Source organism: Aotus nancymaae, unplaced genomic scaffold, assembly GCF_030222135.1.
Source record: "Aotus nancymaae isolate 86718 unplaced genomic scaffold, 86718_ANA_hifiasm-v0.15.2.pri h1tg000057l, whole genome shotgun sequence".
In the NCBI taxonomy this organism is placed as follows: domain Eukaryota; kingdom Metazoa; phylum Chordata; class Mammalia; order Primates; family Aotidae; genus Aotus; species Aotus nancymaae.
The window spans coordinates 63,428,471-63,716,828 of NW_026988471.1; the positions used below are offsets into that span (position 1 = coordinate 63,428,471).

General features: G+C 43.5%; 1 protein-coding gene, 3 long non-coding RNA genes and 2 pseudogenes across 6 annotated transcripts; 2 read left to right on the plus strand and 4 right to left on the minus strand.

Moving 5' to 3' along the window:
- Positions 1–36,610: 36,610 nt before the first annotated feature.
- SERTAD2 (SERTA domain containing 2) lies at positions 36,611–158,493 on the minus strand. 3 transcript variants are annotated; one of them, XM_012477253.2, is made up of 2 exons: positions 157,975–158,493; positions 36,611–41,890 (listed from the first exon to the last, which is right to left on the minus strand). In XM_012477253.2, exon 2 carries the CDS (start codon positions 41,884–41,886, stop codon positions 40,942–40,944), a length of 945 nt encoding a protein of 314 aa, XP_012332676.1. In that variant the 5' UTR covers positions 41,887–41,890; positions 157,975–158,493; the 3' UTR covers positions 36,611–40,941. The 3 variants fall into 3 exon arrangements, with proteins under 3 accessions (XP_012332676.1, XP_012332677.1, XP_012332675.1); XM_012477254.3 differs by lacking the exon at positions 157,975–158,493 and adding an exon at positions 137,741–137,763; XM_012477252.2 differs by lacking the exon at positions 157,975–158,493 and adding an exon at positions 58,439–58,732.
- On the minus strand, positions 130,244–130,324 carry LOC135269868 (small nucleolar RNA U3; annotated as a pseudogene).
- Positions 158,494–184,879: 26,386 nt separating the features above from the next.
- On the plus strand, positions 184,880–197,642 carry LOC105734383 (uncharacterized). Its single transcript, XR_001111497.2, has 3 exons — positions 184,880–184,952; positions 185,749–185,828; positions 197,586–197,642. It is a non-coding gene; the product is annotated as an uncharacterized LOC105734383 (long non-coding RNA).
- Positions 197,643–256,343: 58,701 nt separating this feature from the next.
- Positions 256,344–256,700, plus strand: LOC105734362 (small nuclear ribonucleoprotein Sm D2-like; annotated as a pseudogene).
- Positions 256,701–258,580: 1,880 nt separating this feature from the next.
- On the minus strand, positions 258,581–277,274 carry LOC105734450 (uncharacterized). Its single transcript, XR_001111517.3, has 5 exons — positions 276,903–277,274; positions 262,463–262,575; positions 261,020–261,111; positions 260,234–260,313; positions 258,581–260,048 (listed from the first exon to the last, which is right to left on the minus strand). It is a non-coding gene; the product is annotated as an uncharacterized LOC105734450 (long non-coding RNA).
- LOC135269732 (uncharacterized) lies at positions 269,193–273,853 on the minus strand. Its single transcript, XR_010338000.1, has 2 exons — positions 273,767–273,853; positions 269,193–270,353 (listed from the first exon to the last, which is right to left on the minus strand). It is a non-coding gene; the product is annotated as an uncharacterized LOC135269732 (long non-coding RNA).
- Positions 277,275–288,358: the final 11,084 nt, after the last annotated feature.

The window sequence follows — 288,358 nt, forward strand, 5'->3', positions numbered from 1 at the left end:
TACCCTCTGGTCCAAGGTGGCTGATAAGGTTATGGCCTTCATGCCTGTATTCCAGCCATCAGGGTAGAAAGAGTGAAGAAGGGATTCTCCTTCCTATTAAGGACACTTTCCATAGGGCATACACACTATTTCCAGTTATACTCTATTGGCCAGAACTTCCTTGCAGGTTCCTATCTAGCTGCAAGAGAGGCTGGGAAATACCTCTATTCTGGGTGGCCATCTAAAAGGAGGGGAATCTAGTTGTAAGGAAGAAGAGAACAGATCATGTAGGGCAACCAGTAGTCTCAGCCATACCTACTTTTTATTTCTCAGCTCATATATTTCCTTGAGATAAAGTAATGCATAGAGAAATGAATTCCAGGATCATTTTCTCAGGCTGCCATGCCTCAGGCTAGATTTGTCTTCCTGGTGCTTTTCCAGGAGGGAAAAGGATCTATAGAGGGCAGTACAGGATTTCCTGGGATGTTGGAGGAACAAATGCTAAGGTAAGTCCCGGGTGGAACTAAGGGCAGCCTGATGAGAAAAGGAGCACTGAGTTCGAGCAGGAGTTGTGTGTTAAATACAGCTCTGCCACTCACCAGCTGTAACATCCTGGATATATCCCCTTTTTAAGTACCAAGTACTTCATAAAATGAGGGATTGGAGTTTATAGAATGAAAACTAAGGTAGGAGAAAACCTTATGGAAGTTTAGGGCTGGAAGATCAGCTGGTCCAACGCTTTGCATACTACTCCCAGGAGCTCTGCAGCAGTGCCAGGAGGCCTTGGCACCTGTATTCAGGGGGTGTCCAATAACACACTGGGCTTATATATTTATGGAGAGGAAGGGTGATTGCAGAAGATTTCATGTAACAAAAGCATTCCATTGCTACCAAAAGTTGAAAACCAAAGATGACTCAATACTCATAGCTGAAGAAATTGAAGTCTAAATAAGGAAACTGACTGGCACATCATTACATGTCTAACCAGGAGCAGGACCTGAATCCAGTTTTCCTGACCCTTGGCGTTTTGGTTTATACCCTCCTGCACCCCCACCATCTGAATAGCCGGCCGGCCAGCTTTTGCCTGAACATTTGCAGGGGCACTGTGTGGGCTCAGGACTTCACCAGGAAGTCTCCTTGCCCACCTCGAATGCACACACACAAAGACACACACACACACACACACACACACACACACACACACACACACACGCTTGGTTGGCAGTACAGATTGTTAGGACCTTGAGTGGAAACCTGGTTTCCCACAACTGCTCATTGGTTCAAGTTACAAAATTACCTTCTCCCAAGCTGCAGGGATAAACCTAGTCTTTTTGCCATGAATATCTCAAGATCACTCTCATGCTTCTCCTCCCACCAAACCTCTCATGATGACATGGTTTCCAGGCCTTTCTTACACACATTCTTTTCTGGACATTGTCCAGTTTGCCAAAGTTCCTCTTAAAATGTGCTCCACTGACAGAGCCAGAAGTCATCTCATCACTGGCGTGGGGGCTCATGTTTAGATCAGACACTACTTTTAATGTAGCCTAAAAGTGCATTACTGTTTATGGCAACAGTATTGCCTCTTTAGCTCACTGTGTGAATAGACTTTTCCCCCTAACTGCCATCAAACCAGATTTTGCCTCTCATCTCTCATCTCCTGGTGTCATTGAGTTTTTGGAGCCTAAAAGCAGGGTTTTTTATTGATCCTTTTCCAACTTTGTTGTGTCAGCTTTAGACCATTGTTTCAGCCTGTTCATCTCATCAAATCTTCATTGTACCATCAGCACACAGACTTGCCCTCCTTCCTCTGCTCTGTCATCCACAAATTAATAAACAAACTTCATAATCCAAATCACTGACAAAGTGTGACCAGCAAAACATCCAGTGTGCCAGGAAGATCCTGGGTGTGGCTTCTCAACCCAGTGATGCCCACATTTCTTCATCTTGCCCAGCAGTCATAAGAACAGGTTAAGCCTTGCCAAATCCAATCACATTATACCTGTGGCATCTCATGGCCCACCCTGAGCATTTCTACAGATGCTCCCTAAAACCTCATGCAGCTTGAACATTTCTGTGACTGCCTGGCATGGTGGTGCACACCTGTAGTCCTGGTTACTCAGGAGGCTGAGGCAGGAGGATCACTTGAGCCCAGGAGTTCGAGACCAGTCTGAGCAACATAGCGAGACTCTGTCTTTAAGAAAAAAATCTGTGACTGGTTCTCCAAAAGCATAATGATGATAAAACAAGTAGAAGATAAAATGGCATCTACTCGGGACGAGAGATTAAATGAGAATGATCCATATCATCACTGGCATATAGAAAGCCCTCAATAAACTTTATCTTTATTCATCCAGATCAGTATTCTGTCATTGATGATGCAGATAGAAGACTGATAGTAGGAAGATATGGTTGTCTTCTTAAAGTTGCCCTTAAGGTATCTGCTCTGTTTCAATTATTTATCATTTATCTTTTCAGCCTGGACCTTCTGTGAGGATACTGCATATCACTTTACATAATTTTATTATTTTAAATTTGCCTTTTTCAAAAACTGTGCCTTTCTTTCAGTTTTCAAAAACCAGGATTTGAAGAACAAAATACTGGTCACTATTGTTGTGAGCTTCAGAGCCTTTCACTTACACATTCCCTGCTCTCCTTTTGACCAGAGCTCATGCTCCTCTCCCTCCTCACTATCCCTCCCCTGAAGGTCAGGGACTAGGGTCACAAAGCCCAAACAGGTCAAGGAGGGAAAACAAGGAGACCTTTTGTGATCTGCGCTGTGTCTACCTTAGAAGAGGGGCTGCTGTCATCTCCTGCCCAGCGTATCCACTACAGAATCCCGGATCAAAATAGCTAATGACGATCTCAATGGAGATCCTCATCCTTGCCTCTCCCCTGAGCTCTGTGCCACTATTTTATTTATTTATTTATTTATTGAGACAGATTCTCACTCTGTCACCCAGGCTGGAGTTCACTGACACAATCTTGGCTCACCGCACTGCAACCACCACCTCCCAAGTTCAAGTGATTCTCCTGCCTCAGCCTCCCGAGTAGCTGGGACTACAGGCACGTGCTACCAAGCCTAGCTAGAGATGGGATTTTGCCATGTTGACCAGGCTGGTATTGAACTCCTGGCCTCAAGTGATCTGCCCACCTTGGCCTCCCAAAGTGCTGGGATTACAGGCGTGAGCCACTGCACCCAGCCCTGCTCCACTATTCTGACGGTCCTATGGCTGTCCCCACCTAGATGTCCCCAAAATACTTCTGCAATTAAGCATGTGCTCACAGCCTTCCAGTCCTCCACCCAACCCCACCATGCCCCTGGCCTTGGGACAGCCCTTGTTCCATTTGCCACACTTCAGGTTTACTCTCAGCCTGTTCCCCTTCCTCGCCCTCAATCCTATTGGCCTGGAGTCCTGTCAGTGATACCTCCTAAGTATCCATTGCCTCTCTTCAAACCTTCATCATCCTCACATGATTGTTGTAACAGCCTCACACTGACCTTCCTCTGCATGTCACTCCTCCACTTTAACCTTCCACTATGCCAATGGAATGCTCTTTTCCTGCTGAAAATCCTTCATGGCACCCCCTTGCCCTTTGGACAAAGTCAGCTCCTTGACAGGTTCCACAGCACTGGGATCTTCCTCTCTGTGTGGAGGCTCCCGCCTGGCCTGCCAGCTCCTTGCTGGTTACCAAATGCCCACTGGGGGCTGGCCCACACTCATCGTCTCTCAGGAAAACCCTTTCTCACCAGCCAGCCAGCTTCATTTCCTCAGGGAGCCTTTCTGGGCCACCCCCACAGACAGAGCTGTCTCTCCAGCCTCCTCGATTGCTTGGCAAACCTCTCTGATCATGTAATGTTCATTATAAAACTACTTTACATGTATTAAGAGCTCTGCTGAGTGCCAGGTACTGTGCCTCACACACATTCTCTCTCTTAATCCTCACAGTTACCCTAAAAGGTAACTGAACTCTTGTACTGATAAAGAAACTGAGACGGGACATGATGTAACTTCCCCCAAGGTCATAGAGCCAGGAAGCAGAAAAGCCTTGAACCCGAGCCTGAACACTTAATCACAGAGCACCAGCCTCTCGGTGGGATGAGGGCTGTTATGTCACCTCTCACCTTGCTTCCTGATGACTGATCTGCTTGTCTCTCTCCCTTGGGCCATGAGCTCCTTGAAGGCAGAGACTGTGTTTGGCTCCTGTTTGTCCCTGTCCCCTGGCACAGTGCCTGGCACATGGGCAGACTTTCATCTTGCTTCCTAAACTAGTTTATGCATGAGCCCCTCAGGGGAATGACAGGGACCCTTCCCGAGTCTGTGCTTTGCCTCTGCCTGCAAACATTGTGACCCTCACCTCAAGCCCTGTCCACATTTTCCCCCAAAATATCATATTCTATCAATCACTGACTCAGTTCTCCAAGCAACCCCGTGAACCCTCTAGGTTTCCATTCTGCCAAGTGCTCTTTGTTTCTGTTGGCTTTTGCCTCAATCCCTGCCTTGTGTAACCAGCAGGTAAGAACTGGATATGGGGTGATCCTACTCCCGGGGTACAGCTCTACAGCCCACACCACCAGGAGGACCCTAGTTGAAAAGCAGGTACACAGGCTCTGTAGGAGAGACCCCCTAACCTAGGACTCATTCTGACCATTCCTCCCAGGGTGCCCGGAGTGGAGGTGGAAATCCATAAAGATGCCCCTCCATTGCTGAGCGTGACACCACACGTGCACCTGAAGGCGTGCTCCCCATGGAAACCTGCCCCATCCACTTTCAGCCTCCTATTTCAGCCTCACCACACCCCGCCCCCAACCTTTTTTTTTTTTCTGTTATCCAAAGCAAGACTTCCAAGTTTGAGCTGAATGTGGTGCAGGCAGGGTAGGTGGAGTTGCTCCTGACTTTGTAGCTCTGGGACTAGGCTTCCCAACCTGACCCAAGGACCCTCAAACCCAGCAGGATTACTGCCAAAGCAAGTCACACTGGAGGCTCTCCTTCTGTTATTAATTCAAGTCACATAGGCAGGGCACGGTGGCTCATACCTGTAATTCCAGTGCTTTGGGAGGCTGATGTGGGAAGATGGCTTGAGGCCAGGAGTTCAAGACCAGCCTGGGCACTACGGTGAGACCCTGTCTCTACAAAAATAATCTTTTTAAGACAGATTCTTGCTCTGTGGCCCAGGCTATAGTGCAGTGGCGTAATCTCAGCACTGCAACATCCACTTCTCTGGTTCAAGTGACTCTCCTGCCTCAGCCTCCCGAGTAGTTGACACTACAGGCATGCACCATCATGCCCATCTAATTTTTATATTTTTTAGTAGAGATAGGGTTTCACCATGTTGGCCAGGTTGGCCTTGAACCCTTGATCTCAGGTGACCTGCCCGCCTCAGCCTCCCAGAGTGCTGGAATTACAGGCGTGAGCCACCACACCCAGTCAAGAATTTTTAAAAATAAATAAATTCAAGCCACGGCTTAAAAGAGACCCTCAACTGAATAGAGACATGTTACCAAAGTCAGTGTTTTGACTCAGTGGGAGGAGAGGAGTCTTGCCTAAGGACTGTCCAGCTCCTCACAGAACACTTTAGTCCTAGGAAGCATCAGTTGAGAGGGGTTGCCATTTATTTCTGCCAGTCGCCTTGGGAGCCTGAACTTTGATCTGGGTGGGAGTCAGAATGGCACAGGTCAGGGTTCAAGCCCTTGTCAGAATAAAATGTTCTCCCTCGGCTCAAAGAAGAGGCCTGAACTGCTTTGCCATTAACCTAATGTCTGTCTCGGCACCCCTATTCCACAGTGGTCCCTTCTCCACCGCCCTCTCATCACCTTTCCTGGCCACCGCTGTCCTGCCATGCAGTCACAGCTACAACCCAGAGGACAGGCAGGCGTTGCTTCCCTTCAGCTACTATCTCGTAACTCCCTCTTAATTTACAATCTGTTTTCTGTTTCAGATGTTTGGAAAGAAAATGCCTTAGTCAGCAGCCCTGGAAAGCCTCGTTTTCAGTGAAATCTGGACACTTCTTTCCCACCCTAGGTTTTTGTTTTGTTTTGGTTTTTGTTTGTGGCTGGAACCTAACATCTGTGACGCAGACAGGACCACATGGGCTCTGTGTCACCAGACACCTGTTGAAAGGATGCACTCAGGGGTAGAAAATCTGGGCAGAGCCCACCGGCAGCAGCTGGTATTTATCTAATATCAGCCTCCACTGACAAGGAAATGGATGGGCAATGCAGCACTAACAGAAGAGCAAAGAGAAGAAAAGGTGATGGGTCCAAGCTGCAAATGCTCATGGGGACCTGCTGGGAATCCCTTTCCCTACTGACTGATGAGAAAGCCAAAAGTGCTTCAAAAAAAACCGTCAGGTTTTCCCTGCTGAAGAGTGCCTGCCACCACAGTATACACTCCACAGGGCTGACCGCTGGGGAGAGGGTCTCCAGGCACATCTGTAAAAGGAGACACCTGTCAATCTGCCTGAGTTTTCATGGTCTTGTGTGCTTCCGAAGGATTGTGAAAGAAAGAGCATGCGCTATTATTTTAATCATTTCAACATGGGGCTTGGTAGAAAACAAAACTCATGACCAGAGCTGTGTGTTGTGCATGAGGCAGCCCTGGGGCCCCGCCAGCTCCCTCATCGCCTAGGCCACTGTCCTCAAACATGCACCAGCCCCAGGATGTGAGGAATCCTGAGCCCTTGAGAGCCACAGAAGAGGCGGCCTGTGTATCGCTCCTGGAAAAGAGGCAGACAAGTGGCAGCCAGAGCTCGATGTGGGCACCGCCACTTCTGTTGTGAGACCATGGACCAGTATGTAAAGCGTGGCTAGGAATTAAAGTAAAAAATACCAAAACAGCCTACTTAGGGGAGTTAGAGATAATTCATTGTCTTCATCTGTTTGGGCTATTAGCACAAAATACATTAGACTGGATGATTTATAAATGTGTTGCTTACGGTTTTGGAAGCTGTAAAGTCCGAGATCAAGGTGCCAGCAGGCTCCACGCCTGGTGAAGGTGCACTCTCCCCTTCACAGACGCCTTCCTGCTGCATCCTCACCTGGAGGAAGGGGCTAACAAGCGCCCAGACCCCTTTTATAGGAGCACTAATCTCACTCCCAAGGGCTCTGCCCTCGTGATCTCCCAGGTGCCCTAACTCAACACCACCACACTGGGGCTTTTTCAACATATAAATTTTGAGGGAGACACAAACATTCAGACCAGAGCACTCAGGCTAAACCCTTAGCACAAGAATCTCCATAGGGCATAACAGCAACATCAACCACCACTTAGCAGGACACTTGGAAATAGTAGGTGCTCAATAAATGTTAGGTGTTACTGTTTAGGGCACCAACATCTTGGTGAGTATCTACGATGTTTGCCTGTGTTGGGAGCTTTTTAGGGAATAAGGGTATTTAAGATGCAGCACCTGATTCAATGAAATAATGACGGACCACCAGGTCAGCTGTTCATGATCAAATGATTATGAGCAACCTACTCTTGATGTAATGATGAGGCTACAGAAGTAAGCAAGCTCCAAGACGGGGCCCCGTGAGGAGGCTGGGAAGCGGCTCAGGTTGGGTGGATGGCCATGTGGCCCAGAATAACCCAAGTAGACCTCAGAGGGCTCTCACAGGCATGTCCATAAAAGGTGACCCTTGACAACATGTCCACATTTTTAATTGTCTTAGGGTGGGCCCATGTTTTTAATTGTCTTGTGGTGGCCTGGAAGGCGGGTGGGATGTGAACATGTGCAGACGGAGTGATCAGCTAGGGCCCATCCTGGAAAGTAAATCCCAACAAAGACTATCCATCCATCCATCCATTCAACTTCTATTAAGCACCTACTATGTGCCAGGTGCTTGTGTCTTCCATCCCAAACACACAGAAAGTGTTCACCTTTGGGTTTGTCAAGCATCTGGTGCCCGGCCAAGCCCAGGAAGATGAGTGGTATCCCTAAGGATAGCTCATCTTCCTCCCTCGAGCCATCCCTAACCTCAAATGTCTTATAATTTATTTACTTGTTTATTTTGCTGAAAAATTTTAGAATAAGTTATGGACATTCTCTCATGTCACCCCCACACACCAACACCATATCCAAAATAAAGGGATGATTTTCCATATCTAACCTCAACACTGTTATCACACCTAAGAAAGTTTAAAATAATGTCTGACTCCCATTTGAAATGAAGTCTGTATTTGAATTCCCCCAAATGTCCCTAAAATGTCTTTTCTAGCCTGCCTGTTCAAACCAGGGGCTGTGCTGCTCAGGGAAAATGCATCTCATTTGGTTGTATGTTTCTTTTCATCTAGAACAGTTCTCCCATCCTTTTTCTTTTTCTTTATAATTTCAACTTTTATTTTAGATTCAGTGGGTACATGTGCAGATTTGTTACCTGGATATATTGTGTAATGCTGAGGTTTGGGGTATGAATGATCCTGTCACCCAGGTACTGAGCATAGTACCCAATAGTTTTTCAACCATTCCCTTCTCTCTCCCTCTCCTCTCTAGTAGTCTCTGGTATCTATTGTTGCCATCTTTTTCTTTTTGAGACAGAGTCTTGCTCTGTCGCACAGGCTGAAGTGCAGTGGCATAATCTCAGCTCACTACAACCTCCGCCTCCCAGGTTCAAGTGATTCCTCTGCCTCAGCCTCCCAAGTAGCTGGGACTACAGGCACGTGCCACCACACCTGGCTAATTTTTGTATTTTCAGTAGAGATGGGGTTTCACCATATTGGTTAGGCTGGTCTTGAACTCCTGACCTTGTGATCTGCCTGCCTCAGCCTCCCAAAGTGCTGAAATTATAGGCGTGAGCCACCGTGCCTGGCCTATTGTTGCCATCTTTATGTATGTCCATGAGTACCCAATGTTTAGCTCCTACTATGTGAGAACATGTAGTATTTGGTTTTCTGCCTCACATTAATTTGCTTAGGATTATGGCTTCTAGCTGCACCTAGGTTGCTGCAAAGGACATGATTTCATTCTTTTTTATGGCGTCATTTTTATTTTTCATTACATGGAGTTTTTTGAAGAGATCAGGCCAGTTGTCCTGTAGAATGTCCCACATTCTGGATTTATCTGATTGTCTCCTCCTAGTGTCATTTAGCTTGTCCCTCTATCTCCTATACTTCCTCTCATGGTATCCACAAGCATAGAGGTACTCAACAACTCATTATCCAGAAACCCCCAGCAGTGGGAACTGACCCTGTGGGTCATCACTCCGGTTGGACTATCCCAGCCCCATCAGGAGTGGTCACCTGGTGCCTGGTCCTCCTTCCTCATAGGGGCCTTCCTCAGACCTCTGCTCAGCTCCCTCCCTCCCCGCTTCAGCCTCTGCTGGAAGAATCCTTTCCTGACCACTCACTGAAAGAGTGCCCCTTAACCTTCTCTAGGCCCCCGCCTGCTGTATTTTTCTTCTCAGCACACAATATCATCCAAGATATATTTACTGCTTATTTCATGTTCTCTGTCTCTCCTGCCAAGACTGTAAACATCATAGGACAGGGACTGTTGTTGCCACAATCACTACTGCACCCCCAGTGCCTAGAACAGCTTCCTATACAAAGAAGGCACCTTAGAAACCTTGAATACATAAGTGTGTGAATGAATGGGCCCTACGGCAAATAACCCAATTCTAAGCACATCATCGACCCCAAGTAATAATGTTTGAGGTTATTATCTTCCCAGAAACACATACAAAATTCTGAAACTACACTTAACATTAAGCAGGGAAAAAAACACACCATCTGTGAACAGTAACAAAGTCTCCCTGTGCAAGTTTTCTGGTCTTCCAGCCCTCAGGCCCACCCTGCCCTCTCTGCCAGACTTTGGGCAACTCCTGGATCACTCAACCCAGGGTTAATCCAGGGCTGCTTGGCCATAAATATCATTTAGTCTCACTCGGCAAATATGAACCCTATGAATTATAGCACTTGGCTTGGAGGATGATTTCTTTTGTCTGATTTTTTTTCTAAGTTGAGTCTACTTTTTTCCTCCTTTTTCTTTCTTAGCCTTCAAATGCTGAACAGGTTCTGCATTCAACGTTTGGAGCTGGCACTGAACCAGAGCGCCCAGGGAGAGGAATCTAGGAGAGTCCTCGGAGCTAGGGTGGAAGGTGGGGTACAACCCGCCATGAGCGAAGGAGCAGGGCTAGCTTGTGTTTTGTTGGGGTCAAACCAACGAATGAGACACGGCACAGTGCACCATCTAAAATGGAGCCCAGGGACCCCCTGAAACAGTATGCAACATATTGTGAATATTTGCTTCCAAGCACCTTTCTGGAGAGAGGGTCTGTAGCTTTCATCAGTTTCCCAAGGGAGCTTGTGACATCCTCACTCCACCCCCAAAAAGAAGGGTAAGAAAAACCCGGTGTCGGGCAGCTTTTCGGATACAGGATCAAAAACACTGTGTGAAACTCCTGCTGTGTCCGCACCTGACCCAGGAGCTCAGACTAATTTAGGAGATAAGGCCTGATTGAAGGAGGCAGGTTTGGGTTTTGTTTTATTTTCTTTTGTTGAGTTATCATTTCTTGAGAGCTTCGTGTAAGCACGGCACAATAGTAAGCTCTATAACAACAGTAACAGCTCGCTCTCAACCCAGCACTTAGTGCCAGGCACTGATCAAGGTGTTTTCTGGGTATTTGCTCATTGAATCTCCTAAGAGTCCTACGAAATAGGTGCCATTATTCTCATCTCACTTTACAGATGATAAAACTGAGGCACAGAAAAGTAACTTGCTCCAAAACAGATGGCAGGACAGATCTGAACCCAGAGGGTCTGGCTCCAGGCCCATGTGCCTACAGGACCTCTCAAGATCTGTTATTTCATTGGAACCTACAACTACCTCCAAAGTACGTACTCGTATTTTCTCCATTCTACAGGTGATAACACTGAGGTTGGACAACCTGCCCAAGGTCACCTCATGCTTTATACACCTCTCCCTGTGAGACTGACAACCAGAGGACAGTCGAAGGAATTCAGGTGGGGGGAGTCGCTCCAGGAAGGGGAGGCAGGGGAAGAGTCGAGCAGGGGTGTGGGACTGGGAGGCCAGGGAACTCAGATGTGTGTGCCTGAAAAACCGTTCCCTGAGTGCTGGGGAGCAGCTAAGCCTCCTTCCAGAGCCCTCAGCCCAGGAGAGGTGGCTCACAGTACCACAGGTGGAGAAGGAGCCCCAGGCTCCAGGTTAACACTCTCCCTGTTCTGAATCAAAGTCACCGGGGCCACCCAAGGAGTGCCTTCTATGGTAGAGGCCCATTAACAGGGCAGCCTCCCAGCAGCCCCCACCCAACCCTGCTCCCTGGGCCAGCTGTCCCACTGTCATTGACCCAGTCGCTATTTACAGTTCAGTGGCAGAGGCTTCTGACTCAAGGACAGAGGGAATCGCCACAGCGCCAGGCCTCAAGCCACGTGGAGAGTGGCTCATTAGGAGCCACACCACAGCGATGACCTCCAGAGAGGTGGCGTGGGAGCAGGTTCCTTGGAAACTCCGTTTCTGTTTCTAAAGATCGCCAAGGTGTTGTGTCCTGAGTAATAATGAATTGCCTTCCTTACTCACACGCACAACCTGTACCACCGCCCACAAAGGCCTTGGACACTTCTGCTGAACAGGTCAAGTCAGCCGTCTGGTCCCAGCTCTCCAACTGACTGGCAGGTGGGTGTCAGCCTAGGAATTGTATGGATTCATCAGTGCCAGAGGGTGAGGACCTTTGTACCTTGTAGCCATTACCAGAAAGCAGAGCCTCCAGTAGGCCTTTCTCAAACGTTCTGTGTGGTTTGCACACTCATCCACTGCACCAGGTAGCATTTCTTCTCTTTATGACTCCTAGGACTGTCCGCCTGCCTCAGGTTCCCAAAACCCTGTGGGTGTGGAAGCTGTGAGAGAACACAGCCCAGCCCCAGGGCTCTGCTGATTGGTTCAGAAGTGGACCTCTGGCGCAGGCCCCTCCAGCCACAGCATCCTAACTTCGTGGCCACAATTGCTTGGTGAGGACCTCAGCCTAGAATTTTGGAGAAAACTTCCAGGGAGACTTTCATTTGTTAAGCTTGGGAGCTGCTACTAGAAAGTCTTGCATTCTAGGACCAACCACATCCCTGATCTTGGTAAAGGTTATTTACCTTTAGTTAATTATCTTTATCAAAATTATTTGAGCAAAATATAAATTATATATAGGCACACGTGTGCACACGCACACACACTCATATAAATGTCTTTTTTTGTTTTGTTTTGAGACGGAGTTTCGCTCTTGTTGCCCAGGCTAGAGTACAATGGCATGATCTCGGCTCACCGAAATCTCCACCTCCCAGATTCAAGCGATTCTCCTGCTTGAGCCTCTCGAGTAGCTGGAATTACAGGCATGTGCCACCATGCCTGGCTAATTTTGTATTTTTAGTAGAGATGGGGTTCTCCATATTGGTCAGGCTGGTCTCGAACTCCCGATCTAAGGTGATCCACCTGCCTCAGCCTCCCAAAGTGCTGGGATTACAGACATATGACTTTAAACTACTTAGAGGGGCATGTCTGCCACTTGCAACCAGCCTGTCGTGTATACTTCTCTGAAGTATGGACATTTTGCAGGAGCTCCCCTTTCTGCAGAGGGACACACATGGGGGTGGGGGGAGGGGTTTGGAGTGGGAGGACATGAAGGCCTTTGGGTTAATGTGTTGGAAACTGCTGCCAAGCTTGCAAATGAAAACATCTTTGAACTCATTGACAAGTAAATGTATAGGAAACTGGATTCAAGTTGAACGTCATCTGCATACAGTCTTGGAAGCACATGTGTATGGCCCCAAAGGTAAAGGCTACTAGACGTTCTGCACAGGAGCTCGAGGCCTAGTAGTAGTCACTTCCCTTGGCAGGGCTTCCTGGGGTCCAGCAGCCTCACCTGACGCGTGACACAGGGGCAGAGCCAAGCAAAGCTTGAGCTTCCCATGTGAGGTGCAGCCACAGCTACCTCCTGCCCAGCTGGATTTTCCAGTCCTGCCTGCACGTTCCTTCCTGTTCCTTCCTCATCCTCTGGCAAACAGATTTCTGTAAACTCAGGCACCCAGAGAGTGGGGGATTCCCATGGGGGCCTTCCATGGTATAGGCTCTTGGGGCTCTGCCAGTCTGCTCTTAGAGGCCAGGACAGGAGGGCTAGGCTGGCAAAGGTATCCTCTATGCCCCCATCTCTTGCCTCCTGTCTTTCTCTCCTCCACCCACCTCAAGCAGTAAAGCTTCCCTTTACCCCCAGGTCTCCTCCCTGAACCAGACCACATTCCACCCTCTGCTACTTACACCTTCCAGTTTAGTTGGAGCTGGAAGGAGCCTCAGAAACCATCCCCATGCAACCCAGTTGCTTTCCAGAAGGAGAAACTGAAGCCAGGGAGGTGAAGTGAGCTGTTAACGGTCACCAGCTGTGAGGAGCTGAGCTGGAGATAGAACGTGGATGGCTAAGCCAGGCGTGGTGGTGCATACCTGCAGTCCTGGATGCTGGAAACGCTGTGTCGGGAGGATCGCTTGAGCCCCGAAGTTCGAATCCAGCCTGGGCAAGGGGCGAGATCTCCCTCTCTTAAAAAAAGGAAGAAAAGGACCACGCGCGGTGGCTCACGCCTGTAATCCCAGCAGTTTAGGAGGCCAAGGCGGGCGGATCACTTGAGGTCAGGAGTTTGAGACCAGCTTGGCCAACGTGGTGAAACTCTACCAAAAATACAAAATTAGCCGGGCGTGGTGGCGGGCACTACTCAGGAGGCTGAGGCAAGAGAATCACTTGAACCCGGGAGGCAGAGGTTGCAGTGGGCCGAGATCATGCCACTGCACTCCAGCCTGGGTGACAAGAGCGAGACTCAAGGAAGAAGGAGAGCCAGTGGCCAGCGCCCTGAGTGTGCGTGGGGAGGACTGGAGTGTGCGTTTGAAGCCTTCTGTCTCCTGCACAGGAGCGCCCAGGGCCCGGGTGATAGGAAGTCAGGGGAGAGGTGGAGTTGGAGAGGCAGGGACCCCGTCCGCCAGGACACTCGGGTGCGAAGGCATGAGAGGCCCCAGCCGGACGTCCCTCCTCGCGCCTCTGCCCTGGAGCGGCGGGCTCCCGGACCTGGCCCTGGCTCGGGGACGCACGAGAACTGGAAAGCCGAGGGGGCGCCCGGCCGGCTCTGGCCGCTGGGCCGGGGATGTGGGGATGCGGGGATGCTGGGGGCCAGGACCGGGGATGCTGGGGGCCAGGACGGCCAACGCTCCGCGGGGCGGGAGGAAGCTCCGCGGGGCGGGAGGAAGCTCCGCTCCCTCTACAGAGGCCACCCGCGCTGCTGCCCCGGCAGCCTCCGAGGCGCCCTCTCCGCGCTACACTCTTGGGTGCTCCCCCCAGGCCACGCGAGCCGGACCCGGCTGCTGCACCCGAGCCTGGGAGCCTGCGGGCGGCCTTGCCTTCCCGCGCCGCGCCGCGTAGGGGGCGCCCCAGCTTCTGGCCTCTGGCAGCTTCCGCGTCGCGCTCCCCAGGCTCGGCGGCCCCACCCGGCCTCCTCGGCGCCCCTCGCCCCCTCCGCCGGGCGCTCGCCCCCGCTTCCACCTTGGGATCTGAGCCCTGGCCGTCTCCCCGCGGCGCCGCGCCTGGCGGTCACTCCCTGTGACCTACTGGGCCCAGTCCTGGGGCCAAGAGCCTCATCCCCGGGGACCTCGGTAGAAAAATATGCGGCCTCTGTAGCCACTCCAAACCTTCTGGAATAGAACTCCTGCACCAGCAGGCTGGGTGTCCTGGATCTCCAGGCGGTTCTCACATTGCGGAAGCTTGAGAACCAACGCTCTGGAGCCCAGACCCTGCCTCGAGAGCGGGAGGGTAGACTGAGCCCCTCGAGGACAGCGACCCTGTCTTTGTTCCCTCAAATAGCAGGTGTCCTGCTGATTATTGACTGGTGAGGCAGGGAAATGGTTCCTGCAGGCAGCCCTGAGGTTCTTTCATAAAAATGGTCTTTCCTAGATGTTGACCAGGAGTGACTTGGAAATTGACACAAATTTCCTCAAAGGATTGATCCACTTAGCATCTGTTTAGATTACGTCCCAAGTTGTCGACAATGGAGCTGGGAAAGCACTTTGACCCTCTATTGTCGATGGTCTCTGAGGGGCTCACAGCACCTGGCTCACATATCCAGCCTTCTGTTAGGAACGTGGACCTTTGCTTCGTGGATATCATTTATAGGCTCAGCGAAAATCTATCCCAGAAGGTTTGGGATACATTGGAAGATTCTTCCACCCTTCACTAAAGATTATTCCCATTTTATAGGAAGAAACTACTTCCTTTCCTATTCCACCTAGAAAAATGTGGAATAATTCAAAAGATGTGAGCATAACTTTTTGTCTTTTTTCCAGAATATTTTTACATAATATTTACAATAAAATTTAACACATGCATAACTCTGTAATGTGTCCCATCCCCTGAGACCCAAGACTCTGCTGTTAATCTAGTGACAGGGTGGGTTAAGGCCATGGTGTGTTAAGGACTGCTGACTTACTGCACAATGTCGCCCACCAGAAGCCCATTTTGCAGCCAACAGCCTTTGAACCACCCTGCCCTTGACTCAAGGGGATGATTCTGATGGATCAGAGTATGGATCAGAGTGAGGGGGAGATTTGGGGTAGGCTGGCCAGGTCTCTCAAGTCCCATTTTCCAGGTGACCCTCTCACCTGCTTCTGAGCCTTTGAATGGGTGGTAGGAGGTTGGGGGCAGGGGATTAAGGATAAGAGGAGGGCCCTAGAAGATGTGGCTTTCTGGCTGGTCTGGTTGGGGAGGATGGGAGAGGGTTTGATAGAGCAGGGGTTTGTTCAGGGCCAATTGTGCTGTCAAGAGCCTGGACATACGCCTTCTCTTTATTCCAACAATTCTACTTCAGGAATTTCTCCCATGAGAACAATCAGAGAGTCCTTAAATGACCAACAATAGTCGGGGTACAGTGGCTCACACCTGTAATCCCAGCACTTTGGAACACTGAGGCAAGTGGATCACCTGAGGTCAGGAGTTTGAGACCAGCCTGGCCAGCATGAGAAACCCCGTCTCTACCCCAAATACAAAAAATTAGCTGGGTGTGGTGGTGGTTGCCTGTAATCCCAGCTACTTGTGAGGCTGAGGCAGGAGAATCACTTGAACCCAGGAGGTGGAGGTTGCAGTGAGCCCAGATCTAGTCACTGCACTCCAGCCTGGGTGACAGATAAAGACTCTGTCTCAAAAACAAAACAAAACAAAAAACACAACAATATGGGAGGAGTTTAAGAAGAGTGCCCAGTCCCATGAGAAAACAACTTGCAGTATCAAAAATCCCATTTTTTGGGTAGGAGCAACCACTGAATGGTCTTAAGCTGTTCCTGCATGGGCTCTTAAGCAACATGGAAATAAGGTTGATGGAAAATAAACATCCATTTCTAAAAAAAATCCCATTTTCAAAAAAGTTCTAATGACATGGAGAATCGCTCATTATATGAGGCGAAAAGCAGCATAGAAAATGGCATTGTCTGATGCCTATTTTATGCAAAATACATACTATTTGCCTAAGGAAAAATCTATTTTTAAAAAGGACTGAAAGAAAGTTGGTCAAAATATTAGCAATGATTTTCTTTTGGTGACAGATGCATAGGTGATATTTATTTTCTGCTTTTTTTTATGTTTTTCATAATAAGCATGTGTTACTTTCGAATTAGAAAAATAATTTAAGAACCTGCAATGCTCTAAGCATTGTGCCAGACTCAAAGATGAAGAAGCTACAAAGACATTATTTTCTGCCTTGGAGGAACTCATGGTCAATGGAGATAAGAGGTAGCCAGAAAATCGCAGCATGGGGCAGGCTGGGACAAGCGCAGACGAGAGAGTGGGGCAGGACGCAGTGGGAGCTCAGGGGAGGGACAAAGGACATCCCCTGAATCTAAGCTCCCTGGGGTCTGGCACCTAGGGGGTCAGTAGAGCAGGGTGGGGTCAGAGTCCCAGCTCTGCTCCCTGATGCCCTGTAGCTTTGGGCAGGTTTCACTAACTAGCCCGGCTTTCCCATCTGTAAAATGGGATAATGAAAGGTAATTGTGAGCAATTAATAACATAATGAATACAAAACATGGTCCCTGGCACAGAGTAAGTGCTCAATAAAAATTAAATTTACAATAGAATTTCTAAAGTCAAGACTGGGCAGGAAAGTGCAAGGGTAGCAGGGAACTGGTTGAGGTTGCTTGGGGTTCACAGGGAGAGGGTGGGAGAAAGGATAGAGGATGCCAGCCAAGGGGCACGGCTTCTGGCATAGGTGCCACACAGCTCTGGAGGCTGGGGGACCAGTTGGTGGGGGTTGCCTCCTGTGCCCCTGAGCAATGGAATGAGTGGAGGATGACTTGGGGATGAAAGAATAGAGAGTCGCCAAGCATGGTGGCTCATGCCTCTAATCCCAGCACTTTGGGAAGCCAAGGCAGGTGGATCGCCTGAGGTCGGGAGATCAAGACCATCCTGACCAACATGGTGAAACCCCACCTCTAATAAAAAATACAAAATTAGCCAGGCATGGTGGTGCATGCCTGTAATCCCAGCTACTTGGGAGGCTGAGGTAGGAGAATTGCTTGAACCCAGGAGGAGGAGGTTGCAGTGAGCTGAGATTGTGCCATTGGACTCCAGCCTGGGCAACAAGAGTGAAACCCCATCTCGAAAGAAAAAAGAAAGGATGGAGAGTCTGGAGCTAGAGTCAAAGCCCTTACCCTGACTGGAGAGGGCAAGGGCATAGAGGGACCTCCACAGAGCACCCCAGCATTGTTCAAGCATCTACAGTGCTGCGTGTCATGTGTTTTTAGTCCTCTTAGCAACCTTGAATATAAACATTACTATCTCCATTTTACAGATGCAGAAACTGCATTTTACAGACAAGGCTCAGGACCACACACTGGCACCAAGTGGACTAGGATTCAGGCATTGACCATATTCTTCCAACTTCAGCTGGAGGACCCGAATTTGCTGTTGTCCTCCACAAGGCCTCAGCGGTCTCCAACATGGAGGGGCACCGAACCAGCCTGGGGTTTCCAGGGACCTTCCTGACTGAACACTAGAAAGACCTTTTCATTCTGTCCCATCCCCCAGGTGGGACCCCACGCCCTGGGGTGGAACAGAGGTGGAGAGGAAGGCTCCTCTGCATTTTAAAAGAAATGAATTCAAGTAAGTTGAGAATGTCATAAATCCCCTGAGAAGGCTAGAAGTGGTAGAGGAGTCCCGGTACCCCCAAGGGATCCCTCTGACTCTGTGGCAGGCCTCAGAGCCTGGAGCATGGTTCTCCCCTGAAGGACTCAGTTCTTGGCGCCCAGACTTCTCCAGTCTCTCATGAAAGGAGATGAACTGCCTCAGATCAAGTGCTAATCTTCAGCCTCAAAGTCCTTGAAAGGGCAAGATTGCTGTGTATCTGAAGATGGGTGCAGCAGAGAAGCAAATGTCCCATAAGACCCTGGCTCTCTCCCCCTCCACTGAGTGCTCACACTGTCTACAGGGCAAGTCTCATTGCTTGAGAAAGCTCTTTTAATTTTTTCCAATCCACCTGGCAAAGAGCCTGACCACAGCGTCTGTCTCACCCTCCTTCCCGAAACTTTGGTCTCCTCCATGGGATATGCAAAATTTGGGAGTGGGTGCTGTGTTGCTTTGCAGTTCTGCTGCCCATTTTTCACAAGAGAAAACTGGGTTTGTCAACAAAATGAGAATAGATTCTGCAATGAAAGCATTTGGAGCCAGACAGTGGGAGAAATCTAATTTATAACAGTGGTTTTCAACCACGGCTGCAAATTAAAAGCACAAGAACACTTCAAAAAATACTCATACCCAGGCCTCACCAATATTTGTCTTGAGATGGGACGCTTTCTTGCCTGCTTTCCTTGTGTGTGTGTGGGGTGTGTGTGTGTGTGTGTGTGTGTGTGTGTGTTTTAAAAAGACTTCCAGGTAATTCTATCACGCCAGAGCTAAGAACTACTCACCTAAAATAAGACAACTGTGTTAAAAAGAATATCCAATAGAGAAATGAACAAAAGACATGAATGGGCAATTCACGAAGACAAAATAAAAATGGCTAACAGGCACATGAAAACCTATTGACCCCGATTAATAATTAAAGAAATGCTAAATAAAACAATAATGAGATAGCATTTCATGTATCAAGTTGTCAACCCTTTTTTTTCTAATGAAAGAATATTCCCAGGAATAACAACAGTGTTTGTGTGTGTGTTGGGGGTGGGGCTGTGGCGAGTCTCAAACACTGTGAGAGTAAATAGCTACAATCTCTCCTGAGGACAGTTGGGCGACATGCACCTTTAGACCCATCAATTTCACATTAAGATTCTATAAGGATGCACTGAGATTTAGCTAGAGCTGTTAATCTTAGCAGGAACAGAAAATTGGAAATTCCTAAATATCTACCATTAGGAGATGAGTTGAATGAATTACAGTGGCTGCCATAACACAGGACGGCACACAGTCACTGAATGTGACAGTCGATGAATATGTCCTGATTTGGGAAGATGTTCAGATAAATTATTGAGTGAAAAAAGAAGCGGTTTCCAAATAATAATAGCATTTTTGCTTTTAAAAAAATGTCCTTCCATGAATTAGAAGTTAAAAAAAAAAGAAGATTATGAAAAGTATATATGTGTATGTGTCAGTACTTAGAAAAGAATTTGCAAAAATATATGCAGGCCAGATGTGGTGGCTCATACCTGTAATCCCAAAGAGACTTGAGAGGCTAAGAAGGGAAAACTGCTTAGGGCCAGTACTTCGAGACCAGCTTGGGCAAGATAGGGAGACCCTGTCTCTATAAATTGTTTTTCTTTTTTTTTGTAAATTAGCCAGGCATGATAGCATGCACCTGTAGTCTCAGCTACTTGGGAAGCTGAGGCAGGAAGATCCTTAAGCCCAGGGGTTCAAGGTCACAGTTAGCCATGATTGTACCACTGCACTCCAGCATGGGTAACAGAGTGATACCGTGTCTTTAAAAAAAAAAAAAAGCAAAGTTTTACTAGTCACGTTTTTGTACTACAAAGGTATTTTATATTTTTATTTTTGCTTCTCTGTATTTTCTAGCTTTTCCCTGCAAAGGATATATTGTATTTATGTTTGTCAAAGGGAAAAAAATATTTTTAATTAAAAAAAATTTACTTTCCAGAGCAGTTTGCTCATCTGTTTTCCTCTGCGAGGAGACAGTCAACATCTTGGTACACCGAAATCTCCAGAAAAATCCCCAGACTGTCCACCCTTTTTTTTCACCCCACCTTTGACCAAGGAGCCAAAATACAGGCTCAGACTGGACTTCTTTTCCCTCCTCTCCCAGGCCTTTCCCACACTGCTGGGCTGTGAAAGGCTGAAGGAGGTAGAGCTGGGGACGAAGCAGAAGATCTAGAGGTCTGAGAGAGCCTCATCTGAGCAGAGGGAAGCCTGGGTTCTGAAGTCCTGGCTCCAGCGCCATGTAGCCTGTGACTTTAGATCAGGCCCTTAACCATTCTAAGCTTCTGTGTGCACAGCTATAAAATGGGAATAATAACAGCATTGACCTTGTAGGTAGTCATGACACTTTACTGAGATGGTGCAATGTCAAGGGCTTAGCACATTGTCCAGCACGTAACAGTCAATGCCACTCTGACTGCATTTGATTTGGGAAGCCAGACCCTTATCTGCCCAAGGGCTGTGATGGTAGCAAGCTCACCTGCAGCCATCCTCAGAGGGTAGGTGGAGAGTGAAGCCAAGCCCCGGAGCCACAGACTCCAGAATAGCTGTCCTGGACTCTGTGCCTGGACCTGTTACTTGATGAGGGCTTCTGACCCCAGCGTCTTCCCCATTTTCCCTGTCATACCATCCCGTAAATGTCCTGTTGTCCCCTCTTGACTCTTCCTCCCACCTCAATTCCATTTATCACAGTCCACTTCTGGTGGCAGGGCAGAGATGCCCAAGGCGCTGAACTCATCTTGCCACTGCTGGTCGCCCCCTGTGCCTTACAATAATGTGGGACTTGGGGATTCTAAACCACCCCACTCACTGACTCCCTCAATTCCTATGACCATCTCCATGCCTCCAAGCCCCTCACTGTCAGCCCAGAGGGGAAGCTGCCCGCCAAAGTCTCTGGCTCCTTCGTGCAGAGCGGGCTCTCTGCCAGGTACAAAGCTCCCTGGTCAGCACAGCAGTGGGCCTGCCACAGTCAGAGGCCCTTGGGCAACATCAGGAACAGAAGTGGCTGTATGGACTTCTAAAAAGCCCCATCTGGAAGCTGGAGAAGCTGGGCCATTCCTTAACTCAGAGGAGGCCACAGTCCCTGGGGTAGGAACTGGCCCCACCTATTCTCCCCCTGCCCCCCAGAGTGGAACTGCCTGGGACCAGGTTCTCAGAAACTGTGATGGGAGGAGCGCGCCTTTACAGCAGCAGGTGAAGCACCTATGAGTCCTAAGTTCCCTTCTCCAAAGACCAAGAAAGTTGGGAAGACACTGAAGCCAGTCTTGCTTTCTCCTCTCCTGAATGAGCGAGGGAATGGATGAAGGAATGAATGAATAAATGCCTCTACTTTACTCTTTTATTTTTAGATTTAAGGTAGAGAAAGAATAAAATAGTTGTGGATATACAAACACCATTTAGAACACAGTTAAATAAGCCCAGAAGCTTAGTTGAACACAAGTGTCAATAGGCAACCACATTTTGCGTTTGCTGCCCAGCAGCTAAGCAGAACTGGGCCCTGCAGTGCAGCAGTTTGGCCAACTATTTAATGAATGAATGACATGACCTGACATGACCACGCATTTCAGATAAGTGGGTACTGGGGGAGGAAGCTTTGGGGGGTGTGTCTCCACACCCACATAGAGTTGAAGTAAGTCACTTGTACTTGGTGTAACTTGACAACTCGATGAGCTTAGAGTCAAGCACCCACAGATGGGGAATCTCGTTTTCTAAATGGAATTAACAAAGTAGGAGGGGCAGATCAGGGTGTTTCAGTTCAGACCCAGGCTGCTCTCCTAGCAATCTGGTAACTAGACCAGAGCTTCTGCTAAGTAAGCTAATCAAATGACACCTGCTGGGGCTGTGCTGCCCACAGAATCGCCCGCCATTCTAAGACCTGTACACACACACACACACACATACACAGAGTCATCCTGTTCTGGGCTATTCTATGTGTTTGATGCTTGAGCCAAAGACAGAATTTGTGTGAACTGCTTTCCCCGAATACTGAACTTTTGCCTGGGAGCAGGTGCCTAAGAACTCTCCCTGAGAGCCCAGCCCAGGCCTTGAGCAGCCATATTGCCACAGGCCCTCTGGCTTTATTGCTGTGTTGTTGACTCAACTGGGGATTTCTGGTGGCTTTGAGGCTCTCTCTCCATCTGGACTCAGTCTGTGAGGCTCCAGACTCCTTCCTAGTCCCTACTTCCTCCTGTATGTCCCCCTTGGACTCACATAGACAATGGCTGCTCCGGTCTGAAAGGGTCAGTGCCCAGGCCCTGTTAGGCTGGGGCCACTGCCCTGGGCAGCATCTGGAGTGAAAGGCAGGCTGCTGTCAGGCCTTGGGAAGCAGGTATTTTTTTTCCGAAGAGTGGCCCCTTTTCGGGAGTCAGTCCCTGGGACTGTGGATGCCTCACTCAGCTCTGGCTAAAGCTGGGCTCCCAGGACCCTCACCAGGCTGAGTGAATGTGCTTGGGTTTCTTAGCTCCCCTGCCCCCACCATTCCCCACAGTGGGTTCCTTTTGTCTTCACTAAATCCCCTCCAATCTCCCCTTCCAAAAGCCAGCAGACCCAAGTGGAATTCAACACCCAAACACTCACACAAAGGCAAGGATTAATAGCTGTCTTTGTCTGGGCACAGATGTGCAGCAGCTTGTTGGGGGGGGCATTATTTTCTTGCCATTTGAGTCAGTTGGGCTGGCTCCACACTTGGGGGTGAGGAGGAGGAGGAAGCGGGGGAGGAACTGCTGCATGGATTCCCCCTCGAGGGCACCACACCCGACTTCTCTGAGCTGGTGTGTTCTTGGGGGTCTGGTCCCCATGAAGGAGGAGGCTTCCTCCACAAAGTTCTCTGGCTGGGAGGCCTGTCAGCCTGTCTTCCTTTGACTTCAACAAGTCACACTCACAAGCTGATGCCCAGTCTCTGGACTCAGTTTCTGTTCTTACAGAGCCTGAGCTCTAAAACAGGCCCTAGAAATTCTCAAAGAAAACCTGAGAGCTCAGTGGACTCACTGGAACACTGACAGGAGGCAGAAGGATGGGGAATGCTCTTGGAGGAGGTGGGACTCGATCTGAGCTCCAAAGGATGGACAGAGCTTGGTCAGGGAGGGGGGAAGAAGGTGACTTCTTTGCAGGGACTTCAGGAGGGGTCAGTGGGGCAGGAGAGAGCAGGGTCTTGAAGGTATGGGAAGGGGAATGAATATTTCCTGTGCCAAGAGGGAGCCTCTGAAGTTGTGGATCAGAGCCGGAGCTGGAGGAGCACCATGGGTATATGGAAGCCTGGTCTGTTCTTGCACAGAACAGGCTGGAGGACGTGGTAGCCAAGGAAACAAACTAGTGTCGCTGGGCCAGAGCTGGTTCTCACTCAGTTTCTCTGCATCCAACAGAATCCTTTTTTTGAACACTCCATGACTATTCAACCACACAATCACGGAGTTACAGATTTGGTCCTCAATACTTAGGAACAGAAATATCATGTCTCCCTATTGTTCTATGTCAGGTAAATTAGGCTTCATTCCTAACAGAAAGCTCATTGGAAATATAACATTAGTCAAGTTTGGGGTGGAGGGGGGCTTCCCCTTCCCTAGGATGGGAAAAATATCTGGGGTCTCCAGCCCATCTGATCTCTGAGGGGTTCGTTGATCAAGACAAGGCCCCAGTATCAGGAGGTTTATATGTTGGAGGAGGTTGAACAGTAAGAAACAAGGAAGCAAATGAATAAATGAGATGGCTTTAGATCAGATTTGTCAAACCTGTGGCTTGCAGGCTGCGTGCAGCCCAGGATGGCTTTGAATGCAGCCCAGCGCAAATCAGTAAACTATCTTAAATATCTTAAAACATTATAAGTTTTTTTTTTTTTTTTTTTTTTCTGAGACAGAGTCTCGCTCTGTCTCCCAGGCTGGAGTGCAGTGGCACAAACTCTGCTCACTGCAACCTCTGCCTCCTGGCTTCAAGCAATTCTCCTGCCTCAGCCTACTGAGTAGCTGGGATTATAGGCATGTGCCGCCATGCCCAGCTAATTTTTTATGTTTAGTAGAGATGGGGTTTCACCATGTTGGCCAGGCTGGTCTCGAACTCCTGACCTCAGGCGATCCACCCACCTTGGCTTCCCAAAGTGCTGGGATTACAGGCATGAGCCACCACGCCTGGCCAAACATTATGAGATTTTTTTGTGACTTTTTTTTTTTTTTTTAAGCTCATCAACTATCATTAATGTTAGTGTATTTTATATGTGGCCCAAGACAATTCCTCTTCTTCCCAGGTGGCTCAGGGAAGCCAAAAGATTAGACACCCCTGCTTTAGATGGTGGCGAATGCTGGAGAAGACAGTGATGTGCCTGTCTGGGATGAGTGGTCAGAGAAGGCCACTCTGAGGAGGTTGCATTTCAGCTGAGACTTGGAGAATGAGAAGGAGTGAGACCTAGTAGAATCTCATCTAGTCTAGATATTTAACCCTTTTTGGTTTAAAAAAAAAGTAATTTCAGAGAGCTCAATATAATACAGAGACAGAGGTGCTGAGTGTAGGAAATGCAAAGGAACTGAGGCAGGACTGAGCTTGGAGTGGCAGTCTCAGGTCAGAAAGGCTGGTGTAACAACAGGGCACTGAGCGAGGGACACATAGGAAACAGTGAGCGTGGAGGGCAGGCCTGGTTAGAGAAGGAGTTGAGAGTCTAAGTTCAGCGAAAAAGAATTTCGAGGGTCAGAATGTGAACTAATTCATGTTTGGACTGTTGAAATGTTGAATGCTTTACAATTTGAAATTAAAGACAATGCCATTTACATTAGCACCCCAAAATAAGAAGTACTCTGGTAGAAATCTAACAAAACTTGTATAAAATCTATATGAGTAAAACAATAAAATGCTGGTAAAATAAACCAAAGATCTAAATAAATAGAGAGATAGTCCATGTTTGTGGATGATAAGACTCAATATTGTTCAGATATTGGTTCTTTCCAACTGGATCTATAGATTCAATATAATCATAATCAAAATCCCAGTAGTCTATTTTGTGGATATTGGCCACGCAATTCTTAAGTTTATGTAGAGAGGCAAAAGACCTAGAATAGCTAACACAATACAAAGTCAGAGGACTGACAGTACCCAATTTCAAGACTTACTTTAAAGTATCACCTGTAGTACCAGTTACTTGGTGGGAGGATTGCTTGCACCCAGAAGGTCGAGGTTGCAGTGAGCTATGTGTGCCTCAGCCACAGAGTGAGACTCCACCCCTTAAAAAAAATTCAAAATAGATTATAGATCTAAATATAAAGGCAGAACTACAAAAAGTCTAGGAGATAACATAGAAGAAAATCTAGGTGACTTTGGATTTGGTGATGACTTTTTAAATATAACACCAAAAGTATGATACATAAAAGAAAAAACTGACAAATTGAATTTCATTAAAATTAAAAACTTCTCTGCAAAAGACATTGTTGAGAAAATGAAAAGGCAAGCCACAGACTAGGAGAAAGTATCAGCAAATATCTGATGAAGGACTGGAATCCAAAGTACACAAAGAATCCTTCAACAATAAGAAAACAATTCAATTAAAAATGAGCAAAGATCTGAACAGGCATCTCACCAAAGGCATACAGATGGTAAATAAACATATGAAAAGATGCTCAACATAATATGTCATTAGGGAACTGCAAATTAGAATAACAATGAGATACCACTACACACCTATTATAATGGCTGAAGTCCGAAACACAGGCAACACCAAATGCTGAAGTGGCTGAAGAGCAGTAGAATTCTCATTCATTGTTGTTGGGAATGCAAAATGGTACAGCCACATTGGAAGGCAGTTTGGCAGTTTCTTGCAGAGCTAAACATGCTCTTACCATATAATCCAGCGATCACCCTCTTAGGAATTTACCCAGATGAACTGAAAACTTATGTCCACACTAAGCCCTACACATAAATGTTTATAGCACCTTTATTCAAAAAATTGCAAAAACTTGCTGAAGGTATCCTTCAGCAGATAAAGGTTAAATAAATAGTGGTTCACCCAGATAATGAAATATTATTCAGGGTTAAAAAATGATCAAGCTATCAAGTCATAAAGGAACCTTAAATGTGTAATGCTCCGTGAAAGCAGCCAGTCTGAAAAGCCTATATACTGTATGATTCTGATATGACATTCTGGAAAAGGCAAACTGTGGAGACAGTGAAAAGATCAGAGGTTGTCCGGGTTCCTGGAGAGGAGGGAGAGATGAATGGTGGGAACACGGGATATTCAGGGCAGTGAAACTACTCTGGATGACACTATAATAACGGTGGCCATTATACATTTGTCAAAACCCATAGCACACACAACACTAAAAGTGAACTCTGATATAAACTATAAACTTCAGCTAATAATAATATATGAAGCACTTTGGAGGCCGAGGCAGGAGGCTAGTTTGAGCCCAGGAGTTCAAGACCAGCTGGGCAACAGAGCGAGACCTCAGCTCTACCAAAAAAAAAAAAAAATTAGCCAGGCATGGTGGTGAGTGCCTGTAGTCCCAGCTACTCAAGAAGCTGGAGGATTGCTTGAACCCGGGAGGTTGAGGCTGCAGTGAGCCGTGATCATGCCGCTGGACTCCATCCTGGGCAACACAGTGAGATCTTGTCTCAAAATAATAATAATAATGTATCAATATTAGCTCATCACCTGTAACAAATGTAACACATGAATATAAAATATTAATAATAGAGGAAACTTGAGGGGTTGGTGGAAGGGGTTTATGGAAACTCTCCGTACTTTAAAAAAAAAATTCTGTCTGGGCCTGGTTGCTCACGCCTGTAATCCCAGCACTTTGGGAGGCCGAAGTGGGTGGATCACCTGAGGTCAGGAGTTCGAGACCAGCTTGACCAACATGGAGAACCCTGGTCTCTACTAAAAATACAAAATTAACTGCGCATGGTGGCACATGCCTGTAATCTCAGCTACTTGGGAGGCTGAGGCAGGAGAACCACTTGAACCAGGGAGGCGGAGGTTGCAGTGAGCCAAGATCATACCATTGCACTCCAGCCTGAGCCAACAAAAGCAAAACTCCATCTCAAACAAACAAACAAACAAACAATTTTTTTTTGTAAACCTAAAGGTGTTCTTTCTTAAAAGCCTGTTAATAAACGTTTTTAAATATATATATATTTTTTGAAACAGAGTCTTTCTACGTCTCCAGGTGCCAGGCTGGAGTACAGTGGCGTGATCTCGGCTCACTGCAACCTCCACCTCCTGGGTTCAAGCAATTCTCCTGCCTCAGCCTCCTGGATAGCTGGGACTACAGGCACACGCCACCATGCCCAGCTAATTTTTGTATTTTAGTGGAGATGGGATTTCATCATGTTGGCTAGGATGGTCTCGATCTCTTGACCTCGTGATCCACCCACCTTGGCCTCCCAAAGTGCTGAGATTACAGGTGTGAGCCATTGTGCCCGGCCTAAAAATAATTTTTAAAAAACTCCTGCCTACTCCCATCTCCTGCAGGGCAGAGCGAGGCAGCCCCTCTCCCTCAGCACCAGCTGCCGGCCAACTCTCCCTTCTCCCAGCCAAAGGCCTGGAGTGCTAGGGAGCCCAAGGCACCACTTGGGGCCAGGCGAGAGCACATTTCTTCAGCTGGGAAAGGGAAAAATCTCTTGCAACACCAAAACACAAATCGTCTCAATCCATGACCTGGCCTGGGATGATGTCGCCAGGCCTCCTCCCTGCAGGGGCACCGTCTGTATTCCACATCCCTTTTCCCCGCCTCCCAACCCTCTCAGTGTCCCTGGGTGGGGTGCCAGATTAGTCCAGTGTCCAGGGACAGTCGTGGTGCCCCAGCCTTGGAGGAGTGGAGAGGGAAGTGCTAGATGCTTCTCCTCCCTGTGCCTTGGCTAGTGGGCAGGATAGGGTAAGGAGGTCAGGCCACTGATCCCAGGGCAGAGAGGGGAGCCCTGAAGAGCTATGGGACAGCGAGCAGGAGGCCACCCTCCAATGGGGGTAGTGATGATGACAGTGCCTGCCTAGCTGGGCCATAATGAAGATTAAATGAGATAATTCACAGAAAACCCTCAGCACAGGGCAGACACAGGAAGTGGTCAGGGAGGGTCCACCATGACTGTTCCCACTCCTCAGCCCCACGCCTGTCCTTCTGCTGGGGAACAAGGCTGGAGAGGAAGCAGAGGCCAGGCACCAGATCTGCTGCGTCGGTCCTGGAGCATGTAACGGGAGCATGTATTTCCTCAGCAGGCAGTACTGAGGGGCTGCCCTGTGCCAGGCTGGGGAAAGCCACACACATACACACGCATTCCAGCCCTCCCAGACTCTGCGATTCAGTGAGGGAGACACAATCATCAAATAAACACAGCAAGGTGTACTGCAAGGCAGTGATGCGTGCTGTGAAAAAAAGGGTGAGGAAAGGGCTACTGAGTGACAGGCTGCTCCCTTAGGCAGGGCGGTCAGGGAAGGCCTGGGAGGTGGCCTTGGGAGAAGGGAGAGGGTGTCAGGCAGAGGGAAAGTGTGTGCAAAGGCAAGAGGCAAGAACGTGCCAGGTGTGCTTGAGGAACAGCAAGAAGGCTGGTGGGGCTGGAACAGAGTAGGGGAGTGGGGAGGCTGGGGTTGGACAAGCAGTCGAGGTCACACAGGCCAGGAGAAAAACTTTGGATTTTACTCCAGGAAAGCCTGTGGAGTGCTTGGAGCACAGGAGGAACATAACCGGACACTGGGCCAGCGCTGCCAGACACGCAGAGCTTGTTAAACACACAGGATCTTGGTCCCCTCCCAGACGTGCTGATTAGACTCTACATCCTCGCAAATCCCCGGGTGCTCCTATTTGGAGGCACAGGGCTAACTCATTTTCTCTTTTCTTTTCTTTTTTTTTTTTTTGAGATGGAGTCTTGCTCTGTGGCCCAGGCTGGAGTGCAGTGGTGCAATCTTGGCTTCCTACAACCTCTGCCTCCCGTATTCAAGCAATTCTTCTGTCTCAGCCTTCAGAGTAGGTGGGATTACAGGCACGTGCCACCATGATGGCTAATTTTTGTATTTTTAGTAGAGACAGAGTTTCACCATGTTGGCCAGGCTGGTCTCGAACTCCTAACCTCATGTGATCCACCAGCCTCAGCCTCCCAAAGTGCCGGGATTACAGGCGTGAGCCACTGTGCTTGGCTGGCTAACTCATTTTCTAAAGGATCACTCTGGGTGCTGTTTTGAGGACAGGAGCAGGGAGACCAGCACGGAGGCTGTTACAATCATCCTGGCGAGAGGTGACTGGCAGTGGGGATGGTGAGATGCCAGTGGATCATTTATCCAGAAGGCAGAATAAACCAGGTTTGCTGGTAGGGTGTGTCTGGGTGGGCAAGGGGAAAGGCAAGAGTGGCTCCAAGGGCCCTGCGAGTTAGGTGAGTGGTGATGCATCCGCTGTGATGGGCACACCGTGAAATGAGCCAATGGAGGTTAGAGGATTGAAAGAGTCAACAGGCCTCAGGGCTCCCTGACCTGCAGCCTCCCCCAGCCAGTCTTCCTGCAGCTGCCGGGTGTCAGACAAGTTCTTTCTATCCTCTGGCCTGTTTTGGGGATAGACCTCAGTGGTGTGAGTGAGCCCTTTTCTCTTCCAGAGATCCTCTCCTAACCATCCTGTTCTTCCCTGTAGCAAAGCTTAGGGCCCTGGAAGACCACGACTGCAGACTACTAGGGTTTGGGGACCAGAAAGTATTCCTGGTTCCTCATTCCCCTCTGGGCCAGCCTTGAGAAAGCTAGGGATCCTGTCTAAGCCTTTTGCATGGTGGCATCTCCACGGCAACCCACAGTGAGGCCTGGGTCCCCCGGACAGCGGGGAAATGTGTCCAGCAGGGGCAGAGCAGAGCCGCGCAGGCACACTTGGACCCCAGCTCCCCGGTTCCAGCCGAGCTGCCTTGCACAATTTGCCTCACCTGTCTGGGCCTTGGTTTCCCTTTTCGGATCTGTGAAAGGGGGACCAGAGAAGGCCCAGCCCAGCGCCCACACTTCTGTAAAGGCAAAGTGCTTTCCTCAGGGGGTCTCCCCAGCCCACCTCCTGAGCACAGGCTCCCAGCCTTCACTTGGGGCCCCAGGTAGCCCCTCTCCACGCCACACAGGCTTGTTTGCAGACCACTTAGAACAAATGACTGAAGACTCTGCTGCCTGCCAGCTGGGCAGAGGGGACAGTGGACGACACCTATAATCCCAGCGACTCAGGAGTCTGAGGCAGGAGGAATGCTTGAGTCCAGCAGGTCAGGATCAGCCTGGGGAATGCAGTGAGACCCCATCTCTTCAACAAACAAAGAAACAAACAAACAAAAAAGAACTTGTCCACCCCTGCTGGTACCACCGGCTTCCATCCTCCTCCCAGAGAGTGGATGCCTCTTCTCAAAGCCCACCTTCCCCAGCGGCCAGCACCCCCCCAGCTCGGCCAGCCCAAGCAGCCTCTCTGCCTAGAATCTCTCTCCATGCCTGCAGGCCAATTGGACACAGTCCAAACAGAGCTTCTTGGGCAACTCAGAAAACAGAGATAGAAAACTTTTACCCCTAATGACCTCATAGCCCGGAAGCTAGGCAGCCCCAGATGGAGAAGCCAGGTACCCAGCGGGCAGTACTGAGGCCCTGGACAACCCCCTCCATCCCAGAGGGTCCTGGGGCCCTCTTGTGGTGACTCTGAGGTCTCCAAACCTCAATGAACCTGAGCCCTGGAGCCACCCAGCCCCACCAGACCTGACTCAAAGCCCAGAAGTTGGAACCCAGCACATCAGACCCAGAAAACCCAGACCTCAGGGGGGCAGGGCGCTGTGTCATCCAGCTCCCAAGGTCAGACTCATCTGCTCTGTGACAGCAAAGCTTGCTTTCAAGTAATAATGCAGGAGAGAGGCAGAGACAGACACTGCAAGGGAGAGGATGGGAGTAAGAGCCAGAGACACACAGGCAGAGAGGGTGGGCAGGAGGGGAGACCGACTGGGAGGCAGGGAGGGAGGAGGGAGAGAGAGGATTGGGGGGTGGGGGAGAGAGAGCGGGTGTGCCAGTGAGCAAGGGGGCTGTAGAATTTCTGCACTGGCAAGGCTTAGAGGCAGCAATCTGGAGGGAGACCCAGGTTTTGTCTCAAAGCTGGGTTAACACAGTGCTAGCTACGTACTGTGGTTCAGGCCTGTAATCCTGCACTTTGGGAGACTGAGGCAGGAGGATGGCTTGAGGTCAGGACGTTAGAGGCTGTAGTGAGCTATGATCAAGCCATTAGGTGATATAATGAGGCCTTGTCTCTACCAAAAAAAAAGCAGAAGAAACACCGGAAGCGCCTAACTCTGACTTAGGTGGGATGTCGGGATAGTGCCATAGGGAAGGCAGTGGCCATCCGTAGCTGCACCACTGCCTGTCCACTATGGCTGAGTGTGTGTGTGTTTGGGGCAGGGGGAGGAGAGAGGGTCTCAGGGGCAGACAGGACAGAATCAAAGCTCAGAATGGTTTCAGTTCCCGTCCTGTCCCTGTTGCAAAGCCCCAGGAGAATATGTGACTTCTGGCTCCATAGCTCACTTACAGACCTTGATTTTTTCGTAATTAAATTTCTGGCCATTTTTTTCTTGGCCTGAAAGCAGCCGCCTGAGGGTGATAAAGGGAGGGGCCCGGGTCTGGGACCTGCTCTTCTGTGTGTGCCACTCCTGTGTCCTCTGCTCCTCAGTGTCCCCATGTCTGCGGAGCCTCCCTCCCCTGCCACCTCCTCCAGAACTGTCATGACAATCAAAGCGAATGTGTGTGAGGCGTTCAGATGCACGAAGCTACCCACAAATGCCAGGACCCTCAGTGCCACGCGAGCCTCTCCAGGCCCAGGGAGTGCATTCCACTCGGGAGCAGCCTCTTTCAAATGCACTGGGCCACCTGGCGCTATTTGCAGGCCATCAGCTGGGAAGTGACCATAAATCCTTTTCTAGAGGTGGCCTGACTCCCTACACGGACGCAGAAAAACAGTGCCTCACACTTCCACCCATCATCACGTCCAGAGAAGACAAATGAAAAAGAAGTCTGTGAGGCCCTAAGGAAGGAGGGGACAGACCCAGCACAAGGGGTGTGTTTGTCCCTGACTCCTCCCGGCACGCAGGGCAGCGCCCCAGGGAAGCTGGTGTCGTTTCCCCAGCTTGCCCCACCCTCCCCCTCCTGCCTCCAGCTTCTCTCCAGGACCGTGCTGTGCTCCGAAGTCATTTCTTGTCACTGCTGAACAATAGGCCTTGCTAGCAGCTGGCAGCTTGGCCGCCCAGCCCGGGAGGGGAGGGAGGGAGGGAGGAGGGAGGCCGCCTGGCGGGCTGTGGGGCTGGGGCAGCCAGCCTGCTGTGGTGGGAGTTCCCAGTTCCAGTTCCAAGGACAACGCTGCTGTGTGTGCCTCCAGGATCATGCACACGGCCGCACTCTCCAGAAGCCTCGAAGGCTGGCACCTTAGAGCAGCGCTCGCCTCCCAGAGCTTTTGTAAAATCCTCGAGGCCTGGATGGCATGCCCAGGGATGTTGGCGGAGACCTTCATGGTTCTAATGTGCTGCCAGGTAAAAGCACGGTCCAGAGCTTGCTTGCAGCAGGCATGTATGTCCTGCTTCCTTCTTTTGCTTCTGAGTCCCAGGGAGGGGAATTGACTGGCCCAAGGTTACGTGGAGCCAGAACAAGAGAACCTACAGGGCATTCAGTCCTGGAGAGCTATCCTAACTCCTGGTCTACTGCTGGCCCCAGCAGGATATCTTCCTCCTCTTCTTGCTCCTCAGGGCAATGCTGTGCATGTGCTGGAGAAATCCACACCCCAGAAGAAGAGAGGTCCAAGGCAAGTTATAGAGGCAAAGACTGGATTCCAACACCTTGCTCAGCTTCAAGGCTGAAGACAAGGCATGAAGGGGTTCTAAGAGTCAGAGAGAACCAATCCCAGCTGTACCACTTGCCAGCTGTGTGACCTTTGGAAAGTGGCTTAACCTCTCTGAGCCAGCTGCCACCTCTGTAAAGTGGGGGTAGTAAGATAAAACTCAAAAGGCTGGGGAGAAGAGTTCATGAGATCACACACACAGTATATAGCAGAGTCTGGCACATGCGAGTGCTCAGTCAGTGGTAACCCTGAAAACTCTTACTCCTGATCCAGTCAGATATTCCTTTCCAAAGGAAACAAAAGGACATTAAAACAAAAGATGGAAGAGGCAACAGGGACTCTGATACCCCACACTGCCATGCAAGCACAGAGCACAGTGTTCTCTGTAAGCGGCTGGCCACCGTGACATACATGGTATTAGGAAATCGTGGTTCCGCCCAGCAAACATGCCCCCAGCATTAAGATACCCCAGTTGTGCTTTAAGGCTTAACCTAAAACACCAAGCTGAGAGTGGAGAGCTGGATTTTAGCCTTGTCTGCTGCCATGTGAGCTGTACTAACATGTGTGGACTTTCTTTCCAGTCAGTGCCCTAGAAATGCTTGAACGTGCTTCACATCGACTCATTTAATCCTCACCATCCCATGAGATAAGCTCAATTATTTCCCCCGTTTTACAGATGAGAAAGCTGAGGCACAGAGAGGCTCAGGAACTTGCCCAGGATTGTAGGTACCAGGATTCAAGCTTGGGAGATCTGCTTGCAGAGCCAAACTGAACTCTGATGCTATAAACTGTGTTTTGCTTTGGACAATAATGCCTTTCCCTCTTTGAGTCTCAGTTTGCTCATCTGTCAAAAAGGCCCTTTTGATGGGAAGATCTAGCTCTACGGCTCCTTCCACATCTTAAGTTCTCTGAGTATGTCCACACTTGTGTGACTTTCCAGACTACTCTGCCCTGTCTGGCCCTGGAAACCCCACCTCCAGCACTCTTGCCTTAGGACTCCCCTGACGCCTGTACTATATCCATCTTCCCAGGGTGTGTGTCACCAGTCTATGTAGCCCTGAGCCTATCCCGTCTATGTTCAAATGCTGTGCTAAGTGTTAGGAGGGTTGCAAAGATCAGGATTTGGCAAACCTTTTCTGTAAAGGGCCAAATCGCAAACAGATTTTGAGGGCCATGTGGTCTTTTTTGCAACTACTCAACGCTACCATCATAGTAAGACAGCAGACAAGGCAACACACAGATACACGAGCATGGCCAGGTTCCAGCAACACTTTTCTTACAAAAGCAGGCAGTGGACAGGATTTGACCTGTACGCTGCAGTTTGCCAACCTCTGTCAAAGATAAACAACACAGGGTTGCTGCTCATAGGGATACCAGAGGCTACAGAGGCAACAAACTGCACAGCTAACCCAAAGACACGGCAGACTTGCTAAGTGCATCTGCACAGGCCCGGCAGAGGAAGAGGCTGTTTTTGACTTCGGACATGCAGAGACGGCTTCAAGGGCATTTGAGTTTGTCCTTGGAATGATGGGTAGAATTTTCACAAGCAGAAAGGGAAGGTACAAGCAAGGACACGTGGAGGCAGCCTGCACTTCCCCTCTCTGGGACTCAGGAGCAACAGAAGGAAGCAGGACATACATGCCTGCTGCGAAGGGGCACATCCCGAGGGCAAGGGTGGGGTGAACCTAGGACCCCGAGAAGAAAGATGTTGAGTGCTGGGCTTCTCTCATTCTGTAAAGAAAGGTGAACTATAAGATTGCTTTTCCTTCTTTTCATTCAACAATGCCTACCATATGCTGAGCGCACTCTAGGCATGAGGACAGATATTCATAATTTGCATTTTCACTGTACTGTTAACGTTTTCAAAGAGCCCTGGGAGTCGTGGCTTTATCTCATCCTCATAAATACAGAGATTGAATGATTCGCCAAAGTTTTATCATTCATTAATAGCAGATGCTCCTAATTCCAGATACAAACCACTCTACTGAGCCACGGACCCGACCCGCCTTCCTAGTTGCCTGGTGCTTATCTCCGCGGGGTGTCTGGAAAGGGCTCACCCTGTTCTTCTCTCCCTGCATCAGTGAGCTAGGGCTGCTGAAACAAAGTATCCCAAACTGGGTGGCTGGGACAACAGAAATATGTTTCTAGAGCTAGACGTCCGGATCGAGGTGTCAGCAGGCTTGGCTGCTTTGAGGGCGGTAAGGAAGCGTCTGTCCCACGCCTCCCTCCTGGCTTCTGGTGGTTTGCCGGTATCTTTGGCGTTCCTTGGCATGTAGATGTACTGCCCCAATCTCTGCCTTCATTGTCACATGGCCTTCTCGCTGTGTGTGTGTCTGTGATCAAATCTCTTTTATTTTTTTTTGGAGATGGAGTCTCTTTCACCAGGCTGGAGTGCAGTGGCGCTATCTCGGCTCACTGCAACCTCCGTATCCTGGGTTCGAGCAATTCTCCTGCCTCAGCCTCCTGAGTAGCTGGGATTACAGGCATGTGCCACCATGCCCAGATAATTTTTTTGTTTTTAGTAGAGACAGGGTTTCACCATGTTGACCACAGTAGCCATTAAATTAGGGCCCACACTAATAACCTCGATTTAACCTAATTACCCGTATAAAGACCCTATTTCCAAATTAAAGTCAAATTCTGAGGTACTGAAATCTTTTTTGGGGGAAACAATTCAACCCCTAACACCACCCCCCCAACCCCAGCACTTCACACCCCACCCCACATTCCACTGCTGGTTGGGCGGAACCTTCACTTCCCAGGTCTCACACGTCCAGCCTTTTTCCCTCACCAGTCGGGTGGTGGCCCAGCCAGACCAAAATAAAGAACTGCCCAGGTCAGGGGAGGCCAGATCCCATGCCTCCATCCAAGATGGCCCAGAGGCCCAGGAGGTTGCACAGGATCTCCCCCAATCCCCCCTGGAAGACAGCAGGGGCAGAGTCCAGATGGTATAATCAGGGGGTACATCTGGAGGATGTGCAACAACCAGGTGACCCACTGGCACTTTAGAACATCAACTCCAGCATCAGGGATGGTAGAGGGACGATCATGGCAGGAAGACTGGTCAGGAAGCAGGTACGGCAGTCAGAGGCGAGGAGGGAGGAGGGCCTGAGCTGGGGAAGCTGTGGTGAGGATAGAGGAGGTGGCGGAGGGAACAACGTGGCTGGGTCTGCGGAACAGGCCACAAGTGTGGGCAACTGAGCCAAGTGTGGAGCAGAGTGCTGAAGACAACCAGCCCACAGAAGAATCAGCCCCCAGGGGAAACAAGAGTTCTTTAGGTGCGCTGAGCATGAGGGAGCAAATCTTGGTAGACGCTGAAGTCTGGAGCTCAGGAGAGAGGCAGGGGCTGGAGACCAGTTAGGAGAGTCCAGAGTGGTTGATCGGACCTTGGGAAAGCAAGTGGCAGCAGGAGTGGAGGCTCAGTGAAGAGCTGGTCATGGGCCAAACCCTGGAAAAAACAATGTTTTAAAGGGAGCTGGGGTACAGATGTGAGAAAAAGGAGGTCCAGAAGGGTCTAAGAGGCAGGGGGAGAACCAGGAGAGAAGGATGGTTCTTGAGACCAGCAGGGTCCAGAAGGCCAACAGCACCCACTCCCGCAGGGGCCCCCTGCTGCTCTTGCTGGACTTTGCTTAACATGGGCAAATTGTCACAGATAAGCTGGTTGAACTCCCAGCAAAAGAAAACTGCAAGCATGCCTCTCTCATCTTGTAACTGTTTATTGTATAATATAAAACTACAAAAGTAAGACTGCTCATTTCCATGTACATTTAATCTGTCCAATTGTTTAGATTACAGCCCAAACCTACATGTGAATACAGCCATCTGGGTTCTGATGTAACGTCTGTAATATTGCATAGAAAAGGCACAGCTCTCAGGTCTGTGGGGGAAAGGTTATACCTCCTTTTTGACAAAAGCCCTCCTCAAAAACCATGCACCAAACACATCACTATGTACATCTTTTTTTCAAAATCTTGGTCATGCGCACATATGGCCTGCATTTCTCTTCCAAATTTGTTATCCCCAAAAGAAGTCCAACTTTTTAGTGGCTTTGTCTGCAATAGCATTTGATCCTAATTTTCAAGAACCATTCAGACTTATTCTTGGAAACACTGAAAACAATTGTACATAAGCAGGACGCACACAACTCCGTGCCTCCAGGTGTGGGGCCATTACAGGAAGGTAACCATTTACAGCCAGAAAAGGTTAAAGATGCTCTTGTCATTGTTTTCAGAAAACGTATAAAGGTCCAATTTGCAACAGCAAGGTTTTCAAATTAAGACAATTCATATAGAGTAGCAATTGCTGCACAAAGTAGAGTCTCTTATTATTATTTTTTTACATCTGTCATTTAAGAAGGCTGCCCTGCGATATTCATAATTCATTGTTTACCGCAAAGGTGGTTAATAAATTTAAGCTTTAAAAACGATCCGTAAGTTGATACTTTGGCTCTTTGGAGCTTATTTCATTAAGAAATTTTCCTTAATTGACCTCAGGGCAGTTGGGGCACTCCAAGGGGCTATGGCGGTAAAAAGTTCAATTGGTAAAGACACTCGAGAGGTGCAGAGGAGGCGCTGGCCACTGCTCACCCTTTGGTATGAACGAGGGTGCCCATGTGGTCGCCCCTTCTGTCATCCAGAGAAAGTGCTACTAAAAAAACTTTTAAAAATATCAACCCTTTGATGCTTGATTTGCTTAAAAATTTGGAGGTATTAAAACATTCCTCATCCATACCTTTTGCATATTTCAAATAGACCCATATTAGAGAAGAGTAAAAATGAATGCGGACTGTGCATACAATGAGAAGACCCAGGGGGCCTGGCTTGGACCCCCTTTTAATACAGATTTACATTCCTACAAGAGAATACATTCCTACCATACATTCTGCACATGTTACGATCCAGATGTTAGCGCTCCACAGTAAAATAAATATATTTACACAGAAAAAAGGAATAAATAACTTATGGGAAAAAAAAAAACCTCACTTCTTCAAATTCAAAGCTCTTACGATTCTGCTCTCATCTTGTCACTTCATTGCACATCACTGTCAATAATTGTCCTCTCCTAGCCCCAGCTCCCAACTTGGCTTTCTTGTGAAGGCACCTCAAGCTGCCTGCCTGGCCCTGGATGCCGTGTGATGTCTTTCATAAAGGGGAAGGCACTGCTGCCAGGTGGCATCTGCAAGCACATCCCACACTCAAACTGGGACTTGGAGATCCCACTCCAGCTCCCACTGTTCCCTGTTGGGACATCAACTTGTAAGAATAGGATGCAAAGGCCATTTGAACCCTAGGTCATTTTGATCTTTCTTGAAAATGGGCTGCTAATTTTCCATATCTTCCTTGTTAGACTTTGAGTATCAAGGATTTATGGCAAGGGTGTCAGAGTTAAAAAAGCATTTACCTGCTGTTGTTGGGGTTTTTATTTTGATTTTGAAGCCCAGCCTTACAAATACATGAGAGTCAGAGAACCAAGTTTGGGCAACACTTCTCCATGCTTATTTGAACTGTTGCCCAACATATGGGATTTGTTTAAACACATGATTTGCTAATCCAACAAAAGTACAGTTGTTCTAAGTTACTGTAAATCAGTTTTTAACAATGGCAAATCAACTGTTTTACCCTGTTATTGTTCAGAATCATCAATACTATTGTACATACGTATGTAGGTCGCGGTGTGCAGCACGTGGCACGTTTGCCAGCTCCTCCAGTTACGGAAAGCATGGAGTCTGGGCAGACTTGTTCTCTGTGAGAAAGGGAAGCTCTTAAAATTGACAGGCACAGTGACACTGGAAGCATCTACTACAACCCTCACCTTAGTTACATGGTCCCTGGTCCTATTAAAGGAAATGACACGCCTGCAGCAGTAAGAGGTATCTGCGTGGAGGTTGCTTGTATGAGAACAAGTGCAATTTGATCAGTTTCTCACTGCTCTACTGAGTTGATAATTAGCCTTTAAAACACATTTGAGTGGGGAGAAAAGTAAATTAGAATGTAGAAAGACTTTATCATATCATTCTCAAATCTTTTGCTTACATGAGCAGTTCCTTCATCACAAACGTCTTTGCTCTGCCATGTGCATTACAAAAATAAAACTATGGCTTGCTTAAAGTGCCATTTTATAAAGTTGTCTTTTTTAATTAGCCAGAAAGACCCAATTTTATCCATGGCAAGAAGTGAGCAGAATTGGTGACTGAATATTGACAAATGACGAACAACAAAGACAATAACAACAACAACAAAACAAAATCCCATAATTTAAAAATTTTTAAATAAATATAAAAGTTATTCCTAAAGAAGCCATCTGCATAACAATATAGGTTGTAACCTGCACTCAACAGCTAAAGTACCATTGGAAGAAAAGAAAAAACTGAAACAAGAAGGCCATAAACAGTTTCGGCAACAAGCATGATACATTGCAAACTTTTTTAAATTAAATGTACACCATTAGGAATAAAAAGCTACTTCTCAAGTGTGTCCTGGGAGGAAGGGGTGGGATGGAGGGATGGGGGGAGGAGGGGAAACATGCATAGAAAGTCCTGTCTGAGTTTTGGGGTAGAACAGCCTTGTCAAGTGTAAAGTAGCTGATTTAGGAAAGCAACCGGATGGGAAGCTGTGACGTAATGTGACGAACTCCAGGTTCAAGAGTCACGCATGTTGTAAGAGTGCATCCCGGGCCGGCCGAGGTGAGCCAAGCTCACTGTGGTGATCACGAAGATGCCATTTTCAGCTCTTAGCAACAGAGGGAAAGCTCTAGGGAAAGGAAGCAGCAGAAGACAATTTCGCAACATGATGGATGCCTTCTGGGGAGATTTTCTTCTTAAGGGCCCTAAGCATTGCAACAGGGCTGAGTTCCATGAAGAAGTTGGTTGCTTTTCATAAAACTTTGTTCAGGTGTAAAATTTCAGGTCATCATAAAAATTATGCCAAAAAGGAAAGATCTGGGTTTTCATTAAAAAAAACAAAATAATTAAAAGCACAAACTTGGCATAAATACACTCTTAAGAAAGATGGTAGCTTTACCCTCAAAAGAGGGCGCAAAAGAGAACCATCACTTAAACCCCCAGCTCCACAGCCATCTCCCCCAACTGCTTAATGTGAGTTTGATGAGCTTATGTGGCTCTGGCTTTGGAAGTCACAGTACTGGCAGGTGTCGGTGCCAGGGGGTCAGTGCTTGTGAAATTTGGGTGTGATATTATCTGGCCCTTTCTTAAAGCGCTGTGTGTGTGTTTATGTGTGTGCATGTGTGTGCCTGTGAGTGTTTGCATTTGGGGACATCAACTGCAGACTGATTTGATCCAATTTTCTCTTGCACCATACACATATAAAACATTACAACTCTATAAAAGTACAAGTGCAACTTGTACATCTGAAGTTTGCAGGAACTATGTGAGCAAATCCTATCAAAATAGCTATCTCATATGTATAAACAGCATTTGTTTTTAGAAAAACAATATCATAAACTGCAGAATCTGTACAAAAATATAAAATAAATTTGGGCAGCAGTTTTCTAAACAGCCATGTAAATGCAACACTTATGAGGAGTAGTTAATGCCTCTAAAAAGGCCCAATTGCCAAGTCAACCTACACAGGGCGAAAATGCCAGAAAAGGTACTGAGATTATCTAAATAAGATATATATATATTTTTTTCTTCTTTACCTCTTGCAATAAAACTTATAGAAAAAATAGACAAATATGCACATGCAATTTACAGCTTTTCCAACTTAATCCTTGTGCTTCACTTGAACTGTTTATTTTTGTCATTCAACATTGCAATATTGTCTTCGAATGGATTCTTTCCTATACCAGGGTAGTAGGTCTCTGAGGAACCACTCCAAAAAGTGTATTAAAAGTGGTCATACTTGGATGAAGGCACTCCAACTCTGCTCAAAGCAAAAACTAGTGTGATCCTGTTGTAAAATTTTCTTTTTCTCTGAAAAAGGCAAGCAAGGGTGCATGCACAGTGTGGAGAATTGTCAGGGTTGCGGGAACGCTCCGGGGTCTGGGTGGGCACAGTCACCGGGTCCCAGGGTCTTAGGACCCGACAAGCACCTCCATGATGTGGTCCAGCTCTGTGAGGTCCATTTTGAAAGGCTGACTTGGGGCGACAGGCTGACTGCTGTAAGGAGCCAGAGTTTTGAGGAGGTCGTCGGCAGACACAGGGGCCATTTTTGAGGCTGTCCCTGATGCGGAAGTGCAGGGGTCAAAATCATACATGGACGTATCAATGTCAGCGAACAGGATGTCATCCAGGGTCAAGTCTGTCAGGAAACCCGTGGACGTCATTATTTCAAAATTCCCAGGCAGAGAGTCCATCAGTTTTGAGTCGTCTGCGCGGCTCTCTTGAGGGCCCTCGGGTTTCTGGGCGCCGGCCTCACTGGAGGTCCCTTTCGCGCTGTCAGTCGCAGCCGCGGCCGCCTCTGCGGAGGTAGATGTGGGACAGAGCTCCTCGATCTCGTCCAAGGCGGAGGAGAAACTGTCCTTTTCTGGCGGGAGGGCTGGAGGTGAGAGTTTGGTGTGAGCCGCGGGCTGCATGGCCTGGGGGGTGCAAAACGTGTCGTCGTCGTCCTCGAGCAGCGAGGCCGGGGTGAGGCAAGCCTCCAGGGGCGTAGTGCTTCCGAGGTCGCAGGGGTGGGCGGACGGGGATGCCAGGTGGCTGAAGGCGGGCGGGGCCTCGCGGTAGCTGTCGCTGGGCTCGGTGGGGGGCTGGGAGGAGGGGGTGAACACGGGCCTCAGGCTGCCTTCCTGTTTGAGTTCCTCCTGGATCCGCCTCAACATGTTGTTAATTAAAACGGTCTTTTGCAAGCTTGGCTCTGTCAGGGGCCTGTGGTTATAGAGTTTCATAAGGGAAATGTTGAAGATAGTCTGGCGCTGTAAGGTGTAAGACACCTTGGATGGACCGTCAGAGGGAGACATGATTTTGCCTTCCAGCCCATCTTCATGCTCATCAAACTTCCGTTTTCCTCCTTTACCCAACATATATCTGCAGAAGGGAGAGGGAGGAAACGGTATTAATCGCATGAAAGCTGATTTCTACCATAAAAAAGAAGTTGATTTAGAGGGCAGGACTTGGACCTCAGTTTCTTGCCCAGGGTTATTTACAAGTACATGTGGATTAATTAGGGGTGGAAGGAAGACAGTAAGAGAGAATTAGAAAATCCACCTTTGTATGCCTGTGGAGCAATTTTTATCACTAGGTAGTCTGATGAGTGTATTTCTTGAGAAATGTGTACGACACAGACAAGTTAAGAGTTACCATGGAAACCATGATTTTGACTTTCTCAGCTCATGTGCTTGTGTTCGCATGGCTAAGATTATCATGCAGGTTCAATTTCCCTCCCCCAAGTAGATTTATTTTTAAAGCCCAAGAAAACAATTACAATGCTATGACCTAAACGGACATAGGTGTCATAGCTTACAGCTTGAGCACTTCTTAAAGGATTAAAAAAACCAAGTTAAAGAAAGGGAACATGTATAATTTTGGTAGAACTGTGTGTGCTTTCAAAATGCTTTTTCCTTCCTCAATAAGCATAGAGTCTTTCTGCCTGGTTGGTGACATGAGGTAAAGCACTGTGCCTGTGTTAAATGACCACAGTGACTGAGCTGCCACCATTTTTCATTCTAGAGTCAAGTGGAGGAATGCGTGTTTCCCAGCCTAAGTTTTTCCTTCACTCAATTTCATCGTGCACAGTTATGTCTGAAGGCAACTGGATTAATTTTAAAGTAATTAGCTCTGATTATAAGCATTGCTGTTTGGGTACTTGAGACATTTCCTAACAAAATACCTACTGTGATTCCAGAGATACATTCATATTTTGAAGAAACCATGACCTCCTATTTCAGACCCTGAGAATCTGGTATAGGGCTGAATTTTAAAACCGCAGTGAAGAACTCCTGCCCCATCTTGCCTGCTGCTCACAGGCCAGGCTGTGTCCTCTCTTGCTCTGGCCTTAGTGAATGTGTTTGGTCATCTGGCTGTCACCTTCTGGGAAGTGGTCCTTCCAACTCTCCAAGATCATGTGACATCATTATCACCTCCTTTCAGAACTTCTACTGTCTAAACAGAACAATCTCGAGTCCATTAGACTTTGCCTCAAAAGATCTCACTTTCTTCTTTTTTTTTTTTTGAGACAGAATCTGTTGCCAGGCTGGAGTGCGGTGGCGCGATCTCAGCTCACTGCAACCTCCACCTCCCAGGTTCAAGTGATTCTCCTGCCTCAGCCTCCCGAATAGCTGGGACTATAGGCGCACGCCACCACGCCTAATTTTTGTATTTTAGTAGAGATGGGGTTTCACCATGTTGGCCACGATGGTCTAGATCTCGACCTCATGATCTGCCGGCCTTGGCCTCCCAACGTGCTAGGATTACAAGTGAGAGCCACTGTGTTGGGCCAAATACCTCATTTTCTAACCATTTAACAAGAAATCTGCCTTTTAGTGTTCAGACTAGGATCATGGTTCAAATGAAGCCAGGCCCATGCTTGCTCCCTCACCACCCCCTGCCCCTGCTACAGTACTCTCAGGGACTCCTGTTAATCCTGTGCTCAGTGTGACTCACTCATGTCTTCATATACAGGCAACTGCTTTGTAGTTATCCAGTCTTCTTCTAAATGTCACTTACCTTTTAATGAACTGCTTCAGCTGATTGATCACACCTCATTCAATCCTTTATTAGCTTATCCACATCTACATTGGGGTAGGCACTCGGCCAGGTCCAATGGGGAGTCCCACGTGAATACTTTGGCCTTCAAGAGGCTAAGTATCTCCTCCTACACCTGAACACCGTTTTGAATTTCAAGTCTCATCCTAAAGAAGTAAGGCTAAATGGAATATAAACTTCCCAGAACTTCTCATATTTTGTTAGAAAGCAGGCCATGCTGCCCCTCAAGGCCAGTATACAGGTGGTCATGGAGCCTGCCACTCGGGGTAATTGTCTGACCTCAGGCCTCAGTGAAGACAGTTATGTGTCTCAGAAGAGACAGATGAGCAAGCTGCGACCTATCAGCACAGAATCAGCTTGAGATTTGTTAATGCTTACCAAGAATGTGGAGTTACTTATATGAAACATTTCCCCTCATTCTGTTAACATTTAAAAAATGGCTGTCAATCACAATGACCAGTCCAGTATAATTAACTGTTCTCCAAGGCAAGAAAGGTTACGATAGTAACAACTGATTTGTCTAATACTTCACATGACAGACATATTTCCTACTGTTTAGTGCTACAAGTCTCATTTGTATATTTACTTTGCACAGAACATTTCCTATCTAAAGTATCTGTTTAAACTTGAAGGTGAATCAGAGTAGAGGTGGTTTCTTCTCATATTGCAAAACATTTTCTACTTCATGCATTAGAAGTGCTACCGGACAACTGGGTTGTGAAACACGTAACTGTATTCACAATTATACTACTGGTATTTGTTTATAATTTGAGCATTTAAATACTTAAAAAAAATTTCACTTTTGCTAAAGAGTTTGCTAAGTACATTTAATTCTCATACAAAGTTGTGCTAAGATCTATGTTATGTGATCATAGCAACACATTTAAACGTGTGAATACACACATACATGCACACTCTAAAACTGTGTTTCTCGAAGTGTGGCCACAGATGGTGCCTGTCTGTGAACTGTTACTGGTCCATGATGAGCTATGTAGAGAGAGACATTTTATTATTTAGAAACGTCTACAGCAAATTTACACAGTAACTGTATGTCTGTATATGGAATTTTTTTAATGGGGCTTCTATAACATTGTATTTTTATTTCATTTTATAGTAATTATTTTTACTGTGTCTTACTAAGGTCTATGAAAGATTGGGAGGGGGGCAGGGAACCAAGAGAGTCCCTCTTGTCACAGAAAGCTTGACAAGCACTGTCCATAAGTGTAAAACAAAATACAACTAAAAATAAATTAGTAAGCTCATCACCACTGTGGATTTTTATCGGTTTTCCAGAGGAGAGGTAACACTCAGGGAAAATGGTGTAGACTCTTCTTACAGTCATCAATGCAGAATTGTCTTTTTAAGACTTGTTACTAGAACAAACAACAGGGCTTCTTAAATAATGCATTTTTCTAGAAATAATCACTGAATCTACAGAGTTCACATATCTAAAAAGCATATAGGCCATGCAATACTATAGGTATTCAGTAGAATTCCCATAGCTGAATGAGATCTTTGGAGATATTTTCAGAAGGATTTCAATTTGAGAAGCACCTAATTTCCAATTAGAATGATCCAGCTGGTCATAGCTGTGTGCTAATCCTAATGATTTAGAGAAAGCCTGATAAGACATCTGTAATGCTGCCTGGAAGGGGAGAGCAGAGGGCTCAGTAAGCAAAATCTGTGAGCAGGAGCAGACACACCGATTCTTGGATGCGCTTCAGAGGTGTAAATAAGGACCCCTGATGGAGTGCACCTCAAAGCAGGTTTGCTGCCATTTCTCTATTTTGTATTATAAGGCAAAACTGACTCCACACACCCAGTAAGTTTGTAAACAGCATATAATCTTGATTTTTAATCCTAATTCTATCTAAGCTGTCATAGAAAGGAATACAATGCAACATAATAAATCTCCACATTTTTACTTTAAAAATGAGGTCAGTTTCCTTACATTTGCCTGACACACTGCAGTAACATTACAATGAGCATATTCAGAAGAGGCCTCCAACTCCTAGAGCGGGGAGGGCAGTGGGAACTTCCACTCTCAGGGCTTTGTGTAACAACCACCTCCTTAAGCAGGGTCCAATTTAAAGGAGAAAAGACACGACATGCCCTCAAGAACCAGAGGGCAAGAAGCCAGGCGCGTCAGCCCCTGGGGCCTCTCTGGGCTTGGCTCAGGCTGGTCACGGCCAGGGTCGGCCCAGGTTCTAGCTCCTGAGAAGCCTCGTTCCTCAGGCACTCTAAGAAAATAACAATAGCTCTTTAACCACCCTTTGGAGAGGCAAGGGACCTTTCAAAAAGGCCTCACCGGGCTGCAACTTGAAGCTGAAGCTGAAGCAGTAGCAGGAGCTCGCTAAGGACGTCTAGGCAACTCTAGGGAGGGGTGCTGTGTTTCCTGCGGAGGGTAGGCCTGGAGTTCACTGCCTTCCTCGGCCACCCCAGGGCTTTGACATTCCACTTTATCTCCTCTCTTGGCTGGTGAAGACCAAAGCCTAAAGCCCATGCCTTCTACCCAATTTTTCCAAAGACCCAAAGTGACCCTGAGCTCCAGGGTGGGGCTGGAGACTCGCATGGAAGAATCATGTGGGTGCTCCTCCCTCTTCTGCCCACCCTAAGGGCCCTAAACCTAACCACAGTCACTTTCCTACTCAATAGTCATTGGCTCTGAACATGATGTTTGAGATCAAAGGACCTCCCTCCCCAATAAACTTTTTAGAAACAAATTCTTAGCATTCTGGTTTTCTAAATATTAATTTTAGCAACTATTAATTGCAGTAAACTAAGTTTCAAAAATAAAGAACAAAACTCACTGGTAGTTATATAAATGTAAACTTCTGCAGTTTTCCAGGAAGTTTCATACTAAACGTAACTCAGTATACCAAACCTAGTTTTCAACTGTGCAACTTTTCATGAAGAAGGACCCTGCCCTCAAAAGCTACAATCTGGGCAGATGCTCAAAAGTAACACATGTCACTAGAAGCATCCTCAGAAGCCAAAGAACCAGAGAACCAGGAGCCTGAATGACTTGACTTTTTGGGGTTTTGCAATTCCAGAATCTGAATGACTCCCATAGTAAGGAATCTGAGAGATTACTGTGGGCTGGGGGCAGCCGGAGAGTCTACTGGACATAGATTTGTAGCCTTTATATTTCAGGTGGGATTGTCTCTTCATATCTGTTTCCCATCTCAAGACAGTCAGCCTCCCAGGGCATGGGCGGTGTGTGTTTTGTTCCCTTCTGTACCCTCAGCATACAGAAGTCTCCGACACAAGATGCTGCACAGTCAGTCACCGAATACACGAACAGTAAATGGAAATAATGAGGAAAGACACCAAGGGGCAGCCAGGGCAGCACTGTAAAAACAGAGCCAGAGGGGTGTGTGGGGGGTGGGTGTGTGTGTGCACCCAAGTGTGAACTGTGTCTGGGAGGGCGGGTCTGAGGAATGGGAGGAGTTGCACAGACCTCCGAGTTGAACGGTTTTACAGGGCGGGATCAGGGTCTCGAAATGCACCATCAGCTGAGATACAGGGTAGGCAGGAGAGCTCCAGCTGAGCAGCTCTAATGTGAATGGCTCTCCCATCCTTCACTTCTCAACCGGCGTTGGGCGCCACCTCCCATATTTCTCTTTGAGTAGCTCTGGGGAGGGGTCCTCCAATCGATATTTCCAGCAAGCTTTCAGGTGATGCTGGTCTGAGAACCTCACTTTGAGAATTACCGTATCTCTTTTTCCTCATCAGGCCATTTCAAATTTAGGCCTGAGGATATCTTTACGCAGTTAGTCTTGATTCCCAAGGCCTTCCTTATTATGTCTAAGCAAGCAGGGCAAAAAGGAATGAACAGCATTTTTGTGATAGCAACTGACATTAGAAAACAAAATACTGCATGCAGAGTTAAGATGTCTCCAACTCAGTTTTAATGACAAAACTCAGCTTCTCAAATTGATGTATCAGGCCCTGCTGGCCCAATGGGGCCCAGATTCTCCTTGCTGGGGTCTTAAAGTGATGGCAGTGGGATCTTATCCAAAACCCAAAAAGAAACTGAAACACTACTTACATTTAAAAGAGTAAGTAACATCTCCCACTACTACACTTTGCATTTTGGGAAAAAATGCAAACAATTTTTCAAAAGATGAATCAGAAAAAGTTATCTTTAGCTCAATGTTTTCCAACTATTTAAAAGCTACGCCTCTTTAAAACCCTTTTTTTAAAAAAAAAATTTACTGTCCTTTAATGTTATTTGAACTGTCAAAATAAATGTTAAGATTTTTCAAGTGAGAGTATCAAATTGCCTTTTCTAACTACCGTTTCTGCCATCCTACCACCACCAACAAAGACCACTGCTTTAACCTGCAGGCTCAACCCCAGCCTCTGTAGAGGCAGCTGCAGGAGACCCGCACAGGGAGCCCTCCTCATCTCATAAAGGCTGCCTTGCTGTGTTTCTTTGTGCCAGGCAAAAAAAGATGCAAAAGTCTTCATAGATGGAAAACTTTGCATTATGTTTTAACTTGATTCATCCCAAATGACTGTCATTAGCCCGGACGGAAAGAAAACCCTCTATCACAGACTTTTCTACTCAGTGACTAGAGAAAGAGAATTCATACCACAAAAGGACTTTTTTAAAAGAGGGTCAAAACTGACAGCTTAGTTATAAATTCTTGAGAGAGGAAATAATTGGGGAAGGTATGCCTGATCTTGTGACCAAAAAGGCATCAAAGATTAAGTGGAGACCCCTGGTCCTGCAACCCTGGGGCTCGTGCAGCTCGGCACTACCCTGACCTGGTGCTGGGATAGACAGGGAACCCAGGAAAGCTTTGCCTTAGAAGTCCAGTTGGTTTGTATCTTCTGTACATTTTCAAGTGCTTTTCTCAATTTCCTTTAAGAAACAGCAACAACCAGACATTCTGTGTGCTCCCTTTTCAGGAGTGCAGCAGGCTTCACAATGAAGTGGTATGTTGTTTTAAAAGTCAGGTAACAAGGCAACACTGAACTAGTGTCTGCCGTGGTGTATGCGCAGCTAGTAGAACTAGCTGGCCATGCTCTGCCCCTCACCTGGGTGGAGAGCACAGCTGGGGCCTGCCCCATGATGAGTCACTGGCCTGCACACGCGGGATCTTGCACGGCTCCACATGCACGCTATACTTCAGGAACGTTTTCAAAACGCTAGCTAACAGCTCTCAGGAAAAAGATTCAAAGGGGAGCTTTAACAAGCCATATCCCTAACCTCATCAGACACACTGTCCCATATGACTGCTGATGTGACCACTGGTTGCTGACGAGTCCAGAGATGCCAATGCTGACACTAAAACTGGAAAGATGAGGCCTTTACCCTAATGCCAACACTCAATGCAGTGATCTGCCCTCACGCACCCACCTCTTTGGAAGAAAAAAGTGATCTGCCCTCACGCACCCACCTCTTTGGAAGAAAAAAGAAGCTGAGAGAAGATGTGTGGTGACTGTCTTACAAGAAGGCTGGCAGGGGTCCCTCCCTTCCCCTGACATCCTGTGTCATCAAAGCCCACAGCCCTAAATGGGAACACATTCATTCTCTCAGTGTCTTTTGGGGGTGGTGGTAGGAAAAAGGGTGCCCCTGGTGAAATTAGCTGGGCATGTGGCAGACTTCTGACCTGAACAGAGGCTCAAAGTAGGGCCAGGATTGTTTTGAGACAACTTCTGAAACACAGGATATGCTGTTTCTCTTCTCCTCACTTCACAGGCTGGCCTCTCAATTCGTTTAGGACCCTGCTTTTGAGTCATCCAAGTGGAGAGCCTCTGTTCAAGACAAAAGGGGACCTCCCACCAGCCTGACGGCAGGACGCTGAGGACCCCAGAGCCCTGCCTCCAGGCTGCTGTCATAGTGTGACACAGCAACTCCTGAGCAGGAAGGAGAAGCCCGATCCTAGTTGGGGAAGCTGTTTGCTTAGACAACTTTCTACACTTAAAATATTACACCTTAACACTCTGGTCTAAGAAATCTGATCATGTCCATGCTTTCAACACCCTCCTCCCCCAAGGAACAACCAATACACGAGCGAAAACAAAAAGGCTGCCCTGAAAAAGCTGCAGTGGTGGATGATGCTGGCAGAATCGGAAAGGAAGCTAAGAGAAACAGGCGCGTCCTCAGCTGGGCCTCTCGTGTCCTGACGCTGCAGCGGGCACGGGATGGGGGCTGTCCCCTCCAGCAGGGTGTGGGGAGGAGCCGGGGTATCTGCACAGCAAAAGTAGACCTCAGACCCCAAAACAACTGCGTCTGGTCTGGGGGAGTGGGCAGAAACAGGGGCAAAATTCCAAAAGGGAGAGACCGTCTCTGGCTTATTTACAGCCAGGGTAAGGATACCCAAAGACAAGGGGGAGTGTTAGTAACAGAGCTCATGAAGCTCTACGGAGCCAGAGACTTAAAAAACAAAAAAAAAACAAAGCTCATCCAGAATTTCTGAGGTCCCTGCAGTAACATCCATGCTAATTGGTAAGACAGACAAAGCCTCCCCTAACAAATCAGCAATGTAATTATAAAGCCAGTCACTAGTTCAAGCCAGTCACCAGTGCTTCAGCGATATTCTGAACCTGTAACCCGATACCACTGTTTGCTGCCGGCACCTCCTCCGGGCTCTCCCGCTGCGCACCGGCCGCGCGGGGGCCCACAGGGCAACGCAGCCTAGGCTGTTTGTTCACGATCAGACCCTGTATTTGACCGAGACTTGCAGGAGCAATCCTCCTGGTTTTCTTGACAGTGGAGTAGACAAAAAAAAAAAAAAAAAAAAAAAAAAAGAAGCTTGAGGATACACTGCAATTCGACCAGGAAGTCAAGCCCTAACTAAATTTCAGAAACTACTTTTACTGTTTGGGGTTGTTTTCTAAAGTGCAAATTTTTAAAATTCTAGTTTCTCCTCTCAGATTTTTACATGTTTCTATTAAAATGAAGGCAGTTTCCAATACTGGCAGTTTGTCAAATATAATCTCTTCTCCCAGTAAAAGAATTTTTTAAAATGTTGACAACTAACTGCATTTAATAAGCAAAATATAGTCAAATTCTGGGAGGAAATGTTTCAAGTAAATATTTCTTTAGAATAAATTGTGGCCTTGATAGTACATATCTGGAAAGAAAACAGGCTTTTTAGAACATAAATGTCAAGTGGTATAAAATGTTTCTTATATCCTGTCTTAGTGGTTCCTCTACCAGCCGGGAATTTTAAGTTTTAATCCCAACTCTTATGAAACTAAGGACACCAATCACCTTCTTCCAAGGACATTGAGAATACTGCCAATTATTTTATTTTACCTAAGGATTCTGGCTAAAAGTGTGGCACACTTAATTAAAAAAAAAAAAAAAACAAGAAAAAAGGTTTAATGGCACACTTAATTTAAGTAAAAGCCTGAGTAGAATTATACAGTTTCTAACCTTAAGTTAACAAAAACATAATATGCTCTGATGCCTGGAATTTGCTTTAAAATACTCCAAAACAAACAAACAAACAAAAAACCAAAACCTGGCCATGTAGATGAAACAAGATCTGACAAAATGTTGATACCTGTTGAGGCTGGCTGATAAGCACAAGGCAGTGCACTGCAGTCTTCCTTTTACTTTGGAGTGTGTTTGGAATTTTCCGTAATAAAAAGTCAAAAACCACAACACGCCAATACATATTTTTTAAATTAAAACATATAAAATAAGCACAATAAATTACTCACACCCTCAGTGAAAACTATTATATTAATTTGATAGAGTTTTTTCATACAGAAAAAAGCTATTAGTACTCCATGTAAACAAGCACGCCCAATACAAGTTGGAACTCTAATTTAAACTCTGGAAGACAGCACATCACATCCAGCCACGAGGGGGCGCAGCAGAGCAACAAGGAGCCCAGAAGTCTGATTCTTCACTGCAGTTTCCACCTACAGTTCTTCAAAGTATACACATTTTCAAGTTGTTCCCAAATTCAGGTATCCACAGGACAATGCTAAGCAAGCTGGGAGGTTTGCCAAGGCCAAAATAAATTAAATTATGGTATGGTTCAAACTCTGGAAGTACGGTGTATAGGAAAGATTGTTTCCCTGTATATAAAAGTTAATACATAATATGTTTCAAAAACCATGGTTAAAATCCCTGGAGGGTTCCTGAAGTGAGAACAAACACAAACTCGAATCATAAGATGTAAATGTGGAGAAATCAACAGTTCAGAATTTCCGGGGGAGGGGAGGTCCAACATGGACTCCCAATAAAACAATGAGTCTCAATAAATTCAGCACTAAGAATTTTACCAGCATAGAAGCCTTTACTAAGCCTACTTACTACTTCTTAGTAACCAAACATTATCTCCATACTGAACAGATACTATTTCAGGCAGTTATTTGGGAAAATTCTTCATAAAGGACATTGGGGAGGGGCCATTTAATTATAAAATGTAACGCAGTTAACCTTAGGGAGATAAAGAAGCAAGATCATTATGGGTAACTACTTGCTGGAATTATTTCTATTCAAATCACAAGTTCAGGTTATATGATGTTATATGTTCAATAATAATGCTCATAATAGATGAACTGTTATAATGAATCTCCCCATTTGAAAACTGGAAACTATAAACATATCTATGTTATAATCATTTGAATTGTGATACTACTTCATAACTGGTGTCAGACTACGTTTTTAGCATTTTGAATCTAAGGCCTCATTATCATCAGGGTAAGGAATTCTCAGATTTGACAGTTTTCCCATAAGATTACATGCCAGTAAAGGCTGGCCAGTATTGCCCAACCCCCCATTCTCAGGCATAATGAAAATATTTTTTTCTCCTGTATTTCTAATTGCTTAGATGGGATTCTGTTTCAATCCTCCTGTAGCATCTTTTCCCCAAAGATACATTGTTTTTCCTCCTCACACTAGAGACCCTTAACAGTGTGTGTGTGTCGGGGGGAAGCTTAGAGTAGAAAGGAAAGGCTTTGCCAAAAGTATGACAGTTTTTGTTTTTTTAAAAAAAGACTCAGACAAATATAAGTCATACTAAGAGAAATAGAAGGTTTCTGAACAATTCTGTGATAGATAAAATTACATCTTAGTTAAAACAAAAGCAGCCTTTTAGGTTTTATTAATTAGCCAACTACTTGCCACTGAATAAAACTAAGGAATAAAAATGAAGTATGCTACTTCAAGAAATGCTTCAATAGAAGTGTTTCTCAAAAGTCAAAAATTAAAAACTAGTCAGGCCTTTAAATTTGGATGCTCATTACTACAAAAGAATCACTTAAAATATTCTTTACAAATACAGAATATATTTCATCTTTTAACTTATCCATGTAGTCAAAAGAGGAAAACCAGAGAAATGTTATTTCTTTTATTTACTATGTAAAACTGAACATTGTATTGTACGGCCTAAATCTGAATTCCTCAGAGAACAATATCACATTTCTACAACCCGACATATGAGTACAAAACACTTGAGGTGTAGGATAATAGAAATATACTTGAGACATGCAAATGGCAGGAAATAACTATTCTATGTAAATACGTGTCCCACGTAAGTAACCTACGTTTTGAATGTTTATTTTAGTTGCCTCTAAGAATCCGGTAGGCTAATGATAAGGTTTTACAAAGACAATTTAAACTTTGTATCATATACTTGAATAATTCACACTCAGAAAATGATTTTAGAAAGAAAAAGGCAATGAGAATACAAACTAAACTGGAAGGGAGTAAATGATACTTTGTAAATACGGCAGCCATTAAAAAATAACTAGTTTGGGACTATTTTGAGATAAAATGTGTATCTCCCCAAGGACTTTTGTGCCTTGATAATGAATGGCTCATTGAACTTTAAGTCACTTAAACACAATATAAATAATCAGAGTACCACACTACATGTAATAAACTATTTATTTTCTAAGGAAAATACTTCATAATTCTGCAGTTCAATTCAGAACCTTCAATGGTCTTTATGGAAAGCCTTCCTCAACATCCCCAGCCTGCCATCCCTCACACTATTCATCCTACCTGTCTTCTGGAATTTTAGAAGGAGGCAGGAACCACCTGAAGAATCAAAAATTTTAATTTGTAAACCAACTACTTGTCAGACAGCTAAGAATCACTGCCAGGTGAAACCTATTTTATTTTATATTTCTGGACATGGTAAAACTGTTTTTTTTGTTTTTTTTTTTAATTGGTTTGCCTTAAAAACAAAAAAGTTCAGAAAAGACCACCAAGTTCCTGACAGACAGAGAGGTAAAGCAAAAATTCTTCCACTCTGGATCATAGCACCCAAATTCCTCAGGCAGATTACTGTTTTTTTTTTTCTGACAGCATGGAAGACACAGAGGGTGCACATGGACAGGGAGATGTCCCCTCAAAGAAGGAAAGAAATCTGAAAAGCAAATCTGTATCACCTATTATAAAATGGGATAACCACACAGGGAAGATCAGTTTAAAGCAGTTGCCAGCTTGATATCTCATTAGCGTGACTAGGATTTTATGCAAACCTGTTCTGGTGTAGAGATGACCTTGGGACTTTCAGATTCTCTGGGTTTAACTTGGGCAACACTTCTAAACACAAGGGTGGGGTTCACCAGCAGGCCTGCTCCAAACCCCAGGAGCTGCAGTGCATGGTGTGGAATGATAAGCAGCCACCAGAGCAGAGGCGAGCAAAGCACTAAAGGCTGATCTGCAGCAAGGGACTTTTGATCATTTAGTGTTTTTGACCATAGTCTATTCAAGTGTACATTTTGCTTTTCTTCAACAGGTTCACTCAGCCCACTGTTGAACATCAGTATGGGCACATGGATACACAGAAAATACAGACATAGATCACGTCTGTAAGAGCCAAAATTCCTTCCCCTTTACTTCTATGGGAAACTTCTTAGAAAATGCTTAGTTTAGCTTCTTTTCAGTTAACTGCCTAGGGAAGGTTTTTAAAGGAAAAAAGCTTAGAATGAATTAGTAACTCTGCAAAGACACAGGTTTTTGTAAAGTGACAAAAAAGACAGTAAGGCAGACATGAATGAGTTTTAAGAACTGAAGTTTGCTGCTACCTGGAGTTACTAGAGAAACAAAGCTGCCTTTGGGCACCTCAAACTAGTCAGACCTGCTGTAGCAGTTGCACAGTCAGCACCAGATCTGTCCTCTGCTCTTCTCCCTCCAGCCCCCACCCCACGCCTCCGAATAGCTCAGTCCACTCTCCACTCAGGGTGGAGGTGGGCTGGGCACACTCACCCCTCATTCTGCTGTCCCTGCGGGGAGGCAGGGCCAGCTCTGGACCGACAGCGTGCAAGTATAAGAGGAGGCCGACCAGGAGCACAGATGCCAACTCCATTCTGAGCTGAAAACTGCAATGGGTGCAGAATACAGCTTAGGTGATCTTGGGTTTCCAAAATAGATCAATCAAATTGTGGGGTTTACTTCAGAGAATCCTGGCATTAAGTTCAGACGAGGGACAGAGGATTCTGAGAAAACACGAATGGGTCTTTCCAGCTTTGGGATCCCTCAGACCACAAAGAGAGCAGAATTTTCAAAACAGTTTGCACTGTCTATATGAGGTGCTTGTTGAAATTGGGAAAATCTGTTCTGTCCTATTAGAAATCATATATTTAAAATATGTTTTGATGATTTTACTTTGAAATGTTCATTTGTATTTCAAATAAAATTTTTAGACAGCCAATCATGTTTTGTCTCATGATCTCCAAGAAGAGAAAAAAACAAGGCGTCTATTTATTACCCAGAATAGGAATGTCGTCTTATTGGGCTGACATATGCCATTCACAGATTCATACAAAGAATGAACTGCCACACAGTGCTAATGGAGAAAGACACTGCTCCACACAATGAGTGACGGACGCTCCAGGGGACAGTTCTGTTCATAAGGGTTTCCCAGCATCTGCACACAGGGCGGCAGAAGTTTGCCTTTAATATCAACTGTACCGGCCATTTGGGACAATCATTTTTTAGGTTAGTAGCCATTTCCTTCAAACATACTAAAACTAAATGATATATCCCCACATTTCTTAAACAAGAGTCCTGGCTTACGGGTTTCTATGAACCACTTAAAGAAAAATTATTAATAGGTACAAAATATATGAATTGTGCATATGCAGTGGCCATGGCACTTTTAGATTTTCATGTTTTGCTAGTCAGTATTAATTAACAAAAAGACCTGTGAGAGCTGGTGTCACCCTTATAGTGAGACCATTTTCATGTCAACTGGAGCTTGCCTTCTGGTGCCTTCAGTACACACCTGATCTTTGGACTCAGTAATCAGAGACAGCGCCTGCGCTCTCTCACGCACCAAGAAACTATTGCAACTAGAGCTATCTCCTATAGGACATGCCATGACTGTGAATACAAAATTTCTGCTGCCAAAAAGTTTTAAAATTCTAGAAGTGAATTAAAGTTCATGGTCCCAAATACTACTACCTACATGTATCTTTTTCCATAGGTAATACTGACAAAGTGGTCTTGGTTCTGTTGATACATGTAAAACATAAAACAAAGCTTCATACTTTTTTCTGTGCTCTTTAACAAGAAACCACAGCAAAAGAAACCCCTCAGAGTTTCTGTTCTAGCTTTCACCTTTCTTAGTTACTAAAATGTAAAATATTTTGTTTGAGGGCAAACTTGTAGTATAATTGGATACTGATAACTTGCAGTATGCTACTTTTATTGATAGAAATTATTTTTATGTATTTGCATTTGAACATCTTCAAACTCCTTTCATACGTTTTGTAATGTTTTGCATGTGTGATGCCTGTGTGTGCCTTTCTAAAGTCATGTTGAACTTATTCTGCCATTGGAGCCCTGTTTAAAACAGCAGATGCCATGAGCTATCAGTCGCCACACAAATTTAAATGTGTTCTAAATTATCAAAATATGTGCTATTTTACTTGCTCATTATCAGTAATAATTCAGTGTGTAGCAACAGGGCAAAATTTCTATTTCAGCTTCTCAAATAGAAAAGCTTTAAAGAGGGACAATTCAGCAAATAGAAGTGTAAAGATTTTCTAAATCTGAATTAATATCCTTCTCCTAATTCTTCAAGGGAAACAAGCTTGAGCAGCTGTTAACTAAGACGCTGTGACATTCGCCTGACAATAAAACCGTTCCCTAGGACACCTCCTGTCATACACTTGGTTGGCATTACAAAATGTGAGTCCTCTCTCCTACCTGTCTTAATGAAGTAAGGAATAGAGCCGGCTATTAAAGGAAAAGGGGTTGGGGAGTGTCAAATCCAAAATAAGATTTCTCATCTGAGAACAACATGGTTATATACATTTTAATTAGGAGGTGAAAGAAGTAAAAAACAAATTTAAAGGATTCCAAACTTAATGAACGACATAAACAATTTTATATTAACATATAGTACCGCTAAGGAAGTCAATGAAGCTAAAGGAAAACTTTTAATCATTTGTTTCTTTTAAGTGAAAAAAAAAAAAAAACCTGAAAAACAGAAAAGCAGAGATCCACAAACAAGCTATTCTTGTTCACTCCTGAAGTTGGGATCTTAGGATGGATATTTTCATCTTCACAGCACACCCTAGCACACTCATATCAGAATAGACTGCTATAAAAAGGGGGAGGGATGGGAGCTGCCAGGGTGAGACATGCCTTCTGCTGAGCTGAGCAACTACCTCCAACCCCCATCGGCCAAGCAGCCCAGAGGCTCTCAGGTGGACGGTCCTTCAGGGGCGGGGTGAAGCCAAAGGCCCACTTCACTCTTGTCAGGGACTAGTCTCTAATTACAAAAAGCTACTGTGAACACTTAGGGCCTCAGGAATCCTACTGGTGACTACAACTTCTAGGCTCTTTACACACATTATGGATATTTCTTAACATACATTGGGAAATCAAAAAGCGTATTTCATGAACAAAGCTTGAAAACATGTACTCTCTCCCCTAAGACCAACTGGGGCTGCCCAATTCGATTCAAATAAAAACTGCTGTGGTCTGAGGCTGGCTGTCTCATTCTGCTGACTGCCCTCCCCATTCAGTGTCCGAAAAACTTACTTTCTACCTCCTGAAACGACTCAGCTTGCAAGCAAAAAGTTATTCCAAAGCTAACTATACCTGATCTTTTCGTGAAACCCAAAAACTAAACCTAAAACTAGACTCCCATCTCAATCTATTACTACCATTTCTGCTAAAGATAACTTATAGCCAAGAAAAAAAAAAAAAAACAAACACGATTTTTTTCTCCATGCAGTGGCCCTGTGACGACACCCCCTGTCTTACTGGTACAAAGTCTAGGGCTTGGGACAGCTGGCTCCCCTCAGCCCCCTCCCTTTCAGTCATAGGCGGTCACCGCGAAGATGACTTGTAGATTTCTAACTTAAAAACCAACGAGATCTAAGTTTAATATACATAGAGATCCCAAATCAATTCACTTGGGCAAAGACGAAAAGAGGGTGGAGAGGGGCGTTTTTAACATAAAAAACACCGGGAAATTGACAAAAACGCACCACAACAAGTTGGATGCAAACCCGGCCACGGAACTCAAAAGTGAAGCAGCCTTCGCGCCAGCAATCAGAGCCTTAAAAAGTCTCGCACGTTCACAACAACACAACCGCCACAACGCGCACACACATCCCAGCTGTAGAGGCGACAGCTCCAGGCGCCCCCGCCCGCCGCTCGGCTCTCAGAGCTCCCGACCCCCTCCTGACCCCGGCCCTGCCCCCAGCGGCTCAGCCCGCAGGCGCCGGGGGTCCAAGAGCGCGGGGCCGGGGCCGCGGGAGGGAGCGCTCCTCTCGTACCTGCTCCGTCCCCGGCTCCCTCCCGTCGCGGCGCCCGGCCCCTCCTCCGCCCTCCGGGCTCACCCGGCCCTGGCCGAGTCCCAGCACCGCCCCCATCCACCCGGAGCCCCCGCGCCCGCGGATCCCCTCCAGCCCGGCCTCGGGAGAACTTACCACATGCAGCTCCACCTGGGAACTAACGCATCAGGAGGGGTTTCCGCCCACTCCTCAGCTACTCCCGCTCCATGCGGAGTGCCCCGCTCCGGGGGCCCGAGGGTGGCGCCGGGGAGCGGGCAGCAGGCGAGGCCGAAGCTAAGACTCCGCTGTCCTCCGCCTGCGCGCCCCGAGCATTATACAATGGTGGAGGCGGCGGCGGCAGGCAGCGGAGGAGGAAGCGAGAGGCGGGCGGAGGGGGCGCCCTGACCGAGCGAGCGGCAGCTCGTGCTCCAGCACTCGCGGTGCAAGAGTGACGTGCGGCCCGCGAGCCTCCCGCGAGCTCCGGGCCCCGGCGCCGCAGGCCCCGCCCCTCGCCGTGCGGCCCCGCCCCCGCCGGCCCCGCCCCGGCCCGCCCCTCCCCCGCGATCCCGGGAGGCGCGATAAAGGCTGAGCCCGGCCGCGGCCTCGGGAGGAGCAGGAAGGGGCGGCGGAGCGCGCGGGGCTCCGGGTGGCAGCGCCGCCCCCGGCTCCTTGCCGGGCCGGCGAGCCCCTGATTTTTTCGTAAGGACAGCTGAAAGAGGAGGGGAGAGAGAAGGAGACACTGTGGCCCGAGGACCACCACTGCCACCAGTAACGCCCCACACACACCCTAGAAGCGCTCAGGCGAATGACGAAGCGGCTGGTGACAAAGGCGGCGGCGAGTGCTGCGCGTGCACAGCCCGCGGAGTCGCGCGACCGCAAATATGACAAGCATTTGAGTTATTCGGCAAAGTGGGGCCGGTCACCGGGGCGGGCAGGGTCCCCGCGGGGGGCGAGGGGCAGAGAGACGGCCAGGACGCCCGTCTCGCCGCCCGCGGGATTCCTGGGCGGGGATCCGCTGCGGGACACTCCCCGAGGCCCGCGGGGGTCCGAACGGCAGGATGGGGGCTCCAGCCGTGAGCCGGGGTCAGAAAAAGTCCCTTGCCCGCTTGGCCCCAGCCCGATGCGCGAAGTGGGTCACCAAGTCCACAGCACTTTGGGAGCCAGACCGAACCGAGCTGCATCCTTCGGGGCCGGCCGGGCCACGGTGCAGACCCGGCAGGAGAGAAGCCGGGCAGGGAGATGCAGACGGGTCGGAGGCGCAGTCCTCTGCCCACAAGTTTCACATTGATAGCCTTTCCCTCCCGTGGAGTAAGCTTATGCTTGGAACTACTTAAACTTAGTAGGGAAATTTATACTAGTTGGAAGAGGGCGTGTGAGAATTTAAGAGCACTAGGGAAAGAGGCCAGAGAGACGATTCGACTGGAAAATTTATGATTATTTTAAGAATTACACGGGCATTCAGTGTAAAGATAGTAAAAAGCAATGCAGGCACCTTAAAATTTTGGCTGCCACCCCAATCAATATCATTTCAGATCACTTTGGAATTTAATGGTCCACTATACTAGTTGTATTTAAGGATAATAAAGCTTTAAGACCTAACATAAAGGTGATTATAAGTCGTTAACATCAAGAGAAATTTAGACTTGTTTCAACTGTTCTGTAATGATTTGTTATCAATCAAATTGATGATCTCATCGAAATTAAACTTGTGCTAAAATACTGATAGAGGAGACAACGCTTCTTGTTTTATTTTTAAGGAGGATGGAAAAGGTTTTTACTGGACCCTCAGTATAATTAAAATCTTATACAGTTTAACCTAAGCCAAAAGCTAATTATTTGTGGATATCTTTGAAAAGCCTCATTATAATGGCGTTCAAAATGAGATGTTATGGAAGCTGTGCTCACCGTCCCTCTGCAGGTCTTGCTCAGTTTGCGCCTGAGTGGCATAACATTCAAACATTTTGCTTTAAAACCAAGATATTTTTCATTTCCAGAGTTCAGCAGTTTAGAGACGACATTAACTACTAACAGTTTCCTAACCACCCACTCACTTATACTTTCAGTGCTCACTTTAAGGAAAAGCCATTGAAATAGAAGCTGCAATAATCTCTTCCTGTGATATCTTTGTAGAGGAGGCCAGAAGCATTAGCTCTGTTGAATTTAAAGTGAATTTAAACTGCTATTCATGAATTGAAGTAAGCAGGAAGTTACACTTGCAGAACTTTTGTGACACCTGGATATTTTCTAGCAAATGGGTTACATCAAATGCAGTGTCTCTGTATAAAATAACAGGATTTAAGTCAAAGCGACAATTTTTGTGTCCCCAGAGTAGACATGATTCTGCTAAAGTCCATAAGGTCTCTATTCTGTACCTGCTCGAACAAAGGTTTGCCTTCTTAGGAGACCAGCAACCTGCATTTTTTGGAGAGAAATGGTTTCCATCTCTTTATACCTTTGAAGGCTGTAACATCTGATCAATGCACACATTACAAACAGCTCCCACTTCCCCTACTTTTAGAGTCTGGCATCTTCCACCAAGAAGTTAAAGTGAACAGGCAGCTTCAACAGCTGCCGATGTGGTTAACACTAGCTGGTTAACCCTCTCCCTCCCTTTATGCAACCCCTGCCCCAAGGCTGAGTCACACACAGGCCAGGACAGCAACCTGTGCACCCAGCCCTGGAAATTCAAGTCTATGATGATAAGGAAAGGCACTTTCTGAACTTTTGAAGTCAGCTCCCTTCAGTACGCAATGACGTGATTTAAAATAGTATTTATTCCTGGCTGGGAGAGGTAGCTCACGCTTGTAATCCCAGCACTTTGGGAGGCCAGGGCAGGCAAATCACCTGAGGTCAGGAGTTCGAGACCAGCCTGAACAACATGGAGAAACGCCGTCCCTACTAAAAATACAAAATTAGCCGAGCATGGTGGTGCAAGCCTGTAATCCCAACTACTCGGGAGGCTGAGGCAGGAGAATCGCTTGAACCCAGGAGGCAGAGGTGGTAGTAAGCTGAGATCACGCCATTGCACTCCAGCCTGGGCAACAAGAGCAAAACCCTGTCTTAAAAAATATATATTATTTATTCCTATCAAATGAATAAGAAATGTTTAGTGAACATGTAAATTTCGTTCTCATTCTTTGGGAAATTTAAAAGCCCATTTAAAGGCTGGGTGCAGTGGCTCACACCTGTAATCCCAGCAATTTAGGAAGCCTAGATAGAAGGATCACTTGAGGCCAGGAGTTTGAGACCAGTCTGGGCAATATAGCGACACCCCCATCTCTAAAAAAAAAAAAAAAAAATGAAAAAATGAGCCCTGCATGGTGATGCATGCCTATAGGCCTAGCCACTAAGGAGACTGAGGTGGAAGAATTGTTTGAGCCCAGGAGTTCAAGGTTGCAGTGAAGCAGTGACCACACCACCGCATTCCAATGTAGGTGAGACCTTGTCTCAAAACAAACAAAATCCCATTTAAAATAATCCTACTCTGAGGGCCTCATCCAGAATTTAGAATTTCTACCTCTCACTTTCATATAACATAACTTTAGAACAGTTACAAGAAATTAGGCTAGTCATCCACATTTAACTACCAGGAACATATCTGTTAAGGGAGAAAAGAAACATTCCTTTTATAAATATAGAACTGTGATGGTAAATTTTAAAAATGCTCATGAGTTTAATTTCAGAGAAGTACTTCTCGGCATCACTTTGTAGTTCTGGGTACTAGTTTACACTTCACTGCTTCTCTTTTGAAAGTTTCTGTGCCCTCACATCTTGTAGATTAGTACACTAGTGCACTAACTGAAGGCCACTTTTAGCACTTAATTAGCACACACCAAAAAAACAAGGGGCAAGATGGGTATATTAACTGAGAAACAAAGACTTTAAAACAGGTTTTGAACTTAATTTCGTTTTTCCTTTCCTTTTATTACATTTTTATCTTTCAGGTTCCACCTGAAATACCAGTAATAATCATCTATCTGTATACCTTGCAAATATTGGTCTTGGTTTTATGGCAAAAAAGGTACACGTTTCAGTTATTAAATAAACTGTATAGAGCCAGCTAGGCTAAATAAGCTTTTCACGGAAAATATGGAGATCTTAACTGTGGACTCACCATTCAGATAACTGAAAATTGGAATAAATCTTCAAAATAGAGTTCTGGAAGTCACATCACCTAACTGATTATCAAGGGGTCAACCGAGGATGCAATGATTTGGAAAACTAAAGACTCTCACAAAGATGGCACAGACAGATTCAGTCATTTTCAGCCACTAATAATTTAAAACAATTCTATCAAAGCAGCAAGTGAACTCATCTACTTCTGCACATTTTTCTCCATCTCTTCTTCCACTTGCTTTGTCATGCTTTTTTTCTGCTTCTCCCTGAAGTCATAATTCGTAAAAGCAGAACTACAGTTCCAGTGGAGGCCCCTTTGCAAAGCTTTCCATGTTGTTATTGAACTGCTTTGCAATGACTGCTTCTTATCTTCTGAGGGAGGTTTCACTTGTCTGTTAGAGATACACCTTTTCTCTTTTAAAAATCTGACAAAATTTAAATCTTAACCAGCATCACAATCTTCACGTGGCAATGTTTAAAGAAAATGCTTTTAAAACCATTTCCTTTTTTTCTAGCACTTGGGATCAGTGCCTTGTAACTATTACTTGAGAAGATGGCTTCTGTTGGGCATTAGCTTCCTTCCTATTCCATTTTCCACTGAAATCTTCAAAAAGCCTGTGAAGTCTATCAAAATGCAAAGAACTTTCTTAGTGACTCTGATAACTCCAGGGTTCCTTCTGGCAGAGACACTACTCCACTAAGACTGGTGGCCACTTCTCAGAAACATCTCCTCTCATCCCCAGTTCCCTACACAACACACATCGACTCTGTATTTCCTCCTGTCTATAAGCCATCCACCATTCTTGAGGAGTTCCCACTCTTCTCAAGGCACTGAGCACTTCTAGCTTCCACAGAAAATTTCAATGAATGTTAGAAATTGCACAGACCTCTTTTGCCCCCAGGAACCAGCTTGGTGAGATGAAGAGTCCTGAACTAGGAGTTTGAAGATCTTGTACAGATTAATTACTGAACCATGATAAATCTATGATTTTTTTAGTTTCTTAATCAACAATGTCAGAGATTTAGGATCAGCACCAGTTCTGGTCAAAAGAGCACAGGGTTGTTGAGTCAGGTGATTTCAGGGCTAGCTCCTCAGCCACAGAGAGTAGGGAGGCCAAGTAAGACCCTCCGCACCGGGCCTGTTTCCACACCTGGCAAAAAAAGGAACTTGGACTCAAAAGATTTCAAGAGCCCCTCCCTAGAGCTAAGAGTCTATGAAACAGTGATTACACTGTGAATATCCTCATGGAGGAGTTTTAGGGCTCAAATGAAATAAAATGCTTTGGAAGCTGCTCAGCTTGTCTGGAAGAATATAAAACCAAGTTCATGTTCACACATTTCTAAATGAAAGGACTAGAAATACAAATAATGATAATGTGCTCTCTTCAATAAAATATGTTCTTTGAATTATTTTTTTAAGTCCAGAAGCTGGACTTGAGCGGTTCTATCCATATCCTTCTAGATTTGCTACACCTTAGGGTTCAAGTCACCTAGCTGTGAGACTGGGAATACCCCACCCCCTAAGTTTGTATAGCAGCAAGGCAATTTACAAGGTGCTTTCATATGGATTCATATGTTTGCTCTTCATAATACCTTCCCTGTGCCATAGGCAGGGCAGATACCACTACCCACATCTCATAGAGGACTAAACAGAGGATCTGAGAAGGACCTACCAATAGAACTCTTTATCAAGCTGACTCCAGGGTCAAAGAAAGTCTGGATCTAACATTCATTGAAACATTCTGAGGAAGCCAGGAGAGCTGAGCATCTTGAGAAGAGCATGCACTTCTTAGGAACAGAAGATGGTGTAGAGCCAGGAAATACAGAGTCAACATGGAGATACCAACAGGAGGGTAGTGCTGGGCCAGAAACTGAATGCTGCTTAGCTCCATCTCTCTACTTGTGTCATAGAATAACAATTCTATTTCTTATACAAAAAACTCCAACCCTGCCTATCCTTAGCCTTGTTAGCACCACGTTTTATCCCATGGAATTAACAACCCACACCACCACAACAAAAAAGAAATAAAACTCATCATACCTCCTAGCCCCTTACTCATTTCCAGTAAGGTTCATAACACAGTGATTCTTGTTTACCACCCTGTCTCTAGCCTCTACAGCAGTGCCTGACACCGTAGGCGCTCAATAAGGATCACTGAATAAATGGACCAATAAGGAATGCTGAAGTGCTTACGCCAGCTTCATAAACTCAAGAGGTTAATCTTCCCTGCTAAAACTTCCCTCATGAAGTATGTGCTGTTAAGAGTTAATTTTAACAGGATCATTACATGGGGAACAACCTTGCAGATAAACATCAAATTATTGCCAGAATCCCACCATTATGTACTTTTTAATGAAGATTCTTCTCTGCCTACTTACTTTATAAAGAATGAAAAGTATCAGTCAAATAACATTTTAAAACACAGAAGCATTTGATTTTTAGGTTAAAGAAAAAAGTCAGAGGTTGAAGAAAACCAAAATACATGCTTAGGCCATCGATCTGAAGATACAAAAAAAAAAAGACTTGCCCATCCAAATTTTCAAATGCCTACCTAAATGGTTCAAATGAGCATTTAACACTGTCACTTTCACCCCCTTTTGTCCATGGAATACAAAAATATGACAGTAATTGAACAAGAATATTATCAACCAATGTTAATTCTGAGGAAAAACTGGCAAAATGATGATAGTTAAAAATACTTTTTTTCGAAAGTATTACTCCAATACCAAATGTCTTTATGTTTTAAAATCAAGCAAATATATATAATTTGCTAGACTAAATTATATCTTTTAAACTAAATTCTACAAATATTCTTATATCTATTGTAGAAACTAGGATTGAGTACCTTTAAACTTTATAAGAGGACTTTTAAGAGAAGTATGGTGATTTTTGTGATGTAAATAATACAGTTAAACCATTTTTTGCAGTCTCGGCTATAAAAATTATACGTAGATAAGTTAAAAAAGAAATCAAGGCCCGGCAGGGGGGCTCACACTATAATCCTAGCACTTTGGGAGGCTGAGGTGGGCGGATCACCTGAGGTCAGGAGTTTGAAACCAGCCTGGCCAACACGGCGAAACCCAGTATCTACTAAAAATACAAAAATTAGCAGGGGCTGGTGGCGGGTGCCTGTAATCCCAGCTACTCGGGAGGCTGAGGCACGAAAATCACTTAAACCCGGGAGGCAGAGATTGCAGTGAACTGAGACTGTGACACTGCACTCCAGCCTAGGCAACAACAGCGAGACTTCGTCTCAAAAAAAAAAAAAACAAAAAAAACAAAAAAAAAACCAAGGCTTTAATGTGAATAGGTGTCCAGGAAGTGCCTCCAAATTTAGGCTATGAGGCATCATTAGAAAATAAAAGTGAACAGAGGATACAGTTTAAGTGTAAACACAATATACAACTAAAAATGAATCAGCTCTTTGCCACATGCATTTTTATTAGTTTTCTAGGGGAGAGAGGTAACACTTGCCAAGACAGTGTAGGCTTTACCTTTTAGTCGTTAATGTAGAATTGTCTTTTAAAGACCTGTTGCCAAAATAAACAAGATGTTTTCAAAATTATCTAACCTGTCTAATAATAGTAGTCCTTTGCTTTAAACTGAAATATATATATATAAATATATACTCTGTGTGTGTGTGTGTGTATACACATATATAATTTAAGATTTATAGCCAGGCACAGTGGTTCATGCCTGTAATCCCAGCTCTTTGGGAGTTAAGGCAGGTGGGTCACTTGAGGCCAGGAGTTTGAGACCAGCCTGGTGAACATGGCAAAACCCTGTCTCTACTAAAAATACAAAAAATTAGCCAGGCATGACGGCACATGTCTATAGTCCCAGCTACTTGGGAGGCTGACGCACGAGAATCGCTCAAGTACAGGAGGCAGAGGCTGCAGTGAGCTGAGATCACACCACTGCACTCCAGCCTAGGCAACAGAGCTGTCTCAAATTAAAGAATAAAAATAAAACAAAACATAATTTTTTGTTTTCTTTTTCTTTTGCTTTATTTGTTTTTAGTTTTTTAATTTTTATAACTAAAATTTCAGAAATGCAGAGTACAGTCGGGTAGGAAGAAAATAAAGCAAGCAACTCAGACACCAACACCACATTAGGTACATTTGTGTAACCAAATTGTTTTTTTAAAAAAATATACTTTAAATATTGAACAAAAGATTTAATCTTGCTATGTAATATTTGTTTCAAAGTGGTGTGCTTAGAGAAGTCTTGTTTAGGTTACAGGATAAGCCTTACATGGGCAGAGAAGTTGGCTTTAAGGAGAAAATAATAGTGTGAATGATCTATATGCAACTTCCCTTTTTAAAAACAGAAGTTGAATCTGTAACACCCAATTTAGAAAGGAGAGTGGATGGCAGCAAATACCCCAAGAATATCATCTGTAGCACACACGCCCACTGCTGTTCTGTTCTGTTACAAATAAATGTACACTCTACCATCCTGAACTTGCTCAGACAATGCATATATTTAATTGTCCCTAAAGATGATTCATTTAAAAGAAAACATACATCTGAAAGAGTCACAACAAGTCAAAAATCTCACTTAGAAAGCGCCAGATTCTCTCACTATGAGTGCAGAGCTATTCATCTGGCCTCTTTACACAGAGTGCAGCACAATCCAGTACTGGGCCTGCAGAAAAAATAGTTTTTGTGGGACTAATATTGGTAATTTCAACATCATTTCTGTTTAGCTTCCTTTAAGAAACTAAAGCCCAAGTTACAAAAAGGTAGAAAAAAGTTTTAATGAGAGAGATTCATTTTCAATCCATTCTAATTTGTTGCCCCTTTTAAACTGTTAGACATCATGCTTTTAATTTTAATAACAACAATTAACGGCTATGAGAATAAGGATTCCAGAATTAAGACTTTCTCATTATAGCCAAAAATGAAAAGTGAGAAAACAAACACTTTTCCAAAAGTTCATCAGATGAAAAGATCAAAATTAATGGGGAGCTATACCATTTAATGGACAAGAATACTTAATACTACATACATGCAGATTCTCCCCCAAACTTATCAACAAATTAAATGCAATTTAAATCCCATATTTTCCTCCAATGGAACTTGGCAAATGAATCCTAAAATTCATCTGAAATAGAAAAGGATCAAGGACAGTTGTAATAAGTTTAAGGAACAAGATGGGGGACATGTCCTATCAGAGCTTATTATAAAGCTCTAGTAATTAGAATAGAGTGGAGTTAACATAGGTATAAATAGATCAATGGAACAGAACTGAGAGTTCAGAAACAGAACCACATATATATGGAAGTGTAATATATGACTGAAGTGAAATTACAGATCAGTAAGGAAAGAATTCAATAAGTAGCTCAGGGCTGGGCACAGTGGCTCATGCCTTAATTCCAGCACTTTAGGAGGCTGAGGCAGAAGGACTGCTTGAACCCTGCCTGGGCAACATGAAGAGACACTGTCTCTACAAAAATTTTAAAAATTAGCTGTGCAGACTGGGCGTGGTGGCTCACGCCTGTAATCCCAGCACTTTGGGAGGCCAAGGCAGGTAGATCATGGGGTCAGGAGTTCGAGACAGCCTGGCCAACCTAGTGAAACCCATCTCTACTAAAAATACAAAAAAATTAGCCGGGCATGGTGGCAGGTGCCTGTAGTCCCAGCTACTCAGGAGCCTAAGGCAGGAGAATCACTTGAACCTGGGAGTTGGAGGTTGCAGTGAGCCAAGGTCACATCACCACACTCCAGCCCAGGCAACAGAGCAAGACTCCATCTCAATTAAAAAAAAAATTAGCTGAGCATAGTGGTCCCATCTTCTCAGGAGGCTGAGATGGGAGGATTGCTTGAGTCCAGGAGGTCAAGGCTGCAGTGAGCTGTGTTGCCACCACTGCACTCCAGCCTCAGTGACAGAGTGAGACGCTAGCTCAAAAAAAATTATAAATAAATAGCTCAGGGCTACCTGATTACCTGTATAAAAAATAAATTAGGTGCCTAGTATTTACCAAAAAAATACATTTCAAGTAGATGAAAATCTAAATATATAAAACAAAATTTAAAATTTTAGGGAGGGAATATATGAAAATATGTTTATGTCTTTAGGATAAGGATGGTGTGCTGATTATGGTTCATCTGAGAATCATTCTCCACTTGCCTCTGCTTGGCTCCATGATTAAAATGTTGACATCTAGGGACCACCTCATCCAAGTTCCTTTGCTCACTAGCTTCCAGCTGGATTCAAAGAAGGTACCAGAAGGAGATCAACAGGTCAGAAGGCCCTGTTTTGGGCCCCCACCTGTGAGTACCCATCCCTCCACAACTACAGCTTCTGCCAGGTGGCCCCTTCTCCAGGATACCAACTCCCACTGGGTTCTAGCAACAACATTTCCTCCCCTTTCCCCTTCAGGCTTAAGGACAGCAGCAGCTTCCTACAGTTATTTGTCTTCTGTGCCTCAACTTTTGTCACATCTCTGTAAAAAGTCCCTTTACTAGTGTCTCTTTAGTTGAATCATTTCAGTGGAATTCTGTTTCTTGCAGAGACTCTGACTATTAAGAAACAAGACACCGAATGAACCAGCCATAAAGAAAAAGATCAATAGCTTTGATTACACTAAAATTAAACATCTCTTACACAAAATACACTACAAAAAAGTTAAAGGCAAGCTAAAGATTGTCAAATGATGCATGTGATTCATAGAAATAGAATCAACAAGAGATTAGTATTCAAAATTAACAAAGAACTCCTCTGAGTCAATCTTTTAAAAGACATATAAACCCAATAGAAAAATGGGTAAAGAAACTAAAACATCCAATGAACACAGGAATAGATACTCAATTTCATCAGTAAAAAGAAAAATGCAAATCATGTTGTGTGCAACGACACACACCTGTAATCCCAGAACTTTGGGAAGCTGAGGTGGTAGGACACTTGAGGCCCAGGAGTTCGAGACCAGCCTGGGCAATACAGCTAGACCCTCATTTCTATTAAAAAAAAAAAAAAGAAAGAAAAGAAAAATGCAAATTATAAAGAAATATTTCATAGCTATCAAATTGACAAAAATCAAAGTTTTATATGTATACCACTATAAAATATTGATGAGCAGACAGACAAAAAGGCACTCTCATAAAACTTGTGGGTATATAAGTTGGTATGACCACTTTGGAGATAAATAGGCATTTTCTTTGTTTGTTGTTTCTGAGAGTCTTTCTCTGTCGCCCAGGCTGAAGTGCAGTGGTGCCAACACCTCTCACTGCAACCTTGACCTCCCAGGCTCAAGCAATCCTTCCACTGAGCCTCCCAAATAGCTGGGACCACAGGTGCACACCATCATGCCCAGCTAATTTTTAATGTGTTTTTGTATAGATGGGGGTCTCACTATGTTGCCCAGGCTGGTCTCGAATTCCTAGGCTCAAGTAATCCTCCTGCCTCAGCCTCCCAAGGTGCTGGGATTATAGGCCTGAGCCACCATGCCCAGCCTAATTTGGCACTGTCTAGTAAAGTTGGAGATGCACACACCCTGCCACATATATACAGTCTTTTTCAAGTAGAAAAATAAGCTCCACAGAAAAGGATTCAAGTGACTGTTTCCTCAGTTCTCCCAAGGATGGTATAAAGTTAAAATCTGTGTGGTGTGCTAGCAAATGTTTAACAACCGGCTAGGGGGTAGGGAAGGAAGATTTTATTTGTAGCACTTGCTGATTTCTATGGTATAAATACCCACACCATGGCTGATTTCAAGCCTCCCAACTGAACTCATGAATTAGGAAGAGATTAGCACATTCATTCTTAGGAGTGGCTATCAATTTCCAGCTCCAGCTCAATATTTCAACCATTCCAGACTTACAGGACAGAAGTTAAGTCATTACCCTACAAAGTATCCCTTAGGAGATTGGGGCTTAATTCTCTCGAAGAATTCTGGATGAGAAAGGTTAAGTCTAGAATCTAGAGAAACTCTTGTTTTTATCCCCATGGAGACGTAGAAGAATCTATGTGGCAGCATTGCTTGTAATAGCAAGATATTGTAAGCAACGTGAAAGATCATCAAACTGATACACCTGAAAACTATAGCGGTTAAAAAGAACTAAATGTCTTTCCAGCCCCGGTCCCAGCTCCTACAGCTGCCGGGATGTTGATGCCTAATAATAACCGGATTGCCATTTATGAACTCCTTTTTAAGGAGAGAGTCATAGTGGCCAACAAGGATGTCCACATGCCTAAGCACCTGGAGCTGGCAGACAAGAATGTGCCCAACCTTCATGTCATCAAGGCCATGCAGTCTCTCAAGTCCTAAGGCTATGTGAAGGAACAGTTTGCCTGGAGACATTTCTACTGGTACCTTACCAATGAGGGTATCCAGTATCTCTGTGATTACCTTCATCTGCCCCCGGAGATTGTGCTTGCCACCCTACACCACAGCAGTCCAGAGACTGGCAGGCCTCGGCCTAAAGGTCTTGGAGGGGTGAGCGACCTGCAAGACTCACAAGAGGGGAAGCCCAAAGAGATACCTACAGACAGAGTGCTGTACCCGCTGGTGCGGACAAGAAAGCCAAGGCTGAGTGGGGCTGGGTCAGCAACCGAATTCCAGTAAAAAAACTAGGTGGATTTGGTCGTGGACATGGTCAGCTACCTCAGTAAAATTGGAGAGGATTATTTTGCATTGCATAAACTTATAGCCAAAAAAAAAAAAACCTTAAAAAAAAAAGAACTAAAGGTACTACGTATCAACAGAGGGTTGATCTCAAAATATACAATTATATCTCAAGAACAAATACTGAGTAAAATAAAGCAAGTTATAAAATATATACAATACCATTTATATAAAATATTTTTAAACATGCAAAACATTGTACATATAGTTTATAGATACATATATGTATGCAATTATAGAAAACAGATTAAAAAATTTGAGAAAATAGTTACCTCTGGTAACAGGAGGAGGGTAATGGAATCAGGGAGAGACACACAGGGGATTTTTTTTTTTAAAGTAGACAATCAAAAGCAAATAAATATATTGTAATTGTTTCATTGTTTCAGAATATAATAAGTTAAAGAAATACATTTTCTTTTCTTTCTTCCTTATGATTCCCATGAAGTAGAACTGTGTAAGATTTTTTTTCCCTACAAGTTCTAGCACCTGTTAATAAATACTGGACAATATTTGTATTGCAAACATTCATTTATTCCCCATATTTCAGTAATAAACAATTTACTCCTCTCATTCTTTCTGATATATTATCCTTCTTGCTCTCTCTTAATTAGACTGTAAAAGCCAATGATAATGCTAAATCAACCTAAAGTTCTTCAACAGGAAACCCAGTTGATAGCCCAAGTATAAAAGAATAAGTGGTTTAAAGCCTGTTTTGGGTATATTTCTTATCTGCCAGGCAAACTTCTATCATGCTAACAAGGATAAATCTTTCTCACAAAATATGGAAGACTTCTTGCTACTTCCTTAAAATGACAAATAACTCAGCACTAAAAGTGAAATCTTATTTTTTTTTTAAGCAAGAAATAGAAACACAGTTTCCCCATCAAATATCTTTCACTAGGTGTTCAGGTGATCACCAAGTGCTATGCCAAACACATTGTGTCTCTTTTTTACTATGACTCTTCTTATTGGGGATTCTGACCTTTGGGAACACAATGTTTCAGTGCATGTGTAGTGTGACTTTTTTCCAGAGAGATTGTCTTGAAATAAGTCTGTTTTAAGTACACACTTTTCTGCAAGCTAGCAGGCATTCTGAAGCTAGGTGGTTCTAAATAAAGAACTCTAGTCAACAACAGGAAATAACTCCCACAGAAAAAAGGGGCAGAATACAAACTCTCACCAACTCTTGTACACAGCTCACAACGGTCTTTTGTTCCATGCACATTAAGCCTGAAATCTTTACTTTTCAGAGCATGTTGGGGCCTTCGCAGAGCAATTAAACATTTCTTTTCCTTTTGCTGGTGTCCTTGCCTTCTTTCCTCTGAGGAAGTTAACCTTACAACTAACTGCTTACTATGAGATAGCAGATCAGAAAACAGAACAGTTTGTATTTTAACATCTTTTTTCTTAATGGAACTTCTCAAGAAAAAACAAGTTTTGGTTTAAAAACTCACTTTTCCATGTAATATATGTGACACTATGTAGACACACACATATATGTATCAAAGGAGTAGGTTCACGTGCAGTATATGTTTCTAAATCTATCAATAAGGATGCATCATATTAACCCATAAATCTAGATTGTGGGTTATCAACACTCTACTAGTGATCAGCAAATCAATGCAACTAGAAGGCAAATTTATATGCTCTTCAAAGGTTCCCGTCTTGACTCTTCAGAAAAAGAGGAAGAACCATCTAGATCCCAAGCCAACCAAACAGACATTTGGATGGTAGTATTCAAAGTCAAAGCGACACCTATTAGAACAGACTGGTGGCATTCAACTACAACACAGCACAGGTGCTCTTGACAAGGGAATGATACTGAGAAAAAAAGCTTGAATGTGACTGAAGATTGGTATTTCTTCCCTCTCTTGTACATCAGTCTTGCCCTCACTACTGGCTCCTTCTTGCAATCAACAAATTACATATTCAATGCATTCTATCTTCATTTTTAAAACAGGAATCAATCCTCCTCATGTTTAATGCTGCAGGAATGCTGCTGGTAGTTACTTCTGTCTATCCACAGCTTTATTCTTCCTCCTGCTTCCTCTGCCTACTGCAGGACAACTCTACTGACCATCCCACAAACAGGCAACAGTGACCCCTAAATGCCATGGCCAATGGACACTTCTCAGTTCCTCATACTACTTAGCCTCTCTGTAGCATCTGACATCACTGACCACCTCAAAAGTTTTCCTTCAAGTTGAATTGTAAGTCTCCTGGTCCTTACCTCCTTGGCGACTTATAGTTTCCTTTGTTGGCTCCTCTTCCTCTATAAACCTGTAGTTTTAAACTTAAATAAACAAACAAAAAACAAAACAAGACTTCTGGCTGTAGTTTGGAGCCAGAGAGGGGTAAAGTACTGTTCTGGAAGATGGGGATGGAGATGGCCACAGTTCATTTCGGGGTTGGGAGTGGATATGGGAATGGTTGATTAAAATACTAGAATCATAGAAATTTAGGAACGTAAGTATTTTGAAAAACTATTTCCCATTTAATAATCCAAGTTACATAGTTAACTATGTAAATATTAGTATTCCCTATGGTTTTGTCTTGCCCCTTTTCTCTCCTCATCCTAGAAACTCTCCCTAGGCAATCTCACCCATTCGCAGGGCACCTATATGCTAATGACTCACAAATCATTAACTACATTCCAGACCTTTCTCTCTGAGCTCCAGATGTGACCTTTTTATATAGGAAGACCATGCAACCCAGTTTATAAGGGTCATTCCTGGTATATGCTCGTTATCCTTGCATAATTATTAATAGTATCCTGTGTCAATTTCAAAAAGGTCCTGGTTTGAATGATAAAAGCATATAATTAACCTATTCATGCCCCGTTGTCTATCAGACATCTCCACTGAGTATCATAAAGGCATCTCCAACTCACAGCACATCTAAAGTTGTCCTGATCATATTCTCCTTAAATTGCCCCCTACATTCCAAATACCTAAATATAGTTAAGGCACAACATCCACCTGGAGTCTCCCTTGGAAATCTCAGATTCAAAGCATCTTCCGTCTCTCTTACACTCACATTCATCAAGACATAATCTTCTTTCTTAAATATTTTCCATATATATCCCATTTATCCCACCACTCCCCTAGTCAATACCCTAGTTATCTTTCACTTTGATTATGGCAACAATCTGTCTCCTAATTTCCAGTCTCGAATATTCTCCTTGAATCCATCCAGATGACTTCCTGTATGACAAGTAAGATGGTAGGTCCAAGAAATACAAAATGAACAAGAGATGCCCCCACCCAGTTCAGGGGGAAGATTAACTCATCATTGTGATGCAATTCGTTATGTGGTGTAAGAGACATGCACAGGATGACAATGGACATACACAATGGACATACACAGAGCCTGGCCAGTGTGGAATTAGGCCAGGAAGTGGATTTTAGGGTAAACAGGAATTAGTCAAGGTCATTAGTCAAGGTCATTAAAGGCAGATGGAACAGGTTTGAATGATAAAAGCATATAATTAACCTACAAAGCTGAAGTATAAATTTTAGGCAGGGAGTGGCAATACATAACACTAGAGAGTTTGATGAGCAAAGATAGGGAGGTGAGAAATAGCATAAGACGTGGGTACAGAACTGAAGTATAAATTTCAGGCAGGGAGTAGCAATATACAACACTAGAAAGTTTGGCTGGGGCCGGTCTAGGAAGGGTCGTGGAGGCAATACTGAGTATGGCCTTTATATTCTGAAGTCATTAAAAGATCTTCCATGGGCGAATGGCATTATATGATTTTCATTTCAGGAAGTTAACTCCCCATTTATTCTTGAGATTTACTGAATGATTCTAAAATTTACTTAGAAAAACCAACAAATAAGGAAAAAACAAAATTTAAAAGAAGATATTAAAACATATTTTAAAACAATAATTAAGGGTTAGATTCTGGCAAAAGAAAACTATAAATGAATCCGAACTGAAACACCTCAAACAGACTTTAGAGTAAAAAGAGTTAGTATACGCTAAAGACACATTCTTGTTAGTGAGGTAAGGAAGGCATGTGTAATGAATGGTTTATTATTTAGGGAAGAAAAATGAACATTAGATCCTAGCTTCATACAATATGATAAAACAACAGAGATTAAAGAATAACATTAAAAAACATAAACATAAGAGAACTAAAAGAAATTACCAATGAATAATTGATCTTAGAGGTAGATAAGACCTTTCCAAATATAAAGCAAAAGAGCCATAAAGATAAAACTGACTACATTAACAAAAACTATATAACAAAAAACACCATAAGCATTTTTTTTTTTAATAACAAACCAGGAAAAGTAACTGCAACACAGATAACAAAGACTTAGTAACTTTAAACCTAAAGAGGTCTTTTGAATCAATTAGAAAACCACCAATACTAAATTAAAAAACACTAAAAATTTTACAAATGAGCAAAGGACACAAACTCACCATTACCAAGGGGAAAAACGCATGAAAAAGCACTACAAATTTAAAACAACTGTAATTTTCACATACTAAGCTGGCTAAAGTTGTTTTAAAGCTGATAACAACGTGAGGGTACAGCGGACAGGTTGTCTTACAATTACTGATGTGAGTATAAATTGATTCAACCTTGGGAAAGACAGAGTTTTGGTGATGTGTATCAAGAAACTTTTGCTGGGCTCAGTGGCTCAGACTTGTAATCCCAGCACTTTGGGAGGCTGAGGGGGGCAGATCACGAGGTCAGGAGTTTGGGACTAGCCTGGCTAACATAGTGAAACCTCATCTCTACTAAAAATACAAAAATTAGCTGGGCATGGTGGTGGGAGACTACTCAGGAAGCTGAGGCAGGAGAATCACTCGAACCCCGGAGGCAGAGGTTGCAGTGAGCTGAGATGGCGCCACTGCACTCACTCCAGCCTGGGTGACAGAGTGAGCCTCTGTCTCAAAAAAAAATTACTGAATGCTAACTATGTCCTAGTGTTTTTTGTTTTTGTTTTTGTTTGTTTTGTTTTTTGTTTCTTGTCGCCCAGGCTGGAGTGCAATAGTACGATCTTGGCTCACTGCAGCCTCCACCTCCCAGGTTAAAGCGATTCTCCTGCCTCAACCTCCCGAGTAGCTGGGATTACTGGTGCATGCCATCAAGTGCAGAAAATTTTTGTATTTTTAGTAGAGATGGAATTTCACCACGTTGGCCAGGCTGTTCTCAAACTCCTGACCCAAGGTGATCCATCCACCTCGACCTCCCAAAGTGCTGGGATTACAGGCATGAGCCACTGTGCCCGGCCTAACTATGTTCTAGTTTTAGGAGCTGGAATATGGCTGCAAACAAAACACAAAGTCCCTGTTTTAACAGATCTTACATTCAGGATGGTGGGAGAAAGTGGAATAAATTCACAAATTATATGGTATATTAGAGATTAAGTGCTATGGGAGAAATAAAGAGGAAAAGAAGATGGGGAATGTGTGTTTGGGTGTATGTGTGTGGGGCAGGGCTGCAATTTGAAAGAGGTGGTTGAATGTACCTCGATAAGAAAATGACATTTGGGTATAGACCGGAGGGAGATGAGGAACGCAAGTCAAACAGTTATCTGGCAGAAAAGCTTTCACGGCAGCAAAGGGAACAGCACGAGCAAGCAGGATGTGAGTGTGGAGCGTGCCTGTGGGCTTGAGGATGTCAATGTGGAAGAGAGGAGTCAGTAAAGGGGAGTGTGGAAGGAGAGGAGGTATGGGAATGAGAGAAGGGCAGGTTGTGGAGGGCCGTATAAGCCAATTTTCACCCTGAATCAGATGGGAAGTAAGTATTGCACTACCCTAAACCCCTACTGATTATTCTCAATCCAATGTCCCATGGTCCTGTGAAAACAATAGTCAGGTCACTCTCCTCTCAAAACCCTCCAATGATGGTGACTGGGTCATAATGATTGGTGATTTGTTTAGTGTTGCTTTGAGTCTGTAATCTCTTCAAGCGTGCCAACAATTCTAATATTTGAAAATGTGCTCCCAACACTAACCAATGGAGAACCTCTGGGTTGGTGTCACAGTTAGAAGCTTGAGCTTTAGAGTTAAGGTAGATCTGTCACTATGAGCTTTCCACTTATGGATCTTGGGTACATTTCTCAATCACTAATTCTCGCTGTAAAAAAGGGAAATAGACCGGGCACAGGGCTCACGCCTGTAATCCCAGCACTATGAGAGGCTGAGGTGGGTGGATCATGAGGTCAGGAGTTTGAAACCAGCCTTGTTAACATGGTGAAACCCCATCTCTATTAAAAATACAAAAAATTAGCCGGGCATGGTGACAGGTGCCTGTAATCCCAGCTACTCAGGAGGCTGAGGCAGGAGAATCACTTGAACCCAGGAGGTGGAGGTTGCAGTGAGCTAAGACCGCACCACTGCACTCTAGCCTGGGCAGCAGAGCAAGACTCTGTCTCAAAATAAATACATTAAATAAATAAATAAAGGGAAATTACCCAACCCATGGAGTTGTAAAGATAAATAAATTATTGCTTTTTTTTCCAAAATGACAGGAGTCATTTTATTATTTTAATTTTTCATAGAGACAGGTCTCACTTTGTTGCCTAGACTGGTCTCAAACTCCTGGTTTTAAGCAATCTTCCCGCCTTGGACTCCCAAAGTGCTAGGATAACAGGAGTGAGCCACCAGCCTGAGATAATTTTAAAAGGTACAAGGACCTGACACTAAACACCCATGTTGGAGAAGGAAGACAACAGTAAGATGAAAGGTAAGTGTTGCTGGAGGGGTGCATGCGTTTTCCAGGAGAAGGGAGACAGAATAATGTTCTGAGATATCATGTGAGGTTTTTTGCTGTCTAGCCTCCTGTGTAGTTGGAGGTGGCCAGGTGCTGCAGTTCTGGCTAGTCAGGTGTAAGGGGAAGTCTGCTGGAAGTTCTAGGAAGGAATCTTCTTTCTGGTAGACACCTGTGACCGTGATGTAACAAGAATAAGGGTAAGGCTGGGCACAGTGGCTCACACCCGTAATCCCAGCACTTTGGGAGGCCAAGGGCGAGGGGATCACTTGAGCCCAGGAGTTCAAGACCAGTCTGGGCAATATAGCGAGACCTCATCTCTACTAAAAATAACTTTCAAAAATTAGCCAGGTGTGGTGGTGTGCACCTGTAGTCCCAGCTACTTGGGAGGTTGAAGCAGAAAGATCCCTTGAGCCCAGGAGGTTGAGGCTGCAGTGAGCTGTCATTATGCCACTGCCCTCCAACCTGGGTGACAGACAAAACAAAACAAAGCAAACAAAACTCAAAACAAACAAACAAAAAAAGAGGATAAGGTAAAAGCCCAACACACTGAGGGGAGTAGAGCAGAGGTCCCAGTGGGGCCTGGGTCCTTGACATCTCCACCCCCACCACCGCCATGCTGGGATGACCAACCTCTAGACATCTGAGAGAAACAGTAAATGGCCCTGTGGTTATTTTGCAACTCTGCAGATGCCGGCCAAAGGGCCAAAAAACACAGGCCACTAAATCACCTAAGGACTAGTTTAAATACAGCTCCCTAAACCTCACCACTCTAGTAAAACTTTATCTCTGTGGGAGGGGCTTAAGAATCTGCATTTTATACTTCCTAGCTGTACTGGTTTCCTATTGTTGCTCTAACAAATTATCGTAACCTTAGTGGGTTAAAATGACACAAATTTATTCTCATACGGAGGTCAGAAGACTAAAATCAAGGTTTTGAGAGGGCTGGCATTCTTCCAGAGGCTTCAGGGGAGGCCCTCTTTCATGTCTTTTCCAGCTTCTAGAGGCTGCCTTGGATTCATTCCTTGGCTCATACCCCTTCCTGCTTCTTTAGAGCACATCATTCCAACTCTCGCTTCCATTATCCCATCTCCTTCTGCATTTGACGCTCCTACCCGACTCCTATAAGGACCCCTGTAATTACACAGAGCCCAGCCAGATAATCCAGGATAATCTCCCCATCTTAAGAACGTTAATTACATTTGCAAAGTCTCTTTTGCCACGTAAGGTAATACAGGGAGCATTACTCTGACCACCACACCAGCTGATTATGGAACCACTGAAAATCAGATTTAAGCCACTGTTGGTTGGCTTTTCTGTAATCTGCAGGTGAAAACATCTTAATAAACCACTTACTGGTGATAAAAATTTTAACCTAGCAGTTCTCAGTGGGAGCAGGGGTGGGGGATGAGGGGACACAAGAAAAGGTCTTTGAAGGCTATGCACATTAGAATCACTTGGGATCTTTTTTCAAAATATACGTACCTGGGTCCTGCCCCAGACCTATGGAATTGGGATACCCTGGTATGTAGAGGTGAACAAACTTCCCTGGGAGATTCAGCTGCAATCCCCAGCTAAGATCCACTGAATAACCTCCAACTATGCCTTAGCTTTCTTATCTGTAAAATACTAAAATATGTCCTGCCTATCTCTCATGATTTTGAGGAGATCAAAGTAGGCAAAGTATACACAAGCACTTTGTAGTTTTAAAGAGCTATGTAAGTATAACTGGTGATTGGCCGGGAATAGTGGCTCACGCCTATAATTCCAGCTTTAGGAGGTCAAGGCTCGTGGATCACTTGAGATCAGGAGTTCAAGACCAGCCTGGCCAACATGCTGAAACCCTATCTCTACTAAAGTGCAAAAATTAGCCGGGCATAGTGGTGCATGCCTATAATCCCAGCTACTTGGGAAGCTGAGGCAGGAGAATTGTTTGAACCTGGGAGGCAGAGATCACAGGGAGCTGAGATCATGCCACCACACTCCAGCCTGGGTGACAGAATGATACTCCATCTCAATAAATAAATAAATAAATAGATAGATAAGTATAACTGGTGATTATTAGAGGAAATTGATTCAGGCTGTAAATGTTGGTGTATAAAACAATACATCCAGAGAGACTGGTTACTTGGAACTTATAAAATAAGCAAAAATAAATCTTAAAAAAAAAAGATATAACAAAGCACACATACCAAACTTCACATATTAACATGTATTACCTAATTACCTATTTAATCATAAAGATTAAAATATATCTGGCCTTTTTCCCAAGCCACAGATTATAAATGAAAATTTAGAAATTTAGAAGGGAGAAAGAATTAAAAGAGGCAAGCACATGATAGTAGCAACGGAAAAAAAAAAAAAGACAGCTAACAACTAGAATAGAAGGGAGGGATTATAAAAACACTGATTTGGCTGGGCGTGGTGGCTCACGCCTGTAATCCCAACACTTTGGGATGAAGAGGTGGGTAGACTGCTTAAGTCCAGGAGTTCCTGCCCAGGGATGGAGCCCAGACCATCACTGGGCCACACAGCAAGACTCCATCTCTTTTAATTAAAAGCAAAAACCAAAATTGATTCAATAATTCAAAAAATTTACTGATCTAGGACCATTTAGAGTAAGGGTAAATAGCACCATGTGCCTTACTAGCTCCACTCTAAAGAAATCTATTTTAGAATGTTTTAGCAATCTAAATGATCCTGAATCATAATGAAAATGTAGCATTGCTCAATGCTGTCTGTGAAAAAAATATAACAATAATATCAACAACAAAATGATATAAAGATAGATTTTTATTCAACAAGCTTATGTAAAACAAGTTTAGGTACTTAAAGAGATAAACTTCAGGTGTCTATAAAATTCACATGTATAACAAGTTGGTATGCTATATAAATAACAAATCTGTATAAACAAAGGCTTCATAAATCTACATATAAATTCTGCTGATGTGAAGGAAGTCCTCACAAATCATAAGAGCTCAATAAATGTGTTAAAAAAAAAAAACCAACAAAAACCTGTGTTGTTTAGGAAACCAAAATAAGCATTATCACCTTCATGGATGAAGAATGGTAATAGATCAGTCCATCTGCTGGCTGTGAATAATTTTAAACTTGGATAATTACAGTACTTTAAAAAAAACTGTATAGCATTTACAGACTATAAAGCACACTGACATCATCATCTTATTTGTTCCCCATCCTCAAGACCCCGAGTACCAGCTACCATTCTGTTTTACACTTGAGGAACTGAGCGAGGCTCAGAGAAAACCTTCTCAAGATGCCACAACCACCAAGCAGCAAAGCCCAGACTGGAATCCATATCTTCGAATTCAAGATCCGGTTTTCATTTTTGAATTTATATTATTATAAATATCATTTTACTTAACTGTCTAAAGAAGATTCTTTGCCAAAGCACATTTCTAAAAACAAACTCAGATGGAAACAAACTTATGGTGAACTATCTATCTCTCTATCTATCCATCCATCCATCCATCATCTATCATCAATCAAGCAGCATGAACCAGAAAAAATTTAATATATCTTTTTAGAAATACATTCTATTTTTTCTTTTTAATACACCCACATACTGCCTAAGTTACTATAAACAGCTTTAGCTTAGAGTGAAATTTTGTGACTGAATCTTAAACACAGAAATAGAAAATGCTAAGATGGTCTTAGCTAGTAAACAAAAGCATTAGCTCTAAAAACAAAAAGCGCAAAATGTACTGATTTCACAAGCATTTGGTTTCTATATGAAAAACTGCAGGTATTCCAATGGTGTGTTTTATTTGTGTTTCTAGAGTACTATCATGCTTCCATGCTAATTCAACCCACATATGTTGACAACACATGCAGATCCTAAAATGCCATGATTCATCGGAGGCTGCCACAGTCATGCAGCTTAGGGATGTACCTGTCAGATGTGAAGCTGCATGCATTCACACTTACTGCCCCTGTCACACACTGCAAATAACTCCAGCAAAGCACAGTCATCCACCTCTGACTCACCCTCCCACCTGAAGGAGAGCCTGTGCGATGAGACTGAAGTAAAGGCACCCTTCATCAGAAATCATCCTTTCTATACTAACAACTAAAAAAAAAGTCTTCATTATGAGTTTGGCCACTTTTATACATTATCTGTTAGTTCTTTTGCAGAGAAACCAGAGAAGCAAAACAGAGTATTTTGACGCTAACATGTAACTTAGCAAACTATGGGCAACATTTTCTGACATGCCTGAAAGCACTGACTGTGGAGTCAAACAGCCCTGGGATAGACAGGGTTTCAACCTCTAGCTTGACCATGTGTTGGTTGGTTGACTTTCAGCAACTGCTTAAGCCTCAATTTCCTCATCGGTAAAAAGGGGGTAGACCCAGAACCTGCAGTGTGGTGTTACTGAGAATTAAATGAGATAAAGTATGTAGAAAGGTTAGCGTAGCCTCTGAAAAATGATAAACAACAGTAGCTATTGTTAATAATTATTTAATCACATAATGCTCATCAAATTCAATACTGTGCTGGTGGTCACTGGCACTGGATGGAGAGCTCCCTGGTCATCCCCAGCAGGCCTCATCAGTGCTGCCAACTGGGACGAATCTTACAGAGGCTTTGTGATGTGCATTGTACACGAGAGATCAGATGAAGCTCCACTCATTTAAGGCATTAAGTCAGACTGGAGTACAGGAAAAATAATTCTATTGAATGAATCTCATCATCTGACTAGCGTTCAAAATGTACCTCTGTCACTGCAATTCAATATAAAACCAATACCCCTGTTTTTTCTTCATCTAACATTTACTGAATGTCCATTGTGCCAGGCTGTAGGCTAAGCTTAAGAAAAAATTCTCTCACAAATTAGTAAGAGTGTTAAACCTCTGTATTGTTAATTATCTGTGATTCCCTCCTCTTGTGCCTTTGCTTTAATTATATTCTGATGGGAAAACATAATAAAGACTAGGAAAGACCAACTACTTTCTTCAATGGCTTTATAACTCAAGTAGCAGGAGCTATCAGCATGCTTCTTCTTACTTTCATTGCTATAATTGGGTTACAGTACTTCTTTTTTCTACATTAAAAAATGCCAGTAATGAGCTGGGTGCAGTGGTGCACATCATAATCCCAGCTACTTGGGAGGCTGAGGAGGGAGGCTCACTTGAGCCCAAGAGTTTGAGGCCAGCCTGGGCACCATAGCAAGTTCTCATCTCAAAAAAAAAAAAAAAAAATGCCTGTAACATTTGGAAAGTGAACCCAAAGAAAGACAGAATGTGCACACAAAATGTAGAAAGCTTTAAGTCTCATTTGGAGTAGATGTACCCATCTTTCTTTAGTTATTATAGTACCTATGACATTACGGTACAGCTGAACCTCAGATGTTAAATCTGTCTCTGAGTTGCTCTGAAAAATACTGGCACTAATCACAGATACAAATATTTCATTTGGCACCAGGGTGATGGATTATGGGGCTTGAATTTCAGGATTTACATTTGGCTAGGAGTAAAAAAAAAAAAAAAAAACTAACATTGGCTTAAATAACTAAAGGTTTATTTGTCCTTACAAAATTAAAGTCTGGGGTTAGGCACCTCAGGACTGAAAAGACATCTCAAAGGTACCTATTCCATCATCCTCACTGTCCTCAGGGTCACAAAAAGGCTACTCCCCACCAGCCATTTCATCCATATTCCAGGTAAGGACAAAGCCAAAAGCATTGTCTGTGTGAGGCTTTGTCTTTTTATTTAAGAAGGGATATCCTCCTTAGGGACCTCTATCTGCATCTCACAGGCCAGAACAGAGTGAGAACATAGCCACCTCAGCTGAGGGTGCCAAGACATCAAATACTTCAGCTTAGCATTTTTTTTTTTAATCTTTTTTTTTGTTTTGAGACGGAGTTTCGCTCTTGTTACCCAGGCTGGAGTGCAATGGCGCGATCTCGGCTCACTGCGACCTCCACCTCCTGGGTTCAGGCAATTCTCCTGCCTCAGCCTCTTGAGTAGCTGGGATTACAGGCACGCGCCACCACGCCCAGCTAATTTTTTTGTATTAGTAGAGACGGGGTTTCACCATGTTGACCAGGATGGTCTCGATCTCTTGACCTCGTGATCCACCCGCCTCGGCCTCCCAAAGTGCTGGGATTACAGGCTTGAGCCACTGCGCCCGGCCTCAGCTTAGCATTATGCTACCCCAAATAAAATCAGTTTCCTTAAAACAGGATGGGGCCAGGTGTGGTGACTCATGCCTATAATCCCAGCACTTTGGGAGGCCGAGGCAGTGGTTCCTGAGGTCAGGAGTTCAAGACCAGCCTGGCCAACATACTGAAACCCCGTCTCTACTAAAAATACAAAAATTAACCAGGTGTGATGGCAGGTGCCTGTAATCCCAGCTATTTGGGAGGCTGAGGCAGGAGAATTGCTCGAACCTGGGAGGCAGAGGTTGCAGTGAGCCAAGATCACACCATTGCACCAGCCTGGACAACAGAGCGAAACTCCATCTCAAAACAAACAAACAAAAAGAAACCACTAAAAAAAAAACCAAAAAACAAAAAAACAAGATGGGAGAACTGGGGAAATAGATATAGCAATGATGTTAATATATTGAGTGGTAAGTAGTCCATAACATAAGTGGTAAGAGACTGTCGTTTAAATGTATGATTTTACTGTAGAAAAAAAATGAATTAAAATGTCAAATGATTAGCAATTGAAATGGCTTTGGATTGGTTGGTAATTAATAGTAATAACCACAATGGCATCTTGGACTTCTACATAAAGTGCTTTTCTCCAAGGATCTCCATATGCTCCTTTACCCCTCCCAGCCACCCTGTGAGGAAGACAGGGCTCAGGCTCTCACTGAGCAGGGAGGTAACTTTCTGGACTTTGGAACTCAATGCTCTTTTCACCACCTTTTCCCTTTTCACTGTCTTTTCACAACATCTCTTGAAGATAAAGGACCATATACCTGGTAGAAATGGAAGTAAAATGGATCAGAGGAATTATGTAAATTTAGGGATAAAGAAAGGCTAGACAGGGGTGGGGTGTGGTGGCTCCTGTCTGTAATCCCAGCACTTTGGGAGGCTGAGGCAGGTGGATCACTTGAGGTCAGGAGTTCGAGACCAGCCTGACCAAAATGGTGAAACCCTATCTCTACTACAAATACAAAAATTAGCTGGGTGTGGTGGTGGGCGCCTGTAATCCCAGCTACTTGGGAGGCTGAGGCAGGAGAATCACTTGAACCTGGGAGGTGGGGGTTGCAGTGAGCCAAAATCATGCCACTGTACTACAGCCCGGGCAACAGCGAGACTCTGTTTCAAAAAAAGAAAAAGGCTAGAAAGGCTTTTAAAAGCTGTTCAAAAGAAATACAATCTGAATCTAATTAGGTTCACCAAAACTGAGTGTGCTGAACCTAATGGACTCTTCATTAACGCAATACTCACCTCTCATCAATGAGGTTTGTTAGCATAGCCCTTGTGAGTAATGGGTACAGTGAAACAAAAAAGGTTCTTAATATTTAGGTCAATGTGATCAAGTTGTCAGTGCTAAGCCCATAAAGGAAGAGAGGGAAAAAAGAAGAGAGGAGAAACTTTGATTACTATGAAACATTTCCCAAAGATTTAGACGAAGTCAAACCATGTCACCTAAGATAGTATTCCCTGTAATTCAAATGTAAATTCAGAGATGGGTAGCTCTGCGCCAAGGAAATTCAACTTTCAGAGAGCATATGTGCAATATCTTCAAGCCCAGAATATATTCAAACTTGTTAGGGTATCACACGGCCATTAGTTAACATTATAATTAGCTTTTAAACACAGAGTGTTTCTAATTCAACCAGAGCTTATTTCCAAATTTTTAATCATTCTGTAGACAAAAAAAGTAGCATTACAAAATTATTACTAAGCAAAACACTAAAAATACTAAAATGCAATGGAAACTACACATATACAACTCCCATTGTTATTAAGAGAGCTGAGCACACACACACATTTAGAGGGAAAAATACTCTGTAATGCTTCAGAGCTATTCTAAGTGATGTACTAGCTTCCTGAAACTAAAGAAGAAAAGCAGAGACTGGTTAGATTTACAGTTTTCAAATATGTACATGTCCAATAAATTATTTATTTTTGGTTAATTTTAGTGAAAAAAATTACCTCACATGAAATGGTTGCATCACTGATGGGTTAGATCACAACACTCTTTTCGGAAAAGCAAAGATAAGTTTAGTAAGTATAAATAATATACTAAATAAAGGTCCCCTCTCTCAGTTGAGAAAACATGTGAGTTGAAATCAAGTATGGAGAATTCTGGAATCAGTTTCATAATTACTTATGACCCCCACAAGTAGTGAGAACAAAAATCCTTCATAGGAAGTTTTTTTTTTAAGTTCACAATTATGTGGTTGGGTACTTATTTACCCACCAGCAGCTATGCAGACTGTAAGGTCTCAAAAACAAAGAAGTATACTCTCTCTGTATTAAGACTTCTGTCTTTCTTTGGAGCAGAATGGGTGTGGTCGTGGTCGGGGAGGGAGGGCATTTAAGCTGGAAGAGGCCTGTGAAGCCCATCCAAGACTTTCATTTTATGAAACATAGATAAACAAACAAACATTGGTTCCTTCTGTTGAGGAATCTGCCTGGTTGTAATAGTGAATGGACTTCTTTTACTGTAGTGTTAGGGAGGTTGACAAGATTTTTTATTGTGTATTACCAACATGGGTTTAAAACACTTTTTAAATTTTTTTTTTAGTATTTTAAAACTAACCACCCTCCCCCTTCAAAAAAGTAAAACTTTTTTCTTCTGACAGACTTGGGCCCTCTAATGGTTTCATACAAGTTGGTTTTTTAAGACCTGGAAACTGATTGGGTGACATTTAATCTCCAAGATTAAAATCACTTGGTGAATATTGTATTGTTCCACTGTTCTCACTGTCATTTTGGCATTTGGGGCCTCGCTCTGCTGCTTCTGCTGGAGCACTTACCAGCTAATGAAACCTAGCCCAGGAGCAGCTGCCTGAATCTATGTCAAACTGCATCTGGCACCCATCTATCTTCCAGTCATCTAAATTCACCTCGGAAATCATACAAAAGCAGCCACATCAACACACCAGTCTTTGTTTTATCAAGGCTGTAAAGCAATTTTAGACTTTTTTTAAAAAAAAATTGCTATGTATTTCAGCGTGGCAGCTTTTGAAAGGATAGGGAAAAGTATTTTCTAAATCCTGAGAATATTGAGACTTTAAAATACCAAGTAAAAATTTGGTAGACCATTATTAGCACAGTTTTGGCTGAAGCAGTACATTGAGGGGCTTGCCAGTAGAGACACAATGCTGCCGACAGATCCCAGACAAGGAGGCGAGTCTGCTTAAAATTCTTGAGTTGTCACGGTTATTAAATATGCTGCACCACAAAACCTTCCAGTACTCAAGGTTTTCTCCCTATCAGTTCTGTGGAATTATCAGAAATGCTGGTTTTAGCAAGGGAATTATTTACATGTGCATTCAAGGAACATTATTCTCAAAAAACATTATATGAGAGAGAGAGAGAGAACAGTTTTCCTGAGAGTATACAGATAAATGAAATATGTTATTTAAAAGATACACTCTTATTAAAATTGTAAGTAGTTGGATCACTCTGTAGTAGCTGACTTTTCTCTTGCCCTTCTGATGACGATCTGTATAAGGGGATACTGTTTTCTTTAACTGCGATGGCTACGGCTTGAGCCTTTAAGAAAGGAGTGTAACAAATATGTACAAAAGAGTCTACAAGGAAAGCCAAGTTAAAGATGATGTCTAAAGCAAACTTAGTTGTCAGGTCAGCAATAGATGAAAAAGCTTTTCTTTTGCTTATTGGTTGATTTTAATTCTAGTATATGTTATCAATTTCCCTTGAGATTGTGTTTTACCTGCATCCTATGCTTTTTTAAAAAAATTGTGGTATTTACATTTACCTTTCTAACCTTTTTAAAGTTTACAATTCGGTGGTATTAAGTTCCTTCACAATATTGCATGACCATCACCATTATCCATCTCCAGAGCTTTTTTCCTGCCCCAAACAGAAACTATACCTATTAAACAATGACTCTCCTTTTTCTCCTACCCTCAGCCTCTGGTGAGGAGGCTATTCTATATTGTCTTTAAGAATCTGACTATTTTAGGTACCTGATGTAATTAGCATTTTGTTATTTTGTGCATGATTTATTTTACTTAGTATATTTTCCAGGTTCACACATGGTGTGCCCAGTATCAGAATTTCATTCTTTTTTAAGGCTAACATTCTATTGTATGTACACACCACATGTTGTTTTTCCAGTCTCTGTTGATGGACATTTAGGTGGTTTCCACCTTTTGGCTATTGTGCATAATGCTGCTGTGAACACTGGCATATGATTATCTGAGCTTCTGCTTTCAATTTTTTGGGGTATGTACCTAGAAGTGAATTGCTGGATCATATTGTGATTCTATGCTTACCTTTTTGAGGAAGTAAAAAATAGCTTTTTAAAACAAATCTTTTAAAACATAATTACATTCTTGTAATGAGCCATACATTCATTTAATGGCTAAAATTCTGATGTATGGAGGTCCCCAGTTGTCTCTACATTGCTAAATTCAATGATCAGTTCTCACACCTTACCTGACCTGACCGACCTACACAGTGACCACTCCCTCCTCCAGGAAACACTCTGTTCACTTGGCTTCCAGGACCCTACACTCCTGGTTTTTCCCTCTTTCACTGGCCATGCTTCTCAGTCTCCTTTAGTAAGTTCTTCTCCCTCTCCTTGGCCTTTAAAACTCTAGGATGCAGTTGTGCTCGCTTCAGCAGCACATATACTAAAACTCTAGGATGCAGCAAACCACCACCACGGTATGTGTATACCTATGTAACAAACCCACACGATCTGCACGTGTGCCCCAGAACTTAAAGTATATAAATAAATTAAAAAAAAAAAAAACTCTAAAGGGTATCTGGGGCTCAATCCTTGGGCTTCTTCAATATGCTCCTCCCTTGGAGATCTCATCTAGTTTCATGGCTTTACATACCATATAAATATTGTCCACTTCTGAATTTATACCTCCTGCCTGTACTCCTCTCCTCTGAAGTCCAGTCTCGAATCTCCAACTGCCTATTCAACAACTCCATATAGATGTCTCATCAATATGCACTCCTCAACTTCCCCCCAAAGCCATCATCGCCCTGTGTTATTTTTTCCAACTCAGTTAATGGCAACACTATTTGTCCAAGTCCTCAGCTGCAAAAGCCTTGGACCCATCATTGATTTATCACATCTAGTCTGGCAGGAAATCCTGTTGGCTCTGTCTCAAAACCTAAACATGAATGGGTCATTTCTCACGACTCTAGTGCTACTACCCCAGTCCCAATCACCATCACCTATTGGACCTTGAATACTGAAATCGTTTCTGAAGTACACTTCCTTATTTCTACCTTTGCTCCTCTACTGTCTGCTCTCAACACAGGAGAGTGATTCTTTTCTTTTAATTATTATTATTATTATTTGAGATGAGAGCTTTGCTCTTGTTGCCCAGGCTGGAGTGCAATGGTATGATCTTGGCTCACTGCAACCTCCACTTCCCGGGTTCAAGCAATTCTCCTGCCTCAGCCTCCCGATTAGCTGGGATTATAGGGGCCTGCCACCATATCTGGCTATAGAGTGATTCTTTTCCAAATGGAAATCAGACCCATGCCACCTCTCCACTCCTCCAATCCTCCAATGGCCCCCATCATTTCACTTAAAGGAGAAGGCAAAAGGCTTTCAACGTTCTATATTCTCACTGTTCCTCTAACCTCTCACCCAACTACTCTCCCTCACTCATCTTGTTTCACCAATACTGCTTTACCTGCTCACTAGTCTCTGAACATGCTAGACATGTTTCTACCTTTACAATGGCTGTTCCTTCTGCCTGGAACTTTCTTCCTCCATATATCCACATGGTTTTCTCTCTCACTTCCTTCAAGCCTTTGTTCAAATGATATTCTTCAAACTGTTTAAAATTGCAACCACCCACTCTTGCAGGCCTTTCTATATCCTTAACCCCTAAACACTGCCTTAAAGTTTTTTCCACAGCACTTACCAGTTCCTAACATATTGCATAATTTATGTATTATATTCATTGTCTTCTGCTCAGTTAAACTGCAAGGTCTATGAAAGCCAGGACATTTCCCCCCTAATTTCATTCACTACTGTATTTCTAGCTGGTATGGTCTCAATGTTTATGTCCCCTTCTCAAATTCATCTGTGGAAGCCTTAATCCCCAGTGTGATGGTATTTGGAGGTGGGGCCTTTGGCAGGTAATTAGGTTTAGATGACGTCATACAGTGGGGTCCCCATGATAGAGATTGGTGCCCTTGGAGAAAAAGAAAGAGACATGGGATCTGTGTGTGTGCTCAAACCAAGGAAAAGCTATATAAGGATATAACTATGAAGAGGGCCTTCACCAACAGCCCAAACATGTTGGCACCCTGATCTCAGACTTCCAGCCTCCAGAACCATGAGAAATATTTGTTGTTTAAGCCACCCAGTCTATGATAATTTGTTATAGCAGCCTGAACTAAGACACCAGCACTCAGAACAATGCCTCCATAAGGTAGACGCTCAGTACATAGTTTTTAAATAAATGTGTCAGCAGAGAGTTGCCCTTCTTTTGGAGATACACTATCAGTTATGGGTGCTTAATATGGCTACATTAGAATATTTAGTCCCTCTCACCTAAGACAACCCACAGACACTTTTCAAACATCTTGCACAAGTCAGCACTGTACCAACTGCTGAAGAAATAAAATATACTTTCCCTCAATGAGTTCACAGTCCAATGGAATTTTAAGGAGTTCATAATTTTTTTTTCTTTTCTTTTTTTATTGTACTTTAGGTTCTGGGGTACATGTGCCAGATCATGCAGGATTGTTGCATAGGTACATACATGGCAATATGGTTTGCTGCCTCCATATCCCCGTCACCTACATCTGGCATTTCTCCCCATGTTATCCCTCCCCGACCTCCCACCCCACCCCCCCCCGCTGTCCCTCCCTTGGCCCCCCACAACAGACCCCAGTGTGTGATGCTCCCCTCCCTGTGTCCATGTGTTCTCATTGTTCAACACCCACCTATGAGTGAGAACATTCGGTGTTTGATTTTCTGTTCTTGTGTCAGTTTGCTGAGAATGATGGTTTCCAGATTCATCCATGTCCGTACAAAGGACATGAGGAGTTCATAATTTTTTAAGTAAACTTTGTTTTTGAGATAACTGTATTTTCATATGCAGTTGGAAGACACAATCCTGAGAGATGTGCCCTTTGTCCAGTTTCCCCCAAGGGTGCTACCTTGCAAAAGTATAGCACAAGATGTTGCCATTGATCCAGACATGATACAGAACATTGCCATCACATAAAAATCCCTTGTATTGCCCTTTTATAGCCATACCCACTTCCACTCCCCACCTTCCTTACCACCTGGAAACCACTAATCTGTTCACCATTTCTATGATTTTGTCATTTCAAAAATGTTATATACATGGGATCATACTGTCTGCAACTTTTGGGATTAGCTTTTTTCACTCAGCATAATTCATCCAGGTTGTAGAATGAATCATTAGCCTGTTCCTTTTCGTTGCTGAGTAGTGCTGAAATTACCATAGTTTGTTTAACCACCTACTCACTGAAGGACATCTGGGTTGTTTCCAGTTTGGAGCTATTATAAATAAAGTTGCTACCAACACTTGTGTATATAGGTTTTTGTATAAATTTAAGTTTTCATTTCTCTGGAATAAATGCCCGAGTATGCAATTGCTGGGTTGTGTGGTAGTGGTATGCTTAGTTTTTAAAGAAAATGCTGAGCTGCTTTTCAGAATGCCTGCAATATTTTACATTCCCACCAGCAAATGTGCCTATGAACTAGATTCTCCATATCCTCATCGGTACTTGGTGTTTTCACTATTTTTTATTTTAGCCATTCTGATAGGTGTGTTTGGATCTTGTGGTTTTAATATGCATTTTCCTCATAATGTTGAACATTTTTTTGCACTTGTATATCCTCTTTGGTGAAATGTTTCTTCACGCCTTTTACCCATTTTTAAATTTGATTCTATGGTTTGTTTGTTTGTTTGTTTTGAGATGGAGTTTTGCTATTGTTTCCCAGGCAGGAGTGCAATGGCACGATCTCGGCTCGCTGCAACCCCTCCCTACCACAGCCCCCTCCCCGCCCCCCAGTTTCAAGCAATTCTCATGCCTCAGCCTCCTGAGTAGCTGGGATTACAGGCATGTGCCACCACGCCTAGCTAATTTTTTTTTTTTCTCTGAGACAGAGTCTCACTGTCAACAGGCGCCAGGCTGGAGTGCAGTGGTGCCATCTCGGCTCACTGCAACCTCCACCTCAAGCAATTCTCCTGCCTCAGCCTCCCGAGTAGCTGGGACTACAGGCGCACACCATCATACCCAGCTAATTTTTGTATTTTTAGTAGAGATGGGGTTCCTCCATATTGGTCAGGCTGGTCTCAAATTCCTGACCTCAGGTGCTCCATCTGCCTCAGCCTCCCAAAGTGCCGGAATTACAGGTGTGAGCCACTTTGTCCGGTTATATGATTTTTTTTTTTACTGTTGAGTTTCCAGTGTTCTTTATGTATCTTAGTTGTCAGATACAGAGTTTGCAAATATTTTCTCCAAGTCTGTAGCTTGTCTTTTCATCTTCTTAGCATGGTCTTTCCTAGAGCAAACTTTTAAAATTTGATTGTCTAACTTGTCAATTTTTCCTTTTACTGATAGTGCTTTACATGTATAATGTATCTTATTTTATAATGGGACTCAGTTTTAAGTGAATAAAGGTTTGCCAGATAGAGAAATGGGAAAGAACATTCAAGGATAAGGTATCAGGATTGCAATACTAGCTAGTATGCCAGTTGGATTAAAAAAACATGAGAACATGGGAAATTTCTGACAATCCTAAACCTACAATAATACTTTCTGTGCAGCCAGAAAGTCCTGTGCTCTTTACAGGATGGGGAGGTAGGGATGCAGAGTAACTGCTCTGTGTCTACAATTTGAAATATTTCGGGATTGGTGAATATAATAATACTTTCTTCAAAAACAAGGAAAAGTACCGGTACCAAACCCTTTGAGACAATATATAATCCTAGACTCCAAAAATGGAATTCAGAAAGACACTTTCCTACACAATGTGGTGTTAATTAGATAAAGGCAAAAAGAACGGGGTGAGTAGAGGGGCCTCTCCTTTATTTGACAGAATCGCTTGCTTTTTTTTTTTGAAACAGAGTCTTGCTCTGTCACCCAGGCTGGAGTGCAGTGGCACAATCATGGCTCACTGCAATCTCCACCTCCTGGGTTCAAGGAATTCTCCTGCCTCAGCCTCCTGAGTAGCTAGGATTACAGGCATGAGCCACCACACCCAGCTAATTTTTATATTTTTAGTAGAGACAGGGTTTCGCCATGTTGATCAGGCTGGTCTCGAACTCCTGACCTCATGCTGCCCACCTCTGTCTCCTAAAGTGCTGGGATTACAGGCGTGAGCTACCACGCCTGGCTGACAGAATCACTTTCATAGAACATTGTTCATAAATGAAAATGCCATAAAATTGATGAAGCTTACCTTCTTTTAGAGTGTCAAAATGTTTTGTCTTTTAACTACAGTGGAAGACTTTGGATTATGATTACCTAACCTAAGTATTTTACTATCTGGCAACGTTGTTAAATGGACAATGCCTCGGGGCCACCAAAATTCACAGGACTATCTGACCCCATATCAGATTCCTCTGAATTGCCACTTTAGCTTTTGCCGCAGCGTTCTGTATGTCCTTATTGTTACTGGACATTCTGCTCTCAATTTTTGCAGCTGTCAAGATGCCTGCCTCTCACTACACTTCCTTTTAATCTGTAATGATTTAGGAAGCCCTATAACCAAGCTAACAAGAATTTCGTAAAAGGCTCTGAATTGGGGATATGATTTTACTCACCTTTGGGTAAAATGAATTAATGCATGGCTGTGTGATATCCATTTTAATGTTGTTGACAGCCTTGGGCAGAGACTTCTAGCTTTCCAACCTATATATCTATATAGATAGACAGATAGATGATTGATAGATAGACAGGTAGATAGACATAGATCTATACCCCCTTTCCTCCACAATAATTAATTTTTAGTTGAGTCCATGACTGCCCAATCAAAAACTAAATTTCCTAGCCTCTTGTATAGCTGGGTGTGGCCATGTGATTATGTTCTGGCAAACGGGATCTGAGCTGAAGTGAGCTAAAGTGACAGCTGTCACTTTTGGGTTGTGCCCATCCCCTCTCCCTTTCCAATGGCTGATTTAATGGGTGTTCAGCCATCTTGGACAAAGGCAACGCTCTAGGGATGGTGAAGCAACAAAATAGAAAGTGATATGATCATAGTGCTAGTGCATTGTTCCCTAATCTTTCTTTTTTTATATCTTTAGAGTATCACTAACTCAGGAGATACCACAAAATTCTTAGTAAAAAATGAATTCTAAGTTAAAATATATATTATGTAGAACTTTCTGAGAGACATGTTGTGGTAGGCAGCCTCTAAGATGGCCTCCAGTGATTCCTGCCTCCAGGTATTCACACCCTTGGGAAATTCCCTTTCCTTGAGTGTAGGCTGGCCTAGTGACTCACTTCTAACAAACAGAGGTAGTAAAGGTCATGGGATGTCACTATCAAGACTAGGTTTACAAAAGGACTGTGGCTTCCATCTTGCTTATCCTCTCTTGCTCTCTTGCTGCTTGCTCTGGTGAAGGCCAGCTGCCACGCTGTGCGCTACTCTAGACAGAAATTCATATGATAAGGACACCACCCAACAGCCCATGAGAGACTGAGGTCCTCATTCCAACAGCCTGTAAGGAACTGAATCCTTCCCCCAACCATGTGAGTGAGCCTGGAAGTAAACCTTTCCTTATTTGAGCCTTAATATGAGACTGTGGCCCTGTCTGACACTGAGACACTGTAGGGCAGAGGCACCCAACTAGGCTGCAGTTGGATTTTTGACTTGTGGAAAAACTGAGATAATAAATGCTTGTTGTTTTAAGATGCTAAATTTTGAGGTGATTTGTTATGTAGCAATAAATAGATAACTAATACAGAGGTACAAAATAGAAATATCAATGATAAGAGGTAATTTTTAAAAGGCATACATACATTTCATTTCATGGTTTTGCTGCTTTTACATATACTATAAACTTGTAGGTAGTATTTATATGAAAATAAAAGAAATACATCATTCAGGGTATTAAAATAGCTTTCTTTATTACTACAATTTGGACACTAGCAAATCAGTCTTTACAAGTGCTCAAATAATTAATTTTGTTTAAATATTTTAAGGCTAATGATGTCGTATCAAAGTAATAATGTATGTTACACAGCCACAAAGATCTCTTACTGTTTTCCACCAAGATAAAATAGTATCTTGATTATAATTGAGGATGAAATTCTATCTGTGAGATATATAAAATGCTATAAAACTCATGAGGCATCAATAAAACAAACAAATTTCTAAATATTCAGATTTGGAAATGTTTAAGCATTGATAATTTAAATATTCACATCTTGGTAATTCCAACCCTCTAAGTAGACTCGCTCTTGCATACAGAGAAACCATTTTTTCTATTGTTTCCCTTCAGGTTTATTATTTAAAAACTCAAATACAGTGGAGGAAAATATAACAGATCTATTGAGATAGAATTCCCATACCATACAACTCATCCATTTAAAGTGTACAATTCAACTGCTTTTAGTATATTCACAGAGTTGTAAAACCAGCTGGATTTTGCACATGGTGTTTTGAGAGGGCAGGATGATAAGAAAGTAGAAAGGAGGAAGTTTTCCATAAATTGCCACTCTTTTCAAGGCTAAAGGCCCATCTTCCAAAGCTAACCTGCAGGAATTTTTTCAAAGCTTATTCTCAGCTGGGTACAGTGGCTCACACCTGTAATCCCAGCACTTTGGGAGGCTGAGACAGGCAGATATTTTGAGCTCAGGACTTCTAGAGCAATCTGGACAACATGGCAAAACCTCGTTTATACAAAAAATGAAAGAAGGCTGAGGTGGGAGGGTTGCTTCAGCTGGGAGGCTGCAGTGAGCCAAGACGCATCATTGCACTCCAGCCTGGGCAACCAAGCGGGACTTTGTCTCAAAAACAAATAAACAAATAAACAAAAAGCATATTTTCCTCCACAACTTTAGACATGCTAAAATCCCTAGATTACATTTCAGCCTTTATTCTTAAATAACTCTGTTCTCTAGCCCCATTGCCATACTCTTGCTCTTGGCCACTGCTCTTTCTCCATTGCCTCCAACTGTAACCTCCAGATCCACAGACCTCCAACAGCACATGGTACTCTCCAATGCAGAGCTTCTGCACAGTGTGCAAAGTACTATGAATGGGTGGCAGGTGCACTGAGATGCTGATCCTTCCGTCCTCCAGGCAGCCACTGAGGGCCCAGGGCAATGGAAACCCCTCTCAAGCCAGTGCCTCTGCTGTAGGGCTTGCTCTCTTCAGTAATTTTTATGTGCCATAACACAGAAAAAGCTGTGAAGCACTATTCCAGTTTCATAAATTTAGTAAACAAAAAAATCTTGACACCAACCATGTTTCAATTATTCTGCCAGGTATTGGGGCAATATAAATATATAAAGACAGTCCCTTACAATCTGGAAAAATAGACATCTAAGTAAGTATGAGACATTGTAAAAGGAGCTCTCAGGTAACGGTATAACAGAATGTAACAAAGAAAACCCTTAGACCTGGTCTGAGAAACAAAAGAGAAGAGAAATCAGGTAGCAAATGAGAAATGGCTGCCTCTAGCTAAGTAACAGCCTTCTCAGGGAAGCTGGAATGCAAACCTCATGAAGGCAGGGACAACTTCTACCTTTTTTTCCACCACATCCCAACACCACACAATGCCTAGCTTACTCCAGGTATTACATATATTTCATTGAATGAATACAGTTCACACTCCTTTTCTTATGCAATGTGACCCAGTATCCAAGAGTTCACTTGTGCTGGTCTCTACAGAATTACAAAACCATTGGGAACATGGTGACCTTTGGCTTTAGTCTGCTGGGATTAATTGATCCCTTTCTGGGGACTCTGATACTCTGGTATTTCTCAATTCTGCATTAAATTTAAGTGCAATAATTCATTTTAATTAAGTCAACATATATTTATTTAGTGCCCACTGTGATGAAAAGCTATTATTTTACTAGAAAATTTACAGGTTTCACAATATTCATTTTAAAAAATGTTATCTGCCAAATAAACGTTGTAAGAAAAGTGAGGTTCTAGAAAGGTCATGCTTTTTTAAAAAACAAAACATAGGGACAATCTAGTTCTGAGAAGAAATAATTAAGAACTGCTTTAGCCCAGGAAGAGACATCTAGGAATAAGAAGAAGAAAGAGGGAAAGAATAAGTTGAGAAGTTAAATTTAGAAAAGGGAAACACGCATTAAAACAAATCAAAAAGAAAGGCAGAGTGAGTGCAGATGGGTAACAATTCATTTTCTATCTCTCTGATAATTTATGATGGCATTAACCTCTGCAACAATCAGTCTTAGAATTCAAATTTGTCTGGTGTTTTATTTTCTGTTATTTCATAAATACAGCCCCAAATAAATCAAAACAAACCCTCATACTGCAGAGTAAAATAAGAGAAAAATTACAGAAAATAGAGTTACAGCTATAGTACATTCAGTTATGTTTAACTATAAAAATACTAGTGTCAAATAGCACAGCTTTCAAATATAGCAAACTCCAAAAATGTGTTAGAAAGACATGCATAAAAGAAACAAGAGTACAAGAGTGCAAACAATTCCCAGCAATAATGGGTGTAATGATTACTTTGTGTCACTTAATCCCTGAGGTTCACAGCACTTAAAGAATTCCTGGTAGCTGAAAACTGTACAACAGGCAGAAAGAATGATAGTCCTCTACCTTAAAAATGGTTCTCCTCTGGGCCATTCAAAAGTCTCCTTCTGTTTCTAGCATTGTTCCCTGTCTAATCAAACCATCAAAATTCCCTCAGAAAAATGAATCTTTATAAAGTTTTCCTTTTGTCTGCCCTATTAGCTTATTAACTCTCATCTTTTGCCTGGGGTGAAAGTTCACACTTCAGAAGGAAGATAACAAAAACAGAAAGAAACTATTCTTGAGAAGCAGGTGAACAAGCATATTACGAACTAATAGGTTAAATGAAGCTAAAAATTAGAATTTGAAATTCAATTCCACCAATAATCCTAGAATCCTAAATTTCGTTGTTTTATCATTGTATATCCGTCCTCCATCCCACTTCTCATCCACTACATGAAGAAACCTCTTAAAAGCACCATTAGAATATAGCAGAACTGACTGGTTCAATTTTAAGTATTTCTTCCTGTATGTGGGAGGCTCGTGATCAGTGAAGTGTTCAAAAGATGAAAAGTAAAAGGAAACTGAATGAGGGCCTGGACTATGTTATTTGATTCTAAGATTTTATAAGCAAACAGAAAATCCATATAGTCTATTAACTAAATAATCAGATAGTAAATCATCAAGAAAGAAAATAAATTTACTAAATATCCTAGTGATTAATTAGTGATTAATTAGAATTTTAATCACTAAATATCCTAGTGATTAATTAGTGATTAATTAGAATTTTAATTAATTTTACTTTTTCCTTGGGTTTGTACTCAGTATTTGCTGATCAAGTAGTTTATTATCTTGCAAACTGAAGAAAACCAAATAGTTGAATTCACTTTCATTAAGAACAAAATTACTCCATATACATACATACTTACTTCATCTTTATTACAAAATTCTGTCACTGTGAATAACTACAAATAGTGGCACAGATTACTTATCAATGGGTTTGATAACTGAAGAGATAAACCATTAACATTGCACATGATTGTTTGATACGTTGGTAGTTTGGTCTTTGTATAGTTTTATTTCTTTTGGAGAATTAAACAAAAATCTATAGTATCTGAATAATACCATGCCATAAATGTTTGTTTGTTTTTGAGACGGAGTCTTGCTCTTTCAGGCTGCAGTGCAGTGGCGCGACCTCAGCTTACTGCAACCTCCACCTCCTGGCTTCAAGCAATTTTCTGCCTCAGCCTCTCTAGTAGCTGGGATTACAGGTGCCCATCACCATCTTGGCCAGGCTGGTCTTGAACTCCTGACCTCATGATCCACCCACCTCTCCCTCTCAAAGTGTTGAGATTACAGTCGTGAGCCACCGTATCCCACCCAAATGTTGTATATTATGAAAATACACTTCTTGCTACTGGAATCTACGAATGTCCAATATGTGTCTTTTAACATCTTTAACTGCATTTTTCTGGAACACATATTTTTGGTCTTGATTTCAAAATTTTCATCAGCTGCTTTACATAACTTTTTGTTCAAAATAAAAGACAAAATAGAGAACATATAGACTATAGGGTTTTTTCCCAAATACTATTTCTCCATAACTATCTTTCAGACTTTAGATATGTTATAATTTCATTCAGTTCAAAATATTTTCTATTTCCTTTGTGATTTCTTCAAACCATGTGTTATATTTAAAGTACAAAGTTTAATTTCTAAATATTTGGAGAATTTCTCAGATACATTTCTGTTACTGATTTCTAGTTTGGCTCTATTGTGATCAGAAAACACTCTCCATGATTTCAATCTTTTAAAATTTACTGAGAGTTTTTCTATAGGTCAGAATAGTCTATTTTGGTGACTACCCCATATGCACTTGAAAATAACATGTATTCTGCTACTACTGGGTAGTGTATTCTCTAAAAATCAATTCAATCAGGTTGGTTGATAGTGTTTTTCAAGTCTTTCCATTCCTTTCTAATTTTTTTGTCTATTTGCACTATCAATTACTGAGCCAGGAGTAATGAAATTTCCAACTTAATTACAGAATGATCTATTTCTGGTTTTAGTTTTCTCAGGTTTTACACAGTATATTTTGAAGGTTATCAACTGCATACAGATTCATGATTTGAATATCTTCTTGATAAATTGATCCTTTTATCATTCTATTGGATATCTAAAGCTGTGTAACAAATTATTCTAAAACTTTGCAGCTTAAAATAACAAACATTTATTATCTTACACTGATTCTGTGGGTCAGAAACTCAGGGGTAGCTTAGTTGGATGATTCTGGTTTGGGGTCTCTCATGAGGTAGCTGTTAACACGTTGGCTGAGGCTGCAGTTATCTCAAGGCTTGACTGGGGTGTAGAATATGCTCCCAAGATGGCTCACACATGTGGCTCTTGGTTGGAGGTCTCAGTGGCTCACTATGTGAACCTCTCTTCATCCATAGCAGCTGACCTCTCTCAGAGCAAATGACTAAGTAGAGAGCAACTAAGTTGGAAGCCACAATATCTTTTATCTCTTCTACCATATTCAATTCATGAGTCACAAAGTCCAATCAACATTCAAGAGGAGAAGAATTAGGCTCTACCTCTTTAAAAAAGCATATCTAACAATTTGAAGGCATATGTAAAATCACCACAATCATTATAAAATGTCTTTGTTATCCCTGGTAATATTTCTTGTTCTGAATCTACTTTATCTGATATTGATATAGCCACTACAGCTTCCTTTTGATTAGTGTTTGCATGGTTTATTTTTCCTTATCCTTATCCTTTTACTTTTAACCTATCTGTGTGTTGATATTTTAAGTGCATAGATAACATATAATTATAGATGGCATACAGTTAGGCCCTGCTTATAGATAATATATATAGCTGAATCATTTTTTCCCCACTCAGAGTCCCTTACATGGATTGTTTAAACCATTTGTACTTAATTTAATTATTAATATGAGTTTGCTCATGTCTAGTATCTTGGAACTTGTTTTCTATCTGTCCCATCTGTTCTTTAACTTTTAATTTTTATGGGTACATAGTAGGTGGATATATATATGGGGTACATGAGATATTTTGATATAGGCATACAATGTGTAATAATCACATCAGGGTAAATGGAGTATCTATCACCTTAAGCATTTATCATTTCTTTGTGTCACAAACATTTCAACTATACTCTTTTAGTTATTTTTAAATGTACAATATATTGTTGATTGTAGTCACCCTGCTGTGTTATCAAATACTAAATCTTACTCATTCTACCTAACTATATTTTTGTACCCGTTAACCATCCCCCACGCCACACACACCCTCATACCCTTCCCTGCCTCTGGAAACCTTCATTCTACTCCTTATCTCCACCATCTGTTCTTGATTACATTTTCCTCCCTTCTTTTGTGTATTTTACTATTTCATTTTATCTTTTCCATTTGTATATTCGCTATGTCTCTGTTTCTTTATTAGTATTTACACTATGCATTTTAATTTAACAGAACATACAGTTTGAGCATCTCTAACCTAAAAATCTGAAATCCAAAATGCTCTGAAATTGGAAACGTTTTTAGCCCTGACATGATGCTCAAAAAAAAATGTTCATTGGAGCATTTGGGATTTCAGATTAGGGATGCTCAATCAGTAAATATACTGCAAATATTCCAAAATCCAAAATCTAAAACATTTCTGGTCCCAAGCAATTTGGATAAGGGATAATATTCAACCTGTACTTTCAAATAATATTAGATCACTTCACATATATTGTAAAAAGCCATTCTTGGTACTATATTGGTGTCATACGTTTACTTCTATGTAGGTTTTAAGGCCCACAATACAATGTTCTCATGTTTGCTTTAAACAGTCTGTTGTTATTTAAAGAGATTTAAAAAAAATTTTAATGGGGAAAGAAGTCTCCTGCATTTACCCATATATTTGCCACCTCCAATGCTCTTTATTGTATTGTGTAATTCTAAGTTTCTGAGATCTCTTTTTCTTCAGTCTGAACATTTTCCCATTACATTTCTTGGTGTGCAGGTCTACTGGCCACGAATTCTTGTAGCTTTTGATTTGAAAATGTCTGTTTTGTCTCCATTTTTGAAGGGTATTTTTACCTAGATAATAATTTATTTATTTTTATTTTATTTTTTTATGTTGCCCAGGATGGAGTGCAGTGGCGCAATCTCAGCTCACTGCAACCTCTGCCTCCCAGGTTCAAGCAATTCTCCTGCCTCAGCCTCCCGAGCAGCTCAGATTACAGGTGTGTACCACCACACGTGGCTAATTTTTGTATTTTTAGTAGAGACAAGGTTTCACCATATTGATCAGGCTAGTCTCAAACTCCTGACCTCAGGTGATCCACTTGGCCTCCCAAAGTGCTGGGACTACAGGTGTGAGCCTCCATGCCCGGCCTCACCTGGCATATAATTTAATATTGGCTGTTTTCCTTCAGCATCTCAAAGATGTTATTCTACTGTCTTCTGCTTTATGGTTTCTAATGGGGAATCTCTGGTATTTTCATTTTAACTTCCTATATGAAAATATCTTTTTTTCTTGGTTTCTTTAAGATTTTGGTTATTATCATTGGTTTTCAGAAATTTGGTTATAATGTGCCTTGGTGTGATTTTCTTTGCATTTATTCTGCTTATTGATCATTTAGCTTCTTTAGTATGTGAGTTTATAGTTTTCATCAAATTTTCCTTGTATATTAGACCACTTCATACTGTCTCACAGGTCATTAAGGCTTTGATCATTTTTTTTATTGGTTTTTGCAGTTATTTTTCTCCATGCTTCATACTGGATAGTTTCTATTGCAATGTCTTCAGATTCACTGATCTTTCCCCCTGTTATGTTTAATCTGCTATGAATCTCATCCAGTGAAGTTTTTATTTTGAGTATTGTATTTTTCAGCTCTAGAAGTTCTAGTTTTTAAATATCTTCATTTCTGTCCTTATTTGTATTCATGACTTTAAATCTTTGATCACATTGATAATAACTGTCAGCTAATTAACCAACATAGTCATTTCTAGTCCTCCTTATATTGACTATTTTTTTCCTCTGGTTATAGATTTCATTCCCTGCTTCTTCACATGTGCAGTGATTTATTATTAGATGCTGGACATGATAAACACTGCATTATTGAGTGTCTTGATTTTATTGTCTTCCTTTAAAAAGTGCTGATTTGTTGTTGTTGTTGTTGTTTTGAGATTGAGTCTCTCTCTGTTGCCCAGGCTGGAGTGCAGTGGCACAATCTCGGCTCACTGCAACCTCTGCCTCCCAGGTTCAAGCAATTCTCCTGACTCAGCCTCCTAAATTGCTGGGATTACAAGTACCCACCACCATGCCTGGCTAATTTTTTGTATTTTTTAGTAGAGACGGGGGTTTCATCATGTTGGCCAGGCTGGTCTTGAACTCCTGACCTTAGGTGATCCACCCGCCTTGGTCTCCCTCCTGAAGTGCTGGGATTACAGGCGTGAGCAGTGGCGCAATCTCAGTTTTTGCCACTGATTTTGTTTTGATTAGCGTTTAAGTTACTTGCACATCAACTTGATCCCTCCCAGGCTTGTTTTTAAGTTCTATTAGGGTAGGTCTAGAGTTTCTCCATCTTGATACTACTGACATTTTGGGCCACATAATTCTTGGTTGAAGGGGTGGGGGCTAGTGTGTGGATTGCATAGCATTTAGCAGAATTCCTGGCTTCTATCCAATATATGTCCATGGACCTCCCAGTTATGACAACACACAATGTCTCCAGAAATTGTCAAATGTCCTCTGGGATCTCTTACAGCTCTCTGCCCAAAGTGTATGAAAAAGTTAACACAGCAGGTGCAAATGCTGCCCTTTGAAAGGCCTGCTTACAAGGTTGGCCCCTAGCTAACATCTGGGAACTTGGATTTTAGGAGCATTCTGAACACCTTAACTGTTCAGAGTGGCTCACAGTGCCTAAATTATTTGTATAAACAATATGGTTTATGCTGAACGCCTGATTTCTTTGTGAAAGTCTGGAATTTTGGTATGTGGCAGGCAGAATGTGACTAGCCCCTAATAAAAATCCTGGCACTGAGTCTCTAATGAGCTTCCCTGGTAGAAAACATTTCACATGTGTTGTTATAACTCATTGCTAAGGAAATTAGGTGCATCCTGTGTGGCTCCACCAGAAGAGGACTCTTAGAAGCCTGTTTGTGCCTGGCTTCCTCCAAACTTCATCTCATGTACCTTTTCCCTTTGCTGTTTTTTGCTTTGTACCCTTTCACTGTAGCAAATCTTAGCCAGTAATACACCCTGACTCCTGTGGGTCCTCCTAGAAAGTCATCAAACAAAGGGTGATCTGGGGACCATCAACACGTCTGGTCCATGGGGAGTTTAACTGTAAGTATGCATAGATGAGTATTTGCATACTTACAAACTCAAGGGACCCTATGCAGATGTGTGAAGTTCTTTTTCTGCATAGCTCCCTCCTCTCTGGCACTTTGCCCCACAAGTCCGTCTTTTCAGCTTCACTGACCTCCAATCTCTCTCCTTTCTCAGCTCTGCTACATGGTGGATACACAGTGCCTGCACTCAGAAACCTGTGGTGATCCCAGGACTGACCCTGTTCCCCTCTCGGAGATCCCCGTCCGCACTGCCTGTTGTCCAGTGTTGGAAAGTTCTTTCATATATTGTGTCCAGTTTTCTTGTTATTTGAAGCAGGAGGGAGGATCAGTAGAATTACTCTATCATGGTGGAAAAATAAATTCTCATCGTAATATATTTTAATTGGGGTATAAACTGAGCTCATTTCAGGCATAAAGCTATTTTTTGCAATCCAGAAGCTTTCCAACTCGGAAAATAAAGTTTTATGTATCTGCAAAGGACACTAATACTGACTATCCCCTGGTGTTACTATAATACTACTATCAATGTTTCCTCTTACTCACTCAGTCTAGCTCTTGATAGTTTTTTCTTTACTTCTTACCCACATCTCTTTCAATGGGACCATTTCCTAGCACTCCATCCTACATGCCTGTTTATCTAAATCTCATTCATCTATTTGTTCCAATGGAGATTTACTAAGCACCTATTATGAGGTAGCCTAGTGTGGTGGTTAATCGCTTGAAATTTGTTCAAGGCTGCGTGGGGGTCCAAATTCTTACTAGCTTGTGGCCTCAGACAAGGTACTTAAGCTTTCTATGCCTTAGTCAAATGGACAAAACAATATCTCCCTCATAGAGTTGTTGCAAGGGTATTTGAAGGAGATACTGCCTGGTGGAGAGGAAGATCTATAAAATGCTTAATACTAATACTAATAATAGTGCTGAGCACTATCATAGATGTTGGACAAAAATAAATAAGATACAGCCCCTTCCCTCAAGGAGTTTACATCTCAGTATGGGGCACACAACAAGAAGTTTATTTTTCAAATATTTAATAAATATTCAGATAATCATTATAAGATAACATTTACTGTGCACTAAATAACTTTCTTTGTCACTTAATCCTAGTGACATAAGTTAGAGACTATTGTTATATCCAGGTTACAAATAACAAAACTGAGTACTTGAAGGTTTACACAATTATTCAAAGTCATTCAGCTGCTATAAACCTGGGATCTAAACCTAGATAGTCTAATTCCAGAGCAACAGAGATTTACTGGCTCACCATAGCATAATGGTTATAAGCATAAGTTCTGGAATCACAAAAGAAAACACCATGAATTCCACCTACTAAGGCCAAGGAAGAAATAACATTTGGGTTATGCTTAAAGGATGAATAAAATTTCACCATGCAGAAACAGGGAAAAGCAATCACAAAATTATGTAATTAAGGATGGGGAAATAAAATGGCAAAATTTGTCTAAGGTGCTGAGACTTTTTTTTGATGAGATTATAACATAAAATGTACTTGAGGAGAGAGGGAGAGGATGAAGCCAGAAGTCAGTTGGGTCATTTCTGGCACAGCCTTCATGGGAGTGTATATCCTATCCTGAATACTTTCCAAACTTTTTCACATCATGGCATACAAAAATAAAATACTTGTACAGCATACTGCAGGACATGAACCCACCTGCTTGCTGCTGTAGCACACAGGTGACCGAGGCAGCCAAGATCTATTGCCCCCCTCCCTTAAAGGCTGAGGGGATTGGATATAGGGTGTAAAATAGAGAGCTGGGATTCCAGTTTAGATGATTAAGAGATGGAGAGAGATGCCATGACAGGAGACAGAGAATTTAGGAGGGTAAGCTGGGGAGAGAGAACAAGTTTAACTCAGCATATGCTTTCAGGGGCCTGCAAGACAATTAGGAGAGCACTTTGTAATACCTTACTGGACATCAGGAGAAAAATCCTACCATTATCTGACTCATCAACCCACACTTTCCGAAATCCTTGCTTTCTTATCTTAATTAATTATTACCCCAGTGTTGTATTCAAGCCATATGTCCAATGTCTTCTGGATCCATGAACAAGAAAACTGAATATTGGGGGAAATGTGTCTATAAGTATGGGGAGAAAGCAGAAGGATTAGAACAAGAGGGAGTGAAAATGACTCACATTTTTAGAAAAGGTGACAAGTGGGGCTTCTGATATATTTTTATAAGAGCACAGCCTACAAAATGGTTTTCAAAAGTTAAGGGGAATAGTTTGTAGCTAAACAGTTAAATTCGCTAGGCATTAGGGAAGGTAGCATGCAATTGTGCAACACTGGAACTTGACCAGGCCATTAGGGTCAAGTAGTTAAATGTGGAAGGTACTTCTGATTACCTAGAATATGAAAACGTCTCCTTTCCTACGCATTGAAGCAAAACTTCTAAATCACACTGTCTTTCTTGTCCCTTAATTCTGAATGTAACCAATGATACTTAAGTGGTACAACTGGAGGAGAGAAAAGATAATACCCCCAAAATACAGATGAGAAAATGTTTTAATTAGTGATTTTGAAATAATTTAATGTGTGTATTAACAACTGTGGTTCTATTAAAAAACTCATGCAGAGAATATACCAACATTTAGTTTATGTTTTCACAAGTATATTCTGACTGTCTCATTATTAAGTACACAGAGCTCAAAAAAAGCCAACACTACAGAGAGTGTACACTAAGTGTTAAACATTGTAGAAGAGGTTGAGAGATACTGGCTAATGACTACCATAAAAGGAGTAGATGACTAAGAACAGAGAGGATGTGTGACTAAAAAGTCCCTCTACGGTTCTTTGAAAATTCCCTGAATAACTAGGCATGCCAAATGTGTTCTGTCATAAAATTATTTGATGTTCAACTCTGTAGTTAGACAACAAATATATGCTATGTCCAAAGGAGAAAGGCTTTGTATAGATCATTCAATTGTAAAGTGCCAAGACAAATCGAGACCATCAATAAGTGAAAGTGTTAATCAAATTAAAGTGAGATCCAGAGTTCAAACACTGCTGGGCTAGATTGGGCTCACTCTACACACTCATTCAATTTTTAGGGGGCATGACCACTGTGCAGTAGCCAGACACTTTGGGCTACCACTGCTCCTTTCTACTCCTGAAAATGTACAGGAAGTACTGCTTCTCACAGATCCTTGAACACTGTAAAATAATACTAGCTGGCACCTTACAGCCTATCTGTAGTAAATCAACCTTTCTACCCCAAAGGCTTACTTACCACAGCTATACCAAAACTGCAGATAATAAAAAAAAAAAATCCCAGTACACATTTGGAAATGTATCATACTTCTCTTACACATATAACTGTCTCTGAATATGCTAATTGGAACAACCGATTTTCTTAAAAAATGTTACTTTGGCCCCAAGTAATAACTCCAAATTATTATACTAATGATAATAGTTACTATTGTTATATAAAAACATGATTTAATCCCTAAACTCATGAGGTAGGTTTCAGATGGGGAGACATATGCAAGGCCATATCCTTTAAGATCAGACTGAAAGCCAGGCACAGTGGTATGTGCCTGAAATTCCAGCTACGCAGGAGGCTGAGGTACAAGGATCGCTTGGGCCCAGAGGTTTGAGACCACCCTGGGCAACACCTGATAAGGTCTGGCTCTGTGTCCCCACCCAAATCTCATCTTGAATTATAATCTGAATTGTAATCCCCATGTACTGGGGGCAGGACCTCGTAGGAGGTGACTAGATCATGGGGGCAATCCCCCCATGCTGTTCTTGTGATAGAGAGTGAGTTCTCATGAGATCTGATGGTTTTATAAGGGGTTTTTCCCACTTTGCTCACACTTCTCCTTGCTGCCGCCATGTGAAGAAGGATGAGTTTGCATCTCCTTCTGCCATAATTTTAAGTTTCCTGAGGCCTCTTCAGCCATGCTGAACTGTGAGTCAATTAAACCTCTTTCCTTTATAAATTACCTGTCTCGGGTATGTCTTTATTAGCAGCATGAGAATGAACTAACACAAACCCCATCTCATATCAAAAACAAACAAACAAACATCAGATTGAGACCCAAGTGTGTCTAACTTCAACACCCATGTTTGTTTCACTACACCACATTGTTTCTTGATATTTTTCTGTTTGCTAAAATACATATTACCAACATTCATGGGAGAAAATATATTGAGCAAGTAATGACTCAAATGGGGAAACAGTTTTCAATGACTACAGGACTGTCTTGTAACACACAGCAATGACTTTTTATGCCACGTGATTGAGGTTGCTTTTTTGCGTTTTATTTTTGGCTTTCCTAGTGTATGCTGTTATGTATCTCTCTAAACATGTCTATAATACTGTATCAAATTTCAATGACATACAGTCCTTCAGTAAAATCTCTATCTTTACCATGTGTGAATCCTGCATATTTAAGAATCCATGTTCCATGTATACAATGAAAAATAAACAACTTTTTTTTTTTTTAAGACAGAGTTTTGCTCTTATTGCCCAGGCTGGAGTGCAATAGTGTGATCTCAGCTCACCGCAAGCTCTGCCTCTTGGGTTCAAATGATTCTCCTGCCTCAGCCTCTCAAGTAGCTGGGATTACAGGCCACCACACCCAGCTAGTTTTTTGTATTTTTAGTACAGACCAGGTTTCTCCATGTTGGTCAGGCTGGTCTCAAACTCCCAACCTCAGGTGATCCTCCCACCTCAGCCTCCCAAAGTGCTGGTATTACAGGCCTTGAGCCACCGTGCCTGGCCTGCAACTCTTTACTCATCTTTACAGCTTTCTTTAATTCAATATAATTGATTGAAAAATAAAGAATGAAACTTACTTTCCTTATTGATATTTTAATAAATCCTACTGATATTTTAACAATCCCATGTACAATGAGAAAGAACAGATTTAATAAAAAGATATTTTAATTTTCTGAAATAATAAATTGTAAAATGGCACTTTACTCTCCCATAAGAATACAGAATACAGTCAAATATTAAAAATTTCATATACCATGATCACAGGGGATATTTATTTCTCTTGTTGCATCTATTCCTCTTCTTTCATAACCGCATCCTTCTTTTCTTTGAAAACCACCCCTCCCTTTTTTCTCAGTCCAGATGATTTCATTCTCGGCACTAGGGATGGGCACATGGCCTAGGCCTGGCCAATCAGTGCATTTCATCCCCTTTGCCACAGTGGCTGGTTCATAGATTCATACATGTCCCAAGACAGGCCAATGAGATTCCATACCAGTATTTCCACACAAAATATTGAGAAATGCCTTCTTTCTGGGATGCTAACATGGCAAGACTATGGATTCTAACTGTCTTTACTACCACATGGGAACAATGCATGTAAGAATGAAGATACCGTAACAGGGGAAAGCAATGAAGAAAAATGGGAAAACAACACATTCCTGATGTTATTTGAGCAGCAGCAAGTTCAGGGACGGAGAAGGTTGGTCTCATCAGCCTATACCTGCCATGTGGCCTTACTGTGATGCAGGCCACCCAGCTCCCTTAACACCTTATTTTGAGTCTTCCTGCCAATGCTAGGAGCACTGGATACCATTTTCGTTTTTCTAAATAGGCCACAATCAGTTTCTGTTTTACTACCAAGAACCCTGGCTAGTCCAAAGGGTGAACATTTTTATAATCTTAGGGTGGAGAATGCCTGCCTAGAAAGATACATCTGACTACATAGCAATCAGACATCGGGGAACAAACTGGCAACATCATAAAACATTTTAATGTATATTTTGCTAGACTCAGCAAGCCCATACCAACAAATGTACCCTATGAAGAAAAATGAAAAAAATGTGTGAAGATGTAAGTTTACATGATGTTCCCAGCAGCACAATGCTTACAAGAGTACAAATGAAAAACAAGACAGATGCCTGGAAATAATGGTTTGTTGAATAAATTATTATACATTCACAGTGGAATACTATGCTGCCATTTAAAAAGGTAGTCTATATTGACATGGAAAGATCCCCAGGACTGAAAGTAACAGAAAGCAAAACAGCATCTATAGTATGACTTTATTTATATAAAGTTATCTATCTCTATATATACCCTAGGAGATGGTGGGGTCTAGATAGAAGCTTATTCATTAAAATGATGCCAGTTGATTCTGAGTGGAGGGCTTGCGGGAGGAGGGTTATGCTTCTATGGTTTGAATCTCCTGCACAAACATATCTTTATAATCACACAAAATCATAATCCAAAGCACACACATGCACATACATAAAATTAGTACAATTTCCAAAGGAACTGACTTTATTCTGGAGTCAGTTAAAACATATGAGAATTTTAATCTTTTCATTATGGCAATGTAAGCCTAAAATTTTATAAAATTGATTTAATAGAGAATAACACTCCCCTTTTCATTCTAGAGATATAAGACCTCGGCTACACCGCATAAGGCCTAGGCCACAGCAGCAGCCAATACGAAGCATCCTGAGGAAATAATTTGTTTTATCTTCTAAATAAATGAATGATGCTCTTCTGAACCTTCCCCATCCCTGAACTTGCTGCCACTCAAATAATGGTATCTTGTAAATAATGCTCTTCTGAATTTGCACAAAAAGCAAAGGTATATGAGGAACTATGAGGGAATAAACGAAAGCCCTAAAGACTTGTTCAGATTGTTGCTGTATCAAAAAACTACTTGAAAAAGCATCCAAAATACAAGGGAATTATTTCATCCAAAACCACCCAATATCTCTTCTTTGCTACAAACTCAAACAAACCCACTACTTATCCCCAAATCCTCAGACATATCATCAATTTTAAAAGTAGTAAGTAAAATACTTGGCATGTAATATCAAAGGCAAGATTGATAACAACAAGAGGTAAAGTAACACAACCTGTCAATCTACTACACTAAATAGTACAACCAGCATATCTCAAGGTCTTGTTTCAATGGCCCATAATATTCTGAAGTATTTAAATTCTCAAGAATTCTACCTTTGAAACAGAAACATCTCTACAGGGTACCACAACTAGTAAAATAAATCCAAGTTAATTTTGTAAATTTGCCCTACTTCTTTTAAAATTAAGATACATGAAAATTCATGTTAAACTCTAACTCAGAATTTATGTATTCGAGTAGAGGCAGTCTAGCCTAATGGTTAAGGCCCTGGCAGCGGCTGATATGAATACAAATCTTGGCACTGCCATATACTAGCTATGAAGTCTTTGGCAAGTGATGTAACCTCTCTATGCCTCAGTTTCTTCATCTATAAAACAGGGGTAACAACAAGACCTACTTCACAGAGTTGTAATGATTAAATAAGTTAATACATGTAAAGCACTTAGAACTGTTTCTGGCAAAAATAATGCTCAAAAATATTAACTATTCTGTGATTATAAGGCATAAATTATTCTAACTCTAATGCTATGGGATAGCCATAGAACTAACCAAACTTAATTTAACTTTTAAGACACTTATTATTCAACTTATTATGGCTCTGACTTTTTTAGAAAGTAGTGAATAATGAACTTTAATTATTCAAGGTACTATTAAACTAAATGCTAACTAAATGTTATTCATAAGTTTATATAGTACCATTGTTTCAAAGTACTAAGAACCTTAATTATTTTCTGAGACAAACTGCGGTAATTTTTTTTCAAAGAGACAATTTCTAAACGTGAACATGTTTATCGTGGCCGTTGGTTTTATTCTGAAAAAGAAATCTTTACAAACATGACAGATATACTTCAAAGAAGGGTAGTGGGAAGTTTATGCCAGTAATTACTAAAACTTTGAATGGAACCATTGCAAAATCCAAGCATGAAAAGCCTTGTACTCAAAACTGACCTCATCTTAGATATATAGTTTTTCCCCCACAATATCAAAATGAAGCTACTTTTCTCCGCCTTTATCATTACGTTTTTCGCCATCCTTTTTTTTTTGAGACCAAATCTCACTCTGTCACCCAGACTGGAGTGCAGTGGCGAGATCTCGGCTCACTGCAACCTCTGTCTCTCAGATTCAAATGATTCTCGTGCCTCAGCCTCCCAAGCAGCTGGGACTACAGGCACAAGCTGCCACGTCTGGCTAATTTTTGTATTTTTAGTAGAGACGAGGTTTCACCATGTTAGCCAGGCTGGTCTGGAACTGCTGACCTCAAGTGATCCACCCATCTTGGCCTCTGAAAGTGCTGGGATTACAGGCATGGGCCACTACACCCGGCCACCATCCTTTAACTTTAATGATGATTAACACATCATTAGACTTCATTCATTGTCCCTTTGCAATAGGGACACTGTTTTGAAATAAATGTTTCTCTTCTCTCTGCAAAAAATCATGAGACCTAAAATCTGATGAATTTATCATATCACATCACCAAAAGAGTATATACTTTTAATACACACAGCACCATTGGTTTTGGCAGAAACAATCCAAAAAGCTTTTCTTTTTGTTTTTTTGAGATGGAGTCTCACTCTGTTGCCCAGGCTGGAGTGCAGTGGTGCAATATCGGCTCACTTCAACCTCCTCCTCCTGGCTTCAAGCGATTCTCCTGCCTCAGCCTCCCAAGTGGCTGGGACTATAGGTGCACATCACCACATCTGGCTACTTTTTGTATTTTTTAGTAGAAATGGGGTTTCAGCATATTGACCAGGCCTGGTCTCAAACTCCTGACCTTGTGATCCGGCCACCTCAGCCTCCCTAAGTGCCGGGATTACAGGTGTGAGTCACCGCACCTGGCCCAAAAAGCTTTAATTAAGAATCTACTACATCCCAATGTATTTACCATTTATCTTAGTCCAAAGAACATGATTTTGTGTCTTGACTGGTGTATTTGTTTTTTTCTAAGTTTTGAAAGAGACCCCCTTTGGACAGGCTAATTTTTTTTTAAGTCATAAATAAGCCTGCCCGCCCCCCAACTTTCTGCAGTAAAACATCTACACTTTGTCAGCAGCTCTTTCATCTAGTCCTTGATTTGAAAGGCAAGATGATATACTGGGCCACAGACTAAGCTCCAGCAAAAGCCTGACCTTGTGATATAAGTTGTAGCCTAACATCAAATCACACTTATGCATCAGCACACACCATTACTATAATAACAATAACTTCTGACAGTATTGAGTGTTTTACCTGTATTAACTTACTTGGTTAATACAGTCCTCATAACAAACCAATGAGATAGATACTATTTTCATGCTGACGTGATAGATGGAAAATTGGAGGAAAAGCTAGATTAAGTAACACAACCAAAGTTACACATATTGTGAGTGATGTTGACATGATTTAAACCCAGGTGGTCTGAGCCAGGGCCCATGCTCTTAATGACCGTATTATACTCTCTCAATTTTGGGTAAGTGAGAAATAAAAATGCAGTGGTGTGAGCTGTATCATCATACATTTAATTTACTCAAATTCAATTATATGTGCTCAATTAAAAATGAAAACTGACTGTTAGCTGATCACAGGATATTTAAAAAGCAAAAGCAAACTTAAAATAACAACTTAGTGTACGCAATTCCTCATTTTATTCATCACATACCTACAAGCATAGAGATGGGGAACTAATTCTTTTGTACCCTCAGTTAATTTCAGTACTTAAGTATCCCTCATTAATGACCCAAGTGCTTCGTCTTAATAAGAGCATTTAATTAAACTGAGCATGGCTTTGGTATAAAGAGTCACATTTTTCATATAACATTAGCTGTATACAAGTCAACTATTTCATCTGGTGCTCACGTGAAGAATACTCTGCTGCTGCCAGGGAAAGCTGGCTCTCTGCGGAGACAGAAAGGAAGTCCCCATCGTGCACCTTTCTAAGAGATTTATAAGAACAATTTTGACCAATGCCGTTTTTGCCTTACATGCTAACTTCAAAATCTATCTCAGGCCTTAGAAGCAACTCCACTACAGGCATCAGCACTGTATGTGTTACTTCAGTAACAGTTGGTAATAGGGGCCACATAATAACAGAATGCAATTCATGCTCTTCCAAGCCATCACTGTGGCCTTGCAAACTCTTCTTATATTCCTCATAGCATCTTTTCAGTGCTTCCCCACTCTCCACAAGTCTCAAAAAGATCCACAGCTCAAAAAGATCCATCTCACAGCAGTTAACAATAATGCTTCATAAGAAGATCGGGGCCATGCAGCATCAATTCTCTCCATGTACTTTACTTTCACCACAAAACCCTGTATCCTTATCTAGCCCTTCCTGCTATAAATTGGAATCTAGCCTCATCACTTTACTGAAACTGCTCCCTCAAAAGCCACTGATGTCCTGCTTGCCAGATCCAATCACTTCTTAGTCTTCATCAGAATCTCTCTCTCTCTTTCTGGCAGTGATTCTCAACTCTGGATACCAATTACAAGTTTGTAGTACACAAAAATAAAGTCAAGATGGATTAAAGATCTATATGTAAAACCTAAAACTATAAAATCCCTGGAAGATAACCTGGGAAATACCATTTTGGACATAGGAACTGGCAAAGAATTCATAATAAAAATGCCAAAAACAATTGCAATGAAAGCAAAAGTAAATGGGACCTAATTTAAAAAGTAAATAAATGAGACCTAATTAAACTAAAGAACTTTGTTCGGCACAGCAAAATAAACTATCAACAGAGTAAACAGGCAACATACAGAATGGGAGATAATATTTGCAAACTACACATCTGACAAAGCTCTGATACCCAGAATCTACAAGGAACTTAAGGAAACGTACAAGCAAAAAACAACCCCATTAAAAAGTGGGCAAAGAACATGAACAGACTCTGTTCTAAAGAAGACATACATGTGGCCAACAAGCATATGAAAAAATGCTCAATATCACTAGTCATTAGAGAATGCAAATCAAAACCACAATGAGATACCATCTCACACCAGTCAGAATGGTTATTATAAAAAAGTAAAAACAAACAAAACAGATGCTGGTGAGGTTGCACAGTAAGGGGAATGCTTATACACTGCTGGTAGGAGTGTAAATTAGTTCAGTCATTGTGGAAAGCAGTGTGGAGATTACTCAAAGAACTAAAACAGAACTACCATTCGACTCAGCAATCCCACTCCTGAGTATATACCCAAAGGAATACATATCATTCTACCATGAAGACACATGCACGCGTATGTTCACTGCAGCACTATTCACAATATCAAAGAAATGGAATCAAACTAAATGCCCATGAACAGTAGACTGGATTAAAAAAATGTGCTATACATACACGATGGAATACCATGTAGCCATTAAAAAAATACTATTCAGTCATAAAAAAGAATGGTCACCAGTTCCATGGAGGTCATTATCCTTAGCAAATGAACACAGGAACAGAAAACCAAACTGCATGTTCTCACTTATAAGTGGAAGCTAAATAATGAGAAGACAGGGACAGAAATAGGAGAACAAGAGATACTGGGGCCAACTTAAGGGAGGAGGTTGGGAGGAGAGAGAGGTTCAGAAAAAACCTGTTGGGTACTATGCTTAGAACTGGAGTGATAAAATAACATGTATATCAAGTCCCCAAATCACGAGTTTACCTATACTACAAACATGCATATGTACCCCTGAACCTAAAATAAAAGTTAAAATACTTTTTAAAAAGAAGTTTATGGTATAAAGAAAAACAGTGATGCCAGAGCCCCAACCACAGATTCCAATTTAATTGGTCTTGGAGTGGCAGAGCCACAGGTATTTGCTTAAAGAAGATACCCGATTGCAACATGAGCCAAGGTCAAGAATCGCTACTCTACAAGAGTGACCCCACTCATTAACTCACCACTTCTACTTGAAATATTCCTCCCAATCTCCTCTGTTAAGCAGGCCCCAGTGTCTCTTGTTCTCCTTTTTCTGTCAATGTCTTCTCATTATTTAGCTCCCACTTATAAGTGAGAACATGCAGTATTTGGTTTTCTGTTCCTGTCTTAGTTTGCTAAGGATAATGACCTTATCTTGGTTGCCATGATATCATACTTGCTGAGTATTTCTACTTCTCCTGCTGTTTCTCTTCAGCTTTCTCCTACTGTTCCTCCTTGTCTGGAGTTTCTTTCTCTAATTCCCTTTGCCCTGCCAATTGTTCATTTTCTATTCAACCATTACTTAAATTTTCTAACAATGTCAAATCTCCATATCTAATCTTAAACTGAAGCCTCAGCTCCAAACCCTCACCTCACATAGATGTTATCTCTCTGGAATTCAAATTCCATATGTCCAAAATTATTGTACTGTGTTAATTGCCTCTCTCCCTTCTCCACAGTTGCTATTTCAAACTTCCTGCATTTTCCTCAAACTCCTCATTCTCCTCATTCTGCTGCTTTGTTTGCAGTAGAAAACTGTGCTCCTACATCACAGAGAAAATAGAAGCCATTAGCCTCTGTTAACTTGACCCCAACCCAACATAGTCACCTACACATGCACTTTCTCTGCACCCAACCCATCTGGGGCTTTTGTTTTCAGTCTCCCTGGAGACCAGGACCTATCAATTATTTCCTTTCTCTCTTCTGGATCCTTCCCATCAATATCTAAACATGTTGATGCCCTTCATCATTTTCAAAAAATAAACTCAGAAAACTGTTCAACTCCACATATTCTCCTAAGCACCACCATCTTTCTTCTCTTTGCAGTCAAAATTCCTAACAAGCTGTCTCCATCCGCTTTTTCCCCTTCTCAGTCTCTTTTGGAGGCCCCTCTCCCTCAGGTATTTCTCAGGATTCTGTCCTCACCAGTTCTCTTATATGCTCTTCCTGTACACTCTCATCTGCTCCCATGATGTCAACTGTAAGCTATGTCCTGATGCCTCATAAGTTTATCTCCAGCCAGATCTTTGATGACATTCAGATTTATGTCAAATACCTAACTCTACTTCTCCTCTGAGAAGTCTTATGAGTATTTTAAATTCAATATGTCCAAAACAGAACTCATTCTCTTCTCCATGCCTCTCCTGAAACCTGGTCCACTTTCTCTCTCTCACTGAAAGGCATCATCATCATCCATCCAGCCTCCCAACTCAGAAACCGGGGCACAATCCTTCTCCTCTTTCCGAGCCCACCACATTGCAGCAAGCACCAAGGTCTGCCCATTCCACCCCAATTGCTTCAGTTCAGTTCAGGCTGAGATGCTCTCTTGCTTGGATTTCACTGGAACAGAACCCCAGCTAGCCAGTGCAATCCCTCTACAAATGTGGATCTGATCATGTCACTCAGCTGGGGACGAATAAGACACCTGAATAAAAGTCCAAACTCTTCAGAAGGTCACATACGGTGTTACTCTTGCCTGCTCTTTAATGTCCTCTCTCTCCACTGTCCCTATTTCTGCTCTCTGGTCACAGGAATTTCTTCGTCCAAGAGATACAGCACGTGTGTTCTCTCACCTGAAGGCCTTTGCAATATTCTGTTTGTCCTCTCCAACTTATTCAACTGTCCCTCCTGTTCCCTCTGATTTTACTTGTATTTTGTTTTATTTTACCTTTATTTTTTTGAGACAGAATTTTGCTCTTGTGCCTAGGCTGGATTGCAATGGCACAATCTCAGCCCATGCAACCTCCACCTCCCCCGGGTTCAAGCGATTCTCCTCCCTCAGCCTCCTGAATAGCTGGGATTACATGCATGCGCCACCACACTCAGCTAATTTTGTATTTTTAGTAGAGATGGGATTTCACCATGTTGGTCAAGGTGGTCTCGAACTCCTGACCTCAGGTGATCCACCCACCTCAGTCTCCCAAAGTGCTGGGATTACAGGCATGAGTCACAGCGCCTGGCCTCCCTCTGATTTTAAATGCTGTGTTTATCATATATTAAATTTCGTTCTTTCTAGAGCAGAGCTTATAAGAAGAAAAAGAGAAAAAAGAAGAAAAAATTTGGGATCTAAGTCCTTTTTTTTCCCCCTGGATTCTATTCTGTTTCAATGATCTGTTTGTCTCTTCTTGTGCTAATGCCATAATGTTTAGATTTAAGATACACTTTTTTAAACCTGGTAGGACTATTCCTCTCAATCTCCTTCATTCAAATTGTGAGGAACCTCAGAATAAGTTTAACAAATTAGAATTCCATTGGGGCTTTCAGTTGGAATTACACTGAGTCTATAGATCCTTTGGGGAGAACATTTTCTCTTCTAGGAATATGTTTCACCATGAATTTAATTCTTCAATAAATTTTTTTGCAATATATGTTTTAAAAAATTATTAATTTTTTCCTGGGTATTTTATAGTTTTAATTGCTATAGTGATTGGAGTTTTTTTTTATTTCTTTAAAGTGATACTGATGATGTATAGGAGAGGTAATGACTTCTGTATACTTACTTTGCATCTGGCCACCTTACTGTTTTACTCCAAAAGACTGAAAGAGTATTTATTGGGTTCCACAGCAAAGAAGAAAACAATAGTTGAAGCATTATGCAAAATAATGAGGTCCATTTAAGAAAGACTGTGTTTAAGGTGACAATATTATATTTAGCTGAAGATGTCATGAAGTATACAGAAATAGAGAACTGGAGCAGAGGGGAGAGGTGTGGACTGGAGAAGATGTAGGTGTCACGTGAGTACAGGTAAGAGGTGAAAATACTCCTTAAGGGCATTGTCATGCCAGGATTAATGAAAAAAAAAATGTGCTTCTCTATTCTAAAATCTTCTATTAAAAATAGAGGCTGGGTGCAGTGGCTCATGCCTATAATCCCAGTACTTTGGGAAGCCAAGACGGGAGGATCACCTAAGGTCAGGAGTTTGACACCAGCCTGGCCAACATGGCAAAACCCCTTCTCTACTAAAAATACAAAAATTAGCCAGGCATGGTGGTAAGTGTCTATAATCCCAGCTACCCAGGAGGCTGAGGCAGGAGAATCGCTTGAACCCAGGAGATGGAGGTTGCAGTATGCCAACATCAAGCCACTGCACTCTGGCCTGGGAGGCAGAGAGATTGTCTCAAAAAAAAAAAAAAAAAGACAGAAAAAGACATTTTTATATTGTGTGGTGGTTTCATATTACAGTTATGGAGTACAGATCTATAAAATATACTTTTCCAAAAGAATTTCAGGAGACCAAGGGTGGGGTCTCCTGACTGTAGATATGACTACTGCATTACTACCATGGGATTCATGTGAAAAAAAAAATTCTGATGATCAAAAGTAAAGGCAGGAAATGGGTGGAGGGAAGGGGAAATGCTGAACTACAAGGTCATGGTCAGGAAACCAATTTGGCAAGGTATGTGGAAAACCAAGGCATATAGAATCAAATACCACATACAGTAGTGCACAGCCCAAAGCCAGCTTTGTTTTCAGTAGCAGGACTCAAATGGCAGAGTGAAGGCCAGCGCCTGCCGTCCACAGTGGGAACCTCCTCAAAACTCCCTTTTGAGCTCATTTTCTTTTAGTCACTCCTACTGCTGAGACAGACTTTTAAATGGATTCCAGACAAAGAGCTGCCTAAGTCCTAAGAAATGCATTAGTAATAAATGCCTACTGTTGGTAGACAGCAATGTATACAAAATCTCCTTTTCATTCATTTCCATTATGTTTTAAATAAGTCAAAGAACAATACTTGTAAATCATACGGTAAAAGAAAAGATATAGTATGTATAGTTGGATCTTAATTTTATGAAAGGTGTCTGTGTGTGTGTTCACTGAAGAAACAAGAAGGAGATTTATCAAAAAAATGCAGCAGTTATTATTTTTTTAACATATTCTTTTCTGCATTTTTACACAGTTTTCCACAATGAACATATTGATGTGGTAATAAGGAAAAATACAAGTGTTATAAAAGACATGAATCAAAATTGTAATAACAAAGGAAAATAATCACAACTCTAATGCAGAATTTCAGATGACTCAGGAAGATAGGAATTCTGATTAAATCTCCAAATTTTCAGAATATAAGTAATAAAATAAAGGAAGATGTATACCTAAATTTCTCCTTTGGAGAAAACTGGAATAAAATGGTCTTTTAAGGACTAAGTGTGAAATCCACAAAAGTAAGTGCAACAGCATGAAAAGGGAAGGTAACTGACACTCTCATGATGTAGAGAGAATAAAGAAGAGGTGAGAGAAGATAAGTAGCTCAGAAATGACCCCTTAAAAACAGCATACTTTTGGGAAATGAATACAACATCTCTCTGAAATGATAAGCTCTATAGAGTTAACAGTGTCTTCTCCATATGAAGTGCTTGGTAGGTGCTACAGGGGATATAAAGAATTATCCACAGTCTTATGTGAGCTAGTGTTGAGAGGCATGGAAGTAGGGAAAGAAACTAAGTCAATATAATAATGAGAAGCAGCACAGCATGGGAGGTAAGAGTGGGCTCTAGAGTCTGAAGCTTTTCAGCTGTTTGACCTCCAGCAATAACAGAGCCCAGGAGCTACCTCCCAGCCCAGTCCCAAGGTTAGAGTACCATGGAAGGAGGTTAACTGTGCCTCCTCTGAGACAGCAGTTTCCTGGTCTGGCCTCTCACCTCCATCATAGCCAACCAGGCTGCCTTCCAGATGCCTGGTACTTCCAGAGAGTCTCTCCCAAATCCTGTGACCCATCCTCCCTGCCTCTCCTGTACAGGACACAGACTTTTAAAGCTCAGAGGGAAGAGGCCCCCTGAAAGCTGCTAAACAGACAAAAAAATCAGAGTCCTCCAATTTGAGGCTGGAAGATGGTCTGCCAGAAGACAGCTGCCTAGAGAGGAAAACCAATAAAGTGTGAGCCTCTCAAACCCAAAAATCCAAAATCTTAAATGCCCCCAAATCTGAAACTTTGTGAGGACCAACATGACACTCAAAGGAAATGCTCAATGTCACATTTCAGGTTTGGGATGCTGAACTGGCAAAAATAATGCAAATATTCCAAAGTTAAAAAAAAAAATCAGCCAAGTACGGTGGGTCATTCTTGTAATCCCTGCACTTTGGGAAGCTGAGGCGGGTGGATCACCTGAGGTCAGGAGTTGAAGACCAGCCTGGCCAACATGGTGAAACCCCGTCTATAAAAAATACAAAAATTAGCCAGACATGGTGGTACACGCCTGTGATCCCAGCTACTTGGGGAGCGGAGACAGGAGAATCACTTGAGTCCAGGGGATGGAGGCTGCACTGAGCCAAGATCAAACCACTGCACTCCAGCCTAGGTGAGAGGGAGACTCTGTATATTAAAAAAAAAAAAAAAAAATTCAAGACACTTTTGTTCTCAAGTGTTTCAGATGAAGGATACTCAACCTGTAGTAGTTCACTTGTGACCAGATGTGATAAATGGATATTGTTTATGCTCAATTGAACACGTATTTATTAAGTTAAGTACTTCTCTATATGAAGTGCTTGCTAAGTGCTATAGGGGATATAAGGAATCACCCACAGTCTTAGGGGAGCTAGTGTTGATATGGGTGGAAGTAGGGAAAGAAACTAAGTCAATAATAATGCATCACAATAATGAGAAGTAGCACAGCTTGGCAGGTGAGAGTGGCTCTAGAGTCAAGCTTTTCAGCTGTGTGACCTTAAGCAAGTCATTTAACTTCTCTTAGATTCTTTACCTGTAAAATAATAATAGTAGTAGTATCTTATAGGGTTATGGGAAGGGTTAGTGAAAACATGAAGAGCTTAGGACAGTCCCTGGCACATATTAAAACATTTGCTATAATTTTGTGCCTATTATGCAGTGATGTGCTAATATTTTCTTTCTTCCCCTCCCTCCCTCCTCCTCCCCCCCTCCCCCCTCCCCCCTTCTCCCTTCCCGCTCCTTCCCTCCCTCCCTCCCTCCCTCCAGGGTCTCACTGTCTCTCAGCCTGGAGTGCAGTGATGAGATCTCAGCTCATTTCAATCTCCATCTCTCGGGCTCAAATGATTCCCCTACTTCAGCTTCCCAAGTAGCTGGGGCCACAGGCATGTGCCACCATATCTGGCTAATTTTTTGTATTTTTTGTAGAGACGGGGGTTTCACCATGTTGTCCAGGTCAGTCTTGAACTCCTGAACTCAAGCAATCTGCTGCCTTGGCCTCCCAAACTGCTGGGATTACAGGCATGAGCCACCGTGCCCAACCAATGTTTTCTACCTTATATCAAATAAGGTAGGCATTATTAGTCCTATTTATAGAGGAGGAAACTGAGAATCAGAGAATTAAGCAATTTAGGTATGATCTAGAGAGGTGGGGGAACAGAGTTGTGATTTGAGCCCCTATCTGCCTGAACACGAGGCTAGTGACTTGTATTACTACTATTACTGTGAAACAATAGCAGCTAACATTTGTCTAGTGCTTACTCTATACCAATTATTATTGTACATACAATTGCAATTTTTCTCACAAGACAGCATTTGACCCCATTTTACAGAAAGCAGCAGCCTATGTATAGAGAGGCCTATACCCATGCTGGAAATCACTGTTTTAAGTAAGTGGTAAAGGCAAGATAGAAGTCTATGTCTGCCCGTTCCCAGTGCCAGAACTCGCCACCCCTGGCTAGTGGTGCTTCTGCTGTGGAGCTTTAAAAAACGGGAGAGATTCCAGAGGGTCCTACCCCCTACAGGTTTCTGAGCTGGTGGCTCTGGGAAAAGAGCCTTGGCTGCCCCCTTTATCTCCTCACCAGTGGTTCTCGTGAGACTGCAAAGATGTGTTGTGTTGTAGGTGTTAAATGCCAAGGTGAAAAGTTTCTGCTCAATTCATCTAGAAATGGGGAGTCAATTAAGTTTTTTCAGTGAGGTTTTTCAATAACTAGTGTTTTAGAAAAATTAATCTAGGAGTAATGAATAGGATGGACTAGAGGGGAAAGAAAAGTATGGCAAAGACCAACTGGTTAGAAAGCTATTCTAGGCCACAAAGCTTCTTTTAGTCTTAACAAAGCTATGTATCAGACACACAGAAAAATGAATCCTTGGAAAAGGCCCATCTGAACATAGAAAGATTTGCAGCTTGCAGAAAAATGTACTTCAGTATTCCAGATCTACATATACCGACTGAAGTCAAAATCAGGTTGTTCCTTTTAAAAACCAACAAAAGAGCCGGACACAGTGGTTCATGCCTGTAATCTCAGCACTTTAGGAGGCCAAGGCAGGTGGATAACTTGAGGCCAGGAGTTCAAGACCAGCCTGGCCAATGTGGCTAAACCTTGTCTCTAGTAAAAATATAAAAATTAACCAGACATCGTGCCACACACTTGTAATCCCAGTTACTTAGGAGGCTGAGGCATGAGAATCGCTTGAACCTGGGAGGCACAGGTTGCAGTGAGCCGAGACTGGGTCACTGCACTGCAGCCTGGGTGACAAGGTAAGATTCTGTCTCAAAAAAATAAAAAAGAAACAAAAGAAATATGCATGTGTGCACAAACATCTAATTTCATAAAGTAAATTCTGAGACATACTAGATATGTAAATATGATTGACTCACCTAAAATATTATAAAGAAAAGAAAATTAGAATTGTATACTGATTTATAGGTTTAATAAACTAGTGATTTAAACTTTCTGGAAATAATGAATCTAAGATAATGTGTGGACTTTTAAAATATATAATAAAATGGGAGGCCAAGGCAGGAGGATCACTTGAGCCCGGAGTTTAAGACTAGCCTGGGCAACATAGTGAGACCTCATCTCTACAAAACATGAATGAAATTAGCCTGGCATGGTGGCACACACATGTGGTCCAAACTACTTGGGGAACTGAGGTGGGAAGATCGCTTGGGCCAGGGAGGTAGGGGCTACAGTGAGCCGGGATCACAACACTACACTCCAACATGAGTGATGGAGGAGATCTTGTCTCAAATATGTATATGTAAAATAAATATATAAAATAAAATTAAAGACATAGCTTATTTCAATAACTATAAAGGATATAGCTTTTAAATTTTATTTTATTTTACAAAATAAAAGATATAGCTTATTTAGATAATTATAAATTTATGAAGTGAATTTATTTTTAAGTTATAGATGTAAATGTATTTATGCGATGCTAAATTCAAGGGAATAATTGTTTTTATCAATTTAGGATTTAAAAACTATAACCAAAACTGTGGTAAAAATAAGAATCCTTCATAGTGGCTAGCTTTATTATCATTAGAGTGTTGAACAGATAAAGTACTCATTTTCAGTAAGGAACTGGGACAAGCACCATAAAGACATTATACCCTTGACTCAACAAATCTGCTCCTAGCAATCTATTCTAGGGAAATAATGGAAGGAAAGCAAAAAGGTGTATGTAAAAGATACACAATGCAGTGTTTCTCTAGTACCTAAAAACAAGAAATAATAATCTAGTGTTAGAGAACTGCTTGATAAATTATGATGAATACATATAATAAAATATTCATAATATTAAATTTTTATTCTAAAAATGAGATTGACATACAAAAATATCCCTGTTATATTTTAAGTGCTTATTCTGGGATACAGCATTGTATGGATATTATTTACAACTGCATAAAAACATATATACATGGAATAAGCCAAACAGCAGATATAAAAACAGTAGTTCAATGATTGTGACTGGGTATCCTCTATCAAATTTAAAATGTCTAATGATTTTCTATTGTCTTCATATTTATGTTAACATTTCAATTTCATTAAAGCAGAGGAAACTTCCTAAAGGAAAGCCACCTTCCCACCCCTAATCTCACTGATTATAATTTCTATCATGCACGGTTTTGCCTAATTAGTCTGATTTCTAAGGCAGCACTAACAGTAGCCATTCTTCTCACTTTTAACATTTATATTGACTGGAAATAACACAAATCACTGCCCCTTTCCAAGACTCTGAGTTCGTCCAGGGCTAAGCCAGGGTGCTCCTACACCCACACGCCTTCCTTACTTTCTGGATATTAGAGTCCTGCAGCTACATGGGTTGGCTTCTATTGAATCTCTTCCTATTTCTAAATAGAGTATTTCTCTGTGCTTATTAGTGGAAAAGCACCTATACTCTCCCAAAGAGTTCATTTTATCTAGGCCATTATATAAAGAATGCCTGACAAAGGGAGAATGAGATTCAGGGAAATAAGAGCTGTGGATGGTTTTCCAGGGAAGTCTTCCTATTGCTGGGTTTTTAGAAGTAATCTAGAAGGAATCAGCAGTTATAAGCAGGTTACAAAGGAAACATCTTCTCTGAAACTATTTTTCCAATATTCCAGACTCAGTTCCAGAAAAAAATTCTCAGCAAAAAAAGGTAGTTTTCAAAAAATATTCTAGCTTTTTTTCTGTGCCTTTGCATCTCTAGGAATAACCGAAACAATGGTTTGAAATGGGCCAACACAGATCTTGAGGAATAAAACGTAGACAGTAGGCAATAGCGGGTCAAGTGAAAGAATGAGCTTCCCCTCAGATCCAGCCACCTCCTCTCCTGTTTCCCATTCTCATCATGTCAGCCCAACCACCACTGTTCATTGTTCAACACGCACTGTTCCCTCACTCCTTCACACAGCCCCTTTTCTTCAGAAGAGACTTATGTCCATGAGAACATATCCGCTTCCAGTCCTCTCCCCTCAGTTTACTGTCAGATTCAGCTTCCTAAAAGACAGCTCTGTCCACATCTCCCTCCTCAAGACCTGCATTAACTGGCCATATTCCTTAGCATGAACTTATATCTCTCCCATCTGGTCCATCTATTGTCCCTACTTTTTAGTTAGAATTTCTTCCGTTAACATTCTCTCTGCTTCAATAACCCAGCACAAGGAAATACTTCCCATATATATGCCTTGGGCTTTGACATCTCCAAGTCTTTCCTTGCAATATTCCCTCTCTCTGAAATGTCTCTCCCCTGCTTCACCCCTACAGTCTAAAACCATAGCTGTCCTTTAGGATCCAGTTCAGATGGTACTTCCTTCAAAAAGCCTTTCCTGCTAGCACTGAAATACTTTGTCCTTCCTCTGAACGGTCATCCTAATTTACCTCTATTTGGCATTCATAATATCTTGGAAATTTTATACTTAATAGTGAATAAATTTTACCTCTCCATCTTAAAAACGTTGAAAACAGCATCTCTTCTGCACTCCTTATGATTGTTGAATCAATGAAGTATTGTTCTGGTGAACTTAAAACTGTATATTCGTGTGTGTGTGTGTGTATGTGTGTAAGTTCCCATTTGTTTAGAAGATAGAATGGGCAGGCTTCCAGGCTAGCCTTCACACGTATACTTAACCCAAACATAGTTCAAGTGCTTCTCAACCCTGGCTGTATATGAGCTACCTGAGGTGCTTCTGGGTCTCACCCCTTAGAGATACACATTTGAGAGACGAGGGCAGGGCCCAAGCATGGATATTTGTTTTAAGCTGTACAGGTGACTGAATGTACAGCCAGAGGGAAGATACAGTATTAACAGTCTAGGCCTGAATTTAGGGTCCTAACAATGAGTATGTGGTTCATCTGCAGGAAGAATACACCCACTCCCACTTTTTAGAATTCTCCTTCCCATTTCCCAGCTCCATATGATGTTCTAAATCTCCTGAGTTCCCCATCCTGAACTGCCTTTTTTCCCTAGTACCTCCATGCTAAAAGTTCCCAACTGTCCCACTTCTCTCAAAATGTCAGTGCTTCCAGGGAATCAAGTTCAAGACAATATCTGAAATAAAGCACATAAATCATAAAAAGAATTTATGCTCTATAGATCATTAATAAACCTTTTAGCTGTTTGCATATACATTAAAAACTATTATCTAGGAAAAGCTTATTCAGTACGTCTTTGGCATGGGGTCAGGTACACTGCATGGATCAGATCTTCATTTAATCTTTAGAGTAACCCTGGGAGGTAGGTACAATTATCCCCATTCACAGAAGACAAAATAGACTTGACAGGCAAGGTGAACCAACCTGCCCAAAGGTCACACCACTGGGAGGTAGTAACGCCCAATTTCAAGTCTGAAGTGTCAGACTCCAAAGCTCACGCTCTTAACCTTTTTGACATATGTTAAAGAAGATGCTTGTTACCCCAAACTTGTTACTCTGTTCAGTGGCACTTGACAAAGATAAATAAGAAAAACTCCAACAGCAAACAAGAGGGCAGGAAAGCACCACAATAGGTCCAGATGGGCTCTGCTCCCCTGCTTACTGTTTCCATAACTATTCCTCCTTCCTCTGCTCTGTTCCTCTGACTCTACAAGCACTGACAATGCCTTCTGTGGTATCAGCATCTGGGCCTGGTTAGAAAAGGAAAACTGGGGCAAGAGCAGCAGCCATTTGTATGTAGGGGTTGCTTATAATTAGAGACTGCCCTATTTGAAATGCATCAGGAAAAACACAATTAGCAGATTCATTTATTAGATTTCTGTTATATATCGCTTGTGAAACACTTGGATTAAGACCTTATGCCTTACAAATAATATCCTGCCAGGATTTAATGAGAAAAGCATTTACTAAATCTGGATCCTGCATTGTGAAATACAGGGCCGATAATGTTGAAAACATTTTTATTTATTTAGAGACACCAACATCAACAAAGGTAAACCTTATTTTTAAAAAAAGATTAACCTGCACAAACTATATAAAGAGCCTCAATTTATTTTCTAATTACTTCACTCTTTTGCCAGAGATTCTTAGCTGCTTTTGCAAGGATTTTACATGTTCATTTAAATAAGAATGAGTTCTGTGAGGACGCCATCCCATATACACAACAGAGCCCAGGCAATCTTTGCTAATCTGCTGCAACCAAGCTAGAATAATTCTTTCCTCTTACTGCATACACTCTTGCACACCACACAAAACCCAAGTCTGTGAACCAATGCCAAGGAACTGGAAGACATTCCTGTTGGGAGATCAGGTACATCTCAAAGTTAATCGCTTTTATCCACAGCCCAACCCCACTGCTTCCCAGTCATCTTGACAGCTGATAAATGGAGAATTAACATGCCTCTCACTTATAGCACTGGGGTTCATGCTGATGGCTATGCTTAGTAGCAGAGAACGCACACCTCAATGGACTCTGTTTCTAACAGACAAAATTGAAATTTAATTTAGTCTTTGTGGTCTCCTAAATGTTCTCATTTCTAGTCTCAGAATATGAAAAAACAGAGCAGATGATGCTGACGCATATATAGGACAGACCGAAGGCGGGGAGCGCTTGGCTTGCCATACAATGACCCACAAGGCAGGGACAAAAAGGTCCTGATTTTGATGGCTATCCTGAATTGCTTACAATTAAACTAGCTTTATGGGGAAAGCAAATTCTAAGAGTCATGAAATCTAGACTAGTTCTGGGTTTGCTACTGAATTAGTTGTATGTAAGACAGTGATCTTTTCTATGCCTCAGTCTTCTTATATATGAAATGGAAGTATTAGTACCTGTTATGCCTAATTCACAGTGTTAAAGAGAGAAAATGAGACATCTGAAATGAATGTGTTCCTAAAATTCTAAACGCATGACCATAAGCAATTTAAGATTTTGGCAGAGCCAAAATCTTACTATATTTTAGTTCATTTACAAAGCCCATAGTTTTATGATTTAGTAACAGCAAAGTTATTAAGGAAGTTAAAAATGGTTTTATTCTACACTTCATGTTCTAACTCATTACTCTTCATTTTGTTCCCCTTCCAGAAAATAATAATAGTTGGAATAGCTTCTATGGCAAGGTTGCTAAATCTCAAGTAACTAAGCACAATATAAAGTTGTGGATTTTTAAAAAATTTACTCTAGCCGGGTGCAGGGCTCACACCTGTAATCCCAGCACTTTGAGAGTCCAAGGGAAGTGGATTGCTTGAGGTCAGGAGTTTGAGACCAGCCTGGTCAATATGGTGAAACCCCGTCTCTACTAAAAATACAAAAAATTAGCCAGGCGTGGTGACAGGTGCCTGTAATCCTAGCTACTCAGGAGGCTGAGGCGGGAGAATTGCTTGAACACAGGAGGCGGAGGTTGCAGTGAGCCGAAATAGCACCACTGCACTCCAGTCTAGGCAAACAGAGTGAGACTCTGTCTCAAAAAAAAAAAAAAAAAAGTACTTAACATAATTTTCACTGCCTTAATTATGTCAGTAACTATGAGGCGGAAACTACACATAACAGTACTTAAATTCCTACCTCACTTATAATATAACCAAAGGAAACACAGCCCAAAAAGCAGAAAAGGTTCAACAAATAAATCCTGCATACAGGATAAAGAGGGAAGTATCAGAGATGGTTCTTTCCTTCTCAACACCATCTACATCACAAAACCAGAGGCTAACAATGCAGTTTACAAAACTTAAAAGTCAAGGCTGTGTGAGAAAATTAATTTTTAAAAAACCTTAAAAGTATAAGACTTTTAGAAAAGTACACAAATATAAATGGACCAATTCACATTCATTGTCTAGAACAAATGCCCCTACCCAGGTCAAGACTTAAAACCTTGTCAGTATTGCCAAAGCTCCCTCCCTCCCAGCCAGGCACCCTCCTTGATCATGGCCCCCTGCTTTCCATCCCATTGTAGTGCATGTACCCCTGGTGCACAAGAGCTGGGCATGCCCTAGGGCTTCCAAAGTGTGGTCCTGTGGGGAGGGGAGCAGGGCCCCTGGGAATCCCCAGACCCTTTCGGAGAGTCCATGAAGTTAAAACTATTTTCATTCTAGTTCTAAGATATTCTTTGCCTCTTGCCACTGTTGACATTTGGGGTGGCAGAACTGCTGGGGCCTTAGCATGAACAAAGGCAGTACTAGCAGTCATCGTATTCCTCTACTCTACACACTAAATATGCCAGTCTCACTTTAAAATGTCCTCCGTGAGGCAGAAAAAAATATTACTTTTATTAAATCTGTTCCCGTGAGTACATGTCTTTTTAATATTCTGTGTGACAAAATGGGACACAAAATCCTGTGTGACACAAAACCCTTCTGCCACACACCAAGGTAGGAAGGTTGCCTGGAGGAAAAACACTGGGGCGGTTGTTTGCCTTTAAGCTGTCATAGTTGCTTTTATCACAAAACACCATTTTTTAGCTGAAGGAATGACAGTCAGACAAACTATGGTTATTCCAATGTGAGTATCTGGCAGACAAGTGAACCTACCACTTGAAGAAAAACAACTGACAGGCCAGATGTGGCATCTCACACTTGTAATCCCAGTGCTTTGGGAGGCTGAGACAGGAGGATTGCTTGAGGTCAGGAGCTCAAGACCAGGCTGGCAACACAGTGAAACCATGTCTACAAAAAAAAAAAAAATTAGCCCAACGTGATGGCATGCACCTGTAGTCCCACCTACTTGGAAGGGTGAGACAGAGGACAGCTTGAGCCCAGGAGTTTGAGGTTTACAGTGAGATATGACCACACCACTTCACTCCAGCCTGGGTGACAGAGCAAGTTCCTGTATCTAAAAAATTTAAAAGTTACTAAAAAAATAAAGCTGAAAACCAACTGACAGTTGGTGCCAGTGATAAAACTCAGGCTTTCAAGTGAAAATTAGTTTTGGAAAACATGTCTGCCACTACGAGCTTGACAATTTCCCAATACTTAAACACTTTTCTAGTAACAAACTATAGAAATGATCCCTGAAAGTATAGCCTTAAATACTTTTCTAATGAGATCAGTAGTGAAGTTACAGAATGCAATATTTTAATATTGTATAATAAAATGTGTCAACAATGGAAAGATCTATGTAACTCAGTAAACCAATGTTTCCAAATAATCGGTGCATGATATTACAAAATCATACATAAGTAAAAACCTACTTAGCATGCAAAGTAAACCAAATATTTTAATGTAATAAACATTAAAAGTTCACGGATATGGATTCAGATTTCATACTGCCACCAACCTTTCAAACTGCCAATTGTCAAAGTTTTAATTGGGTATCAAAAAGGAATATCTACAATTATTTGAAAGGTTATGAAAATACTCCTCCTTTTTCCAAACTACATATCTGTGTGAGGCCACATTTTCTTGATATGCTTCAAACAAAACAACACATCACAACTGGTTGAATGCAAAACCAGATGTGAGAATCCAGCTGTCCTTTATTAAGCTAGACAGTAAACTGATTTACAAAACTGTAAAACAATGCCACTCTTTCCACTAATTTTTTTATGTTTTGGTAAAATGGTATTTTTCATTTAAAAAATCATTATTTATGTTAACACACAATGGGTTTTTAAATGAATAATATTTTTTAAATGTCTCCATTTTGTACTATGGTAGATATCAACAGATATCATCCATATAAACAAAAGTTCTTTGAGGTCATCAATAATTTTTAAAAGTGTAGAGGAGATCAAGTGTCAAGTGAGATCAAAAGGCATGAGGAACTGCTGCTTTAGAGTATAAACCTAGGAGTGAAACTGCTGGATCACAGGGTATCTTATCTCCAGCTGTATGAGACACTGGTAAACATGGTCGTACCAGTCTATACTCCCACCAGTAGTTATTTATATATTCTGAATATGAGTCATTTATCTCTTGTGTTCTAAGTACTTTTCTTAACCTGTCTTTCAGTGAATAGAAGCTCATCAACAGAAGTCAAACTTATCAGTCTTTTCCTTAATGGTCAGTGTTTTTTGTGTCTTGTTTATGAAATCTTTCTCTGTCCCTAACTCTATACTCCTAATACATTTTTCTAAAAGTTTTATTTTAGAAGAATGAGTCATAGAATCATTTAGGTGGGTTACAATCAGCATTTTTAAAACATAAACTACCTTTGAAGATAACAGAAAATAGAAGAATGCTTTGCACACAGTGAGGATGAGTATTATTTCAAGGAAATGCATTGCTTTGCATTTCATAGTTAGATCCCTAGCACTATTTGCTTATTAGTTGCTAAGGGTCTCTTTGGGCTTCCAACTATGGCAAGAAACTCCACCACTCTTCTCTGCATTTTCATTTGTCACATTCAGAAGTCAATCTGTACTACTGTTACTAAGTTTCCATCTGAATCTTTTAATGCAATCTAAGAGATAGAAGGTTATAGATTCAAATGTTTCAACAGAAAATTAAAAATCAATTGGAGACCTTAGAGTTTTTCAACTGATTCCTGGATAGGTAAAGATATCATCCATCCTTTTATAGTACCACAGTGATCAGGAAAGCTGCCCCTCCTGCTGCCACAATAAAGCTGTGTTGATGTTTTGTTTTAAGAGAGAACTGAAAGCACTTTGGGAAATTTTCTAGGTCCACAGAATTTCAGTATTTCTCAGCAAAAGGTAAATCCAAAACAAAGAGGAGTGCAGCTGATAGCACAGGGCACTTGTTTTAACTTACTTGACTTTACAAAGGGCTGGGGAGAGGCTCCAGAATATTCCTTAGTAGGAAAGCTGTTGCCATCTCCACCATGGGAACTGGAAAGGCACCCCCATGTCACATATTTGTCACCCTTGAGTCCCTAGTATCTTTCTAGAATGCAAGTTATTCCTTCAAGACTCAACAAATACCTATACCAAAATATCTACTGACACATGAACTGATCTGATACTTTTAATGTCTAGCACAGTATTTTTCAAACTACAGATCATTATCCACTCAGTCATGAGATGAATTAGGTGAGTTACAGTCAGAATTTTAAAAAAATGAACTACCTTTGAATATAATAGAAAATAGCAGAATGCCTTGTATATAGTGAGGATGAGTATTCTTTGAAGAAAATTTTCTTCAAACGTGTGTGTATATGTGTGTCTCAATGTAAAATACATTTCTTACTGTGGGTTTGTGTCCAAACATTTGAAAGACACTAGTTGGACACACTGTACTGAGCTTACATGCTGGGTAATTTTCTGCCCAGCAACTATCTCTTATCAAGGGAAATACCCACCCAGCCATGTATAGTCATACAGGCAAACACACATGTCACCATGTTTCTATGTGACCCTTGCTTCATGAGTTACTTCATTATAATTTTTTAACTTGGCACTCACAGAACTTTTCAGCAACAGAAGCTGTAGGCTAAATTGCTGGTGGCTATGTTTCCAGCCATATGGAGAAATGGTCTGCTATGAGAAGGAATGGAATAAACATGCAGAAAGAAGCAGAGATGAAAGATGGAGAGAGATCTGGCTGTATTGAGGCCAGTTGCATTAGTGGTCTTCCCACAGTTTTGTGGCCCAATTCTTTCTTAGATCCTGTAAGCCAGTAAGTCCCCATTTTCTGCCAAGTTACCTTCATAGGTTTCTGACACTTTCAATTAAATATACATGCAATGCCTGTTTTTGTCCTAAAGACTTGGAGACTGAAGGGTTAAACTGAAATTTTCAATCCCAATAAATAATAAACATATTATTATCCTAAAATTCATGAACCTCCCTGCCCTCAACATACTCCATTTATCATGGAAGAGGGGAAACTGGCACAATTCATTAAAAGCTACAAATACAAAAAGATTATTGTTGAAATTCAACTTTCCCTTCACTACTATAATTAAATAAAGAATATCTTTGGGCAAACATGGTAAGTGGAGGTGGAATCCTGAAACCCTCTTTGGTAAAGCTCATGTATACACCATTTATAATATTTTACTTCTGTCTCTCGCCTGATTTAAAGCCAGTGAGACACATTAAGGTAGTTAGGTACTACATAGTCCTTTATCAATAGAGTGTCCTTATTTTTTAAAAACTAACCCAAAATTGGCTGCATGCATGGTTCATGCCTGTAATTCCAGCACTTCAGGAGGCCGAGGCAGGTGGATCACTTGAGGTCAGGAGTTCAAGACCAGCCTGGCTAACACGGTGAAATCCTGTCTTTACTAAAAATACAAAAATTAGCCAGGCATGGTAGAATGCACCTGTAATCTCAGCTACCCGGGGGGCTAAGGCAGGAGAATCACTTGAACCCGGGAGGTGGAGGTTGCAGTGAGCTGAGATTGCGCCATCGCACTTCAGCCTGGGAGAAGAGAACAAAACTCTGTCTCAAAAAATAACCAAAAAAACTAACCCCAAATTATTCTATTCTATTGAGTTCTTAGGCCCTGGAGAACTAACTGAGGGCAAAATCACCTGATTATAGCCAAATACTGCTGACTGAGAGGCAGAAACATGAGAAAATGAAAAGAGGTTGGCTAAAAGGCAAAAAATAGAAGCTGAGTATGATCCAAGCGAAGCAAGCAGGATATTGGATGCAGTTTTTTAAGTTAAAGAGAAACTCATTCCTCTAAGAACATAACACAGCTTCCTCCCATACCTGCTTTATTGGAGACTAGTTTGCCCTTGAAATTTACAATCCAACTGCCTTTGTGTATATCTGAATATTTTATGCAGAATACCGTAAAAGCTGACCCATTTATACAATGCAGTTTGTTGAGTTTTGAAAGCAACTATTGAGAAAGACAAACTTAATTCTGGTGCAAGTTAGGTCTATAAAGGCATTCTGTGAGTGTTCATTGGTAAAGTGATCTATTTTATATAACGGCACTTGTAATTATTCTGATCAATTCTGCATTCCCTATCAATTCAGCTTGACTTGCAGACAGCCCAAATTATCAGGGTATACTCAGAAAGGCTCTCCAGGTTCTCGACTGATCAGTGCTCAGGGAAGGCCATGAAATATGTGGCTTCCTCACCATCAGCTCTTTGAAAATGTACTTTAAGGAGTTCAAAGTTATTACCAGGGCTTTTATAATAAGATATGAGTTTTATGTTATTTTCTAAGTTAAAACTTTTAGGGCAAGGCCTAAAGAGAAACTTGGTGCTAATAATCACAGTTTGATTTGCTTTTAATCTATATACTTCAGCTTTTCAGGAATGGGTGGCATTATTCCAAAAGTTCCAAAGTGGCCACAGTTGCTATTTTTCTACAAATAGGAGGTCATATAAAAACAAATAAGAAAGGGCTTCTTCATAAATGTTTCCAGACAACCAAAACCGAATTTGGATTATCTGTGACATTCTTAGTCTTTTAAATGGCTGCAGACTTAGCACTGGGTGCATTTTCTCCTAGATGAAGTCTCTTTCACTAGATATGAAACTCCTGCAGAGCTGGTTCCACACAGGGCTTTGCATAGAGTAGATACTCAGGAATATCTGAAGCTCAAGTCAGATTGGCTCGAGACAAGAACTGTACCTCTGTTGAAGAAGGTGTCTAAAAGAAAGAACACAATGGTCTGAGTTTGAGGAAGTGGGCCCTAGTCTTTGCATTTAACTGGAGTTTCACTTTCCTTATGAAGGCCTTTACTCTAGATTTAGATATATATACATATTTGAACAAAATGGTCCCTAAGGTTCATTCAGCACGGTTCTAAGTAAGAAATAACAAGGCTCCTCTTTTACTCAATTATTGACTTCAAAGTCAATCAAGAAGCTACCCTTTGATGACATGTATGTTCTTACTGTGAGTAAGTAACATGGAATGGTCACTAAGGCAGATTGTTAGACTGTGGTTTTGTGTGCAAATATGAGAGTGAGAGATAGGGAAGACAGGAAGCTAGATGCTATCAAAGTGCTGGGTGCATGGTGGCGGGAATACTGGAGCAGGATGGCTCTAATGACTACTAGCTGTGTGTCCTTGGACAAGCTGTAAACTCTCAGAAGTCTGTTTCCTCATTTGTCAAATGGGAAAGACAATATCTCACAAGGTGGCTGTGACTGTGGGTGTTAAATAGGATAATGCTCATGATAGCACTTACAAACTGCAAGGCACCATACAAATACAGATGCTATTATTCCTTGTACCGACCTGCCAAAACAGTTTTTTCAACAAACTCTGAGGTGTTAAAATAAAAAGCTAATGCTTTCCTGAAGAATTAAAATTGAAATTCTACTTTGTTTTCTGCTCATGTTATATCTATGTGTGGAGTGGACAGTAAGACAACTTAAGAGTTAAAATCTAAGCCCAGCTTGGCTCTCCAGCTGGTCTCTACCTGACTTCAGTTATCTAACATCTGGCCTCTGCCCTTACTACTATTTGTTTACAATTACAAACAACCTCAGGCAGTGCTAAGAAACTCCACTGCCTGCTAGATGATAAGCTGCATCACTTTAGAAATTGTTTTGCTTTGTTTTGTTTTTAACTTAAAGCTGGTTTGGGCAGACCCCCTCCTGCCATTCCTGTAAGAATAGGTGTGGGTTTCCCCAAGGGCAGTGTTGGGGAAGACCCAGACTGGTATGCCTGCTGCACTGGCTGCTTTCTGCACTGCATTCCACAGGGTACACACAGCACTGCAAGGACTGCTCTCAGCTGGAGCTCCTGCATGAGCAGCTTACCACAGGATGCTCCCTTGCATGGCCAGCATAATGCATTGCTTGGGCTGCTCCCTACACGTGTCACTCCACTCTCACAGCAGCCCCAGACTATGAGACTTTAATTGCAGAACATAAGCGAGAGGCTTTGGCCGGCAGTTGTTACTTGCTCCTACTCTTTGTCACTCACAGAAAAAAGAGAAAGATGATAAGAAGGCAGTGACTTGTTTTCTTTGTTTCTTCATAAATGGAGGCTTTAAGAACGTTTTATATACTTTATTCCTTCAGCCTGTTGTAATTTTAAAAACTGGTAGTATCATCTTTTAAAGGCAAAACATTTTTTTCCATTTAATGAAATAAAATGCAAAATAAATACCCCTTTTAGTTTGTTTCACTTTATCAGTAAGATACATTTCTTTCACCCAAAATGGAGTTTTTTTGTTTGTTTTTGAGATAGACTGTTGCTCAATCGCCTAGGCAGGAGTGTGGTGGTGCAATCTTGGCTCACTGCAACCTCTGCCACCCAGGTTCAAGCAATTCTCCTGCCACAGCCTCCCAAGTAGCTGGGACTACAGATGCACCCAGCTACTCAGGAGGCTATCCTCACCACGCCCAGCTAATTTTTGTATCTTTAGTAGAGATGGGGTTTCACCATGTTAGCCAGGCTGGTGTCAAACTCCTGACCTCAGGTGATCCACTTGCCTCAGCCTCCCAAAGTGCTGGGATTACAGGCATGAGCCACCGCACCCAGCCCAAGTGTACTTTTTTTCTTGGGTATATTTTAGCCAACTATAGTATAGATGCTAGCTTATTGAGGTTGCTAAATAATTAACTTCTGGTTATCACAGCTTTATTTAAAACTCATTTTTTGCGTGCCTACTATCTGCCAAAGTGCATTTTTAAAAAGCGGTTTTTTTTTAAAACTACATTTGCTTTTTTAATGTGTAGGATGTTAATACATTTTCAGTCAAGGGTAAACTAAAATCAACATAATTTTGTATTCCCTAAACATACACCTCTCAGGTGAGCTGCTCCAAGTTCTGGGCATCCAGCAGAGAAGGTCCACATACTTCACTGTGGATAATCCACACATATCTAAGCACTCTTCCCGCCTATTCTCAATGTCACCCTGAAAAACTAACTCAGTCACAAACAGAAAACCAAGAGCTACCTACAATGTGAAGTATTCCCAAATCATATATGCAACTATATAAATCATGAAAGGTAACAGTACTTTTTCTACTTTTTGTAACTGCCTGAAAGTAAATCAGAAGTGGACACATGAGAAAAGACAACTGTTTTGTATAGCTAATAAGCTGTATTTTCACCAGTAGCTATTCAACTTTCTCCTCCTCCCCCAATAAAATTCTGATTTCTAACTAATAGAGCAGTCCTTTCACGTTGGTTTTGTCTCTTCCAGTCAACAACACACAAGAATTAACGACCATTCATCCTCTCAGTTTTATGTAGCTTTCAGAAGCCAAATGAGCAAAAGGATCATCTTGTTAATAAATCTTCCCAATTAAGCTGTGAGTGTAGGTTTATGCTAGATTTTTCAAAGGCTCTCTCGGAGGCAGAGGAGTGTGTTAACTTATTGTCTAGGAGTTGCCGAATGCAGAAAGATTGTATCTGACATTAAGGCACAGATGTCTTGACTAAGGGGGGAAAAAAACTCAAAATTCATCACCCCACACATTTTAGATGGAAAAGGAAGTAGCAGAATAGAACAATTAACAATTACTATTATACAGAAGTATTTAATATAATGGAAAGAGAGATAAGACAGGGTTTGGAAGGCCTGAATTTCAGTCACTCCACCACCACTTACCAACTTTTGTATTCTCTGGACTTGAACTGGCACATTTCTAAGATCGGAATAGCCACAATTCTCTTGCTGATCACCCAGATTTGTTGTTGGGATTACATGTGAAGATTCACAGATTATGTACTTCAAAAACAGTTTTAAGGGCTACTCCAGTATGTCTGACATTAACACATTTCTCTGCATTGCATTCACTCAAGCATGACTGAAGATGATCAAAGCCAGCCCTTCCACAGTTCTGTCAATTGGAAATCTCTGAAGTTGGTCTGCTATCACCACTGCATGGGGTGACGTCAGGCTGTTGTTTACAGGAGAAGAGAGGCTGCCAACTTCCACTGAGCCCAAGACCTCTGCGGCCAGACTTCTCAGGCTGCATGTGAGCAAGAATGGACTCTTTATGTGTGGCATGTGTGTACATGCACCAGTTCACGTTCAGTGGCACTAAAACAACAAAACTGCTTAACTGCTTGGTGTTTGCGCTCAGCATGCACTTTGAATCTTAGGTTTTCACTAAGAAGACTAAGCAAAATTGGTCAAAATCCAACTTTCACTTTTGTTACTCTGAAAGTGGGGAAAACCTGTCACTCGGCAACTTTATCCTCAGTTTGATTTTTAAAAAGCATTTTGAAAGCAGAAAGTCAATTCTAGTTTTTACAGAACTCTCCTCAAGCTGTACATTCGCTAACAAAAAGAACTACGGACAAAATATTTCAAAGCATGAAATATGTTCAGACTGCAGTAACCAAGTTTTATAGGAACCACATCATTTTCAGAGTGGTTGCAGTTGGTTTCTCCTGTAAGTTCAGGTAGTACTCGCTCAAGTACTAACATACTTTAACTGAATCCACTTTGGGGAGATATTTTGTTACATTTATTACTATAAAGGGGAAAAAATCTGGCTTATTAACATTTGCCCATTCATGAAATTTCCTGGCAGAAAGCGACCTGTTAAATCAAATTTAGAAGGGCAAAAAAGAAAATAGGGGCTGCATTCATTATAATCTTTCTTCAACTATCCATCACCTTCTGGGATAGCAGTTAAATCAGGAATAATATGGGAGTGGATCGTATTTTAACTGGCAATGAAACTTTACTTCACACAATAGATCTCATATAAATCCTAACACTGGAACACTGAAGAAGAGATGTGAGAAATATTCTTGGTACCTGGAAATTAGTTTCTTTGGTCCTGTTTTAAGTGTAGCTGAAAAGGGGAGACAGTGTGGCTCAGTAGTTAAATGAAGGCCAGAAAGCATCCCAAGTTCTGTTTAGCTCTGCAGTTCATTACGTAGAATCCTAGGTCAAATACTTAGCCAAAATGGTCCTTATTCTTAGTGTCTGAGAAATGGTGATGATAATAGCAAACATTACTTTTCAGTTTTTAGGAGAACATAAGAAAAAAAGAAGATAAGGAGTGCAAGTTTTATGCAACATTACATTACAGGAACTAGAAAAGAACAGAAACATGGACTGGCATCCAGCCGGCATCTGGCCAACTCCTCTGAGAGCTGCAGAGAACTCACTAAATAAGGGGGAAGTGCCATGAGCATTTCCTTCATTTTATAGTTAGACGTAACAGAAGCATAAAAAGTATGACACCAGTTCAACTTTTTCAGGGTAGGTGCCAGCAAGTAACATTGGCCACATACCCTAAACACATCAAGAAACCTAAAGGGCTATCCCAGGGTTCCTCTCCAACATGAGTGCTATCCCAGATGCCAAATACCTTTATAGAAAAATCTGGAAGTAGTTTCAGATTATACTTGAAAATGGCTGTCACCAGCTTCATTCCTTTATGTAGTAAAGGATACCTGACGGCTCGGCACTGTGGCTCACGCCTGTAATCCCTGAACTTTGGGAGGCCGAGGTGGGTGGATCACCTGAGGTCAGGAGTTCGAGACCAGCCTGACCAACATGGAGAAACCGTGTCTCTATTAAAAACTCAAAAAATTAGTTGGATGTGGTGGAGCATGCCTGTAATCCCAGCTACTCAGGAGGCTGAGGCAGGAGAATCGCTTGAATTGCTTGAGGCAGAGGTTGCGGTGAGCTGAGGTCACACCATTGCACTCCAGCCTGGGCAACAAGAGTGAAACTCCGTCTCAAAAAAAAAAAAAGGACACCTGAATACACAAGTCAATGATGTGAAACAATGATAGCAAAAAGGTGGCAGTCAGGAGCATTAATAGTCTGAGTTAGGAATGCTTTAAATGAGAAGGAATTTTATCAACTGAACAAAGCAATGATTAGAGCAGAGCTTCACACATTTGGAGCCAGTACAAAGTTCATGAACTCTATTTTTAAAAGAATAAAACCTCACATAAGGTAAAGCAGTCAACTTGTCAGTCAAGGCAATCAGTAAGAGGAATAGTAACAGAAACTGAATTGATAGGAACCCTTATTAATATTTGCCCCTATTCAACTTTTATTTAAAATTCTAAAGCTGACTATTCGGACTTTACTTTTGTTACCTTTTCTGTTTGTCAAATTGACAGGATCACTAAAAGCAATTATAATGCACACAGAGAAAATAGGAGGACACGTGAAGAATAGAAATTTATAACTGGGTTGACCAAGTGCCTGAGCTTCCACTTGACACCCCATGGCTTAACTGCTTGCTGCACTGCAGTACACTGAAACATCATGTGCTCGATGGTGAGCTAGCTAGGAAAGTCATAATACACTTGCTTACTACACATTTGATACATAAACTGCTCTCCAGGAGCACAAAGGGTTCCAAGAACTCACTACACGAATGCTCATAGGCGACTGTAAGCATTGAATCATTTTAGCCTCAAAGACACACCTAATAAAAGTTCCATTTCAGTAACTGACTGAACAAAACAGAACTTTTCTTTGCCAACAACGTTTTCCTAGTCATAAAAATTCCTATTTTTTCCCTCTTCATATAATGGTGTAATTAGTTTGAACTGATACCTACATCTAGCATTCAAAAATTAAGATTTAAGTATTCCAAAGTGTATCTCATTTTGTATTCCTAAGGCGAGAGGTAGAGATACTGCTAGCTGGAATGTCAACAACTTGGATTGAAAAACAATTTAAAAGAGTAATTCTCATACCAACAACATCAAAAAGTGTACAAATAACTCACATAAAGTGAAGAAAAATAATCTTAAAGAAAAGGCCTCTATTTTAGGAAACAGAAAATCCATTTTTTAAAACTCCTATTCACATAATTATTCAATAATAAAAGTCAGTTTCTCCAAAATACACAAAGCTAGCTCACCAGAACAGTTGTCAGAGGCCATACAAACTGATTTGTAGATTGCATAAACAAAAAGTAGTAGCAACAAACACCTCTCCTCCACCATGAAAGTGATCCCTTTTACGCAATGTTTCTTTGTCCAATTCCCTGTCCAATCATCATATCAGAACAAAACAGAAAAAAGAGTGGTCAAATGCCTTTACAATTCTATTAATAATCCTAAATTAGCCCACATGGAAAATGTTTCCATTTTTATCATATTGTTCTTAAGATGTATAAGTACTGCCAATAAAACCAAATATTCATGACCCATGTCAATCTAGTGTACTTATACCATTCAGTAGTCACTACACTAGTGATGATGTGAAATTAGTGGCAGTGGAACACAACAGTGTTGAGAAGACAAGAGTGTCTTTGTACCACAAGGATTCAAGCTAAGGTAGGAAAGATGGATCCATGACCTGGTACACAGTAAAGCTTATGTCTAGGGACTTTGCCAAAGTACAGACAAATTTTCTCCAAGTATAATCTCTTTTCCAAATAGTTTTTAAAAACTATTGTAAATACATTTTCCTTAGCTGGTCAACAATTTTTCACTGGTCATGCTGCAGTTTTCCATCAGGATAAGAATTCCTCGAGAAAAACGAAAACAATAAATGACTTGGAACTATGGCAGTTTGCCCTTAGAATCCAGTGCACACAACTTGAAGTTGTAGATCTTGCCCACGAGAAGCTCCAAGGCAGTACATAGGAATGACAGAATCAAGAAAGAAGCAAACACAAAGACAAAGCTCTAGCGATTGCTCTATCATTGGAGTATATACCCTCAGTAATAAGTGGCAGATAATACACTCTGGACCCTTCATTGCTTTCCAATCCACTGTTACTTAGACTTTTGTTCCATTCTCTCAGGTAGAGCAAGAAGTAGGGGCAAGAAACACAGTTAAAACATTTCTCAACAGAGAGAAAAAAGAGAAATTGAGTCAGTCCAGCTTCTTAGTCTCGATTGGTTTTTACCTGCTTGATTGTCTGGAGGCAAGAGTACACCCTGATCCAGCAATCACTATGCTCAACTGCGCAGCCACGAATAAATGTTTCCCATACAAGACTTTCACATCACGGCAAGGCCAGTCTTATTCTAGTTGGGAAATTAAATGTTAGTTTGTCTGAGCTTTTGGATCCTGATCTTGCCTTTCTTTGTTTAACACTGGGTAGCAGAAATAAAAATAAAATCAAGCTATCAGAGGGGAGACAACAGCCATTTCACTTTTCATTTCAGTCTCTGAGCCATTAGCAGCAAACCTTGGCTAAACAGTAAAAGCATTTGTTACACAGCGAAAGGAATCTTGTCCACAAAACTTTTCTGCAAGGCACTAACATTTAAAATGTGCTCAAATGAAACCAAGCTTCATAAGTTATAATTATATTTCATCTTCCTTAGAAATAACCAATAGCACTTAAAGGAATGCAATATGAATTTCAAATTTTTTATTCTCAAAACTCAGCACTTTTAACCAAAATTATAGCCACAATGTCCCTTCTCTGGCTTCTTTAATAAAATTATAATTTATCTCCGAGTTTTGCTTTCATTGTGCAGTATTACAATAACAGAACCTAATTTGAGATATGTAAGAAACATCAACACATACTTAAGAAGTTCCTTTAAAAAACATCTCTCTGGCTGAAAAGATTCATACCAGCAGAAGCTCTCAATTATGGATGGAACCATTCAAAATCTGAGTATTTTCAGTATTCACAGAGCCTAAAAGATCAATAGATACCTCAACACTAAATCTAAAAATTAAAGACACTGAAAAAAATGTAACAGAAAGGGACAAGCCAGGGTTCAGCATCTTCCAAGTCAATCAAGATACCAGACTTTTCACACTTCTTCTATACTCTTGCCATGGAGGGTGGCAGAGTTAAACGTTCTACTTACAGGGGTCAACAGGGATCAATAACTTTCCTTTAAGAGTAATCCTGTCATTTTGGAAGAAAATTCAAAAGGGAAAAACATCCCATGTAATTGGGTTGTGGCAATTTTGCAGGACATTACAGGTGTTTCAGAAGTGCTTTAGAAATCCCCCAGGGGAAAAAATATGACAATCCTTTTCTCTCTATTTTGAAGACGGCATGCCTGAACAAAGACCCTCCATTGTTCCCACATACAGTATTGGAAAACACATCTTTGGAAGATGACTCTCTCTTGCAGTAGGTATGAGAGGGTTCAAGACAAAAGAATCCAAAAAAGATGTATTGGTAAATTAGACACATTTTTTTTCTTGAGACAGACTCTTACTCTGTCACCCAGGCTGGAGTGTAATGGCGTGATCTCAGCTCACTGCAATCTCCACCTCCCGGGTTCAAGCAATTCTCCTGCCTCAACCTCCCAAGTAGCTGGGACTACTGGCACCCGCCACCACACCTGGCTAATTTTTGTATTTTCAGTAGAAACGAGGTTTCACCATGTTGGCCAGGCTGGTCTCAAACTCCTGACCTCATAATCCGCCTGCCTTGGCCTCCCAAAGTGCTGGGATTACAGGCATGAGCCACCGTGCTCGGCTTAGACACAATTTTTTTTAAAGGAAGTTCTGGTGAAACTGAAGCAGCTAAACTACTGTGATGAGTCTAGATTTTCCTGAAATATCAAAGACTTGGTCTATCCTGGACAAACAAGATACTATATTTCAAACAGCACTTTATTTTGCTGGCCTTTTCATGGGTCATCATGGTTTTCTTTTCATAAAAGGGGAAATCTATTTCAACTCTGTTTTTATGAGTAGTAAAGCTGAAGACATTTTTCTTCACATTTGATAAATATGTACCACACGCTGTTTTTTTAAGTGTTATTTTTTAAATGTGGGGTCTTGCTATGTTGCCCAGGCTGATCTTGCACTCCTGGGCTCAAGTGATCCTCCTGCCTGAGCCTCCAGAGTAGCTGGGACTGCAGGTGTATGCTGCCATGCCTGGCCTTGTCCACATTGTTAACAATTTCCCTTCCTTGGCTTTGGAAAAACATCAAGTGAAGTTGAGATATAGAAGATGTTTCTAGGTATATACATTATGGAATAAATTTAAAAGAAATATATGAGAAAAAAAATAAGATGGGCAAGATAGGTTAATGGAAGGTCTGACTAATTTGCAAAGCTCACATAAAATGCTATGCCCTAGATAGTGAGGTGAGAGGTCAGGTAGGAGACCAGCCAAGGGAGAGTCACTTACAAATGCTCACTAGTATGGAGTGTGGCAGCATCAAAGGAAAATGGGATTTTATATAAGATTGAAAGGAGAGAAGAAAGAATAGGAATTAACATTTATTTTATTTTGTTTTGAGATGGAGTCTCACTCTATCACCCAGGCTGGAGTGCAGTGGCACCATCTCAGCTCACCACAACCTTCACCTCCCGGGTTCAAGCGATTCTCCTGCCTCAACCTCCTAAGTAGCTGGGACTATAGGTGTGCACCACCACACCCAGCTAATTTTTGTATTTTTTAGTAGAAATGGGGTTTCACCATATTGGACAGGCTGGTCTTGAATTCCTGACCTCATGATCCACCCACCTCAGCCTCCCAAAGTGCTGGGATTACAAGCGTGGGCTACCATATCCAGCCAGGAATGAACATTTATTAAACATCAGCTTTGTGTTTGCTGCTTTACTTATTTGATATCAAGTAATATGCATAGAGGTAGATATCACTGTTACTATTTTACAGCAAAGAAAATGGAGTCTTAGAGACATACCCAACATTCATTCCTCCCTTCCTCTCCCTAAATGAACCCCATCCTGGCTCTAGGGGCACGGTTACAGGTTAGTCCAAGCCATCCAGGGCAGAATGCTCTCTGAAGACAGTTACTCGTCCAGAAGTGAGCAGAGATGCTCGATCAGACAGGAAAACTGACAGTCCATCCCTGTGGAGAGGTTTCTGACTTCTGAATATGGTAATGTGTGGCTATAAACCAACTGGAGGAAGGAGCTGAAACAAAGCCAGAGCCAACAAGGAGCCTGGCACAGCAGAAAGACACGTAACCTGAGCTACAGAACTGACCAACCCTGAAGCTTGCCCTGCCTCTGAATTTTTTCTGAAAACACATTTCCTGACGATTCCAGTGAGCTCGAGGGCAGTTTCTAAAAGAATCTTAACTGATAGAAGAACTTCACTGCAAGGTCACCTGCAGGGAAGTGGCAGAGCAACTGTTTGAACCAACACTGTTCCTTCTGACTCAAAACTGAGCTTTTTCCTCTAAACCACACTGTGACATGATCTTTGAGAATGTTTCTTTCTTTTCATGGCTATGATCATGCAATGGGAGAGTTAGAAATATTTTACCTCACCAAACATAGAAAATGTATTTACCTCACAAAAATGTTTGAAGTAGTGGCCTTACTTGCAAACACAGAGAAGAAATACGTATCTTTACCAGAAATTTCCAGAATTCCATATTCTATGAAACTTCTCACTTTATATGCATTTAATTTTTTTTTTTTTTTTTGAGACAGAGTTTCGCTCTTGTTTTCCAGGCTGGAGTGCAATGGCGCGATCTCGGCTCACCGCAACCTCTGCCTCCTGGGTTCAAGCAATTCTCCTGCCTTAGCCTCCCGAGTAGCTGGGATTACAGGCACGCACCACCATGCTCGGCTAATTTTTCATATGTTTAGTAGAGACGGGGTTTCACCATGTTGACCAGGATGGTCTTGATCTCTTGACCTCGTGATCCACCCGCCTCGGCCTCCCAAAGTGCTGGGATTATAGGCGTGAGCCACCGTGCCCGGCCCATATGCATTTAATTTTTAGTAGAATATAAATTCATATGCCTTTAATGAACTGAATTTTTGAAAAGCATTCCAAGTTATTACCAATTTTCCTAGGTGTGATAATGCTATTGTGGTTATGTAGGAAAATGTTCTTATTCTCAGAACATATATTCTGAAGCATTTAATGGTAAGGACTCGTGATGCCTGAAACTTAACTTCACATGGTACAGGAAAAAAGTATTCATACAGAGAAATAGGGACAGGCTCATAAAGCCAATACAGCAAAAGGTTAATAACTACTGAACCTGGGTAGGGAGAATATGGGTGTTTGTTGAATTATTCTGTTAGGTTTTCTACATGTCTGAAAAGTTCTACAATAGAAAGCTTGGGTATGGGGGAATATGGTATGAGAGATAGCATCCTAGAACATGGTGTGGCTCTACATTACAATAACCCAGGGCCTCTCCTCTGGGTTATGTCCTACCAGTGTTGTAAAAAGAGCTAGAGCTTCCAAATCACTCATTAATGCCCTGATAGTCCCAACCGCAGAAACACAACTCTGATCATTTTTCTAGACTATTTTATTTAATTCATGAAAATTTGCCAATGTTCTAAATTTAACATATGCATTCAATCCAACAATAAAGGAGCTTCAGCCTGGCACTGTGGTTCATATCTGTAATCCCAGCACTCTGGGAGGATGAGGCAAGAGGATTGCTTCAGGCCAGGCATTCAAAATCAGCTGGAACAACATGGTAAGATCCCATCTCTACAAAAAAAATTAAAAATTGACTGGGCATGGTGGCTTACCCCTGTAATCCCAGCACTTTGGGAGGCCAAGGCGGGTGGATAACCGAAGGTCAGGAGTTCAAGACTAGCCTGGCCAACATGGTGAAACCCTATCTCTACTAAAAATACAAAAAATTAGCTAGGTGTGGTGGTGGGCGCCTGTAACCCCAGCTACTCGGGAGGCCAAGGAAGAAGAATCACTTGATACTGGGAGGTGGAGGCTGGAGTGAGCCAAGATAGCGCCATTGCACTCCAGCCTGGGCAACAAGAGCGAAACAGCTCAAAAAAAAAAACAAAAAACAAAAAACAAAAAAACCTAAAACTTATCCAGGAGTGATGGTGTACACCTGTAGTCCCAGCTACTCGAGAGGCTGAGGTGGAGGATTGCTTGATCCTGGGAGGTTGAGTCCACAGTGGGCAGTGATCATACCACTGCATTCCAGCCTGGGTGACAGAGCAAGACTTTGTCTCAAAAAAAAAATTTTTTTGATATTATACATACAGAAATTTACCTGATATACACTGGATAACATAAGGAATATTCAATTAACATTAAACCACCAATTAACAAACTTACATTAAGGTATCTGTACTGTGCTCAAAACCATAGAAGCAAGAATAATGGAACAAACCTAGTTCTCCCCTAAACAAATCTATTCATAGAGTCTATGGCCCAATATGCCAAAATTTAATGTACAACATGCGGGGGAGAAAAAGAAATATTTATAAAGCATTAAGCCATTTTACCTCTTCTAAAAAAAAAAAAAAGAAAGAAAGAAAGAAAAGGGGAGGAAAGAGCCTCATTAAAATCATGCTCTTTACTCCTTGCCAAAGATGAGTCATAATCTGTTAAACTATAAGAAAAGGATTCCTTGAAGAATACACAACCCCAATTCTCCACATTCAAATTTGTGCAAATTACTTAAAGATACTCTAGTGAGTCTTACATATGGTAAAAAGCTCTCTAAGGTCCTATACCTAAATTTCAACAGGCACAAAGGCCTCCTTAATTCTATTTGTCTTTCTTACTTGAAATATGTGTGTCTAGGGTATGAGATATAGATGAATAAAGGGTGGATGAAATAAAGAAATAAAAAATAAATAAAAAACTTAAAAAATATAATTCTTATAACAGGTAATTTTATCTTGATAATATACCTTACAATCTGGGTGGCTTTTTAAAAAGTGTTATTAATATATGATAAGTGCATATATTTAAAATGTACAATTTAATAAGTTGTGACATATGTATACACCCTCAAAACCATCACGACTTTCTAGATAATTAACATAACTACCTTCAGTGGCTTTTTGAATCATATAGATTGAGTGATGGTTCTAGGAGAAATAGTTTTCAGGAAAAGAAACTATTCATACAGATTATCTTTAAAAAAAAAAAGGAAAAGAAAAAGAAAAGGAAAGTATCCACATAAGGGTCTAAATACTTTTATTAACAGATAAAATAAACACTGAGGCTTTGGGGATTTTTTTCCCCTAATTTTTATTTATTTATTTATTTATTTATTTTTTGAGATGGCGTTTTGTTCTGTCTCCCAGGCTGGAGTGCAGCGGCATGAACTCAGCTCACTGCAACCTCCACCTCGCAGATTCAAGCAATTCTCCTGCCTTAGCCTCCCGAGTAGTTGGTATTACAGGCACCTGCCATCACACCCAGCTAATTTTTATATTTTTAGTAGAGATGAGGTTTCACCATGTTGGTCAGGCTGGTCTCGGACTCCTGATCTCAGGTGTTCTGCCCTCCTCAGCCTCCCGAAGTGTTGGAATTATAGCCATAAGCCACCGTACCTGGCCTTTTCCCCCTAATTTAAATCTAAGAGGCAAGCATACATTGCATTATTCTGTCTTAGATTTAGCTCCAAATAAACAAACATCTGCACTATAAAAACAAAGCGATGCTTAATATTTTCAAATATCCAAGAAAATGAAAACAAAAGCCACACAGTCACACATTACATTTGAGAATTTAAACACACACACACACACACATCAGGAACTTCAGCTAATTCCAAAGCAAAACAATTTAGAAAGATTATATCTATAAATCACAGCAATATATGCAAACTTCCTAAATTTGTCATATTAGGCCTGGAGGACACCCATCTTGTAGGCAGGGCTACTCTAGGGAAAACCGGGGAAGTGTCTTTAGTAACTGTCAAAAGCTTCCAACTCCACGTTTTAACTCCCCTTCCAGTGATTCTTCCATTTTCAGGGAACTCCCCTTGTCCATGGGGCCCATATTAATGTATCAGGCTTCACAAAGCTTTGAAATAATTTTTTTTTTTTTTTTTTTTTTTTTTTTTTTTTGAGACGGAGTTTCACTCTTGATACCCAGGCTGGAGCGCAATGGCGCGATCTCGGCTCACCGCAATCTCCGCCTCCTGGGTTCAGGCAATTCTCCTGCCTCAGCCTCCCGAGTAGCTGGGATTACAGGCTCGCGCCACCGTGCCCAGCTAATTTTTTGTATTAGTAGAGACGGGGTTTCACCATGTTGACCAGGATGGTCTCGATCTCTTGACCTCGTGATCCACCCGCCTCGGCCTCCCAAAGTGCTGGGATTACAGGCTTGATGAAATAATTTTTTTTAAACAATATCTTACTCTGTTGCCTAGGCTTGAGTGCAGTGGCTCAGTCATAGCTCACTGCAGCCTTAACCTCTTGGGTTCAAGCCGTCCTTCTGTCTCAGCCCCCCATGTAGCTAGCTAGGACCACAGGTGTGCACTACCACCTATAGCTAATTTTTTTGTGTGCGAAGACAGGGGTCTTACTATGTTGCCCAGGCTGGCCTCGTACTCCTAGCCTCAAGCAATCTTCTCAGCTCAGCCTCCCAAAGTACTAGGATTATAAGCGTGAGCTACTGTGCCCAGTCTTGAATAATTTTTATTCTCAAGAACCTAAAATATATCCATACTGTGTCCATATATTCTATTCTCAGGCACAATTTTTGCTTCCAAAGGTGATAGCTTGTGAATGTAATAAATGGGTAGAATGTGTGCTCCATTCCCTCTTCCTCCCTCTCTTGCTGAGCCACTACAACAGCTAGTGCAGAGACTATTCTACCCTTAGGTGTCCAAGGACAAAAAGCCTGCTAACCATCTTTGCCCAGACTTAAAAGGAAGGATGGATTCCCAGGAAGGCCACCTAGAACTTCTTCTAGATGGTAAGTTCACTTGATGCAAGATTAGGCTTACTGTAGTGGCCTACACTAGACTTCCCACTAAGCTAAATCTCATATTGCCTAATATAAATGATTTAATTTTCATGTGGAGTTCTTTTGTCTCTAACTAGACTGTGAACATCATTATAGGCAGATGACATTTCTTATTATTAGCCTCTGATACCCCCAAGCACTTATGACATGTATTAAACATTTATGAATAAAAATAAAACAATTAATGAAAATCAATATATATTATACTGTATTAATGCTACTTGTATGCATAGATACTTAGGTATATCTACTTTAATATTCAAGGTGGAAATAAACCCTAAGGATTTTATTTGTTTGTTAAGGAAATTACATAGTACATTCACAGAAACAAAAAATTAGTTCTTAATGTATACTAATTTCTTAAGACAAAGAAAACTTAAGATTTTCTTGTTAATTATGCAATATAGCAGAGATGACTCCATTTCCATTGTGCAATTTTCAGTGTTATCCTTTTTCTCAGGCTCTGTTACAAAAAAAACAAAGCAATAGGAGAAAACAACTTAAAAGTGTAAAGAAAACCTAGGAGAAATTTCAGACTCTGTCCACTGTAAGGTTTTCCAGGGTTCAGAAATGAGGATGATTCATGATTTCTGTTGGAAACTACTGAATTATTGTTTTTTAATATTTCAACTCAAATTCAAATAAAAATTGTCCACTTAAGTGGAATTTTGTTTTAGGATTTAGGGTTTCTTTTATACCAAGTCAGCAGGCGTAAAATCCATTTAAAGAATCCTTACTTTTTTCAGGTCATTATTGTATAATGCTTAATTATAACTACACCAAATAATAGATAACAAGTTGTAAACACTCCCAAAATAGTTTGGAATTTCCATAAGGGCAGGCATATTCATCCCTCTTCTTCCCCACTACACCATGCATGTTTACCAAGAGCAGCTGACCCATAGTAAGTGCTCAATAAATATCTGTTGAATTAACTGCATGAGTAAATGAACAGAAGCCAAAAATGGGATGTATCTGTATAAAAAAGATCAAACTTCTTCCATGAGGCATACATTTTACAAAGTACCATTTCTGGGAAATCCTTATTTAATCAACTCCAAAACTCAGTTTATCTAATTTTGTATTCAAATTGTTTAAATAAAAAGTAAAAATAGACTTTGCTTTTTAAATCAAAAGGAGGATTTATTTTTGCTTAATCAAATTTAAAGCTTTTTTACTACTGATGTCTGAATAATATCAGATATTTTGAGAAACTATTAAATATTTTCTCCAGATCAATGAACTTTGGTCCTTACAAAAACCTTTTTACTTATAGGATTTTTATGTAAATCTTTTACGTTTAAAAATATATATTTATTTTTATACTTTGATTTTCTGGATAAGAACTCTTAAAATCAAAACTAAAGTTAACTCAAAGGGATACATTTCATTTGAGTTGAAACCATGGAAGATAATGAAGCTGATGGTTACTTTACCAGGGACCATTAATAATTCCACAATGGTGAACCTTGGAAAATCTCACAGAGGACATGGTCTGATGTTCTGCCTGGTTTTAAGGAGCTAACAACAAAAAAACAAAACAAAACAAAGGAGCTGCTCATCCCGGCTAATGTGATGTTCTCAGGCAAGTCACCCTCCTCGTGGTCAAAGCACAGAGGGGAAAAAAAAAAAAAAAAAAAAAAAAAAGCTTGGACATTTCAAGATCATGTGAACAGAAAAAAAATCTGTGGGCTCCTCCACATAAAATAGATTAATAGAAAAATCAGTAAATAATAAACATGTTACAGTTTTTCCTTGTTACCACCTCACACAAGCTAAAACTTGGTCTTAGGTTTATGATGTGGTCCCTTAAGTTTGTGTAGATAAGATGATCAGAGAGCTCATCTTCTGAAACAAGGCAAAGCAAACGTTCTATAGAGAAGGTCTTTCCACCAGTCTCATAAAGCAGACTAAAATAAATAAATAACCCCTACTCCATACCTTATATAGAGGCAAATGCAAAGGGAGCTAACGGAAAAAACCTGCTATGATCAAGGAAAAAGAATTCCTATGATTCTTGGGAGGAAGACAGAGGATAGAGTAAAATAAAAAAATATGCTGTATAAAAGGAAAAGACAAACGTGGAAATATTAAGAAAACTGAAATACAATGTAAGAACAAAAAGAAGGTTGTGAAAAATAGATAAAATTTAAATAAAAGGTAGACTAGTTTGGTCATTTCATTTAATATGTTAAAGGTAAATATTCAATACCAAAGAGTTATTGATATGAACATGCAACACAATATAAACATCAATGTGAACTTTAAACTCAAAAAGAAAACTGATCATTCTAAGTATCAGTCAGTTGGCTACTGAACAGTAAGGACAATATGTTTTTTGAAGTTGCTTTCTGCTCAGAAATCTCACATTTGAGGATCATTATTCACTCTTCTTAATATCAGTTTGAAGAAATAATATTTCTTTACATGTCTTACTTGTTTTAATAGTTGTTATTCTGAGTACACTAGAATTTCATTTTTACTTTAAAAAGTTAGTAATATCAGGGCTAGGCGCGGTGGCTCACGTCTGTAATCCCAGCACTTTGGGAGGCCAAAGCAGGTGGATCATGACGTCAGTGGATCAAGACCATCCTGGAGAACACAGTGAAACCCTGTCTCTACTAAAAATAAAAAAATTAGCAGGGCATGGTGGCATGCACCTGTAATCCCAGCTACTCGGGAGGCTGAGACAGGAGAATCACTTGAACCCGGGAGGCGGAGGTTGCTGTGAGCCGAGATCGTGCCACCGCACTCCAACCTGGGCAACAGAGTGAGACTTCGTCTCAAAAAACAAAAAGGAGTAATATTATGAGGTTGTGATAATTCTGCTAATAATCAGAGAGACATAAAACTGTATATAATGCTAACCCTAAGTCTTTTATTTTAAATTTTAATAATTCATAACTCATTTTTAGGGACAAGAGAGGGGGAAAAAAACACTAGTTTCTTAAAATATAGCCTTTCCACACGTGTGTTCCCTAGCTTTCCGAAATACAAAATTAGCTGAAATAAATTAAATCCTCCAAGCTACTATATTCTGAAATATGCATATTTCACTTCATCCAAGGTTAAAAAAAAATAAATGAGTATAAAGAAGGGTCCTTTCCAGGGATTCCATTCTTCTCAAAAATAATAATAAAACAAGAGGGGTCCTATAGTCAGGTAATTCTTTTGAAATTTAAAAGTAAATGATATGACTAATTTTTCTATTTGAATAGACTGCTAAATGGAATCTAAGTCTCAACATGCTTTCCTGCAATGCAAGTGTAAGCTTTATAAACTTTAACTTAATAAAATATATTACCTTTCAGATACCTGAAGTTTGTTCTCAAAAATATCAACATTTCCTATAACTCAGGATGTACCAAAAACTCAGTGTTAACATTTAAAACCCCATTCAGCTAAACCAAAGTTCCTTGCTTCTTTAAAAGGTATCATATATACATTTTTGTGAACATACTAGTAAGAAGTCTCTTCACATATAAAATTAAAAGGAAAAATGCCCTTTAGATACAAAATCTGAAAGGTCACAACTTTTAAATAATGATGAACAAATATTCATTTCTAAATGCTAATGTTTACTTTGTATTTGCTTGCATTGTGTCCTTCTCAAATGCTTTCAAAAAGCACTTACAACTGACCCCTACAACTTTCTCTGTGAGTGAGCAGAGGGTAACTGCCTTCACTCATGGAGAGCGGTAGAGGTTAAGTGTAATGCTCAAGGTCACATGCCAATCAGTAGCATCACTCAGTACAGAACTTCATGGACCTTAATTCTGAGTTTAGGCCATAAGATAATGCACATATTATTTTCTTCTCCTTTTAATTACTAATAAAATATATAGGTAGTTATCCATATTCTTAATATAAGAAGACAAGGATAGAAATCACAAGCCTCAAAGCTTACTTCGACCCCTCCTTGTTCTTCTTTCCAAATAATTATACACAACAAACACTGGTTTTTAAACAAAACCTGCAGACATTGTATATGTCTGTAAAATACTAATAAATACCCAAACATCCTCACACACAAAAAAAAAGCTGAAAGAGGTGTGAACTACAGAATAAATGTCATGCTAAAATGTGTCAAGTGAAAAATAAAGAGACTTTCAATCTTGCATACCAGACACTAAAGTATGGTTTCTAAGTGCTTATCAATTATTAATTTTTAAAGTTTCACTTTAGATTAGCTGCTTTAAATGTATAAAAGCAAAAAAAAAAAACAAAAAAAAGGACAAGTTTTCTAAATTAATTGTTTTAGCCAATGAAAATGTAATATTTTCAACAAAACTGGGTAACTGATGATTTGGTTAAACAAAGATTTATATACACAAAATTACCCACATTGTAATAGATATTTCATATATGTGTTTGAAAAGTTTTAACAATGTGATGGAACACTGTAACAATTCTGAGTAGATTAGTATTCAGACTTTATTATCAAGGATCTCTAATGAAACATAATTCTGGCTTTTTATAACTTCAGAGGACTCAGTAATTAGACTGGATTTTATTGACAAATAAAATAGAATAATTCTATAAATGAGGCAGGTGGTAGGCCCCATCAACTTTGCTTATTTTAAAAAATATATTCCCCAATTGAATAACACCTATTAAGCATATGGTGACATTTATAGTGTAAGTGTTTTATTTACCAATGACATATACTTCCTTTATGATTCCTGCCACACTATTTAGTACAGCTATTTCAATAGTTAATTATTTATTAAGACTGCTCAAGAGCAGGAGTTTCACTCTTGAATGGAAAGAGAATAAGGATGTGGTCCTGAAGGAAATGGTGCCATTTTAATTTCATAGGATTAGGCTGATAAATTCTCTTTATTATTATTAATCTGTAGCAGATAATAACATCATATCATCATTTTTGAAACATTCCAAATCTAATTCATAGAATTCATATTAATTATTAACAACATCCAACTTAATGACAGAAAGTGTGGGAGTCACAGGACTTTATGATTAAAAACTGGACATGTCAGGTATCAAAGGAGGATACGAGAGGGATACTTTTCAGACTATTTTCTGTTTAACCTTGAAAATAAAAAAGTTCCATAATGAAAAGTAAATTATACTGTAATTCCTCTCATTTATTCTCTATTTGCAAAAATAATTGAGAAAGTGAAAATTCAATTCAATAATACAAATAATAGCATTCTCTTCAATAGCACTTATAATGTCACTCAACTACTATAAACAGAGTTTTAATTAATTTCACAGGCATTAATTAAGCTTCTTTAAATACAAGGTACTGGGCACTGGAGATTAAATTATAAATGAAATACTATTCTTACCCTCAAAGAGTTTTCTGTTTAACAGGAGAGAAAGTCACAGATAACAGCAAATGTGTGATATGTATTACACTTACAATAGAGGTATGTACATTCTATTACGCAAGTTTAAATGAAAGGGGATCGGTTAAATTTCTTTTCCTTATTATTATTATTATTTTTTTGAAACAGGGTCTTGCCAGGTGTGGTGGCTCATGCCTGTAATCCCAGCACTCTGGGAGACTGAGGTGGGTGTATCACTTGAGGTCAGGAGTTCGAGACCAGCCTTGCCAGCATGGTGAAACCTCCTCTCTACTAAAAATACAAAAATCAGCTGGGCATGGTGGCACACGCCTGTAATCCCACCTACTAGGGAGGCTGAGGCAGGAGAATCACTTGAATTCTGGAGGCAGAGGTTGCAGTGAGCCAAGATTGTGCCACTGCACTCCAGCCTGGGTGACAGAGTGAAACTGTCTCAAAAAAAAGAAACAGGTCTCTGTCACCCAAGCTGGAGTGCATGCAGTGGCGTAATCACGGCTCACTGCAGCCTCCACCTCCAGGGTTCAATAGCTGGGACTACAATCACGTGCCACCACATCCAGCTAATTTTTGTATCTTTTGTAGAGACGGGGTTTCGCTGTGCTGCCCAGGCTGGTCTCAAATTCCTGGGCTCAAACAATCCTTCCACCTCAGCCTCCCTAAGTTCTGGGATTAGAGGTATGAGCCACTGTGCCTGGCCCAGTAGCTGTATTTCTTAGAGGGTCATACAAACTCTAGAATAAAAATATAAATCCCATAAAACATCAGGCATATTGATAAAAATTGTGCTTATTTTGTTAACAATAATTTTAATCTTTACAATAAAATCTTTAAAAAAATACAGTCATTCATATTTCAAAATACACAAGGCACATAAGAGTTAAACTTGCAAAGATGCACCAAAGACTACTCAAGATCTTTGCATACATTAACTCACTCTGTGCAATCACAATAACTCTATGAAGTAGGTGCTATTATTCCCATTTTACAGATGAGGAATCTAGGCTGACTTGGCCAAGGTCACAAAGATAATGAGGAAAAGCTAGGACTTAAACATGAAATCTGGTTCTGGAGGCCCCACTTTTTTTGTTTTTAAAACGATTTAGTAGAGACTGGATCTTACCATCTTGACCCAGTTGGTCTCAGACTCCTGAGCTCAAGCCATTCTCCCACCTCAGCCTCCCAAAATGCTGGGATTATAAGCACGAGCCAGCATGAGGTCCTACTCTTAACCACTACACTAGATACCTCTCTGAGACTACTGGTGGTGATGGGGCAGCTAACGTGATACCTCTCTGAGACTACTGGTGATGATGGGGCAGCTAACATGGAGTGCACTGTGACATGTACTCTCTTGCAACTTTATAACAACTCCTTGAGAAGCCATCCTTTCCATCCACAGGACAAAAACCCACAAAGGCCAGGTTAGAAATGTCCCCAAGGTCACACAGCCAGTGAGGGATGGTGGTAAAGATTCAAACTCTGGCAGGATGGCTCCCTTGTGCTATGAGATCTTTCAATAATTCAATCTTATAAAAAAAAGTCACACGATAAAATTTATTAAACAATTCAAAAAGGCTTTGTATAAGTCTTCCTGAAACACTCTGGAAGGTTTTGGGGCTTATGACAAGCATTTCTTTAAGACAGCATTTATGTTTAAGTCACTTTTCAACTTTACTACTTTGGGCTGATCATAAACACATTTCTGCTCTTTAAAAAGAAATGTTTCTGTAGCAACTTTGCAGATTTCAGTACAGGAACAGTCTATTCTTTAAAATTAAATTTAGTAACAACTTATTCTGGTTACTCTGAAAGAGAAGGAGAGAATGAACTACTAAGAGGCCTTTCCCGTACTTTAATATTTCAAAACATGTTTGGTTTGGCCTAATTTGAATCTTGTGGACAACTAGCCCAGAACTTGATTCAAAAAGAGTAATACCATTTTAAAACAGCTGAATTCTAAAAAGCAACGTCAGAAGCCAATTCTGAGCAACTATTTCTCATAATTTTTACTTTTATTTCAAAAAAAAGATGCATACGGCAACATCTTCATAAAGCATATATGGACAGGTATTTGTACTTCTGAACTATGGACAACCAAGAAACCAAATTAAAATTTTACAAAATTCTGTAGTATGACATTGCTGAACAAGCAATCAAGTACACAAAAGATGGCTATCAAAAGAGAAATAATCCATATTTCTTCATATCCTTCACATACTCCACTGTGTCCAGTGACTGAGAAATTTAAAACTCTGTGTTGTAATGCCTCCCTGGAACAGAGATGAGCTGAAGGTGAAGTGTCAAGCTGGATTTCCATCTAACCTCGCTTTCCTCTAACAGGTTCAAAGACTTCATAACCTTTGATACGGACTTGATATTTTTTCAATAGGGAACCCATAAAACTATTTTCAAATGAAAACACTAAGCAATGCCATTAGACAATATCTGTCTTTCCCTCTCTATCGCTGCTCTATTGCCACGCATTCGAATTAAAAATACCTTTTGCTTTGCCTTTATTGAATAAAAGTTTAACTTTGAATTAGAAGAAAATATACCCATCGCCCCTTTTACGCTTTTTGCAGGTGATAGAGTCTATTAGATCACATTGGTGGCTATCACTGCTCACTAAGCATCCTAAAGACAGAAAGCATGCCATTACCAAATGTTTTATAAGCTTTATAATGCCCCGATGGTGGAAGTCTGGCAATACCTAGAAATACAGCAAGGCTGGTGAATAAGGAGTTGAGGGGCGGGGGAAGCGGGAGCGAGGGAGGGAGGAAAGGAGGGAGTCGCCACCTTAAATCCACGCCGGACTGGGAACCTCCAGCCCACAGCCTGATCCCTGCCCTCCCCAACAGTGGACCGGTCACCACATTTTTCCAGATCCTCCCCACTCAACCCAGCACAGCACTCACCCTTCTGCGAAGTCGGCACCTGGTCCAGCTCCGAGACGGGTCGGGATGGCAGCGAGGGAGGGGACGTCTGGGCTGTGGGCGGGGGGTGTCTGTGCGTCACTCGAGTGCAGGACGGTGAGTTCGAGGGGTGGGAGCGCAGAGGAGCGGGGAAATCAAGTCACAGCCGAAAAGGGAGGAGGAGAAACGGAGGGGTGAGGTGATGGAGCGTCCCTTCCCTAAAATAAACCCACCGGCCCCTACGAGCCTTGCCCCAGGGAGGGAGAATAATATCAGAGGAAATAATAGACCGACCAATAAATCTCTAAAACGTCGAGGAGCGAGGGACAGACTTTAATTTAAAGGGAGGAAAATTGAGCGAGGGCTGGAGGGGAGACAGAGGGAAGTGGCTCTGGGTCTATCCCATGCCTTTGCAGTCCCCAAGCAGAGGAGGAGGCTGGCTGAGGGGAAGTTGCAGCGGCTCCCGAGGAGGAGGAGGAGAAGGAGGAGGAGGAGGAGGATGTTACACCGTAACAAGTACAGACAGACAGCCATGGATCAGAGGGGCGCTGCAAGCCGGAGCAGGGGCGGCCGCGGCTGGGCGAGCGGCGGCGGGCGGCAGCAACGCCTGCTCGGCTCTCTCAAGACATTTAATTGGATTGATGGGTTGTGCAGTGACTCACAGACTTTACAGAGTCGTACAGCAGTCCCCGCCCAGCTGGACAGGGGAGATGCGGCGGGGACGGGCGGGGTAAGAGGGCAGAGGGAGAGCCAGGCTGGGAGGCGGCGACGGGAGGGTGCGGCGCTGAAGGGGCAGGAGCGGAGCGGAGCGACCCAATGGCGAGGCCCGCCGTTCCGACGGGCGTGGGCCTCGACCTATGGCGGCGCGGCTCGTTAAGTGGCTGGCTGCGCCCCTGGCCCAATGAGTCTTCTAAGGACACTGCCGCGAGCGGGGCGGGGGCAGCGGAGTTGGGGGTGGGGAGAGGTGGGTGGACGTTAAAGTAGGGGGTGGAGGGAAGGAGGAGGCGCCGGAGACCGGCGGAGTCACTCGACCCTCTTCGCCAGAAGTGCGCCTTCTGCCAATCAAAGCGTCTCGCGGGAGTGATGGACGCGAGCGTGTGGCCAATGGGGAGGAGAGAGCTTCCGCAGCCGGCCAGAGAAGAAGGAGTGGGCGGGCCCGGCCTCCCCCTCCCCGCTAGCGACTCGCCGGGCCCGCCCTCACCTCCCGCGCGGCTCGGGTCAGTCACGCAAATAACAGTGTGAGGGCCGGGGCCGCGCGGGGGGGTAGCGGCCCACTGCTGGCTGCGTGACAGCGATAGGGACTGGCTGTGCTGCCTACTCCGAGCCGGCAGGAGGAGGCGGCGGCGGAGGCTGGCTCCTTACTCAGCGTGCAGGCGGCTGCTGCTGCTGCTCAGCCTCTGCCTAGCGCTGCCGGGGAGCCCCTGCGGTCAAACCTCACTCCTGGGGGACAGCCGGATTTGGAGTGACACGCAGTGCCCGCTCTTGGAGGCGGCTCCGGGGGAAGTCCGGCGGGGCTGTGCGCTGGGATCTGAGGAGGCTGGAAGCCGGAGGCGGGAGGCTTGGCCGTCACATTTGCCCCCTTGCTTGCTCGCCTGTTTTCTGGGAAAGTCAGGGTAGGGTGTGGGCAGGTCGAAACAGCTCTAGAATACGTCCCGTTTCTTTACTGAGTTTCTGGAAAAGGCACTTCTTAACCTGGTATGAGCGAAGCTGTAAATGCTGTCGATACCGTAGCTTCCTCCAGCCCTCCCTCCCTTCCGCACTTGCTCCCACTTGCTCACCTTGAACCCTGACGACGGTGCTCCGGAGCACCCACTACTAGATCTTCTCCTCCCTGCTGATTCCCAGGATCTATGGCTTTTCTCAGTTTCTTGGCTATTGTCCAGCAATCATTTTACAGACCTTAACTCTTTCCACACCCTTGTACTTGAAAGTACTGTAACTGTAACCACCAATAAACCTGAATGGAGATGTTCGCTAAAGCAAATACACTGGCAAGAACCCACCTTCTTCCCCAAGGTGCATTTCTGCACGTTATTTGAGACTTAAAGACAATTGTTTCCTGTGAAGAAACAGGAAAGGCAAAGTAGACATTGTATCTCTATTCAAATTAACTTAGCATACCAGACATCCACTTTCCTCAAAGGAATCATCTGGAGAAACCTAAGATTAATTTAGGTTTGGAGTCTTGAAGTGAGCGAGATCTTTACATATGTGTGGGTGTGTATTTGAAATCTATATGTATAGTTGATATACATTTCAAATATATATATATAATTGAAACCCTCAGTGGTCTGGAATTCAGAAGAGAGATACTAAGTGAACACAAAACTTTACTTTGGTCATACTGGGATATTCCTTGATTATTGTCATTTTAGGATACAGATCCTTCCCCTGTGCCTGTTAAGACATACAGCCTGACACTTCTCATCTCTTTCCTTTCTCCATGATTTCTTTCAGTAGTCCTGAGTCCATTTACAAAAATAAGCTGTACCACAAACTGCTTGCAGTACACAGCTTGTGTGTGTGTTGCCTCTCAGTATGCTGAAACTCCTTTGGAATTCCACAATGCAGGAAGGCCGGTGTCCTCACCCCAAGACATGATTTGCAAAAAGTGAACAGTGTTCCCTTAGCTAGATCACCCTGTGATAAGCGAAACAAATTAGATCCCTTGTGTGGGAAAAATTCACTTCTTTTCCAAAGTGGGTTATTGAACTGCATTTAAGAATGTGCTGGCCAGGCATAGTGGCTCACGCCTGTAATCCCAGCACTTTGGGAGGCCAAGGTGGGTGGATCATCTGAGGTCAAGAGTTCGAGACCAGCCTTGTCAACTTGGTGAAACCTTGTCTCTACTAAAAATACAAAAATTAGCTGGGCATGGTGGGCCTGTAGTCCCAGCTACTCGGGAGGCTGAGGCAGAAGAATCACTTGAACCCGGAAGGCAGAGGCAGCAGTGGGCTGAGATGGTGCCACTGCACTCCAGCCTGGTGACAGAACAAGAGTCCGTCTCAAAAAAAAACAATTAGCTGGGCATGGTGGCACGAACCTGTAGTACCAGCTATTCAGGGAGGCTAAGGCAGGAGAATCACTTGTACCCAGGAGGCAGAGGTTGCAGTGAGCCAAGATGGCGCCCCTACATTCCAGCCTGGGTGACAGAGGAAGACTCCATCTTTGAAAAAAAAAACAGAAAAGAAAAAAGAATGTGCTAATGATACATTTTAGAAGCCCCTTTCTTATTTCCTCCACTGTGAGGTAATTGATCAGAGTATTATTTTACATATGAATAACCCTGAAGAAGATTTTGAATCTTCCTCATACACTAGAATGTAGTATGTAGTATGTAGTGGAGTAGACATACACTAGTATCTTTCAGAGGATCTGCAAATACCTAGGGTTAGCATCTTGTGGCAGAAGTTGCACCTTTCTCAGTTGTTACTGGCATGCCTCCAGGCCCTACCATGTTCCTTCTAATTCTGTGATCTCCCTATTCCAGTGTTTTTTAAAGGGAAGATCCACCCAAATTCCTGAGTCTGCTGCGACCTATCGAGTTATCATCTCTGTAGGCTCTACCTGAACATCTGCTTATTAAACAAATATCCCAGGTGACTTGAATAAATATTAAAATATTAAAATACTAAAATAAATATTTGATTTGAGAACCCTTGTTTATTCCTTCTTTTTGAAAATTTGAGAACCCCTGTTTATTTCTGCCTTTCCTCCTCTTCCTTTCTTACGTGTATCTATTTCCTTTCTCCCATATGTTTTCTATTTCTCATTTTTGTGATCACTTCCGCTCTACACTGCTTGTACACAGGCCTTGGGTGGAAGGGGTGATCCCTAAAAAAGAAGATGAACTGGCCAATAGTCTTCCATAAATGACGTGGGCATACTTCATAGCTACAGCACTGAGAAGTATGGGCAAGTCAAATAAAAATCATATATGCCTTAAAAAAATCATTGTAATTGATGTGGTATATGAATTGTAGTATGTGAGAAGTTACTAGTTTATGATCTCAACATACACAGAGCCAGAATGTTTTCTATGTGGAAACATTTCAAAATGCAAATTTTACAATTATAGTGTTACTGTCATTTTTCTTCCAAACAGTGAGATGTACTAGTGATGTGCTGGTAGTGTACTAGCAATGTAGTCATGATGTACTAGTAATGTACTAGTGATGTACTAAGGCTGTGATGGTTATTGAAAAGATAAGTACTATATGAGATTTTTGGTGTCTCAAATGGCTTACCATCTATTTGAGAGGCTCAAAAGTATATACACATGCAACATTGAAATAGAAACCTGAGAAAATATGTAGGGAGACCTTAAGTGTGTTTGTCAGAGTTAAGCAGCAGAATTTGGTTCATTTCTGTCTAGTTTTCCTCTTTCCTATCTCTACTTTCTAATCTGCTGTGATTATGAGTTAGATGTCTTTTTTAAAATCTGAAAAAAAAGCAAGCAGTATGTGATAATAAAAGATTTCCTTTTTATTGTTATTTATATATTTATATGATTGTAGCTGATCTTCTCAATTAGAATTTAAGCTCCTTATAAACAGAGAATGTATACTACCCACATAGACCAGGAAGCAAAAGCAAATCCTTTATCAAGGATAAAGGATTCCACCCAGACCTCATAGAATTTCTACATATAAAGCCTATGCAAACATGCACTCACAATCCAAATTACAAAATAAATGAAGTAAAAGGGCATTGTGAGCAAGACAAAGTAGAGGAAAAAATTTTCTTTTTAAACCTACCCAGCCAAATTAGATTCTAAATCTGAAAAACAAAACCAATCAGGAAAAGAAGAGGACCATTTCACATATGAACACAGATGCAAAAATTATAGATAAAATATTAGCAAACTAAATCCAACAGGCTTACTACAGTGAGCTAGGGGAAACCTTAAAACATATTTCCCTGTCTTTAGAATGCATTTATCTGACTAGCCATCTATCTAGTCATCTATCATGAAAACATAATAAATCAGGTAATGTTTACGCCAGAAATTCAAGTATGATTTAACATCAGAAAACCTATCAATATAATCCATCTCAAAAGACTAAGAGAAAGCATTTGAGAGAGTATATCACTTATTAATGATAAAAACTTTTATAAGATTAGGAATAGAAGGAAATTAACTTTATAAAGGACCAAAATGTACAGCAAGTACATTACTTAGTGGATTAACTTTAAACACATACCACGTTAAGTGTGGGATCAAGATAATGTTGCCTCTACTATTTAATATGACACTGAAAGTCCAGGCTAACAGAATCATTTTTGTTGTTGTTGTTTGTTTGTTTTTTGAGATGGAGTCTCACTCTGTCACCCAGGCTGGAGTTCTGGAGTGCAGTGGCACGATCTCAGCTCACTGCAACCTCTGCCTCCTGGGCTTAAGCGATTCTCCTGCCTCAGCCTCCTGAGTAGCTGGGATTACAGGCACGTGCCACCACGCTGAGCTAATTTTTGTATTTTTAGTAGAGACAGGGTTTCACCATTTTGGTCAGGCTGATCTGGAACTCCTGACCTTGTGATTCACCTGCCTTGGCATCCCAAAATGCTGGGATTACAGGAATGAGCCACCACACCCAGCCAGAATAGTTTTTAAAAGAGGAGAAAATTAAATATATGAATTAGAAGGAAGGAAACAAAATTACGGTTGTTTGCAGTAATATAATCAACCACATAAAGCATCCAATAGAAACAGCAAGCTATTAGGAAATAAGTGTTCAGCAAGGTAACAGAGATGTTGTTCTCCCTTTCTTCCATAATACTAGGTTTTTTAGCAAGGCACAGGGCCAACCAGAATAAAAACATTTTCCAGCCTCCCTTGCAGCTAAGTATTGTCATGTCTCAGGCAATGGGTTGCAAGCAGAAGTAGTCCATACATCCTTATAGGGAGAAAGTGTGCCTTCATCCTCTTTCCTGTCATCTGGAATGCAGACATAATGGCTGGAGCTCTAGCAGTCATCTTAGACCGTCAGCTGACCTTGGATAAGGAAACCACACATGGTAGAACAACAAGACAGAAGACACTTGGTATAGCAGTACCAGCCCTGAAGTATTTACCCACCAATCTTCTTGAATTTCTTGAAATTTTTCTTGAATTTCTGTCTCATCATGACACTATTATTTTAGTTAGTGTTTGTGTATTTGCATTACTTGTAGTCAAATCTAATCCCAACTGATACAGCAAGAATCCCAAATAGAAAATCAATTCATGCCCCTGCATAATGGCTCATGCCTGTAATCCCAGCACTTTGGGAGGCTAAGGCAGGTGGATCACCTGAGGTCAGTAGTTAAAGACCATCCTGGCCAACGTGATGAAAAACCCCATCTCTACTAAAAATATAAAAATTAGCCAGGTGTGGTTTTGCATGCCTGAGTCTCAGCTACTCAGGAGGCTGAGGTATGAGAATGACTTGAACCTGGGAGATGGAGGTTGCAGTGAGCCAAGATCACACCACTGCATTCCAGCCTAGGCAACAGAGTGACTTGCTCTCAAAAAAAGAAAAAGAAAAGCAATTCATGGAAACCAAAATATTCATTCAAACTCACACTAACAAACTAGAAAATAAGATACTATTTATAAAAACAGCAAAATTATAAAGTATCCAGGAATTAACATATTTAACTCTGTTAAAGGAATTCAAAGGAAACCCAAATAGAGCTATATATATAATGTTTATGGATAAGATGATGTTACATTATTAAGATCTCAATTATATCTCTAAATGTGTTTATAAATTCAATGCAACCCTAACTTATAGCAAGATTTGAGGAATTTAAACTTATTCCAAAATGCACATAGAAGACTAAATTTCTTATAACTTGGTCATTTTTGATAGTAACAGACATATAGAACCATGGAACAGAATAGAGAACTCAGAAACAACCCATTAATATATGAGAACCTGGTATGTGATCATGGTAACACCACAAATCCATGAGGAAATCATGTTGAGTTAGTCAGCTATTGCTTGATGCAATAATAATATTATATAACAGATAATCCCAACTTACCAGTAGCTTATGGCAGTCATTTATTTTTCTCCCTTATGGCTCTGTATATGAACTGAGATTCAGCTGATCTCATCTGGGCTCCTTAAGACTTGGTTGGGTTCAGCTGAATTCAGCTGGACTTGGCTCCAGGATGCAGGTCAGGTTCAAGTCTTCACCACGTGTCTCATTCTTGCAATGACAGAAGCTCAAGAGGTCAAGCCAAATCGTTCAAACACATTGAACACCTCTGCTCTCATCATATCCACCAACATTCCATTGGCCAAACAAGTCATATGGCCAAGTCGAACATCAATAGTGGAAGGTACTGCAAAACTGCATGCCAAAGGGCACAAGTGTATAATTGTACAGCCAGGAGCACATGAAGGATTGGGAACAATAATCCAATCTACCACAGAGATTTGATGTCACAGATAATGTTGGGGAAATTGGTTCACTGTGAAAAAAATATAAAATTAAACCCATATCTCATACCATATGCAAAGGTGAGCTCTAAATTAACAACAACAAAAAACTAAAAGTAAAAGGTAAAACTATAAGACTAATAGAAATTAAAAATAGAAAAATAGCTTTGTAATCTTAGGGTAGGGAAAAAAAGAAGAGCATTTAAACAAGACTCAAAGCATAAACTATAAAATCAAAAGAGTGATGACATCAAAATTTTAAACTGTTCTGTTCAACAAAAAACATCATAGACAAGTTTAGAGAAAGTTGATAGATTGGAAGATATTTTCAAAGGCTAAAACCAACAAAAGATTAATATCTAGAATATACAGTATTAAGAATTCTTGCAAATCATTGAGAAAAAAAATGCAATAGAAAAATAGCCAAAGGATATGAACAGGCAAATCTATAAAAGAGAACCTTGAGAGACTAACAAATAGATGAAGAGATATCCAACCACACTTATAATCAGATAAATGTACATTAAAATGCCAAAACATTTATTGACATCTATTAAATAGGCAAAGATGTGAAAGTTGAATAATATCAAGTGTTGCCTAGGATAGGAAGAGATCTCATGCTTTGCTATTGGGAGCTAAGTCCTGCTACAATCATCTTGGAGTATTAACTAACAATACTTAATGAAATATAGAATGTAGTAGAATGTATTTTTCCCAATGACCCAGCAGTTCTGCTCCGGGGAATGTGCATACTTAAGAAGCTCTTGCACAAGTCCATAAGTAACCGCAATTGAGGTGTTCATCACAGCAGTGCTTGAGCTAGCCAGATATTGGAGACAACCTTGGTATGAACATCACCAGCACAATAAGTAAGTAGATGTAATGGATGCCATGGAACAACATGCAGCTGTTGGAATTAATGTACTAAGTGTACATTTTGAAACATGGATACATTCTTTAAATGTATTATGAATTTTTTAAAAAAGGTAAACAGGACAAGATCAGGTAAGCCCCAAGCCTTTGGATGTCTTTCATTATAGGGTACATCTTTGTGTTTTTCATTTCTGCAGTTAGCTGGGACACTTTGAGGGAAGGATAAGGTAGGCATTGTTACAATTCACTTCTGACAAATATTTTCTTCCAGTTCTCACATGAGGTTCAGGCAGATTTTCAGGCAGTCGCCAGGACCCCACAGTTTCTACCCCCATAGCACCCACCATCACCTTCCTGCTCCTCTTTTGCATGTTTAAATGGCATTTATCGATTATATGTCTTCTTCCCAGGCTGGGTACAAGATGAATGATGGCTGTTGAGGAGTGGGCCACAGACCGAGATACAGAAAACAATCCTGCTACTCTGCTACTTGTATCTGCTCACATCCCCATTTCCAAGTTAAAAACATCCAAACAGTCCCGGATTTTTAAAAGTTGTAAGACTGATCTAAACATATGTTTACTTATGTATCTTTGTACACATCTTAATGTGCTACCAGTTCTAGTAATAGCCATAAGGATAAAACAATAACAGTGATTGTGATATCAACTTTGTGTCAATAAGGAAGCAGTAGGCACAAAGGCCATTTAGAGTTGAAAGGTGTGAGATGAAAAAAGAGAGTTAGCTGAAGAAACTTAGGTTAAACATCAGAAATAGCTCCCTGAAATCAGGAATGATGAACAAATAGAGTTACCAAAAGGTTGGGGATACATGGATAGTTTCCTGAAAAAAAAAATTTCAGCATTTTCTAGCTAAAGACAGGGAATGAATGAGATGGTTCTTGGAGTTTCTCCCAGCCCTGTTAGGTTATGAGCCCTCCAGTAGGCATGTCAAAAACAAAATTGTTTCCCACAAAAGTACGCTCAGAATAACCCCTGCTCAAATTATGCTGCTTTAAAAGCAAGTCTCTGCCTGAAGCTTTTTTAATGGCTATTGCCAGCATACTAAATTCTGACCCTTAGTAATGGCTAGGATTTCATGGCCCTCAAACTCCCATAGGCAGGAGCTTTCCTGAGCTCAGGTAGGGAGCTCTACAGAAGGCCCCTGATGTAAGGCCCAGCTGCTCACACCCTTTCCTGGTGGACTAGCAGCAGCTGCAGGCAATTCTCCAGCAAGCTTTGGGTACCTGAATCCTGCAGAAGCCGGAATATGATCCCGTGAGGATGACTGCTTTTGGGATCGCATGTCTTATGATTCTCGCTTAGGGTCTGTAACACTCATCACTAGCTCCCAATATTGGAGTCTTAATGTTAGCTTGCATTTGTTTCATAAACCTAACCCTAAAAGGTCTAATGATTTATCCAACTACAGTTTCTGTAACTCCTAGGAGCTGTTGATCAGTCGTTCCATATTTGTTCAATAATTGCTTACTGAGTTCCAGGGAGTCTTGGGAGATGTATTTGGAAAAGTAAACTGAGTCCAAATTATAAAGCATTAGATGCCTGGTTAAGAGTTTCAATTTATGGGATAAGACAATAGGGACCCTCTGGTGGTGTTCCAGAACTGGAGAAGCACAATGAAGAGTGTTTTAAATTTAATTGAACAGGCTAGGCACGGTGGCTTATGCCTATAATCCTAGCACTTTGGTAGGCTGAGGCAGGCAGACCACTTGAGGTCAAGAGTTCGAAACCAGCCTAGCCAACATGGTGAAACCCTATCTCTACTAAAAATACAAAAAAAATGAACTGGGCTTGGTGGTGGGTGCCTGTAGTCCCAGCTACTCGGGAGGCTGAGGCAGGAGAATTGCTTGAACCCGGGAGGTTAAGGTTGCAGTGAGATGAGATGGTGCCACTGCACTCCCGCTTGGGCAACAGAGTGAGACTCCATCTCAAAAAAAAAAAAACATTAAACAAACACTTGTTGAGGAAAGGGACAAACAGCTCTTAGGTCCTTATTATAAGACACAAGGAAAGCACTGTGGTAAACCCAGGAGGAAGAAAAAAGACCTTGCCTTCAAGGAATTTATAGTCGTTAGATTTTGTTCTGTTTTTGTTTTTAACATGGCGGGTAGTGTTTTGAGGTATTAACCAATGTGGCTTTCCTGCATTTCCTATACCCCAGTCCATTCTTGGGATACAGGGGTAGCATAGCAGAGATTTAGAAACAAAGAAAAGAATCAATTCTCAATTTTTGCTTTTCAAAGTGAACTTTAAGAACTCACAGCAGAGACAATAGTTTTAAAGAAGAAGCATGGGTTTTCATAAGTTACAATGTAACATAAATGACAGTTTAGAAGCAGGATGAGCTACATAATTTGTGGAGCTCAAAAATAAAAAGGGCTGTTAAAGTACAATAATATAAAGATTTTCTCTTTCTTCTACAGTGTGTCTTTGAACTTATGGTATGGGTTTTTTTCATTTATTTAATGTCATTTTAAGTAAACAAAAATGGAAAATGTATTAGGTTGAATTTTATTGTTACAGAGTTTCACTCTTGTTGCCCAGGCTGGAGTGCAATGGTGTGATCTCGGCTCACCGCAGTCTCCGGCTCCCGGGTTCAAGCAATTCTCCTGCCTCAGCCTCCTGAGTAGCTGGGATTACAGGCATGTGCCACCATGCCTGGCTAATTTTGTATTTTTAGTAGAGACGGGGTTTCTCCAGATTGGTCAGGCTGGTCTCAAACTCCTGACCTCAGGTGATCCTCCCGCTTTGGCCTCCCAAAGTGCTGGGATTACAGGTGTGTGCCACCATGCCTGGCCAAGAGCATTTACTTCATATGTGGAATCACTGAAATTATCCAGTTGGTTCATATTTCATAGTTTGTACATGCATATGTATTTTGTTCTTACCAGAACATTGGAAACACTGGACAACCAGCTCAACTGCTTTTATTCCTTGATATGTAAGCATTATACCAACACTCTATCTTCAACTTAGTGAGCAAGGAAGGGCTGAAAGAAAAAAGAACTATACATTGCCCAGTGTTTCCCATTCCTTCTATGTCTCATGTTCAGCATATGTGATTAGCTAATACAGGGAAATATAACAAGTAAGAAAGGATATATAATCCATTTCCCTGGTCATTCACATTTTTTGGAATGCCACTGCCTTTTTTTCTGCATTCAAAACAAGTTCTGGTTTGAATGGAAAATGTGGCCTTTCAGGGCTGTCAGCACCCCCACTTATCAATCAAAGATGAAACAGACATCTCACTGAACCTCCAAGCATTGTGAGACAACCAGAATTCTGTGCTTATGGGGCAGCAAGACACGGCAGATATACAGCTGATGAGTATCTCCTCTGCTCATGCGCCATTGTCTCAGCAGATATCGCTGACAAATCATAGGTTCAAAAGTAAAATCAAGACTTTCAAGACAGCACAGCAGCATATTAAACCAAACTGAGGCCCTTCTGAGTGTGAGGCCCTGCACAACTGCAAAGATGGCACATCTGTGATGCTAGTCATGTTTGGAAGAATAAATGAAGAGCCAGGCTACTCAGCTGCAGACAAGATAAGATGCTCTGGACTGAGGGTGGGAGAGAAAGCCGGGGGCTTCAGATATGAATGTGTCTTAAAAAGGGGGGTTCTTAGTCATGATCTTGTGTTCAACACTCCTATCTATCCAACAGGTCATGCCCCAGAAACCTCTGGGAGGTTGGAAAATGAAACCAGGAATGAGCTCTGTACCTTGCTTCTAAGGCTTTATATAATCCATTGAAACCTTGGAAAACATAAAAAATCCCAAGAAAATAATTTAACTATCTATAATCCTACTGTTCAGAGAGTCCTACAGAGAGAGTCACTGTTAAAATTTTGGTTAATAAGTGATCTGAAATATATTTGTACAGAATTTGTAAATGTAATAATATATGGTAATCATTTCTTATAATACTGCATATGCTTCTAGAAAATGATTTTTAATTCAACATTGCTTTTTAAGGTGAGTATTTGGTGGTGGTTTGTTCAGTGAATTCTGGAGGAAACAATCTGACAACAGAAAGCCTGGTCAGGAGAGAAATGCAAGAATCCAAGAGGAGAACTATGGAGGTTTGCAATGGAAAGAGGAAGGAAAGGACTGGATGGGGCTTAAAAATATAGTGAAAAAAGCAAGTCACCAAAGTTTCTATCTATATATAGTTCAAAAGCAGACAAAATTAAACACCATGTTATTCAGTAATACATACATAGGCAGTAAAACTACACAGAAAGATGAAATCCAGAATGACAGCTCCTGAGGTGAGGCAAATGTGTTCAGAAATGGGTTCACAGTGGCTTCTAAGGGGCTAATAATGTTCTGTTTCTTAAGCTGGGTGGTAGACACATGAGTGTCAATTTATGATTATCTTTTAAACTGTACACTTTCATTTAATATACTCTTTTGTGTACATGATATAATATAGGCCTATATATCTTAGGCCAATTCCAAAAGATAAGGTTTTTCCCAGCCTCAGTCTCTGTCTGTATCCTGAGGTTTTGCCAGAAAGGTTGTAGAAACTGAGGCTTTTCTGGGAAAACACCCAACTTCTTCACCACCCACAGAATTTAATCTTGTTGCTCTTAAGTAGCTGACTGCAGTATATTCATCTGAAAGGTTATGTCTGAGCTGAGACCAGCACCAATGCAGGAATCACTAGAATATAGATATGCAGATGTACATGGATACGCAGCAGACCTAACCATGCGTGGCCAGGACTGGAAAAGCTTTCTGCTCTGAAAGTGTCTTCCTTGTAGCACGGGCAGGAGGCACATAGCATGCTTTTCCAGCTTCAGGACAGCCACCCCAAACCAAATCTAGGATGTGGAAGGGGAGGAGCAGCTGCCAAGTATGTTATAAAGTCCACTTTGGGTTATAGCACATCTGCAGGATCCTCAAGGACAGGTATGTAGTGATCTCGTCTTTCCTGTATCCCAATTGGGTAGAAATGCTACATGAGACACTTTCAGCAGTTTTACAAACACTTCTTATTCTAATATACATATTTTATTCTAATATATGAATATTGCATATTCATATATATTACATATATATTATATATATATATATAATCACTGACACCTAAAAGCCATGATTATTACTTAGAGCAAAGCTTAGCCGAAGTCGAGAGCAAAGGTAGCCTAAATTAATGTTTTTAAAAGCTTTCAAAAAAAAAAATGGCCTCTATAAATAGTATAGTTGTTGCATAGAGAGAGTACAAATCATGAAAGTGTTTCACACTGGTGGAAAGTTTGCACATGGATTTTGTGGTTCTTAAGAAAGTGGATTATAGGCAGTGAGCAGCCCTACTCTATAACCCTAGACACAACTTGTGACCCAAGAGACTATTGTAAATCTCTCCCCATTCCAATAATTAATCTGTTTTGAGCTCTTCTTATCTGCCAGGCTCTGGTAAAGTGCTCTGTGTACATTAGCTCATATATAGGTACACTCAAAACATTTCCATTTATTCAAAGATATCCCTCCTCCTTTTCTTCTTCTTTGTCTTCATCAAAATCTTCATCACAGGGCATTAGTGCTGGGTCCTCTGAGGGAAAACCACCCTGGCAGCAATAATCTTGCACCCTTTCCTAATGTACTGCAGAGTAACAACACTAACTTAAATAAACTTATGTAAAAAAACACCTACAATGGAACTGAAAACAAATCATTTGGCTTATTTCTGGCATGACCCCTGTAGTGCACAACCCTTCTCTATGTCAATGCCTGTGTTTTTTCACATTTGTAACAGAGGCAGAAGCACTCTGTACACATTACCTCACTGGAATATTTTGGAATCTAACTATTTGATCTCTAGTACAGAAAGCCATTGTAGGAAATGTGATTTCTGATAAACAGGTCTTTGTTTTAAGATACACTCTGGGGTAACATAAAATTGATGTTATAAATTTCTTTACATAATTATTTTATAACGGATACTCAGTAGACCTTGAACTCTGCCATTATTTCCATTTATAACGTGCCACAAGAATAGAGGAAAGAATATGAACAACAGAATGCTTTTTAAAATGCTGATAACACAAGTCTACCAACCTTTGAGCAAAGCATTTCTATGGTGATTCAGAGATCAGGTCCAGCTAGGTTGAGAGTGCTGAGAAAGAACAGTATGGAGGTTCCTCAAAAAAATTAAAAACAGAACTACCATATGATCCAGCAATCCCACTACTAGATATATACCCAAAACAAAGGAAATCAGCATCTCAGTGAGATATCTGCACTCCCAGGTTTATTGCAGCACTATTCACAATAGCCAAAATTTGGAAGCAACCTGAATGTCCATCAACAGATGAATGGATAAAGAAAATGTACATATACACAATGGAGAAGTATTCAGCCGTAAAAAAGAATGAGATCCTGTCATTGTCGACAACATGGATGGAACTGGAAGACATTGTGTTAAGTGAAATAAGCCAAAGAAAGAAAGACAAACTTCATATGTTCTCACTCATTTGTGGGAGCTAAAAATTAAACAATTGAACTCATGGAAATAGAGTAAAATTATGGTTATCAGAGGTTGGGAAAGGTAGTTGGGGATGGGGGAAGTAGGGCTGGTTAATGGGTATGAAAATACGGTTAGAATGAATAAGATCTGTTATCTGATAGCACAACAGGATGATCACAGCCAACAATAATTTATTACACATTTAAAAATAACTAAGAGTGTAGTTGGAATGTTTCTTTTAGTATAAACTAACAGAAAGTTACGTGCTTGAGGTATACCCTATTTACCTTGGTGTGATTAGTATGTATTATATGCCTATATCAAAATATCTCATGTACTCCATAAATATATACATCTACTAAGTACCCATAACAAAATGTTAGAAAGGGTGCTGAGGATGAAAGATTAGCTTTTAGTTGTTTCCTAGTAAACTTCTCTAAAATAATAAGCCCAAAACAGAACTTCTACAAATATTGAGTGTCTAGTATGTGCCCTGAGGCCCCCACAGTCAAGCCAAAGAAGAAACTGAAGATTTCTCTCCAAAGATGAACTCACCTAAAAATTAAAAAAAGGTCTACCATATTGGCCTACATTTAGAAAAAAAAATTAAGGGTATTTTTAGTTTAAAAAAATGTTAATAGATGATACATACTCATGGAACAAAATTCCAAGATACAAAAGGATAGATCATAGAAAATAATTTTCTCTCCCATCCTAGCCTCTCAGTTACTTCCCAGAAGGCAAACATTGTTACCGGTTTCATATATATAATTTGAATACATACACAAGTTCATATATACACGTATATCTATTTTTCTAATGTAAATCGTAGTTGTTTATATTGTTTCTGCACCTTTCTTTTTTCACTTAACAATATCTTGGAGATATTTCCCTATCAGTACAAAAACGGATTGCTTTAATCTTCTTCAGGGCCACAAAACAGTTCATTATATAGATGCACCATGATTGTGGGCCATTAATATTGTTTCTACTCTTTTGCTAGTACACACATTGCAACAACCAATGACTTCACATGTGGGTACTGCATCTGTAGCATAAACTTCTAGAAATGAAATGACTGGATCCAAGGTTAAATGCGATTGCCAAATTGTCTTTCATGAGGGTACTACCATCAAATGGGTGTTTTATAATGCACTGTAACAATTGTCACGGTGGTTGCTCTTTTTTCTTCTTTTTTTTTTTTTTCTTTTTCTCACAGTGATTGTTCTTTAAGTACTTGTACAGTGCTAGGGCACAGTACTCTCCTCACCAAAACCAAGTAATAATACTGTTTTTACAGACAGCCCCCACTTCATAGACTAGGTGTTAGCAAGAACTGTACATTATATGCTACTCTACTTGAATTTTGTGGTCATAGAATAATTGACATGGTAACCAAGCTGTGGTTTAGCTAAGCTTTTAAAAACAAACCTATATCTATGTATGTATATCCAATCCTTTTTCTTAATAAATCTAGAAGGCAGTCAACTCTGGAGTATATGGAGTTTAGAAAGTGAAACTGACTAGAAACCAAGATGAAAGATAATCAGGCTTCTTCTTCAGTGCTGACTGCAGCAGACCAACCAGATTATAAGAAATAAATTATTGTTAAAAAAATTCCCCGCTTTAATTACTGCAAATGTTAACGTGACTAGGTAAGAATTATTTTTAAACACCTATAATTTCATGGTTAGCGTACAGCTGAAAGCACAAAGTCAGTATCCAAAAGCCACAATTTTAAAAAAACAACAACAACACTAAGACAAACTTTGCTTTTGTTTGAAATGTGCAATAATTTTCCTTTACATGCCAACTCTTCCTGAATAAATTCTACTTTTAGAATTGCTAGGGTTCCGCAGATACAGAAAGCCAGCTAGAAACATCCCTTCCCTGAATTCGATGGGTTTGTCTTAATCCAGCTTGAGCAAACTCTTGGCGAATATTTAATGAACTCACAAGAGACGAAATTTGACATATTTAGAAGGGTTGTAAAATCAAGTCGTGTAGGTTTTGAAGCTTTAGAAAACTGGGGAATTCCTTGAGCCAGAAAGAAATTATTAGACCTCAAATTAATACTCGGAATTACAAAGGGATGCACAAAATTGAATTCTTCCTGATCATCGTGTATTAGCATCTCCCATTCTAGGTAGGATTTTTCGTTCACGATGAAGGGAAGGAGAGGGAGGGCTAGGTCTGCGGTCGGAGGAGTGTCTATAAATAGAAGGTGAAGTGTTCTAATACCGACAGGGTGCGTCACAGCGTCCCTCCCCCGAGCCGAAAGCGCTCAGGGAGTCCGCGGGAGCCACTGCGCGGCACCGGGACGCCCGCCCGGCTTCCCGCTCCCCGCCCTGGCCCGCGCCTGGCTTCCTCCCAGGAGCAGGAGACCGGCGGGTAGGGGCAGGGGACCCGGTCCCCTGCCGAACCCGAGCCCGGGGTTGCCTTAGACCTACTCCGGGCTCTCGGTCTTCAGCGGAGGGGCGGGGCGCGAAGGACCGAGGCGCCCCTACTCGGGTGGCAGCCCATCGCTGCCGCCCACATCCCCCAGCTGCCTCCCCCGTCCGGTCCCACCCTCTTCCCTGCCCGCGAAGGGAGAACAATAACCCCGAGCGCGCCTGGGAAGCGGAGACACTCAAGCGGGCAGACAATGCAACAGAGATGCGAGGGGGCGGCCTCAGCGCACCGCGCGTCCCCGCGGGTGTCCCAGGCGCGCCCGAGGGCTCGGCCTGGGGGCGCGAGGGCCGCGGGGGCGCAGTAAGAGGCCACGTGGAAGATAATTTAGGTCCCTTGAAATCTAAAATCTCACAGCATCTGTTAAGGCCGGGGAGAATTTCCTCTAGTCTAGATAGAACATCAGCAGTTGGTTAAAATACACGCAGACATGTGTGTATTTGGGTCCTTTTCTATTTTGGATCTAAATCTCTAAAGTTTCTTTTGGAATTTCCATAAGCCTGTCTTTTTGTAAACAGATTGTTCTGGGATTCCCCCACCCCAACTCCTGCCTTACTCTTGCTTGTTCTTCCAGCTTGACCGTGTCTAGGTATCCCTTCCTCTCTCCCTCCTTCCTTCTCTTCCTCCTTCCCTCTCTCTCTACACACGTATATTTTCCCCACTTTGCACCTTTTTTTTTTTTTTGGTGCTGTAATTCTTTCTCCCTTCTGATCGGCATTTTTGTTGGGTTCTTCTGCCCTTTTCAAAGTGCTAGTTTTATTTCCATCCCTCTCGTAGTTTCCTCTAATTCATTTCCTCTTTTTTTTTTTTTTCTGTCACAAGTAACTGTATCTGCATGATTTTTTCTTCCTACCTCCATAAGTTCTGTCCCTTTAAGGACTCAAGCGTTCCTGGGGTGGTGGGGGGCGGGGAGTGGGGGGGGGGATGATGGTGGAGGGGAACAAGAGAATTCCATTGCATTTTATCTGAGGGAAATAATGTGTTGTAGTTCCACTTTCAGGGAGCCAGGGATACTGGGATTTTATACTTATATGTGGGTCAAGCCATCTTAGCTGAATAAATCACAAACCTCTGTAATGTCTAGGGTGCTTGGGTGCTTGCTTACAATAAAAAATCATGCAAGAAAAGCGGGAGGAAAACTATTTTCAAATTAGGTCTCTAAATAGGGATTTTACAACAACTGCTTATTATTATTATTATTTAGAGATGGGATTTCACTCTGTTGCCTGGGCAGTTCTCCAATACCTGACCTCAAGGGATTCTCCTAACTGGGCCTCCCAAAGTGCTGCGATTACAGGTATGAGCCAGCATGCCAGCCTCTGCTAATCTTAAAGCAAAATTTTGATTATACAATATGTAAAATAAGGAGACTGGCATCTTTCATTCACCCATGAAGTGCCATCTCCTTGGTCTTCTTTTTTTCATTTGTCCTCATCTGCAGAATATCTGGCCACTTTGCTCTTTCCTCTGACTGTGGTTTAGAGTACAAAGTACAACCCTTTATCAACCAAGCAAATCAGAAACAGCACCTAGACTTGGGACCTAAGAAAAAAATCAGGCAAAAGAATGGTTAACATTCTAACAAAAAGCATACCTTTTTGTGGCTAAAATATTTGAAGCTAAGAATGGAGGCGAGTCGCCCTGGGGTGAGGGGGTGAGGTAGGAGTAGGGGTTGTGCAATTATGATAAATATCTAGGAGGTAGTTCGCTTTGCCAGGGCTGACCCTCAGGTTGGGCGGGGCCTGGACATAGCATAGATCACGTTTCTCTGCAAGCGATACCACATGGAAATGATGTGGTACAGTCATGACAGAAAAACCAACAAGCAGCAGCAACCACACATGCAGAGATAAGGAAGCGTTGCCCAGCTGAGAAGAGGGGAGTGCAGGGTAACTGACACACCAGCTGTGGATCAGGGGCCCTTCCTTCATCCTGCCTCCACTTCTGCCTGCCTGAGTTACCAAACCTGCTTTCTGCCAGCCAGGACCTAGATGGAAGGGGGATCAAGAACAAGCCATAGGTCATGAGCACTCCTAGTCCCACATGCCAGCCTCACACTCTTCAAAATACTGTAAATATTTGGGGGTCCAAAGGTCAGGTTCTAGCCAGCAAGATTAAGACTCTAAAATAATAATCATATTGTATCATTATTGAAATTTATTTTATGCTAGGTACTCTGCTATGTGCTTTAACACAGTATCTCATTTAATCTATGTGCCTTAATCTCAGTATCTCATTTAGTAACAAAAGGGCTTTGAGATATATATTAATACTCTTATTTTACACCTGAGAAAAGCCAAAGCACAGAGTAGTAATTAAAGGTTTATTTGCCTTTGCTCACAAGGCTAATGAGCAATAGACCAAGACTCAAACCCTTGTCTAGCTCCAAAGCCTGTAATTGGAACCCCTCTGAACAAGCAGGAGAGAAAAGCTGTTCCTAACCACAAGGACCTAAAAACTCATCCTCCAGTGAGGGACAATTGCAGTAGCTTTCTCTTGTTTATCACTTAGGGGCCCAGGTCTGTGTTTACAGAGGTCTGCAGTTCTGCAAAGACAGCACTATGACAATCACCTTTGCCCCTTTGGAACTAGATTCAGGTCCTTTTAAGGAGAACCTCTAAACCTGAAAGAGTAAGGCTTTCTGGAGAGGACCCTAAACTGTCCTAAACTGTGCGGTCAAGTTTGGGGAGCAAAGCCTTTATCTGCATGGAGCAGGAGAGTTGGCTCCTTCCAGCAGCAAGAGGGCATTACCAGGAGCAGTCGTAGCAGGCGGCAGCAGCAGTTGTCAGCACTGATGAGGCAGGCCCCGAGCATGGTGCTGCAGCTTGGGCAGCGGTGGCAAAAGATCAGGATGGGGAGCAGTACAGTTGTAGTGGGAAGGGCTTTGATCAGAGACAGGTTGGCCACAGCCCCAGAGATGAGCCAACACTTAGGTCAGCAGACATTGGAGGAGTCCCAGAGCCTACCAGGCTGAGTGCAGGCAGCCATAGGCTGGAGGTGTTTGTCTAGAAAAGAACAGTAGAACTGCAGTACTTAAGAGCAAGGACTCTGGAGCCAGCCTGCCTGCATTCACACCCTGCTTCCATCCATTCCCCACTCTGTGACCTTAGACAAGTTCATTAACCTCTCTATACCTCAGTTTTCTTATCTGCAAAACGGAGATAACAATGCCACTAATACCTTCCTCATAGGGCTGTTGTTAAGAGCTAAATGAGGGAAGACTCACAAAGGACCGTCTTGGGCACATCCTAAGTCCTCTCTCAGTGTAAGGTGTTCTTATGATAATTATTCAGCAGAAACAGGCTGAGCCCCCTGGAACTGACAGGGGAGGAGGGCAACAGGGAAAGTCCCACCTGGGATGTCCACTCCCCCAATAAGAAAATAAAGCAAAACCAGATAACAGAAAGACTGGTAGAGTTGGAACTCCAGCAAAAGCCTAGGTAGAAATTTAAGCATAGCGTAAGACCCTAATTTCTCCCCACCCACTCCACCCTAGCCACTGCCTTTTCTGTGCTGAAGACCCTGAAATGCAGATGCCACAGAATGAACAGCAGTGTGGGGGAGTAAGCCAAGCATTAGATTAAGTGCCAGAAGAGTTGGGTTGAAGTACAGGTTGTACCCTTGAGTAAGTCACTTAACTTTGTTGAGCTTAAATTTCCCTATTTGTGAAATGAGTTAGGGTGAACTTTCCGGTTGGGGGCAGGTCTTCCCATCATCTTTCCCTTCTTCTGGAAACGTTTTTTCTCCAGCTCCCAACTATTGGGAGTACCATTTTCTTACATGACTCCATCCCCTGGCCACAGTTGATTGGTCCATGAGTGGGCACCTGACACAATCTGGGCCAATCAGAGACATTTCCTGGGATTTTTTTGTTTTGTTTTGAACTGGTACTGAGAGAAATCAGCACCACTGTGGTGGTGAGTCTGTGAAAGTATAGAGTGAGGCTCAGGACCATTTGGCAGCCCTGTTTTCACCCTGTGAGTCTAAGAAGCAAACGTGCAGTGAAAAACAGAGACAAGAGATAGGTCCTTCTGATGGCATTTGTATCAGGTGTTTCTGAGACCCACCGGTACCCTTGCCTTGCCTGCAGTTAAGTGGGACACTCAGATGTCCTTCCAATCGAGTCACCCTTTTGCCTAAGCTGGATCAAGTCCATTTTCTGTCACTTGCAAAACGCTGATTGATACACACTAGTTTATTTCTAAGATACCTTTAACTCTAAATGTCTATGATTTATATAAAAAATTAATGAATGGTGTTCAAATAGAACTATGTCTCCGAATTGTGGATATTCATGTGGAATAATCAAAGGTTTTTTAAAAAGCTCATGTTTAACTCACTTAAAAGGGTAGATTAGGTTGAAGATGATATCTAGTCTTTTATTATATATAAATGAAAGAATTAAATAGGTCAAGAGCTGGTGTTTTGGTGAACTGTGAGGAAATCAGCCATTAAGTTATAAAAATTGATTTCAAAACTGTTGATGTGGTGACCTGGCTTTGAAATTGAATTCATTTTTTCCTGTGACCAGTGTAACACAAGAGGAGATTAGTAACTTTGGCTTGATGAAGACCAATAATTTAGAAAGGCTGGGTCACAATGTGGATATTTTGGACTAACTTACCTACTTTGACTGTCTACACTACATAATTAGTAATGAGTGAGTGAAATCTTTCTATTGGTTTAAATAGATAATGTAAATAGCTAGCTAAGTCTCCCACTTCTGGTTTCTACTCTAATCTATCCATCTGTCTGTGTATTATTAAAAATAACTTACATTTTAGGTTTGGGTAAGTAATTTTTATTTAGGCTTCTTGAGCATTTATGGATTTCAATATATAAAATTTTAAATTTTTTGCATGGTGAAATCACTCAGTTATCTGATAACAATACACTTTTCTATTTCATTTTTTTAATCCTAAAAATGAGCCCCCAAACCTATTTCTAATGACCTCTTCTCAATATTAAATTTGAAATGTATGCACGTGTCTATCCTTATATCTGTAATTGTGTCTCAATCTTCTCATTCTACTATAGTAAATTCTTGGTAATTAGTGGTAGTGGGGAATGGTGCCTTCATAGATAATATTAATTGAAATCCATAGAAAATTATGAATTCTCTTTTTGCTGTTATTGTGATTTTAATCTCCTCCCGGGGGGTGGGTACTTTAAACCAGAGTTGGCACGTGTAGTAGAAAAATTAGCTATTTTGAGTTTTACCTACTCTTCATCCACTTTTCTTATTGGATGACTTCCCAAGATGTAAAACTGTAGGTAAGTGAGAAGCAGGAAGAGGCAGAGGAGGCTGGAGATTGTATATACCACTACTGAGATGTTAATACTTTTGAATAACAAAATATTGGTGATGTGGGCTAAACCCAGGGTATAGTGGCACCTGTTGACTGGCCACAGACTCCCCAGACACTCATTTGGAGCAGCTCAGAAACCTAGCTATCCACATCATTCTTACTTACAAGTCGGAGCCCATTTTGCTGTAACTACTTTCACATTCTTTCTACTTAATAACTCTTATATAATTCTTCCAGTCTAGGAATTCCTAACCAGCAGCCAGCGGTTCTCAGTTGTCTAACCTATATACAGTACAACAACCCTGTCCATCTCTACTTTGCCCCTTGCTGTTCTCCACCTTGAAATGCTCAGGGACCTTCTCACTCTGCTCTAATGTCCATCATGTCTTGGCCACAAAGTGTCTTGCTCAGTTGACTATTTCTTGCCTTATATCTTGGTACCATTTCATTACAGAAGACCATCAGAGGATATGTTTTCTAGGAGACAGGCCATGGGCAGGGCCTGAGCAAGGAGCTCTTCTGGACTCATGGTTGATCTTGGCTTTTAATCTTCTTTTGTTCTGATTACTGTGTATGACTACGGGTGCCAATAAGTTGTGTCTGTCCTTCGTACAGTTCCTGCTTTTGCCCAGGACACTTTGGATCATTCTCAGTACCCTTTATCCACCCTTTCATGCTCACACAGCTAGAAATACCCAGCTCTACCTTGCAGATAGAAATACAGGCATACCTCAGAGATATAGCAGGTCTGGTTCCAGACCACTGCAATAAAGCAAGTCACCCTAAATTTTTTGGTTTCCCAGTGATTATAAAAGTTATATTTACACTATGCCATGGTCTATTAAGAGTGCAATAGGGCCAGGCTTGGTGGCTCATGCCTGTAATCCCAGCATTTTGGGAGGCCAAGGCAGGCAGATCATGAGGTCAAGAGATTGAGACCATCCTGGCCAACATGGTGAAACCCTATCTCTACAAAAATACAAAAATTAGCTGGGCATGGTGGCGCGTGCCTGTAATCCCAGCTACTCGGGAGGCTGAGGCAGGAGAATCACTTGAACCCTGGAGGTGGAGGTTGCAGTGAGCCAAGATTGCAACATTGCACTCGAGCCAGGCAGCAGAGCGAGACTCCATCCCCACCCGCCAAAAAAGAGTGCAATAGTATATGTCTTAAAAACAATGTGTATACCGTAATTTACAAATACTTTATTGTTAAAAAAAAATGCTATGATTATCTGCGCCTTCATTGAATCACAATCTTTTTCGCTGGTGGAGGATCCTGACTTGATGTTGATGGCTGCTGACTGATCAGGGTGGCGATCACTGAAGGTTGGGATGATTGTGGCAATTTCTTAAAATAAGACAACAATGAGTTTGCTGCATTGATTGGCTCTCCCTTTCTGGGAAGATTTCTTGATAGCATGCAATGCTGTTTGAGAGCATTTATCCACAGCAGAACTTCTTTCAAAATTGCAGTCAATTGTCTCAAACTCTGCCACTGCTTTATCAACTAAGTTGATGTAATATTCTAAATCCTTTGTTGTCATTTTAACAACGTTCACAGCATCTTCACCAGGAGTAGATTCTATCTCAAGAAACCACTTTCTTTGCTTATCTGTAAGAAGCATTCATTCAAGTTTTATCAGGAGATTTTAGCAATTCAGTCACATCTTCAGGCTCCACTTGTAATTTTCGTTCTCTTGCTATTTCCATCACATCTGCAGTTACTTCCTATACTGAAGTCTTGAACCCCTCAAAGTCAGCCATGAGGGTTGAAATCATTTTCTTTCAAATTCCTGTTAATGTTGATATTTTGGGCTCCTCCCATGTATCATGAATGTTCTTAATGGCATCTTGAATGGTTAATCCTTTCCAGAAGGTTTTCAACTTTGTTTGCTCAGATCCATCAGATGAATCACTATCTATAGCAGCTATAGCCTTATGAAATGCATTTTTTTTTTTTTAAATATTAAGACTTGAAAGTCAGGCCAGGCATGGTGGCTCATGACTATAATCCCAGCCTTTGGGAAGCTGAAGCAGGAGGATTACTTGAGACCAGGAGTTTGAGACCAGTCTGGGAAACATAGGGAGTCCCTGTCTCTACAAAAAATTTTAAAAATTAGAGCAGCATGGTGGCACATGCCTGTGATCCCAGCTACTCAGGAAGCAGAGGTAGGAGGATGGCTTAGGCCATGATTGCACCACTGCACTCCAACCTGGCTGACTGGGTGAGACTTTGTCTCAAAAAAAAAAAAAAAAAAAAAAAAAAAGACTTGAAAGTCAAAATTACTCCTTGCTCCATGGGCTGAAGATGGATGCTGCTTTAGTAGGCATGAAAGCAGCATTAATCTTGTACATCCCCATTGGAGCTCTTGAGTGACCAGGTACATTGTAAATGAGTAGAAATCTTTTTTCTTTTTTTTCCTAAGCAGTAGGTCTCAACAGTGGGCTTAAAAATATTCAGTAAACCATGCTGTAAACAGATGTGCTGTCCTCCAGGCTTAATTTTTCCATTTATAGAGCACAGACAGAGTAGATTTAGCATCATTCTTAAGGGCCCTAGGATTTTCAGAATGATAAATGAGCATTTGCTCTGACTTTAAACTCATCAGCTGCATTCACCCCTAGCAAGAGTCAGCTTGTCCTTTGAAGCTTTGAAGACAGTCATTGACCTTTCTCTAGCTATGAAAGCCCCAGAGGCATCTTCTTCCAATAGTAGGCTATTTTGTCTACATGGAAAATCTATTGTTTAGTGTAAACTTTTTTTTTTATCAATGATCTGAGCTGGATCTGGATAACTCACTGCAGCTTCTCCATCAGCACTTGCTGCTTCACCTTGCACTTTTATATTATAGAGATGACTTATTTCCTTAAATTTCATGAAACAATCTCAAACTTTTCTTTTCTTTCTTTTTTTGAGACAGAGTTTCACCCTGTTGCCCAGGCTGGAGTACAATGGCGCCATCTCAGCTTACTGCAACTTCCGCCTCCCAGGTTCAAGCATTTCTCCCTGCCTCAGCCTCCTGAGTAGCGCCTGCCACCACACCCAACTAATTTTTGTATTTTAGTGGAGATGGGGTTTCACCATTTGGCCAGGCTGGTCTCGAACTCTTCACCTGAGGTGATCCACCCGCCTCGGCCTCCCAAACTGCTGGGATTATAGGCATGAGCCACCATGCCTGGCTGCTAGCTTCAAACTTTTCTTCGACAGCTTCCTCACCTGTCAGCCTTCATAGAATTGAAGAGAGTTATGGCCTTGCTCTGGATTAGGCTTTGGCTTAAGGAAATGTTGTGGCTGGTTTGATCTTCTATCCGGACCACTCAGACTTTCTCCATATCAGTAATAAGTCTGTTTCACTTTCTCGTCATTTGTCTTCAGTTGAATAGCACTTCTAATTTCTTCAGGAACTTTTCCTTTGCATCCACAACGTGGCAAAAGAAGCCTTGCTTTCTATGTATCTTGGCTTTTGATGTGCCTTCCTCACTAAGCTTAATCATTTTTAGCTTTTGATTTAAAGGGAGAGATATGTGACTCTTTCTTTCACTTGAACACTTTGAGGGTCATTGCAGGGTTATTAATTGACCTAATTTTAATATTGTTGTGTCTCAGGGAATAGGGAAACCCAAGGGGAGAGAAAGAGAGACAGGGGAATGGCTGGTCAGTAGGGAAGATTACTATAACAAGTAGAATAACTATAAAACATTTGAAATACTGTGAGAATTACCAATATGTGACACAAAGACACAAAGGGAGCACACACTGTTGGAAAAATGGCATTGATAGACTTGTTCAAGGCAAGGTTGCCACAAACCTTCAATTTGTAAAAAGTGCCTGTATACTCAATACAAGAAGCCAAAACCCTGTCTGCATCTACAGAGAATTACATACCTTCGCTTTATACATAGATACAAATTCAACAGCGGAAATGGAGCACCCGTGTATTTCAAGTGTGGCTGTCCTGTTTGGTTCATGTTGAGCATGGGAAGATGGACAGTCAATAGACTAGTACAGCAATGTGCAAGTGGTGGTCTGCAAATCCTAAACAGGTGGGTGAACAAATTCAGAATAATCTGTAAAATGTATTTTTGCTACAAGGTAGCATACAATCACTACAACGTTAGCAAGGAGGTAGTGCCACTGGCTGTAGAGCTGTATACAGCTTGCTGCCAATACATTAAATACTAAAAGAGTTATACCTAATACTAGAATATAGGTAGATGCATATAAATGTATGGCCAGGGAAATACGCTGGTGATACCCTGAGAAAACTGGAAGTACTTTGATAGTTACTGTGATACATTGCTTTGTAATTTTTACTCACTTATTTAGTCCTGTTTTGAATCTTTTAATCTCTTCCAGTGTACAACCGAATTTTCAGGAATTTGAAAATGTGTCATGAGCACACACAAGACACTGAATTTGAAAAAATGTGAGTAATCATATGGTATAGACTAAAACTATGTAAAACCAAGAGCAATAGCGTTAAGATTGATGACAAGGAGCGAGGGAAATGAAAACAGTGAGACTGTGGCCAGTGTTAGGCAGACATCGTGGCAGATCTACATTCTGCCGTGAGAACAGACATGGAGACAAAAGCCCAGACCTGGTAGGTTCCTTAACCTGTGATGTGAGTGAGGACTATGGGAAATCATTCATTCATTCATTCATCTTTAAACCCATTAAATAAGCATTACTGAGCCTTTATCATATGCCACATGTTGTGTCCTGGGAGATGAAGACACTGTAATAAGAAAAACTGTGTCTCTGTCCTCATTGGGCTGTTATCCTAGCTGGGAAGGCAGACACAAATCAAGTAAACTGAGAAAACGGGACGAGTAACAGTGTGTTATGAAGAAACCCAACAAGGGGCTGAGATATAGAATGGTGTGTTTGGGAGATCTTATAGATTGAACGTTTACGTCCTCCCAAAATTCACATATTGAAGCCTTAACTCCCAATGTGATGGTATTTGGAGATAAGGCCTTTGGAAGGTAATTAGGGGTCATGTGCACACATGCCTGCCAGCCTGGAAGAGGCCTCACCCAAAACTGACCATGCTGGCGCCCTGATCTCAGACTTCCAACCTCTAGAATGTTGTGTAAGCCACCCAGTCTACAGGATTTTATTATTGCAACTTGAGCAATGATACAGGAGGGAAGACTTGTAGTAGAAAAGGTGAACTGGGAAGACTTCTAAGACCTCCCAATTTTTACTTCCCTTCTCAGTTCTTAGCAGCCAGCCAAATGGCCTCTGGAGTTACACGGGGACTCCATTGAGAGAAGCTCTGTATGTGGCCCTGTACCAAGTAAGTTCTTTATATTTTTCAGATGGATTAAGAGTGGTATGGGATCACCAGTGCAGTTCAGAATAACTTAATAAAGAGAGCTCAAAGTCACTGAGAGGTGAAAAAAGAAAGTCTGTTACTTAAGAGAACCAGGAGTGGGTGGTGTCAAAGAGGTAAAAGGAGTATTGTAGTTGTTAGACCCACCATTAGAGAACGTTAATTGATGTTTTAGTAAAGAAGCAAATATGTTACTACATCACAATTACATGTTGATAACTTCCATTCCTATTCTCCTCTCTGTCTTTACATTTCTCTTTACCCAGTCACTAACATGCTGTATATTTTAGTGATTTTCTCTCTGTCCTATGAGACTATAAACTCCCTGAGGGCAGAGATTTTTGTCTGTTTTGTTCACAGCTGTATCTCAGAGCCTAGAACAGGCCTTAACCAGCACACAGTTGAGCAAATACTCAATAAACAGTTGTTGATCGACTGACTGATTTTTCAGTTGACTGACTGACTGACTCTTTTCTGAATAAAGTCATAAGTCCCTTGGTCATATAAATCCCCTCATGTCCCTTAAAACACCTAGCAGGTTTCTGGGCATGGTGGCTCATGCCTGTAATCCCAGCACTTTGGGAGGCCGAGGTGGGCGAATCATCTGAGGTCAGGAGTTCGAGACCAGCCTGGCCAACATGGAGAAACCTGTCTCTACTGAAAACACAAAATTAGCCGGGTGTGATGGTGCATGCCTGTAATCCCAGCTACTGGGGAGGCTGAGGCAGGAGAATCACTTGAACCCGGGATACGGAGGTTGTGGTGAGCGAAGATCATGCCATTGCTCCAGCCTGGGCAACAAAAATGAAACTCCATTTCAAAAAAAACAAGAAAACACCTAGCAGGTGTCAGCTGTGTTGCAGATGACCAAGTGGATGTTGGTGACTGAACTGTCTGTCCAGGGTTCTGGACCTGGCCTTTCAGGGCTCTTTGTTTCTCCTATTAACCCACGACACTTGCTGACTCTGAGAGAAATATAGTCTGGTTGGAAGACAAGCTGGTGTCCTGTAAAGAATGAGCACATAAAACAGTTCAGCAAGTGGCTTCTTTGATTTTCTTGTGAAAAAAACAAACAAAAAACAAACCAAACAGTTCAGAGAGGATACTGCTCCTAGGTGGCTATGCAGGCAGCACTGAAGAGTAAAGGCACTTCTGTGGCCACGATTATGCCAGATTTCTGCCTTTATGAAATGAAACAGCTATGAGTCTACCTTGCAAGGTGGTTGTCAAAATCAGGCATGGTAAATGCAAAGTATCCCTGGCAATGCTGATACATAGGATGTGCTCATTAAATAATGATGATTGAAGAATGAAGTTGGGCAGCTCTCATCCAGCACGGCCACAGCATTGCTGGTGATAAATATGTGACCCATTCTAAAGCCCACTTGGCAGCCTTATCTGATATAGATTCTGAGGTCACAGTCATTTCTTAAGGCCGCAAGACCATGCCAAGACTCACTCAGGTATTTCCTTCCTCGTCCAGCAGTGTCAATGACTTTAGACATTAAATATTGGAAGAATGCTTCTGTGTCATACTTTAAAACTGATTAGGACTGTGTCCAAAAATCACGTCAGAAGAATTCCCCAGTTCCCAGATAGGAGCCAATGCTGTGAGCTGTTCTAATATCACACATAAAACAAGAAGGGTACTGGCATCTTTTCTCGCAGAGTGAATTCTCCTCGTTAAATATGGAGGAAAAAATTGTGTGCAGCGAGGAAATCATTGATTAATCCCACAAAACCCACACTTTGACATTGGTTGCCTCTTCCTCTAAAAATTTTACTTTTCATTTTCTCCATTTTTCAAAAGTTCCCATCCAATTATTACTTCCTCTCAGCTCCTCCCTATTAATCACTTTCCTGTTCGCTGCCTTTTTTTTTCTTTCTCCTGTTTGCCTGGTGTACTTCATCATCTTTGGTGGATACTTTATTTTTTCACTTGCCCTCCCCACAGTTCTTCTGAGTGAGATCTGAAGTTCTTAAGCTCCTTTTCTCTCCTGTGTGGCTCTTCTGGGCTTTAAGATGCAGTGGCTACCACTCTGGCTCAGAAAGCTCCAGACCTCCCTGTTCCACAAGTCCATTTAGTTTAGAAGTTTTTTTTTTTTTTGAGACTGAGTCTCGCTCTGTCGCCCAGGCTGGAGTGCAGCGGCACGATCTCAGCTCACTGCAACCTGTGCCTCCCAGGTTCAAGCAATTCTCCTGCCTCAGGCTCCTGAGTAGCTGGGGTTACAGGTGCCCACCACCACCCGGCTAATCTTTGTATTTTTAGTAGAGAAGGCGTTTCACCATGTTGGCCAGGCTGGTCTGGAACTCCTGACCTCTGGTGATCTGCTTGCCTCAGCCTCCCAAAATGCTGGAATTACAGGTGTGAGCCACTGCACCCAGCCTAGAAGCTTTAGATCCTTCTATTTAATGGCCAAGAGCTCAGAGAGACTCTCAGACTAGGAAAAAGGCATGCTCAGTGAATCCTTGTTTCCTTACAGCCTGAAAGAGTTAACATGCAAACAGCACTTTATGAATACTAAGAATAGGCCAACACATTAGGGAAAATAGAGTACCTTGTATATTGCTGCCTCCTTCAGAACAGCATGAGGCCGAGAGAGCTCATAGGCCTTGGCAGGGGTGGCTACTGCACACAGGGGCCAGGAGAGCCCCCTGGCCTCAGAGCCACAGCTACATGCCCTCTCTGAGTTTTGTTAGGAAGGTCCTGCTCCCCCTGCTTTTTTTTTTGAGATTGCAGTGGTGCGATCTCAGCTCACTGCAACCTCTGCCTCCTAGGTTCAAGCAATTCTCCTGCCTCAGCCTCCTAAGTAGCTGGGATTAAAGGCACGTGCCACCACACCCAGCTAATTTTTTGTATTTTTAGTACAGACGGGGTTTCGCCATGTTGGCCAGGCTGGTCTCAAACTCCTGACCTCAAGTGATCCACCCGCCTCAGCCTCCCAAAGTGCTGGGATTACAGCCACTGAGTCCGGCCCCTGCTCCTCCTTCTGTTGTGGCCCCCATGAGTGCCCAACTCACCTCACCTATGCTCCAACTTCTTGGCCAACACACCACACCAGAGAGAGCTGGACGTTGGCTCACTCCTTTCCAGTTGCCAACCAGCCAAGAGAACACCTGCTTTTCATTCTCTTCAGGGAAGTGTGAATTTTTCCCTCGGGGCTATAACCTGCACCTTTACCATAACCCTCCTCCCTTTCCCCATCCCCTCCACCACCACGCATCTTGTAACCTAACTACAAGAAACCCTCAAAGTTTGCTCTTCATAGTCTCGGGTCACCCCTCAGCTATTACCCAGCCAGGGAGGGAGACTCCATGGTGGACGATTTATCTCTATGGTTTTGTTTTCCTTTGTCTACATTTGGTCAGCGTAAACACTTCTGAAAAATGGGCTGCAGCTGATGCCTTTTAGTTTGGTTCCCTTTAACGGGAATTTATAAAATGACTCTTACTATGCAGAACACATGTTCTAAGTATTCAGTTACTTGATAGATTGAAACTGTGCTGAGGGATATAGAACACATGTTTAAAAATATTCCTAAAATGCATAATTACTCTGTGGACCAATCAGATACATAATATACATTTTAATATACCATTTAAGTGTTGTTTACCAGGAGACAGGAACCTTTCTGGTCTCTTGGGTTAAACTACAGATTTTTAGAAACTGTCTAAACACATATTTACTTGATTCATTCTGATCTCTTGGGCAAAGAATCCTTTACATGCAAAACAAGACAATTAAATGCTCTGAGGTGGTGGCTATTCATGAAAAGACAAAGACTTTATCTTTCATGATCCAGGGATAAAAATCCCAAAGCTCAGCCAAGCCCTAGAGCCCTAAAAATAATCTACACTGGTAACTCCACATCACTGAAGCGCACCCACTCTGAACACCTGAATACTTTTTCATCATAACTGTCTTTGGTAAAAACGTTTAAATTGCATCATACTGGCTTCTTTAAAAGAGAACACTAAGGAGATATGACTGGATATTTCTACCTCTAGAACCCAGCAAGTTCAAGGAGAACTCATTATTTCCCTATGTGAAAATCCTGCTTCTCCTCCCCCATTCCCAATCTTAAGAAATAGTACCATATCCACCCAGTACTGATATAGGAAACCAAGCACCCTTCTTCATTCTGTCCTCCCTGTCTCTCATACCTTCATTCAATCAGAAGCTACTTGGGCATGTTATTTAGCTCCTCTGCGTCTCAGTTTCCTCATCTGCAAAATGAGGATTATAATAGCCCAGACTGGGCTGGGCGCAGTGGCTGTTGCCTGTAATCCTGAGCACTTTGGGAAGCTGAGGTAGGAGGAGGATCCCTTGGGCCCAGGAGTTTGAGACACGCCTGGCCAACATAGCAAGACCTCATCTTTATAATCTTTAAAATAACAATTTAAAAAATAGTACAGACCTCATAAGGTTGTCATTGTAAGTTTTCAATGTCCAGCTCCTAGGATGGTGCCTCGCACATCATAAGTGTCTTATATGGGTGTTCTTTCTCCTTCTCCCACCACATTAAACATCTCTAGAATCTGTTTCCTTCTCCCCATTACCACTGCTGATGCCCTAAATCAAGCTACTGTTGAATTCCTCTCACCTGTTCCTCAAACGGGTTTCCAAGCATTCACTGTCTCTGACCTCATCCAATCCCTCTCCAATCCATTCTTTGCAAGGAAGAGCCATCTCCCACATTCAAATCTGAGCATGTCATTTCTATACCTGAAAGCCTTCCATGGCTCTCCCAAAGTCCCGCTTCTAGAAATGGCTTTCGAGGCCCTGTGTGATGGGAAGGTTATGGTTAATGGAAATCTGACTTCTGCACTGCTTCCCACTCCAGCCCTGTGTTCCGAAAGGTTATGGTTAATGGAAGTCTGACTTCAGCATGCAGAATCACGCAGCCTGTCCCCCTTCCTGGTAATAAAGGAATCCTCTTGATGAGGTGGCTTCCAAAGAGCGAGGAAACTGTGTTGCCTCCCCTAAGTACTTCCTCAACCCAAAGCCTAAGATTACATAGTTAGTTTCCTTGTCCTCTTAATAAAACAGTACTCCTTGGGAGGGCCAATACTTCAAGCTTCTTTCCTACTTAGCTTTGGTGGATAACTGGCTTCTCATGAGAGATGATAGAAAAGTTTGATTTATGGCCCAAGACAGAGGGCATGGGCTAGAAAGGTGGACCACAGCACCTACTTGAAAGTGACAAAACACAACTACCTGGGAGAAACCTCAGTCTCGTTGTGATAGGAGGGAAGTGGACCTGTTTCCTCCGAGGAGAGCGAGGGGATCAGGAGTCTGAGGATCACGTTTCTCAAATTGGAGTGTGCATAAGACCCGCCTGGAGGGCTTGTTCCAACACATTGTGGGGTCCCACCCCAGAGATCCAGATTCAGTGGGTCTGGTGTGGAGTCAGAATCCACGCCTCTCACAAGCTCCCCAGTGATGCCAAGCTGCTGGTCCCAGGGTCCCACTTGGAGAACCACAGCTCAGGGGGACTGCCACAGGAAGCCTGCAGTCCTGGGCAGAGGGAGCAGGATCTTCCTGGCTTTCCCCATCTGGAAGTCCAGGGCTGGGAGGTGAAATATAATGCAGACATTGTTATTCACCACAATGCTTAGGGAGAGTTTGGTGTTTGTTTGGGAGGGATACTTCGATAAACCACTGGGATGGAGGGTGACCCCAACAGCTTGTTTCTGCTACCAAAAGTGGACACTAAATGGCTGCCTACAAGGACAGAGATTCGTTTTGGTCTGAGGGGAAGGGGGAAAGGAAGGCAAGTAAGGAGAACTCGTCAGATAACAAAAGGCAGTAGGCTTCAACATGGGCCCTTCCCCATGGCACTTCTGCCTTCAGAACACTTGACTAAGTTCACGAAACACTTAGGTGGGAGGCCTGTTTGTGGGTGAAGGTCTGAGCTCTTCCCAAGTGTGTGGAAACAGGCAGGAGCCATGGGACCCAGAGGTGGACAGAACTCTGAAAACATCAGCCCCAGCAACTCTTGGCAATTCTGCTCCAGACTTTGGGTTACTCAGATGTGGAAGTGAGTATTTAAGCCCAGCACACACAGGCTGCTGGGGGACAGGGAGCCACAGGGGGTCTGCTGGCCTATGGGAGGAGCCAAGGTCCAGGCAGGGCCTGCGGCCAGGAGGGGTGGCCCTTCCCTGCTCTGCAAGGCTCTGAGGGGTGAGCAGTTGAAGCAGGGAGGCCAGTACGCACTCCCCAGCCCCACCCTTACTGCAACCAAGGGCCTGGATGTGCTCCCCCTGTGCCCTGCCGCTCATGGCATCACCACAGAGAGAGAGGCTGCAGTGTGGGCAGAGCAGAGGGACATGGAGCACTGCGCAGCCTGGAGCAACGAGGGCCCAGGCTGGCAGGAAGTGTCCACAGGCTCACAAAGAACCACCTGAACCTGGGCTGCCTCCTGAGACTGTGCTGTGTCTTTGTGGCCGGTGTGTGGAAACTCCTTTGTTTTTCTTTGCACTTTCCTCCCTTGGGCTGCTGGGACCTGCGGAAACTCCTATTGCAACTAGGCCAAAGGGCGAAGACTGCAACCCGACTGACCAGGGAGACCAGCTTTGGGGAGGGTGTGGCGCACGAGCAGGGCTCTCCAGGAGCAGCTGCACCAAGGAGAGACGGGCAGCTGAGGCCTTTATCCTGGCACCTAAGAGCATTCATTTAGTCCTCCCCCAGGGACAGCCTTTAGCCTCTGAAGGTCGAGGGCCAGACCCCCAGCTTCAAATTCTTCGAAAAGAACGCTCTACCCCAGGAGCAACTGCCAGCATCTGTGTCTGACATTGATCAGGGGCCATTCACCCTCACATCCAAGTCCTTGTTCTTCCTGAGGGCGATTTGAGAGTCTGGGCTCAGGGTCCCACATTGTAGCCATTTGACCTACATGTGCACAAGAAAAGTTTTTGATGGGAGGAAAGCAAGGGGGCCAACGGGAGGAAGAGAGCCACCTAGGCGGTGAGCACCTGGGGAGTGGGGACAGGCTGGAAGGGGAATGCATCCCCTTGATGGCATCTGTTTCCATGGTGACAGCCTCAGAAGGGGAGCAGAGTTCTCACCAGGCCCTTGCTGCCTGCTCTAGGCCAAAGGAGAGACCCAAGACAAAAGCTTGCCAAAGGCCCCTGACCATCACAAAAACCTTGTATTTGCTACACCAGCAGAGGGGAGCAGCGCCCACTCAGCCCCAGGGGAGGGTTTAAAGCCACTGTTCATGACTATATTTTCAAGCAGAAATGCCAGGCATGGTCAAGTTATCTGAGCAGGGGCTACAGATGCTTGGCCAAACCCACTAAGGCTTTGGAGCACAAGTCTGGAGGCTGAGAGATTAGGCAAGGAGTTGGTACTAAGGCACGTACAACCTCTGGAATGGAATTGAAGGACCCTTCCCAGCACAAGCCAGCCAGGGCAGCTGGGGCCAAGTGTTCTACAGGACAGTCAGCAGTCCAGTAGCCAGGGAGAACATAGTGGTTTCCAGGGAGGTCTAAGAAGTGGTGATACAAGTGTTGAACTTATTTTGTGCAATAGCTGATGAGGTCCCAGTGGAAGGGCTGTATGACAAGGCCTTACAAGAAGGTCTATGGCAGAAACATAATCAATGGCAAAAGAAGCTGGCAAGAATTGAGGCTGGTCCTACCTGGATTGGTAGGACCAATCTGGGTTCAAATCCTAGCTCTGCAACTTACCAACTGTGTGACTTTGGGCAAGTCACCTAACCTCTCTGTGACTGTTTTGTCAGCTTTAAGAGGTGAATATAATAGCACCTCCCTAATGAGATGCTTAAGAGAGTGACATGAAATAAAAAATATTACAGAGCTTGGTATCTTGACTGGCACAACTGAGCACAAAATTTGTTATTATTATTGACAAGCAACAATGTCTATGATATATTATTAAGTGAATAACTAAAATACACATGTATGGCGTAACTCCATTTATGCAAACAGGTACCCCTGTATTTTCCTTTGTGTGTGTTTATAAACAGAATAATCAGGAAGGATCAAACTTAACAGTGGTTAACTCTGGGGAGTGGAATTGGGGAAGTGGGTAAAAGGGGATTTCTGTGTTCCGCTACCAAGCATCTAGACTGTTTGGAGTTTTGGTGAATGAGGGTGAGGATGGTAAGAGATATGGAGGTGGAAGGCACCCTTTCTGTCTCAAGGGACTGTGACATGCTCACAGAACCTTGCCGAGGCCTCAGTATGTACTTATTGGTCTGAGAACCTCATGTGTCCTTGAGTAACACTCACGGAGCTTTCTTTTTTTTTTTTTCATTTTTTATAAAGACGAGGTTTCACCACGTTGGTCAGGCTGGTCTTGAACTTCCGACCTCAGGTGATCTGCCCACTTTGGCCTCCAAAGTGCTTGGATTACAGGCGTGAGCCACCACGCCCGGCCACTCACGGAGCTTTCTCATTATAGATGATGGAGTTTACCAGGCACTGACTACCTGGCTGCCTACTTCATCTGCATAGTGGCCCTCCTTTCCCCATGGCAGGGCCATGTGTGCCAGCCAGGGCATATCCCTGCCCCCAGGCTCCATACCAATCTAGAACCCAACTAGGAGAACCTGAAGAGTGGGAGACTGTCTTTGGTACTCAGTTTTGAGTGAGGCTTACTGGAATGATGGGAGTTTCCTGATGTTGATTGCTGGTACTGCAGAAGCCATTCTTTCCTTCTTCCTCTTGGTAGTTGAGTACCCACAGTAGGCTAAATAATGATCCCCCAGAATATCAGGTCCAAATCCCTGGAACCTGTCATGTTATTTGGAGAAAAGATTTTTGCAGATGTGGTTAAGAATCTCAAAATGGGGAGGTTATCCTGGATAGTTAGATGGGCCCTAAAAATGCAATCACATATGTCCTTATAAGACAAAAGTGGAGGGGCATTACACAGACAGAAGAGGAGAAGGCAGTGTGACCACAGAGGCAAGGATTGGAGTGATGTGGCCACAAACTAAAGAACGCCAGCAGCAACCAGAAGTTGAAAGAGACAAGGAAGAGATTCTCCCCTGGAGCTTCTGGAAGGACTACAACCCTCATTGGGTTTTTGGCCCAGTACTGACACTAATTTTGGACTTCTGTCCTCCAGACCTCCAGAACTGTCAGAGGATAAATTTTTGTTCTTTTAAGTCACCAAGTTTTTAGTAATTTATTTAGCAGCCACAGGAAACTCATACGACCCTCCTCCTTGGATTTTAGTTGGACACATGACCATATAGGTAGAGACTACATTTCCCAGCTTCCCTTATAACTGAGAGTAGCCCTGTGACTAAGTTTGGCCAATGAATAGAAGTGATATAACTTCTGCTTCCTGAGTTTCAACATTGTGTCTTTGTAAGTTGAGACTGCTATAATAACATACTGCACCATAATAAACTGGGTGGCTTGTAAACAACATATATTTTAAATTTATTTTTTTCCAAATTCTGCTTTAGATTCAAGGGGTACCTGTGCGGGTTTGTTACATGGATAAATTGCATGATGCTGAGATGTGGGGTAGAGTCTGTGACCCAAGTGGTGAGCATAGAACCCAACAGGTAGTTTTTTAGTCTAAGCCCCTTCCTCCTCTAGGAGTTTGCACTGTCCGTTGTTCCCATCTTTATTCGATATGTACTCAGTGTGCAGCTTCTTCTTATAAGAGAGAACATGTGGTATTTGGTTTTCTGTTCCTGGGTTAATATGCTTAAAATAATGGCCTCCAGCTGCATCCATGTTACTGCACAGGACATGATTTTGTTCTTTTTTTTTTTTTCTTTTTTGAGATGGAGTCTCGCTCTGTCTCCAGGCTGGAGTGCAGTGGCATGATCTCAGCTCACTGCAATCTCGGCCTCCCTGGTTCAAGTGATTCCCTTGCCTCAGCCTCTCGAGTAGCTGGGACTACAGGTGCACACCACCATGCCTGGCTAACTTTTTGTATTTTAGTAGAGACGGGGTTTCACCTTTTGGCCAGGATGGTCTTAATCTCCTGACCTCGTCATCTGCCTGCCTTGGCCTCCAAAAGTGCTGGGATTACAGGCATGAGCCACAACACCTAGGGATTTTGTTTTTTTTCATGGCAGGGTAGTATTCCATGGTGTATATGTACCACAGTTTTTTGATCCAGTCCATCATTGATGGGTACCTAGATTGGTTCCATGTCTTTGCTATTGTGAATAGTGCTACAGTGAACATGCAAGTGCATGTGTCTTTTTGGTAGAACAATTTGTTTTCCTTTGAGTTTATACTCAGTAATAGGATTGCTAAGTTGAGTGGTAGCTTAAACAACAGAAATTTATTTCTTGTGGTTCTAGAAGCTGGGAAGTCCAAGATTCTGTGTCTCATTTGTCCTCACATGGTGGAAGGCGCAAAGGGTTTCTCTCTGGCCTCTTTTATAAGGGTACGAATTCCAAGCATGAGGGTTCCACTCTGTGACCTAATCACCTCTCAAAGGCCCCACTTCTTAATACTATCATCTTAGGGATTAAGATTTCAACGTAAGAATAGGCTCTGGGTGGAAGACATTCAGTCCATAGCATAAAGTTTCTTGCCCTCCATATTCTCTTTCCCACACACTGGATCTGGTAGCCAGCTGTGACCAAGAAGAGGACAACTGGAGCAACAATCTTGGATACAAGGATGGAAACTGTAAGGCAGGGAGGAGCTCCAGGGTCCCTGAAGAACTTCATGGAGCTGAGGATGTCCATCCTGTTTTGCAGTGTTGCATGAGAGAGGAATAACATTCTGTACTAGTTGGCTGGTCGTGGTGGCTCATGCCTGTAATCCCAGCACTTTGGGAGACTGGGGTGGGCGGATCACCTGAAGTCAGGAGTTCAAGACCAGCCTGGCCAACATGGAGAAACCCCCATCTCTACTAAAAAATACAAAAATTAACAGGTGTGGTAGTGCTTGCCTATAATCCCATCTACTGGAGAAGCTGAGGCAGGAGAATCACTTGAACCCTGGAGGCAGAAGTTGCAGTGAGCCGAGATTATGCCACTGCACTCCAGCCCGGGTGACAGAGTGAGACTTCGTCTCAAAAAAAAAAATTCTATATTAGTTAAGCCGTGTCATATCAGATCTCTTTGTCACAGCAGCTAGTTTATACTCTAGCTAAAACACTGTGCTTCTGTCTTGTTCTGATAATCTAGGTCTCCACCCACCCAAAAATCCTCCCTACAGCTTGTGCCCAGGTCCTGGGATCCTGCTGACCTACAAATATCTTCCTGGATTTCTGAATATCACCACCTCCAGGATTATTGAGCGCCATGCTCTGTCTGTTCGGACACTTCTACTGCTCTGTGTGAAACTGGCTCATGCTGACTGCTGGCACTACCAGAGTTTGCTGTCACCACACTTTTCAGATTGTCAAGCTCTAGCTTCGCTGTCCCTTCAGCTGGCTTTGTCTCCCTGGAGTCTCCCCACTCCAGATAGAAAGTTGGCTTTGAGGCCGTAACTCTTTCTTGTCTATCCTGTCCTGCAGCAATTAACTAGGCCCCGCCTGGCTATGTTCTGAGTTATATAGGGAAAGGGTTGCCTGGCTCCTCACAGGAAGCATACTATGGAAGTACAAATCCGCCCCCCCCAGTACCTTCCTTGGCTTACCCTGAAGCTGAGGAGAGTTTCTGCTTGCAGTGTCAAACCAGCCAGTGACTATATAGTGCTTCTGCAATAGACATACATTTCATTGTTTGCTAACTTACACTTATGTTTGTTTTCCTTCCTGCAACTTAACAGCTGACATCAGATACTGATGTTTGCCCGAGGATGTATACTGCTTCAGGAACACAAATTTCACATTTGGAATGTGCACATGTCTAACTTCAGGTTAAGAATCAACTGTGCTCATAGTAAGAAATGCTTTTGATTAACATTGGGGTGTGGAACAAAACTCATCTGGTATCCTAGATTAGGCAGCTACTATTTATTTATGCAAAACAATAAACTCATTAGAGCCCCTATTCCTGGTAATTGTCTCAGAAATTGCGTTCCCTGGCCTCACAGTTCATTTTGTACAAAGCAAGAAGGTATTTGGGTTAATAATCTTGAGTTTTAATGACTCAATCAATATTTTGGTTGCTGCAGGCTGCTTTACTACTGTAAATTTTGCGTACAGTGCTTGTGGGGTATATAAATATTAGCTAGTCATTGAAGCATTAATGAAATAATTTCATCTGTTCTTTAATTTAGAAAATTCGGTTTGCAATGAACTGGTACGAGGTGTTTATTTTAGCTGCTCTGATAGACTGGGAAACCAAATTGCTGCTGCACTGTATGGTTTATTACTTTGTCACATTGCAGATCCATACTGCAAGTATCTCTTTTGTGTTAATCGCCTTCAAATAGATCTTGAATAACCTAGTCACTTGTCTCACATGGTTTTGTCCTGATTTTAAATTTACAACCATGCTTCTCTGTCTGTTTTAAGATTTGCAGTATTGTGTGTGTGCATGCATGTGTGTGTTAAATTTACACATATACTAGGAATCACAACCAGGAATGATTACAGATCTCTTCCTTTTAGTATGTGATGACTTTGAAAAAGAAAAACCTATATATTCAGAGTTCAAATACCAAAATGGCCATGCGAAGCTTTCTTTCAACTGGTTGTTTTGTCTAAATCAAAGTTTCCAAAAACGTGTTCCTCGACACACATATTCCTGGGATGCTAAAAGGATTCTACTTTGTTTCTGTTTGGAAATTCAAATGAAAACAAAAAAGAGGATACAATCCAGTTAGTCTCTTCACTAGCCACAGGGAATCTTGAGAATGAAGAATTATATATACTCAGTCCTTTATTATTCAAGTTGAATTGTTAGAAGGGACTGTCTTGGTCCATTCTGTGCTGCATGAACAGAATACCACATACTGGGTAATTTATAATGAACAGAAATTCATTGGCTTACAGTTCTGGAGGCTGGGAAGTCCAAGATTGAAGGGCCAGTGTCTTACAAGGACCTTCTTGCTATGTCATGCCATGGCAGAAGGGCAAAGGAGGGTGGGGGGCTCATCCTTGTATAAGAAATCCATCCTGAGATAACAAAACTAATCCATTCATGAAGGCAATGCCTCCATGACCCAGTCATCTTCCATTGGGCCCCACTTCCCAACACCACTGCATTGGGGATCAAGATTTAAACACTCAAGAACTTTGGGGGACATATTCAAATGATAGCAGAGCTTTAGCTCTTTAGCAGTGACCTAGAAAATAACTACCAATGATTGCAAGTTTTTCTAATATGTGATTGGTTGATGCCAGCACTTGGTTGTAAAATTGAATGAACAGAATAAGCAAATAGTTTCAAAGGTTTTTACTGAGAAAAAAAAAGGGCTGATTTTTAAATCAGGGATATTGACTACAAACTGAGTATTAAATTATGTTAAGGAGCTATTTTAATCTTGATAGATGTGATAGTGACACTTTATGTAAGAAAATGTCGGCCAGGCCTGGTGGCTCACCCCAGTAATCCCAGCACTTTGGGAGACTGAGGTGGGTGGATCATCAGGTCAGGAGATCAAGACTATCCCGGCTAACATGGTGAAACCCAATCTCTAATAAAAGTACAAAAAATTAGCCTGGCTTGGTGGCATGCGCCTGTAGTCCCAGCTACTCGGGAGTCTGAGGCAGGAGAATCGCTTGAACCTGGGAGGCTTGTAGTGAACTGAGATTTCACCATTGCACTCCAGCCTGGGTGACAGAGCGAGACTCTGTCTCAAAAAAAAAAAAAAAAAGAGAGAAAAGAAAAAAGAAAATTTCCTCTTCATTAGATGCATACTATACAATAACATGCTATCTGAAATTTCATTTAAGATACTCCAGGAAAAAAAGTGATCATAGATAAAACAAATAGGTTAGTGATGGCTGCTGAAGCTGGGTGATGAGTCCATAATGCTCTTATATTCTCCAGTTTTATTTATATTCCATTTTCATAATACAAAGTAGAAAAAAATTTCTGTGGTCAAATAAGCTTTGAGAAACCCTGATTTTGATAAAAGTAAATTAGGCATGTTTCTTTACCATATGCCTTTTTTAGGTATATGTCACTGTGTGTGTAAATCTTTTAATTTTTTCTTTGATTAAAAGAAAAAAAATTTTTAAAGACTGACATTCTACCAAATATGCTAACAAACTTTAGGAATAACCGCATGCTACCTGACAACTAGTTTGGATTGAATTGCCTGCGCTGACCACTACCGGACTGCATGATCAAAACAGATGACTTGTACTTTCTTTTCCCGTCTCTCTATTTCAGTCATAGGCAGCAGATCCCTGTGGGTGAGCTTCAACTTCAGGGAGGCCAGCCACTTACTAGCGCTCTAATCTGGGCAAATCATTAAACCTCTCTGCCCCTCAGTCCCTTCATCTGTAAAAAGGGATAGCAATACTACCTATTTCACAGAATTACCATATAGAATAAATGAGATAACACCTGCAAAGCATTTCACATCCTTCCTGGAACATGGTAAGTCCTCAATAAATCTGAGTTGTTATTATAATGCATTTTTTTTTGAGATGGAGTTTCGCTCTTGTTACCCAGGCTGGAGTGCAATGGCGCGATCTCGGCTCACCGCAACCTCCGCCTCCTGGGTTCAGGCAATTCTCCTGCCTCAGCCTCCTGAGTAGCTGGGATTACAGGCACGTGCCACCATGCCCAGCTAATTTTTTTGTATTTTTAGTAGAGACAGGGTTTCACCATGTTGACCAGGATGGTCTCGATCTCTTGACCTCGTGATCCACCTGCCTCGGCCTCCCAAAGTGCTGGGATTACAGGCGTGAGCCACCGCGCCCGGCCCTTATAATTCATTCTTTAAAGGCCAGCTTACATAGTATGTGTAATGGAACCTTCTTCTTTTTTTTTTTTTTTTGAGAAGGAGTTTCACTCTTGCTGCCCAGGCTGGAGTGCAATGGTTCGATCCCGGCTCACTGCAACCTCCACCTCCTGGGTTCAGGCTATTCTACTGTCTCAGCCTCCTGAGTAGCTGGGATTACAGGTGCCCGCCACTACACCTGGCTAATTTTTGGTATTTTTAGTAGAGATGGGTTTCACCATGTTGGCCAAGCTGGTCTCAAAGCCCTGACCTCAGATGATCCGCCCGCCTCAGCCTCCCCAAGTGCTGGGATGACAGGTGTGAGCCACCGCACCTGGCCAGTATGTGTAATGGAACCTTCTGAGTTTCCTCCACTCAGGATTAATTCCTTTATCTTCTGCATTCTGGCAGTTCTGTACCTCTATATGTATGAGGTACAGAACATTTACAATTTAATTGTAAATGTCTCAAGGATAGCGACCATGTCTTATTCATCTCAGTATTACTCCAGCATTCTAATACAGGCTATCAAGCCCCAGTGGATAAAAAAAAGAGGGGTGGGGGTGTCATCTTGGCAGATTCAGCTTCTTTTAATCCTTGAAAGACCCATGTAATACCACTTACCTACCAATGCACAACCACATCTAGTTGCAAGAGAGGCTAAGAAATGTAGCCTTTATTTCCATACATTGAGGCAACACCCTATCTATCTATCTATTTATAATGAAGCCAAAGGATCAAGACGTTCTGTAGGCTGGGCACGGTGGCTCACGCCTGTAATCCCAGCACTTTGGGAGACCGAGGTGGATGGATGACCTGAGGTCAGGAGTTCGAGACCAGCCTGGCCAACATGGTGAAACCCTGTCTCTAGTAAAAATACAAAAATTAGCTGGGCATGGTATGCACATCTATGATCCTAGCTACTTGGGAGGCTGAGGCAGGAGAATCGCTTGAACTCAAGACATAGAGGTGGCAGTGAGCTGAGATCGACATCGTGCCACTGTACTCCAGCCTGGAGACAGAACAAGACTCCATCTCAAAAAACAAGAAAGAAAAAACACTAGTTCTATAAAGAGTACATTGCCTGCTCTCTAGTGACTCTTTCTGCCTTTAATATAGTGATTTCAGGATAAGAAAACAACAGCTTCTTGATATTATAAATATCATTGAGCTTTTGTCATACTAGGAAACATCTTTTGTATTGACACACTCAAACACTGTTCAGAAAACAAGCCTTCAAATCCAGAAAAGAAATAACATAAGTGCCTCTGTAGCAGTAACGTCCCCACAGAGGCACAGCAAGCTCACACACTGAGCATTTTGACAGGAAAATACGCAGATATTTACTTTGGCAACAGCTAGATTTCACAGTTATTACTTCCCAGGTCTAAGCTATATAGTTATACGTCTTCCAAAAGAATATGCAGGCAGCAATATGAAACCCTGGCTTTAATCAAATTATACCTGTTTCTTTAGTGTGAGCAAAGCTCTCTGCCAATACATAAGCATCTTTTCATTTGGTTTGCCTGATGTGGTATACAAGTGAGAAATCGGGTTAATCCAGTAGTGAGGACATACCAGTAACAGAGACCTGATCTCAATAAGCTTTTGGCAGACAAAGTTTTACAGCGTATCTGTTCCTTTCTAGTTGAGGTAGAAAGGAGCTGATACTATCAAGAGTGCAGAGCTCTTCAGTTCTCATCGGAATGGCTAGCTGATTCATGCTGCATAATAAAAAACCTGCAGATGACCTAAACCATCATACTGACTATCAGATTGTGCTTTTTTCTTTGATCATATTTTACCCAGTTGGCTAACAAGTATACACATTGACTACATGTCTATTTTTCCTTTGTCTCACTTCCCTTATCACTTAGGACATTTCTTCTTGATATTAATCAACAAATATTAAGAGAAACAGCATTTAATTAACATTAATTGAAGCATTTGCTGTGCAAAGAAAGACAAACTGTATAAAGGCATTGCCCTCACTGAATTTAGTTTATAATTCAATTGATTTTGTTTGGAGTTTTTATTCATTTTTTAACCCAAATTGTGGCATATTATATAATGACTGTGTACCTTGCTTATTTTTCACCTAATGTATCTTGGCAAGGGTTTTATATTATAGAAATATGGAATACATGGGACTATGGGATAGTCCTATGCTAAGACTATAAAATATTCCATATATGAGTATGGAAAATTCCATTTATAGAAATATGGAATTCAAAAGAATAAATAGAGCTGCCTTAGTCTTTTTAAACAGCTAAATATTTCATTGTATGAAAATAACATAATTTACTTAAGTTCTTAAATAATGCACATTAAATCTTTTGCTATTACAAATATGCTGCAATAAATAACTTTGTACATTCACTACTTCCCACCTGGGCAAATATATCTACAGAATAAGTACCTAAAAGTTGAACTGCCGGGTTGAATTGCAGAGAGCATATGCCCCTGTGATTTGGTACTTGCTGCAATCAAATAGGTATTGCCACTCCATACACACTCATAAATTTACTTTTATATATTTGGAACTTTACTGTTGAGTGTTCTCATCAAGAGAGGCAATTATCAAATTTTGTGAATTTTGTCAATCAGAAAGATAAAAAATGCCACTTCCTACTTTTAATTTGCATTTCTTTTATTATGAATGAATGAAGCTGAGCACTTTTCATATGTTTAAGCAGGTATTTAAGTATTTCTGGATTCTCCATTCTGTTTAATTGATCTGTTATCTGTCTTTTTCAAAATTGAGAAGAATGATTCTTAATTTAAAAAGGAGAAAGTAAAACTGAGTTCTACCACTCACTAGCTAACTGATCTTGAATGAATCTCTTAGTCTCCTTGATCTTAGCTTCTCCGCCTGTAAGACAATAAGGTTGAACCCCATGGGTTCATTAACTCAGATATGTTTGTTGAGTGTTAAACTCCTTTGCTGGGTGCCTGGGATGCCAGGGAGAGCAAAAGCAGATGCTGTCCCTGCTCACGTGGAGTTTACAGTCAGTGTGGGAAGGTATGGCACTATTCAAATAATGACAGAGCACTGACAGTCCCGAACTTAGGAGATTTGGGGAGGCAAAAGCAGAGAGAGGGCTGGAAAGGTTCCCAAAGGAAGTGAAGGAAGTCATGTGGAAATTGAGATCTGGTGGGAAAAGAGTTAGCCAGGTGAAGCAAGGGGTAGTGGAGAGGAAGGCACGTGCGGACTTGGCAGGAAAAAAGAACTCTATTGTAGTTGGAAGTAGGCAGGAAAGTGGTAAGAGATGAGAGAAATTAACGAAGTACACAGGAATCGTTTTGTGTAGCGCCTTGGATAGATAATATGATCTTTACCCTAAGCATTTGTCTTGCCTGGGACCTCTAAGAAGTAAAGTCTTAGTTAAAGACCAGAGTGGTGATGACACTTTCTTGGAAGGCAAAAGCCAGGACAGTGAGGGTGAGGAAAAGGGAGGTAAAGTGAGGAAAGATGTGGAGCAAGGCAGTGCTGTGTTATCACTCTGGTTGCGGCACCACAGTGAGCTGCAGCTGCAAGGAAACACAGAGGGTTGGTTACCAGGTGTGTTCGTTCAGCATGCAGGACTTCTCCAGAAAGTTTATGAGGAAAATCACATCTCAGAGCAATTCTTGCAGGCAGAAAGGAAGGAATAAGTTAGCAGCCTGGTATTCTCCCATCTTGCATTGCCCATTGTTCATGTTTAATTCTACAAAAGCTAACTCCCGTGTCCTTCGAGGGCACATCACCCAGCCCCTCACTGGTCGTGCCTGCAGTGTGGCTTTCATCCAAACCTAGAAGTGGAAGTGCAGGTGGAAGACCAGGCAAGAGAGAAAAAGGCACAGTCAAGGGAATCTGAGAAGGCACACAGGGTTTGTGTTCAACATACCATTAAAGAACTCCATACAGGCCGGGTGTGGTGGCTCATGCTTGTAATCCCAGCACTTTGGGAGGCCCAGGTGGGCAGATCATGAGGTCAGGAGATCGAGACCATCCTGGCCAACATGGTGAAACTCCATCTCTACTAAAATACAAAAATTAGCTGGGTGTGGTGGCGCGTGCCTGTAGTCCCAGCTACTCGGGAGGCTGAGGCACAAGAATCATTTGAACCCAGGACGTGAAGGTCGCAGTGAGCTGAGATTGCACCACTGCACTCCAGCTTGGTGACAGAGCAAGACTCTCTAAAAAAAAAAAAAAACAAAAGGAACTCCATGAAAGAGAGTGACATGGTTTGGCAACACTGTGGGGGACCACTTAGAGAGGGTTGAGAATGGATGTAGGGAGTCCCATGGGGGAGTATTGCCATAGTCCAGAAGAGAGAAGACAGTGTCTGGGGCTGGGGTTCGATGTGGAGATGGAGAAAGTGAATGGACATCAGAAAGTTTAGGAGGTAAAATTGCCAGAATTGAGGGATAGGTTGAATTTGAGAAATAGAGAAAGGCATCAAGGATGTCTGGGTTTCTAACCTGAGCAGCCCAGCGGATGGTGGTGTCAGGCCAGGCACAGTGGCTCACACCTATAATCCCAGCAGTTTGCGAAGTGGAGGCAGGGGGATCACCTGAGATCAGGAGTTTGAGACCAGCCTGACCAACATGGAGAAATCTCATCTCTATTAAAAATACAAAATTTAGCTAAATGTGGTGGCTCATGCCTGTAATCCCAGCTCCTCGGGGAAGCTGAGGCAGGCAAATCGCTTGAACCTGGGAGGCGGAGGTTGTGGTGAGCAAAGATCGCGCCATTGCACTCTGACCTGGGCAACAAGAGTGAAACCCCATCTCAAAAAAAAAAAAAAAAATCTGAGGTAGAGAGTCAAGTCTGGGAGGAAAGATCTTGGGATTTGAACTTGTGCCTATGAAAAGCCCAACTGGAGAGAGATCCAAGATGGCTGATCACTAGCAGCTTGGGCTCCTAGCTCCCAGTGAAAGCGCAGAGAACGAGAGGACGCCACACTTTCAGACGAATATTTGTTGCTCACAGACCAGGAGATTCCCAGCAGAGGAGCCCCACGTGTCGCCAGGGTGACTTTTGTGGCCGGCGCGGCGGTTTTGCTGGTGCCTTAGTGCGCCAGTTTTTGGTGCAGAGTCCAGAGACTCCCGGGCAGAAAAGCACCATCAATCTTAACACCGCTATTTTGGCCGGCGCAGTGAATTGCTCAGATTTCAGCGCTGGGAATCAACAAGTTGGACGTCTGCTCAGAGACCTAGTTAGAAAGTCGGTAATTACAAAGACAACACATGGATAAATATATAATGAAGGGAAGAAATCAGCGTAAAAAGGCAGAGAATACTCAAAATCAGAATGCCTCTCCCTCTACAGTGGATCGCAATTCCTCATCAGTAACGGAACAAGGCTTAATAGATTACGAGTGTGTTCCAATAACAGAAGCAGGTTTCAAAACGTGGGTGATAAGAAACTTCTGTGAATTAAAAGAACTTGTTCTAACCCAATGCAAAGAAACTAAGAACCTTGAAAAAAGGTTTGATGAAATGTTAACGAGAATGGACAATTTAGAGAGGAATATAAGTGAATTGATGGAGCTGAAAAACACAACACGAGAACTTCGCAAAGCATGCACAAGTTTAAACAGTCAAATTGATCAAGTAGAAGAAAGGATATCAGAAGTTGAGAACCAGCTCAGTGAAATGAAACGAGAAGACAAGATTGGAGAAAAAAGGATGAAAAGGAATGAGCAAAGTCTCCAGGAAATATGGGACTGTGTGAAAAGACCTAATTTACGTTTGATAGGTGTACCTGAATGTGATGAAGAGAATGAATCCAAGTTGGAAAATACTCTTCAGGATATCATTCAGGAAAACTTTCCCAACCTAGCAAGGCAGGGTAATATTCAACTCCAGGTAATACAGAGAACACCACAAAGATATTCTTCAAGAAGACCAACCCCAAGGCACATAATTTCCAGATTTATTAGGGTTGAAATGAAGGAGAAAATACTAAGGGCAGCCAGAGAGAAAGGTCAGGTTACCCATAAAGGGAAATCTATCAGACTTACAGCAGATCTCTCAGCAGAAACCCTACAAGCCAGAAAAGAGTGGGGACCAATATTTAACATCCTTAAAGAAAAGAACTTTCAACCCAGAATTTCCTATCCAGCCAAACTAAGCTTTATAATCGAAGGAAAAATTAAACCTTTTGCAAACAAACAAGTACTTAGAGACTTCACCACCACCAGGCCTGCTTTACAAGAGCTTCTGAAAGAAGCACTATACATATAAAGGAACAACCAATATCAGCCTTTCCAAAAATGTATCAAAAAGAAAAGAACATCAACACAATGAAAAATTTACATCAACTAATGGGCAAAACAGCCAGCTAGCATCAAATGCCAGTATTAAACTTATATATATTCTAATCGGATAAAAAGCCAAAACCCATCGGTATGCTGCATCCAGACCCATCTCACATGCAACGATACACAAAGACTCAAAACAAAGAGAAGGAGGAAGATTTATCAACCAATCAGAGAGTAAAAATAAACAAATAAACAAAAAGCAGGAGATGCAATTCTTGCCTCTGACAAAGTAGACTTTAAAGCAACAAAGAGCAAAAGAGGCAAAGAAGGACATTACATAATGGCAAAAGGATCAATGTAACAAGAAGAGCTAACGATTTTATAGATCAACGAGACAGAAAATTAACAAGGACATCCAGGACTAGAACTCAGATCCGGAACAAGTAAACTTAATAAACATTTATAGAACTCTCCACTTCAAATACATAAAACATACATTACCACCTCACACCTATTCCATAAGTGACTACATAATTGGAAGTAAATTACTCCTCAGTAATCGCATAGCATTTCATAGGTTTAAATGAAATATTGGTTGACTGCTCGTTTGTTATTTTCTTCCCTTATTCCTTCCTGTTTACATCAAGTATAATTATTGGTATAAAAGAGGTTTTCAATACCCATTACTAAACTGCATTCTAGCCTGGGCAAGAAAGCAATACTCCCATTCTCTCTCTCTCTTTCTCTTCCTTTTTCTTCTTCTTCTTTATTCTTTTTCTTTCTTTCTTTCTTAAAAAAAAATGTGTGTATGCATATGAACGTGCACAAACATGTACAAAAATCTTGGATGCTTGGATGTAATGAATCACTCATGATTGCTGCAACATTGTTTTTCATTTTTAGACCCTTTGACTTTGAAATAAATTTCAAACTTTAAAAAAAGTTGCAAGAATAACATAAGGAACTCCAGGATATGCTTCTCCTAGATTTACCGTTTGTCATCATTTTGAAAAAAGAAAAAAGAAAAGTCCAACTGGAGATTCAGCATAGGCAACTGAATATAGGAGTCTGATGATCAGAGCAGTGGATGTGGGTAACAGGGATTGCATAGAGATGAGAAAAGAAAGCTTAAACAACCTAGACATTTAATGGCTCTGTAGAGAACATGGAGCCTGCAGAGGAGAAAAAGAAAGAGCAGACAAAGAGGTAGGAGGAAAATGAGAAGGGCACTTGGTCCTTGAAGGCTAGGGACTTGGGTTTTAGGAGGGAATGGTCCCAGAGAGGCCAGGGGAGGTAAGGACTTAGTTCTTTCTAGCAACATGGTGGTCATTAATTATTTTAGCCAAAGAGATGAGGCTGAGGAGTGAGGGGAGCAGATGGAATTGAAGTGGAGCATAGCCAACCCATTTGAGAAGTTTCACTGGGAAGGGGAGAAGAAAGAATAGACACAGGAAGGGGCTGTGGGTTGAGAAAGGTGTTTTTGTTTTGTGTTGAGAGACTCAACATGCTTAAATGTAAATAGGAAGGATTCAGGTGTCAGAGAAGTCTTGGAAATAGAGGGGAGAGGAGACATTTTCTAGTGTGGGGCTCTGGGGGCTGGGATCTAGAACACAGGTGCAGGGCCTGACCTCAGGGCAGGAAGCATCCGCCAAGGGATGGGAGGAAAGGAAGTGGGGATGGCGCCAGGGAAGGTGGGGCTGCAGCAGGAAGCCGGGGGCCTGGCTCCATGGCATCGAGTTTTGAAAAGTAAAGGCAGGTCATATGCAGAAATGTGAGATGATTCAATGGTAGGCTGTCATGATGGGGGAAAAAAAGAAATGTGAGGTTGGGGTAAGGAGGTGTTTAAGGAGAATGGAAAGGATTTGAAAAAGAAACTCTTAACCTAGTGATTTTTTTTTTTTTTCTTTTTTGAGACAAGGTCTTACTCTGTCGTCTAACCTTGAGTACAGTGGCACAAACACAGCTTACTTCAACTTCAGCTCTTGGGCTCAAGCGATCCTCCCACCTCAGCCTCCCTACTAGCTGGGACTATAGATATGTGCCCCACACCTGGAAATTTTTTTTTTAAGAGATGGGCCAACCTAGTGATCTTGAGAGAACTTCAGTTCATGGGCAACTTAGAGGAGTGATAACTGGGTGAACGGACGGGGGAAGTGCAAGGGGAAGATGGGATGTGGTCACCTGCCAACCGCACAAATCCTGCCTCCCCAGCTTACCCTTTAGTCAACCTTGGCTCTGGCCTTCCAGCTTATAGACAAGAAAGCAAATAAGGTGGATCTGACACAACAGCCACAGCTTTTGGCCTTCAGATAATTAAGAAGGTATCACTTTTATGACTCACATTCACTTAACACAAGAACCAATTCATTTTTGAAAAATCTTTTATTGTGGCTTACTGATGATACTTTCAGATGTGGATGTTGGAAAATAAAACAGAGTGAGCATCCACTAAAATTTTAACACAGAAGTATGTTAAAAGTCTTTTGTTTCTTGAGCTTTTCTTTTCAGCTAGCACAGGACCTAACTGTTTAACTTGTGGTAAAGGATTATTTGTGCAGGGCACCTCAGTAGGTGAAATGTAGTGGATTTGGCATTTTGCCTGTGGAACACTGGGCAGGAGCTCCAGTTACAAATTGCAGCTGTATAAAATAACAGGAAATGTGGGGCTTTGAAAGATTCCACTGGAAAGATTAATTATTTGGAAAAGAGTTATGCATCAGCTTCGTGTGTTTTTAGAGAAAAGGTGGCCCACGCCATTTTTAACAGTGCAAAAGAAAATTCTGCTACTAGGCGAAAGAAGGGAAGAGAGAAACTCTTGTTCAATCTTTTTCTGGAAGGGCTCACATTTGGTTTTAAAGCCATCTTTATTCTCTTTGTTAGAAGACAAGGGGTTAGAAATGAAAGCCAGATGGAATCCCGGAAAGATTTGAGGCTTATAAAAGAAAAGATCTGGATTTCCTAATTCTCTGCGATGACCTCCCTGGGTTTTGGGGGTTTTTTCTAACTCTTCTACCATCCCCCATCCTGCCCCTCAACATTTAACAATTTCCTACACATCAGTTTACCATGGACATTCATTTTCCTGTAGGCATAAGAATGTTATTCAAATAAACTCAAAACTTCTGGGTGGATGCTGGCTCTGGATTTAGTGTCTCTGTAATGGCCAAAAGGATAAACCAACATTTTTATTGCACAGCTGGGACCCTAAATGATCAGACAGGCTGATACTCAGATAGACTTCAGCAGTTTTCTGAAAACAGTGTGTTGCTACATATCTGAAGTAAAATAATTCAATCTCTCCAGTGCACTCTAATTGTGAACTGCCAAGAAAACGTAGGGGAGTTGATATTTTTTTGGGGAAAAAAGGCATTTTCTTGAGTTCCTAAGACATCTACCCACAAATGTATATAGAAAAGGGACATGTGTTTTCATGTAGTTTCATCACTTTGTTTCAACTTGAACATCCTTCATCTGAAGTCGGTCTTGGAAAGATTTGTTTGGCATGAATGTTTACTTGAGCAATGGAGGGAGGAAATTTTCTCTCGTAGTTGAGCCTGACCACCAAATATCATCAGTATTTATCTCTGACATAATTGGGGAATGAGATCTTCAGGTTAATCAATTATTTGGGCCAATAAAGAGCAAACATTTGAAGACTTTTATGTACAGAAACACACTTCCAGCCCAATTTTGGCTGCTGTGGAACTCAGACTTTCTGAGATGACCAGGTCTTCAGGATTTCAGAATCTTTCAGTGCCTCAGGTCTCAGGCCATCACTAGAAACAAATCATCTTCATGGAAAGTAGATGTGTTGTAAACCAGATATTTCTAGTTAGAAGAAGCCCAAAAAAACTTAGTTTTTACTGTAGTTCTGTTAAGTTTCAGATAGATTTCTTTTTTAAGATAGGGTCTCGCTTTGTCACTCAGGCTGGAGGGCAGTGGCATGATCATAGTTCCCTGTAGCTTCCAACTCCTGGACACAAGTGATCCTCCCACCGAGTAGCTGGGACTGCAGGTTTGCACCACCATGCTTGGCTCTTTAAAAATACATTTATTTTAGCAACAGGGTCTTGCTATGTTACCCAAGCTGGTCCTGACCTCCTTGGGCTCAAGCCATCCATTCTCCCACCTCAGCCTCCCAAGTAACTGGGATTACAGTCATGAGCCACCACATCCAACTCCTGAAATTGAATTTTTTTTTTTTTAGAGACGGGGTCTCGCTATGTTGCCCAGGCTGGAGTGCGGTGGCTATTCACAGGCGTGATCCTACTGCTGATCAGCACGGGAGTTTTGACCTGCTCCATTTCTGACCTGGGCTGGTTCACCCCTCCTTACGCAACCTGGTGGTCCCCTGCTCCCGGGAGGTCACCATATTGATGCCAAACTTAGTGCAGACACCCGATTGGCATAGCGCACTACAGCCCAGAACTCCTGGGCTCAAGCAGTCCTCCCACCTAAGCCTCCAAGTAGCTGGGACTACAGGCACCTGCCACTGCGCCCAGCCCTCAAATTGAATTTTTAAAGGTCAGAGAAGTGTGGCTTTGGCAAGATTATGATGGAAGTTCATGGTTTTCTTTATCCTGGAGATCTTATAGCCCAGAGGCCATGACTGTCTCAGAATATGAAGGGAGAGAAGGAGCTGGAACCTTGTCTATTGCATGCATCGCTTCCATTTTTCCCACTCTCCCTCCTCCATCGTCTTCTGCATACCTTGATGCTGAAGCTGAGGGTCTTTCCTCCTTTTTGATAATAAACTTTTTTAATAGCCTTTGTGTTAGGTGCTAAGGATGAGAAGAAACACAGCCCCTGGCTTCAAGGACCTTCGTTTTTGCTGGAGAGACATGAAGCACATGCCAATCCAGGGAGGCAGCTGCTCAGAGCAATGGGCAGGTTTTCCTGCCCTTTGTCCAGAAGGAAAGAGCCTAGAGAGGGAGATGCCAGAGCTGCACTGTCAACTACCAGGGTCGTCACCCTGAGTCACTGGGCTGGGCCGTGAGTCTATGAAATCTAGAGATGGCTTTGTTTTTCTCATACCTGCTATGTTGGGTCCCCATCTTGGGATGATATGAGAAGGTCAATCCCACCGCTTTTCCAGCCTTACTCAGAAATTCATCAAGAGTCTGCTACTAGGCCAGGTGCAGTGGCTCATGCCTGTAATCCCAGCACTTTGGGAGGCTGAGGCAGGCAGATTACCTGAGGTTGGGAGTTTGAGACCAGCCTGACCAACATAGAGAAATCCTGTCTCTAGTAAAATACGAAATTAGCCAGGTGTGGTGGCACAAACCTGTAACCCCAGCTACTTGGGAGGCTGAGGCAAGAGAATTGCTGGGACCCAGGAGGCAGAGGTTGCGGTGAGCCGAGATTGCACCATTACACTCCAGCCTGGGCAAGAGCAAAACTCCGTCTCAAAAAAAAAAAAAAAAGGAGTCTGCTACTAGCCCAGCTACAACCAAACCCATCCTGTATTTCTCACCTTTTTCAACCCTAGTCTTTTGTTTCTCCTTAAGCCTCTGATTCCTCCAGGATGCGACATGGGGAGCAAAGACAGGTAAAGGACAGAAACTACCTACCTGACTGGGGCCATTGTAAAAAGCCATTATGAAGTGGTTCAGGTGACTGCTCATGCCTTGTTAACTTTTTTGAAACCTGGGAGGCAATGGCCATCACTAATTGCTCCTTAGCCAGGGCTGTACACTTCAGTCCACCACTTTAACCTCATGGTGACTTCTGTTTCTCTTGATAGGTTGATAGGCACCACAGTTCCCTACCCTGTGGTCAGTTGCCCAGGAAGCAGATCTCTTGCCCTTGAAAGAAAACAGCTCAAGCCAATTCTCTTTCCGCTGTGTCCATTCTGCCAGAGAGACCCTCCCAGACACTTGGTGGGGCATAGGCTCCTTCCTCTCGCCCAGCTGTCAGGAGCAGGGCAGCCAGCACCTCACCTTTCAACTTTCTTAGTCTTCCCAACTGCAGAAACCCATGTTGAGCACTCAGGGTCCATCTCTTGGGTCTTCTCACTGGGCTTCAGGGCAAGGGAAATGCCCATGAATCCAGGGCAACTATCTCCCCAGTATTTTTGTCAGAGGCATTTGAACCAGACCAACTCCATCTTGAGTAGGGTCTGGGTAAAATAAGGCTCAGACCAGGCTGGGCGCGGTGGCTCACGCCTGTAATCCCAGCACTTTGAGAGGCCGAGGCTGCCTGAGGATTGCCTGAGATCAGGAGTTCAAGACCAGCCTGGTCAACATGGTGAAACCCCGTCTCCATTAAACATAGAAAAAAATAGCAGGGCGCAGTGGCGGGCACCTGTAATCCCAGCTACTCTGGAGGCTGAGGCTGGAGAATTGCTTGAACCCAGGAGGCGGAGGTTGCAGTGAGCCGAGATCATGCCACTGCACTCCAGCCCGGGCAACAAGAGTGAAACTCCATCTCAAAAAAAACAGGCTGCATTCCCAGATGGTTAAGGCATTCTAAGTCACAGGATGAGATAGGAGGTAGGCACAAGATACAGGTCATAAAGACCTTGCTGATAACACAGGTTGCAGTAAAGAAGCTGGCTAAAACCCACCAAAACCAAGATGGCAACAAGAGTGACCTCTGGTCGTCCTCACTGCTACACTCCTACCAGCACCATGACAGTTTACAAATGCCATGGCAACGTCAGGAAGTTACCCTATGTGGTCTAAAAAGGGGAGGCATAAATAATCCATCCCTTGTGTAGCATATCATCAGGAAATAATAATAAAAATGGGCAACAAGCAACCCTTGGGGTGCTCTGTCTATGGAGAAGCCATTCTTTTATTCCTTTACTTTCTCAATCAACCTGCTTTCACTCTATGGACTCACCCTGAATTCTTTCTTGCGAAAGATCCAAGAACCCTCTCTTGGGGTCTGGATCTGGGTCCCTTTCTGGTAACATTTTCACTACCAACATTTAGAATGAATCACAGAACTAACTCTGCTCTTTTGTTTTGCTTTGTTTTGTTTTTGTTTTTGCCTTTTATTTAACAAGTCCTACCCAGAAGGCCTAAATGTTTCTTTTAAAAGGTGTTTTTGTCACCTAATCTATCAATTTAGAGGCCTCAGCTGTGCCTACCACAACAAGAAAAGTCCTATATTACCTCTGTTATTCTTAGTACAAGTAATAACTAAAGTTTTGTAGCACTCTCTCAGGCACCACCAGACATTGTGGTCCACGTGGATGGCACCTTCTGGAGTTGTGCAGTGCACAGTTGGCACAGCTGAGCTGGCAGACTGTACTTTATGGTTTTAAGAGAAACAAGTACTTTCACATATATAGTAGTAATTATCATAACAACCATTACTACCATTTGTTTGGCATATAGGATAGACCAGTGTATGTTATACAGTATACAATACGCATTATGTTTACTCTTCACAACAAGATGATAGCTGCTGCAAAATGGGGCTCTTATCACCTGCTTTCAAATGAAGAAACTAAGGCTCAACTTCTTGCCCAGTAATCAGCAGCTGGTATTTGAATCCAGTCCTGTCAGTTTCCCCAAGCAATGCTCCTTTCCATTTTCCTCTTTATCCAACCACTGATTTTACAGATAAGCAAACTCCAGCTCAGAGAGATTGCATGGCTCGCCCTGAGGCACACAGGGCCTCCTTCTTTATTTCACACAACTTTTAGGAACTTGATACATCTGTAAGAGGGTGGCCTTACAAGGAGTCTCTCAAGGAGAGACATAATATTGAATGCACACACCAAAAAGCCATAACACCAGCTCTTTTTGGCATCTGTTTAAGTCAGCATTCTCCACAGAAACAGAACCAATAGAAGATAGATATAATAAAAGCAATACATATATTTGTTATGAAGAATTGGCACATGAGATCATGGAGGCTAAGACATCCCATGATCTGCCATCTGCAAGTTGGAGACTCAGGAAAGCCAGTAATATAATTCCCTCTGAGTTCAAAGACCTGAGAACCAGGAGAGACCATAGTGTGTCTTGGTCTGAGGACAGGAAAAGACCCATGTTCCAGCTCAATAAGTCAAGCAGGAAAAAAAAAAGAAAAAAGGAAGTAGAGTCTCCCCTCCTCCACCTTTTGTTCTGTTTAGGCTCTCAACAGATTGGATGAGGCCCACCCACACTGGTGAGGGGAGCTGTGCTGAGCCCACTGATTCAAACGCTAACCTCTGGAAACATCCTCACAGACACACCCTTAGCCAAATATCCAGGGACCCCAATCCAGTCAAGTTGACACATAAAATCAAACTTCACCTGATCTTTCTGTTCTTTTTCCTCTGTGTGCAGTTCTCTGGGCATCTGGGGGGAAGGTGGTGTAGGGGCTGGCAGATCTCGAGAGAAGGGATCCTTGTATGTATTACCCGCAGGCAAGTGCTTTGGTTTTCTTAGCCCGGATTAATAGTAAGGAAAGAGATTATACATGAGGTGGGCTCAATGCAAATCTGGTAAGTAAAATTGAAATCCTGGAGCCTAATAGTTGTGTGTTTTCAAAAATGAATGCTTACTGATTGTTTTCTGATAGAAGATAATATATGCACATGTAGAAAATTCACATGATACTGCAAGGTATAAAGAAAAAGTAGGGCTGGGTGCAGTGGCTCATGCCTGTAATCCCAGCACTTTGGGAGGTCAAGAGGGGGTGGATCATGAGCTCAGGAGTTCGAGACCAGCCTGGCCAACATGGTGAAACACTGTCTCTACTAAAAATACAAAAATTAGCTGGGCATGGTGGTGCATACCTGTAATCCCAACTACTCGGGAGGCTGAGGCAGGAGAATCGCTTGAACTCAAGAGTTGGAGGGTACAGTGAGCCAAGATTGTGCCACTACATTCGAGCCTGGGGAACAAGAGCAAGACTCCATCTCAAAAAAAAAAAAAAAAAAAAGAAAAAAAAAAAAGAAAGGTAAAAATTTGTTACCCAAAGAGACTAATGAGTTTTAAAAAAATTATTATTTTAAAGCAGACAAAGGGAAATCATACATTTATTTGCTCCATGCAGCCATCCTGTTGGGGCTGAGGTTTCTGGCATTTTAAATCCTTCTTACGAAGTAAGCAAGAAGACAGGAAAGATGCATTGCCTGACAAAGAGAATTTGGGCCTGTAAAGCCCAAATCCAGTGCTGTTCTTAGTCAAAACCACCCTTTTTCTAGTCTTCAGTTCAAAGGCAGTCTCTTCTCTCTTAGTTCACTACTAAAAGTGATTTACAGACTTGAAAAATAATTTCTCCATTTTATTGCTGGTCAATAAATGTTCTGAGTTGAAACGGAATGAAATAGACACTACAGCACAAACCTATTGTGTTTTATTTTATTAAATCAGATCTAAATGAGGAATTAAGGCAAACACATGGGTAGGTCAGACAAACCTGGCTTTCCTCCTCACTGCTGGTTTGAATTTGGGCAAAAGTTCCACATATGCCCAAGTAGAAGTTGGCACCAAATACAAGACATCACTAAATTTTCCAAAAGATAAATCCTCCCATGATGTTTTGGTCAACTTGAGCACATGAAACTTTTGGTGACATAGATGAAATTGTGATATGCTTATTACATGTATAAGTTCAGTTATATGCACATTTAATACCTTTTTAGAATATAATCAATTAATTTATAATTGCTTTTTTCCACTCTCATATTTCTTTTTTTTCTTGAAATGGACTCTTGCTCTGTCACCCAGGTTGAAGTGCAGTGGTGCGATCTCAGCTCACTGCAACCTCCACCTCCTGGATTCTCCTACCTCAGCCTCCCGAGTAGCTGAGATTATAGGCGCACGCCACATTGCCTGGCTAATTTTTGTATTTTTTTTTTTTAGTAGAGGCAGGGTTTCACTATGTTGGCCAGGCTAGTCTTGAACTCCTGACCTCATGTGATCCACCCACCTGGGCCTCCCAAAGTGCTGGGATTACAGGAGTGAGCCACCACGCCCGGCCTCTCATATTTCTTAACAAATTCATTCAAACTCTTCCTGTTCCCCTTGGTCATCAGTATTCTTATTATCATTGAAGGCATTCTGACTTCTATCTGGATTGCTGGAGATTATCTCAGACTCTGTATAGGATGCTGTCGCTGGAAATTTTCTCCCAAACCACTTAGTGCCCATTTGCACAGCATTAGTCAGTTTGTGTTTTCACTGGTCTCTCCACCATAACCGCTCACTGTACTGCTTTTTAAAGTCATCATAAAAGGCTTGTTTACAGCAACTTCCAGCATTGCAAATGTGAAGTCACACCTCCAGGAATAACCAAGGAATCTGTGTTCATTCTCACCTCCTTTTGCACTGAGTCAGTGATCTCCCTAAGTGTCCCAAACTAGCATTAATTGAAGTGCTCGTAGGCTAATGTCTTCCCAAACTGTACCATAGTTGCTAAATATGAAGTAATTTAGTGAACATGAGTGTAACATGAGATACATTGCAAGGACTCCAAGATAAAGTACTCCCTTCTTTTTTGAACACTTTTTTGGGAAAAAGCCTTGCCTTATTGGCAGACTCATATAGTGGTTAACATCTTTAGATGTTCCATACCCAGGTATAAAATGTGGATCATGGCTGGGCGCAGTGGCTCACGCCTGTAATCCCAGCACTTTGGGAGGCCAAAACGGCCAGATCACCTGAGGTTGGGAGTTCGAGACCAGACTGATCAACATGGATAAACCCCATCTCTACTAAAAATACAAAATTAGTATTTTTGTATTTTTAGTAGCACATACCTGTAATCCCAGCTATTCAGGAGGCTGAGGCAGGAGAATCACTTGAACCTGGGAGGCAGAGGTTGCAGTGAGCCGAGATTGCACCATTGTACTCCTGTGTGGGCAAGAAGAGTGAAACTCTACCTCAAAAAAAAAAAAATGTGGGACATAACTATTATAATTAACTGTGGACTTCTTGAGGGCAGGACACATCTAGTTTACTCATCCTTGTCCTCTGTACCCAGTACCATGACTAGCTCATAACAAATGACAGTGTACCTTTGTTGGAGAAGTAAGTGAATCTAAAAGCATGACTTTGTTTGCAAGACACACGTCCACTTCTGTCTGCACGGCTGTCCTGACACCGGGCCCTTCTCCCAGGTTCTGGCATGGGAAGTGCCAATCTCAGCCCAAACCAAACAATTCTTTTTCAGGCTGTGTCACACCCCTGACTGTACTCCAGGGCTTGGACTAGTGCTCCACAAACAGCTATTAAATGGACAGACAGAGGCACTCCTTAGGCCTATTGATTTCAAAATTCAACTAAATTCAAATGTATTCTGACAAGATGCTGATTTTGGAGGCTGCTTCCTCCATTTCATCTGGGCACAGCTCCTGCCATTTCCCAGTTAGGGTCTGCACTATGTGAGGCAGAGCAGAGGTTTGCTCTGGACGACTGGGCCTGGAGTGGGGTGGGGGCACCTAGGGCAGAGGAATGCTGGGGTTCAGAGCCACACCAGAGTAGGGGAGGGCCCACACACTGTTAAGATGTGTCTGAGACAGGACGATGAGAGACAGAATATATGGTGGTTCAGGCCATGATCCCTGCCTGGGTCCACTTATAGGCTCTTTGACTTGGGCCAGTTAATTAAACTTTGCGCGTTTTAGTTTCCTTTTCTGTAAATAATACCTCCGTCAGAGGGTTGTAGATGAGTTACTATCTGTAAAGCCCTTACCTGGCACTCAATGAGCTTTATATAAGTGTGTTTAATAAAGAGATGAGCTGGGGGAAAAAAAAAAAAAAGATGTGTCTGAGAATAAGAACTAGTAGCCACAAGCGGGCTTGAGTCGAAAAGCCAAAAGAGCTGGCACAGTGTATTGTGCCTGTGGTCCCAGCTACTCAGGAGGCTGAGGCAGGAGGGTCACTTGAACCCAGGAGGTCAAGGCTGCAGTGAGCTATGATTGTGCCACTGCCCTCCAGACTCCATGACAGAGCGAGACCCTTTAAAAAAAAAAAAAAAAGTCAAAAGAGTGTAGCAGTTAGGTGGATGGATCAGAACCCAGGTAGAGAGAAATCATGAGAAAACTTGAATAACCAGACAGGACACAGCCAGAAAACCAAAGCTGAATATTTATCCACTGAAATGGCTATCATTCCACCATCCTATTTACTAAGGGACTTAACCACGAATCCTTATGTGTATGTGAATGTTTATATAAGATAGAGAGAGGTGTGTGTGTAATCAGGGGGATGGGGGCTTCCTGCCCTTGAGGGGCTGAAAAACTGGGATCAGAGGAGGGGAAAGCAAACTTTTGCCGAGCACCAGGCCCACCAGGCATGAGGGAGCTCTGGTCCTGCTGCCACTCTGCCTAGATTTGAACCCCAGGTGCCCTGCTCACCAGCTGGCATGCCTTAGCCAAGTTCTTAACACCTCTGTTCTTAGATTCCTACTTTAAAATGTGCGTAATACTAGTGCCTACCTCACGGAGTTGTTCTGCAGACGGAGTTAACACACGCTGCGTGCACTAGAGAGCCACAGAAGCTTTGCTCTTCCTCTTGTCAAATAGTGGAGTCTGTTTCCCTTCCCCTTGAGACTGGGCTGTCCCTGTTGCTGGTTTTAACCACCTTGAAGGAAGAATAATGGCTCCCCAAAGATGTCCATGTCCTAGTCCCCAGAACCTGTGACTATATTATGTCACACAGCAAAGAGGAATGAAGGTTGTAGATGGAATTAAGGTTGTTTATCTGCTGACCTTGAGGTGGGGGAGAGGATCGTGAATTATCCAGGTGGGCCCAATGGAACCACAAGGGTCTTCAAATGTGGAAGAGGGAGGCAGGACAGAGTCTGAGTCCAGTGATGCAGAATGAGAAAGGCTTGACCCACCATTGCTAGCTTTGAAGATGAAAGGGGACCACAAGCCAGGCAATGCAGGCAGCTTTGAGAAAACAGAAAAGGCAAGAAAACAGATTCTCTAGACCCTCCCGAAAAACACAGACCTGCCACACTTTGATTTCTGCCCACCGAGACCCATTTTAGACTTCAGATATCCCAACGTGTAGAATAATACATTCATTGGTTTTGTTTGTTTGTTTTGAGACGGAGTCTGTTGCCCAGGCAGGAGTGCAATGGCACAATCTCAGCTCACTGTAACCTCCGCCTCCTGGGTTCAAGTGATTCTCGTGCCTCAGGCTCCCAGGTAGCTGGGACTACAGGCATGTGCCACCATGCCTGGCTAATTTTTGTATTTTTAGTAGAGATGGGGTTTCACCATGATGGCCTGCCTGGTCTCGAACTCCTGACCTCAAGTGATACACCTTCCTCGGCCTCCCAAAGCACTGGGATTACAAGCGTGAGCCATGGCACCCGGTCTTAGGATTGTTTTATGCTGCAATAGATAGTCTATAAAGCACTTAGAATGGTACTTGCCATAAAATAAGCATTCAATAAAGGTTGGTATGATGGCTAATATTAGGTATCAACTTGATTGTGATATAGGAGTTAAGAAGAAATTACTTAGGCAGATAGTAAGGGTAAGAAAGTCCCTGGTAAGGTTTTCCTTTTAATAAAAAGTAACCCCAAATTATTTTCCTTTCTAACAAAGAGAAGTCTGTCAAATCAAGCTGCAGACATAGATGCCAGCAGTTGTGCCAATCATGTTCATGATGGTGGCTCCATCTTCCCTTCTCTTTGTTAGCCCTGTGTACAGTAAGGAGAAGACAAGATGGTGCTGGTCAACTGGAAAGTCCATTTGCATAGTAAGATTAGGGCGGAGTGGCCAACCTTCTGCAGGCCCTACGTAAACGTCATACCTGATTGAACCAGTCTGTGAGCCCTATGTAAATCAGACACAGCCTCCTCAAGCCTGACTATAAAATCCAGTGCATCCACCACTTGCCGATCTTTTCCTCTCAGAAGTCCTCTCTCTCTCGCTAGAGTTGTTTTTCCTTTCCTTCCCTCCCTGCCTCCCTCTCTCCCTCCCTCCCTTCCTTCCTCTCTTCCTTCTTTTCCTCTCTTCCTCTCTTTTTCTTTCCCTTCCTTCCTTCCTTCCTTCCTTCCTTCCTTCCTTCCTCTCTCTCTCTCTCTCTCTCTTTTGATGGAGCTTCACTCTTATTGCCCAGGGTGGAGTGCAATGGTGTGACCTCAGCTCACTGCAATCTCTGCCTCCCAGGTTCAAGCAATTCTCCTGCCTTAGTCTCCCTAGTAGCTGGGATTACAGGCATGAGCCACCATGCCTGGCTAATTTTGTATTTTTAGTAGAGAATGAGCCTTCTCCATGTTAGCCAGGCTGGTCTCAAACTCTGAGCCTCAGATGATCTGCTCGCCTCGTCCTCCCAAAGTGCTAGGATTATTGGCGTAAGCCACTGTTTCCGGCTTCCCTTTCTTTTGCCTATTAAACCTCCACTCCTAAACTCCTCGTGTGTGTCTGTGTCCTAAATTTCCCTGGCACGCAATGACACACCCTGGGTATTTACCCTAGACAACATAGCCACTTCAGTTTAATTGAAGGATGCTTAGACAGCTGATATTCTTTCTGGGTGTGTCTGTGAGAGTGTTGCCAGAGGAGACTGCCATTTGAGTAGGTGGACTGGGAGAGGAAGAGCCGCCCTCAGTGTGGGCACCACCCAATCAGCTGCCAGCATGGCTAGAACAAAGCGGGTGGAAGAAGGTAAGATAAGCTGGCTTGCTGAGTCTTCTGGCTTTCATGTTTCTGCCATGTTGGATGCTTCCTTCCATTCATCCTGCCCTTTGGACATCAGTCTCTGGGTTCTTCAGCCTTTGGACTCTTGGACTTACACCAGTAGTTTGCCCAAGGCTCTCAGGCCTTCAGCCATAGACTGAAGGCTGCACTGTCAGCTTCCCTGGTTTTGAGACTTTAGGACTAAACTGAGTCCTACTGGCTTCTTTCTTCCCCAGGTTGCAGACGGCCAATTGTGGGACTTTGCCTTGTGATCACGTGAGCCACTTCTCCCTAATAAACTCTCTTTCATGTATACATATATGCTATTAGTTCTGCTCCTCTGGAGAACCCTCACTAGTACAGTTGGTTATACTTGTTTAGTTATAGATACAGTCACGTGACAAAAAATGACATTTCTGTTAACAATGAACTGCATATATGGTGGTACCACAAAATTATGATGGAGCTGAAAATATTTCTATCTCCTAATGACAACATAGCCATTGTAATGTCATAGCTGTCAAAATGTGACAGCATAACACATTACCTTTTCTTTGTTTTGATACGCAAAAACTTACTGGGCACAGTGGCACATGCCTGTAGTCCTCGTGACAGGGGCTGCTGTAGTAGTGATGATCACACCTGTAAATAGTCCAGCCTGGGCAACATAGAGAAACCACATCTATTAAAAAAAAAAAATCCATGAAAATATTCATAATGAAGAACTATTTTTAAAGAGTTAACCAAGAGTCCCTGTATTAGTTTCCTACAAGTCATCACAAACCAGGGGCTTAAAACAGCAGAAATCTGTTCTCTCACAGTTCACGAGGCCAGAAGTTCAAAAGTGAGGTGCTGGCAGGACACGCTCCTTTCCTTGCCTCTTCCTGGCCTCTGGGTTCCCAGAAATCCTTAGCATTCCTTCCTTGGTTTATAGATGCTTCTCTCCAATCTCTGCCTCCATTGCCGTGTTACTTTCTTTCCTGTGTGTGTTTGTGTGTCTCATTTCCCCTCTCATTTCTCTTATAAGGACAACAATCATTGGATTTTGGGCCCACCCTAATCCAGTATGACCTCATCTTAATTAATTACAAAGGCTCTGTTTGCATATAAGGTCATATTTTGAGGTTCTGGGTGCACCTGAAGTTTTTTTGGGTGGGGGGACATTATTCAGCCCAATACATCCCTCTGTTTCATATTAGAAAACTGGCGATATCGTTAGGCAGACTATGCACAAATGGTAGGTTCAGGCAAAAACTGGGAGGACGAAAAGTTTAAACCTTGACGGGGCCAGGTGTGGTGGCTTGCACCTGTAATCCAAGCACTTTGGGAGACTGAGGCAGATGACCGCTTTGAGCTCAGGAGTTCGAGACTAGCCTGGGCAACATTGTGAAACCCTGTCTCTACTAAAAATATAAAAATTTGTCAGGCATGGTGGTGTGCACCCATAATCCCAGCTACTCAGGAAGCTGAGGCAGGAGAATTACTTTAACCTGGGAGGTGGAGGTTGCAATGAGCCGAGATCACGCCACTGCACTCCAGCCTGAGCGACGGAGTAAGACCCTGACTCAGATAAATACATATATAAACAAACATTGAGGGGAAAACATTAAGACCACCTCAGGTAGAAGTTAAGACTTAACCTTCCCTTCCATGTAGACATTGATATGGTTTGATGTGTGCCCCTCCAAAATTCATGTTGAAACTTAGTTCCCACTGTGGTGGTATTAAGAGGTAGGGTCTTTGGGGAAGCGACCGTTAATTCATTCCTAAGACCAGAGCCCTTGGTCTGCTTCCCTAAGCAGAATGAATTAATGGCTTCATAAAAGAGGCTTCAGAAGCAGTTTGCCCCTCTCACTCTTCCATTCTTCTGCCGGGTGAGGATGCAGCAAGAAGGCCCTCATCAGACACCAGATGCTGGTGCCTTGATCTTGGACTTCCCAGCCTCCAGAACTGTGAGAAAGAAATTCCTGTTCTTTATAAATTTCCCATTCTCAGGTATTTTGTTATAGCAACACAAATGGACTAAGACAATGTTTCATAAACCTCTGACAGTTTTGGAGATATCAAAGAATGCTATTGAATGCTGTTGCTGTAGTTGACAATAAAGGTGAACATTGCTTACCTTGAAAAAAATGCTCAAGCCATTTTAGAAGCTCACATGGAGGCATCATTTTCTATTCACTGGTGTTCTCGTCAGTGCCTTTTGTGATGTGCTATTGTTCTGATGAGCCCCTCACCCAGAGGTGGGGGAGCCTCTGGACACCATGAGACAGGGGCAACAAAGGGGTCCACAGAGACTAGAAAAATGCTCAGGCTGGAACAGCCAAGTACGGAGAGCAGGGCAAGTCAGAGGAGGAGAAATGGAGCAGTGATCACTAATCTGGTCACTGGTAATAAGAATTGGGGCCTTTGTGTCCAGACCACCTCACACAATAATTAGAGTACATTTATAGAGTGCTGCTTTGGGAGGTTGAGGCATGAAGATCTCTTGAGGCCAGGAGTTCGTGATTGGCCTGGACAACACAGTGAATCCTCATCTTTACAAAAAACTAGAAAATTATCCAGGTGTGGTGGTGAACACCTGCAGTCCCAGATAGTGAGGAGGCTAAGGAAGGAGGATCACCTGAGCCTATGAGTTTGAGGCTGCAGTGAGCCGTGATCGTGCCACTGCACTCTACCCTTGGCAACAGAGTGAAACCTTCTCTCTAAAAATATATATACAAATAATGAAGCGAGCAAAAAACAAAAATATAGAGCACTTACCATGGCTAAATATTTACTCCTTTAACTTTTGTTACAACTCTGTGAGGGGATTGCTGTTATGACCATCTCAGAGGCACAGAAAAGGTATAGTTGCTAATTCCCAGAGGTGCGCTGGTGATTCTTACCTCCTGGTATTCACACCCCTGTGTGCTTCCCTTCTCTGTTGAGTCAGGGCTGCCCTCAGTCCCTGAGATGTGCCTATGGAGGACATGCTTCTGCAGCTCAAGCTTGGCACCCCTTTGCACAAGCTGGTTACATGGACCCCTTCGCTGTAGGTAACAGATACAGAGATGCTCTTACCTCCCCGTGAAGTCCTGAGCCAGCTATGCCTGCCCCTCTGGACTGTCCTCTGGGGGCTGAAGAAGGAGAGGCATGATTCCGCTAATGAAGGAGAAAGGTGAGGAGATTGCCCCAGCCCCCAAATATATCTATTCCCGCTGTCAGGCAATCCAAAGTCTTCAGGAGACAGCCTTTTGTTCTGCAATTATGATGGATATGAAATTTAAAGGGCAAATACCACCGGAAGAAAGAAGAAGACACTGTCTTGAACTCACACTAAATGATTCTGAGAACTGAGTTCAGAGCAGGGTGAGACAAGAGAGCAGGGCTGCGGTTGGTGGTGAGAAGTGAGAAGAATCCACAGAAGGAGGAAAGGGCAGGCAGAAAGGGAAGGCTTGGTTCAACCAAAACAAACACTGTTTCCTCCAACTAGTCCTGTTTGGAAGAACTTTTGGGGTCCATCTTCTGAAATCTCCAGATTGTAGCAAGGACAATGCTGAGTAAGTAAGCTGCCTGAAGGACAGGGGTGGGTGAAAGTTGTTGGATTCATTTACCGGATACCAATTTGCCAGAAAAGGAAGTGGGGGCGTCAGGAACATTATTTCCACTTCCTGGTTACATGTTCAAACATGGAGCAACTGAGTCCTAACAGGATGAGGGAATAAAATAGGTGACCACCCCAGGTGGCACCACACCCAACACATTTCAGAATGGAGTGACAACTAGCTGTGTTTTTAAGAGCTATCAGAGAGCAGTGCCTAGTTGCCACCTTAAATAAAGGAAAACAATGGTATCTCTAAGAATATATATCTTTAAAAGCCAGCTCCAAAAAGGTTGGACATAAGCTCTTTGGTTTTGAACAGAATTAAGTAAGTTGCGATACATTCACACTATGGAATACTAGGTAACCACTAAAGAAATCTGGATGCTTTCTGTGTGTTGGTATGGAATGACCACCAAGATAAACGTGAAACATAAAAATAGAACAGTCTGGGTAACATGCTACATAGTATTGAAAACATTTTACCACAGGGTGCAGTGGCTCACACCTGTAATCCTAACATTTTGGGAGACCTAGGCAGGCCAATTGCTGGAGCCCAGGAGTTTGAGACCAGCCTGGGCAACATGGCAAAAACCCATCTCTACAAAAATACAAAAATTAGCCAGGAATGGGAGTGCACACCTGCGGTCCCAGCTACTCAGAAGGCTGAGGTGGGAGGATGGCTTGAGCCCAGGAGGTTGAAGTTGCAGTGAGCTGTGATTGCACCACTGCACTGCAGCCTGGGCGACAGAGCAAGACCCTGTCTCAAAAAACAAAACATAACATTTTGCTACATTTGTATAATACAATAGCATATGCATATTCTAGCAGATGCATAGAATGTCTCTAGAAGAACACACATGAATGTATTCTATATGTATTCTATATGTGTTCTATGTGTGTGAGCTATAAAAAATAAGAATGACTGGGTTACAAGTCACAATTCTTGCAAGGGGTATGGAATGCCAGGGGTTTTGGGGATACAGCCAATATTCTGTTTCTTGACCTGGGTGCTGATCACACGGTATGTTCAGTTTATGAATGCTTTTGCAACTGTATTATGACTTGCGTACTTTTCTATGTTGAACTCCAATACAATTTTCAAAAAAAAATTGAATTAAAAAAGCATAACTCCAGCATCAGGCAATCCAAGAGAATCCCTTTCTCAGCAGGATTAGTCCTGACTATTACTCACACACCCGATTCAGGACAGGGGATGAAAGAGGCTTACGTTTCAACGTTCTGCAATCTGGCCTCATTTACTCTTCCTTCACACTGACCTCAGCCTCTTGTTTATCAATTGCTTCAGGACCTTTTTATTTTTCCCCCAAAACAGATTAAGCTACATTTGTTCATCTGTTGAACAAAGTCTGCCCATTGTCCAATCTGCAGCTCTCCGGGGCTGGGGTGTTGAAGAGAATCTGCTGGCTGTGAAACAGAAGGGAAGTTGTTTCATTTCATGCCGGTACTTTTCAGTGTGAGCAAGCATATTTCTTGTTTTTTACAAAAGGCAAAGACTTAATTCTTCCACCCTTTTGAGGAGAAAGAAAAAAATACAACTTTCCTGAAATTTTTCCTAAGGGTAACAGATTGCCCTAGAAAGAAAAATCAAATGCTCTCCAATCCCATTTTCAAGATTGATTCTAGACATTCTCTTTGAGGATGTTGAATTTTTGCCCAGGGAGTTTAGAGCAGGAACCAAGATTCACACACATCTGGGATATAGAGCACCCTAGAGAAGGAGCAGGAAGGAACCTGGCATAAACTGAAGGCCTACTGTGCGCCAGGCACTATGCTAGGCACTTCCATCATTATTGCATTCACATCATGAAAACTCGGTAAGTAGATCCTGTTATTTTGCCCATTTTACAGAAGAAAACACAACCTCAGAGTGGTTACGTCTCTCACCTGAGGGTCTACACTATATATACCCCATATTTCAGCCACAGAGTGGCTGAAAACAACACTTTACTACACTTTACTATGGTTGCTTATGATCCTAGGGTTGACAGGGCTCCACTGGGTGATTCTCACTTGGGGTCTCTCATGCAGTTGCAGTTAGATGTCAGCTGTGCCTGTGGTCATCTGAAGGCTCTACTGAGCTGGATGTGCAAGCAGAGTAGAGCAAAACTTTATTAAACAAATGCTGACCTGGGCTGTTACCTGGACTGTCATCTAGAGTGCCTGCCTGCACAGAGCTCCCCGACGGGAAGGCTGTGTTCCCAGAGGGATGTCCCAACAGGCATTCTAAGGGAGCCAGCCAGAAACTGCAAGTCTCCTTCTGCCTCAGCATCACTTCTACTATATTCTCTTGGTTGTGAACCACAGGCCTAACTCAGATTAAAAGATAGGTGAACAGCCTTCGTCTCTCTCTCTCTCTCTTTTTTTTTGAGGTGGAGTTTTACTCTTGTTGCCCAGGCTGAAGTGCAATGGCACGATCTTGGCTCACTGCAACCTCCGCCTCCCAGGTTCAAGCAATTCTCCTGCCTCAGCCTCCCAAGTAGCTGGGATTTCAGGCATGCACCACCATGCCTGCCTAATTTTGTATTTTTAGTCGAGATGGGGTTTCTCCATGTTGGTCAGGCTGGTCTCGAACTCCTGACCTTAGGTGATCCTCCTGCCTCAGCCTCCCAAAGAGCTGGGATTACAGGTGTGAGCCACCACCCCGGCTTTTTTTTTTTTTTTCATGCTTCATCTCCTAATGAGAGAAGGCATAGAAAAGAGTTTGCTGCCTTCTTTAACCTACTACATCTAGAAAGTGGTGACGTCAGGATTTGAATCCAGGTTGGCCTGACTCCTTCCTTTAGAGTCACCTCCAGGCTTCGTTATGAACCTGCATAACCACTGAAAATAGCCATTATTGATTCTAGTGTTTGCAAAGGAAGTTAAGTGGCAATATCAACAACACTTAGATACCTCTTGATAGTAAGAGGCCAGTGCAAGCTGCACCAAGCTCCATGGAAAAGATCTGAGTCTCCCCACTACTCACTGGAAGCTGTTGTCTTTTTCAACAAAAAGTGAGAATCTGGAAATGCCTGTAAGACTTTTGAGGTACCAGGCATCCCTCCTTCCACCATAAGATGATGGACCTTATCCCATCATCTAGGGGATAGTTGAGTCTATCCCCTAGATATCTAGGTTAGGAGTTCTCTGGAAGCTCTGTGATAAGTGCTATCTGGAATCTTGAGCAAAGTTCTGTGAGCTTCAAGAATAACTTTTTACCAGGTTTCTTTTAAAAACGAGAGCCCAGCCGGGCACAGTGGCTCACTCCTGTCATCCCAGCACTTTGGGAGGCCAAGGCAGGCAGATCATGAGGTCAGGAGATCAAGACCATCCTGGCTAACATGATGAAACCCAGTCTCTACTAAAAATATAAAAAATTAGTGGTGGCACACACCTGTAGTCCCAGCTACTAGGGAGGCTGAAGCAGGAGAATTGCTTGAACCTGGGAGCAATTCAGTTGCAGTGAGCCGAGGTCACACCACTGCACTCCAGCCTGGGTGACAGAGTGAGATTCCATCTCAAAAAAAAAAATATAGAGCCCCAGCCATGGCAATGTTCCCCACCACCCATCCCTGGCTACTGCCCATGTGGTAACCCAGTCTCTCCAAACGCTCATGTGCATGCTTATGTGGGAGTCAGCCCTGATGCTGGGTGGGTCCCATGCTGCTCCAAATCTTTCTGCTGTGCTGTCTGGCTCTATGAGACTAAGGTAAGAATGGGCTTCACTGGTTATAAGAAAAGCCTATTCGCCCTAGGGCACTGAGGTTCCCTCAAGGCAGGTCAGTGAAGGAGCATTCTACGGAAAGTTGAGTTATTCTCCCAAGAAGGACTAGAGAGACTAGAGAAGGTATTTCCTTTTTTTTTTTTTTTTTTTTGTTTTTTAGCATTCCCTGTAGCTGAAAGGGAGCAGAATATACTGTCTCAAAATATGCCACTTTGGCATATGGGTTATTTTGAGTTGAATGCCATTGAGAATCAACAGATGCACAAAGACTTCTCGAAGCTTCCTTTATCAAAGAGCAGAAACTTCTGAGAAATAAAAGTTTCCATCAGTCCTCTCAGGGGAGTTATATGGCCACAAAGAAGATGGCAAGTCAGCACTGAGATGAGCCTGCACACACAAACTTCACTAAATAACACTTATCGGCCATTGGCTTCTCCATATATTCACCTTCCCACAATTAACCACCCCTGGAAGCTCAAAACCCTTTTTCCTTGTCTTGCCACTTCTCCGAAAATATACTGCTCTTTGTTAGGATGGTAGATAAGGCTTGTGGTCTGACCACCTTTCTAGAGTTTTCATTTCATTTCTGGGAGGTCTTCTCTAGGCATATCAAATTAACATTTTTCTCCTGTTCACCTGTCAGCTTATTTTGCAGGGTCTCAGTCACTGAACCTAAGAGGGTAGAGGAAAAAGGTTTTTTTTTTCTTCCCCAACACAACTTTGATTTATACCTCAAACATTTAATTGGCACCTGGTCTGAGGTAGGTACTGCCTAAACTTCTCATTCTAAGCACCTCTTTCGTAGCCTCACTACCTTCTCTCCTCTGAGAGGCTTCCAGACCCCACCTTAGGGCAAAGCCTCCTGCTTCTCCAGTGCCCACACAGGGCCCAGTCAGTGCCCAGCAAGTATTCATTCAATAAAGATACTTTGCAAGGACACTTCTCCATGTATTATGTGTGGAAAAAGTAAAGGTTATTTTTAATTGGCAAAAAGTTAGGATCAGGCCAGGCATGGTGACTGATGCCTGCAATCCCAGCACTTTGGGAGACCGAGGTGGGTGGATCAGTTGAGTTCAGGAGTTGGAGACCAGCCTGGGCAACATGGTGAAACCCTGTCTCTACTAAAAATACAAAAATTAGCCAGACGTGGTAGCACACGCTTGTAGTCTTGACTACTCTGGAGGCTGAGGCATGAGGATCACTTGAACTCAGGAGATGGAGGTTGCAGAGAGCTGAAATTGCGCCACTGCATTCCAGTCTGGGCAACAGAGAGAGACTCTGTCTCAAAAAAAAAAAAAGAAAAAGAAAAAGAAAAAAGAAACTTAAATTTTAGGGAAAGATTTAAAAGTTGAGGGGAGAAAACAGCTGTAAACTGGAGAGTTAAAAACTAATTATGCTTTAGACAGGGGTCCCAAAATCACCTCAATCAATATTACTGAATAATTAAGCAAACTTGACATTCACACTCTTGGTAAACAAAAGGATTTTTCTAATAAGCTAATCATTGGAAGAGATTGCAAGGGGGAGTTTAACTTAATTAAGAGGATAGTTCACAAACCTGTTGTTTCATCCATTTCCAAATAATAGGCTTACTTACAAATTTCAAGTGTGCCTTAGATATTTGTTAAATAAGTCTAAGACTTGGCTCCATTAGGCAAGATTTTATATCAGTGAGTTTGTGTTCACCCTTAAAAGAAAAATACAGTAAATACTTTTTAAGTACCCTGATCCTAACTTCTTGCCAATTCAAAATAACCTTTACTTTTTCCACACATAATGCATGGAGAAGTGTCCTGGCAAAGTGTCTTAAGAATGTAGCTTAGTGTCCTCTTTTGTCAAACAGAGATAGTAGCTGGGTGTGGTGGCACGCACCCGTAGTCCCAGCTGCTGTGGAGGCTGAGGCGGGAGGATCACTTGAGCCTAGGTGTTCTGGGCTGCAGTGAGCTGTGACCTTTAGGTGTTTGTACTAAGTGTAGCATCAATATAGTGATCTCCCAGGAGTAGGGAGCCACCAGGTTGCCTAAGGAGAGGTGAACCAGCCCAGTCAGAAACGAGCAGGTCAAAGCTCCAGGGCTGACCAGTAATGGGATGGTGCCTGTGAATAACCACTGCACTCCAGCCTGGGCAGCACAGTAAGACCCTCTCAAAAAAACAGAAATATGAATGGCACCTCTATGTAGGGTTGTCACCAAGAATTCAGTGAGATTGTGACAAGGAAAATATTTTGGAAAATATTTGAAATTTTTTTAAAAAACCACTCTATTGACGTCCTGGTGTCTCTTGGCCTCCTCCCATTTTGTCTGTACTCTTTTACTGCCTCGCAGCGTTCATTGCCCCAGGGGACAAATGACATGGCAGAAAACAGCACAACAGTTTAGGAGTGATCAGAAGGAAGCCTTTGAACTGCAGAAGTTTAAGTCTAGGCTGGGCGGGGTGGCTCACGCCTGTAATCCCAGCACGTTGGGAGGCCGAGGCTGGCAGATCACCTGAGGTCAGGAGTTTGAGACCAGCCTGGCCAACATGGCAAAACCCTGTCTCTACTAAAAAGACAAAATTTAGCTGGGTTTGGTGGCAGGTGCCTGTAGTCCCAGCTACTTGGGAGGCTGAGGTGAGGGGATGACTTGAACCTGGGAGGCAGAAGTTGCAGTGAGCCAAGATTGTGCCACTGCACTCTAGCCTGGGTAACAGAGCAAGACCCTGTTTAAAAAAAAAAAAAAGTCTAAGTCTGAAAGAATTGAAGGTGTCAAGTTTGTACTCTAAATATCGAAACTGGAAAAACAAGAATGAGATTGCCCTGTCTCCAGAAATAAGGGATTATGAGGACTATGGAAGGGAGGAAAGAAGCAAAGGGAGGCGGAAAGTTGGCAGGGTCCCTGAGAGAGGGGCCTGCAGCCTGCCTCTTGCTTGGGGACCTGCTCTAGGAGATGCGGTGATGAGTAACAGGAAAGCAGAGGGGACTGGGGCCTCTTGTCCCCAGGGCAGAAGAATTGTTTTCTAAATGTGCTCAGACAAAGGCTCTAGGTCAGAACCAGGTGCTAGAAACAGTGGCTTTGCTCCCTGTGAACTATGAAGTGGTTTTGAGGTAGCAAAGAGAGTGATGGTTTTTAGGTATGGAGTAAAGGAGGACCATCAGGCAGAAGCCTGCAGGAATGTCAGCCCTCACACTGTGACATAATGGGAGGTGCCACTGTGGGTAGATGAGCACACATAACAGCAAGTCCTAGCTACCGCCCATCACCTGGGAACTTAGACAAAACTTGGGATAGGGCAGGGACCCAAATCAATGAAATTAAGATGCTGCCACCTAGCAGAATGGACATTCCAAGTAGAAATTAAAGTCACTTATGGAAAAAGTAAATACAATTGCATCATTGCTCAATTCTACATATCTCTTCCAGACCTTGAGATTTGCCCTCACTCTAAGACAATGCATGTAGGTGCTTGATGTAGAATATATGCTCAATAAATGCTAGCTATTATTCATACTATTTCTACCTTTGATCCCAGGACAAGACAGTGAAGAAAGTCCTTGCACTCTTTAAAGAAAGTCCATTACCTTCTTTTAGAGAATCAAGGAAGGAAAGGGGGGTCATTTTATGCCTGCCAAGGGACATTCAGGTTTGTCACATAAACAGTCATGGTGGAAAAATGAGTCATCAACAAGCAGAGAGGACATCTGTGGAGAGTCTTCATGACTGATAGAGTAAGTTCCCTACATCCCAGTTCATTGTGGGAAGTTAGGTGGAACCATGTGACTAATTCTGGCTAATGCAATGGAACAGAGTAAAATATGCTACTTTCCTGCACACTAAACCTTCCCTCCAACCAAAAGCAAAGTACTCTGAGGGCCCAGCAGACAGGCAGAACCATGAGAGAGGAGGAGCCTGGGTTCCTAAGAAGCCCCCTGGAGAAGAGCCCCTTGCAGAGAGCCAACTAGGACACTTGGGTTGGGCTGTTCCTAAGTGAGAAATAAGCTTTTCTTGGGTTACGCCATTAAAACGTTGGGGCTGTTTGACATAGCAGTCTATCCTGATACACACTGTACAAATACTAGAGTATGTTCGGTGAGTTCCTGTCAACAGGACTGTGGGTCTCCCACCCCCATACCCCCTCCCACCCCTGCCACCACACTTCATCCTTTACAGCAGTCTCCTTGGAAGTCACAGAGTGAGTGGGTACGATGGTACCTTATTTGCCTCGTAAATGTTCTTCCGGATTTAGACATGAACAAGAGTGAGCATAAGTTGGTTTCATTTTTAGGAACTTGAAAATCCTAGATTTGAGAGCATTTTTAGAAATGAAAGGCACATTTGTAGTCATTTGGCCCAACCATTAAAACAAGCGAGAAGGAAACCAAACCATTGACAGGGACTGGTGTAAGGCCATGGGGCAGGACAGCACTGCCACCAAAATCAGGACCCACTTCTTCAGAGCTGCCTTCAATGTGCCTGTAGGTACTTTCAAACGTCCAGCATAGCGTCACACTGACCACTCAAACCTCAGATTGAACCAAAGTAGACTATAAAATTCTGGCTCCACCTCTTCCCAGGTGGACCATTTTAGGGCTAGCATTTAACATCTCTGAGGGTCAGTTTCCTTATCTGTGAAATGGAGATCACAATAAGAAGAATACTTTCCTCCTAGTGTTGTCATGGCAACTAAACAGCTCCATGAATTTGAAGTGCGTAGCACAAAGACCCGGCATAGTGGTTCATGCCTCTAATCCCAGTGCATTGGGAGGCCAAGGTGGGAGGCTCTCTTGAGGTCAGGAGTTCAAGACTAGCCTGGGCAACATAGTAAAGAGACTGTCTCTACAAAAAAAAAAAAAATTTTTTTTTTTTTTTTTTTTTTGAGAAGGAATCTCACTTTTGTTGCCCAGGCTGGACTACAATGGCATGATCTCGGCTCACTGCAACCTCCGCTTCTGAGTTCAAGCGATTCTCCTGCCTCAGCCTTCCGAGTAGCTGGGATTACAGGCATGTACCACCACACCATGCCCGGCCAATTTTTGTATTTTTAATAGAGACGGGGTTTCTCCATGTTGGTCAGGTCGAACTCTCGACCTCAGGTGATCTGCCTGCCTCAGCCTCCCAAAGTGCTGGGATCACAGGCAGAGCCACTGAGCCCAGCCAAAAAGTAATTTTTTTTTAATTAGCCAGACATGATGGTACAGTTCTGTAGCCTTAGCTACTCAGGAGGCTGAGGCAACAAGACGGCTTGACTCAGGAGGTCAAGGCTGCAGTGAGCTATGATCAGACCACTGCACTCCAGTCTGGGTGACAGAGTGAGACCCTGTCTCTAAAAAAATCAAAATAGATTAAAATGTTCTTAGCACACATCTGATCCTAATAAAGTCTTAATATATTAGTTTCTGTTATTACTTAAAATAATACTAAAGTTGTGTGACAATAACGGGGCAAGCTTAATGGAACCACATCACACACAGCATCAGGATTACTTCCTCTGGGAACAGAACAATGCATCCCTGCTCATGCTTTATCGGGGCATTATCCTATAAGCCTGACTCTCTCTACCAGATGGCAAACTTCCTGTGGCCTTTCTGTATCCCTCAGGGCATAGGAGTGTGACTTGCACTAAAGCTTGTTTGGGGGTCGTGGAGCCTCTCATGGGAAAGGTGACTGCAGGCAGGCATGGGAGTCCCTAAACACCCTATTCTTGGCCAGGGTTGTCCAGGCCCCATTCCGACCTCCTTCTTCAGAGCTCCAGCTCCTGCTCTGATGAAGAGAGGCAGCCACTCCTGGCTATTTAGATGAACGACCATTATTAAATGCGTTGGGGCTGAGAAACTGATATCCTAAAATATGTTGCTTTGACATGCTGGACTGAAGCAGCAGCCTCAAGCTCTTGCTGACCTGCCACCCTGCCTAATCCTGTTTCTCAGTCCTCTGTCTCTCCCTCAGCACGGGATGAAACTGTTCTTTGAAAATCCCTTATCTGCCTAAAGTTCAGACTCATCAAAGAAGATAATAATGACCTCTGGTCCCTTTCCCAAGTTTTCATTAACTGAACTCATATTGCAGGAAGAAAGACTGAAGTCTGTTAACACACCTGGACAGACTTTTGTCACAAACCATTGTTTGCTCTGCAGGCTCAATAGACTTTGTCCCAGGCCACTGTACGCTCTCCAAGTCCATTTATTTTCCCCTAAAAATTATTTACTATCCCTCGAATTGCCACATTTCTCCCATCTTCCTTCTCCTGTGAAGAAGGCTGTATAAGCAGTCTGTACCTTGTTGGGTTATTGAGTAATTATTCTCCTTCAATTCCCCCATGCTGTACACCTAAAAATAAAAATGTATATACCTTTCCTCCTATTAATCTGTCTTTGGTCAGTCGATTTTCAGCAAGTCTTTAGAGGGTGAAGGGGAAGTTTTCTCTTCACCCCTTGATATGGTTTGGATGTTTTGTCCCCTCCAAATCTCATGCTGAAATGTGACCCCCAGTGTTGGAGGTGGGCCTAGTGGGGGGTGTTTGGGTCGTGGAGGTGGATCCATCATGAATGGCTGGTGCTGTCCTCAGGAGAATGAGTGAGTTCTCACTCTGAGTTCACATGAGATCTGGTTGTTTAAAAGAGGGTGGCACCTCCTTCCTCCCCACCCCTGGCTTTGTTCCTGCTCTTACCATGTGACATGATGGCTCCCCCTTCACCTTCCACCATGACTGGAAGCTTCCTGAGTCCCTCACCAGAAGCTGAGCAGATACTGGTGCCATGCTTCTTGTACAGCCTGCAGAACTGTGAGCCAATTATACCTCTTTTCTTTACAAATAACCCAGTCTCAGACCTTCCTTTATAGCAACACAAGAATGGACTAACACACCCCTACACTACAGAAGGCTTTGACCTTGATGAGGTCTAGGGAAGGTGGTAGACACAGAAATGCTTGGCCACCAACAGGCAAACCTAATTTACTAGGCTCTCATTAACAATCCATTCAGTCCTCAAGGCAGGAACTTCTATGAAAACCAGAAGGCTAGAAAGCCTTGCTAATTCTAGCTACTTGTTCTAGGGCTTACAATTCCCATTTGGGTATGCCTATCTCTAGAAGCCAGGCTTGCTCTTAGAATCTTGACCATTTTACTCCATATCACATGCTTCTTGTACATGTGGGAGGAGGAGGGGGAGCTAGAGAGTATGAAATTCAGATTCAACTGGCTATAGCTCTGGGAAATGGACAGATTAGAAACTACTTCTCTAAGAATCAGTTGCCCTATTCATTGATCAGCATTTGAGGATTATCCAGGAATCAGAATATACAAGGCCTCTTCTGCCAGGAGGTCCCATTAGCAGTAAAACTTGGAATATCCTTGGTCTAGGCTCCCACTTGCATCACCCTGAAATTTGGCCTCCCACTCTCATTTTAGGAGGCCTCAGTGGTGCACCATGAGCTCACAGATGACTTGGCCACGGAAGCCAAGGCAAGCATTGGCATGTCCACTTTTGCCAGTCTGTGAAGAAGCTGAGGTCCTAGTCCAGGGCATCAACCCAGGGATGGGCTGCCAGACTCAGAGATGACAGCTGTTCAGCCATCATCCCTGGTACCCTTGCTACTCAGTGAGCCATGTTGTATACCCCTTTAGGGGGTGAAATGGACCTCCATGGCCCAGTGACCCTTTTGCACCCAAGCAACCTCTGCTGATGACACTCTATGCACAGTTCAGATACCAGGCCAGAGCCTGTCACAGGGTAGACCCATGAATGCAGTGGGGTGCAAAACTGATATTTTTTAGCTAAAGAAGCATCAAGTTAAGGGCTGCCAGCAGCTCCCAGGACTTGGTTGAAACACGAAGTCATATTGCAGCATTTTTTTTTTTTTTTTTTTTTTAGAAATGGGTTCTTGTGGCCAGGTGCAGTGGCTTATGCCTGTAATCCCAGCATTTTGGGAGGCCGAGGTGGGCAGATCACAAGGTCAGGAGTTTGAGACCAGCCTGACCAACATGGTGAAACCCCATCTCTACTAAAAATACAAAAATTAGGCTGGGCGCGGTGGCTCACGCCTGTAATCCTAGCACTTTGGGAGGCTAAGACGGGTGGATCATGAGGTCAAGAGATCGAGACAATCCTGGTCAACATGGTGAAACCCTGTTTCTACTAAAAATACAAAAAAATTAGCTGGGCATGGTGGCACGTGCCTGTAATCTCAGCTACTCAGGAGGCTGAGGCAGGAGAATTGCTTGAACTCAGGAGGCGGAGGTTGCAGTGAGCCGAGATCGCGCCATTGCACTCCAGCCTGGGTAACAAGAGCGAAACTCCGTCTCAAAAAAAATAATAATAAAAAAAATTAGCTAGGTGTGGTGGTGCATGCATGTTATCCGACTCAGGAGGCTGAGGCAGGAGAATCGCTTGAACGCAGGAGGTGAACATTGCCGTGAGCCGAGATTGTGCTGCTGCACTCTAGCCTGGGCAACACAGCAAGACTTCATCTAAAAAAAAAAAAAAAGAAGAAGAAGAAATGGGGTCTTGCTGTGTTGCCCAGCTTGGACTTGAATTCCTGGGCTCAAGAGTTCCTCCCACTTTAGCCTCCCCAGTAGCTGGGACTATATCTATGCTACCATCTGACCTGGCAAGATTTTCTTTGTTCTATGACAATACCTGCAGTGGCCCCGTCTAGTCATGTAAATGTGAAGGATAAAATGTGCTCCCTGCCCTGGGAAAAGTGTGCAGCAACATCTTTTGTAGAAGACAAAGGCCTGTCTACCACCCTTGATATGCAGAGTTCATTCAGAAAGGAGTTCTACCCTTCTGAACCCATCACTCACTCACCTTCCAGCAAGTCATTCCAAATGCTAGTCACGTAAATACCAGAGAGAGAGAGTTGTCCTGGAGTCCTGGGCATTTCTCTCCCAATCGAGCCTAGTCAGGGGACCCAAGAGATGGACCCAGAGTGCTTGATGTAGGTTACCTGCAGTTGGGAAAACTGGGAAAGGCTAAAGAAGAGGTATCAGCTGTCCTGCTCTTGATCTAGTGGGCCCTGATATTAGTGCTGAAGGGGATCAGAATGTGCCACCCCAAAATATGCCACTTTGGCATAAGGATTATTTTGAGCTGAAGGCAATTGAGGAGAAGCAGGTAGAAGAAAAGCCCTCTGCCTTCCCCCCTATTTGCCTAAAAGCAGGATATAATTTGTGAAGGTGTCTTCTCCTCTGCTGTCTACCAGAAAAGACAGAAGTTATCAACAGAGACCATTTTAGATGCTCATCAGCCCAGAGAAGGTAGTGGAGGAATCTGCACAGCAAACTTGCTCACTAGCCCTTATCTTCCACAGGATCCTCCATATATTTGCCTTCCCACAATTTGCTGCCTTAGAAATTCAAAGTTATTTTCCTTTGTCTTGTCACTTCTCTAAAAATGTATTGTTCTTTTGTTAAAAGGCTATATAAACCCAGGTTCTCCCACCCCTTTGAGTTACTCATCTCTGAGCACTCCATTGTGCAAGCAGGATGCACATGCTAATAAACTTCTGTTTATTTTTCCCTTTATAATATGTCTTTTGTTAGTCAACTTTACAGGGTCTCAGAAAACCTAAGCTGGGTAAAGGAAAAAGACTTTTTTCCTCCTTTATACCATCCCCTCCCAAAAATGACTACCCTAATATATGAACATAGTTATATACACACATATTTTTATATGTAGATATATAGTAATATATGCACACATATGTATTGCATGTACACATGTGTATGTGTGTATATATATACATATATATATACACACACACACACGCGCATACTGCAGAAAGGCAGAAAGGAGCCCTTAGAGGGGCTGGAAGTGATCCATGTCTTGATCTAGGTTAATTACCTAGATAGATACGTATGCAAAAACTTATCAGGCTGTATACTGAAGATTTGTGCATTCTGCTGCATCTAAATTATACCTTAATTTAAAAGTACCAATAGCCAGGCTTACCCTCAGAGACTGGATTTAAAAGGTCCGGGATGGGGCTCAGGCATCATGATTTCTAAAGATCCCCAGTTAGTTTTATTAATAGCATGTAGCCAGGGTTAAGAAACAGTGGGAGCCTCACAACAATATCTTGTAAGGGGCTGGCTAGTGACTGGTCTTTGCCTGGCCTCTGAAAACAAGACTGGCTTGCTTCTGTGGACTGAGTGAACTCCAGGAATTATAGGGCAATTTATGGGGTGGAAGAAAGAACCCTATGTCCTTCCAAGACCTGCCTTCCTACTCCCCCTATACAATTCAACTGAGCAAATCTACCCTGCAGGCCACACCAAAAGTTGGAGGATTCAGCCTCCAATGCCTCTCCTGGCCAGGGAATCACTGTGTGGTAAGCTGGGGAGCCAAAGGTTTACCACTCCAGGAATTCGACTGCAGGAAATCAGGCCCACAGCTTCAACCTCGCCTCTGGACACGTGGCCTATTTACCCAGGGGTGCAAGAAAGGTGGTAAACAGCAAGGCAGGTAGGTGGTGGGAGGACACAAACATTTCCAACGACACTGGAGGAGTATCAGTGAGATGATCTTGTCTGGGAAGCTCTGGGTAAATGCAGTGTAAAAGCTTTGTGACGATGATCTGGGGAGCTGTTGGAATGAGTATTTATGGCGGTGTTTTTCATGGGGCTGGCTAGAAAGCTTCAGAAATGAAAGATTTTTTGGCACCATAAGCCTTGTGCCAACCAGCATATCTCTAAATTAAGTGGAGAAACAGACAGGCTCTGAGTTACTGGACACTAATTCATGCCTCAGCATGAAAATTTAAGCTGCTCAGAACGAGTTCTTGCAATTAGACATTTTAAAATAACTAATGAATACCAACAAAGAAAGAAGAAAAAAACAAAGTGATATCTACTCAAGTCGCTGTTTCATGGCAGAGAGACTAGAAATCGTCACAGAGCCACCCGTGGTACAGCCCCCTTTTCCTTTCTGCGAGGTCAGAGCCATCCTAAACCACTTTGAGTTTTTCTGAACCACTCCCCAAAGTCTCCTAAACAGCCGATATACAGTTGACACAGCGCGAGTACCACCCTCAAATCACCCACCCTCCGCTTTAGACCCAAATGCAAAAGCCAGACCCTCTTTCATCCCTCTCAGACGTCTTCCTTCTCACTTTGTGGTCAACCCTGCCCTTTTAGTGTCCCCCACCCCTGCCATGGTTCTAGCAGCTTCTCTTCTCTCATTCTTATTTCTGTCTTTCTCCTTTCTTCTTTTTCAACTTCAGTTCTCAATTCTAGTCATTGCTGTGCCACTGCCACAGTGTTTGCATATCCTAATATTTTGTTAATTTTTTTACATCCAATAATTTTTCCCCTTGGTTCTTTAAAAATCTAAGTACAATTATTTTTAAAAGAAACTTTTTATCAATAGAAAACCAATATCTCTTCCTATAACGGGAGGAAATTATAAAACAGTAAATTTAACACAATGAAAACAGAGCAGTGGTATTAAATTCTAACTGGATACTGTTGCTGACTCGCTCTGAAAGCGAGGCCTACTCATTCCTTGGTTAAGAGGGGAGAAAGGAAAAGTGAAGAGAGGTGTTGAAGACAGAGCAGTACCAAACTGAGGCTTTCTCTGTCACATAATCAGAAGTGCCAAGGGCATGGCCTCATCGATCTCTGCTTAATGCTGTGTCCTTAGATCATTTTCTGTAACTCAGGAAATAATGGTGCAAAGACTACTGTAGTTTATTCTTGTTACAGTTTGGATGTTTGTCCCCCAAACCTCATGTTGAAATGTGATCCCCATTGTTGGAGGGGAGGCCTAATGGGAGGTGTTTGGGTCACTGGGGTGGATCACTTATGAATGGATCCCTTAGGAATGTCTTGGTGTCTTCCTCACAGTCACGAGTGAGTTCTTGCTCTATTAGTTCCCATGAGAGCTGGTTGTTAAAGAGGGCCTCACATTTCCCCCCCTCTTATTTTCTTTCTTGCCATGTGATCTGCACATGCCAGCTCCTCTTTGCCTCTGGCCATAAGTGGAAGCAGCCTGAGGCCATCACCAGAAGCCAAGCAAATGCTAGCACCATGCTTCTTGTACAGCCTGCAGAACTGTAAGCCAAATAAACCTCTTTTCTTTATAAATGACCTGGCCTCAGGTATTCCTTTACAGCAACACGAATGGACTAAGACAATTCTCTTTACCTTACCCATTGTTTTTCCTCCCTCATTGCTTCCCTGTTTCCCTGTTTGTCCCTCATTTCTTCCTATTTCCTTCTCTCTTTTTCCCCTTTCTTTTTAGTGCAGTAAGCAAATACTTCTGTTCTCTTCAATGGACTAATTACCATGAGAAAAAAAAGGCAGAGAAGAAAATTCAAACCTGGGAAAAATGACCCAAAGAGACATCTAGCTAGGCTATGCTATGCCCAGGAAAGCCTGGCTTCCAAGGGCTGGCCATCTATCTGCTTCTAAGCCAGCTTCCTGCTCTCTTAGAGGGGTAGGACTTATTCTCTGACATTGTTTTTGGATACAATGTCCAAGAGGAACACCAATCCATGGCATGGGGCTGCGGGACCCAGGTCACTCTGGGCCAATACTATCTGCCATCTTTACGCACATTGTCTCCCCAGAAAAACTCCACCAAGAGCAGTTCGTGTGGATGTGGAAACAAAGTCACTGCACCACACAGAGGGATAGCTGGGCTGAGTAGACAGGTGTGACATTGTTAAAAGGCAAAATTATGACTTCCGTAAATACATTTTTAAAAAGAACACGTTAAGGAATTTATGTTGCTCAAATAATACGGAGAAACCAGAAAGATAGGTGTTATAATTGGTTCAAAGGAAAAAAACAACACAAATTTATATGGAGTAAAGAAATGTTGAGATGAATTGCAAATGAGGACAAAGTGGGGTTTTTTTCCTGCCAAATGAGTGGGAGTGAGAAAAAGTCAAATCTCTACCAGACAGAACAGAATTTATGTATCTATGGATTACCTACAATTTATGGATGTGCAAAATAGTTTAAAGACAATGAACAAGGGGCCAGGCACGTGGCTCACACTTATAATCCCAGTACTTTGGGAGGCCGAGCTGGGAAGATCACTTGAGGCCAGGAGTTCAAGACCAGCCTGGGCACCATAGCAAGAGCCTGTCTTTTAAATAAAAATGAAACAACAAAATAATAAAAGACAATGGGCTGGGTGTGGTGGCTCATGCCTGTAATCCCAGCACTTTGGGAGGCTCCTGCAGGAGGATCAGTTGAGTGCAGGAATTCAAAACCAGCCTGGGCAACGTAGGGATGCCCTATCTCTACAAAAAATACAAAAATTAGCTAGGCATGGTGTTGTTCACCTGCAGTCCTAGCTACTCAGGAGGCTGAGGTGGGAGGATAACAGCCTGAGATGTAGAGACTTTAGTGAACAGGGCTAGCACAGCATAACCCTGAGGGGTGTGCTATAAATGATGTGTAGTTTCCCACTGAAACAATATATTGTTTTTATATAAAGTTCTAAACCCAAGGGAGACACTGTTCATTTGATTAATGTTTCCCTAGCACCAGCTCCTTTGATCATAAGCCACACTGCCTCTCCACCAGGCCTCTACCTGGCCTAAGGTTAGGAGAGGATGTCATTTGACAATCAGTGTGAGGCGCTGGGGATTTGGGTTCTAGGTGTGACTCACCATTAACACACTCACCATTGAGTGTGCCCAGGTCAAATCACCCAGCCCTCCAGGTCTCTTCATTTGAGTGAGGGACTGGGGTGCTCTTGATGTTTCTCTAGCTCTAAAGCTCTAGAATTCAAGGGAATAAGACACATGTTTGTAAATCTTAAACTAGGCCAAGGACTTGTAGCAAGCAGGTATAAACCCACAGGTCTGATTGAGTCAGGCCTCACCAGGTCAAACACTGTCCTCGGGTAAATAGCAAATGAGAGAATATCTTTAGGATTTTCCTTTGTTTTTTTTGAGATGGAGTCTCACTCTGTCACCCAGGCTGGAGTGCAGTGGCACGATCTCAGCTCACTGCAACCTCTGCCTCCTGAGTTCAAGCAACTCTCCCTGCCTCAGCCTCCTGAGTAGCTGGGATTACAGGCATGTGCGACCACGCCTGGCTTTTTGTATTTTTAGTAAAGGCGGAGTTTCACCATGTTGGCCAAGCTGGTCTGAAACTCCTGATCTCGTGATCCGCCCGCCTCAGCCTCCCAGAGTGCTGGGATTACAGGCATGAGCCACCGTGCCCAGCTTTGTTTAGCATTCTTACGGCCCCCCCCAGCCCCACCAGTCCCCTAACAGTTCAGGGCACCCGAGCAACCCTGCTGCTGTGCTGAACTGACTGAGAAAATCCCTTCCCCTTGTTGTGCTGTTTTCCAGGAAGCACGCGGCTGCAGAAGCGATGAGCTCTTGGTGCCGTCTCTTCCTGCTCCAGGGTTTCATGTGTCTGTGACTCTAAGCCTGGTGTGTGGACAGGCAAACAGTCAAACAAGGCTGAGAGGCTGCCAGTTCAGCTCAGGCCACACACTGGGTGAGCCATGTACCACCCAGGAATTTCCAGGGCACGTGCCACTTAAGGGGCACACCCGACTGAGCCCAATGGGGTTCCCCACTGGGCCTCCCACTGAGGTGCTCAGCCTAGGCCGGAAAAGGGTGAGTCACCCTGGGGGCGGGGTTCTCCAGGGTAGAGGCCAAAGAAGTGATCACCATGACAAATCTCCAAGGGCCTGTGGCGGTGGTGGACAGACCAGAGGCCCTCCCAGCAGAACTTTGGTTCCAATCCCTCTCCACCCAGCCCAGGAGTCTCCTGGCTCCAGAAGCAGGAGCAGGAGGTGCCAAAAAAAGAGAGGGGGGAAAAAGAATTCCTTTTCCAGTCACTTCAGTCCTAACTTCTTTCTGAAGCTGCCAGAAAAGATGCTAATGAAAGACCAATTGTGTAGCCAGAGTGTTTTCTTCGGACACAGCCCAGGGAACTGAAGGATACCCAGTCCAGAAGCGAGGTCACTAGCCCCGTCCTACGGCAACAACCTTTTGCTCGCTACTGACCCCTACTGGAGAAGCAGCTGAAAGAAACTAGACCCGAACAAGTCTACTGTGTTCTTAAATCCAACATTTGCTGTTGGAGGGTGAGTCCTGCCTAAACCTTAGGCTACAGATGCAGAGGATCGAACCTTGGGAATTCCCTTTCCTCCAAGGGGACCCAAAACCTTTCACACTGGAGTTCTCTTTTGCTTAACTCTCCTTAAAGTTGTGTCCTATGGGAAATCAGGAGCCTTTAAAGCCAACTTGTCCAACCTATCTCCCGTGGGTCACCTGCAGCCCAAGACACTTTGAATGCGGCCCAACACAAATTCATAAACTTTCTTAAAACATTATGAGTTTTTTTTGCAATTTTTTTTTCTCATCAACTGTCATTAGTGTTAGCATATTTTATGTGTGGCCCAAGACAAGTTTTCTTCCAATGTGGCCCAGGGAAGCCAAAAACTGGACACCCCTGCTTTGAGGAGAATGAAATGAACATATAGCTACATGTTAGCAGCAGAACAAAGGGTGGATTAGGAGCAAGGCTCAGGTCAGCAGGGGTCCTTGATTATTTCTTGATGTCCTACTGGGTGCTGACTCCAGCAGAAAGACCAGTTAGGAGGCTGTGACAATAACCCAACAGAAATATCTGGAGGACTGAAAGAAGGCAAGTGGATGGAGAGAAGAGGATGTGTGTGGGGAATGGAATATTTGAGAGGAACCTGAACTGGCCTGGGTGATGGTCGGATGGGGTCAGGCAGGAGAGAAAGCAGAGTCTGGCCCACCTACCTGTCTACACCTTTCTTTCCCCTGCAGGGTTGGTTTTTGCTGACAGCTTTCCAGCAAAACGAGATTTTAAGCAGAAGAACAGGTGTGGAACATGGAAAGGAGAATACATTTTGGGTTGAATATGGTTTGAGATGGGGTGATTGTCATGGCTGAGAAGGACTTTGGCATCAGTATGTCCAAAGCCAGGCTTGGCCACCGCCAAGGATGTGAAACCTTACTCAGTGCTTTGTCAGCCTCAGTTTCATCACCTGTAAAGAGAAAATAGAGCACCTACTTCCTGGCTTTTTAATTTTTTTTTTGTTTAGACTCAAATGATATAAATTGTTTAGTGTCTGGCTATTTAGAAAATACAAGCTTAAAACAAAAAGATGCATAATAGGCAGCTGAATGCCATAAACATACCTGCATTAATTGTTACTATGAGCCAGGCACTGCCTAAGCACTGTGCATAATCTCATGTCATCTCAGCAGCGCCATAAGGTAAAGACAGGATGAGCTCCAGTTTATAAGTGAGGAAACTGCGAAGCACAGAGAACTTAAGACACCTGACCAAGGTCACATAGCTAATAAGTGGTAGAGCCAGGACTCAAACCTAGATATGTCTGACTCCAAAACTGTAGATCTTAACAATCACACTGATGTCTTCACAGCAAATACAGGTCAAAGCGTAGAAGAACAGTCTTGGCTAGAGCTACAAATTCAGGAGTTGTCAAGATTTGATAATATGCTACAACAAAAGTAACTTAGGGGGAAAAAAAGATTTGATCATAGTCGAAACCATAGTTATAGAGTAAAAACTTCCAAGACGTGTATACATTTGAGAAGGAGAGAGGGAAGAAATGCCAATATTTACAGTGCAGAGGGAGAGAAGCCCTAAGAGAAAACTGAGCAGGAGCAGACCAAGATGGGAAGGGAAGTAGGGGAGTGATATCAAGGGAGCAGGCTCCAAGGAGGTAGGTTGGTCAGCCATGGAACTAGAGCTTCCAATGTGTTCACTACACTGAGAAGTCAGCCCATGGCCTGCATCCATTAATGGGTCCTTGGTGAACCCAGCAAGAATAGTAGTAGGGGCAGAGCTGAGTTAGGAACAGACCGCAAATGAGACTTGTATTGCAGGTAACTTGTTGGTGAAGGGCTGGGGAGAGGGTGATAGCTAGAGATGGATGCAGAGGAAGGGATGGGGGTCTGGATTTCTGTTGATTGCTTTGGAATAGAGAAAGGCTTCCCTCTAAGAAGCAGAAGGGAAGATATGTTCTGAGTGAGAAGGCAGGAAGGTGAAGGGGTTGATGACCAATAAATTCTGTTTTTTCCATGAGATTGATAGCTGTGACAGGAGTAGGGTGGGAACTGGGTAGGCAGCTTGAGAGCCCTGGTGAAGATGTTTTTACAGGCTAGTCAAGTGAAGCAGGGAGAGTGGAGCAGGAACAAAGGAATTGGTAACTGATTGTGATCAATTAGTTGTAAACACCACTGCACTCCAGCCAGCCCCTGGTGAAGATTTAAAACCACCACTGAGGTGAAGGGGGCTAATGTTGCCAGGCTGACCTGGACTGGGCAACAGGACTACCAAATAGGGGTACGCTCCAGTGGAGATCCGGGACTACACACTGGTAATGGCCACTGATCACATCGTTGGGTGCTTTTCCCAGCAGCCTCACCAGCACTAGATAGGGTCATGCACAATCCCAGTTTACCCAGCACAATCCCCATTTTAGCAGTGAAAGGCTAGAAGCCAAGAAGTCCCTCAGCCCCAGACAAACCTGGACAACACTTTATTACCCTAAGCTCAGGGTGGGAGCAACAAAGGCAGAGTTGGATTGGTCCACGGATGGGGATTTCATGGGAGAATGTGATGGGGGTTGGGGATGGGAGGACTGGGGCTTTGGAGGGAGCTGGCAAGAGAGGAGTGAAAGTAAACTACTATGCTATAGGGTTCTTCAATGCCATGAAAGACAGTAAGGACAGGAAATACAACTGGAGAAACAGGAAAGGCCATGGAACTAGAGCTTCCGATGAGTTCACTAGAGAATGGGCTTACTGGGGAAAAAAGATTTCAAGAGCCAGGAGGAAAGCAATGAGGATGACTTGGGCTGCAAGTAGCAGAAAATCCTGACTCCAACTAGCTTAATGATACAGAAACGTATTGTATCACATAACAGAATCGGTAGGTTTCAGGGTGGTTGATTCAGTGTCTCAACAATATAATCAGGCCGGGCGCGGTGGCTCACGCCTGTAATCCCAGCACTTTGGGAGGCTGAGGCGAGTGGATCACGAGGAGAAGAGATCGAGACCATCCTGGTCAACATGGTGAAACCCCGTCTCTACTAAAAATACAAAAAATTATCTGGGCATGGTGGCGTGTGCCTGTAATCCCAGCTACTCAGGAGGCTGAGGCAGGAGAATTGCCTGAACCCAGGAGGCGGAGGTTGTGGTGAGCCGAGATCGCGCCATTGTGCTCCGGCCTGGGTAACAAGAGTAAAACTCCGTCTCAAAAAACAAAAAAAAAACAAAAAAAAAACACTATAATCAGGGAATTATGTTCTTTTCATCTCTCTGCTCTGCTACCTTAATTGGTGATTTTATCTTCAGACTAAAGGCAATACAGCCACCTCCAGATGTAACAATGTCCAGAGTCAAAATAAAAATCATCTTACCTAGTAATGTCAAAGATAGGGGGAAAGAATAGACCATCTCTTAAATTTTGAGTTTCTCTTTGGAACAAGGACATTTTTCTCAGAAGTCCCCTAGTGGACTTCTCATTAGCTCTCAGGGGCTAGAACTGGGTCATATACTCATTCTAGCACCAGTCATTGGCAAGACAGACCACTGAGACCCACTCTGGAGCATGAGGTGGGACCAGCTTTTCTTTTCCTTTTTTTTTTTTTTTTTTTTTTTGAGACAGAGCCTTGCTCTGTCACCCAGGCTGGAGTGCTGTGGAGAGATCTCGGCTCACTGCAGTCTCTGTCTCTTAGGTTCCAGCAATTGTCCTGCCTCAGCCTCCTGGGTAGCTGGGATTACAGGTGTGTGCTACCACACCTAGCTAACTTTTGTATTTTTAGTAGAGATGGAGTTTCATCATGTTGGCCAGCCTGGTCTCAAACTCCTGACCTCAGGTAATCCACCCTCCTTGACCTCCCAAAGTGCTGGGATTACAGGCATGAGTCACCGCAGGGTGGGGCTGGCTTTTCTTGGGGCACATTGGCAGCATGGGGAAGGAGTAGCTCTTGGACAACATTGGGGGTCTGTTAGAAAGGAGTTGGGAATGGTTGCTGAGCGTAAACAGTGTTTATCACAGAGGCCGCACTGAGCAAGTGGGATATGAACACTATTATAAAAACTATTCAATTTTGGTTTTTACCTGTTCAAATTGTTCACTTGGTCTCTGCTGCCTATGGGAGACATTACATAATCATTAGTTCTAACCAATATAGCAGTAAACCTCTGTCATTTCTTCACAAAACTCCTCTGCTCTGGCCACACAGGTCAAATCTAGAACACACCTTCTATTTTCTTTCTTTCTTTTTTTTTTTTTTTTTTTTGAGACAGAGTCTTGTTCTTGTCACCCAGGCTGGAGTGCAGTGGTGCCATCTCAGCTTACTACAATCTCCACCTCCTGGGTTCAAACAATTCTCCTGCCTCAGCCTCCCAAATAGCTGGGATTACAGATGCTGGCCACTGTGCCCAGCTAATTTTTGTATTTCTAGTAGAGACAGGGGTTCACCATGTTGGCCAGGCTGGTCTTGAACTCCTGACCTCGTGATCCACCTGCCTCAGCCTCCCAAAGTGCTGGGATTACAGGCATGAGCCACTACCAGGCCCAAACCTTGTATTTTCAAACCTCCTTGACTTTCCCTGTTCTTGGAATGTCTCCCTGTCTCCCTGCTGTCCCACCTCCTAATAGATAGCCAGATCCTACCCATCCATCAGGCCCTGACCCACACCCAATCACAGTCTATAACCACATTATATTAATGCCCAGAGAACCTTCAAGACCTTCCAGCCTGGGATCATCTTTCTGCTGGGATCTCCCTGCATAGTGGCAGCTCCTTGAGAGCAGATCCTCGGGGGTCCTCTCTGCTCCCAACACAATGACTGATACATACAACGGATGCTCAATAAGTACTTACTGACAGGCAGGTTAATCAATAAGTGCTCACAGGCTGAGAAGTGAGTATAACCACCCCGCTTTTGAAGCTGCAGACTGGCTCTCAGGAGAAAAGTCCAGAGGAAGGTAGGGAGGGGAGGCTGGCTCAAAACACAGAGGCGCTGCTGGGCAACCCTGGAGGGAAACAAGAGAGATGACAAAGCTGAAAGGCACATAAATGACCACCCTCAAAGGGACAGGTTAAATGACACACTATAACCCATTGACTGTCTTCTAAGATGCACGTTTAGTATCATCTCTGCTGAGCGAGTGGGGCTGCTCCGGTCGTATCATAGGCAATTTTTATCCCAGCCCTTAAGGTCGGGATCCTTGGTGGGAGGGAAATGAGCAAAGATCCTTGGAAGATGCCCTCCCTGCAAAAGTTGCCCTTCTCTGTCCTGAGGGGAGTGGGAGGGGAGGGAGAGGAGAGGTCGTTTTTACCCTTTTATGGTTCTTTTTTCTGAGACGAAGTCTCGCTCTGTCACCCGGGCTGGAGTGCAGTGGGGTGATCTTGGCTCACGGCAACCTCCACCTCCTGGGTTCAAGCAGTTCTCTGTCTCAGCCTACTGAGTAGCTGGGATTACAGGCTCGCACCACAGTGCCCGGCTACTTGTATTTTTTTTTTTTTTAGTAGAGACCGTTTTACCATCTTGACCAGGCTAGTCTTGAACTCCTGACCTTATGATCTGCCCACCTTTGCCTCCCAAAGTGCAGGGATTACAGGCGTGAGCCACCGCGCCCTGCCGAGGTAGTTTTTATTCTTAAAGGCAGTTCAGCCTCCAGAAGTCTGCATTTTCCTGGATAATATTAGATTTCTAAAGAGCCTGAAAGATCCCCAAGATTCAGGATCAACTCTGAGCTTCACAAATAAGTTTATTTTGAGGAATTAGTGGTCCTGGCCAGGCCTGTTTGTCTAATGGTTAATCAACCAATCAGCAAGCATTTCTTGAGAGCCTGCTTACTGGGCTCCAAAATAAGCATAGGAGAGAATCCCCTCTTTTGAGGCATTCAGAAGTGTAATTGAGGCCTGAAGCTAACAAACACCTGCAACAACTAGCGAAAGATAAGACATCGTGACCTGTGTGCTGCAGACTGCCCTGCTCTTCCAGAAACACCCCTCGGAATTCTACTGAGACTTCACCACCCTGGCCCCTGGGGTACAAGCGGGGTTCAGGCTGAGCCAGAGTCCCTCACTGAGATTTGACCTCTAAAGCCATCAGCCAGGAGAGGAAAAGTGGCTTCTCCTGGTTACAAGGTTGTAAGGGGAGAACTAGGAGTGCTCAGCGCCATATTCTGGCTTTAGCAGGCAGCCAGCTTGAGAAAAAGAGAAAGAAAAACATACTGAAGAAAGTCAGGTAGGGACAGAGGGACAGACGGAGTTGCTGGCCTGCCAGGGCTCCCCAAGGCCAGCTGTAGTGTGGCACTTTCCTCAGAGCAGTTACATGAGACAAGATAGTCCCTCCTTTTTCTTTTTAGCTAGGGCAGGTCCCATCCCCACCTGTGTAGGCAGAGGAGCCTAAGCAATGAACACACAGCACTTGCTCAGTGGTGGCTGAAGTGATCCAGGAGGGTGGCCTTTAAGGATGCAGAGGAGAGAGGACATCCGGGGTGAAGAAGACGACCTGAAAGAAGGCTCTAGGGGCCGGGCGCAGTGGCTCATGCCTGTAATCCCAGCACTTGGAGAGGCTGAGGTGGGTGACTCACCTGAAGTCAGGAGTTTGTGACCAGCCTGGCCAACATGGTGAAACCCCATCTCTACTGAAAATACAAAAATTGGTCGGGCGTGGTGGCAGGTGCCTGTAATCCCAGCTTCTCGGGAGGCTGAGGCAGGATAATTGCTTGAACCTGGGAGGCGGAGGTTGCAGCACTGCACTCCAGCCTGGGTGATAAGAGCGAAACTGTCTCAAAAAAAAAAAAAGAAAAAAAGAAGGCTCTAGGGACAAGAGCAGGGACAGTGGCCAGACAGCCCTGGAGGGTGGGTCTGAGGGTTGGGGGTGCATGTGGAGGCTGGGTGCCAGCTGGGCAGAGTGCCCTGGGCGAATCTGCTCTCTGGGGGTCCCTGGGAGCTTGAACTTCTGCCAGACCTCTGGGTTCAGCAGGAGCCCACACTGACAGACCCAAGACATGCACAGGCCTCCAGCACACCTCTCCAGCTATTATATAAAGCAGAGCTGCCACTGCACACTCAGACTATGCCATGGGTACCCAGGGATGCCATCCTGGAGCTGGCTTTAGTTAATGTCTATGTTTGCCCACATTCTCCTCCAACCCATTCTCCTCTCTCTTATTCCCTTTAACCCTCAGCTTCTCTTACTATTCCCCATCTTTTTTTTTTTTTTTTTGTATCAAGGCCTCCCTCTGTCACTCAGGCTGGGAGTGCAATGGTGTGATCATAGCTCACTGCAGCTTCAACTCCTGGCCTCAAGCCATCCTCCCACCTCAGCTCCCAAGTAGCTTGGGATTACAGGTGTGAGCCACCTCACTGTGCTGCCCATTGTAACTATGCTGAGACCCCAACTCTGGGAGGAGGAGTGGCAACTAAAGGACCCCAAATCTCTACTTCTCAGGATCCGTATTTGACATTCCAGCCAGCGGCTTCTGAATTTCACACCTGACAAAAGCGGGGGTTCTGGATGTTCTCATGGCAACCCCGATTTACACCCAAGAAGTGACCGTCTGGGTGGCCACCTGGATCCTGGGTGGTTTTCCCTGGGCAGCATTTATACCAAAGACCTGGTCACACACAGCCTGGATCTGCTGTGTCCTGAGCCTGCCCTCCTCCCTTCCTTGCCACACTCCCCACCCTCCCCCACCCCCCACTCCTCACCCCCGCCTCTGCTCTTCCTGCCCTTCTCCTTCCTGCTGGGCCAAGGTGGAGCCCAGCTGCCTCTGCACCCAGCCCTCTGTGACTCAGTGGAAGCCAGTGGCCACTTCCCCCTCCCACCCTCCTACGCTCACATTCCAACGGCCAGCTCACTTGCTTCCTGGCACTCGACTTGCACCCACCAGGGCTCTGCCTAGAGTAAATAGTCATCTCTTTACGGGACAATTTATGACCAGGACCAGCCCAGTATGGGAAGAGGTCACGTGTATCTTACCCTCTGAGCACACCCCTTTCCCTCCACAGCTAATGACTGACCTCTGTGGATCTTTCCTTCTGGCCCCTGGCTGACCTGGTGCATTTTATTTAGGAGAACTAGAGTCCTAGCCTTCGGTGTTGTACCAAACACAGTGCTGACTCAATGCATGTTTGAATAAAAGAAGTTTAAAAAAAACTACTGGCCGGGCGCGGTCGCTCACACCTGTAATCCCAGCACTTTGGGATGCTGGGGTGGGTGGATCACCTGAGGTCAGGAGTTCAAGACCAGCCTGGCAAACATGGTGAAACCCTGTCTCTACTAAAAGTACAAAAAAATTAGCCAGGCATGGTGGCAGGCACCTTTAATCCCAGCTACTTGGGAGGCTGAGTCAGAAGCTTGAACCCAGGGAGCGGAGGTTGCAGTGAGCCGAGATCATGCCACTGTACTCCAGCCTGGGCAACAGAGCAGGACTCCATCTCAAAAAAAAAAAAAAAAAAATTACTAGGAAATAGAGGGTAATTCCCCAGGATCTGTCAGGTCCTGGGGAATTACCCTCTATTAGACTTGTTTAGGCCACACCTGGGAAGTGGCGTGGTTTAGAGTTAGTGACACCTGGGTGGATGCCCCAGCTCTGCCACTCTAAGATCTCAAGCACATTTTATGACCCACCTAAGCCTCCATTCCTCACCTGTATACTGGGGATGATATTCCATATTTCATCAATTCTAGAATGTGCAGTTTTTTGCATCTTAATTTCTCTGAAACTGGGCTTGTCTTACAGTTGATATGGGGGCAGGAGGTCATCTACTTCCACTCCTGTATCAACTGTCATGCCACTGCAGTGCCCTACCAGAGCAGCCCACATCCCATCTGCTGAGCTGGGGTGGCCATAGAACTTGTCCTGGGCAATGGAGTGTGAAGCAAGTGACATCTGTCACATCTGGGCTGCAGCTTTCAAAGGCAACTGTCGTTCATTTCATGCTGTTTTTCATCCACCCCAGCAGCCAGCAAAGTTCCAGATAGAGGCTGTTTCGTGGGCCCAGTCCCACAGTAAAGAGGATGTGGAGCTGAGCTGCAGCCGGTGGGCACTTAAGAGACAGAAGCATAAACCTTTCTTCTTTAGCCATTGAGATTGGGGTCCTGTGCTCCAGTTAATTGACAGGTTTGATTTTCTTTCCTAGTACATGGTGCTGTAACTCACAATTGTTGATATGGTTGATTGAATAAAACATGGTAGTATTTCTCACAGACTAATCCGGGTAAATCACTTAGCACAATGCCTTGCCCTAAGTGTTCCATTCATGTTGGCCATTGTTATATTTTTCTTTTCATTTCTTTTTTTGACATGAAGTTTTGTTCTTGTTGCCCAGGCTGGAGAGCAATGGCATGATCTTGGCTCACCGCAACCTCCGTTTCCTGGATTCAAGTGATTCTTCTGCCTCAGCCTCCCAAGTAGCTGGGATTACAGGCATGCGCCACCACGCCCAGCTAATTTTGTATTTTTAGTAGAGGTAGGGTTTCTCCATGTTGGTCAGGCTGGTCTCCAACTCCTGACCTCAGATGATCTGCCCGCCTCAGCCTCCCAAAGTGCTGGGATTATAGGTGTGAGCCACCGTGCCCAGCACCATTGCTGTATTTCTAGCCCTCTGAATATAGCCAACATTGAATACATGCTTGGAGGAGGATACTGATGACACGTGAGGTTGGGAGCCCCCTTAGATCACTCGTGGCATGAGAAAGGGTATTATAAAAAGACAAAATTACAACAAATTTAGTTTAAAGATCTCAACTGGCTTTGTTTCAGTTCTAGAATTGGGCAATACTTCATTCCATAAAATAGAATAAGTTTTCCAACGAACTGAGGAGAATGGGCTGGCTTTACAGACAGAAAAGGCTGAAGAAAGCAAAAACAAAGAACACAAATCATATTGGTCATTTCAAAGTTACTTTCCTTGTAAGGTGGGAACAGGGAGATGGAACAATAGGAAAACCACTGATGAGTGAACATCGCGTTGCATCGGGCTACCTTTTCCCTGTAAGGGTGAAAGCAGAGGAAACTTTATTATCGTGCCAATTGAAGATTGAAACTGGCCTGTTTGGGAAATTGGCTGTTGCCTTATTTCTTGGAAGTCAGATAGCTTACTTTTAGTTTGGTGAAGTGGAACTTTGGCATGCGTGACCCTATTTTGATTTTTTAGTCTTGTCTGTTGGGGCCTCGTGCAGGAGCTTAAGCCAAAAGAGTGGCCTCCTGCAATTTTTATTTAACAGCATAGATAAGTTCAAGTAAATCAAGTGGCTTTGGCACTTGCTTTTGGAGGCTCTTTGAGGGTATAGGTGTTTTTTGTTTGTTTGTTTGTTTGTTTGTTTTCTGAGACAGAGTTTTGCTCTTGTCACCCAGGCTGGAGTGCAATGGTGTGATCTCTGCTCACTGCAACCTCTCCCTCCTGGGTTCAAGTGATTCTCCTGCCTCAGCCTCCTTAGTAGCTGGGCTTACAGGTGCCTGCCACCAAGCCCGGCTATTATTTATTCATTTATTTTTTAGTAGAGACGGGGTTTCGCCATATTGGCCAGGCTGGTCTCGAACTCCAGGCCTCAAGTTATCCACCCACCTTAGCCTCCCAAAGTGCTGGGATTACAAGTGTGAGCAACCACACCCAGCCATGGATATAAGTGTTTCTGATGCCCTTTCTGAAAGCTTTTGTAGGGGCCACTCGTTTAGATAGGTAACTAAGAATGCTGAGTTTTTATTCTTATCAGTTAACAGTTTATTGTCTGGGATATGAGAAACAGGAAGAAACTACTCACGTGTGATGTGGCAAGTTTTTGGTGAAACAGAATGAAGAAACCAAGCAGTCTCTTAGAGCAAAATATAAGCATCTTGAATTTCTGCAGAATCGAGTATGGGTCACGGATCCTGCTCTGAAGATACCATACTTCCAGCTAATTCTTGACCTTCTATGTTAAACTCCATGCTCTGGAACAATCTCTCCAGGAATTTTATAGCCAGTCCCTGCAGGCTGTAGGGAGAGTGTTCTACACGCTGGGCTGGGCTCAGGTACTGTGAAGGCAGCCAGGTCTGCCCCTGACTTGCCAGAGCCACTTCCCATCCCTTTGGCATCCTCTCCCCAGAACCTCATATTACCTGTCTGTCTCCTCCTTTACTTCCTCTACTTGGGAAGGTGACAAAAATAATTGATCCTAAAGTATTATTGGGGTGTGTTATTTACAGGTGGAACCTCGAATATGAGAAAGGGAATTACAGGACTGTATGTTAGGTTACATCAGGGATCTGTTCATTGCAAGAGACAGAAACTTACTCAAGCTGGCTTAAGTTTTAAAAAAGCGAGGAGAGGACTTCTTATCGGGAAACTGGAGTTCACATGAAACTTGACTGCAGATAGTACAGTGTGGCCTCAAGGGAACTGGAAAGTCCTCAGGCAGCTACTCCCTCCAACTCTTCCTCACTCTCTGGAGTTCCATGTTTCTCATCTCTCCTGCCTGCGTCCACCTTAATCTTTTCTCTCAGCAGAGAGCTCTCTTCACTCAGCTGTCAGCTGGCACATGGTCTCATAAAATGGCTGCCCCAACATGGTGGCCCCCGCGCCTCGTGACTGTGACTTTTAAGTCCAGCACCAACTAGCTAGACTTTCTGTGTCCTCCAGTTCCTGAGAGGGAGGATCTGGCTCATGTAGCCTACAGGTGATTCTACTGGGGTCAGCTGACCATATCTGGCTCAGTCAGCCGTGGTGTCGCTACTGTTGGGCCAGTTAGTTTCTCTCGAAGACCAGCATGGTTGGTGTATTATGCAGGATTTGGTTGAGCTGCATGTGGCAGAATATCCAAAATAATAGTAGCTTAAAAATATGAATTTCTGACTGAGCATGGTGGCTCATTCCTGTAATCCCAGCACTTTGGGAGGCTGAGGCAGGCAGATGAATCACCTGAGGTCAGGAGTTTGAGACCAGACTGGCCAATATGGTGAAAACTTGTCTCTACTGAAAATACAAAAATTAGCCGGGAGTGGTGGTGGGCACCTGTAATCCCAGCTACTCAGGAGGCTGAGGCAGGAGAATTGCTTGAACCCAGGAGTTGGAGGTTGTAGTAAGCTGAGACTCTGCCACTGCACTCCAGCCTGGGTGACAAGAATGAAACTCCATCTCAAAATATATATATATATATTATATATATATACACACACACACACACACATGCACAATATATATATGTATATATATGTAAATTTTTTTCTTTCTCATGTAAGAGGTGAGCAGTCCAGGACTGCTATGGAGGCCCCTTGATCACGACCTGGGTATGCAGCTTCCATCCTCAAGGTCACCTCGTGATGCAAGATGGCTGCTGAAGCTCCAGTCATTACATCACATGGAGTTGCAGGCTGGCAGGAGGAAAGAAAGACATAAGCTCCTCCAATTCCTGCTGCCATCTCCCGTGAAGCAGCCTTATTAGGAGTCCCGCAGAACACCCGCACTTATCTCGTTGCTAGAACCTAGTCACAGAGGTTGTGCACACTTGACTGTAAGAAAGTCTGAGAAATGGAGGCAGCAGCAACGCGGAGGAAACGGGAGTGAACCAAGAGCTTAGTGACCAACATGAGCCTCCTCAACAAGCCCAAGAGTGAGATGACCCCGGAGGAGCTGCGGAAGTGAGAGGAGGAGGAATTTAACACAGGTCCCCTCTCTGTGCTCACTCAGTTCGTCAAGAACGACACCCAAGTGCTCATCAACTGCCGCGACAATGAGAAATTCCTGGGCCGCATGAAGGCCTTCGACAGGCACTGCAACAGGGTGCTGGAGAACGTGAAGGAGATGTGGACTGGGTACCCGAGAGCGGCAAGGGCAAGAAGAAGTCCGACAAAGGTCAGCAAAGACCGCTGCATCTCCAAGATGTTCCTGCGCGGGGACTCAGTCATCGTGGTCCTGCGGAGCCCGCTCATCACAGGCAAGTAGGAGCCACCTATCCCTATCAGTCAACAGAACTCACTCCCCTGTCCTACGGAGACCGCTGGTGTTGAGATTTATAAGGCTTTTTTTTTTTTTCTAAAAGAAAGAAAAAGAAAGTCTGAGAAATGAAGGGTTTTTTGTTTTTGTTTTTGTTTTTTTAGCAAGACACATTGTCACCCAGAATATAATCAGGGCCCTTCCACCGAAACAAAGAATCAAGAATGGATACTGAGGGATGCTCAGAGTCTAAGCCAGAGTTGGGAGGAAATAAAGGACACTTCCAGTTATGTTTTAATGTTTTCTTTTTTTATAAGAAGGCCATGTCGCTTTGGAAATTTAAAACATAAGTAAAAGAAACGTTTTTCCAAAAACCTTGCCAGAGGCCCTCAAGTCAATGCACATGAACACATGGGGCTAGGGCACTCTGCCTGTGGGGTAACCCTGCTCCACAAAGAGCAGTTAAAAAAAAAAAAAAAAAAGGCTACCTAGGTTGTGAGAGTTCTGTAGGCATGGATGCTCATCCCTCCTACACTTGAAGCCAAATACATGTTTTAATACATGCTAGTTTTGGCCAGGTGCAGTGGTTCATGCCTGTAACCTCAGCACTTTGGGAGGCTGAGGCAGGAGGATTGCTTGAGCTCAGGAATTCAAGACCAGCCTGGGCAAAATAGGGAGACCCCATCTCTAAAAAAAATTTAAAAATTAGCTGGGTGTGGTGGCACACAGCTGTAGTCCCAGCTACTCAGGAGGCTGAGGTGGGAGGATCATTTGGGCCCAGGAGGTCAGGGCTGCAGTGAGCCATGATCACACCACTGCACTCCAGCTTGGTAACAGAGTGAGATCCTGTCTCAAAAAACAAAACAAAACAAAAAAAAAAACCCAAAACAAAAACAAAAACAAACAAACAAACAAACTCATGCTAATCTCCATGTCCGTCTACCTTTTCTTCTCCACTTGACAGTGTCACTCGCGGAGGGAAACAGGAATTTTGCTCCCCACTAGAAGTTCTCTCTTTCTCCTCACCACAGTCACTCCCTATGTAACTACCTGAGAACCCTTTCAAAATGCAAAGCAGGGGGCTGGGGGAGGAGAGCATTAGGAGAAATACCTAATGTAGATCACAGGTTGATGGGTGCAGCAAACCACCATGGCACATGTATACCTATGTAACAAACCTGACATTCTGACACTTGTACCCCAGAACTTAAAGTATAATAATAATAATAAAGAACGCAAAGCAAACCTGTTCCTCCACTGTTTAAACCCTTCTCAGATTCCCTGACCAAGGCAGGCAAACTCCCTCCTCATAGGGCCCTCCTAATTTCCAGTCCTCCTTTCTGCCAGCTCCTGTGTCTCTTCCTCCTCCCCAGATCTAGCCTCCAAGAAGCTTCTGCTCTCGGGGATGCCCTGCCCTCCATTGTCTACCTAGGAAACTCCTGCTTTCCCTTTAATGGCCCACTCAAAGCCACCTCCTCTGTGAAGCCTTCCTTGATTGCCTACAGGCATGGGCCCTTTTTTCTTTCTTTTGTGTTCCTGTGACACTTCATGACCATCTCTGCCAGCAGGTCTGTCTTTTCCATTAGAGCAAGAACTCTTCCAGGGTAGAAATCAGGCCTTATTTTTTGTCTGTGCCTCAATGCCAAGCACAGAGCCTGGCATGAATTAGGTGCCTAGTATAAGGCAGTTATAAGGCAATAGAGCATAGTGGTTGAGATCATAAACTCTGGTGCTGCCCCACCTGAGTTCAAGGCCAGGCTCTGCTACTTACTTAACATCTACGTGCTTCAGTTTCCCCACTTATAAGACGGGGATAAAGGTATTCCTACTCCATAAGTTTCTGTTGAAGACTCAATGAAGGAATATATGCGAAAGGTTCATCACTCATTACTTGAAATCTCTTATCTTGATTACTTCTGAATACAGTGCTGGTGTCGCAGAAGGGGCACCTGGAACCCCGCCCCTCACCAGCTCAAAGGCTTTGGTCAGACGAGACTACTTCTCTGACAGATGTAGGTTGACATTATTTTAAAATATGTTGTGCATTTCATCTTCCTGAAGAAACTTAGGCATGTTACAAAATACCATCTCTTTGCTGGAAGGACCTTGCATAATTCCTTGGCCCTAGTCCATTTGTAGGGAGCACATTTAGTAACCCAAACAGTGTTGGAAATGGGTTGCCTGGAAAGGGTTAATCGCAGAGCTTTAGGAGTTGGGCTCTGGGGAAATAGAGATTTCTAGGGACGGTGGAAGATGCCTCCCTGCCCTCTGGGACCCTGGGAGGCGTCGCCATGGTGATGCAGAGTGCAGGTCCGCTTTGCATGTATTTGGGGCTTTTTGTTTCTTCTGTTCTGGTGAGGGTCAGTTGAGCTAGGTTATGAAGAAATGAGGTACAGAGAAAGGGAAATGCTTTCTCCAGCCAGGGTAGCAGGGGAAGTTACTGGAAAAGCAAGGACTAGAACTTATAAGTTAACTTATTAAACAATATTTATGGAGCCCACTCTATGCCAGGCCCAATTCTATGTACGGAGGTCTTGTCAGAGAGCAAAGCAGACAGTGTCTCTGGTCTATGCAAGGTCTAATGGGGACAACAGGCAGGAAACAAGGAAGCAAGTAACTATGTGGCATATTTCACCAATCCCAAGATGCCCCTCCCTTTTTTCACATTGTAAAATGTCTGAAATCAAGGTGGACGCCTGTTACATTCAGTGATATGTCTTGAGAACATTTTCTTCTCTCATAGTGATATGTAAAATAATGCTATACCTTATGCCTGATGGCATGTGAGATTTAATAAGATAGAGTAATATGATTCAAGTGATGGCATTCTCACCTCCTTAATACTGATTTATTTTCTATCCAAGCAACTTACAGTAGAAACTCCTGCCTGAAATGGATAATTTCTCTGACTGATCTATTTCTGGGATTTCTTTAGAAATTCATGTTTCTTTCAGTTATATTTCTGTGAATCCACTTTTCTTTGGAACCAACAAGGACCCTGCCTGTATCAGTAAGGAATTTATTTGGCTACGAATAGGAGAAAACCAGAAGCACAATGATTGACACTGAGGCTGGCACGGCTCCTCATCAGGCACCCAGCCTGCTTCTTTCATTCTACTCTACCATCCTCAGTGCAGGACTTTAGTCCTCATGGTCACAAGACGGCTGCTGTACTTCCTAGTCTCACATCCATGTTCCAGGCAGGAAGAGGGAGGAAGGACAAAAGGCATGCCAGTCCCCCAACTCCTTTTTTAAAAAATTAGGAAAACAAGCTTTCCCAGAAGCGTCACTAGCCTGAACTTGCCTATTTCCCACAGTCCATGTGGTGTCACACAGTCACCTCTAGCTAGAAGATGCCTATGGAAAGGGGGTTGTCTGAGAGAAGATGAGAAGCCAACGGTGTCTGCTCTGCTGAAGAAATAGAACAATGCAGTTGTCGTCAGTGCATTGCATGAGTGTGATGGCATTTGTAGTGCAATCAGGGGGAGGAGGGGATGCCGTTCCTGTTCCTGAAGGGAAATCACTACATGGATTTGCCTCACCTGAAAATGTGACAGAGCCAAAGAGCAACGTCGTGACAGAACCTGGGCATCTTCACGCTTGTCTCCACATACCCAGCCACCTGGAGGAAGGGGGTGATCCCACAGGCGCTGGCCATGTTGCTACCCACTTTCTAACTTCCAAATAAGAGGGAAAGGAATATTCCAGACCAGGGGGTCGACCCCCAATTCTTGGAGCAGAGCTTCAATTCTTCCCAGAGACTCTGAAATGACTCCATCAAAAAGTGGAGCAGCTCACGAGGGACCAAAACTGCCAGGCCAGAAGATGGACAGTCTCAGCCAGATGCACGTGTCCTGAGGGCAGGATGTAAGTCTTGGACTGAGGCCCAGCCAGGATCTCACATTGAGGGGAGGGAGGAGGAGGACTGGTCAGCAGAAAGACACTTTCAGGGGTTGGCTGTTGGGGGAGCAAGCGCATTAACTAAGGTGTTGGTCTTTGACAATGTTTTTTTTTTTTTTTTTTTTTTTTTTTTTGAGACAGAGTCTCACTCTGTTGCCCAGCCTAGAGTGCAATGGCACAATCTTGGCTCACTGCAACCTTCACCTCCTGGGTTCAGGCAATTCTCCTGCCTCAGCCTCCCAAGTAGCTAGGATTGCAGGCATGTGCCACCACATCCGGCTAATTTTGTATTTTTAGTCGAGACAGGGTTTTACCATGTTGGTCAAGCTGGTCTCAAACTCTTGACCTCATGATCCGCCCACCTTGGCCTCCCAAAGTGGTGAAATTACAAGCATGAGCCACTGTGCCTGGCTAACAACCTTTGTTACCAGTCTGATGGTCTTCTTTTCCCATCTATCTTTTCATTCTAGGCTTGTCAACTAACATACCAATATAATTCCTTTTGGAAATGGCTGAAAAACTATACACATTTACAGAATTTATTGGGAGCTACAGTGGTAGATTGCAAAAATAGCCACAATCCTTCACTGCATCTATATGTTTACCCCTAAGCTAAATGACTCTGTGCCCCTCCTCTCCGCTCCTTCCACTGGGGATGGCCTAGGGACTTGCTCTGGCCAGTAGAATACAGTGGACCTTGTTTGTACAGTTCTGAAGCTCTTGCCCACTTCTCTCTCTGGAAACTCATGTGAACAAGCCTGGGCTAGTCTGCTGGAGAATGAGAAGCACAGAGAAGCTGCCCCTGCTGAGGCTGTCCTAGTCTAGCCAGGCCCCAGCCCACCAGGCAGCTGGCCTTGAGCATGAGCAAGCTGGCAGAAATATGCCGGACTGCAGAATTGTGAGCTAAAGAATGGTTGTTTTGAGCCACTAAGTTTAGGGAAGATTTGTTAAATATGAAGAGCTGACTGATGGACTTACTACGCTCTGGACACTGGCTAGGAACTTGATGTAAGTCATTTCTTTTAGCTATATTTGTACCAGTCAGTGTGCATAGTATGTGCTCAGGGAAGAAATAGCTCAGGCTGCTTCTGCATGTGCTCTCCTTCTGGCTGAATTTCTATATAGTCAATTGCTCTAAAGAGCTTTCAGGCACTGACAAAAGGACCAGAATGTTCTGTGATCATCTCTGAACATTCCTCATGCTCTAGTCCCTTAAAAGTGTGTGGGATTGCCGGGCATGGTGGCTCATGCCTGTAATCCCAGTACTTTGGGAGGCCAAGGCGGGCGGACCACCTGAGGTCGGGAGTTCGAGACCAGCCTGACTGACATGGAGAAACCCATCTCTACTGAAATTAAAAAATTATCTGGGCATGGAGGTGCATGCCTGTAATCCCAGCTACTCGGGAGGCCAAGGCAGGAGATCACTTGAACCTGGGAGGCAGAGGTTGTGGTGAGCTGAGATGGTGCCATTGCACTCCAGCTTGGGCAACAAGAGCAAAACTCCATCTCAAAAAAAAAAAAAAAGTGTGTGGGATTAGGGAGGCGGTGCTCTAGTTGGAATCCATCCTACTTTTCAACCTACAGATACTCAATCTGGGGAAGTATCTTGCTGTTTTTAAGTATATGTAGATGCCAGGAACCAAGGGATGATCCTTCAGTGCCACTCACCAAACAGTCCTAGGGCACTGAGGGAGGGAAGGCAAGGCACTAGATGCTTTCTCCATAGTATGAAATGGGAGTCTGTGGAAGGTGGTCGCTTAAAGCCCTGGGCAGGATGACAGTCACCAAAGCAGTGACCATGATAGGTGCCGACCTAGGGCAACCTCACGCCAAGGAGGAAGGAATGACCTCAGGCTGGTGGCACTACCTACCTGGATAGCTGCACTCCGGTGTGGACAGCCCCACTCCGGATCTTACTGTGGGCTGCAGACACAGTTTACCATAGCCCCTTGGGGTAACAGACACTTATTCAAAGTCAAGGTGCCTGCCAAAACTTTAAATGTAAAATTACAAATCATTAAGGGTAATATGATACAAATGGCAATAGAAGCCTTGGTAGCATTTTACTTTGATTTCATTTTTGCTTGTCTTTCACTGCCAGCCTTGTCTAAAGTTGCTGCTGGGGCACTTCATTCACACACCGTTGACCCTTTCGCTACGGCACTCAAGGAGCACGAGAGTGGAGGCCAAGGAGACCCTCCCACACAAATATGGTTATTTCTCAGAAATCCAGATTTAACTTTTTCAACATGGGTTTCTTAATTTACCCTTTGGGAAGTACATGAAAATGTTCAATTTCCTTTGGGAAGTGGAAGTCAATATTAGCCATTAATCCAAAAAGCATCCTTCATGAAATGCTTAAGGAAGGCATGTAAGAATTCAGTTGACTGAGTTTATTTACTACCTATGGGCTTTGGCTAGAGGAAGGAAGACTAGTAAATAACTTGGGCCTTAAACAGTCAGAACCCAAATGTTATGTCCTTTCTTTCCAAGGGATCTGGGAAGGCTGGAAAGTGGTTATTTCTCAACTACTTCCCTTTACAGCCTTTGAGAGGTAGATGGTGCTGAATATCTGTTTCAGTGGAGCAAAACCAATATATGCACACACACACATATGTGTATATATATGTATATATGTAGTGAGCAGAGATCATGCCACTGCACTCCAGCCTGGGTGACCAGAGTGAGACTCATACACACACACACACACACACATACATATACATATATACGTGTGTGTGTGTTTATATACACACATATACATTTGAGACGGAGTCTCACTCTGGTCACCCAGACTGAAGTGCAGTGGCATGATCTCTGCTCACTACACCCTCTGCTTCCCGGGATCAAGCTATTCTTCTGCCTCAGACTTCTGAGTAGCTGGGACTACAGGCATCCACCACCATGCTTGGCTAATTTTTGTAATTTTAGTAGAGATGGGGCTTCACCATATTGGCCAGGCTGGTCTCGAACTCCTGACCTCAAGTGATTCGCCTGCTTTGGCCTCGCTGTGTGCTGGGATTAAAGGCTTGAGCCACTGCACCTGGCTGAATACAGAAGTGTTAACACACGCTTGAAGTGTTTTATATCAAACTTCTTACAGGGAAGGAGCTGAGATCCATTAACTATTCCATCGCCGAGAGAAGCCCCTACCCAAAGACAGTTAATGTCTCTAAGGGTGACTGATGAGAGGATTTCTGATGAAGGATTCCAGAGTTTTCAGGTTGAAGTCTTGGGCTATGTGGGTCTCACTTCATCTTCCTTTCCTTCAGCTCCCCTGTGGCCACCTATTTCCAAGGAGTCCTGTGCTCATAATGACAAGGAAAACCCAGAGGCTTAAAATAGAGCTCATTTCCCAGAATCTCAGGTACTCAGAGGAGAGAGGGGTGGGGACTTCTTGGACACGAGCTCACATTAGCTGATGAAACACAGCTGCCTGTGCCCCACACCTCTGTCCAGCTAATGATGACAGGGAAGGAAACTTGTTTTGCTGGAAAATACCACAGAGGTTTTTGCCTCATTTTCATGGGGAGGACTGAAGCTTCCACCCTCTGGCAACATGGGCCTGACCCAAATGAACCTGTGGCTGGGACTAGCTTTTTCTAATGAAAGTGCTCAGTCAATTCCCAGCCATGAGAACTGTGTTAGATCCATAGCCCCATCACTCTCATTTTGATGGGTGTGTTACCTGAGCACTTGAGGTCATCTGTGAGCAAAGTTTGCCAGCTCAGGCATCTCCTTCCGAGACTGCTGGCTTCTGAAGCACACTTCACTTGGTGTGAAACTTTTCATTTTAAAGGAAGCTTTATAACGTGGCCTAATGATCCTGAGTTCATCATATACAACCTAAGAGCAAGGCGGTCCTAGCTATTAACACTAGGCTGTGTTCACAGCCAGCCATGGTGGTACACACCTGTAATCTCAGCTACTTGGGAAGCCGAAGTGGGAGGATCACTGGAGCCCATGAGTTTGAGTCCTGGGTAACATAGTGAGACTCCCTCCCTAAACGCCTCCCACCCCCCAACTGCCAACACACACAATCCCCACTGTTCACAGCATAGCACAGGACATCTCCTTCCTTCGCTTCTTTGCTTGGGGATGGTGACCCAAAAAAATAATAACAGCAAGCATTATGGATTAGTTCTTTATTACTGTGCAATAAATCACCCCAAAATGAAGCCACTTAATAATAAAACACTTGGCCAGGCGCGGTGGCTCACGCCTGTAATCCCAACACTTTGGGAGGCCGAAGTGGGTGGATCACCTGAGATCAGGAGTTCGAGACCAGGCTGGCCAACATGGTGAAACCCCGTCTCTACTAATAACACAAAAATTTACCGGGTATGGTAGTGCACACCTGTAATCCCAGCTACTCGGGAGGCTGAGGCAGGAGAATTGCTTGAACCCAGGAGGCAGAGGTTACAGTGAGCTGAGATCATGCCACTGCACTCCAGCCTCGGCAACAAGTGAGAAACTCTGTCTCAAAAAAAATTTTTTTTAATAAAAAAATAAAAACGCTTACTATCTCACACCATTTCTGTGGGTCAGAACTTCAGGGGTAACTTAGTTTGACAGTTCTCAGGGTCTCTTATGAGGCTGCAGACATCTGAGGGCTTGACTGGGGCTGGAAGCTTTGCTTCCAAGAGGCTCCCCACAGGACTGGCAAGTTGGTGCTGGCTACTGGCAGGAGGCCTCAGTTTCTAGGCTATGTGAAGGTATTACTTTAAAAATTGAAAACATATATTATACTCATAGATATGTGCTAGAGGGATCTAAAATTCCCCATACCTTTGTAATTTTGTCTGTTCTTCTGAATGTTCCCACCTGCTTCCTCTGGGTACCTGTCCGTTTTCACTGAGACACGTGTCCATGCTTCTCAGGGTCAGGTGCCTCAGTTTCTAGTGCCTGCAACCCTACGTCCTTGCCCCTCTCTTCTTCCCCAGTTGCTCAGGACCCGGCCCAGCATGACACACACAAAAGGCACTCAACACGAAGAGAATTGAATAGAACCACTCTCCACCATAGTGCATTCCACGGTGAAGATGTAAGCCTGAACTTGAAGAGAACTGTACTCAGTTAGAGTGAGCAAAAACACGGATTTCAATTGTCCTGGTTTGATCTATCCAAAATGAACTAATAACATCAGGGTTGCAGAGAGTAATGGACAGTGAGGATGAAGAAATAGGAGCAGAAATCCCAACCATTTCTTTTCTAAGCTAGGTCGGGGCCTTCACTACACCTGGAAGGCCCCGACCTAGCTTAGAAAAGGGGAAGCCTCCCCCAGGCAGAGCAGACATAGCTGAAGATGGCTGGCCACCGTCAAACACAGCCCTGAAGGCTGACCTGCGGCTCAGTAGAATGGAGAAACCCCTGGCAGAGCGGGAGAGGCAAAGAGTGGAACAAAACCTTTCACTTAAAAATGACAACGTGCTCTTTTCCACCCAGCTTACTCCCCAGCGGTTCATCTCTGCACAGGCAAGAAGGGGGAGGAAGAAAAAGAGGAAGGAGAGGGCATTTCCGCCCACAGACTAGGTTGCCACATAACTGCTCTAAGATGCCTCTTCTCCCTGGGTCTTCTGGACAATACAGCCCTGTGCTTGTTCAGAAAACACCACCTTCTCATATGCCGCTCACTCCCACTGGAGAAAACGCTTCCTTCTGCTTCCCACATCTACTCTCTTGGGGCAGAACACTGTCCCTACTGCTCCCCACTTTAGCCATGCCGCTTCCTCTTTGTTTTGTTTTGAGGCAGAGTCTTGCTCTGTCACCTGGACTGGAGTGCAATGGCACGATCGTGGCTCACTGCAGCCTTGACCTCCCAGGCTCAAGTAATCCTCCTGCCTCAGCCACCTGAGTAGTTGGGACTATGAGTGCATACCACCATGCCTTGCTATTTTTTATTTTTGGTAGAGACAGGGTCTCACTATGTTGCCCTGCCTGGTCTTGAATTCCGAGGCCCAAGCAATCCTCCTGTCTTGGCCTTGCAAAGTGTTAGGATTACAGACAAGAGCCACCGTGCCTGGCTGGTTCCTCTTTCAAGGCCTGAGTAAGTCAGGACTCCTTTGTTTGCCCAGGACAGAACCACACGGCACTATAGCTTACAGGAGAAAAGGAAGGTATGGACACAGAGTTACCAAATGATCCAGGAATTCCACTTCTAGGTCTATACCCCCAAAAATTGAAAACAGGTATTCAAATTCTCGTACATGAATGTTCATAGTGGCATTATTCATAATAGCCAAAGGCAGAAACAGCCCAAATGCTCATCAACTAATGAATGGGTAAACAAAAGGTGGTGTATCTACGCAGTGGAATAGTATCCAGCCCCAAGGAAGAATGATATACTTAAACATTTGACAATGTTAACGAAGCCTGAAAACATTATGCTAAGTGAAAGAATCCAGATGCAAAAGGTTACATATCTTATGATTCCATTTATATGAAACTTTCAGAGTTGGTAAAGCCACATTCCAGAAGAAGTGCAGCCATAAAGACAGAAAGCTGACTAGTGGTTGCCAGGAGTTGATGGGAGGGGGAAAGAGGAAGTGATTGGTTAATGAGTATGGGGTTTCCTTTGAGATGATGAAAATATCTTCAACTGGGTAGAGGTGGTGGTTGCACCGCCTTGTGAATGTAAGTGCCACTGAACTGCACACTTTAAAATGGTTAATGATTAATTTTGTGTTATGTGAATAAAAAGAAACCGGCCGGGTGCAGTAGTTCACGCCTGTAATCCCAGCACTTTGGGAGGCCCAGGCAGGTGGATCACTTGAACCCAGGAGGTGGAGGTTGCAGTGAGCCAAGATTGTGCCACTGTACTCCAGCCTTGGTGACAGAGAGAGACTCCATCTCAAAAAAAAAAAAAGAGAGAAAAGAAAAGAAAAAGAAAAAAATCCAATGCTTTTTTTTTGTTAGTTTGTGTTTGAGATGGGGACGGGGTCTTACTATGTTGCCCAGGCTGGGCTCAAGCCAGCCTCCCACCTCAGCCATCCTCTCCCCAAGACTCTACTTCCCACCCCTAGACAGAGAAACTGCTGGCATACATGCCAATGCCTGGCTCTTTTTGCTTTTTCTTTTTCAATGCTTAAAAAATAAAATCGAATGAAAATTTGGCAGGGGGGAAGAAGTATATGGGCTCACGTGTAACTGCAAAGTCCAGGATGAATCCTGCTGACTTGAGACATGGCTGTATCCTGCAGTTCAGCAGTGTTGTCAGGGTTTTGTCTCCATCCCCCGCAGCCCTTGTGTGTGGGAGGAGAGGGACACTGCCAGTTCTGGTGTCACATGAGGCTGAGTAAAGAAGAGAGGAAGCTGCTTCCTGGAGTGGGTCATGTGGACACGCAGATATAGACACATCCTTGGTCCAATCTCCAGGGACTCCAGGGTATGGAGTCCTCTGAGTGATCTGGCTCAAGCTACATAGTCACCTCTGTGGCTAGCCCACGCTGGAGTGAGAGGCAAAGTGTGAGGTCAACACCACCCAAATCTCATGGACTGAATGGTCTCTAAGGAATGAGGAAAGGTGATTCCCAGGAGGAAAGAATGCTGGGTAGCAAAATGAATCCTCCATAGAGCCTTCGCTGGCCTTTCTTGCCCTCTGCCCAGGAAGAGCCTCCCTTCTTTCCCTACCATATGCGAAGTCTCTGCTCCTTCCCTAAGCATCTCTGCCCACCTGGACCTTCCTGGGCAGCACAACTACACTCAGGAGTGGAGACCCAATCCTGGAAGTCGTTGTGTTAATTTTGCTTTCCAGAGAGCAACATGGCACTGCAATGAATTCTGATTCTTCTTATCCTTTAACTCTGCATGGATGCTCTTAGGAATATGTTCTAAAGAAAAATTCAGCAAGATGCAAAGGTTTATGCACATGAGGATGACCTTGGGTAACGATTTATCAACTGGGAAACAACATAAATGGGCATCAACAGGGGAGGGGTTGGCCAGGTGCAGTGGCTCACACCTGTAATCCCAAAACTTTGGGAGGCTGAGGTGCGAGGATTGTTTGAGCTAGGAGTTTGAGGCCAGACTGGACAACATAATGAGATACCATCTCTACAAAAATTTTAAAAATAGCCAGATGTGGCCAGGCGTGGTGGCTCATGCCTATAATCCCAGCACTTTGGGAGGTCGAGGCAGGTGGATCACCTGAGGTCAGGAGTTCGAGACCAGCCTGGCCAATATGGTGAAACCCCCTCTCTACTAAAAATACAAAAATTAGCTGGACATGATGGCATGCACCTGTAATCCCAGCTGCTCTGGAGGCTGAGGCAGGAGAATTTCTTGAACCCAGGAGATGGAGGTTGCAGTGAGCCAAGATCGCACTGTTGCACTCCAGCCTGGGCAACAAAGCAAGACTCCGTCTCAAAAAAAAAAAAAAAAAAAAGAATCCAGATGTGGTGGTGTGTACCTATAGTCACAGCTACTTAGGAGGCTGAGTTGGGAGGACTGTTTGAGTCCAGGAGTTTGAGGCTAGACCACTGCACTCCAGCCTGGGAAGGAGAGTGAGACTCTGTCTCTAAAAACAAACAAACAACAGTAACAAAAACCAGTAAGTGGGGGTTAAATAAATTATGATGAAGACAAATGAAAAATTACCATGTAGCTATTTCAAAGGATAATTCATTTCTGTATTCATTGACAGTGATATTTAATTTAAAAAAATAATATAAGAACCAAATATATCCTCATTAGTATAGTGGTAAATTAATTTTTTTTAAAAAAAAAGGCCAGGCGGTGGTTCATACCTGTAATCCCAGTACTTTGGGAGGCCAAGGTAGGTGGATCACTTGAGGTCAGGAGTCCGAGACCAGCTTGACCAACATGGTGAAACCCTGTTTCTACTAAAAATACAAAAATTAGCCGGGTGTGTTGGCATGTACCTGTAATCCCAGCTACTCGGGAGGCTGAGGTAGGAGAATCACTTGAACCCAGGAGGCAGGTGTTGTAGTAAGCTGAGATTGAGCCACCGCGCTCCAGCCTGGGTGACAGAGCAAGACTCTGTCTCAAAAATAAATAAATTAATTAAAATTTAAAAAGTGTTTTAAGTAAAAGCAAATATAGTATGACCCCATCTTTTAAAATCATAATTCTTGTAGCTCAGACAGAAGACCATAGGGTTCAGTCTCTCTATAGACTTAATGCAGACTTTAGTGCTCAAAATTAATACAAAATAAATTCCATTATTTAATCACATACTTGGAAGAACATTAAAAGGACTCTGGTCATAGCCATGTTAGCTCATCTCAGAAGCCCCTTCTTCCACACCTGATTATCTAGAGAGCCTAAAATGTGCTAACATCTGAAAACTCTGCTGAACTCCCGTCCATAAGGCTTTTCCCTGCCTGGATATCTTCCTTCCCCATTCCGTTCCATTCCTTCCCTGTGCAGATCAGCTGAGCTCCTCTCAGCAAGTCATAATTGTTCTTTTCTGTAGAAGAGAGAAGTGAAGGGAAACCAAATAGGCAAATTCAGGATTTTCTTCAGTAGGCAGGGGCAGGAAGAATGCTGAGAGCATGACCACGTTAACAATTTCATCTCACTTAAAAACATGTATCTGTATGCACAGAAAATAGTAGGGGAAAAATACACAAAAATGCTATCAGGGCTATCACGGGTGGTGTGGTGACAGGTGATTTTTGTTCCCTTCTTTATATTTTTGTCTGAATTTCTTTTTATAGAGCATGTTCTACTTTTATATTCAGAGATTTTTTTTAAAGTCATCATACTTCAGCATATTTCTTTTTCTTCTTTTCTTCTCAAGATCTAGCAAAAGATAAAGAGAATTGAGATGCACAATCCAATCCTCAACACAGGATAATTTAAAAGACTATTCTTTTGTAGGTTTATGACTTTTACTCTTAACATGCTACTGTGCAAATTCATTTAAAATAAAGTAGCCTGAACACATGATTAAGGACTGAGTTTGCTCCAGGGGCCAAGGTCAGTCCCTCCACAGTAGGAACAGCTTTTCTGCAAACAGTTTCCCTGCAAACTCCCCTTCCTCACAAGGAAGCTGACCCATGCACCATGCAGCCTGGCCACTGAAGTGTTGGTGACCCCATGCTGCACGCTGGCATTTCCAGAGGCCCCTCAAGTGAGCCTCCAGTGGTTGGAGTGGCCTTGGCTGTGCGTGTGAAGCCAGTGGGAGACCCTGCTCTGCAAACTTGCTGTATGAGAACTCTGAGGTCTGAGCAAGGTAAAAAATCACCCTGCTGCCTGCTTTCCTCTTCCTGCTGGGTCCCTCCGAAGCTGCTCTCCCACCTCCCCTGGGACCTCTCTGGCCAGCTCAGCTTTTGTGTTTGGGCCAGGCGGGAAGAAGCACTTGGCCCGACTCCTCGCTTGTCAGAAGTCCAGCATTACCAGGGGTCTCTCCTGGTTTCAAGTATTTCCCGGTGCCTTTCCTCACTCTGTAGTCAAGTTTCTAGCCAGGATTTCTTGGCTCTGGGAAAGACTGAATGCCTGTCTGAGTCTTCTGGGCCTGTGTTTCATTTGCAGCTGCCCAGCCCTATACTGGGTGACAGTCTCAGCCCTCCCCTGGCAGCCCGTCCCCTCCTGCTTGGCCAGCGGGGGAGGCCCTTTGTGTCGCTGTCTTTGTGCTGGGGTGGAAGTGGGTCTTCTAGTTTTTGATCCAAGCCCCATGTCCTGGGTTTTCTTTAGCTCCAGCCCAGCATCAGGGGTGGCACTCCCTTCCAAGAGCAAGCTATTCCTACCTGTTCTTGAGGCCAACCAAAGACAAGAATGCCAACTGCCAACAGCCCCAGCCCCGAACTGCTTCTAAGTCAGACTGGGACCTGCTCAGCACCTGGCACTTTTTCCTGCTAGAAATTTCCAGCTGCTCTGATCTTTCATATAGGGCTTGGCAAGGCCAAAAAGGCCTGGAACCAAAAGAATTCAGAAGAACATCAGGCCAAGGCCGGTGGGCGCCTCTCCCTCTGTCTGCTCAGGGACTCCCCAGTCACTTCCTGCCATTGGATTCATCCAGGGTGAGGACCTGAGGGGGCTGCCAGGCCCTGAAGTCCAAGCTCAGGGAAGTGAGAGCAGTTTACTTCTGTGACATTGTTAATGTGAGCCAAGGCTGCAGGTTCTGGGAGCCAACTTGGGAGACTGTTCAGGACATGGGTAGAGAAGTGAAGAACTCAGGGACCTTCATATGTCCTCATCACCATAGGTGACCCATGCCCTGCCATCATGGGGGGCAAGGGGAGGCTGTGAATTTTCTCTTTTTTTTTTTGAGATGGAGTCTCACTCTGTCACCCAGGCTGGACTGTAGTGGTGCCATCTCAGCTCACTGCAACCTCCGCCTCCCAGGTTCAAGTGATTCTCCTGCCTCAGCCACCCAAGTAGCTGGGACTACAGGCACATGTCACCATGCCCAGCTAATGTTTTGTATTTTTAGTAGAGGCAGGGTCTAATTTTTTTAATTTTCAGTGGAGACAGGGTTTCATCATGTTAGCCAGGATAGTCTTGATCTCCTGACCTCGTGATCTGCCCTCCTCAGCCTCCCAAAGTGCTGGGATTCCAGGCGTGAGCCACTGCGCCCGGCCTGTGAATGTTAACATGACGCAGACTGACAAAGACATCCTCTCTTCTGTTCCCTCCTCTTTGAGACTAGAATGTATTTTCTGAGCCCTCCTTTGCTTTTCTTCTGGGTACCATGACCCAAGGTATAGATAAATACATCAGTATTTGTAGCCTATAGAAGGTAACTCAGTGAGTGCTTCCTCTAACACACTTCTTACACCCTAGCGAGTATCCTGTAGGGGAGATGAAACAGGCAGCTGAAAGGTGTCCCGCCTGTGCACCATCCTGCTGGCCTAGCATCTATTTCCAGCCTCCTCTCCCTGGGCTGCTGAAACGCGGAGCTGATTTCTACATTGGAAGTGAGGAGCTGCAGGAAATGCCTCGTGCCGGGGATTGTGGAGGAAAGCCAAGTGCCCTTGTTAGGCTCCTCCTCTGGAGCTAGGGAGTTCCCTGGATGGTGGCGGGAGGAGCTGCGGTTCTGCATCTGCCGCGGGCGGGGCAGCTGCTGGCGGCCACTGCGTCTTGGGCTTGACCTTGACCCCTGGGCAACACAGGGAGACTTTCACACCCTTCACCCTCGTATCACTCTACTCAGATGCGCATGGCCCAGCCCCAGCTACAGATGAGGAGACTGAGGCTTGGAGGCTCTCGTACCACCCAAGGTCTCCCGGCAGGTCAAACAGTGGAGAGGGGCCAGAGCCAAGTGTCCTCACTCCCGGGCTGGGAGAGACCCTGGTGTGTCCCTCTGGGGGCCGCCATCAGTGACTGCCCAGGCGCCCTGGGGCAGCAGCCTGGCCTCCTGGGCTCAAGGCAGGGAGCAGAGGTGTCCGGGCGGGGTTGGAGCCGAGACCCGCAGAGGGTGGCAGGCGGGCGCTGGGAACCGGAGCCGGGCAGTGCTCCGGCGTTTGCAGGCCCTCCGCCTCGGACGCCCCGCTCCAGCCTGGCGGGGGCGGCGCCAAGAGGGGCCCAAGGCCCAGGCGGAGGCTCTGGCCGCGGCCATTGGCAGCCGCAGCCCCCGGGCGGGAGGGGAAGCAGCCGGCGTCGGGTTACCCGGGACCAGCGCGGCAGCTGGCCCCGGAGGACAGGCGGCCGCGGGGTGGGGGTGCATTCCTGGATTCCTGGCCGCGAAGGGAAACCAGACCGCAGTTGTATCCAACGCCATCAACAAACATGATGTGTCAAGTGCTGTGCTGGACTTGAGCGGGGGCAAAATGGTAGGGTGGGGGGGTTCCTGCCCAAACTTTCCTCTAATTGAGGACATAAGAAATCCACCCAGAAGAACGCTGGAGACACCGAGAAGGAGAGAATCAGGCCTGAGAACCACGAAAAACCAAATTTAGAGGGATTCCTGGAAAGGGAAGCCTGTTTTTCCCCAAAGTCATCTGGAAAGCTTCCACAACAGGGCCAGGTGAGGGTGCCTGACCTGCCACCTCCCTCCTGGGCCAGCCACCTGCCCCAGCCGTCCCACTTACCACAGCACCCATGCCCAACCCCACACTGCTGAGCACCCTGCAGCCAACCCCGCCTCCACCCTGCCTGCCCTCCCAAGTCCTACCCCAGGCCTCTACTCTCAAGCTCCTCCAAGACCAGGATCCTCACTTTCTACTTCCAGAAGCCCACCTGCCCCCAGGACGCGGCTGCCCTATAGCCCTCACCAGCAGAGGCTCTTTTCTCCCTCCAGCCATGCAGCTCAGGGCCTGAAGCTGTCCTATTCATTCACCACTGAAGTTTCTAAACGGTTTCTCCTTCCTCTTTCAAAAGTCCAGCTTCTTAGGGCAGTGGAACTACTGGATGTGACACTATAATGGTGGATAAATGTCATCATCTATTTGTTCAAACCTACAAAGTGTACAACAGCAAAAGAAATGTAAAGTAAGAATAAAGCAGGCCAGGCGTGGTGCCTCATGCCTGTAATCCCAGCAGTTTGGGAGGCCGAGGTGGGTGGATCACGAGGTCAGGAGTTTGAGACGAGTTTGACCAACATGGTGAAACCCTGTCTCTACTAAAAATACAAAAATTAGGTGGGCGTGGTGGCACATGTCTGTAGTTCCAGCTACTTGGGAGACTGCCGCAGGAAAATTGCTTGAATCTGGGAGGTGGAAGTTGTAGTGAGCTGAGATCATGTCACTGCACTCCAGCCTGGGTGACAGAGCGAGACTCTGTCAAAATAAGAAAGAAAGAAAGGAAAAAGAAAGAAAAAGAAAGAAAGAAGAAAACCAACAAACAAGAAAGAGAATAAAGCATTCACATCAATGTAAACTATAGACTCTGGGTGATAACAATGTGTCACTTAAGTTCATCAATTGTAACAAATGCTGGTGAGGAATGGGGAATGTTGAGGGGTGGGGAACACAACACTGCTCCCAGGATGGGGGATATATAGAAACTCTGTATTTTCCACTCAATTTTGTGTGAATCTGAAACTACTATAAAAAGTATTACAAATTAAAAATATTTAATTAAAAAAAACACCAAACACCCCTCCTAATGTCACCTATCACCCTCCTAGTCACTTCCCCATCCCTTGATTATTTTAATATCAAGCTCTTTCTCCTCCCATATCATCATTTTTGGTGACTTCAGCATCTGCTGATGACCCACCCAACACTCTGATCTCTAAGACTGTTAACATCCTTAGCCCTAGCAGAATATTCCTCCTGCTCCGCCTCAGCCTCCTGGTCGGATCCTAGACCTTGGAACCATGAGTGTCTACACCATCGCTAAAATCTCAGATCCAAAGATCCCTTCAACTGTCAGTCCTCCAGGTCACTTACTTTAGTTCTGGGACTCAGTAGTTTTCCCATCTGAGACCTCTAGTCCATGACTCTCCTGTTTTTTCATGACAACTCTCTGCTTGGGCCTTCGTTCTCAGCCAGCTGAAACTCCATGCTCCAGCACATGAAATCTCCCTGGCAAACATTCTTACCATCCTTGCTCTGGTCTCTCTCCATTGTATTCACTGGGCAAAAACCCAGCTGTGGTTAAATCAAACTGTTTACTTCACACCTGCACCCAAGCAGTTGAACACCACTAAAGAAAATCGGCCAGCTCCTCTGGACCGACTCACTTCAAATTTCTGGCCATAAATTTCGAATAGGCATTTGAACTATTGGACAATCCTACTACGGTTACTTAGAAAATTCCTTTCCCTCTCTGCTCTGCATATTCTCAACACCCCTTCTTCTTTCATTCTCACTATAACCTCAGACTATCCTTCACAGAGAAAGTAGGTACAATCTATTGCCAGATCTTCCTCCCTCCCTCCAAAGCCTCCAGAATGCCTATAGCTCTGCATTCTCTCTGCCCACCATCCACGGCTGAGCCCTCCATTTGGGCCCAGGGCTCGTCCCCTTTTGCCAGCACAATTATCCCCTTTCTGTTATGTTCATCAGTTTCTTCCTTCCTGCTGGAGCCTTTCCATGGAAGTTAAACAGGACTTTAAAAGCTCTAAAGCCTTAGCCTCATATCCCCTTCTTGCTATTATACCATTTTTCTGCCCTTCTTTAGAGCAACTGTTCCTGAAAGAGTTGTCTACACACTGACATCTCCACCTCCACACTTCTCACTCTCACTTCCACCCACTCCAGCTGGGCTTTTATCCCTAGCTGTCTGTTTTAATGGCTCTTATCAAGGATGCCAATGACCTACATCTTAAGGTCACATTGGTGGCCAGTTCGCTGTCCTCTACTCATCCAGACAGTTAGTGGCATTGAATGTGTTTGACCACTCTCTCTGTGGAAGACCGAATTATTGGCCCTATTTCTTGTTATTCCTTGCTCTATCCCTATCCCTTTCGATCTGACTTTGCAGTCCCTCCCGCTAGAAGTAGACTATACTGTACTTTCTTGCCCTTTGACTTTGTGCTTGACCACATGACCTTTACTGGCCAATGAAATGCAGGAGAAAGTGACATGGTGCAGTTCCAAACCTAGGCCTTTAGAGGCATTTTATGTTTCCACCTGCTTTTTTGTGCCTATTGTCACCATGGGAGAAAAATGTACCCTAGCTGGCCTGCAGGTACAAGGAGAATGAGGGACATGTGTGCAAAGTAGCCGCAGCTCAACTGCAGCTTGGAGCTGCCCAGACAACATCAGCCTCATCTAGCCAACCTCCAGCTGACCCACAGCTATGTGAGTCAAATAAATATTTACTGTTATGCCATTGAGATTTTTGTGGTTGTTTGTTACCTAGCAACAGCAGACTGATACATCCTCTTTCTCAAAATACTTCCTTTACCGAGTTCCTTGTAATCACCATCTCTGGTTTCCTCCAACTTCATGGGCTGTCTTCCTCAGTCTGCTCTGCTGGCTTTCTCCTACCAGATCTCTAAAGGTTGGAGTGGCATCAATCTCAGCCATCTTCCACCTTCTTTCTTGACTCTCTCCCTAAGTGGAGTTATTCTGGCCTACTGCTTTGAAGACTACCTACATGTGAGTTCTCGAATTTAAATCTGAACTCCAGACTCACAGCTGTCCACACATATTTACCTGAGGTCTGACAGGTCTTGACATGGCCCAAACACAATTACGGATCCACCTCTACCCCCAACATAAGCACCAATCTACCCAGTTAGTCCTGGGCTGGATCATCAATAAGTCTTGTCTACTCCCACCTCCAAAACTGGCCCAGACACCAGTATCACATCTCACCATCTCCATAGCCACAACTCTGGTTTTTAAAATCTCCTCCTGCCAGGACTTTTGCAATAGTAATTAACTGTTTTCTTCATTCCCCACCTTCTAACCCTCCAAAGGCTTCCCACTGTCACAAAATAAAACCCACACTTCTTACCTTGATCCATGAGGACTCAACTACCTGTGTCCCCAAGACCCCTCTATTCTCCTTGCTTATACTGCTCCAGCCACATTGGCCTTCATGGTGTCTCTTGAGCATAAGGAGTACATTTCAGCCTCAGGGATTTTGTTTTTACTTTACCTTCTGCTTGCAGCATTCTTCACCAGATCATCATATGGCTGCCTCCTTCCCACTCAAAAGGTCCTAATGCCACCTACTTAAAGAGACCTTCCCTGGCTGAATAAAACAGTACCCATCCACCCACTACACACACATGCACCCACATGCACACACACAAACACACCCCCCTTTACCACAATACTCTAGTTTAGCTTTCTTTTTTCTTTTTCTTTTTTTAATTTTCTTTTGTAGAAACAAAAGAAGACCCTTGTTGCCCAGGCTGGTTTTGAACTCCTGGCCTCAAGTGATCCTCCTGCCTCGGCCTCCCAAAGTGCTGGGATTACAGGTGTGAGTCATGAGTCTACTCTGCTCTTCCCATTAAAATAAATGCTTGTTGATTGACTGATGCTAGAAGTGAACAGGGAAGGGATACAACTGGCTAGACTGTGAACATGAGAATGGATGTCCCAGGAGGGCAACTGCAGAAAGGCTGGAGAATTTAAGATACAGTATACTCAAGGCTATGAGGGGCCAGGCTGGCTACAGGAGAGAATTCAGGGGGAGTGAGGGAAGAAAATTCTGCATGGTGCAAAGACATAAATGCCATCACTCCCAATCATCGGAGATCGTGGGCGCCCCTAAGGGTAACAGATCAAGGACATGGTATGTTGAAAGCACAGGTTTTAGGATGATTAGTCAGGTGGAAAGGTATGCATTTCTGAGTGTCCTTAACTATATGCTCTCCCGTGGGATCTTAGAATTTTAGAAGACAAAGACATCTAGAAGAATCTGGGATCCCAGGGGAGCCAGAGATTGGTCCCCTTGGATTCCAGATGCAAGAAAACTCCATTACCCAACCTTTTAGGGAACGATTCTGAGTTCCCGGGTTTGGAAGGTCTCCCTGGGTAATTAAGGATTTGCCAAGCACACAGCCGGCATTCATACACACGTGTTAACGAGCTGGTGCCCTATGTCCCTGGGCTCCCTTATACCCTCCCCCTAAACACACATACACACACACACACACACACACACACACTGCTTTCACGCACCCAGTGACTAAACACAAGCTTCCCCATACCCCCACCCCACGGTGCATCCCTAACCCAGCTACTTGCCTTCCCAGCCCCCTCCACCCAATTCTATTGTCAGGGCTGAACAAAAGGCCCAAGGCATCCTGGGTTAAAGGATTTTTAACTCTGCCAATCCCAGGAGGCTCCAACACGAAGCCGCTTCCTGCTGGAGAAAAGTGACTGAGACATCTCCCCAGGCGACTGGGGATTTTTTTTTTCTGGTCTGAAAAACAGAACCTAGCCGCCAGTCAGACACTCCTCCCCCTAGGACCCCACCCCGGAGACCTCTCAGCAGTAGAATGGGCCTTGAGGTCTCTTTCCCGATGACTTCTATTTGCAGGCGTCAGACTTCTATTTGCAGGCGTCAGGCTTGTTGGTTCCCACGTCCCCCCGACCCCCATCAGACCGGACTCTGGCTCTCCTCTCCTCCCGCGCCTCCCCCACCCCGCCCTGTGCCCGGAGGCTTCCCCCGGCGCGCGGGCCGTGCCCCCTCCGCCCCTCTGCTCCCTGGAGGCGCCGGCAGCGCCCGGGCAAAGCCAGAGCCCAGGCTCGGCCCCTCCGTGGGGCGCGCCCGGTTCTGTGCGGTGGCGTCCTTCCCTCTCCTCGGGCACCGGATCTGAACCTGCCAGGCCAGAAACGGAACCCGTTTTCGGGAGAGGAGCGCCTGCGGGCGTGCTGGCTCCGCGCACGACTCTGGGGCGGCGGGGTTCGGGCGTGCGAGTTTCCAGGCGCCTCTGCCCCAGCGGGAGGAGCGGCTGCGGAGAGGCCCTGCTGGCGGCGCGCCCCAGGCCCGGAGGGTTCGGGAACAAAACTGCTTCTGGTGTCAGAACCCCCTTTTGCCCACCTTGGCACTGACGTTAAGCATGCGTTTTTTTCCCTAAAGTTTTTTCCGTAGAAGAGATACTGGGTAAATTAGAAACACGTTTGAGGAGTGCGCGGCGAACGCTGGCATCTAAGCAACACAAAAGTGCCCACGCCGGGCCACACGCCCAGGCGGCCGCCGTCTCGGCGGCGGCGCCGCAGCGCCCCCTGGCGGCCGCATGGGGCCTCACCGGGCCGCCCCCGGCCCAGTCCCCTCACCTCCCCTCACCTCCCCTCACCTCCCACGCTCCTGAGCTGGGAGCAGCCGCTCGGGCCAGGGAGAGACCTGCTCCCCCAAGTCAGAGCAACAGTGGGACACCTTGGGAGGAAGGGAGTGAAAAGAGTCCAACGCCAAGGTCCTGGGGGATGCTTTCTGTGGTTTCTTGGCTGGCGCCGAAGTCAAGAACCTAGGGAAGGAGCCAACGTAACAGAAAACCCTTGTTCCATTTTCAATGGATGCCTGAAATTCTACCAATCAAGTATCATCCCTTTATCTGCAGGCTTTGATTCCCTTTAAAATGCAAATGCCTCAAGGAAAGGGAACCCTTAAAACAAAGGCAGATGGCAGGCTTCATCAAGAAATCACCAGTGTCACCAAGGAGACATGATTATACCATCATGTGTACATATCACATGGTAATGACATTTAATAGCAGCGCTTAATCTTTTTTTCCTATTGCTGGTTGTCCAGGCATCCTTCTGTACTCTGACAAGAGTGTTTCTTAGGCTGCCCCACCCACGGTGGCCAGATCCTCTAGTTTCGTTGGCTCCAAGTTTTCTTGCCCCTCTGCATCCTAAACCTTTCTCCAATCCTTCTACTTCCCATTCTCACAATCCTGCTTGAGTTGAGGCTCACAGCATTTTATCGCTAGTCCCAATCACTGCAGTAGCCCAGCGGGAGTATCTGGATCCCTTCCATAGCACACAGGATCCTGGGCGAGTTCAAGGGAGTCTCTCAAGACCTTTCTGCACAACACACAACACCACTGAATCTGTCAAGAGGCAGCTGCCTTGTGCTAGGGGGTCGGGGGGTGGGGAGACTCTCTTCCCAAAGTCAGCAGAGAATCCCTGCTTTCGGCTTCCTGCCGTCTATCTGGAATTTCTCTCCTTTTGCCACTCCTCCATCTGGCAGAAGCCAGAAGTAGGGGTGCTGGGTTTCCGAAGGACCCAGATACCCTACCCCAGGCAGGGTATCTCCTGGTTCTCCCCTCTGTCCTCTGAATCCTTTTTTCCTGCCTGAAGGGTTTCTACGTATCCACACTGTCCAGTGGGAATGCCTCCAACTTCAGAGCCTCCTTCTCTTTCAAGTGTCTCCTGCTGTATCAGTTATCTTTTGCTACATAACTAGCCACCCAGTGGCTTACACTCAGTAGCTTAAAACAATAAACATTTATTTGCTCATGACTCTGTGGGTCGGCTGGGCGGTTCTCCTGGCTTGGCTCTGCTGGGCTCATTGTGTTTGTGGTGAGCTGGCAGGTCACTGGATGGTTTAAGATGGCCTCCCTCACACATCTGGTGGTTGGCAGGCTGTCAGCTGGGGTGAAAGGGTGACTGGTCCACGTGTCTCTCATCTAGCAGACTAGCCTACCCGGGGCTTCTTCCAATGGCAGTAGGCTTCCAAGGATGGGAAGAGCAAATGCTACAAGACTTCTTGATCCCCAGGCTTGGAATGGACGCACCTTCCCTTCCACCGCATTCTCTTTGTCAAAGTAAATGGCAAGGCGGGCCAAACATGAGGGGTGGGTGAATGGACCTCACTCATGATGGAAAGAGCTGCAAAGTACTGCGGCCATGTGTGCAGTCTATCACACTTGCTGTCTTCTTTCTTGGGGCCCATTATCAATGAAGCAAAATGGATTCAAAAACATGACATCCTTCAGACACACCAAACACAGGCAGACTAGCACAGTGCTCAAGTGCACAAGCTCAGTAGTCAGAGTGCCTGGGTTCAAATCCTGGCTCCACATTCACTGTGTGACCCCACGAAAATTATCTTCCCTCTCTGTGCCTTAGTTGCATACTCTGTAAAACTGGGAGTAACTGTAAATATTAAATAAATTATATCAAGTGCTTAGGCAGTGCCTGGCACATAGAAAGCAGCCAATAAATGTCAGCTATCATGCCCAGGAGGTGATGTCTGGCTGCCCACCAGGAGTGCTGCGGCCCTGGTACCATCTCCCACAGCAGCCCCAAAGCCCCTCTCAGCACTGCTAACACCAGCAGCCTTACACTGCCATCTCTCTGGGCAGGGGCAGAGCCCATTTGAGGTGCCAGTGAAATGGTCCTGTTAGTTTTTAATGGTTCCTTCATCAAAGCCTGCCTATCACTTCAGCCTAGGAGTTTGACATCAGCCTGGGCAACATGGTAAAACCCGGTCTCTACAAAAAATGCACACACAAAAAAATTAGCTGGGCATTGTGGCATGCCCCTATAGTCCCAGATACCGGGGAGGCTGAGGTGGGAGGATCGCTTGTGTCTGGGAGATTGGGGCTGGAGTGAGCTGTGATTATACCACTGCACTCAAGCCTGGGTGACAGAGCAAGACCCTGTCTCACAAAAAGAAAGTATGTCTGCCTAGAGCTGGGACAGGTCAGCTGTCACAAAAAGAGCTCTGAAGTTACACAGACCCCAGGATAGCTTCCGGCTCTTCTTCCTGAGGGATTTAGACAAGTAAATTAATTCTCAGAGTTTCAGTTTCCTTTTCTGTGAAATGGGCGTGACAGCAGGGCCTGGCACAGAGCCGATGAAGTGTAAAGTGAAGAACTGAAGAGCCTGGGCTTGAACACTACAGGCGCTCCCAGGACTCGTGTGGAATCTGAAGCTGCCCCTTCTACAGGGAAATTGCCGTGGATGAATCCTTACTCCCCAGAATGGCCTCCGTCACCCACACAGCCTCCGCCCCTGGTCCACCAAGATGGGCCAACATCCTAGGGAACAAGCTAAGCTCTCTCTGCAGTTGTTATTTTGATAACTGTTACCCAGTCCCCCCCCACACACACACTTCTGAGACCTGTACCTTTGTTTTATTTTCAGCCTAGTATCTCTAATAGTTAGCCCAGGGCTTGACATGGTAGATACCCAATAAATGTTGATTAAAGAGAGGTTGAATGAATGAATGAATGAGGACTTCATTCTGATAGTTTCCCTTTTCCTTGGGTTAGAGCAGCTTCTTCTGGATGGTCTCCAAACCAAGACAACCCGCAGAAAGTGGGGAAAGAAGAAGGGGAGCTGCACCTAAGGACTGGGGGTGGGGCCGCACTCTTCAGCCTTGCTGCCACTGCAGCCCCAGAGATTCGGCTGTAATTAGCATGGGAGCACCCTTGGTGCGCAGAACGGGGAGATAGCCCTGATGGGTGCACCTTCATCATTTTCACTGGTCTCTCTCAGAATCGAGTCTTCCAAAGCTGACAGCAGAGAACCCCAGGTTCTGCTAATGGTTCCCATAAAGTTCAGACCACAGAAGATGATAAAGCTGAGCAGGGATTTAAAGAAACAGACAAGCCAGGCACGGTGGCTCACGCCTGCAATCTCAGCACTTTGGGAGGCCAAGGCGGGCGGATCACGAGGTCAAGAGATTGAGACCAGCCTGGCCAACATGGTGAAACCCCGTCTCTACTAAACATACAAAAATTAGCCAGGCGTAGTGGCACGCACCTGTAGTCCCAGCTACTTGGGAGGCTGAGGCAGGAGAATTGCCTGAACCCAGGAGGCAGAGGTTGCAGTGAGCTGAGATCATGCCATTGCACTTCAGCCTGGGCAACAGAGAAAGATTGTCCCCCCACCCCAAAAAAGGAAAAAGACAAACCCAGCTCCAACCTGAGTGTGTGTGTGTGTGTGTGTGTGTGCACAGAGACACATGAAAAAAAAGTGCATCATCATTTGATGCTTTACACAATTCATGAAATGAGTTACTAGTCACACCCTTCGTCTGTGGGTCCTGCAGGGCACACATGATGGTGAAAGCAGAGACAGCAGCAGAGGGTGAGGGCTGCAGGCTGCACACAGATTCCAGGGGCTGTTTCCCAGGGATCCGGGGCTCCAAGAGTCCTGCTAGGAAACTCTGTGAGCCGCTCAGGCTGGTGGCCATCCAACCCAGTGGCTGGAGGGGGACTGTGAGGGTGGAGAGCAAAGAGCGGCTCCTTGCGAGAAGATGAGACTAAAATATCCTCTACGAAATCTGGAGTAGAAGATGGGGCAGGGCTTTGTGTAAGGAAAGCTGAGTGAGCTCCTAAGTCCACTTTTTTTCCCTGCTGCACATTTAGCTATGCTCTTTGAAAGATGGATGTGTATCCGTCCACAAGCACCTACGCCCAAGCCCAAATCAGAAGGATGGTAGCAAAGTGGGGAGAAGGCAAGTGGGTGAATGCGGGCCACAGTGGCATGACCAGCGCTCAGGCTGGGGCCCAGGCAGGATCTGAGAATAAAGGGATCTTTTTGGAATACACAGTCCTGAGATTGGAGAGGAGGACTGTCACCTTCATCAGAGGGGACTTGGATCTCCTGGATTTAAATTTCAGCTCCCAGGAGGGAGTCTTGTTGTTCAGGTTATAAAGGAGGGAAGGCTGAGATTGTGCTGATTCTGAGTGGGGCCTAAAGTCACTTCGTAACACACAGAATACAACACATAGAGTAATACACCCAACTGTGACACACACAGCAACACACACACTGTGACACAGAGACTGTGACACACAACGGACTGTGACACTCACACCATGACACAGGGAGTGTGACACACCATGACACAGGGACTGTGAAACACATACCACCACACAGGGACCATGACACACCACCACACAGGGACCGTGACACACACCACCACACGGGGACCGTGAAACTCACACCACCACACCGGGACCGTGAAACACACACCACCACACAGGGACCATGAAACACACACCACCACACGGGGACCGTGACACACACCACCACACGGGGACCGTGAAACTCACACCACCACATGGGGACCGTGAAACTCACACCACCACACGGGGACCGTGACACACACACCACCACACGGGGACCGTGAAACTCACACCACCACACCGGGACCGTGAAACACACACCACCACACAGGGACCGTGAAACTCACACCACCACACCGGGACTGTGAAACACACACCACCACACAGGGATGATGACACACACCACCACACCGGGACCGTGAAACACACACCACCACACAGGGACTGTGACACTCACACCACCACACGGGGACCGTGAAACACACACCACCACACAGGGACTGTGACACTCACACCACCACACGGGGACCGTGAAACACACACCACCACACAGGGACCGTGACACACACCACCACACAGGGACCGTGACACACACCACCACACGGGGACTGTGAAACTCACACCACCACACGGGGACCGTGAAACACACACCACCACACGGGGACCGTGACACACACCACCACACAGGGACTGTGAAACTCACACCACCACATGGGGACTGTGAAACTCACACCACCACACGGGGACCGTGAAACACACACCACCACACGGGGATAATGACACACACCACCACACAGGGACCGTGAAACACACACCATGACACAGGGACTGTGAAACTCGCATTATGACACAGGGACTGTGACACACACACCACAACACAGGGACTAAGTGTGACACTCATACCACAACACAGGGACTGTGACACACACACTGTGACACAGGGACTGTGAGACACACACCGTGACCCAGGGACAGTGATACACCGCAACACAGCAACCATGACACAGGGACCGTGACACACGCTGTGACACAGAGACTGTGACACACACACACCGTGACACAGGGACTGCAACACAGGGACTGTGACACATCGCAACACAGGGACTGTGGCACACACCGCTACACAGGGATCATGACACAGGGATCGTGACACTGCAACACAGGAACTGCGAAACACACACTGTGACACCGGGACTGCAACACAGGGACTGTGACACTCACACCATGACACAGGGACTGTGACACTCACACCATGACACAGACTGTGATACACCATGGACTGATGCACACCATGACACAGGGACTGTGACACATGCACTGCAACACAGGGACTGTGACACACACACCATGTGGAGTGTAACTTTCTGGAAAATGTTTTTGATCCAGGATCTCCCTCTATCGCCCAGGCTGGAGTGCAGTGCTGTGGTCATGGCTCACTGCAGCCTCTGCTTCCCTGTGTGAAGTGATTCTCCTGCCTCTGTCTCCCAAGTAGTTGGGACTACAGGTGTGTGCTATCACACCCTGCTAATTTTTAATTTTTTATAGAGGTGGGCATCTTGCCGTGTTGCTCACGCTGCTCTCGAACTCCTGAGCTCAAGCAATCCTCCCAAAGTGCAGGGATTATAGGTGTGAGCCTCCATGCCCAGCCGAGTGTAACTCATGGGCTGCAACGTGAGAACTGCAGCACACAGACTGCAATAACCCTTCAGGCAAACTGTGGTCCTAGTCCCTTTACAGTAGAATTAACTGGGCAATTGGTGAAAAACTTGTTCCTGAGCCTATCCCAGATCTACCCAACCTCGATATTGGGCCCTCTAAGGATTGGGCCTGAGAAATTCACGTTTTATTTTTTAGAAATGGGAGTCTTGCTATGTTGACCAGGCTATACTTGAACTCTTGTGCTTAAGTGATGCTCCTATCTCAGCCTCCCGAGTAGCTGGGACTACAGGTGTGCACCACCAAAAAGCCTGGAATTCAAAATTTTAAATATGTGCTCCAGGTGATTTCAAGAGCCGAAGGGTAAAGGACCTTCGCTGAGTTAGTAGATAGGGTTAGAGAAAGCCAGTGGCTCCCAAGCCCGGTGGTACCAGAATTGCTGGGAGCTTTATTTATTTATTATTTAATTTTTTTGAGATGGAGTTTCGCTCTGTCACCCAGGCTGCAGTGCAGTGGCATGATCTTGGCTCACTGCAACCTACGCCTCCTGGGTTCAAGTGATTCTCCTGCCTCAGCCTCCCAAGTAGCTGAGACTACTGGCATGTGCCACCAAGTCCAGCTAATTTTTTTTTTTTTTTTTTTTTTTTTGGTAGAGATGGGTTTTCACCGTGTTAGCCAGGATGGTATCGATCTCCTGACCTCATGATCTGCCCACCTTGGCCTCCCAAAGTGTTGGGATTACAGGTGTGAGCCACCTTGCCCAGCCTTCTGGGAGCTTTAAAACCCAGGCTGCTCCACTGGTTGATCTGAGGTGGGACCAGGAATCAGTATGCTTAGAAAGCGCCTCAGATGCTTACAATAATCACTTTGGTTTGGTACACTGGGAGGAAATTAATTGGGAAGAAACTTGCATGATTTGTTCCTCAATGCTCCCACATTACCTTCAGAAGGCACATTCCCCACAGCCCTCCAGCCCCACCGGAGCAGGCCTCAGGGCACAGAGATGTTGGGGCCATTGTTCTGAAAATACTGTAATTTTTTTTGAGATGGGATCTTGTCTCACCCAGGCTGGAGTGAAGTGGCATGATCATGGCTTGTGACAGCCTTGGACTCCTGGGCTCAAGTGGTCCTCCTATCTCAGCCTCCCGAGTAGCAGGGACTATACGTGCATGTCACCATACTTACTAAATTATTTTTCTTTTTTTTTTTTTTTTTGGTAAGAGATGGGTTTTCACTATGTTGCCCAGGCTGGGCTCAAGCGATCCTCCCTCGTTGGCCTCCCAAAGTGCTTGGATTACAGGCATGAGCCACTGTGCCCAGCCTGTCTTGAAATACTTGTGGATTGATAAGAACCCACAGAATGGCTTCAAAGTCAGCAGGGATCTGAATCAGAAAAACAAGATTCTCCTCCCGGCAAGTCAACTTTTTCCTATGCCTCTGGCCATTCTTCTACCAGCTGCAGTTGGGGACAGCAGACGGTGACAAGTCAGCTGCGATAGAGTCCTACCGCTCACAGGCTGGAGTGGACATGCAGCATGCGTGTGTCTACACCAGCAGAGGCCCTGCATTCTAGCATCCCTGGCTGTGGATGACACATCTTTGCCTGTGGTTGAGCTTCATGTAAACTGGTGCTCAGCCCTCAGCCCTCACCAAAGGCAACCTTCCTTTCACAAAAAGCAATTCTATCCTTATCCCAAAATGTCACCGTATGCCATGTATACTCTACTTAACATCCAAATGGGCAGGGGGTCTGCAGGGTCCAAACTACTTTCACGTGAGATGTTATTTACCCATTTTGCCCTGTTCTCTCGTGAGTGTACAAAGTTGTGTGCTTTGGGAAAACTCAGCCTGATATCACAGCAGACTGCATGCAAAAGCAGACAGGAGACTCCATCTGTCTTTTATTAAGCTAGACGCTTTTAAAAATTGCAGAAATAGAAAAGAGGTCCATACTTTTTGTTTTGGAAAACAGGTATTTTTCTAAATGAGAAATGTTAACATGTAGCAGGTTTATTATTGTAATAAATTTTTTAAATTCTCCATTTTTTTTCCTTGAGATGGAGTCTCACTCTGTTGCCCAGGCAGGGGTGCAATGGCATAACCTTGGCTTACTGCAACCTCTACCTCCTGGGTTCAAGCGATTCTCCTGCCTCAGTGTCCCTAGTAGCTGGGACTATAGCCATGCGGCACCACACCCAGCTAATTACTGTATTTTTAGTAGAGACAGGGTTTTGCAATTTTGGCCAGGCCGGTCTTGAACTCCTGACCTCAGGTGATCCACCCACCTCGGCCTCCCAAAGTGCTCGGATTACAAGGGTGAACCACCGCGCCCAGCTGTTCGTTTCTATTTTATTTTACCTTTTATCAAGACCAGCTCGGCCATAGAGACCCCCTACCCAGGCAACACCGAAGGCATCAAGAAGCAGACACCCAGATAGAACGGCAAAGTAGGACTATCTAGGGGCCAACAGCCTTCTGAGCTGAGAGCCTCGGGGCTGATACCATTCGGGCTGAGGGCCTCCAGCAGACGCTGATCCACGTATTTATTCTCTCTGAACAGGTGACTATTATTAACAAGCAGGTGTTCTGTGTTTTCTTGTAGAACCAATATAAACTAGGCAGACAGCTGGTGCCTGCTTACCACTGATCACAGACAAGCTAGAAACTATTCTCCACGAGGGAGCCACGGGGGCAGGGTCACATATCCAGTGCTTAAAGAATTGTTTTAACCCCTGTGTGATATGCATATACTGCTGTGCTACTTTAGAATGCCCCAAGCAGTTTTCCACTTGTGGAGACCAGCTCAGTTTTCCTCGCCATCGTTCTCAACAAACACTATAATTTATCATACATGTTAGAACTTATCCCAATAACCTTTTTTAAACTTTTTTTTGAGACAGGGGTCTCTGTTGTGTTACCCAGGCTGATCTCAAACTCCTGGGCTCAAGCATCTTCCTGCCTCAGGCTCCCAAGTAGCTGAGATTATAGGCATAAGCCA

What these genes read in the sequence shown, in the direction of transcription:
- SERTAD2 (XM_012477253.2), bottom strand. Translation starts at nt 41,886, where the DNA reads ATGTTGGGTAAAGGAGGAAAACGGAAGTTTGATGAGCATGAAGATGGG.